General features: G+C 42.7%; 3 protein-coding genes across 8 annotated transcripts; 2 read left to right on the forward strand and 1 right to left on the reverse strand.

Moving 5' to 3' along the window:
- Positions 1-30,369: 30,369 nt before the first annotated feature.
- GNG2 (G protein subunit gamma 2) lies at positions 30,370-143,768 on the forward strand. 2 transcript variants are annotated; one of them, XM_026480393.4, is made up of 4 exons: positions 30,370-30,452; positions 46,760-46,801; positions 117,274-117,389; positions 140,617-143,768. In XM_026480393.4, exons 3-4 carry the CDS (start codon positions 117,303-117,305, stop codon positions 140,743-140,745), a joined length of 216 nt encoding a protein of 71 aa, XP_026336178.1. In that variant the 5' UTR covers positions 30,370-30,452; positions 46,760-46,801; positions 117,274-117,302; the 3' UTR covers positions 140,746-143,768. The 2 variants fall into 2 exon arrangements, with proteins under 2 accessions (XP_026336178.1, XP_057174534.1); XM_057318551.1 differs by lacking the exons at positions 30,370-30,452; positions 46,760-46,801 and adding an exon at positions 65,413-68,226.
- A 28,460-nt stretch (positions 143,769-172,228) lies between these two features.
- On the forward strand, positions 172,229-187,542 carry RTRAF (RNA transcription, translation and transport factor). 2 transcript variants are annotated; one of them, XM_026480392.4, is made up of 8 exons: positions 172,230-172,400; positions 173,917-174,041; positions 176,609-176,708; positions 181,574-181,660; positions 182,542-182,630; positions 184,794-184,862; positions 187,116-187,164; positions 187,278-187,542. In XM_026480392.4, exons 1-8 carry the CDS (start codon positions 172,340-172,342, stop codon positions 187,430-187,432), a joined length of 735 nt encoding a protein of 244 aa, XP_026336177.1. In that variant the 5' UTR covers positions 172,230-172,339; the 3' UTR covers positions 187,433-187,542. The 2 variants fall into 2 exon arrangements, with proteins under 2 accessions (XP_057174466.1, XP_026336177.1); XM_057318483.1 differs by lacking the exons at positions 187,116-187,164; positions 187,278-187,542 and adding an exon at positions 186,128-186,214 and having other exon boundaries at positions 172,229-172,400.
- On the reverse strand, positions 186,090-245,525 carry NID2 (nidogen 2). 4 transcript variants are annotated; one of them, XM_026480388.4, is made up of 21 exons: positions 245,055-245,525; positions 244,083-244,391; positions 235,035-235,267; positions 229,268-229,965; positions 221,427-221,576; positions 220,741-220,986; positions 219,398-219,598; positions 217,863-218,093; positions 209,027-209,170; positions 208,221-208,349; positions 207,227-207,370; positions 200,090-200,209; positions 199,082-199,315; positions 195,345-195,566; positions 194,571-194,740; positions 192,205-192,334; positions 191,604-191,775; positions 190,977-191,134; positions 189,628-189,751; positions 188,619-188,731; positions 186,090-188,351 (listed from the first exon to the last, which is right to left on the reverse strand). In XM_026480388.4, the coding sequence occupies exons 1-21, from the start codon at positions 245,508-245,510 to the stop codon at positions 188,341-188,343; spliced, it is 4,395 nt and encodes a 1,464-aa protein (XP_026336173.2). In that variant the 5' UTR covers positions 245,511-245,525; the 3' UTR covers positions 186,090-188,340. The 4 variants fall into 4 exon arrangements, with proteins under 4 accessions (XP_026336173.2, XP_026336175.2, XP_026336174.2 ...); XM_026480390.4 differs by lacking the exon at positions 199,082-199,315; XM_026480389.4 differs by lacking the exon at positions 186,090-188,351 and having other exon boundaries at positions 188,611-188,731.
- Between the last annotated feature and the right edge of the window lie 9,202 nt (positions 245,526-254,727).

The raw sequence follows: 254,727 nt of genomic DNA on the forward strand, positions 1-254,727 counted from the left end.
TTTCCAATTTTATATTTCTAGCAAAGTCCTCTCAACTAAACTCCACACTTACATGCCAACTGCCTATTGGACCTCTCCACTTGATAGATAACTGGCATCTCATGTTTGACAGGTTCCAAAGGGAACTCCTCCTTACCTTCAGATGGTTCCTCCTACAGTTCTTCCAGCTCAGTAAAGAGCAACTCTACCTACCCTTCCAATTACTCAGGCCAAAAATCATAAAGTCATCCATATATCTTCTTTTTACTCTCAGGGCCTATGTCTTATCCATCAGCAAACTTCAATATATATCCAGAAGCTAACCACTTCTCATCACTCCTGTTACTTCCACCATGGTCCACGCTGCCAATGCTTCTTACTTGAGTTATTGCACTAGCTTCTTTTTTTTTTTTTTTTTAAGATTTTTATTTATTTATTTGACAGAGAGCCAGAGAGAGAGGGAACACAAGCAGGGGGAGTGGGAGAGGAAGAAGCAGGCTCATAGCGGAGGAGCCTGATGTGGGGCTGGATCCCAGAACACTAGGATCACGCCCTGAGCCGAAGGCAGACACTTAACGGCTGCGCCACCCAGGCGCCCCATTGCACTAGCTTCTTAATTGGTCTCTTTGCTTTCATTATTGCTCCTCCTCCACTCAAGCTTCAGTACAGCGGCCAAAGTGGTTCTTTTCAAACATTAGATGGCAAAGCTCCTCCTCTAGAAACTTCCCCAAGGGACCCATATTACTGAAGGCAAGAGCTAAATCCTTAATATGGCTGACAAGGCCCTACCACATCATGTGCTTCTCTCTCCCTACGCTTCTCTGACCTGTGTGTCACTGCAGTGGCATCCTTGTGAGTCCTCAGATGTACCAAGCGTGTTCTGGCCTCAAGGCCTTTGTACTTGCTTTTCTTTCTGCCTGGAATGCTCATCCTCCAGATATCTGCTTTGCTAGTTCCCCAACTCTGAACATTGTTTAATGCCAACAACTTTATTGTCATATTTCCAGGAACCACTTTACTTAATATTTCAACTTTTCTCCTCATCCTTGGTTCTGGCACTTCTTATCCCTCTTTGTTTTTTAAAAGCTTCTCCCAACAGCTAACCACCATCCAATACGTGTGTTTATTCATTCGTTTATTGTATGTGTTCCTCAATAGAGTATAATCTCCACGGGGACAGGACAGGAATCATTACTTGTTTAGATCCCTGTGTTGTCCTCAGTACTTAGAACAGTATCTGACACATATTATGTGTCCAATAAATATTTTCTTAATGGATAAATACAGATGAAAAGAACAGTAAGGGGAGCCTTCATCCAGGAAACCTAGACCATCAATATCAGAAACCACAGTCCACAGGGAGAAGTATTCTGGTAAAATGGGTCACAAAAGAATACTATCTTGTACAAGCAACCAATCCTTTGAGCAGGAAGGAGAAACTAATTTCCTTTTAGCAATCAGATATTATCTGGTGCTGTTTCCTCCTCATTTCATGGCCAGTAGGGAGGTGGACCTCAAATATTAACCTAAACTCAGATTTAACATAAATCTGGAGAAGTCCTAATATAATTGAACTACCTCACGGCCAATGCCAACGTAGTGTTCTATTTGAAAGAAATCAGTCTAATATCTGAAAAGTAACTTCTACTTTTCTTCCAGTTTTATTGAGACATGAATGACACACAACACTGTATAAGCTTAAGAAGTGCAGCACCATGATTTGACGTGTGTATATATTGTGAACTGAATACCACGGGACGGTTTGCCAACATCCATCACTTCATGCAGTTACAAATTGTTCCTTGTGATGAGTGAGAACTTTTAGGATCTGCTCTCTTATCAACTCTCCAATATACCACACGACATTTTTAACTACATTCATCATGTTGTACGTTACATCTCCAGCACTTATTTATCTTATAACTGGAAGATTGTACCTTTCGACCACCTTTACCCAACTCCCCCATTCCTCAGCCCTCTGCTGCTGGTAACCACAAATCCGTTTTTTGTATCTATGAGTTCATTCGTTTGTTTTTTAATATTCCACATAGAAGTGAAATCATACTGTATTTGTCTCTGTCTGACTTATCTCACTTAGGGTAATGCCCTCAAGGTCCATTCATGTCACAAATGGCAGGATTTCTTTCTTTTTTTTTTGTAGCTGAATAATATTGCAGTGTGTGTGTGTGTGTGACAACTTATTTATCCACTCATCCATCAATGGACACTTAGGTTGTTTCCATGTCTTGGTTATTATAAGTAATGCTACTATGAACATGAGGATGAAGATATCTCTTTATGTTGTGATTTAATTTCCTTCTAATATATACCCAGGACTGGGTTTACTGAATCAAATGGTAGTTTTATTTATAATTTTTTGAGGAACTTCCATACTGTTTTCCACAGTAGCTGTACCAATTTACATTCCCACCAACAGTGCACAAGGGTTTCCTTTTCTCCACATCCTTGCCAACATTTTTTATCTCTTATCTTGTTGATGACAGCCATTCTAACCTGTGTAAGGTGATAGCTCATTGTGGTTTTGATTTGCATTCCCTTGATGACTAATGATCTTGAACATCTTTTCATGTACCCTTTGGCCATTTGAGTATCTTCCTTGGAAAAATCTATTCAGGTTACTTTGTCCATTTTTTAATTGGATTTATTTGTTTTGTTTTGCTATTGGGTTGTATGAGTTCATTATGTATCTTGGACATTAACCCCCTATCAGATATATGACTTGCAAATATTTTCTTTCTTTTTACAGATCGTCTTTTCGCTTTGTTGATGGTTTCTTTTGCTGTGCAGAAGCCTTTAGTTTGATGTAGTCCCAGTTGTTTATTTTTATTTTGTTGCTCATGCTTTAGGTCTCATACCAAAAAATCGTTAGCAAGATCAATTGTCAAGGAGCTTACCCCGTCTGTTTTCTTCTAGAATTTTTATAGTGTTAGGTCTTACATTTAAGTCTTCAATATATTTTGAATTAATTTTTGTAAGTGGTGTAAGCCAGGGGTCTAGTTTCATTCTTTTACATGTAAATATCTAATTTTCCCAGGACCATTTATTGAAGAGATGGTCTTTTCTCCATTGAGTATTCTTGGCTCCCTTATCAAATATTAGTTGACTATATAAGCATGGGTTTATTTCTGGGCTCTTGATTATGTTCCATTGGTCTATGTATCTTTTTTTATGCCAGTATCATACCGTTTTGATTACCATAGCTTTATAATATAGTTTAAAATCAGGAAATATGATGCCTCTAGCTTTGTTCTTCTTTCTCAAGAATGTATTGGCTATTGGAGGTCTTTTGTGATTCCATAAGAATTTAGGGTTGTTTTTCCAAAATGTTATTTAAATCTTTACTGAAGTCTCATGAAGAGATACCGAAATGAAATATACTACACCACAGGTGACCTAATTCCTAAAGAATTCTCTTCACTGTTGAAAACATTATTTTCAAAATTAAAAACACAATTATTATACAAGTACCTAGTGAGTGTATGTCAGAGTTTTAACTCATTAAAATAATGATGTAGCCAGTTCAAAGATGATAAGAGAATATAACGTATATGTAGTTAGAGAAAGCAAAAATGAATGAATGCAGGAAGAAGATTGCTAGATTCAAAACTAGTTTATTTTTTATGGGGCAATAAACCATTATCTTTGGAGTTCTCTTTTCTACTTTCAGAAATAATTTGTGTCCCTACGGGGCAAAAATTATTTTCTATAGGTGTCTTAGTCAACTCAGGCTGTCCTAATAAAACATCATAGACTGGGTGGCCTAAATAACAGAAATTTATTCTCTTACAGTCTAGAAGCTGGGAAGTCCAAGATCAGGGTGCCACCATGATCAGTTTCTGATGTGATCTCTCTTCCTGACTTGAGGAAGGCCACCTTCTCCTCCCTGTATCCTCAGGTTGCATAGAGAGAGAGAAGGCAAACTCTGCTGTCTTTTCTATTTGTTTGTTTTGTTTTGTTTTGTTTGGGTTTCTTTTTTTCCTGGTGTCTCTTCTTATAAGGCCACTAATCATATCATGAGGCACCCTCCACATGACCTTACCTAAATATAATAACGTTGTTTCATCTCCAAATCATTGGGGGTTAGGGATTTGACATACAAACTGAGAAAGTGCAGAGGGAGGCATAATTTAGTCCATAGCAATAGGCAAAAAACATTTGCATTAGCAGTTTTCTGCAAAGTTTAAAGGCTACCCTTACAGATTGTTAAATGGTCTAATAAATAATTGATAGTTAGTCAGACCATCTGAATTCAGATGACCGTTATGAAGGCCTATTAGACAGGGCCCAAAGTCATTTTGCCTTTCAGTGTTTGGAAAATTTTTCGTAACATCATTCATTTGCTTCTCTATAAACCCACTCATGATTCAGATTTCTGAGGTCTGAAGTTTGTACAGTTGGGGGAGGGGTGCCCCCATGAAGTAGAATATAACATGAGCATGCAAATACAGTCCTTGAGTCCCAGCAACTTAAAAAGAGTTCTGTGCTAGTGAGAACTTCATGGAAAATCCATCTCCAGCCCTTTTGTAACAATTTACACACCTCCCCCAAATCTTTCTTCTCTTCTAAACATTTCATAAAAATCTCCATCTTTCACTGATTCTCCTTTCCCCATTCAAAACTCGTGTGTGGGGGGGCACCTGGGTGGCACAGCGGTTAAGCGTCTGCCTTCGGCTCAGGGCGTGATCCCGGCGTTATGGGATCGAGCCCCACATCAGGCTCCTCAGCTATGAGCCTGCTTCTTCCTCTCCCACTCCCCCTGCTTGCGTTCCCTCTCTCGCTGGCTGTCTCTATCTCTGTCGAATAAATAAAATAAAATCTTTAAAAAAAAAAAATCGTGTGTGTGCGTGTACATGTGTATTTTTATTGTGGTCGATATATGTAACACAAAATCTACCATTTTGATCATGTTTAAGTATACAATTCTATGGCATTAAGTACATTCATAATGTCATGCAAGCATTACCACTATCCATTCCCAGAACTTTTCATCATCACAAACAGAAACTCTGCATCCATTATACAATAACTCCCACCTTCCTCTACCCTCGGTCCCTGAGAAATGCTTTTCTACTTTGTCTCCATGAATGTGCCTAGTCTAGATACCTCATGCGAGTAGAATCATGCAATATTTGTCCCTTGTGTCTGGCTTATTCTATTTAGCATAATGTTACCTTCCCATTCAAAACCCCTTTCCAGCTCTTCTTGGTCCACAAATTTCTTCTCATGTCTTTCTAAAATAAAGCATTGTAACATCTCCAAGCAACTTCTAGTTCTTGCTACCCATTGTCTCTATAGCAAGAGGTGAAAAGAACCCTTCTTAGAGTAGGATAGGAATTGAATAAGACTGTGAATATGAAGATAGTAATATGTGCCCCTTCAGCACTTACTCTTCGGGAAAAATTCAATACTTCTTTACACTAAGATGGGAATGAGTAGTAAAGCCTAATCTATACCTTTTTAAACAAGAATCAGGAAACCTTAAATCGAAGGAATGAAAACTACTCTTTGTGGAATTTCAGGTAGAGGGGATGAGGTGTGCGATATTTGAGGGCTATAAAGAATGGCAGTATTGATTTTTTTGAAAAGCCACCAGGAACACGCATTCCACAGAATATCACTCACCTGTCCCCATAGCGGTTCATCACAGCATCATTCCCGTGCGCCGTCTGCTGGGATGATGAATGAAATCACCATTCTATCAGAACTGCCACCACTTCTCCTTGCCACGTAGTCCCTCTTTTTACAATGATATTGGTGGCTGTCCTGGCTAGCATGAGATGCTCACTGTGTTTTCCTAGCTTATAGTAGCTGGCTGGAGACACACTCGACACGAGCGTCGCAAGGCCTGTTAGTCATCTTCATCGCGCAATACCAATTGAGTTAGAAACACGGTCTTACTCTCTGAACAATTACTGAAAGAGACAAAAAACATTGGCAAATAGATTTGCAAAATGTTAACTTCATTCAGAAAGTGCATTAAATAAATAATGCAGAGGGGCTTTTGGAGAAGGTAATGAGACGAATGCAAATGCCTATTTTTCTATACATATAAAAAAATCCTCCAAAGCATGGCTGGAGCTCAGCATGTGAAATTCGCACAGCAGTGTGGGAGTGGCAGCGCTGTGATGGTCTCCGTTCTGGGCTCACCTGGCTTCTGCCGGCCCCAGCTTCCCTGCTGAGGTTAAGAGCCACATGGAAGCTCGGCCTTCCCTGGGACTGAGAACAGAGCTTGTCATCCAGCTGGGAGACAAGAGTCAAGTGCTAGGGAAAGGTGGCAGATGAAAAGGCTGGCAAGGCACTAATGTTATTCCCTCCAGAGGGTAGCAAGCCAGAAGAAAGGCTTTCCTGCCTTGTGCAACAGGCTTTGTGCTCATGTGCCCTGTGGATGCCAGCGCCACTGGGTCGTGGGTAAGGAAAAACACACGCCACTCCATGCGGAGGTTGCTAAAGCCACTTTATTTTTCTAGGAGAATCCCTTTTATGGGGGAGAAGGAAAGCATCAGGGACATTGCTTAAGCAGATTCTGGGAAAACAACGAGGGCTGTAATGAATGCAAAGTTATTGGGTACATGGCCCGAAGAACTCATTAATAGAATGCAAATGTTCTGGAAATAGATTTTCTTTTCCATTCCCTTTAGGGCATTCCATGTATCTCTGCTATATCCAAAGAGACCCATTTTCCTTTATGCTCTGAGTTAGGACTTTTTATTATATGCCTGGTTTAAAGAAGCCCTAAATGCTCACCCACCTAATGTATAAATGGAGAAGGGCAAATTCTGTGCTGAAAAGAGCAGGGCACTCTGCTGGTCAGCAGGGTCTTCCCCAAAGTCGTGGAATGCAAATGAACAGAAGGTGGACTCTGTAGAATCAGGCTTTAGTGCCTGGAATTATTACCAAGACTCAGTTTTTTTTAATGCCCCCTGAGGCACAAGCAAAAGAGGAGACAAAAGAAAGCTTCCAGGCTAATCTGATGTTTATTAATGGCCTCAGGCTCCGTGGAAGAGAGTGGAGCTGAGATTCAGTAATTACCATGTGAAGCAGGAAGGAACACTGGGCTAATCATATCAGATAAGAGACATAAAGCCAGAAAATAGGAAGTGAAGAAAAAGACCACGCATCCAGGTTTCTTATTCTTTCAGCATCTAAACCTACCTTCTTACCCCAGGTCTTTTATCTTGAGAAGGAGAAAAATTACTTTCTATTCAGACCTCCAGATCTCCCAGCTCTCTTTACCAGTAATATTTCAGAGGTCCAAGGCTAGATAGGCAAGTAAGATAGGGGTTTTCAGAGTGCACTTTCTGGTTCCCTCGGCCCTCCCTGCAGCTCCAGAATATCACCCACTACTGGTTTGAGATAGGCTGCCCCGGGCATATCGACCTCGAACCCGCTCCTCCCCCTGTTCCAGGCTCCTTTACCAACACTTACACAGATGTACCTAAAGAAAGACATATGAAGGCAAACTTCCGGGGTCATTCACTCCTGTGGCTGAACTTACAACTTCCTTTAAGGAAAGATCCAAATTTGTGAGGCTCCCAAAGTCTCTTCCTTTCAGAATTGGGAATTAATCTTATCATTTAACAAAATGGAAAATCTTAGCTAAAATACTGTTTTTTTTCCATTTCCTACTATTTTGTAAATGTTAGTCTCGCTGCTAATTGTCAGATCTCTTGCTGACAGGTGATTAAAAGGAAGCTCTAATGTTCAAGCTTGAATATTGCAGGATGAGATGCAGCTGTGCAGGGAAGATTACGCTCTGAGAGGATTTGGTGGGTAAGTAGAGGCAGTGCGGTGTGACAGGGCAAGCACTGGACTCTCGGCTGGTCTCAGCACTGCCACTAATTCATTCACCAGGAGGGACCTTGAACCCTTCCTACCTCTGTTTTCTTTTATACAAGATGGAAAAATACATTTTATGGTGGTGTTCTGAGAGTCCAATGAGACCATGTGTATGAAAAGTTCTTAGAATTATAAAAAGTCATACAAATAAGTGTTTTTCTAGTTAACTCCATGTATCAGCTGCCTCACCGGTATTCCCTCCCTCCCCACAATCCTAGCAAGAACCCAATGGTCACCTATCGTTCACTTTTGGATAACCTGACCAAAATATATCATATCTAACCCACTTCTCCTTCTCATGGTCCATGTTCCTCTACACACTCTTCAACAGGTGCACCTAGGAAAAAAAAAAAAACCTTGTAAGGCACATTTATAGGATTATCCATTTTTGCCCCCCCTAAGCTCCAACTTCCCAACTAAAGAAAGGACTCAAAGCCAGCCTATAATAAAAAGCTTGTTTTTATAAATGCAGTAAAAGATTTTAGCATTATTTTTTAAAAATCTTAACATGGATGAGATAAAACATACATTAATTGTAAAACCTGTTATCGAAGAAATACCTCATCTTATATTGTTTTGCATGCCTAGACTTGGAAGAAAGGAAAAAAGCTGGATGAGAATAAGAGCTAAAATTTATTGAACGTCATTATGAGCAAAGCACTCTGCTAAGTATTGTCAGATCTAAAGTTAAAAACATGACTCCCTCAAATATAAAGGGAGCACATGTCAAAGATTTTTTAACTCATGAATGAGGGAACCGCGAGATGGTTCAAAAAGAATTAGAAAGATGGAAGTATTTACAGAGGCTAAGAAAGAAAGAGGAACACTTGAATAAAACTTGTGGTTTAGGTATAGGTCTGGTTCATGTCCTAAGTGGTGGTAACAGGATAATCTTGGGGTTATCTTTTCAATCTAGAAAACAGCTTTATCTCTTCTGAACAAAATTAATTTGCATTTCTCTTTGACAAGAATCATTTGCATTGCCAGCAATTTTCTATGAGTTAACTTTTACACTTACAGAGTTCCAAAATATCCTAATCAATAGTAAATAGCAACTCAAACAAAAGTACCCACCTAGAGAATCAGATAATCCACCCAACAGGTCCACGCACAACCCTTGCTCAACATGGAAGAGACTTACAGATTTCCAAATTTTGGATAACTGTTTTTAATAGTACTTTATGCATAGTGTATGGAAACATTTAATATTTATTATTCGTGTGATCTACACAATTCTGAAAAGTGGTCATTATTAATTCCATTTACACAGATGAGGAAACTAAAAATCAAGGAGACAAATCTGTCTAAATTCAATATAACAAAAGATTACCTAGATCTGTTAAATTATGAAATCCTTGCTTTTCTAGCTACAGTGCCTATATTGGCCAAAGAAAAATGTTTTAATTTTCTTTATTGAGATACGGCATACATATGGTAGAGTGAAGATATCTTAAGTATACAATTTAACGCTTTTTACATATAAGGATGTGTGTGTGTGTGTGTGTGTGTGTGTGTGTGTGTGTGTGTTTTGCCAAACACATATTACCATGACCCAGATCAAGATGTGGAACATTTCTAGTTCTCATGCCTCTTTCTACTCAACACCATCATGACTAACTCTAGGTAACCATTGTTTTGGACATCTCTTACCATAAATTAGTTTTGTCTGTTTTTCATAAGATGGGTCAGACAGTAGGTGCTCTCTTATGTCTGATATCTTTTGCTCATAATTATGTCTGTGACATACACCTATGTTGTTGCATGTGCTAGTATTCTTTTTTAAAAAACTATTTAGTATTCCATTGTATGAATCTACCCAAACTTATTTATCTGTTCTCTTACTAAAGGGCACTTGAGTTGTTTCCAACTGTTGGCTATAATTCATAAAGCCGTTAAGAGTATTTTTGTCTATCCTTTCTGTGAGCATGAGCATATATTTTTGTTGGCTGTACACTCAGGAGTGGAATTGTTGGGTTGTAGGTTATATGTATTTTTAGTTTTAGTAGGTACTGCCAAATATTTTTCCAAAGTGGTTGCACCAGCTTATATTCCCACCAGGAATGTATGACAATTCCCGTAAGTGGACGTCCTTAGCAACACTTGATATTGTCACTCTTTAATCTTAGCTATTTTGTGATATGAATAGGTATTTGCACTTAAGTTTGGTAACTTTCCTGTAATAAAAGAAAGGAAATAATATGATAGTTGTATAAAGCATTAGGTTTAAGAAAGTGAAGGCAAATGCTCTTCGCTCTATCTGGAGTGAGTGGATGGATCCCAGTGCTTCTAATTTGGGGGCTACTTTAATAGGTGAGTGTAACAGAATGAAACAAAATTATGCCTTTCTGATACATTCCCTTCCATTCATTTTGGCTACCATGATCTTGGTGGCGTTTACCAATCAAATCTATTTGATAAAAATATTTAGTCATATTAGAAAGTTTCTTTAAATTTAGCACTGTATGAAGACTGTTGGGAACCTAATTACAACTATGTAAAGAACTATGCACATTTAAATAAATCTAACCATAAATAGAAACAAACTTCCGTTAATACAGAGAGATCTAACTTCAGAGTGGGTCCCTATACTAAGAAGATAGTGGACACATGGTGCTCAGTACACATTTATGAATGATAGTGATTGCACACCTCTTATTATCTGTTCTGAGTGGAGCTTCGCCTTTTTTGTTGGTGTTCAGTGTCTTGTGCTGGTCTGTATTAGAACATTTACCCAAATCAAAGCAGACTCACAAATTCACAGAAAATTTACAGGTTCTTTTTTTTTTTTTTTTTAAGATTTTATTTATTTATTTGACAGAGATAGAGACAGCCAGCGAGAGAGGGAACACAGGCAGGGGGAGTGGGAGAGGAAGAAGCAGGCTCCCAGCAGAGGAGCCCGATGTGGGTCTCGATCCCAGAACGCTGGGATCACGCCCTGAGCCAAAGGCAGACGCTTAACGACTGAGCCACCCAGGCACCCCGAAAATTTACAGGTTCTGTACATATCCCGGATTTACATTTTAAACAATCTACAACTATATTTCTAAATATGTAGTTATTTTCATTCCTACTGAACAAATTAATATAATTGAGGACCCTAAGGAAGACTGCTTCCTTCAATGGCCAGACTTTGAATTTGTTGTCTCTTCTCTTTATTACCGTGGGTGAGTCTTTGATAGACAGCTATGATTTGGGGCAGGAAAAAAAAAAAATCAAGCTACCCGGCTTTAAATCCTATTTCCATTACTTACTATGTGACCTTTGGCAAGTAACTGAACTTCTGGGTACTTCAGTTCTTTCATCTGTAAAATAGGAGTAAGAATAACTCCAACCTAAGAGGATTGAGAATGAAAGGAGTTATTATTTATAAAGCATGTAGAACAACGTCAGACACACAGCAACAATCTACAGGTGTTTGTTAAGTAAAATAAATTAAAAATCTTACCTCAATCTCTCTTCACTCAATCACTCGAAAAATCTCTCTTTGGATTCATGTATGCCCTGTTCAAATGTCCCACCGTGGATCCATATTTCCTCTCACGCCAGCATATACACAACAGTCTTAACCTCAGAAGAGTAAGATGCTCATCAGTGAGTGACCCAAAAAACACAGGACAATATGCATGGATCACCAATGCATCAAGCCGAGTGAAAGAAGCCAGACACGAGAGGGTACATATTGTATGCTTCCATTTACTTGACATGCGGGAAAAGGCAAAACCAGTGGGATAAAAACAGATCAGTGGTTTCCAGGGACCAGAGGTCAGGAGAGGAGTTAACTGCAAAGGGGCATGAGGAAATTTGGGGGTGGGCAAGGAGATGCTACTGTTTTATATCTTGACTGTGCTGGTGGTTAAACAACTGTATGCTTTTGTTAAAAGTCACGGAACTATGCTTTCAAGGAGGTACATTTTGCTATATGCAAATTATACCTTAATTTTTTTAATGGAAAAAAGAACAAAATGTACCACAAGGCGTTTTACCAAAAAGTCATTCAATTACACATAGAGAGTCCTAGAATATGTGCAGAACCATGTCTGACTTCAAATGTGGCCAGTCACTGCAGTTCTAGGACTGGATCTCCAACAGTCCCGAAACGTTGGCCAGTGCAGGATGATATTAGAGAATTCATCTTTGCTTAACTATCTTGCAGGAGACATTTGATAAGTGCTATAGTTGTTTTGCATCAATCACTTACATCTGGCAACTAGGGGTCTGTTAAGGATTCAAGAAGATAGCTGTAAGAATGGGCAAGGTGAGTTTCTCATGTCTGGTGAAACTGTTACTCCACCTGGTTGACTTCATCAGTAGCTCTATGTCACTGTCAAACCCCGAGAACCTGAAGCCTGTACAGGGTCTGAGAGCGTGTCACCTGGTCTTCTGCTTTGCATGACACCAAAACTTCATCCTTTGTCATTTTAGCATTATGAAACTCCTTGTTCCTATACTGTGTCTGTCGGTGTCTTTCCATCGATCATGCCTGCTATGACACCCATTAAATGTCTCACACAAAAGCCACCTTCAACAGAAAATTGGAAGTAACTCCTTGAGCCTGTTGGGTTGTCCCTCCTTAGCGAGCAGAGTCTCAGATCTGTATTCCAGATGCAGGCCCAACAACTGCCCACTTCCCAGTCTCTTGAGAGAGTCCCTCCTTGGTCCTCCCCTTTCCATTTGTCTCCCAATCTCCTAAAACCCTCTACAGCTTTAATTTTGCTCTTCAACCTTATGCCTGGTTATCATTTATTCGATTGTTTCTGCATTTTTCCTGGAGAGAGCTGAGGAAGGCTTTGGATCCAGTGAAGAGATGATGAGAGAAGAAAGCTATGCTGCCCCTCGGTCTAGCAACCAGGAGAAGAGTCTGGCTTTTCACACCCCTCTAAGTGACTGCCTTTTGGCATGACTCCTATGCTTATAGCTAGGAGAGGGCCCTCCCTTCCTTCTACGTAAGTTACATTACATGAGCAAGTCCTTGAAGGCTCTCCTACTTTGCAGCATTCGGAGCCCTGAAACTAAGTTCAGTTACATGCATGTCTAATGCTAAAAGCCTATTATCTCCCACCATGGCAAACATAGATTAATTGGAGCCCTCATGTATCTATCTGATCACTTTTTCTAAAAGTCAAGGTCACAGACACTGAGAAGTGGCCAGAAATGTATAATATGACACCAGTTCAGTAAGAAGATGGGTAGTTCTCTAGAGGTCCACCGTTGGTAGGCAAATCCACCAAATGTTACAAAATCTGAGATTTGCCAATAGGGGACAATAGGACATGGTAGAAGCTCAAGAGAATAGGAGGGAAGAGCAAGGATTGCACCACAGGAGCCGGAATTTTAAGTTGTGGTTCTTAATGAGTCGGCTGCAACAAGCCCCCTCCCGATGGACTGAATCACAGTCTTTGACAGTGGACCCAGGAGTCTGTTTTTAAAATGTCTCCCCAGAGGATTCTGACATTTGCACAGGTCTGGGAACCCATGTGTAGAGGCTCCGCCAGGAGAAGAGCTCCTCGTGGTGCTATGTTGACCCATGTAATGCTCACAACAACTCTGGAAGGAAGGTGCCATGGTCCCCGTTTCACAGAGGAGAACACTGAAGCACAGGGGAGAGGTCACACAGCTAGTAGGTGGTGGAGCTTGGATTTGAACCCGGGTAGTCTGGCTTCAGACACCGTGATTATATTTCAACCAAATTATTAAGAGGAAATAAAACAAGCAAAATATGAAGCACGTACTAACGTATTTAAGAAAGACATTTAACATGAGTTGACGCTTCACACACTGTACCCAGAAAGTCCCATCAGGGGAAACATGCGAATCTCTGAGCGTTCTGCCTAAGGAGGTTTTTACTGCACTGTGTTTTATTTTCCCATTGTGTCGAAGGCCTCCTTTTTTGTCTAACCTAGATGGACACCATGATGTCATGCTTATTCGCCCTTTCCTGACCTAAACAGTAATGAAATTGAGGTCCTTGAAAAACTCTCTTATTCAGAGCCAGGACACTAAAAGCTCATTCAGATATGAGACAATTGTCCTGATATTATCTAGTCTAGACACAGGGACTTATGAAAGAAGGTACAATTAGAATCTTTTAGTCTGGAGTTGATGTCTTCAAATAAGTGTTCTAAATCTCTGATTTTAATATGCGTTACTTTTGTAAAGAAAGGGAGAGGGCAAACCTCTTTCTCAGGTCTTCACGAGAGCAGTTAATGGTGTTTCTCCTTTCTACATCCTCTAGAGCTGTTAGAGTCACTAACTGAACGTGTGATTGCAGGCAGAATTTCTTTACATCAGCCACAGGGCTCTGTACACCAAAACAAAATCGCTGAGAAGCTGGCCCTTACTGTCCCAGCGCAGGAGTGGCGTTTCCTGGGGTCCCTCCAGAATAGTGACGGACCTGTTCAGGGTTCAAAATTAATTTACTAAGTTTGGCCTATGTTGCCAGACAGATGGCCCCTGTGTGACCCTTTTTCACAGAGCACAGTTATTGCCAGAACTGAAGACAGACAGAAAAAAAAAAAATCCTTTTCCTCTGGAGAAATCTGCTATTAATCTTGGTGTCACTGAAGTAACAGACTGAGATGCTGTTGCAAGAAACCCACCCATGTTGTTAGCAAGCAGAAGAGACCAAGAACCCAATAAGTTATAAGTAGCTGAACTATTTCAGGTGCTTCTGATCACTATTCTTACTGTAAATCGCAGGAAGGTCTTCAGGACAAAGAGCGGGAAGAGATGTTGTTTTTATAGTATTGCGAATCAGTGGTTGTTGAACAGCTAGATGGAAGCACCACCACCCACTCTGGTTGTTCGCTCTTTAGAGTACTCCTCACCTCCTCTTTCTTGCTCTTCTCCGCCTGTCACCTCCTCCCAAGACATTCTCAGATGTTTCGTGCTATGGAAACCGCTCAAATAGTTTGTGTGTCTAGTCTGCACTCATCTTCCACCCTGCCCCCTTTCAAAGAAGCCTACCATTGTCATGGAATAGTTCTTCCAAAATGCAAATCTGGTTCATCGGTCCTCTAAAACCTTCTGTGGTTCTCATTTTCCCACATTGGTTGAAATGTCATAAAAGGTACTTCCCAAACTGATCCCAGCCCACCTCTACAATCCACAGAGTACCTCACCGACACAGCCTGGCCATTTGCTCCCGCTGTGCCAAACCACGGGGAAATTTCCAAGACCTGCAGTTTCTCCTCCCTGTCTCAGAAACCATTCGCGGTTCACAGAATAAGTCATGCTCTGTCCCACCCTCATTCTGAACAGACAGTTACCCCTTTTCTTTTATCGAGCCCTCAGCCGCCATCTCAATTGCTAACTTTGTTCTAAATGCTCTCCTGTAATCCAGGCAAAATAAATCTACCTTGTCTCTATGCTTCCTCTTCTCAGTTTCCCCCATCTGTGCTCCTACATGTTTACATGGCTGTCCCAGCTACTTAGCCAGTACAATTGAAGACACTCAACTTGTTGAGGTAAAAACATGCACTCGTTTTATCTTCCCCAAGGCCGCTAACCCACTTGTTCCAGTCGGCTCTCCTTTTCCTCTGGGTAGCAATAATAGTTCATTCTGTCCCAGAACTCTTCAGTCACTTCTGTTTGTTAAGACAATCCGGTCCTGTTAACTGTCTCATATTTGGCACAAACCCCTCTCCAGGGCAGACTGGAGAAGGCTGGTTTGGGGGTACATCAGCTTTCTGACATGGTCCCCTTCTTCTTCTTTTTCTTTTCTTTTCTTTTTTTTTTTTTAAGATTTATTTATTTGAGAGAGAGAGAGAGAGCACCCATGGGGGAGTGGGGTGGGCAGAGGGAGAGAGAATCTCAAGCAGGCTCCCCGCTTAGCGAGGAGCCAGAAGAAGGTCTCCATCTCACGACCCTGAGAGCATGACCTGGCTGAAATCAAGAGTCAAATGCCCAATTGACTGAGCCACCCAGGCACCCCTGACTAGGTCCCCTTCTTAAAGGATCAGAGTGAGGAAGAGGAGGAGCCGGAGAAAGTTCCCTTTGTCACTTTTCTCTTCATCTTCAGTGGTAATGAGGCCACTGGCAACACTGTTGTTTCTCACAGCTGATTGGTTGCAGGGGAGGGGGAAGAGTAGTCTTATAAAGAGTCAGTGTGGTCAGATGGAAGCCCCAAAATCTCCATAGAAGAGAACTCAGTCCCCAAAAGTCCCCTAAGCATTGGTGGTTCCTTCCCAAGAGAATCCACAGCAACTCCAGCTGACCTTCCCCTCTACCCCCAGTGGAGGCATCACTCACATCCCTCTTTGCTCCTTGCCAAAACTTTCACTGAAACAATCGAAAGGTCTTATGGGGCTTATTGTCAAGAGATTTTCACCTGTTATACCTATTGGAGCAACAATAACATCCTGACAAGAAAAAGATTTGCTCATATGCTCAGGTTCAAAATAAATATTCTAAAAGACACCTAATTTATTATGAATCTTTAAATTTTTTTTTTTTTTTTTTTTTTTTTTTTTTTTTACTTTCTCTTGGCTTTCTTAAGAATCTGTCTATGGGGGGCCCTGGGTGGCGCAGTCATTAAGCATCTGCCTTCGGCTCAGGGCGTGATCCTGGCGTTACGGGATCAAGCCCCACATCAGGCTCCTCTGCTGGGAGCCTGCTTCTTCCTCTCCCACTCCCCCTGCTTGTGTTCCCTCTCTCGCTGGCTCTCTCTCTCTCTGTCAAATAAATAAATAAAAATCTTAAAAAAAAAAAATCTGTCTATGGGCTAAATTAGGGTATCTAATGGAGCCAATTACTTTTTTAAGTTGTGTAATTTTAAATTATAAATAAACATTTATGTATCTTTAAGTTATAATTAGATTTTAAAGAAATCTGGCCCAGCATTTCTCAAAGTATGCTCTGAAGAACTAGAGATGTTCTGTGAAGACATCACTCTGTGGTCAGATTCATTTGGGAAACAGCATATTGTCTAGAGCCCCCTCCCAGAGAATCACCATAGATACTGGAATATCAAAATCACTGAGAAGTTGTACAGTAAATAAACCTGCTTAACATTCTTGGACCTAAGATTTTGCAAAATTATTTGAGCTCTGAATTTCCTGCCCCAACTTTTTACCTTGTGTGACACTTACTGACCCAGTTTGGAACATGCTGGCTTTTGCGACGATGCGGGGTTGAATGCCAGAAAGAATATTAAGAAGTGCAGTTTCAGGGCCTGGCTTTGTCTGCTTTGTGCCCTGGAGTACCCCAGGCACAGAAATTTACCTCCTGGTGTCACTTCTCTAGCATCTATAAAACATGGAAGGCTTTAGCTCATTGCAGCTCCAACCTTCCCCAAGACAGGCATTCAGAACAATTACCTTGTGATTCAACTGCCGAAAATTAATAGTAAAGCACCAATAGCTTTCCCTATATGTGTTTTTCAGCAAACCTATGGAAATTCTGCCTGATTAGGTTTTGAAAACCTTTATATGAAACATGAGTCAAAAGGAAGAAAGATTTTTCTGGAAAAGAAACAACAGATTAATTTTAAACCATTTGGTTCTAAGATATGATGAGAAGTTAAAGAGGTGAGTTATCCACAACTTTAGTTTTTGTATACATAGAGTAACACAAAATATATCATATTTATTTTCATACCAGTGCTTCTTATAGGTGTTACTAAACATAATTAACACCCAGACTATGAAAATCATAGAAATCTGAATTAATCAATATTTGGCATATGGTTTTATCAGGATGTTACAAATAATTTTTTTAAAAAATAGAAAAATAACTGCATTTTATTTCTCCTAAGTTATTGAATAGAAATAAAAAGTCATTGTCAAGCAAATATTAAATTGAAGCAATTGGAATCTTAATTCTAAAATTGTAAAAGTAATTGTAAAAAATGTCCACGACACTTGTTTCCTGTTTTATTTTGTTTTCAATTCAACTTGATTCTTCCCGTCCAGTTAAATATTTCAGATTTCCTCTCTGTGGGAGTCAGGCTGATTACTGAGGGGTTCCTGCCACCTGAGAATGGCGTCTGTCTTTCTGTCACCATGCCAACTCCACTACAAAGGAGGGATTTCCCCCTCTTTCTCAGTCTTCCCTCCAGCGAGGGAGAGACACACTCCTACCTCGGGAAGAGCACCGTTTCTAATTACAATTGGTTCCTTTCCTCTGCCTTTGTGTGAGAAAAAGGCCTGCGATGAAACTCTTTGTCTTTTTAAATATGATTTTTGTTTTCTCACTACTCTTACTGACGTCTTTGTGTGGTGCGGTGGCTGGGATCCCACTGCATTTACATGGCAACCAGGAAATCAGTCATTCAGAGTTGCCATAGTAACCAGAGGGGGGAAGGGAGAAGTCCATTTATCACAGTAGGCTGTGTCCCTTCCAGGAAGCCTACAGAATTTTTAGAAAGAGGTCATTCTGAGCACAACAACAACAACAACAAATGCCTGTTGGTGTCAGGACTGCCCTGCACTCGCATCACAAAGCTCTCTGTCGACGAGGGTGCAGTGAGCGAGTGGCAAACATCACAAGGAGATGGAGGGCGTTGCCTTCTCCCCTCAGAGCGCTGGGCGCTGACCTGGTCCCCTAGCAAGTCCGTACAGGGAAGTCCATCAGCACAAGCTCCACACCGAATCGCCCAGTCCTCTCTAACGTTTCAGGTCCGCAAAGGAAAGCCAGGTAACCGATGTTGTGTAAGCAGGGTGAGTGTCTTGTTTGGGTTTGGGGCAGACCTCTACTTTTATGGTAGAAGAACCCTGAGCTGCGGAAATGGGGCAAAGGGTGCTGTCCCAAGAAAAACGGAAGTGTCTGTTGAGTCTTGTTTCCTGCCCCATCTGCTTCTGGAGCTGATGGTAGTCATATTTCAATTTTTTAAAAAAGAAAGTCATGTGAGGCTAACCAGTGAGATTGTCTTTATGGGCTTGATCATTAGAATCCTCAACTGAGAGGCAGATAGTGTTTTATAACAGACAGCAGGCACTCTGGCCCCAGGGAGCAGGCCTGGCTCCTGGATTTAGTTAGTCCGACCTTTGGGGAGCCAGAACTGATCCACAGCTGATCACATTCATAACTAAACCTGAAGATGCACTACTTGATTTAAAACATTTTTCTAATGGCAATACCCTATTAGGCAGGGATTTAGGAAAGTTCCTCTGTAAAGGGAGATCCTCTGTTTTGTAAAGTGAGAAAAAAAAAACCTTTCATCTTCCTTTTAAACAGCAGAATGTTACGCTTTTCCTCTTTTGAAGATGAAATGAACCAGCTCTTGATTTCTGCCCCTCCTTCCTCCAAACTGCCTTCCTCTGCTCCCTGTTCGCATCTCAGTAAGTGGCTCCAGCATTCATCAGTCACTTTGGAGGCTTCCTTACCCTTACTTCTCTCGCATTCAACTTAGCAGCACATTTTTACAGGTCTGGCTTCAAAACACATCCTGAATTCAGTCTTTTCTCTGCACCTTTATTACTTATCATACCCGAGCTGGTCATCATCTTTCTGAGTTCTAAAGGAGCCCCCTGACTGGTCTTCCAGTTCCCAGCCTGGTCTCACAAAGCAAGGCAAGTTAGGTCATGTCATGCCCCCCATTGAGACCTCTCCCAACCCACCTCAGGGCTGTGCACAACACTCAGAATGCAACCATTGTCTTGATGTGTCCCCTGCCCACCCCTCCACCCTTATACCCTCACACTTTCCCATTTGTGCATTCTGACTCTCTTACGCTGACCTTGCTGTTCTTTGAACACATCAAGGATCCCCTCGTCTCAGAGTCTTTGCACCTGCTGGAATACTCTTCCCCACATGTTAGGAGGCCTCCTCCGCTCACTTCCTTCACATCTCTAAATGTCCTCTCTTACAGGAAGCCTTTTGTATCAGCCTGAGTCTTGGCTGGAAATGAAAGTCACACAAGTTTTAGGAGAATAAAAAGACTTGTTCACTGTGTGCAGGAGTAAGGAAGCCAAGAATGAGATCAGAGACCATAGGTAGTCTTGAGGGGCCAAAGGGAAGAAATAGTATTATAGGAGCCCAAGGAGAGCTGCATCCTGAAGCCGCATGGAGCCGCCCAGAACAGAGTGCTGAGGAATAGGCCGCCGGCCTTGCTGTCTGTGCGTTGGCCGAACACAGCTGGAAACCAGAGTCTAGGGGAGTCCGGGGGGTATAGTATTGGGTGCTGTAGGAGTTATCTGTGGTTGTACGGCCGACTGCCCCAAAATACTGTGGCTTGGAACAGTAAGCCCTCGGTATCTCCTTCTGTGGGTCGGGAATTTGGAAGCAGCTTGCCTTCCTGTGTCCAGCCCCAGGTCTCACATGAGACTGCAGCCAGGATGTTGGTTCCTTGAAGACCGTGCGGGATGAAGGATCCATTTCCAAGGTGGCTCACTTACATGGCTGATGTCATTGCTGGTGGTCAGCCAGAGACTGAGATCTCCGTCTATGGGCCTCTGCTCAGGGCTGCCTGAGTGCACTCACAGCCTGGTGCCCGGCTTCCCCCACGAGTGCTCCAGGGCGCCAAGGCGGCCGCTGCGATGCCCTTTCTGCCCTAGCTTGGACGTCACACCCGGTCTCTCCAGCCACATACTAGCAGCCCTGAGTCAATGCGAGAGGAGACTCCACAAGGGTGTCAACCAGGAGCTAGTAATAACTGGGGGACATCTAGGAGTTACCACAGCACAGAACACAGCAAAGAAGGATGGAGGATGAATCGAAAGGGGTGGGGAAAGGTAGAAATCAGGGAATAGTTAGCAACCTTCCTACGTAAAACATTGCATGCCGGGGCACGTGGGCGGCACAGTCAGTTAACCATCTGACTCTTGATTTCGGCTCAGGCCGTGATCTCAGGGTCCTGAGATGCAGCCCTGTGTTGGGTTCTACACTCCATGCAGAGTCCGCTTGGGACCCTCGCCCTCTCCCTCCCTCTCTGTCCCTCGCCTCGCTCGTGCTTGCTCTCTCTCTCTCTCTCTCTCTCTCAAATAAATAAAATCTTAAAAAATGTATGCAATCCTGCCACTCTGTTCCCCTTTACCCGGTTTTATTTTTCTTCACAGCACTTGATGCTGCCTGACATATATTTATGTGGTAACTACACTTTACCCTTGAACAACACAGGAGTTAGGGGCACCGACACCCCAAGCAATCAAAAATCCACACACAACTTTTGACTCCCCCAAAACTTTACTACTAGCCTACTATTGACTGGAAGACTTACCATAACATACATAGTTGATTAACACACATTTGTATGTTGTATGTATTATATACTGTATTCTTACAATAAAGCGAGCTAAAGAAAAATATGTTAGGAAAACTGTAAGGAAGAGGAAATATATTTGTAGTACCGTATGGAAAAAAAAATCTACGTGGAAGTGGACCCGTGCAGTTTAACCCATGTTGTTCAAGGGTCAGCTGTGTTTTATTTTTGATTCCCCCATTATCATATAAACCTCATGAGGTAAGAGACAGAGTCTATTTTCTTTCCTGCTGGCGCCTAGCGAGCTTCCGATACATACTTGTGTATCTGAATGTATACATTGTATCTAATTTTAAATAAAAGGTAAATGTTGTTAAATGACCGATTTCAGTAACATCCCCACCCTTTTTAAACTAAAACCTCATCCCCCCCCCAACCACCAAAGAGTAAAGCTACTCAGTGAGTTAGGGTTTCCCTCTGGCAGCTTTGCAAGCAACACAATTACCTCTTAGTCCTGTCTCCCTCTTCCGTTTGCTATTCCTTGCAGGTTGTTGTTAGTTCCCTTCATTTTAAAACCAAGTTTTCACATTGCTCCCTCTTAAAAGTAAGTTAAATTGTCTTCTGTTTATCTGGCTCTCAGTTGAGTTCTGTTTTCAGAGGTCTTGTTAAAAAAAATGGTTTTTGTGAGAAAAAGAAACACTTCCCTCCTAATCTTCCCCTTAATTTCCCCTCCTCTGTTTCTTCCTGAAATCTGCCAGGAACACCTGTGGAATTTCTTGTCCTCTGTGGCACTTCCGAGGCGAAAGATTGCTGACCTCTGGTTACGGACAGTCAGAAGAGAAGAGAGAGCAAGCAGAAAACATTTCTCCTGGGCCCCCAGGGCCACTGTGGAGCCCATGTCCATGCTGTTTTGTCACAACTGACTGATGGTAAGAAGAAGGCAGCCTCCAATCTAGGGTGGGTGAAAGGAGATTTCTTCTCCATCAGCCCTAGAGGGTGCATTATAAATGAACACCTTTCTAGACACGAATTGGGAGAAATGAACCTGTTAGCCATGCAGCAGTGACCCTTGGAGTGGAGGACACAGCTGGTTGTTAAGAGAACACGGTGAACAAACGTGACTCGGCAGCACGTGCGTACCCATGCACCACATGAAATCTACACAGAAGTCTTCGTGGTAATTCCTTTCGGTAATGAGGCGTACCTGTTCGGAACCCACACCAGAACCAACAGCTTGATCTCTTATTTATGCTAAACCTCATCATTTATATATAGTATGAATAGGAATAGTGAGTTTCGGTTATTCTTGTGTTCATTCACCTCACAAAGATTTAGAATTTACTGTGGACCAGGCACCATCAAGACGTGGGCTAATCAAGATAAGCACAGAGTTATCTTCCTAGAAATTTAGGGGTAGAAAGGTGTTTTGATTTTCCCATCGGATGATTGTCAGAAATGGTAGGTCTTTGAAGAATTTCTTTAGACTATTATTCCAGAATAAAATAGGAGTCTGTTTCACTAACAATTAAGCAAATCTATTCATTCTGAACACTTTCACTTCTTCCTTGAAATCTTATTTTTCTCTAGCGGTGTCCCCTCAGTTATGAGCATATACAACTTCTTATCCCTCTTGACTGTATTATTTGAAGTTGCTGCCCCTTTCTTCAGATGTAAACCCACTGATACATGTAAACCTTAGGTAAGGATACAGGTCATGTAGTTTTCTGCTCTTAAAGGTTAGAGTGCCAAGTGTGTTTAGTGGGTATTGGTGGGGTTTTCTTAGTCATAGTTATGCTATTACTTTTTAGTTCATATGAATCTACCTACTTTCTGGATGTAAAATTTGAGGTTGGGGAGTTAGGAGAAATGTACATAAATATTTTAGCAGCAAACAAATGACTTGGCTGTGGTCTGGGTGAATTCCAGTATTTTGAGCTGGGAAGGATGCAATGACAGTCACTGATCTTGAGCAAGTAACCCATTCTTTTCACTTGAAAACAAAGCCATAAAGGACAATGTACAAATAATGACAAACCTGCTTACCAACAAGATACTATAGGACTGTATTAATCTTTTTAAAATTATGAATAAACCCACAAATGTTTGGCTTATAATATCCCCCTAAAATTAATCTGTGTCCCTTACTTGGCACACTTTTGCCTTTATTCATACATGCAACAAATATTTATTGTATACCTACTATGCGCTGTGCACTAAGCATTGCAGAAGGTACTAGATATACCGCAGAGTAAGACATTACATGTGTATTCCAGAATTCCACATATGGTACACGAGAGAGAGAAAGAGAAACACACAATGACAATCAAGTTGTCAAGATGATAAGAACTAGAACCAGGAGAAGCAGGAGGTGATTTGAGGATGAGGGGGTGCTAAGCCTACCCCAGCCATTTCTTTTCTTCTTCTTCTTCTTTTTTTAAAAATTTATTTATTTATTATTTGAGAGAGGGAGAGAGTGACTGCTGCAGGGGTGTGGTGCAGGAGGGACAGAGTGGGAGGGAGAGAGAGGATCCCAAGCAGACTCCCCGCTGAGTGCAGAGCCCAAGGCAGGCTCAATCTCAGGACCCCGAGATCATGACCTGAGCCCAGATCAAGAGTGGGATGCTTAACTCATTGAATCACCCAGGTGCTGCTAGCCCAGCCATTTTCTTTGAGAAAACTGCACACATGAAAATAGTAATTTCCCGAGGAATCATATTATTTTTGTCAAGTCAATAATTTGAGATTTCTGCATTTACTATATACCACCCAATTCTTCTCTGTTGAAATTTCCTTACGAAATACTTTATGTGATGCTTAAAGAATTTGAATAATTTCTCACTAATGTAACTGACATCATTTTTGTAACATTTCACGGGAAGTTATAGCAAATGTTTTGCATTACTGAAGATGCACCTTCGAGTGTACAGATTTGCACGTAATCAGTTGATAACACTTTATAGGAACTGTCTTTGTATGGTGGGACTTCATTATCATCTGAGCAGATAACGGATTTTCATTCTAGTTTAATATTAGGTGGTAACGTCAGGCCCTGTCCCTTTTTGACATCAGTAGCACATTTTCCACCTTGCCGTGTCTTCTCATTTTCCAATTTCTGAGGACATTTTGGGTGATGTTGTAAGCTACCACGGTGATTTGTTTGCTCATTCTCTTAGAATTTTGTAAAATGTATGTTCTTGTGTTTTCACGGTGGTCAGTAGCACTCCTCACCATCTCCCACAGGGTTTAATTGTTTAGATTCGGTTAAAGTCAACAAACGTGTTCTGAGTGCACACGGCATGCCAAGTACTAGGCAAGGCGCTGGACACACAGAGAGGCCAGTCCTTGTCCTCAGGTTGCTTAGTAGACTAGAGTGGACTCTGTAGGAGAGACAGTCACCACCCAGCACCTCACACCACAGGGCCTTCCTCAATGCCTGTGCTTCTGTTTCTGAGATTTATCATAGGAAAATTCAAAGTGAGAACCCAGGAGAAAAACAGGCGGGGGGCGGGGGGACCAAGGTCAAGAGTTAACCTATGAATACTCTTTACAGGAGGAAAATCAACAAAGACATCAAGACCTTGAGGCCTGGGAATGTCTTCTTTTATTCTCCAGCCTTTTGTTAACTATTTACTATCGAAATAGATCACCCTCTCTGGTTGACATATTTGGCCCAGAAAAATCACATCTTGCCTTTCTGCCTTGCCCACAAATGGTTGGAGTTCTTACTGTATTCCCATTCTTTCAAGACACTTCAAAATGATTTATTTGTGTGATGTTAATCTCACCGATTCGTATCCTTTAATTCCGATATTCCTTCTAGTGGTTGTTTTTCCCAGGCTCTATCGTGCACCGTGCTCTCTAACCTCTGTCATACTTTGTTGCTGACTCCCTCCTCTTGATCCTGTTCCTTGCTTCCTGTTGTCCCTGATTTTCTGTGTGAATGTTCAGAGACTTTTTAGAGGGAACAAGTTGTATTTTGCAGAACTGCTGTTTCTGTTTTTACAGTAACAATGCATTTGGTTTAAACTCTTTCATCAACCCAGTCAATAGTCCAGCTCCCACTTCTGTCGCTGGAGGGTCTAGAACATTGCCTTCTTTTGGGAAGACCAGAACTGCAGACACATTGCAGGCAATGTCCACTTGGGGACTGTCTAGCCTTCTTCACCCTGGCCAGACTCCCCCTATTGGACTCCACATCCAGGCCTCCCTGACTTACTTCCAGCCCTGGCTCTGCCTCCCTCCCCCTCTCCAGCCTTCTTCCTTCCTGCTTCCCTCAATACTTAGAGTCTTCTCCAGCTTCATGGTTAGCCTTCCGGCTCCCAGCTTCCAGCAACCCTCAGCCTCCGAACCCACCCCCACCCTACCCATCAACACTTGGGTTTGTTTTCTCATGAGGTGTTAAGGAAAGCAAATTTCTAGAACTCATTCATCAGTGACAACCTCCCCAGGGCTTTATGCATGTAACACACACACACACACACACACACACACACACACACACTTGGGTTAATAACCCAAATTGGTTTAATTTTGGTGACATTTCAGGCAATATCAGAGAAGTATCTGGGGGGCTTCACACTATTCCACTTAATCCTCTCGATAGCCCTGCCCAAGCTAAAGGGAAAGCCAAACTCATGCTTTTAACATTTTGTCCTCTAGAGGAAGCCTTGGCCATTACTCTGTAGTCCCTTGTCCTACTAGCTTTTCTGCTGGACCATGAAACAGGGACTGCCATTTTTCATTAGTGAGGGGCAGCCACTGTGTCTCGAGAAAAAGCTATTCTCTCTGCCTCCCTCACCCCCTGACTCTCTTTAAACCAAACATGATTCAGTCTTCTTGACTCCTGACAGCTGGGGGTAGGCTCAGATGTCTGGGCAGAGGCAGTGACTCTGGGACACAAAGATCTGAGTGGGACAAGATTTATTAATATGTGAATTCACCTTCCTCCCATTTCACTCTCCTCTCTTCGTGACAGCCCACCCGTGCACTCCAGGAGTGGCTTTGCCGGTATGGTGCATGGCTCCTGTCTGGTACAACAGAACGAGAAAGGACAGACATCAAAACTGAACATGGACAGAAAAGGAGGGAGAAGCCAGAGAAGGCAAGTCAGTCAAAATAGTAAAGAACTAGTAGGCACGGTGAGGGCGGAGGAGAGAGAGGAACAATATTGTCAAGAGATTGGAGAAGAGTTTGGGGATCTGGCATACGAGAGCCTCTGGGACAGCTGCGAGGTGGCAAAGACTGGAGCGTGCGGGAGGGAATGTGAAAAGTGTTTCTGGCTTATAAATTAGTCTCTTTAAAGTTCATCCAGAAATGCAAGTAAAGAACAGCTTTCTTTCCTTTTTTTCGATTTCTTTTTAAAATCTATTTTTTAAAATTACTTTTTGTTGCCAGATTGGGCTTCTTTAAGCAGTTTTGTGCAGACGTAGAACCAAGATTCACCTATATAACAAAAATTCAGAAGTTGGCGCTCAGGTACAGGGCTTTCAGCAGCTTGCGAAGAAAATCGAGGCATTATTGTTTCTTATCCCATGGCCAACTTCTCTTCTCAGACCTTTCCCTTTTCTTCCCCTCCCCAGGCACCCACAGGAATACAAAGACGGGTTTGGAATTTCTGCCAACGATGCCTTTTTATCATACAAACATCTGTTCACGACCTGCTCTGTGACAAGCAAAGATGAATGGAACATGGCCCTAACTTTAAGGGGCTCAAATAGCCACAGGTGAGGTGGACACAGAACCACTCATTAAAGCCACGCGCAGTTCGTGCTGACGTGGAGGGAGAGGCGAGGCACTGCGCCTTCTCGGGGCGGGAAACGCCGGGCGCTGTGTGTGTGCTCAGAGTAGGCTTCTGAGTGGAGCTGAGTCTGAGGGGATGAGGACGGGTTGCCAGCCGACCAAATGCAGGAAGGGATGAGGGCATTTCTGGCAAAAGGAAGAGCATATGCCAAGATGCGCAGGAGAAAAGAAGCACGCCGCGGACGTGGGCTTGCTGCAGGTGGGGTAATAAGGTGAGCGTGTAGTTGTGTGACATTCTGCAAGGCCTTGTGTGCCAGGCGAAGGAGTGAAGACTTGTGTCCTGTAGGCCAGGGGGAGGGGCGATACTGACAAAGTACAGGAGGACAGTGACGGTATCCACTGCTCACGTTAGCAGCGTACTTCTAGTGGGCACAGCTTGGAGACTGGAGGTAGGAGGGCTAAGGAAGGAGTCTTGCAGTCACATAGGCGAAAGCGAAGCATTTATGTAATAAGGCCGTGGCAAGGAAATAGGGATTTGGTCAAAGGGATAGTTTGGTGGTGGGAGTGAAAGGGTGAGGACCTTTCAGTCGGACACCGGGTAAGAAAGACAAATAGTTTTGATAGTGTTCTTATATACTTTTCTTTTTAAGATTTTATTTATTTATTTTAGAGAGAGGCAGTGAGAGAGGGAACACAAGCAGGGGGAGTGGGAGAGAGAGAAGCAGGCTTCCCGCTGAGCAGGGAGCCCCATGCGGGGTTTGATCCCAGAAGCTGGGATCATGACCTGAGCCGAAGGCAGACGCTTTCACGCTTTCACGGCTGAGCCACCCAGGTGCCCCACCCCCATCTTCCTTCTGTGGGCAACTGGTTTGTTGCTCATTACATGATATGGAGAATATAGAAAGAGGGACACGATTTGGTTGAGGCAATATATAAAATTTGGGAAATGTTGACGGCAAGAGACATTCACCTAGAATGTGCAGTAATGCAGGAGAGCTATCGGGCCAAAACAATGGCCTCTTTCTGACCATCAACCTCTTCTACATGGTGGACGTAAGAAATACGAGGTACCGATGCCTACAAATAGGACCACTGATGAAAGGTGGAGTATTTTACAGGTTTTTGTGTTATGCGTTGATAAAACGCATTGAGGATAGGCTCATGTTTAGTTACTAATGGCATGTACTGTTCATGGTGAGATGTAATTATATCTCCTAAGAAATGAATGCTTTGTAGACTGTGTGTGTACTTACTATGCTTGTGTTAAGAGATCTGAACTGGATTAATCTTCTCTCTTGGCAAAACTATACCCCCATAGTTTTCTTCTCCAGAAAAAGAGGCTATTAGGACCAGTTGAAAGCAATGAGGTTAATGACAGAAAGATCTTAAAATCTTGTTTTCAGCTGTGAAGGGAGGTTGGTTGGGAGCCCACAGCAATGGCCAGGTGAACCTGCTAAGAGTTTTCTAAGGGCCAGAGGTAGAAGAGCTAATCAGAAGGCAACAGGCCAAATTCCTGCCAGATTTCATTCTCTGAAAGAGATTTTCCTGTGTAGATGTAAGAGTAAGTACCAGCCACTCTCTACTAGTTGAGAGAGTGTGTGAGAAGGACAGAGAGAGAACTGTCTGAATCCGGAGTTAACGCCGAAATCCCCTAGTCTAAAATTAACCAGAGATTTGTTTCCATAATCTTTCCAGTCATTAATAATTGTGCTTCTCATTTTTGTTAGGCCTTGTATCATATATACTGTATTTAAATTTTTATTTAAAAGCTCCTGGTAACCTTTGACATGAAGATTTGTGGTTTGGAGTTAATTCACGTCTGATTTTCATTGGGTTGCAGGACACAGTGGGAATCGATGTGCATTCTCTGCCCCTACTACATTTCTGTTTGCTGGTGGTTTAAAAGTAGTTCCTTTATTTTTAATCTTAAAACAATCCATTTTGTAATTTTCTGATGTTAGTGAATTAACATTAGCGTCCTTTTTGATCAAAGATTTCCAGAAAGAAAAGCAAACTCTGTTCATGGAACATTCAGTCAAAACACAGGGTATACTAGGATTCAGAACATTCCATAGAAATTAAATTCTGTACCTTCCAGGTTAATGTGCTGTGGTCTCAAGGTGGTTTAGGAAGATGTGCTGGAGGGTTCAGGCAAGACTGGATCAAAAAAGGTGGAGTTGTGCGATTAACTCCCCTTGGCTAGGGAGGATTAGCTTTCCAGGCAATGAAGCCTAGAGAGAGGTTTCTTAACAGCACTGCCTGGACACTGGAAGGATTTTCCCCCACCCCCAGACCATGTTTAATTGTAGCTTCCCCAAAGTACCTTGTATTAATATTGAGGGGAGAGTGACTCACAAGCTGAATAAATTGTCACCAAGAGCATGGGGGTTTAGTGGTGAATATACTAACTGCGGGGAATCCAGAAACAGGACAGGGCCTGGTGTGACTGCTGACTGTCAAAGTCCCTAGCCGTCTCTGAGCTTCCACATCCTCTAAGAATAATAGGGGCTAATATGTATTGAACATTTCCTAAGTCCCAGGAACTATTAGCATTTTGTGTACATCTCATTTAATCCTCACGTTCTGCTGTGGGATGGGACTATAATCCTCTCCATTTTGCAGATGAGGAAGTCCAGGACCACAGGAGTTAAGTAGTTTACTCAAGTTCATATGGTCAGTAATGATAGCTTGGATTCCAAGCCTGGTGGACAGACTCCCTTACCCATAACATTACACCACATCCTAAAGTGAGGGGAAAGGACTAGAGGACCATCATGAGGGTCCTTAGGGCCCTACCAGTGTGAGTGTGCCAGTGTGTGTGTGTGGGGGGGGCGGGGCAGAGATCTATTTCTAGGCTGGGAATTCACAGCGTTCAGCTCCACCCGTTGCTTCCCACCACCAGAGAATCTTTTGGGAATATGTCTTCACTGCTAGGCTACAGGTAGCAGTGCAGCACTTGGTTTGGCTCCTGTGCCCCACAAGGATCCTTAACCAGGGCCAATCCTTTCTGAGCACGTGGGTTAAGTCAGATCTCCGTGGTAGTGGGACCTTGGAAAAACCAAGCGGCAGCAGTGTTGGCCGCAGAGCAAGCTGCTGCAACAAGAAGCTGCAAGCGGCAGGCTCGCAGCGAGCTGCCGTGAAAGGGACCACAGTAAACCGGGGCAGCCATTGGGGCTGGGGCTGGGTTTCGGGGCCAGAACCTGGCCAGGGGCTGTGCCCCCCCAAAACCAACAGCAGCAGCACCCTCAACAACTGGCCGGCTCAGGCTAAGAAGCCGGCTGCGCTTGGGGAAGGGGGCCGGCCAGGCCGTCGCTGGAAGCTGTCGTGGAGGTGAGGGAAGGAAGGAACAGAGGAACCAGAGGGACTTGGAACCAAGGGGAGAGTGGCTCTGGTCACGCTAGTGCGAGCCGCGCAGCAGGAGGCGACAGCGCGAGCTTGAATGAGAGGGAGAGAAGCGGCTACGAGCTGCCGAGCAGAGGAGGAAGTGGGAGATGCGCCGCTTCCTGTAGAAGCACGCTGACTGGAGACAAAGCTGGGTGGGGACTAGTCCCGGGGCTGCAGGCGCCGCGGCCACACACGCGCAGCGCGCAGCGGCCGCTCCGTGGCAGCTCCTACTACCGCGGGGCTGGGCGGCGCGGGGCGGGCGGGGCGCGCGGGGCGGGGCGGGCTGCGCGGGGCTCGCCTGCACACTCCGGCTCGCACACGGGAGACCAGCCGCTCTCGACCGGCCGCGGGCGCCAAGGTAAAGGGGACGCCGTGGGCTCGCTCCTTTCTCAGCGAGAAAATGACCCCCGCCTGCGGTTTTCAGGGCGGATTGCTGAGGGAGGATAGGGACTGTGCTTCAGGATTGGGGGAAAGGGTTAGGATGGGTTCTTTGAGAAGGGCTTTTGAGAATGACCAAATCTGTGGCACATTTGCCTTAAAAAAAATCATCATTAGCGCCTAGCTTTGGTGATTTGTCAGGAAAGCACACTCCCTGCGAAGAGCCGTTTGCATAGTTCTCTCGGAAGAAAAGCAGGGATCGGTTGAAATCAATTGGGGCTCGGAAGCTGTGGGCTCATCATCTGAGCGTTGCAGTCCCCTCATTTTAAGGCTGTAAGTGGAGGAAGATGTTGGTTGTATTATCTTTCTTACATATTTCACTGAGGTGTCTTCTGTGTTGCAGTGTAATGACTGTGATTTAGCCTGTTTTCTTTTCTTTCTTTCTTCTTCTTCTTTTTTTTTTTTTTTTTGGTTATATCCTTTTGTACTCAGAATTTGCCAACAAAGACTGGAATTGCGTATGTGAGGGGCAGTATTTACCGTTTAAAAAACAGTGTCTTCCTCCGTCTGCTCTGTGCAGCTGCTTTTAGGATAGCCTCAGAAACAGCTACCATAGCCGATAGGTCTGCTCCTAAAGTTGCATCCTTTCTCAGAGGAGCGTGGCGGGTTTCACTTGTCCAGAATCAGACGTGTATGGGTTTGATGTCCATGTGGATTGTGTTCATCTGTGGGTCAAGATGCACGTTAACCTCAAAGGGGGACAAAATGTGAAAGTGGAGCTGGGTTATTTCCTGACCTGTATACCCCGTAAACAGAGCCAAATAGTAAAATCAGAACGCAATTTTTGTTCTTCGATCATCTTGAGCAATGGATCCTGTTAATGAGAGTCCGTGACCATGACTTGTTCAAATTTATGAATGATATGTAAAAGTCCAATAAATAGGTCTAGCAGAGTGAAAATGACATTGTGAGATTTCTTTGGCAGGGTATGTAGGAGAAAGAGTTTAAGACCCTGGTGAAGCATGATTTAAGAAATTAAGCTTTGTCTCCAATGGGAAGTGTGGGTGAGCAATAAATGGTCATTGATAAGAGGTTTTTTTCTTGAATTTTTAGAATGAAAGGAAAGACATTTTCAAAGGAAAGAAAGAATTGCATATAGTGGAGTAAAAAATAGTAAAAAGGTCATATTTAGATACTCACAAATTCTTAAAATACAGGTTTTTAAACACTCAATATGCCGTTGAGAGTGTGTATGCTTCCTCCTTTATCACTGTTCTCAGTTATGAAGAGCTGTAAGGTCTGTTTTTTTAATGCCATCTTTCTGAAATTGATTTGGCATCTCAAAATTTGTGGTGTAGCAGCTCATTTTCAGAGATAAGAATCTTTACGTACTAAAGAAAAAAATGTCTACTTTTCTGAGGTTACTTGTTAAACTTGTACTGTGTCTAAGGGGCAAAATATTGCTGGTTTTGAGTTTCCCTGTGGACTCATTGAATTTAATCAAACCTGTAGGCAAGATAAGTCATTCCATGTATTTCAGAGTTGCACTTTGCATTTCCCTCCTAAAGTATAAAATCTGTAAAGATAATCTTCCACAGAGGAGATGGAGGGTAGATCTTGGATCCAGAATGCCCCTAATCGGAGTTCCATGATCAAGCCACCTGTCATTAAATGAAGTAGAAAGTTGGGAATCTGAGCTCTATGAGAATGGGGCTCACCCCTTGGTACTTACTCATCTACAGGCTGTGTATTCACTGGATCGTGCCAACACCCTGCTTTGTTTGAGGATGTGTAGACAATCTGCGTTATTCTTCTCTGTGTGTTTCACAAAACTGAAACCTTGGCTCTTAGGCGCAGGAGAGTCAAGAGGGCCCCCTGTTCTCTTTCATAAAACAGCTGAGAGCTGCCTATTTTCTGCACCACACACAACATTTCCTTAATTGTTCAATTCCATCTTGAAGCACAACATTAGTGAGTAACAGCTGATCAGTAACTGTGATGGTAGAAGGTTTAGGAAAAAGATAAAAATGCCTCACTGCTATAAAATGAGGCTCTTTCCCCTTGTTCTGGCCGTATGGAATATTGAAAGACATAATGCTTTTGCCCAGAGTATTCAGGGGCTTTTGAGGGAGTTGCCCTCCAGTAAAATTTTAATCGTATTTTTTTTTTTTTCTGCCATATGGCCAATGGCTGAGTGGAAACATGACTCCATTATTTCATGGCCAGCCCTGGGCCTCATATGGTGGACACATAGTGAATGTATTTGGTGGACTGACATTTTTAGCCCACTTCAGAAGGCAGGTCTAACTTTTAAGTATAAAAGCTCTATCGTCAAAGCAGAAAGCCAGTTCAAAAAGACAACTGTGGGTAGAATAAAAGAACATTGTGGAGTGAAAAGAACATGGGCTTCGAGAGTCAGGCAGATCTGCCTTTGAATCCTACCACTGGTTCTTACTACCTGACCCGATACGTTAACGTATAAACCTTAGTTTCTTCCTTGTAAAGAGAAGTTAATAGTACATAATCAGGGCTTAATTTTTGTTTGTTTTGTGGTGTTTTGGTTTTGCTTTTGTGTGTGACTATGTGAGTACCTGGTACGTAGTAGGTACTCAGATGTCAGTTTTCCTTCCCTGGTGGCATAAGGAAAAGTTAGCATATCTTTCACCTTTTTTCTACCTCCAAGGTTCCAGGAGACACTTTTTTTTTTTAAATTGAAGTAAAATATGTATAACATAAAATTTCCCTTTTTAACTATTTTTAAATAAATCTGTGGCATGAAGTATATTGACGTTGTTGTATAACCATTACTACTTATTCATCTGCAGATCTTTTTCATTTTCTCAAACTGAAACTATTCCCACTAAACAATAACTCCCCATTTCCTCCTCCCCGCAACCCCTAGCAACCACCATTCTACTTTCCATCTCTGAATGTGACTACTCTAAGTACCTCACACACGTGGAATCCTACGGTATGTCTTTTTGGGACTGGCTTCGTTCACTTACCATATGTCTTCAGAGTTCATCCATGTTGTAGCAGGTGTCAGAATTTCCTTTTTTTAGGCTGGATAATATCCCATTGTGTGTATATACCGTGCGTTGTTTATTCATTCATCTGTTGGACACTGGGGTTGCTTGCACGTTTTAGCTATTATAAGTAATGCTGCTGTCAACATGCTTGCACAGTTATCTGTTTGAGTCCCTGCCTTCACTCTTTTTGGGTACCCAGAATTGAATTGCTGGATTAAATTGTAATTCTTTTTAATTTTTTGAAGAATGGCCATCATATTTTCCACAGTAGCTGTGCCATTTTACAATCCTATAGCAGTGTACTGGAGTTCCAGTTTCTCCTCATCACCAGCACTTGTTATTTCTTGGAGGGTTTTTGTCTTTGTTCTTGATAGTAGTATACTAATGGGTATGAATTAGTATTTCTTTGTATTTGCAATTTGCATTTCCCTAAAGATTAGTGATGTTGAACATCTTTTCATGGGCCTGTTGGCCATTTGTGTATCTTCTCTAGAGAAATGTTTACTCAAATCCTTTGCTCATTTTTTAATTGGATTGTTTTCAAGGAGATATTTTTAAATGGTGAGATCTCTTAACATAGTGTGTCCTAAAGATCCTGATTATAATATTTGTATTTAATCTCCTGCATATACCAGTATTATCCCTGCCCAAGTAAAATACTTCTCTCAGAAGTAACTTTTAAAATCAAAAAGAGAAAGTAAGAAAATCTGCATAGCTCCTGATAATTGGTGATATCAAGAACCCGATAGTGAAAATTAAACCCCTATTGTAGACAGTCACACTAGTGACCCTGCTGGTCACATGTGGATCAGGCTACTACAAAGAGGCACTGGGGGACTGTCATTCCCACGTCTTTCTAGTTTCCTCTCATTAGCTGGATGAGAAAGAATACCCCATAGTTGGCAGGGCCAGAAAAAGGGAAGAGCATCTAAAGTACTAAATTGTTTTCCAGCTCTTTATAATGGAGAGGATTAACCTATGGAGAATGGGCTATGGTAGTTAAAAAACAAGAGATTTCTGAGAGCGGTTTCTACTAACGAAATGTAATTCTAATCTGAATTTGACTTTTGAAATCACTTTTGAAAATAGAGAATCCTTCTGGGTCTCATTTCCCGCTACACATTTCACCCCTGATTCTGAAACTGGTGAGGCAGTGTGTGGACAGAGCTGAGGGGAGTTGGGCAGGAAGATGAAGTGGGACTCTGTTAAGAGCAACAATGTCTGAGATTTGTGGTGTGGGTATGGAGGTTGACCTTGAATGGTTTGAAGAGCTCCTGAATGATCATATGTGAAATTCTTTTTTTTTTTTTTTTTTTAAAGATTTTATTTATTCGACAGAGACAGAGACAGCCAGGGAGAGAGGGAACACAAGGAGGGGGAGTGGGAGAGGAAGAAGCAGGCTCATAGCGGAGGAGCCTGATGTGGGGCTCGATCCCATAACGCCGGGATCATGCCCTGAGCCGAAGGCAGACGCTTAACCGCTGTGCCACCCAGGCGCCCCCATATGTGAAATTCTTGTAATGCACTCTTTGTGTGTGTGGGTTGGTTGGTTGAATAATGAACCCCACTTTGTTTAATTTGCAAATCTATTTATTCTACAATTACTGGGAGGATCCATGACTGGCTTTACTAGATCCAGGTGGAGAAGGGAATTACAGAGCTGTGTTAAGATTTAGTCCCTGGCCTGTGACCTCATAGAATGGTACAACTGATAATGACCTGGGGATGAGCTTGACATTCATCAGACTCTCCATGATGGATAATAGAAGAGGCCCAGAATATAAGTTACCTTTCTAGACTTGCACAGATGATTAATACCTTACTGCCCAATACAATCTCCATTTCACCTCCCTCCATATTAGGGCAAATGGACAGAGAAAGTCTTTACACTTTGTCACTTTTAAAATTGTAAGACGAAATTATTTTCTTTAAAAAGAAGACCGTAATGTTTAAATTTAACATCCTATGTAAGTATGCAGTTTCTCTGTTCAAATTTGTTGAAATGTAAAGATGCCACAGTGGAATTTGAGATTCAGATTTTCAGGTAAGAGTATTAGAAATGTATATATATGTTCCCCCAAACCTTTATGTTAAAGAAAATAAGCTGTATTTAATGGGAGTCATTGTTCAGAAAATCTCTAGGGGACTTCACTAAACATTAAAGAGAGGGAGCTCAATCTTAAACTCTAGTGATAACATGTTTCTTAGAAATGGTACCACTGTATGCCAAGGCTTGAGATAAGACAGGATCAGCTCTTTTATCTCTTGGCAAATATATATAAACAGTCAAGCTCTTACTGGAGAGGCTTGGGAAAACCAGTCCCTTGACTCCTTCCTCCCTGTTCCTTTGGCCTTTCCTTGTCTCCCTGACAGCCTTGTTGTCAGGGTCAGACCTTCCCACAATCCTTTCCTCAGGCACCTAGTACTCAGAGCTAATAAAGAGGGTCTAAGTTGGGTTCTACTCCACATTCACTGGAACATCAGCAGGGCCATTGCTATTCTTTGAAAACCCTTTTCTTCTTTTTTTGCATGTCATATGTTACTATCCCCTATGCATTTTGAATAAATCCATTAAACCCAAGTCCTACCTTTATTTATTACAGGTGACCTTACTTCTGTTTATCTGAGAAGGCATATATTACAGGCTTCCTCAACCTCATTACTTACCACCTCAGAATTTCTCTGTGTCTCCATTCATTCTCTTCCCCTGTCTTCCTCGGTCAAATTAACATAGCCTTTTGCTGAAGCCAGGAGTTAAACTCTCTACTTGGACTCTCCATTCCATTTCCTTTTACTTTGTAGGGGACTATGTTCTGACAATAATTCTATCTCTTTCCTATGTATTTGGTTTCTTCTTTTTATTGGCCCTTTCCTCTTTGCCTGCAGATGTGTTCACACACATAAATTTAAAATTACACCTGCTGCCAACAAAGCTTCCCCTTGACTTTTATAACCTCTACTAAACTGTTCTTCTACCTGTAGAGGAAGAAAAATAGTTTTCCCACTACCCTTCTAAGTTCTCATTTGGGAACCCTGTAGGAAAAGGCAGATTAATAAGAGAAAAGCAAACAGGTTTATTAACATGTGTACCTCATGTATACATGGGACATACCCAGGGAAAAGTGAGTAACTCTCAGTGGTGGCTTAGAATTCAGGCTGAAATACCATCTTCAGCTCAAGACAGAGGAGGAGTAGAGGAGGCCAGTTATGGGAAGATGATCAGGAAAAGCATGGTAAATAAAAGTAAGATTTGTTATGCAGACTTAAGTTCATGCCTGTCTACTGACTAGAGTCTAGTGATTTAGTCGTCCTTCTCTTCAGGTAGGAGAGGGAGGCACCCTTATAAATGGAGATTTCCTTTATAAATGTAAATTTCCCTCACACAAACGGTAACTTCTAGTCTGTTTTCAGAATTTCTCCTGTGTCTGCTGTTTCCCAGAATAACCTGCTCAAAATAATCCTTATGTCAAGGAGGCATATTTTGGGGTGGCACATTCTGCCACCCTTCATAGTTCTCTGGAGGCTCCTAACTTCCCCACTAACTCCCAAGCTCTGCTCCCTAAATATGTTCTCAAGATTTTAATTTTCTGCCCCTTAATTTCTCCCTCTCCCTTTATCAGATCCTTTTCTATGATTTCAGTCATTGTCACTAAGCAGGTCAGTTGCAAATTTGGTCCTTCATCCTGATCACTCATCTGCTGTCTAAACTTGTACATCAAGCACCCTGCAAACATTCATCCCACTGAAAATGAAACTCACATGTCCAAATCAGTGCTACCATTACCTTTCCTCACTCAAAACCATCTCCTACCTGATTCCCTGACTATTAATGACACCCCATTCTCTCAGTCCCTCACTTATAAAAACTCAATTTCAGTTTTTCTCAACAACCATCAAGTTGTAGCCAATCCCATAGCTTTTTGCACTGTCATTAGGAACATATCTTGACACTATCTACTCTTTTCCATGTTGATAGCTGGTGTCTTAGTTCAGGCCCTCATAACCTCCAGCTGAGCTGGTTTGTTTGTGTTCTTGCCTCTCCCTAGAATAACTTTTCTACTTCCCCTTCCACACTTCACCCCATAGTCTTACTTCTATGAATAACCAAATTCCATCTGTTCTGTAAATTCTACCTCTTCCATGAAGCCTTCCTCGGTTTCTTTTCTGCCCTCCCCAGTAAGAAACAATCTTTACCTCCCCTGAAATCTTTTGTTCTTTCTTCACAGCAGTTAGTTAGCACATTTTAGTGTGTATAATGGCTATCTGCATTTTTTCCCCTTCGGCCAGCTCTTTGAGGACAGTGGCCACACCCATTTCCATCTTTGTCTTCCTTATAGCACACAAATACAGTTTTATGGGTTTTTTTTTTTTAGTATATATTTTTTTAATTTTTTTAATTTTTATTTTTTTAGTATATTTTTAGTTTCAGCTTTATTGTGGTATAATTGACAAATAAAATGGTAAGATATTTAAAATGTACAATGTGATGATTTGATACACAAATATATTGTGAAAGGATCCCCTCTATTGAGTTAATTAACATGTCCCTCACTTCACATATCTTTTATTTTGTGTGTGTGTAAACATTTAAGTTCACAAATGCAGTTTGTTTACAATTTTTTTTATTTAATGAACTTTCTTTCGTCACTTATTTTTTGGTGCAGACTAGGCTAGATACTGTCGGAGCTCTCTAGGAGCTCATGAACTACAGGGGAAACAGGCAAATGCTGACATAATTACAATCCAGTTGGTCAGCGTGTCCACAAGTCTTAACTGCATGTCTGCAATGTGCCACGTGTCCTTCAAGGGGCCAGAGAGACTTGGATGAACAAAACAGGCCAGTTCTTTGTTTTCTTGGAACTCACATTCTAGTGTTGGGAGAGATCCAGTAAACACATAAACAAATGGCTTTTAGATCTGGCTGCACATTCGATATCACTGAGGGGTACTTTGAAAAAAATACCCAGGTCCAAACCTCAGCCCAGGCTATTAGATCATGGCCAAGTTTGGACCCCATCACCAGAAATACAAGAAAATATCAGGTAGTGAGAAGTGCTGAGATGGATGAAAATAGAAACGGGTTGAATGATGGAGATTGTGCGTATGATGGTGATGGGAATGTGCAATCCCTGAAGACCTCTCTGAGGAAGTGACATTTGAGCTGAGACATGTGGTGAGGAGAACGCCATGTGAGGATCTAGGGAGAGAGGGCCCCCAAGCAGGTGTAGGTGCCTTCCTGATGTAAGGATGGGGTGAAGTTCCAGAGGAAATATGTCCCTTTCAGCTATGTGTATAATATTCTATGAAATAGGTCTTTCCAGAAAGCAGCTTTTCCATTAAACTAGGCAGACTCCAAATGCAGCACACTTGGCTGTTCTGTGGAGTACTTGGTCTGGGTTAAATTTTATTTAGATCAAATTGATTTATAGTCAGGAAGACTGCTCTGTTTAATTATATTTTTCTACACTACAATCAGCACTACAGGGCTTGTTGTCTGAATTAAATGCCAATGTTATTGTTTAAAATAACCTCAGGAATTTGATATTATCTCTTAGAGGAACAAAGTAGAGAAAGCAATGATTTCTGCCCTTAATTCTGTTTGGAGGAACCAAGGAAAACCTCACAGAGGAGTCATTCAAACCACACAGAGTCAAGCGCTAGCTTATGGTTGAATGAGCGAAGATCAACACCTTTCAGCAATCAAGCTGAGAACTAGCATTTGCCGGGCATGCTGTTTGTGCTGCTGTGTGCTGAATACTTTATATACATTACTGTTTGCCGTGAGTTTAAAAACCCTATGAGATGAGAAGAGTGTTTCTCTATCAGACACTTGTGGCTACTGGTAAAGGAACACCCTACTAAAATGGCTTAAACAACAGAATTTGCCGTAAGGCATTCCTGAAGGAATGGTAACTCCAGAGTTATCACAACTGGGCACTGTTCTAGGCAACCTGCATTCTTCTTTTCCACCTGTTCTGACGTCCTTAGCAGGTTGGCGTACTCTCTTAGGCTGGCCCCTTCCCGTGCTTAGATGGCTGCTTTCAGAGTAACAGCTGGATTTCAGTATCTAGAGGCAGAGTGAAGGGACTTGTTTCTTTTCACGTACCTCGTAGCAGTGTGACAGAAAAGCTGTCTCCAGCCGAATTTCCCCCACAGTTCACATGCCTTATCTGTAGAGACTAGCAGGTGGAACCGCTGTGATTGGCTTATGTGAGAGTTTCCTCCTGAGGCCATGGAGCAGCCCTGCCTCTCTGAAGAACCCCGTCACCAGATCCCAGAGACAAGGTCTGGTTTTGTTAGCAAAGATGAAGGAGTTAATGATTATCAGGTAGGCAGTCAATGGAGTCTGACACCATTATTATTCCCAGTTTGTAAGTGAAGATAGCAAGGCTCAAAAAGGCTAAATAATACACCAAGATCACACAACTTGGAGTTGAACAGTGTTTCCATGCGTTTCCCTTTGAAAAACACACACATACACAAACAAAGAGCTTGTTTTTGTTAATGGTAGTGGTCTAGCTAGATTGGAGAAAGAATCCTGAAAGAAAATACAAATGGCTAATGTGAGACTTAGTAAAGAATAACCTTCTAAACATATCATTCCAGAAGAAAATACATCAGCTCCTATAAAGCAATAAGAATATCATTTAATTTAGACAACATTTAATTTAGTCTTGTATTATCTCCATTGTAAACACACACACACACACACACACACACACACATACACATACATATAGACACACACACACACACACACACACACACACACACACCAATTGAGTTTTCCTGACTGGTCAGTTAAATCAATTTGATGTAAATAAAATCCGCTCTGGGCCAAGACAGGAGGTAGAGAGGCCAAAGGCTCTGTGTATGGCGCCTGTCGGACTTAAATGAAAGCCTTGTTTTCTCTAGAGAGGTATGTATTTTGTTGATTACAGCACCTGTAAGAGAAGAATGACTAATCTCTGGAATTCCTGATTATGAGTTATTTTGAAAATTGGTTTTCACTTTCCAACTCTGGGGGCAACATGCACTTCCATCACTGTTGCCTTGTCTTCATGGTTCCTAATTTCCACAGTGGTGGTCGTGTATTTGAGAGGCTCCATAGGTGAGGCAGCCGTAGTGGAAAGGGGAAATTTCGAAGTAGAATTGCTGACATTACAGTGTTTTGACTGCTTGTCTCGGTGTGTGCTTTCTTTGCGTCCTCATCAGAGCAGACTAACGGATTAATAGTAGGAGTACCTTTTCTATGATAAATGATGGAGTGCTTCCTACTCATATTTGCATTTTTAAACAGGAAAGTAAAGTAAATTTCTAGGCTTTGCCAACAGAGCTCTGTTTAAGAAGGGTATTTATCTGATCTGTACAGAAATGAGAAAAATGGTGAAAATTTTAACAGGAAAAAAATCTCATTTTAGAGTCTTTTTGGAGAACTGAGCTGATCCTTTGCCATTTTTTAAAAATCTCATAAATGATGGTGGTGTTTAGGGAATATTGCTGTGGATGGACATTAAAATAATTTCACTAAGATGGGGCGCCTGGGTGGCATAGCGGTTAAGCGTCTGCCTTCGGCTCAGGGGGTGATCCCGGCATTATGGGATCGAGCCCCACATCAGGCTCTTCCGCTATGAGCCTGCTTCTCCCTCTCCCACTCCCCCTGCTTGTGTTCCCTCTCGCGCTGGCTGTCTCTATCTCTGTTGAATAAATAAATAAAATCTTTAAAAAAAAAAAATTCACTAAGAAAAAAAAAACCTTGCTATTGAACAGACCCTAGATTTTCTTTTAATTAAAATAATACAAAAGTTAAGAATAGGTGAAAATTTCTAGGTAAAAAAAAAATTGTTTTTTACTATAAGTCTTAATCCTCAAATACGGTAGTGTATAAAATAATTTTCTAAGGCTTAATACATAGGCAAACATAGTAGTTAAAGAATACCAGTTTGGAATCAGAATCTGTCTTGAGCAAGTTACTTTCTATACCCCAGTTTCATCATCTATAAAATGGGAAATAATAATGACAATACCTAGCTCACAAAATTGTCAGGAGAAAATTATATAATATATTAAAATGTTTACATAGCAGAGCACGTGACCTATAGTAACTATTTAGAAGTATAGCTATTCAATTATTATTGTTACCACAAAGCTGGAGTAGAGTACCTTTTATTCTATCCATGGGATTCTTACCAAATTCTAGCAGAAGTGATTGTCATGGCCCAACATTAGTCACAGATACAAAGGACTTGGCGTGAGGAATCACCCGAGGAGGCCTATTTCTCTGGGGTAGCCAGATGTCGATGTTTTGACTTAAGAGTCCACTCAGCCTTGCACTATTTGTCCAGTAATTTATGCGCTCAGTCATAAATATTTCCAGTATTCCTTCCAAACTCATGATAGGCTTACTTTACACTTCTCTGTCCACTCCAGTTAAGTGTAGCCGCATCTCTTGTATTAGGCAGTGAAATGAGAGAAGTCCTCTTTACCCCTTCCGGGAAGAAGCTTCTAAGAACCAGGATGTGAGCGCAGTCCTTGGCAATGGGCAGAGGCAGAAGCAGAGAAATGGGGGCTGCACTCTTAAGCCTGGGTCTTGGAGTAAAGGCATCATAGGGATGGGTCTCTCCACTGACCGGCGATGGACATGTAGTGGGAGTGAGAAATAAGCTTTGCTGTCCTACACCAAGATTTTGGGGCTGTTCATTGCCACACAGTATAACCTAGCCTATCCTGACAGGTTCATTCTGGTTATCCCTTCAAACTCTAGAGGAAAAGTAGATTATTGGTAACAGTATGTAAAATATGTAGCTATTCGGAGGCAGTAATTTCTAATGACTATTGTGTATGTGTGTGTGTTATATGTTGTGTTATATGTAAGCGTCAGGAGATAGAATTTTAAGTTAAATAGATTTATAAGTTTCCATTTAAATTTCTTTCAAAGTAAGGTTTATTTCCAATTCATATGGAGGAAAACCGACATAACCAAAATTACCAGCCTATTTTTTTTTTTTTTTTTTTTAAGAGAGGGCCAACTATCATGCCAAAGTCAGGACTCAGAATTCTAGGCCTGATACTATCGTTGGAAAATGGTCCTCTCATTGAGAGCTTACCCGCAATGGTGCTTTGTGAAGCAAAGAATCTTTCTAAGATAAGATAACAGACTAAACCACACCCACGGCCTTTATCTCCAATAAGAAAATGGTCTTCCTTAAGCCCAATGGCACTGTTCCGGTTGCAGACAATGACACTACTACCTAGAGGGTCCTAAATAATATGTATTGAATGAAGGAATGAAAGCAGTCCACGGTTTTTCCAAATGTCTGGACTCTTTCATGTTTGCCTTTTAAGGATTTATTTATTTATTTATTTATTTGAGCGCACGCGTGCTGCCTATGGACATGCAGGGAGAAGGGGCAGAGGGAGAGAGAGGGAAAATCCCAAGCCAATTTAGCGCTGAGCAGGAGCACGACCTGTGGCTCCAAATCACCACCCATGAGGTCATGACCTGAGCCGAAAGGAAGAGGGGGACACTCAGCTGACTGCACCACCCAGGCACCTCCATGTTTGCATCTTAAAAATAAGTGTCTTTTATTTTGGACATTGGTTTAAAAACATCTTGGTACTAAAACTTAACATTTATTCTTTTGTAGCACTTTACATGTGACTGACCGTGTACCCACAGATTAGGCTATTTTATTTGATATTTTTTACTGCTGATTTTATTTCACTTGATTATTTCATTTGGGTCTCTAAAACTACATTATTAAATACCTTAATTATTAAAATTAGGGGCAGATTAATTATCTCCAGTGTACAAACTCAATTTCATTATTAACCCAAGTTTTAAATTGATTAATCTTGGAGCGGTTAAGGAACCAAGTGGGGTTTTTTGTCATCCTTAAGGAGAAGGGCATATTTGATTTGATGAATCTCTCTCCATCCCAGCGGTTATGCTAATAGGAGCAAGAAATTTGCAAGAAAACTTTGAATAGCTTTTATAAACCACCCAGAAACTGGTGTGTCTGGGGCTTCTGGGAGAACAATCTGTGAGTCATTTTAAAAAACAAACACACTCATAATCACAGTGCATGTTGTTACCATGGTAATTAGGCCTGTCGAGTTGGCTTGCTTATGTTCCTGTCAAGAGAAGAGGGGGAGAGAAACTGAGAATTCAGAGCTTGGCCTATCAGCTTCTATATGCCTATTGCAAGAGAGAGTTTAGGGGGTTCTTGAAAACGTACTGGCATAGTCATCCTAAGAGGGAAGTGAGGAAACTCTGGCATCCTGCCTTTGTTATTGAATATAAGTTAGCCATATTAGTGTCGGGTGTTGTGATTCACAGGAGAGAAAAGGACCATTTGGCATTCTCTTGGCAAAAAGGGAAAATAGATCCTTTATCTGTTGTATAATTACGTGGAAGTCTCTAAGGTCTACCTGGGGAAGTGTCTTCTGTGCAGGTGCACAGGGCTTTAATGATCTTCTAAAAGGCACCGGATACCACTGGCAAAATGTTGTTGCAGGTGAAAGGATCTGCGTTATAAAGTGCATTATTCTAATATGGGTAGAGACTGGTTTCAGTGAAGCCATTGTTTCAGAGCTGATCCCCAAGTAGACGAGGTATCTTTTCTCTGTTGCATGGGGTAGACATGACTCCTTTATCTTGGACAGTCATCTTATAATACAGGCCCATGGGTCACAGAGATGAGGGAGGTTATGTGAGCTCTGACAAATCTGTCGCCATTCCAGAGGAAAGTAAAATCAAAATATAACGTTTGTTTGATGGACAGTCAACAGTTATTGGGCCAGTGGACTTACAGTAGGGGTGAGTCATTATGATTCTATCTGAGGAACAAACAACACCCTTAAATTAAAGGTATGAGTTAGGACATATAAAGCTGTTTTTAAGAATGTTTCTAAGTTTACTTTAAGAGGTCTAGGTATTCTCTTAAATGAAGAAATATAATATGTTGACTAGAGCTTTATTTTTTTAGAGGATTCCTCAAGCAGATATTAAAGCAGATTGTATTTAAAGCTAAAGAACTTTTCTGTATTAAAACTATTTTTCAGATGGCTTGAAATAAAGTGCCATGAAGTGTGATGAAAAGGTCATACAAACTCAGGGAGCTGGTGTGTGATTTATGCCCTTGTGAGGATATAATAACTACTTCTTGAAACTGTAGATTTCTTTTTTCTCTCATATATGGACAGAAGGCTCATGTTGCTCGAACTCTCTTCTGTGCTATCTTAATTTTCTTAAAATTACTAAACCATGCTTAAATTTTTTTTCTGGTAAAGTAATTCATGGTGATTATTGAAAATTTGGAAAATACTTAAATTTTAAAGAAATGACCGCTTCTGTTAATTAGGTTGTTGGTTAAACTGCACGTAACAGAGGCTTGATTTCACAGTGGGGCGACAGAAGTTCTTTCTCTTTCAGATAATAACCCAGAGGTGGGTGGTCCAGGGCTGGAAAGCTAGCTCTGCTCCACAAGATCATCCCGGGACCTAGGCTTTTTCTATCTTGTTAGTCCATCACTCAAGCATGTTTCTCTTGCTTTTTGATCGAAAGCAGCTTGCCCTAAGGATCCCACTTAGGACCAGCAGGAAGGGAGAACGTTGGAAAGGAGAGGGCATGGCCCAGAAATTGCACAAATCATTTTTGCAGCCGTCCCGCTGAACTTTGTCTCATAGCCACACACCTTGCAGCAATGGAGGCTGGGAAAAGTAGTTATCCTTGACATGTAGGTTCCTAGCTTAAAAATCTATTATAAGCCTAGAAGAGCAGAGCAGATACTGGCTGTATCTAGCAATTCCTGCTACTTCCATTATCCTATGCTGTTCACATTTTGATGTATCTTCTTCCAATCATTTTCTAGAATAATCTATATCAGAAAGATTATATATAATATTTACTAGAAAATATTATTTGTGATATATTAGAAGAATATTACACTTGAAAAATATAAACTGTATTAGAAAAATATGTATTTGAAACATATTAGAAAATTAACTGAGGTCACACACTATATATATATATATATATATATATATATATGTATATAAAATTTTGTATTTTTTCACATTGCTTTATATCATGTGTATTTTTCCTCATCATTTAAGATTTTTGTATGTATTGTTTCAAAGTTGCATCATGCGGAGTTTTGGTTTACTTAATAAATTATGTTACTGATATTTAGGCTATTTCTGACACCTTGGTAATAATTCTTCGCTTACGTTTGGATTTTTTTGTTTATAAAGTCAAGGAGTGTTACCACAATGACAGTGACTGAGAACATATTTGAGGATCTTGATGAATAGTGCCAAACTATGTCCTCGAGAGGCTGCTAGCACCAGTAATGCGCGAGAGTGTTCGGCTCCGAGCAGCCTTGGTTGGACAGGTTCCTCCCACTAATCATTGTTATCCCTAGGGTTCATTCTCTGAAAATAGGTTGGTTTGGGCTTTTTTTTTTTTTTCTTTGCTGTCATTAATCATGAGATAATGCTTTCCTAATAACTTTGGCTCATTTTAAAACATACTATCCCTTCTGGTCATCTGGGAATATAATTGGTTGGGCTGAGACTGTAGCACACCTGCCAGTCTGGAAGCCGCGTGAGATCTTTATAGACACGATGTTCATTTGGTCCTAGGACCCAATGTGAACTTGCCTCGACATCCGCCGAAGTCACTGGGGCCAGGGGTGTCAGTGTCTCTACTGTTACGCAGCCTACAGAAACGTTAGATACTAAAAGATGCTTTTATAATTCCGAAATTGTCCAAATCTACCCTCTTACAGGCTAGATACACACAAGTGGAAATCCAGCCCTGTTCGTAACTCCTGGAGCAGGAATGTGGTCTGCCTCTGCCCCTTTGGTCCTGTCGGGAGCAAATCGGGTTAGGTCAGGGAGGAAAGTTTCTTCTTAGTCATCTCACTTAGTCATCTCTGTCACCAAGAACTCTGCTTCCCTTAGGTTCAGAAGCCGACTTTGTGTTTTCATGTTTTCCTGTAGGCCAAGGAAGTTCACAAAGAAAGAGACTCTTATTTCACATCTGTTTCTGAAAAGAAAAAGAGTTAACAGAGTGTTTGTTTCTTGGCTTGGAAATGTAAACCTGTGAGACCCTCTGCCCTTAGAGCTATTCAGCCGTTACCACCAAACCCTACTTACAGAAACACTCATTTGTTTATTCAACTCTTATGTGTCATGTTATTTTGTCCTGTTTATTAAAAAAAAACATTCGTTTTCCTCTCTGCTTTCTCAACAGCCCAGATCTGCCAGTGAGCCTCAGGCTTTGGGAACTGAAGAGGTAAGAATTAAAAACTATTTTCTCCGAGGAGCTTCTTGAGTCTAACCAGAACTTGAAGCAGAAAAGAGTATCTTAACTGATCCTGTAGATGAATGCATTTAACATGTGATGTTTATCAGTAAGAAATGTTCATTGAGGCTTTAGCAGGATTAACAGGACTCCAGGATTTAAGAAAAAAAGCAGTTATCCTTGATGATAGTTGAAGTCTGATTTCTCACCGCCAGATTTTCCCATTTTCTTCTAAAAATCTAAGTTGGAGAGCCTTGAGGTCACAGCCTGAAAATGTATTCCTATGGCACCATATCCAATTAATCGGTTGCAGCTATTAAAGACATACCTTGTGCAAGACAGACATCATAGTAGATTAGATCAGAGAAGAGTAAGCCCTGTTCTTAACAGATTGGTGTAGACATTGTAAGGGCTTTTCCAGCAGCAACATACAATAATAACCAAAGGTCAATCTAATGCTGTAGGGGTTTCTTCTTAAAGAAGCTAACTTGGCTTTTGAAAATAGCTAAAGCCATTTGAGTCTGGAGAGGTTGCCCCCCCCCCCCCCCGATCTAAGCAACGTGGATTTTTTCCCCTATTTTAAAATTTAACCTCATTAGGAAAAATTTCAAGCTGTTTTCAAAATAGAATAATATAATATAATATCACTCAATTTCCGCAACTATCAATTCATGGCCAATATTTTTCATTTATCCTACCACCTATTTCTCTTCTTTCCCCGTTGGATTATATGTCAATGGTTTGAATTTGGTTGTTGGATTTTTAATTGTTTGTTTACATAACTATTTAGTGGTTACAGAAAAGTGCTAATAAAAAATACTATCTACCTATAACCTGACTTAGTTTACTTAGTCTTTCACCCATGTATTTATTTAGCAAATATTTAGTATTTGCTGGTATTAGAAACTTAGAATCTCTTGTCTAGGGGGCGCCTGGGTGGCTCAGTTGGTTGAGCGTCCAGCTCTTGTTTTCTGCTCAGGTCATATCTCATGGGTTGTGAGATAGAGCCCTGCATCAGGCTCTGTGCTTAGAGGGGAGTCTGCTTGAAGATTCTCTCCCTTTGCCCTCTCCCTCTCTCTCTCTCAAGTAAATAAATAAATCTTAAAAAAAAAAAAAGAATCTCTGGTCTAGAGCTTATTAGAAGAAAGGCCTGTGTGAATGTGCTTTTAAGACCACGTATAGCTACCCCATATTGAAGTTCTTTTGGATTTAAGTACTTAGTATCTTACAAGTGAGTACAGAGCCATCCCTACATTCTACCAAATCCAGTAGTCCCCCCTTATTTGTGGGGGATACGTTCCAGGACGCCCCACTGGATGCCTGAAACTGCACTAGTACTGAACCGTACGTATACGGTGCTTTTTCATATATATGTATCTGTATATATATATATATGTATATACATACACACATATATATGATAAAGTTTAATTATAAATTAGGCACAGTAAGAGATTAACAATAATAATAAGATAGAACACTTATAACAATATACTGTAATAAAAGTTATGTGACTATGGTCTTTCTCTTAAAATATCTTATTGGACTGTACTCACCCTTCTTGTGATGGCACGTGATGATAAACTGCATGTGAGAGGAAATGAGGTGAATGACACAGGCATTGTGGGAAAGCATTAGGCAGAGGATCACCTGCTTCCTCGCAGTTGACCAAGGGCCACTGAAACTGCAGAAACAAAACCACGGATAAGTGGGGACTACTATATTGCTAATAATGAAGACTGTCTTATAAGTATTTGATGTTTTCTGTCTGATGTTTTTGTGTTGATTTCTTTCATGCTGATGAATGAACTTCAGTGTTTCAAATCAGTCCAGGCAGAGTTTCTCAATGGGACTTGCTGGCAAGTTGAGTAGGACAATTCTTCGTTGTACTCTTTGGTATTCCCGTTCTTGTCTCACAGAAGGCCAGTGGCATCTTCCAGTCATTGTGATATCCAGAGCACCCTAAGGAGACATTGAGAACTACTGTGTCTTTGCATACAACCTTAGAGAGGTTGCCATTTTCCATTCTCACAAGCATTTTTGCTTCATGCAAAATTACTGATTGCAGTTATGCTCAGTGGCTCCTTAGGTAAGTGGTCATGTGCTAACAAACTAAAGAAAGAAATGAAACGAAGTAGACATGTAAAGAAAAATGGTATTTTGCACTATTGGAGGAATTTTGAGCAAATTTGCTCTCGTACCAAATCTGTTTTTTTAAGTCTATATAAAGAAGCAAATTAAACACTGGGTAAGAAATGGTCAAATATTGGGGTTTAGAACAAAATACTGCTAAAGCATCACGCAAATTGAAAAGCAGCAGTGATGAAGGATATATTCCTTTCCTGTTTGCTGCCATAACAAATTATCACAAACTTAGTGGCTCAAAGCAATAAACATTACGGTTCTGCAGGTTTGGTTCTGTAGGGATCTCACTGGGCTAAAAGCAAAGCATCAATAGAGCTACCTTTCCCTCTGGAGGCTCTGGGGAGAATTCTAGAGTCTACCTTCCTCTATCTTCAAAGCCAACAGCATTGCATCTCTATGTCTTCTACTCTGTGTCTCTTAGCTCTGAACTCAGAAAGGCTTCTTTGATTTCAAGGCCCCATGTGATAAGATTTGGCCCACCTGAATAATCCAGGATACTCTCCCCATCTGAAAGTCCTTAATTCAAAGTCCCTTTTCCCTTGTAAAGGTTACACATTCACAGGTTCCAAAGATTAGGACATGGACTTATTTGGAGGCCATTATTCTGTTTGCTACAAAGTGAAAGAGATTAGTTATTCAGAAAAGCAGAAAGGCCTCAGGTAGCAGAGGTAGGAGTGTCTAACATTTCATTGTGTAGGGTTGAGCAGGGTTAAGGTTCCCAGGTTGTTGAAGTCTTGACTCTGCAAATCCTGTTTTGTAGATGGAGGCCCTGAAGCCTTTTGCTTTACTTGGAGTATTTGGCATTGGATCCAGTGGATAGGTTGAAGTCCCACAGCTCCTTTCTTGGCCAGACCTTTTGGTACTATGGGTGTGGCCTCGGGAGAGTGTGCTGCTTTTGGAGTTTCTCTAACTCTGGGGAGTTTGCCCACCATGTGCGGGTTCCAAGGTCTTTGAATAGTACCAAAGAAATGGGAGATTTTTATTTTATGCTGTTATGTCTGCCTGTCATATTATGCTCTATTTATTAAGTTCTAAAATGTGGAAATTGGAGGAAAAAATAACATAATATTTTAGAGCCTCACTGTAGTGGTATTTATTATAGCTAATTTCAAAGTATGGTTTAATTTCCATCATATATCGGGTAGGTTATCCCCACAAAGTAAGAAACCATTTCTTGCCTCTGAGTCAGATAGACCACTGGATTATTTTTTTGAAAATCATCTCTGGAGTAGAATGTAGTTGGAAATTTTTGTTGGAGATTTAAAAATTTTTCAGTTATTTTTGTAGCAAGTCCCCTCTCTGTCCACTTACAAACATTCCAACAATGCAGATCTGAAGACCAAACCTAGGGCTAGCAATAGGTAACAAACTATCCTGATTTTTCCAAGACTGGGGGTTTCCTGGGACACAGAACTTTTGGTGCTAAAACTGGGCCAGTACTGGGCAAATCAGGATGGTTGGTCACCCCACCAGATGTCTAACAAACGGCTCTAGTGGTAAGTAGCTGTCGTGTCCATGAATCGTTAAAATAGAAAAATTTTTTTAAAGGTTTTCTTTTTGGGGCACCTGACTGGCTCAGTCGGAAGAGCATGTGACTCTTGATCTCAGGGTTGTGAGTTTGAGCCCCACGTTAGGGGTAGAGATTACTTTTAAAAAATAAAATAAATAAGTAAATAAATATTTTATTTTAAAATAATCTCTACACGCATTGTGGGGCTCGAACTTACAACCCTGAGATCAAGAGTAACTCACTCCACTGACTGAGCCAGTCAGGTGCCCCAAAATAGAAATTTTGATTGAACTAGGTAATGACAACAAACAACCCCCCCCCCCCAGGGTTTGGGTTGAAGATAGGAGTGATTCCAGCTCTTGGAAAATCTGTATCCACATGTTTGCCCAAACCAACTTAAAAAAAGAAAAAAGCAAAAAACCCAAACCCTCAGATTCAGCACTAAGAAGAACTTGTGACATTTAGGAAGTGTTACATCTCATGCCCTACCCTTTCAGTTCTCCAGTGTTAACCAACACCCTCCTACAAGATGCCTTCCATGAGCACATCTTTAGTAACTTTGTCACTGAAGTGACCTCACTACATCTTTGTCAGCATGTCAGCACGTGTGGAAATGATAAAACCCAAGTTTGCCAAAGCAGCACAGGGCTCTCTTAGTCTGAATCCTGTCTTCTGTACGACAAGACTGAACTTTCCTGCCTAAGAGACAGCATAGACTGTCCAGAAGGAGATAAGTATTAGGAAGATGATCTTGAAAGCCTGAGGGGAAGGGATTGGAGTGGATCCTGGCTTGGCGTCTTACCCAGCTCAGGACCTTGGTGCTTCCTGACCCGCCCACTATAGAGAGTGGGCTACTTGCCCTGATCTGAGTAGCTGCATTCAGGTAAAGACTCTTGCTCAGTCCTTCCTGCTTCCATTGCACACCGCCCTGTGTTAGCCACTCCAAGCCAGACAGAGAAAACTGGAATATTGAAGATCCTAGGGTCTCATTTTTTACATTTCTGTGACCTTTATTGGGATATTTTTGTTCTTTAAGCCATTGGGATAAAGAAGACTGCAAGAACAATAAATTAGCTTCCCCAGAACAGACTTTGGACTTTCAGAAGCTGACACTTTTTTTCTTCTTTTTTAAAAAATGTATTTAATTCTTCCCCATCTTCCAAACTGCCCTAGTTGGTGGGTACAAGTAATTCTCCTTCAATAACCAGCCCGCCCCCTTTTGTTTTCCAAAATAAATTGAGTACTCTCAGTTGTGGAGGTAGGGTCTGGGTTTCTGACAAGGATAGGTCTTGGATAGAACTGTGAATTATTTTGATATCTTCCTCAACCCCTTTTTTGGGTTCCTTCCTTCCAGGACAACCAATCCTGATTTCATTTTGTTAGGACTAGTGTCATTTCAGCTTTAGACTCTGCTGTTTTTTTCTGAATCAAACAAGTTCCAGAAGAAATGAAAGCATACCAAATCATTATGCTGTCATTTAAACCCAGATTCTCTTATTCTTTGCCAGAGAGAAATTAGAGAGTGAATGTAAATAAATAAGAGGTCCAAATGACCACTCTGGGTGCAGTGTTCCTTTGGGGGTGATGGAAATGTCTTGGAACTAGAGAGAGGTGATGGCAGCACAGCACTGTAGATATACCAAGTGCTGTTGAATTGTACGCTGTAAATGGTTAATGGTTAATTTTCTGTTATGTGAATTTTACCTTAAAAAAAAATTGATTGGATTTCAAGTAGAAAAAGAAAAAAAAAAAGACTGCTTTTCCCTCTCTTTAAATTCTGCAAGAAGCCTTAGCCATTTTAATACATTCATGTTAAGTTTCTAGATCAAAATTGTTGTGCTATCCTGTGCCATTACTCAGAGAAGATACTTAGACCTAAAAGTGCCTGCAAGGTAGAACTGATGAGGAAACGCTGCAGGGGATAAGGGAGGGACATCTCTGATAGTTAAGACACCAGTTGTTTATTAAGATGTATAGTTTTTGTTACTAAATTATACACTGGCCTATAATTTTCAAAGCTGATCACAATAACAAATTGTTTTTTAAGTTGAACCATTTAAAACACTGGGCAGTCTTCTATCTTTCATGGGATAGACGCTGTGTCAACGAGGTTGGACAGTTTTTTAATATCCTGTAGTTGCAGACTGCAGTGGGATATGATAAAATAGAAAGAGTCCAGATGTGATAACTTTAATGAAATGTGAGCAAGGTAACAAATTTCAGATAGAGAAATGCCTTTTATTAAAACATCTCCTTGGACATCCCCGGGGGCTGTCATGTGATCAAAGTCTGATGGGGACTTGTTTTAAGGGATGCTTACATAAGGGCTCACACAATCCTTGGTTTAATTATGAAGCTTTAAGGTTTTTTAATTCCTTCTAGATTTAGAGGCAACCGTTTTGACCTTTCTACAGAGATGTAACTAGGCAACCAGTAACAGCACTTAGCCAGTGCACAGCATCCAAACTTCATAGCCAGCCATGGCATCATTTAAAAAGATACCATTTAAATCTGTCTTTTAGGTCTGGCATATGCTGTCATGTAACCTTTAATTTCTTAGAAAATATCATGCAAACCCCCAGCTGTAAAATAGAATGGTTCCTAGAAGCCCAGCATCCTCCGAAGTTAATAGGGAAGTATGCCTATGAGCGCAGCAGTGACAGAGTTGAGAGGTAGATGCATGCCCTGTGCTTTATAGTTGGGAATTAAGAAGGTAGCTTTCATGTTTGGTGTGTGACGGTGTAAGAGTTTAAAATCATATCCTCAGCAGGGGGGCAATGAACATTCCTCACGATATGATTAATGGAAAACATGTACAGTCACAGAGATGAAAGATGGCTTTTATTCTAGTGAAGTTGATTTTACTTTGCTGGAAGGTTGGTAACTAGAAATACCTAGTTTGATCGATCAACAAGAACTTACCGAAAGCTTTTTATGTGTCAGACACTCTACTAGGTATTATACTATATTTCTTTTCTGTGATAGCCATGCTTTTAATTAGTTTTTGTATTAGGAATAGATGTGTAAGATTTTTGAAATTCAAGCAGTCTTTGAGACAGGCATAAATGAAAAATAGAAGTTTCTTTCCAAACACCAATTTCTAGCCCCACTCCCTGGAGGTTACCACAGTTAATAGTTTCTAGTGCATCTTCCAGAAATGTTCATCTTTTGGTTAATCTGTATTGGAAAGGTGAGTGTGATAAGTGCCACTAAACCATCTGTTAGTAAGCTGCTCTTCTGGACTAAATCTTTTAATTTGGAGATGCTACTTGAACTTCTTTTTAAGCTGTGTCTTTTGAAAACTCAAAAAATGTCAGCACCAAAGTGATGCCAGTAGAGCATAGTGGGAGGGAGGACTACACTGAAGAATGTTACTGTGTAATTTTAGCGTCCCTCAAATTTACAACTTAAGTAATAAACCTTAAGGTAGTTCTGTATAATTTTCAAAGTCATCTGGAGTACATTATCTCCCTGGATCCTGTGGATGACCCTGTGACGCAGGGATTATTTATTTTACGAAGAGGGAGCTGTGGTTCTCAGAGGTTAAGTAAGTTGCCTGTGAGCATAGCTGACGAGGGATATGATCAAGACTTGACCCTGAGTCTATTCCAAGTTTTATTCTTGAGCCAGACTGCACTGGTAACTGTGAGGAACAAAGAGGCCCAGGACACCTTGGTGGCTCCTTCATGAGGGGCTGTGCTGTAAAGCAGATGGGCGCTGGGCTTGTGCTCGAAAGATCTGGTTATGGAGTCATTCTATTCTGCCCCAGGGCCATTTAATTAATACAGTACATACAAATTCGGATGGCTGACACTCTCCTCACAGTTTCCTCACTGGCTCTATTCCTGTTTGTTTGTTTGCGTAATACTGGCCACAAGGGTGGAGACTTGACCCAAGCAGGGGAAACCACAGTATTTCACCCCTAGACCACAGGAGTCGGTTCAAAGGGTGGACATGTGACCCAGCAGGGGCCAGTAGGTTCTTCCTCTGGAATATTCCAACCCAAGTTGAGGATGAGGTCCCATCCTTTCTCATCTCAAGGCAGTAAGAGTCACATAAGGCCATGTTTCAGTCTGCTGAGAAAATGAAGTCTGATGCACAGAAGGGCAGCAAACGAGAGACAGATAAAGGGAGAGAGCTCACTAGCCACTGGAGACCATGAATTCAGTTGATGTGAGTCAATACATTTCCATTTTCCATTTTTTACTTAAGCAAATTCAAATTGCTACAAAGAGTTCTGAATGATATCTCCAGGACTGTGTTCTCATCCATAAAATGGGGGTTATAATATTTGCCCTATGTCGGAACTGCTGTAAAAATTAGTTGAGATAATGACTCGGAAAACACTGTAAATTGTAAAATGCTGTACAAATGCAAAGCGTATTATTCATTGATACATTGCATTGACTTAGGAAAAATCAAAAGCATGAATTTACCACTCATTTGGAAAATAAGAGGTGAGAACTTTGTAAGAGCCATCTGGTGTTATGCAAAATTAAATGGAAGCTGCCAGAGTCCTCCAGATTTTTTTTTTTTTTTTAATCTTCTTTCAAATACTCCCTGAGTTCCTTTAGGCAGTCATAATGAATATAAGGCTAGAGCTTACCTTTCTGGCTCAAGTTAGTTCAATGAGTTTCTCTTTTTCATCTGTGGCTTGTAATCAGTGGGAAACACGCACACACCCACACATGCATGCACACACGCACTCAAACTAAAGTATCATATTAATATTTCAACATCTTAGCCTTTTTCCTTAAAAGCTTGGTGCTACGTGATATTTTGCCTTCATTAGAGAAAAATCATCAAAGAAAATCAGCCTTCAAGTAGTTATTCTAGTTATAGAATTTTCTTTATTTGGGAACACTATAGTTGGGTTAATTCTGGAGATGGGTCGTTAGTTGTTTTGTGCTTAGATGGGATCAGATCCGTCTTTTTCCTTAATGGACTTACATCCTTGATAGAAGCTCTCAGTAATCAAAATCTGGTTGAGATTATAATTTATGTCTGACACAGAAGCATCACTTTTATAGCATTTTTTATTATATATGATAATACCTCTCAATGAAGGAAAACAGATGGTACCTCTGAAATCTGCTCTCTTTCTTAGATTTGCCATTTAGGCAGTTTTTATTGTAGCAAACATCTCTTTCTTCCTATTGATCGTTAGACTCCCCCCAAAAGTGGCTTAAAGTCTCAATCTGAGTAATATATGCAGAAATGTGGAAGGCACCATGGAAATATGATTTGTAAGCATGAAGAAGATGATCTAGCAACCTGAAAATGTTTTACATCTCTCACATTTTAAAATCTGAGAAATGCATCTGCCAACCTTTGCCGTGCTCGTAAACCCGGTGAGTATGTCTTTGCGTTACATGACCGCCAGTGCAGTAAGTTTGAATCCGTGGCATTTGAGCTCTCCTTTCCACACCTCACCTAGCCATTGTTTATTTCTGCCTGGGCTTGATATCAACCTCACGAATGTCAATGTTTTCATATAAATCAAGGACTTGGAGTAAGTTCATTTTCTGAATAAGGCATATTCTTAGCCCTCAGAAAATGTCTGCTGTACTGGAAACAATCGGCATCCTCAAACTGGTTGATTTTAGGAGAGCTTAAGAAAGAGAATATTTATGAGGACGTGGGCAGAATATAAGGAAAGTGCACTTCTCTGGGGCTCCTTTACAGTCTATGGGACTGAAGGGATGAGGGCTGGGAGGAGAGGCCTCCTGAGAGAAGCTATAGCCTCCAGGAAAGGTGTGGAGCCAGATTATAATGATTCTGGGGGCAGGGATCCCGGGAAACCTATACACTGGACTCCCTCTGAACTGCTTGTGCTCCCTGTTGGCCAAACCCAACTGGAAGACAAAGAGCCAGGAAGTCTGCTGCTGAGTTCATACAGTTTAGTTTCCTAGGGCATAGAGCTTGGTGGGGTGGGATGGAGAATGGGTCTGAAGGGCAAATGGAAGATATCTAGCATAGTGAACCTTCATTATGAAAGTCTTGCATGAAAGAAATGGCATTCCTTCCTCCCCCAGATTTATTTATCTTACAAAAACAATTGTTTTTTTTTTTTTAAAGATTTTATTTATTTATTTGACAGAGATAGAGACAGCCAGCGAGAGAGGGAACACAAGCAGGGGGAGTGGGAGAGGAAGAAGCAGGCTCATAGCGGAGGAGCCTGATGTGGGGCTCGATCCCATAACGCCGGGATCACGCCCCGAGCCAAAGGCAGACGCTTTACCACTGCGCCACCCAGGCGCCCCACAAAAACAATTGTTTTAACCACCTTGCATTTTTTTTCAGTCTTTTTACTTAAACCAGGTTATAGCCCATGATCAAATGGGCCCAAGCACAATGGTAGCATTTGGACAAAGTTCAGCTGTGTATGTGCTAAGATGATCTGGAGGCTGTACAGAGGTGAGGGGGCCACTCTGGTGCTTGTCCCATACAGAGAGGGGACGGCAAACTCAACCTAGAGCTCAAGTTTAGTGCAAAAGTAGATAGACACCTCAGAGCAACTTTGAATAGTCCACATTCTTGGACCTCCCATATTCAAAAGAGGGACCTATTATCCCAGTGAAATGCAATGCTCAGCTAGTGAGTTCAATGGCCAGTTTTATTCAACTTGCTTTTAATCTCAGATGAATTATTTTCACTTCTTTGACCCAGGGACCAGGATTACTTGCCTTGATCTAATCCAGATTAACTACTCTCATCCACTGAAAATGAATAAATCAACTGACTCGGACAAATCCCCATAATTGGAGAGGTATTTGTGGCAGCATACCATGACAGGCAAAAGAAAACAAATTTGTAATACCACGGTAAAGCATGATCCTCTTCTGTGGGCCAGAGCATTCCAACTGGGGAAATGCTGGGACACAGGGATTCCAGAAAAAAGAGTTGGGTCTGTAATAGGAACAGTGAGTGGCAGTGTGGTATAGAGAAAAGAAGGTGGGTTTGGGGGTTAAGATTAAGGGGGGCGCCTGGGTGGCACAGCGGTTAAGCGTCTGCCTTCGGCTCAGGGCATGATCCCGGCGTTCCAGGATCGAGCCCCACATCAGGCTCCTCTGCTATGAGCCTGCTTCTTCCTCTCCCACTCCCCCTGCTTGTGTTCCCTCTCTCGCTGGCTGTCTCTGTCTCTGTCAAATAAATAAATAAAATCTTTAAAAAAAAAAAAAAAGATTAAGAGCTCTCCGTTTAATATCGACAGCAGCCACTTTGGCAGATTATTGAATTCTCTATCTCAAGTTTCTTTGTGTATAAAATGAGAATAATTTGACTTCTTACAAAGTTAAAAACCATATATGCAAAACAAAGGCAGTCTTTTTCACACAGTAGTCCTTTAAATACTTTTTTGGAGGGTATACTCACTTTTTAAAAAAGTTTCTTAACATTATCGAGGTATAATTGGCATACAGTAAATGATACATAATTAAAGTTGATGCGTTTTAACTGAACACACCCGGGAAACCCATCAGCACAGTCAACATAATGAACATTTCCATTCCGGAGTTCCCTCATACCCAGTAACCATCTTTCCCTCCCATCCCCATCTTCAGGCAGTCACTGATCTGCCTTCCGTCACTCTAGAAGAGTTTGCATTTTCTAGCATTTTACATAAATGCAATCATATTTGTTTTTTCTAGCTTTTTTTTTGCTCAGCATAATTGCAGGAGACACATCCGTGTTGTAAGGATCACTAGTTTTTTCTATTATTATGGCGTAGTATTCTGGTGGATTGGCGTGCCGCAGTTTGCTCACCCATTGGAGGATATTACGCATTACGTCTTGTTTCCTTTTCCCTTCTTCTTCCTTCACTAATAGCGTAAGAAAAAATTCTCAAATATTCCATGTTAGCATAGTTGATATTTCCATCGATACCCTCTGGGACTAGGGTGTCTTACAATAATTGGGTGTAAATTGCAGTTATAACAGTAATTGTGTTTATTAATCCCTGGCTTAGGTTGATTCTGAACTAAACCTCAGTTTCTTCTGCTTCCTCGGCTTTCTTTTGCTCTTCAACAGAAGTAAGCAACTTGGAGGATACAACCCAAATGTCCATCAATTGATCCCTGGATGAAATTGTGATATATCTATATGATGGAATATTATTTGCATAAAAAAGAATGAAATACAGATTCATGCTTACAATGTGGATAAACCTTGAAAACAGTATGCCAAGTAAAAGAAACCGGACACAACAGGCACATGTTATATGGTTCCATTTATTGAAAGGTCCGGAACAGTCAAATCCATAGAGACAGAAAGTAGATTAGTGGTTACAGGAGCTGGGGTGGCAGAGGGGGAAATGGGGTGAGTGCTAATGGGTATGGGTTTTTTTTGGGAGGTTGATAAAAATGTTCTGGAACAATAGTGATAGATGCATAACTGTGAATATTCTAGAAGTTACTGCACTGTATACTTTAAAAGAGTGAATTATATACGGTGTGTATATTATATTTCAATGAAGCTGATACTTTAAAAAGCAGTCGTAAAACTGGAGAAAAAATTCAACAGCAGCAGCAATTAATTTCCCTTTTTTTATTTGCTAACGGAAAACTTAAGGCTATTTTCCTTATGGATCATGCTGCACCTGCATTTCCAGATCCTGAGTACCACGTGGACCTTTCTAGCCCTAATGCTAGAAGTAAAAATGTCACACCTGTAAATAAGTCATATTTTGGAGGTGGCTCAGTATCATATTATTTTGGTTTACTTGAGATGATGAAGGGCCTATAGCTACCTTGACTTTTTTGTCTTTTCCTTTTAAAAATAACATGTATTCAGTTTGTCTAATCACCTTTTCCTCTGGCCTCAGTTAAACTAGATGCAGGATATCCTGTCGGTAAACCATCTTAGCTAAATCAGAGTATTTACCAAACTCCTAACAGCAGTAGACAGAATAGAGTGAGTAAAGTCAAAGTCCAAATATTCAAAATAATCCTTGGAAAGGAAAAGAAGCCAGTATCTCAGAGTTAGTAGTGATTCAGTCAGGGGTATAACTTTGATTTCAAGCAGCTGTAGAGGATGGGAATCAGGGCAGATTTCCTCCCTTTCTAATTGCTTCCTTTACCTGGTGAAACACCGCCTTATTTAGAATACCCTTAGCTGCCCCACTGCTGTGAATCAGGACCAACACCGTCATGTCTGGACATAGAGCTCCAGGCGGTCTACTCTCAATAAATCTGTGTTTCCTGGGTACTCACGGTTTGTAGTGAATAAAAGTCATTTCTTTCCTACTCTTAGCCATCTTAATAGCCATGGTTTGAGTTTTGGTGTCATTTAATAATAATGTGAGTGAAAGGTATGAACCCAGGGTGAAAGTAGAGCCTGTGGAACTCTACTCAGGAACGTTACCTTTGGTTTTTGCTGTAACTTAGCAAATGAAGTTTTCCCAAGGTGAGGTGGTGTTTATCTTGGATTTTCTGTGATATTCTGTCCCACTTCCGGTGCACTACAAAAAAATTGCGTGAGAGAAATTTCTGTTTTACCTTGACCCTGGAAGGAGATGGCTCCCAGGAGTGTCCATCCATTTATGTAGTCATATCCATCCATTCTAGAAATATATAGGGCTATATTATATCTATTCATTCTAGAAATATACTCATTAATCTATGTATTAAACATCTATAATGCAAAATATACTGGGAAGATGTTTAAGTGACTTCTTCAGTAGTAGAACAGGCTTTGTAGGCATAAGCAGACATTGACCTAGATTCTTTCTGTGTGTGTGTGCATGTGCACGTGTGTGCGAGTGAAACATACCATACATCAGAAGAATACATGCATGTACACACACATTAAAGACAACTAATAAAACAAGCACACATACAGTTCCCCATCTTTCCCCCTACTAGCTTTATTGATAAGTATCACTTTTAAAGATTCCTATTTTCTTATCATTGTTCCCTTCCTCCTTTCTCCCCGTTCCTAGAAAGCCGTAATCTGGACTTTTTGTCATTCCCCTGCTTTTTTTTTTTTTTTTTTTTTTTTTAGTGTTGCCTGTTTCTGAAATGGAATCATGCTTTTTCTCTCATTTGGAATTTATTTAACATTATGTTTTGAGATTCACACAGGTGGACATATGTAGTTATAGTTCACTTATTTTCACCACGATCAAAGAGTAATTAGTATATCAATATTGCTCCTCCACTGTATGACATATACCACACTTGATCCGTTCTACCCATTTTGGTGGCTTCAGGCTTCTTCCTCTCATGAAAATGCTGTTCTGTACCCTCTGTACAAGTGTCCTAGTCGTCATCCAGGAGTTTTCTAAGACATGGTGCTTTGGAGTTCAGTTGCTAGGTCATAGAATACGCAAGGTTTAACTTTATTAGGTAATGCCGTATTGTTTTAAAGTGGTTACACCAATTTATTCTTAATTAGTAGTGTAAAAGTGTTTTTGTTGCTGCCCTTGCCAATACTTAACGTTCTCCGAATTTTCGTTTTTATTAGTCTTGTTGCAGATGTATTCTGAAATTCTTTTTTTTAAATAACAAAGAATTGGTTCGGGTTTTCGCTTTGAACTATCTTGGTGAAAGAGACAGGGAAATAAATTGGTTTTTGTTTGCTACATTTGATAAAGTTAAACAGACCATTGCTATAGGGGCACCTGGGTGGCTCAGTTTGAGTGTCTGCCTTCAGCTCAGGTCATGATCCCAGAGTCCTGGGATTGAGCCCCACGTTTGGGATGCCCTGCTCAGTGGGGGAGTCTGCTTCTTCCTCTCCCTCTGCTCCTCCCCCCCCGCCCCCGACTCATGCTCTCTTGCTCTTTCTGTCTCTCTCAACTGAATAAATTTAAAAAAAAAAAAAGAAAATTAAAGACAATCGCTATGGATTTTGCCCCTAGATATAGGTGTTCAAGTAATATGCAGGTTGAGCTTCTTATTTCTTTGCTATTTTTCTTTAATTTTTTTCTTTATTAGATGTTTTTAATTTGCAAGTTTAACAGGTAAGGTGTGTGAAAAATTATTTACCCTTTCCTTCCTTATCTCCTCCCTTCTCCAGATAACCAGTGTCAGTGCCCTGGGCTGTATCATTTCACATTTTTTTTCATGCGCCTACATATGTAATAAACATATGTTAGGTTGTGACCTACTAAATTGACATATTATTAGATCAAAAGCAGTTGAATATCAGCAGTTTTGTATAGCTCCATCACACACACCTATCAGCAGTTTCCTACAGAAAAATAACACACACGTGCATACTGTGTTTTTGAAGATTTCTCCAATGTAATTATTACCATCAACTATGTTTTACATGACAAATGTCACAGACATTCACCCAGCTCATTGGTATGGATCTGACTCACTCATGTTAATGAGTGTGTAGTGTTCACTGCGCTGTCCCCCATGGAGAGCAATTAACAGTGTCTGCCTTGGTTGTGATTGTATTTCCCCTGATGAGTATGTCTTTATACTCTAGTGCTTCACTCTGGTTGATTGCCAGGGCGGACGTGGGGCATGGGGAGGGGTGTTGTCGAGTCAAAGGGCACAGAGATCTCAAACTTTAAAATACCTTACCTGATTTCTTTCCAAGAGTTACACCAGTTCAGGCTCCCACTAGTAAGTATGAAATTGCTCGTTTCCTATATTCCGGTGACCCCTGGGTATTACTATTCTAAAGGATGAAGAATGCTATTCTATTTTAATTGATATCTCTTGAATTTCGGTGAGGTTGAGCATATTTTCATATGCTTTTATTGCTCTTTTGCATTTCCTCTGCGAATTTTCATTTCTTATCTTTTGCCCATGTTTCTATAAAGTTATCTGACTCCCTCAGTTTGTAGGGGGCTTTTCGTTTATTAGTGATAATAAGACTTTGTGTGTTGTAGTTACTTATTTCCTGGTCTCTCGTTTGCCTTTGATTTTGTTTATAGTCTCTTTTGCCATACAAAAAATATTTTTTATATTTAGTCACGTATGTGTATCTTTTCCTTTATGGTTTTTTATCTTGCTTAGGGAGGTTTCCTTTATCTAAGGTAATATATATATTCTCCTAGCTCTTCTTCTAATACTTTAATTGATTTATTTTTATATGCATATATTAAATCCATCTGGAATATATTTTGTATATGGTGTCAGGTAGAAATATAACTTTATGTTCTTTCAAATGTGTATCCAGTCTAACGACACCATTTATTTTAAAAACCCTCTTTTCTGTACTGAATTGCAATGCCACCGTAGTCCTATATTTTTTACTTCTTTTAATTTCTGTACCTTGCATTATAGTTCCTGGGACGATCTTCTATTCCTGTGTCAATATGATACTATCTTGATTCCAGTAGTTTTGTTTTAGGTTGTAATATATAGGAAAGCAACCAAGTCCCATTTCACTCTTCTTTTTCAATATTTCTTGGTGTTATTTGGCTTTTTTTTTCATATAAACTTTAAGTTCATTTTGTTACAGTCTAAAAAGGAGGTAACAACCATTGGAGATTTTAATTAAAACTGCATTAATCGTATGTTATTTGGAAAGGATCAACTTTTTTTATATTCTTTATTTTCCCAGGTCTCTCTGTTACAAGTCTTGTTTTATATCTTTCAAAAATATTTTATAATGGTTTCCAAGTAGACACTGAACTTTAAAAAAAGAATGTGTTCCTCAGTGTATAAGAGTTTTTGTTTTTTCAAACTGAGGACCTCAGAGGGGAGGGTAGTAAGGAGGGCACGTATTGCATGGTGCACTGGGTGTTATACGCAACTAATGAATCATCGAGCCTTACATCGGAAACCGGGGATGTACTGTATGGTGACTAACATAATATAATAAAAAATCATTAAAAAAAAAAGAGTTTTTGTTTCTTTTAGAACTGGAAATTTGTTTAAAAGACTAGATGTAAGATAAATATAAAAATACATAGCTTTTCTTCTCTTAGTGCTAAAACTTGTTCTTAGAGTAGAATACAGAGGAGTTCCTTATTCCAGTCCCCAGGGATAGATGTGATAAGCTGACTTAAAGAATAGTAAAGAAGGGCTTTGTGCCACTTGCTCTCATTCCAACTTTGCTGCTATGGCGCCACATTATTGCAGGTGAAGGCGGCGCTCTGAGCTTTGTGTGGTAAGCGCGTTGTTTCTTCATTTGGTTCTGGATTAGCCAAGACTTTCTTAAAAGTAGGATCTTAACAGAGGAAACTAATCATTTACATTTTAATTTTCTTTGAAACATAACTTTATCTGTTGAACAGAGGCTCAGAAAGAAAAAAACCTTAAGTTATAAGGTGGGTGAGGAATATTACTTATTGTAAGAATTTTATCATCAGTTTAAAAAAATACCTGCAGTACTCCTGTATTTACTTTTAAAGAGTGGAATTTACAAGTAGGAATTTCTTACCTCTTAGAAACCAATGGCTTAAGTAGCAGTATGGACAGTCTTCTTCATAGTAAATTTGTTAAAATACCGATGAAAATGTCTCAGAAATCTTCAATAAAATAACCTTAGTATCCAAAAATTAAAAAAAAAAAATGAAAAAGAATTTTCAAAATAGCCAACTAATTTTTTAATGTTGGAACTCCAAAGAACAAAATTACAAAAGAGGAGGAAAAAAATAAATTTTAAAATTGTCTGATACAGAACAACCAAAAGAGTCTGTTTCAATAAATGACTTAAATATACTCTACATGATAATAAAGAAAATGGAAAGCCATGAAACAAAGGCCATGTAGTAAAAATTGCAGTACAATTAAGGACATTTCTAGAAGTAGTAAAGAGTTTACATAGAGAACTTCCAAATAGTTAATTAGGGAAGTATGCTTATTAACTATAGATTCAAATCCAACATTAGATGGCTTAAGTAAATATGTATAAATAATGGCAGACCACAATGATTCATTTCTAGGATTGAGCACAGTGTTTTAACTTAAAAATAATAGAGTAAGTACTTAAGCTGATTGAAGAAATACATTTTAAAGAATCAACAATCGAGGGTAAGAAGTGTTTCCAGAATTGATCAAAGGCTTAGCCTGTACATGGATGTTAACATCTAGAGAAAAATATCAAGACATTACTTATAACATTTTCAAACTTCAGTGAGGAAGAAATCTTATAACATCTGGAAGAAAGGCCAGATAATATTCAAAATACTGATTTCAGATGCAGCTGCATGGAGACCATAAACTCCCCAGGGAAATGAAACATCTGCAGTTCCCTTTATAGAAAAAATTATCCAGGCAAGATGTCATTCATTTGGGAGAGCTAAAGAAAGATTTTCACATATCCCACCAACCCTAAATAGTCAATGACCTTACGCTTTGGTTCCCAAATAGGAATTTCTTCATATTGTGGCTGCCTTATCAACTCTTGCTATGAGAGACTAGAAACCCTAAGTAGGAAGGATCAATGCTTCTGACCACAGGCCCATTGCAGAATAAGACTGTGATTGGAAACTTGAAGGGAACTACTATTTACAGAGTACTGCGTATCAGGTTCTTTACGGTACATCATTTCGTTTAATCTTGGCACCTCTGGTGGGATAATCCCCTTGTTCCAGATGAGAGAACAGCCTCGGATTAAATAACTTGCTTTGTTAAGTAATAGTCAGAATTTGAATACATGTCTTTCTGACCTGCAAGAAAAGTAGAAGTTTCAGAATAACAGTCCGAACACAGAATGAAATAAGATGGAGAAGGGCTGCAGCCTCATAGCTCAAATGTTCTTTTTTACTCATAAAAAGAAGCTTAAGAATTTTGGGGTTTTATCATGGATATAACTAGAAATCAACCGAAAAATGAATTTGATGATTGTCATGATCATATGCATGTGTGTGTGTTGATGTACAGATCTGGTTTAAGTAGAAATAGTTTTATTCAAATGCTTTCTTCCCAACATATTTCAAAAGAGATGAGAGTATATATACAGTGTTTAGTTAATACCAGAGGCATGTATTAAGCAAAAATAAGAAATAACAAAAATAAGAGGAAATAATGTTAAATGATGGTCCAAATATAACAATCATAACAGATATAACATCCCATGTGAAAAAGATGCACTTAAAAGGTCATATATTAAAATATAAGGTAGGACTATGATGCATTAATTAAATAATAAGGAAACTGAGAATAGTGATATCTGAGAACTAATATCACAACAAAATGGCTAAAGGGGAAAGTGTTAGAAACAAAAGGAACAAGCAAATAACATTGACATGCACAAGTGGTGGTATTATGTTGGGTTCTGCTTTGGGTGGCATCGTTCCCAGAGTGAAGGTTGACTTATTTTGGGGCATATTCCAAGAGCCCTGAGAGCCAGGGAAGAGCTTTGGCCTCTTGAAATTTAGGAATAAATGTTGTATACCTCCTGGTTTACTAACACAGAGTAGAGTTAGACAGGCCTTACCTGGACTATGACATAGTGGAGTCAGACCATTCATTCACGTACCTCTAGGAAATCTGTGCATTCCCGCGGGGTGATCATCTTGGAGACAAAGACACTTCTTAAGGGCAGCCAGCTGTAAAAGAGATTGTTCCAAAGCTAATAGGAATGGAACTGGATTTGGAGGCAGGGTTGCTGCATCGCACAACTCTGGGGAGAGTAAGTCTGTGATGTGGAAGGGGTGATGTTAGAATTAAGAGCTGTCAGATGAGCAGGTTATATGGTTGGAACCAAGTCTCCAGTTGAATCCACACTCTAATGGTAACTTCAAGGAGAGATGGATTGAAAAGGTTGATGACAGAGTTCTTAGGTGGAGGAATTAGTGATCAATTTTGCTTTCTAAGGACAAAAGCCTGTCTGTAACGTTGCCTGTCTTTCCCTGAGTAGATTCCCAAATAGTTTGGGGTCCCTTCTCACCTGGTTCTGAGATGACGGGGAGCTCTTTTGGTGAAAAGCTAGTTGGAAGTGAACTTGGCCACATAGAGCGTGTGATTGGCCTCACTGTGTTTGAGGCCAGAGTCCCATAAGGTTATAACAGCTGCATGTCCCACAATGTGCTAAAGGAATAGTGTTTTAAAGGAAGGTCATGGGAAATATCTGCATAATAGCAACGTTCTTTTCAAGTTCCACTTTGAAATGAAGCTGTTGGGAGACAGGCCAATATGAAAGGGGCTCTATCAGCAAAGAGACCCCCTGACTGTGGCTTTAATGCTCTTCGGCTCTTCTCAACAAGGTTCTTGCTCTCTGGGTATTGTTTTTCATTTATCCTATTTTCCATTTTTGGCTTGGACTTCTCAAGCAAATTGTCTCTGTCCTGTGGTTACATATGTTAGAGACCACAGATTCTAGTTTGCAGATCTCATATTCTGAAAATTTTGGAATGGTATTCTTCCAACCATTTCCCCCAAGCTGCCTTTGAAGCTAATATTATTGCTTACAAATGATGGCGAAATATTTAAATTATACAGGAAAGAACAGAGAATTTATTTATTTTTCTTAGTGGTTCTTTTGAATGACTTGCGTAGCGAATTTTAAGAGGAGGAAATAGCTCCTGCATTTAGGTTTTGCTGGGTCTCCCATAGATGTGCATCGGGGTAGATATATAAAAATGAACACCACAGACTTGGCCAGGAGAAAAGATTGCCCTCATAGTTCTTTCCTTGCTCCCTTATCCCCACTTAATAAAAGTGAAAAAATGCAATAAAATAACATGAAACAAAGCTAAAAAGATCACTCATTAAAACAAGAAAGAGAAAATTGTCAAAATAATAGTGCCAGTGAAAGCCCCATGGAACAAACAAAATAGCCACAGAGGACAAAGGAAAGTTCTTTGTCTGAATTAAAAATAACTACAAATGGTAGGATATGCATTGAATACAAATGTGAGTTTCACTGCAGAGCCCGCCAGCTCTGTAACTGCGCAGCCCCTGAGATGGGGTGCCTTTGCCACCTTAGGGAACAGCTTCCCAGACAAGTGCTACCAAGTCACTGTCCCCTGCTAAGTACTAGAGTACCTGGACATTGTCAACACTGCCTTCAAGTTTCCTGCCCCTGAACCATGAAGGTTTGGTGGAAATAATATAGGTAGGGTGGTTCAGACCAGTATTTAATAAAGACCTAAGGTTCTGATCTATTTCTCCTTCAGTAGCAGTGAGAGATGGGAAAGAAATGGGAGGAAAGCTATTTGTGATAAAATCTCCATCTCTGAGAGTGCTGCCTTAGCTTTCTGGAAGCCCATCTCTACTGTGGAATTGACCTTCAGGGATTTGTGTCCCAGCTTGTTAAAGACTCTTCCCCGGTCTCTAAAGCACACTCCTGCTTCTGACACCTTGCTGGCAAATAAGAGTTTGCTTCTGGGCTCTCTGGGGGAACTCAGTGTCTTTCCCGGTCCGAGCCCATTGCTGCCCATCTGCTCTTGTGCGGCCTTGCTTCTGATCCAACCATTCTTGGGTGGAGCCCACAGACTCTGAATGAGCCCCTTCCCTGGGGCTCAGGCCGTCCCCAAACCAGATCTTAGCTGGAACTGAAGCAGGAATGGTACCAACAATAAGGCAGAATTGTGATTTACATCAAAATTATGGGTAGAAAAAGGAAAATAAACATCTTGGGTTTTTTTGAGGTTTCGTTTTTTGAAATCGTGGTAAAATACACATAACATAAAATTGACCATCTTAACCATTTGCAAGTGTACCGTTCAGTATTATTAAGCACATTCTCCTTGTGCTACCGTCACCACTAACCATCTCCAAAACTCTTTTCATCTTATAAAACGGAAACTCTGTGCCTATGAAACAATAATGCCCCATTCCTCCTTCTCCCCAGCCGTTGGCAACCACCCTTCTCCTTTCTGTCTTTATGAATTTGACTACTCCAGATACCTCGTGTAAGTATTTATATACAGTATTTGTCTTTTTGCGACTGGCTTATTTCACTTAGCTGAATGTCTTCAGGTTTCATTCATGTGTTAGAATTTCCTTTCTTTTGAAGGCTGAATAATCATATTCCACGTTTTATTTATCCGTTCATCTACGGATGGACGCTTGGTTTGCTTCCACCTCTTGGCTATTGGGAATAATGCTGCTATGAACATGGATGTACAAATACCTCTTCAAGACCCTGCTTTCGATTCCTTTGTGTATATACCCAGAAATGGAATTGCTGGATCATGCGGTAGTTCCATTTTTTGCTAGTGAAGAACCACCATACTGTTTTCCACAGCAGCGGAACCATTTTATAGTCCCAGCAACAGTGCAGGAGGGTTCCCTTTTCCCCACATCCTCACCAACACTTGTTATCTCTTGTCTTTTTCGTCTTGGCCATTCTAACAGATGTGAGGTGATGTCTCCTGGTTTTGATTTGCATTTTTCTGATTATTGAGCATTGTACAGTATGCTTATTGATGATTTCTCTTTTTTGGAGAAAAGTCTGTTCAAGTCCTTTACCTATTTTTTAATCAGCTTTTTTTTTTTTAATAATTAAGCTGGAGGAGTGTTTTTTTTTTTAATGTATTCTGGATATTTAACCATTATATGATTTGCAGATATTTTCTCCCATTCTGTGGGTTGCCTTTTCATTCTGTTGATTGTGTTCTTGTTTGCACATTTTTATTTTTGATGTAGTCTAATTTATCTATTTTTTTCCTCCTGTTATACACATAGGAAGTTATAAAAATCTATTCTCTACTTGAATACATGGAAAGTTTCAGTAAGAATGAGGAAATCAAAAATCCCATCAGATGTCACATTTTATGACCATAGTACACCTCACCCCAAAACAGTTATAAGGAAAGTACTATATATAAAATAATTAAGTCATAGATGAGCAGTACCAAGGAAGAAATTATCACTTTCAGGATTGTTTTATTCTTCATTTATTTTGTTCCTCGAATAAAGAAAACTGCTAACTGGAGAGAGAAGAGAAGGGGTCTACAGTGTTTTAGGATAGGAAGAAGCAAAAAGGCAGTGATGTTTTGGAAAAACTGTGAATAGCAGATGATTTGCATATGCTGTTTTATTCATTTCTTACAGCAGGGCTGAGAGAGGTGTTGGCATTACCAGTTGACGGGATAAGGCCCCAAGCCACAGTTACTGAGCAGCAGAGCTGGGATGGGAACCAGAAGGCTGTTTTTTCCTAACCTATCACCAGTGAACTAATTGTTAACTAATTATTAACTAATAGTTAACAATTTCCTCTGAAATGTTAACAGGACACTTGAGTATAACAAAATTATTCCAAAACTAATTGGTAAAAATGAACTTTCAAACCATTAAAGAAAAAGAAATAAGGATGATTCCGTATGTATTATAATGTCCTATAATTCAAAATAGTGTGATGTAGAATTAGAAATGGAAATAGATTATTGTGACAGAATAGAGACCTCAAGAATAAGCTTTCATACACTCAGGATTTAATATATAATACGCTGAACTTAAACAGTTGTCAGGAAAAAGCAAATCATCATTTCATTAAAGCTGAGATTACTATAAATACATGTTTAGAAAAAGTAATAGGGGGCACCTGGGTGGCACAGCTGTTGAGCGTCTGCCTTCGGCTCAGGGCGTGATCCCGGCGTTATGGGATCGAGCCCCACATCGGGCTCCTCCGCCATGAGCCTGCTTCTTCCTCTCCCACTCCCCCTGCTTGTGTTCCCATTCTCGCTGGCTGTCTCTATCTCTGTCGAATAAATAAATAAAATCTTTAAAAAAAAAAATAATAGACCAGGGGTCCCACACTAGCTAGTAGGAGTTTTGTTTGTCCTGAGGTGTGTACTTGAGCGTGTGTGTGTGTGTTTGTGTCTGGATTTGAATGCTCCCATGTTGGACATCTAGGCTGCAGTTTGCCAAGGAATCTACCATTCCTTACAATTCTCATCTTGTCACAGTTACATGTCTGTGCCTACCTGGCCCATCTGCCATTTAAGCTTATGACTTCTGATGTGTACTCATTCTAGGTGAGCGTTTCTCACCTAGGATTGTAAAATATATCAAGCATCAGAATCACATGGAGGTCTTGTTAAAACACAGATTGCTGGGCCACAGCCCCCAGAGTTTCTGATTCAGGAGACCTGGGATAAGGCCCAAGAATTTCCATTTCTAACAAGTCCCCACATACAGTGTAGTCCCTGGACTTGAGATAAGTGCATAAATTGGAAATAAGCATTTAGAGACTTTTATACTTTTAAAAGGAACTTCTATATAACAGAGTAACTTGGATTCTATTGAATCTAGTAATAAAATATGGGCCTATATTTTCTATGACTTTTTAAAATTTCACTTCTGTGAAAATATATTTTTACTGAATTTTATAAAAGCACTGGTCCACAGGGATTGGAAATTTAAAAACCAACAAAGGAACAAACAACATGTCCACAGCCACAGATTGTCTGAGAAGCACTGTCACCAGAGTTCTGCCCAGCTGGCATTTCCCTTGGTGCAGTCACATGATCTGGGGTAGGCCGCAGCCTGGAGGCCAGAAACTTGATCTAGTAGAGGGACCAGAGTTGACTTAAGTCACAACACAGACACACGCTGTCAGTTCCACAAAGAACTGGAATGTAAAACCACATGCCAATGGCAGTTTATTAATCCAGAGAAACTGCCAACTCGATGGGTTACTCATATTGGCCTGACCAGTGAATCATTTCCCTGCCCGCGAAACCAACTTGTAATCCAGAGGTTACTCAGTGAGCATGAACATGGCAGGAAAAAAGGGCTAGGTAAATGGTTTGTGTGTTAGTGACATCAGGCTGGTTGCCTGCTGAAGACGTGGGGGTACACCTGCTGAGTGCACCCCGCTTCCCCCCGGTCAGTGCTTTGGTAGATGGACGGTTACTTATGAAGCTTCCATTGCTGACCCACCAACTTCCCCGTCCTAACTGACAGGTGATGAAAGTAATTCAGTCAAGTTACTGTCGTCAACCTAGCCAGCTGTGTCTGGAAGTAATTTTGTCTCTTTGATGATGCCTTTGCACATCTTCACCACAACCCATTAGGTTATGAGTGTCAGAGTCAATTTTGAAAAAGTTGAGAACATGAATCTCATACACATACATAGGGAGTACATGCCAAGGATTTAATTAACTTGTGAAAGGAAACAACAAATGAAAAACCTGATTTGAAGAATACAAGAAGTGTATATGGTCAACGGAAGAAGGAATGCTGAATATCACCAAGTTCCATACCAAACTGGCTAATATTCTATTGAGTAATTAAGGCATAAGTCTGGGGGTTAGTTTTCCAATTAATTAATTTGCATTTCTACCAGAAAAAAAAAAATCATCTGTAATTTGCCAGTGTCCTATCAGTGAATATCTAGCTTCATAGAGTCTGGGCCCTAATCAGCAGTAAATCAAAAAACCATTCTTCTCCGCAGGGTCAGATGAAGCCAGGGGAGCTCGTTAGACCACGCTCTTATATCACATTGAAAGGGCACATGAATCTTTCTGCCTTATTTGAGTTTTGGAAAAAGTTTTGTAGCGGATTTAATAGCTTTACTCTCAGAGAACAGTCTGTTTCCTTTTTCCCAAGTCCTGTGGAAGAGGATAAGCTGGTCTGAGGGCAGAGCAGAGGGAAGCTTTTCAGTTACTTAATTGTCACCTTTCTGAGCTCCTCCCAGCCAGAGTGACTTGGCCTTAAAGGAATTTGGATCTACTGGTTGTCTAATTGCCAGAAAGAGTAGCTCAGTATTCATAATTGGATAGAAGTGATGGCGTAAATTTACCCAGAGGCATTTAAATGCTCTCGTCAGCTTGACTGTGGGTTTTGCTTATTTAGGTTAGATATTCAGCCAGTGCATGCAAATTTCAAATGTGGAGCATTGAAGGATGATTCCAGTGTGTTCCCATGTGCCTGGCAGGTTGGCCACCTAAGGTGTTTAGGAATGCTTAGGATCTGTTATCTAAGCAGATGTCAAATCTGTAGGAATTACATTTCTGAATAATCATTTCACATAAAACACTGATTTGGGGCTGGCTAGGCCTAATAATCAGCCAGTACATAGCAGTAGAGCTGCATCGGGTGTTAAAGTCCTGAAATGTTTTCATATTGGTTGATGAAGAGAAATGATCTCTCCGTTGAGATTAAGAAGTATCTAATGATGTCTCCCATCAGTGGCTGTGGAGGTGGTAATGGACCTGGGAGGAGCACTGCACAGGTACTCACAGCCCCAACAGCCACTGAGTGGCTTGGAAGGCAAAAGTTGAGGGGTGTGCAGTGCCCTGCCTCTGGCCTGTGGCTCCCCAGAATTGGTAGGGGTGGCAAAGTGGTCACAGGCCCCTTGGGGGTCACTAGCATCCAGGTATATACCAGTTGTGAAGAGCCTTAAGCATGTCCAGGAGAACAAAGATACTGGAGATGTAATGACTGTTAATACAATGGTGAAGTCATTGATATGGTTCTGATGTGGTTTGAACACAGGCATCGCTTAGCTAGGTGACAACTACGTTAAGATTGCAACAGCTTGTAAAAATCAAGTGATTTGGAAATTTCTAGAATGTTTTGGTGAATTATTTTCTGCGTAATATATTATTTATGGATATATAAGGATATAGTTAATTTAGCAAAAAAAGGAATGTTAAATATATTTTATAATAATGTAATAAATAATTATTACATATTAATATTTTATCTGCAGTTAAATATTTTGAATATGACTTTTATTTCTGGTGATATAGAACTTAAAGTTATTCAGTCAAACCATCAAAACTAAGGAAAAAATGAAATAAGATTTTGATAATAGGTAAAGATTTATTGTCTAAATTTGAATAAAGTGCTTATTTAAAGCTAAAATGATGACACAAGCCTCCAATAGGCAGACAGTTGAATGTTAGCAGGCAGTTTGTATACAAGTAAAAACAGGGCAAAGGGAAGTTCCCTAAGTGTAGGGACAGTGTCCGACACAGGCCTGGTCTCCCGGTGGGGACTTGATAAATGTTAATTGATTAAGTGAATGACTGAATCAATATATGAAAAAGCTTTTCATCCTCACCAGTAATTAAGTAAGTGCAACTAAAACATTCACGAGATATAATTTCACACCTATTAATTTAGCAAATTAAAGAAATAAAACCAATGGCAGAGAACTACTGGGGAAACAAGAAAAACTTGTCACCACTTTCTGAAAAGACCTAATTAATATATTACTAGCAAGCAGGGCTGCTTACTTTCTTCACCCATTTTGGGGATTTATCCTTAGGAAACAACGTTAAAGGAAATGAAAACTGTCTTTAAAAACATTTATAGTAAAGCTGTTTATGATAAAAATTGGAACCAATCAAAATATCCGACAGGTCGGTGAAATAGTATGCACTCATTTGAAATGATACATGTGAGCGTTACGTAGAGAAGTTTAGAAAAAATGTTAACTAATATGCACAGTCTGTGTGCAGCCATGTTTGGAAACCACACAGCATCTGTCTGTGGAATGACAGTCTAAGGGGCAATGGGGAGTATCTAGATGAAAAGCTGTCAGGATGTAATTTTTATTAAGCTGCTTTTGCTTATGAATGAACAAGAAATCTTAAAAAATTACCTCCCTTACAGATTGTCAATATAGGATGTCACTAAAGATCATCGTTAGCGCATTAATATTTAAGCCCAAATGTATTTTCTGAAGGTTATTTTCTCCCTGCAATTTACATTGCTCCTCAAAGATTTATGATACCTAAATTCAAAGTGAGGATGTGTAATAACAGTGTTCAAAAGCAGTTCATGGTCTCCAGAAAGATTTTTGTGAACAAAGTACAGTCAGTCCTCCTTATTCGCGGATTCCACGTTTGTGAATTTGCCTACTCACTAAAATTTATCTGTAACCCCCAAGTCAGTCCTCATGACTCTTCTGTGATAATTTGCAGGCAAAAACAGAATGAAAATACTGAGTTGCTCAACACACCATACACCCAGCTGAAGTCAAACCAAAGCAACATTCTGTCTTTTTGTTTTAGCTGTCATACTGGAAATAAGTGTTCTTTCCATGGTCTACTTAGTGCCATGTTTTTCATATTATTTTGCCTTTTTTTGTTGTTGATGGTAATTTTACCATGTAAAATAGCCCCCAAAGCATAGTGTTAAAGTGCTGTCATTCCCAAGTGCAGAAAGGCTGTTGTGAAGTGCCTTTTGGAGAAAATACATGTGCTAGATAAGCCTTGTTTAGGTATGAGATATAGTGCTGTTGGCCCAGTGTTCACTGTTAATGAATCAATAATAAAGTGTCTGTTTTTTTTTTTAACTAGGCTCCATGTCCAGCATGGAGCCTAACACGGGACTTGAACTCATGACCCTGAGATCAAGACCTGAACTGAGATCAAGAGGTGGAGGCTTAACCAACAGAGCCACCCAGGCACCCCTAAAGTGTCTTAAAAAATAATAATAAAGTGTCTTAAATAAGGTGTCTTTAAACAGAAATACACATTAAATAAAATTATATATTGATCAGTTGACCAAATAGTGTGACCAGAGGCTCCCAGGAACCTAGCCCTGCATTTCCCTTAGATGCAGTGCTAATTAACATTTGCTAATTCAGTGTTCGTGGTAACTTTATAGAACATAACTACCATGAATAATGAGAATTGACTGTGGTTTTAGTGGAAGCCTAAACTTACGTGTTCACATCTGGTCCAATATCATCAAACAAAAGCTTAGGCAAGGCAGAAAAAGACATCTGTTTTTAGGTTATGGTAAATTGTTTTACTCTGGTAGTGAACAAACATAGTTCTAGACCTTGATGACTTTCAATCCCTTTTTTCCTCCAAGATCAACAAGAATATTGTTATTTGAGTAGTGTAGACCTGTGTAATAAATCCTAAGAAGATGGCAGGAACCTTAGGAGATGTATCCGGTAGATTTTTCCTTATGCTTCCATAAGATCAGAAGGTGACTACTACCAATTCTGTGGTTTGGGAAGAACTCAGATAGTGCCAGGGTGCCTGTGACCTAAATCTTAACCAGACAGCCCATGTTGGATATCAAAAGGCTCAAGCCTCAGAGAGCTCTGCTCTGTTCCCCAGTTCTATCCACTGTGGGTGTTCTTTTTTTTTTTTTTAATTAAAAGATTTTATTTATTTACGTGACAGAGAGACAGCCAGCGAGAGAGGGAACACAGCAGGGGGAGTGGGAGAGGAAGAAGCAGGCTCCCAGCGGAGGAGCCCGATGTGGGACTCGATCCCAGAACGCCGGGATCACGCCCTGAGCCGAAGGCAGACGCTTAACGACTGCACTACCCAGGCGCCCCACTGTGGGTGTTCTTAATTACAAGCAGTAGTAACTATCTCGGGTGAATTTTACCATCGAAGGAATTTATCAGCAGGATACGCAGTGCTCGTTGAATCTCTGGGAGAGATGGAGGGTCTTTAGATGGAGAGGATGGAGAGTCAGAAATAACACCCAAATCACACCACAGAGCTGGTCCAGAGAAGATGTCACTGTTGCCTTTACTGGGAGCAAACGCTGTAGCTCACGGCAGCTGCCACCACGCCCACATCCACCATCCCCAGTTCTCCATGTTTCAAGCTTCCATTTTGGAGTCCGGGCAGCAAGTGGGGTGATGTACCTATACTTTTGCTGCAAGAAAGCCAGGGAAGTGAATTTTAGCCTCTGCCTCAAAGTGTAGGAAGAAAGGCAGAAAAAGAAGGGAAAAAGGATGATGAGAGTACCTTACCATCCTGCACAGCCTATGTGAGGGGAGTTCACTCTGTTGCTTCTTTCCTCCTCCATAGTTCATTATTTCATATTAAAGGTTTTGGCCTGGGAATTATGATATAGTATATTTTATATGCCATACTTACTGTATAAGGAGACTGCTTTTCTTTTTGTTTAAAAAGTATATTCTGAAAATGTAAATCTATCCATAAAGCATGATTTGTTTTAATCAGTGAATGGAATCTGCACATTCAGGGAGTGGGTGAAACAAAATTAGAATGCAGTTACATCTCAGTGGAGACCGAGAAATTTTTTATCTCCCTGATCTCCCTATAGCATTTCTAGAACAATGATTCTCAACATATCAATTGGAAAAGTCTGTTTTTTTTGAAGTAAAATTTTACAAATCTCAGTATATAAGTTGTACTTTTAATATCCATTGGTTAAGAATGGTATTAATTGAAGAGTGCTTTTAAATGAGTTCCATTTGATGGATCACACCGGCATCTACTTATATTTGTGAGAAGAGAAGAACATATACGTGTAGACTATATTTGCATGTATGCTGTTTGAGAACTCCTTGTCCAGACTCCATGACTCTATTACCAAGCCACACTGAGGCACAGAGACACCAGCTCCAGATCTGACTCAGGTTGGCGGCCACTGCCAAGTCTCCTTGGACCAAGCTGGCAGTGACTCAGTGGTGCCTTGGGAGATTGGTTCTCCTTGGACATGCTGGCTATGCTTCCCTGACCCCTCATTGACTTTTGAGGTGGTGGTTCAGACACACATTTTTTTCAGTTATACTAAAGTGTGCAATACATGTGTAAGCCATTTTCAAGCAGAAGATAAAAGCCATTCCTAGAATTATTTGAACAGATGCCTGTGGCTAGTTAAAACCCAAGGGTCTTGAGTGGAAAATCACCAGCAGTAGAGCAAAAAAAGTCTTCTACGACAATGAAAGCTTATTTCCTTCTCTACACTTGGCATGAAGCAGAATTAAACCTACAGGTGAAAGGAGTCCATTTCTTCTTTTATCAGAGACCCCACTTAGCAAGGAAATAGTGGGCAGCTTTTTCAGCTGTTCTGTCCTTTTCTCTTAAGTATGGGTATGTTCTTGTGACATTTAATGTGAACCATTGCCTAAATCAATAACGTGATGGTTTGATTGGATCCGATTTAAAAAAAACCCAAAGAGGCAGAAGTAAAAGCACGGGATTTTAATTTGAAGGTTTGAGACCAATATCATTTCCAGGCTCCTGTGTCTCTGGTGACCTCCCTTGGATTCATCATCAGTGGTACCCTCCTGAGGACAGGACAAAATGCCCTCTACTAACTTTGGTTGCTGGTCTTTACCAGTTTGAGGTTGGTGCAAAGCAGGAGCCAATGTGAAACTAAGTTTAGAGCACAGAGATGGCAACTTTAAAAAGGCAGTTTGTATAGATTAGGGAACCGCCACTAGAAATTACGTAGCTGATCAGGTCCTGCATTAGTGATCTATGGCTACATAACAAAGTAATCCAAACAGGCGTCTTCAAATGACAAACACGTATTAGCTAATGGTTTTGGGGGGTCGGGAACCCTGCACTGGCTTAGCTGGGGAGTCTGGCTCAGGTGCTCTCGTGAGGCTGCCACTAAGGTGTCAGCCAGGGCTGCAGTTATCTGCGACTTGACTAGGTCTGGAGGACTGGTTCCAAGCTCATTCATATGGCTGTTGGCGGCAAGCCTCACCTCATCACCACAGGGGCCTCTCCGTGCAGCTGCTCATGACACGGCTTCCCCCAGAGTGAGTGATCCAGGAGACAGGAGCTCAAGACCAAAGCCACAGTCTTCTACAGCCTAATTTTAGAAGTAACATACCATCCATCCTGCCACATTCTACTGATCGCACAGGATGTGAGTACCAGGGAGCAGGAATTATCGCGGGTCATCCCAGAGGCTGCCTACCACCGGTTCAAAAGACTAGCTTTTCTAGAAATCATGCATCGGATAGTTGCCTTTTTCGTAAGTCTAAGGACGGCCTCTTGATCAAGTTAATAATGGCCTATCATACTTTGAAAATCATGTTTATATCTTTGTTTAAAAGCATCAACATTATGATTTTTAAGTAAAATGCAGTTATAAAGACTATAAATAATAGTCACCAGTGTACAATATAGAAACTCAAAGTTTTACATGAACTCCTTATAACCACAATTTACAGTATGCGTTTATATATCACTGTAAGTGTATTTATTTTTAAAAATTCTGAATCTTAACAGGATATTGCTTAAATCTTTCAAAGTCAGAGTATACATTCATTTTGCATAAGCTGCATAGTATTCTATTAAATGACTGTAGCAAATAGGATAACTGTACCAGAATTATCTAACCAGTCCCTACTGTCGGACAGTTGAGTTTTTCCCCCATTTTTTGACACAATAAGAATCACCTTTGCACATATATCTTTGCATGCTGTACGAGAATCCTTCAGAGCAAATTTTCAAAGTATATTCTTGAGTGAAAAAAGGATGTGCATTAAAAATTTACTAGATATTGTTGAATGGTCTGCTAAAAATATTGTGTTTACAATTTTTTGTGACAAAAGTGCCCCAAACCCCTGCCTCCTAATGTTAGCATTACTTTACTTTGATACTCCTTGCTGTGATTTTGAAGGAGACAGTGGTGGTGTGCTTGGCAGAGAAACCTCAGAGAGAAAGAAGGGTGGCGGGGGAGGCCTGCGGTGAGATCAGAGAGTGGCAGCCGCCCTTCCAGAGCTCACACAGCGGTAGAGCCCCAGTGTGGCTTCTCTACCTTGGGTATGAACTCTCGGGATCTTTGCCCTGCTTGTCTCTTAATGAGATGACTCTGATGTCTTCAGGTGTCTGTCTGTGCCTCAGTGAAGGAAGTGATAGAACAGACCAGAAGAGAGGTGGATCAGAAAAATCCAGCTTCCCCAGTTCTTCCCAACAGCCTCCCACCATTCCTTTCTGAAAATCTCACCATTGCTTTGCCTGACATCTTGGACTCAAGATCCTTTAAATAGCACACAGATTGTCTGAGAAAAGTAATGTTAATATCAGCCACTAATAGGCAAGCAAAGTTAATATTTCACCTTAGTTGAAGAGACTAAGACTCTGAAAGAATGGAATTCATTCATTCATGAGTTCATTCAACAGATAATAACTGTTGAGTACCCACTGTAGGCCAGAAGCTATCATAGGCCCTGGATATATAATCATAAGCCAAAACAAGTACCAACATGGAGCTGCCAGTTAGTGGAGAAGGTGGACAATATTCAGATAATCTTGTGATTATATATATAATCATATTTACATGTAAATCGTATTTACAAACTGTAATTATATCTAGGAATGAGCAGTATTTTGGAGAGCCAGGAAAGTGGCTATCTAAAGGATGAATTTGAGGGTTGCTGTAGGGGACGGGGGTGGGGGGCTGGGATAACTGGGTGATGGGCATTAAGGAGGGCATGTGATGTAATGGGCACTGGGTGTTATATACAACTGATGAATCACTGAACTCTACTTCTGAAATGAATAATACACTATGTGTTAATTAATTGAATTTAAATATAAATGAATAAATAAGGAAGGGTGGATGGATGCATGGATGCTTGGATGGATGGATGGGTTTGAGGTCAGTAGGAGAGACCCTGGGAGAATCACACGGGGCAGAACACTAAGGAACACTATGCTTGAAAAGGCCTTGAGGTGGGAAGGAGCTGAGCTGTTTGAGAAACTGAAAAAGGTCCTTGTGGCCAGAGGGAGTCATAGCAAGAGATGAGGCTGGAGAAGGGGCCCAGAACCAGATCATGCAGGTCCTACACACTTTGTTAGAAGAAGCAGTTTGAAAAAAGGAATTCAGGATATGGACATGTTCATCAGGGCAGATATGGAGGAGAAGGGGAAAGTGATGGACATGGGGCTGGAGGGGAGACGGGTAGCTGGATAAGAGGCTCATCTGCTCCATGAGCCATGTGCCTCCTGCGCCTCAGCGTCCACGTGGTCCTCACCAGCGCAGTGCTGTTGGGCTGGGACCCGTCATGACACATGGCACGTACTCAGGGGCTGAGCAGCCTCTCCAGGACCTACCATTCTCCCCTCATAGACTTAGAAGTCTGTGCCCCACTTTGCCTTTCAGCTGCCTGGGAGGATTCCAGCAAAAGTCCATGCCTGATTCTATTAATTGAATTACAGAGGGAAGGCCCTAGTGCATTCATCAAACCTTAATCCATCTCCACATCACCTTACAATGTTCAGTGTTTTAAAAAGCCCACTGCAGCATGCCTCTAAGCGGCTTAATTGACATAATATGGGTCACCTGTCTACATGGAATTCTCTGGCGGAGCTTCCAGAACAACCTACTTTTCCTCCCTTTTGCCTTTAGTTTTTGAACTTCTGAAATGCGTCACTGCTGCTCAAGTCAGTTTCGAGCCATTATTTAATCAAGAGGCGTGGAGTGGAGAGCTGTGCCTCTAACGCCAGCATTTGTCCCGCGGTGCGGTTGGGGGTAAGAAGGGAATGTGGGCAGGGCCTCAGGAACTGGGCCAGGGACCATCGGTGCTGCTCACCAAGCTGGTCAGCTTCAGCTTTGGCAGTCGTGTAAAATGAAAAGTATAACATGGCTTGAAGTCATGCTTTTAATGTCAAAAGCTTCATAAAAACTGTGCATGTGTGTGTTTGGGGTGAGGAAAATGAATGAGTTCAGCTTGGTGTTCCTGTGTCCTGATCGGGGGAGCCACAGAGCCAAGCATGTGGCCTTGGAGATGTACCATCTGAACTCAAATCCTGGCACCCTCCCCCCTCCACTAGCTATCTGGGAAACCTTGTAGATTTAATGAACTTAACTGAGTCTCATTTTCTTCATCTGTAAAATGAGAATAATGGTAGCCTCCTCTTACGGGGGTTTTGAGAGGATTCAAGAGTTGAGGCATGAAAAGGCCTCTGTGTAACATGATTATTTAGTAAATTTAAAATACAGCTTACAGTGCCAGGCACTGTTCTAAGTGCCTTGAATATATTAACATATTTAATCTTCCAAGATCCCAGGAGGTATTCGTGATTATTCTCATCATCCCCACTTTCCAGATGCCCAAGATCGCCTGGCTAGGAGATGGCAGAACTGAGACCCAAATTTGGACAGTTGGGCTCCGAGTCCAAGCTCTTAAGTGTGTTGCCACACTGCCTCTCAGCCATATACAATGTCAGCTGTCGTTATGCTTGGGAAGGGAAGAAAGAATGGGAGAAATACAGCAGAAGATGGCCAGAAAAGGGGAATGAGGGCACTAAGATTCCTTTGGCCCTTGGACTGTGAGCCTCTCTGACCTCTACCCACCACCCCTACTCCTTCGCCCCCCACTCCCACATCCCTTAATTCCAGTGTCTCAGACTAAATACCAAGTATGGCCTGAGTGTTCAACACCCATACTGAAACCTCTTGATCCCACTTAGATGAGAGAGAGAGACGGTCACTTTCTGCTGTTGCAACAGCTGCCCTGGTTAGTGAAGGCTGGCCACGGGTCTGTCCAGGGGTACCTGCCACCATGGCCAGGGCAGATCCCCTCTTGTGGGCTGAGTCTTATCCCTGGCTTCTTCAGACAAACCAGAAGTCCCCGGGTGAAATTCTCAAAACAGAATGGCATGGTTGATCAGATCTGACATTCTAGAGGAGACTTATTCCCTGCAGGGTTACCAGCCTAGATTCTTTCTTCTAATATGTCAGTGATGCTAATATGAGGCCAAAGTCCCCACACTGGGGAACAACGTCGTGTGGGCAGTCCTTTACCAAAACCTTACACCAGACAAGTTGTAATCCATATTTCAAATACTGCAATCCACGTTTCAGTTTCCTGGCTTGGTTTTGTTTTGTTTCCTTGAGGTGGGAGATGGCCTAGGAAAAGCTAAAATAAGTATTTAGGTAAAACCGCTGAAGTTCACTAACTTCTGCTGGGAGTTATCTTAACCTGTAATCTTACGGTTCTGCTTTCAGAGGGATGGAGTCTAATCACATCTGCTACCTTGTTTCAAATGGTGGGTGGGGAGACAGAAGTCAGAAGTGATGATGTCATATCGAGGTCGATGGTATATGGGTGGTCATTGTTTTATTTTAACTTTTCTGTGCCTTTGCAATTTAAAAAAATAAATTGGGGAAAAATAAAAGCATTAAAAAATAAGGTTTATGGGAAGAAGTAAAAAAAAAAAAATACAATTGCTACTGATGGGATCTCTGTACTATGGGAGGGCATTACGGAATTAGTGGTGTTTTCCTTCAGGTCATCATCCATAGCGCCAGCAGGAGCAGCAGAAACATGGAGAGGTTGTAGGGAGGGGCAACAAATGGAAAAGGCATGCTCCAGATAAAGAAATAAATGTCCTGGCTGTTCATACTGTCACAGAACTCAAAGTTACTGTGGGAGTGAAGGTTTCAACCTTCATATTGCATTCATAAGTCCAATATTAGGATCAGGGTACTCCATATATTTCCTTGAAACTGATCCAACAATAACAGAAATGTTGCACATGTATCTGGAAAATTTTTTCATATATGTGTTTCATTCTGTGTATATATTAAAGATAATGGAATATCACTAAAAATTAATCTTTAGATGGTAGGATTACGAGTGATTTTTATATTTTCTGTATTACCTCTCTGGATTTTATAGACTTTTTTCAAGTGACAGATTATTTTATAATCAGGAAAAAGTCATTATTATATGAAAAATAAATGTTATATATGTAGTATCTCTAAATAACTTATTTTCTATATTTACCACTATTAACCACGGCATCAAATGGAAATATACTCCTTTAATCTAGAAATTAAAATTAGAAATTTTGAGAGAGTATGTCCTGTATCTTAAAAGGAGATAATGAAAAAACCTTTGATAGCTTTATTCATACTTCTGATTTTATGATTGTGACCACCTTAATAATTTGCCAAATTTTGAGGAGTTTAGCACATTTACTGATTTTTAACAGTGCTTGGGGCATTACTTCCACAATTTCACCTTTACTTTTTTTTTTTTAAACTCTTCAGTACCATCCTGGTCTGGCAATTTATCTAGATGCACTTAGTCAAGACAGTTGTGCGCGTTTACCACTGTTCAATTTAATTGTTCAGACATTTCTCTTTCACAAGATTATTTCCAATGGATGGGAATTTTCCCAGTGGCTTCCTCAGGAAAGATCAATGCCAATAATTCACTTAGTTTCTTGACAAACATATTTTCATCCCCAGGCCCATATTATGTCCACAAATAACCAAATGATCTTTTTTTTTTAATTTGCATGAATGAGTTTTATAAAAGATATACAAAGTTCTTTCTGGCCTAATTTAAAATTTTTACCCAATTTGCCGTATTTAGTAGGCCTATTTGAGCTGGGTTTAGGTAGCAATTTCCACTGGTGTGCTTAATACTGGGAGTCGTTGTATAAAGTTCAAGCGTCTTTGCTTGCTTTTTTATTTACTTTTGCAGGAGATCCTTAAGCACTTTGTAGTCCTTTTCTTGGCTCTTGTGTAGGTCTGTCACCACATTTATTCCAGCGACAGGCTGCCGTACATGGCAGTGCCATTGCACAGGGTTCATTAGGCAATAGGAAATGGACATCAAGGCCAAGGTAAACAGAAGAAGACCACCATCTTGGGCAGCTTCATTAAGTCCACAGAATTTCTGGCGAAGTAGAGCTGACCACAATAACTATAGCTCCTGCTTTAATCCTTTCTGCCTGAATCTTTCTGAAGAATTCTCCCTGCTCAGGGTGCCCAGGGTCGGGGAGGGGTTAGAATAAATGCTAACGGTTTTGGGAAAAGGTTTGGTAAATCATCTTGTATGCTAAGCCCCTGTGTAACATTATCCAATAGTAAGGAGATGTCAGCAATCTTTAGCTATTTAAAGCTTTAAATAGACCACATGAGTAATGGGCTCCAGGTGCTTATCACTAATTAATTAATTCATTTGTAAGTGAAATACCTAATTAAGGCAGTCTAAGGGAGCTCCTGCGCAGCCCTGATGTGGTGGGTCCAGTAACAGAGATTTTAGTTGGCGAAACTTGTTGGACAGTTTCCCATGGGCCGCTTAGCTTGATCAGATTTTATTTGGAGTGTTTTTGTGTGCGTGTATATGTTTTAAGTGTAGTGTGTGTTTGAACCGGTATTTAATATTGGCCAGAGTCACTCACAAATTCTTAGCTTTGGAAGAAACCTGAAGATAACGTGGTTGGGATCTCATGATAAAACAAGGGAAATGAACAGAAGATATGCATGACCTGGTGTGATGCCTATTGCCTTGTGCGCGGCCGTCAGGAAGGGCCAAAGAGCCTGTCGCTTCATGACTTCTTCCTTGGCTTTGATTTCAGGGGCATTTCTTTCTACTTTCTACAAAAGTTTGCTTTGCCTTTACCCTGCCAGAAAACTACGTAACCCAAAGTGTTCACCATTTTGCCTCAGCTAGTAAGAAACTTTAGCCATGTTTAGAGCTCAAGTATATTAATCCGTTTAATTATCTGTTCCCTATGCTCCCTTTCATCTTCTTTGTTCTTTTCTTAGAATAAGGACATTGTCCTTAAAGGAAAAGAGCCTTGTAAAGGCAGTTAACTAGCTCATGGATAAGAATGCGATTTGGGGTTGAAAAATTTGTATTTAATCGTATTGTGCTCTGCTATAAGGGAAAAGGACACATTTGAGTGTAATAATTATGACTGACTTATAATGTGTTTTGTTCCTTATAAACTGTTATTGCCTCAAGTAAAATGAGTAGAATAAAGAGCATGAACGAATGCACCAAAGATACCTACGCTGCTTTCAGGATATAGGACAGATTTAGAGAGGCAGCAAGAAAACAGATTGAACTTGGATAAGTGGAAAATGAGAAGGAAAATGGATATAAATATAAGCTATTAGAAGCTACCAGTTCTCTTCTGCAGTAGACTTATTAGTATGGAGTCTGGCTCACACTACCTTTCAAGCAAACCCCAGTGCTCACTGATGCCTTCCCCTCTAATCAGAGCTCACATGACTTCTCGTGAAAAACAAAACAAAGCAAACAAACAAAAACCCTTCCTCTATGAATTTAGGTCCTTAAAAAATTGTCTCTGCAACAGAAAATGGATATTTTTTCTAAAATGTTTTGTAACAAAATGCTGTTTGGAAAAAAAAAGTGGCAGTGCCTTAAATTAGTTCTCTGAAAAAAAGCACGTACTATGAAATAATCCTTTTTGCCTACCCACGTGAAGTAAGGGTATGTGCTGAGAACTTTGAAAATAGTTGCTGTAGTCTTTTCTCAGGCAGAAACCCACCAAAGACACTACATCCAGGCTACATCTGAGAGTCTGGCTACATCCAGGCTACATCTGAGAGTCTGGCGGGGGTAAAAGGTGCAACAATATTTGTTGTAAGGGAAACTTGTAATTACTGTCATTTTTAGAGAGGGAGGCATTAGAAATACAAAGGATACTCTGAAAGAATATAAAAGTTGACCTCAAAGATAAATTCCTTAAGAATAGGAATGTCTTTCTGATTATTTCTTTATCCCCTATTGTACAACATCCTACATAGAAGAGGCATCAAATGCATAAAGAATGATTGACTTACAGGTTGAAATTAGGCATCATTCTATCTACATAATCATTTTATTTCTGTAGGAAATTTCCTTGTGTTGATGGTAGCCGATAGTGTCTAACCAAGGGCTCATTTTAGATGGAAAGTCATATTTTAGATCTATTATTTTAGCCAGAAGAAAACACAGAAATTGAGTGGGTGCTGGAACATATCCATTATTTGCCCCCTGGAGATAAATGGAGTAGTTGAGAATAGTGTACCATTGGCAGAACATGGTGGGAAAATTTGCACATTGGCTTCCCACAAGGACCTGTTCTGTGCTGTTATTTCATATTTCAGTCACTGGGATGCCTATGTTATAACATCTTAAAGTGTTACCATTTCACCACCAAAATAATTCTGAAAAAAAGAAACGGAAATTAATCAAATTAAACACACTCTCCTGGGAGAACTGGATTTGTAGCTCGTGCATCTTCATCAGTGGCCAATGAGAAGGGAGGAAGCCAGGAGCGGAAGGCTGGGGCCCTGGGGAGACCTAGCTGCATGCCATGTGGTGAGGGCAGTACGGGGCCACCTTGGACCACACCCAGGTTGGTGTAGCTATCCCAGGTGTGCAGTGTGCTGGGCAGGGGATGTCAGGTAGAGAATAGTGTCAGGTTCCAGGGTCACCTTCCATCTGCAAAGCTGCCTCCCATTTAATAGTGCTTATAAAGATTCAAGGAGGAAATTCTGGCCATTGGAAGTTGAGGCCTGGCCGAAGGCCCAGCCAAATGGGCACAATGTAGGAAGCATTACCTGGGTGCCTAAGTGTTCTTCAGTTCTCTGGCTATAAGTCTGTAGGGCTCAAACCTCACCCATTGCTGGAGATCTGATTTTATATATAATGCCAGGCTTGTTCAGGGCTGGCTTGGGTACCAGCTGAGCAGAGCCTGCTGAAAATACAGTTGTTGCTAGAAAGGAGAGGAGTTGGTGGCTAGGAAAGACCTGCCTAATGGACTTGACCTAAACCTTTGGTAGCTCTTTGGCATGGAACACATCTCATCTCCTCCCCCCATCCCTTCAGAATGATATCTCCATTCTGAAATTTCTTGCATCAAAGTAGAAGCAGTCCCCAAATGCTCTGGAGTCAAAAATACTCAGTCACCACACTTCCCAGTGAAACCCAGCCGCTGCTGGCAAGAGGGATGGAGAAGGAGCAGTTTTTCCATAGATGCTCTTGCGCAGCCCCAGGGGGAAAGCACAGGACAATCACATCCCATTTGTCAGCCAGCAGTGACATGACTGGTTTCGTTCATACTGCCGGCTCCTCTGGAATCTTCCTGTAAGATGCAACATCCTCTAGGGGATTAGAGCCAGAACCTTAGCCCAGGACCGAGTTGATTAGAACCATGTCTTTTTTATTGCTTCACATCCAGAAAATGGTATAATCCTGCACGTGCCGAATTTCCTCTGATTAAAGGTATTTAGGATTAATCAAGGGAGCTTTTTGTTCCTTGAAAGTAAAAATCGGGCTTTTTTTTTTTTTTTAACTATACCATTGACCTATTTTACCATGGTTACTTCAATCATAAAAACAAATCTGAATTTTTTTTTTTTACCATTTTCTTATCAATCATCAGAAATACTGTATTATGTTTAAAACTAACCAACAAGCCCCACCTCCCTCTCCAAAAAAGGGAAAGAGTCCAGAGCTACAGGACAAAGAGCTAGAGTGACAGGGACAAAGCAGTGGGATTCAGGGGCGTAGAAGTGATCCCTAAAGCATTCTTATTTAACAGTGTCAGACACCTGCCGAGGTTGTGCCCCAATAAGATTTGGCCACGTCCCCAAGGTGGAATCCTGTATGTTGCTGAGGAGCTGTGTGGTCTCCGCCCCACGCAGAGCAGCTTTCTACTCGCTCTGCTCCTTAGTTCTTCTGTAGATTTAAGTCCCAGTGGAGAGCGCTTAAAAATATGAAGTTGGGGCGCCTGGGTGGCACAGCGGTTAAGCGTCTGCCTTCGGCTCAGGGCGTCATCCCAGCGTTATGGGATCGAGCCCCACATCAGGCTCCTCCGCTGGGAGCCTGCTTCTTCCTCTCCCACTCCCCCTGCTTGTGTTCCCTCTCTCGCTGGCTGTCTCTATCTCTGTCAAATAAATAAATAAAATCTTTAAAAAAAAATATGAAGTTGGCTTTTATCTCCTTCATTTCAAGAAGAGAGCAGATTTTGTAGTTTCGTCTTGATAAGACGAGGCTAAGGTTGAACTCAAATTTAAAAACTCTCTCTCCATCCCAGCTTACACAAAAGTCTTTTCTTAAAAATGAAAGAGCAGTTATTCCTCTCTGGCGTGGTCCCCAGGAGAGTGCTTTTATTTACCTTGTGTTTTTACAGACTCTTCTCAAAATCGGTAAGTAAATAAATAAATACACTAATGTATATAGCACAAAAAGAAGACAGCTTTTACTTGGAGCTGGCTGTGGAATAGAAACTAAAGCGTTTTGGCTACTTAACACAAAATTAACACTGCTGACCGGAATCTGTTTTCCTGTGGAAGAGTTAAAGACTAGTGTCATGGTTTTTTGGAAATATTCTTACACATTATCATCAAGGAAATAGAATTTAGAAAATTTTATAATTCAGCTAGAGTAAAAGCTTTGTTAATTTACATTCTATTAATTCACAGTTGGTTTTGTTTCTGATAGTATCTGGATTGACATTTAATTTTACTCAACAAAACTTTGTGGATAAGAAGGCAAGTGATTGAAATGCAGTGATTGACAAACAAGATTGTAACTGTGATGTTGAAAATGTTAAAACACAATGTGGTTTTGGACATCTTTGATGTCTTTAGAAATAGTTCTTTACATATAAATAGTATGTTTACTATTATAGTGAACTGTACTATATGTGTACTATACATATAAATAAATATGTATGTTTACATACATATAAACATGCCCAACACAGATTGTTTTCGAGTCTTTCCAGCAGGTCGCTATGGAGTATCCTGTAGTACGTCCGATCACATACTCTGGTCACCTCAGAAGTTGAAAGTAATACGTTTGCCCTGATATGTTCCGTTATTTAGGATGTTTAGATTGGTCTTCCCTTCTACTTAGTTTGATGACTGAGGTTTAACAGTATAGCCAGCCCCACCAAGGGGGTTCCTGGGCCCTGAATAAAAGGTAGATTCCTGAGCCAGCTAGGCTGCTGCCGACTGTGACTTTGCCTGTTTGAGCATGTTCTGCCCTCGGCACGGATGTAGTCAGGTGATGGGGGAGAGGTAACGAGCACTGAAGAATAGACATTTTATCAGGCAAAATGTGACCCAGACTAAAATCACCTTTTATCATTGTTTTACTGAGTCTTCGGGGTAAGATCATTGAACACATATTAATTGAGTACCTACTGTATACCAGGTTCTGAGTATTTATAGGCAAATAAAACAGATATGGCCCCTGTCCTCATGGAGCTTATAATCTATCTGGGGAGCCCAGAAGTAAACATACCCACAACTATATATACATACACACATACACACACACATACACGCACACTCCAGGAGTACTCTGAAGGATGGGAACGAAGGGCCATGGGATACAGTAGGGAAGACTTAGTTTGGATACAGCTTATAAATGGAAAGGTCCAGGTGAGCATCAGAGAGTTGAGCTCTTAGAATAATATCCTTTGAATGGTTCTTAGTTCCTCCTTCCCATTCCTCCTTTGTAAGCAATGGAAGATGACAGGAATGCCCCAACCATGAGTTTTAACTATGTTACTACCAATATTGACCTTTCTGTGCCAAGCATCGTGAATTTATATAGACCTAACAATTGCAATTGTTGGGGCCATGGAAACATGGGAGGCAATGTAGAATAGTAAAAAGGGTCCTGGGCTCCTTAAGAAGACCTGAATTCTTCTGGGGATGGAGAGGAGAGAAGAGAAGAGGACAGAGGTTCTTAACCTCTCTGTGCATCCATTTCCAAAAATGTAAGATGGGGGAGAATTTTAGTACCCACTGTATAATGTGAGAATTCAGTGAATCAATTTAAAGTAAAATACTTACAACATGCCTGCCTCTGGCAAGTTCTTAAGGAGTGTTGCTATTATTACTAATGTTGCTGTTGTTACTAGCGTAATGGTGTTACTACTATTACTGAAAGGAGGTCACCTCCTTGAAGGATAGGACTCCAACAGAGGCAGACTGTTTAGGACACTGGAGCGAACATATAAACGGAATAGTGTGTGGAAACCAAGACTTATATTTCTACAATTCCTACCACACCTCCCTTTGTTTCAGGCATGTTTTAAAGGGGCAACCTTTTAATGCTGGAAGAGGGGCCATAAACCAGGAATGCTTTGATACCCACAGGCACTCTCTTCTTCCTTAGGACACAGGCAGGTAATTACACCTCTGGGTATGAGGTGTGTATAGGATATTAAACTAGTGCTAATTTCATAATGCGTCACACCTGTGGCTGGGAGAGACCACAGAGATAACTGCCGTTTCCCACAGGTGCTTAGACGCGGATTCTCTTAAGGCAATGAGTTGTTCTTTTTAAGCAACATAATGAGACCTTGTAAATTAAACCTGGGAAGGATTTTTCAAATCATGAAAAAATGTATTAGAAAAATATAAGTATTGGGGCGCCTGGGTGGCACAGCGGTTGAGCGTCTGCCTTCGGCTCAGGGCGTGATCCCGGCGTTATGGGATCGAGCCCCACATCAGGCTCCTCTGCTGTGAGCCTGCTTCTTCCTCTCCCACTCCCCCTGCTTGTGTTCCCTCTCTCGCTGGCTATCTCTATCTCTGTCGAATAAATAAATAAAATCTTTAAAAAAAAAAAAAAAGAAAAGAAAAATATAAGTATTAACAGTAGCTGACTTCTATGTAGATATTCTGTTTTAACAAAGCTAATACAGAATTGCAATAAACAGCATCATTTTCTTTTCACTTAATGCATACAGATCTCTGAAATCCTGTCATTGATTTTCTTTGTACTGTTTTCCTTAGCATTTCCTGTAGAGGTGCCGCCTGGATTCAGTTACATTATTATAAATTCTTATTAAATGTTTAATTAACAAATAATAAATTAAGGAGACTTTACTGTATATCCCCTTTCTTCTGTGTATGTGTGTGTGTATGTATGATCATGTGACAAACACGTCAAATTGTAAAACTCAATTCTTTTCCTACATACTCCTCAGATTTGGGGATGTCTGAAATAGTTTAGGAGATTATGCTTCTTTAGCAGAAGAGAGAGAAACCAGGATGGTATGATGGGAAGGAAATTGCCTGTGAACTCGTGAAATATAAAATGTAGCTCTTCAGATAAAAAGAAAAGGAGAAGAAAAAGACAAGAAATGGAGTCTACTCAGAAAAAAAAACCTCATTCCCTAGCATTTGTCTGGAGGCCAGTGTTCTAGGAGCTCTCCTAAACGTTCCTTGTGTGGGTAGATCCCTTTCTGGGGGAGAAGACCCCAAGAGGTCGTGACCCGCCAGTGCCCCTTAGCCCTGACCCCACTCCCTGTCAGCCAGAGACATTGGAGGTTTTACCTCGGAAGCCTGACACTTGGCCCTGCCCCTCCTTTGTCTCTGGCCGAGTAATATCCCCGCATTGAGCCTCCTCCCCATCTTCAGTTTCTCCTCCCTCTCCAAAGACCGCTCAGAAGGAGCTCAGTTTTTCCTAAAGAGTAAGAAACAAAAAAGTCTTTATGTGGGAGTCCGTTTAAGAAATAACCGACTACTGTTTATAAAGGCCCCTTTCATTCTGTTTGCTGGTATGCACTTCCTGAGCAGCCGCGGGCGGGACTGCTCAATGGAGTCCAGTCAGAGATTGCCATGGCTAATTTCCAGGGCCGCGATGGGGGTGGAGGAGAAGGGGAAGTGCTGTGCATGTGGCCATGTAGGTACTACCCACAAGAGTTACTCAGAGGGACCCCAGGAGCTCAGCCTTAAACTGGCCGACGTACGTCTTGGTAGCAGGGCAGTTTCTTCTGCCAAGTAACTTTCTTTATGTGTTCCCATGTACGGGGTGGTTTTCTTTTTCACAAAATACCCTTATTTTAAAAAAAAACTTAGCAGAGAAAATAACAGGCATTAGGTAGGAAACAGTTGGAACCCAAGGTTTCTTTCTGCTACAGGCCAGCAGAGTGCTGCCATGGAAAACCAGTGCGTCGCATTTCCTGTGGAAGCCGTCAAGATGGCGCCCAGAGCAGGGCAGAGCTGTCAGGCAACAGTTCCCTGTTGGTCTTGGGTCTTAGTTAGAATTACATAGAGGTCATCAAGCCTGGAGAAAATCTGAACCGCAGAAGTAAAGAGGGGGTTGGTTTAGTGATTCACAACATTTTTGAAGCTGTGAAATCAAATGGTTACTTTGGGTTTTCCCCCTCCATACACAAAAATGTATGTAAACACATTTACATTTTTCCATTCTGCGCTAGTAAATGTCTGTGTGTGTGTGTGTGTGTGTGTGTGTGTGTGTGTGTGTGTGATTTAAGTAAAAAGACATTTGTTTGTGGGACTGTAAATGGATTTCATAGTGCCTTTTTAAGCTGGGAGAATGCAACCGCATAGCAGGATTAATATGGTAAAAGTTTCACTTTATTTTATTTAAAAATTATTTTACAGTAAAGCAAACATGGAATAGAATGAAAAATGGATATGAATTTAAGATAAAAATGGAATGTAGCCCTTGCTTGGGACTGGAAAGGCCCACAGATTCCTGAGGGGCATAGGTTTACTCTCTTCTCTCAACTTTAGTAAATACTCTGAGATACCTCAGCTAACAGATGGCCATACAGGTCAGCAAGAATGGGCAGCAAAAATAAAAAATTATTCTCTGCCCAAAGATACTTAAATTCCCTACTCCTACTTTTATTCTATAATTATTAATTTATTAGCCTTTCAGGTTTCTCTTTTTGAAAGCATGTCTTGACAGGTTTAAGCTGTTAGTCATTCACATCTTAGTATGAATTACCTTATTAGCTTTATCTAATTAATTACCGAACTAGCTTTCTGGTTTGACTAGCTTTCTGTTTCTGCTTCGCAGATCAAATAAAAAACTGTGAGTTCCTAATGTAGGGTCACTTCACTGTTTTGTGGACTAGAGCAAGCCAGTTCATTCATTTGAGTGCCAGTTTCCTAATCTGAAAATAGGAATGCTAGCATCTGCTTTTCCATCACAGAACAGCTATGAAGTCAAAACGACATAATTCACATGGATGACCTTTATTAAGTTATAAAGAACTATTTAGATATCAGTCACCACTCAATACTTTTAGTTGAGATTAGTGGTTTACCCTCATGGTTATTAATATATTTTAGTTGAAATTAGTGAACAGATGAAGAAGAATGGCTCAGGGAGAGGTAATTTTGAGATAGAAGACATTTGGGAAGATCAGGGTCACAGCATTTACCTCAGCAAGGGACTTCGGTATTTGAAAGTATTACAGATCAGAGGAGAGAAGGGAGAGAGGAAGGAGACGAGACAAGCTGGAACAGAGTTCTGCTCTGCAGTGCCGTGCAAGAGCCTTGAGGTAGCAACACCCAAGGGCCCCAGCTGCTGTCCTGGAAAAATTCGATAGAACTGTGGAGTTCTGAGTATCATTCTCAAAACAAGGATCCGCCAAAAGTATACATAATTTAAGGTAAACACTGGTTCTGCTTAGCTCTCAAAATCTGTAATGCTCTTATCTACTTCTGGTAATCCTGCCCATTGTCTCTTCTTGGGTGTGCATCTCCAGTAACATCAGCAACCAGGGACTCCGTCCTGTGTATGTACTGTGTGCCGCAGAAGCATGTGCTACGAATGGGCACTATCCTAGCCCTAAGAACTAGGTACTGTAATACTTCCACTTTACAGTTGACAAAACCGAGTATTTCAGTAATGTGACCAGGTAGTGTATGGCAGAAGATCCCACTGAAACCAGGTAGTGTGACTACAGAACGGGACGGATTCTGTGTCTCCTTCCTCCCAACCAGTGGCAGAACCATTGTAAGGAAGAGTAATTAAAATGTACAGAAGACAGGAAGTGCTCAGACTCTGCTTCTGTGAAAACCAGAGGGCACACTCTTCTTTGGGACCTAGTGCTCCAATTCTCTTCCACAGGATTTGACTTTGAAGCCTTAGATATACTTGGAGAGGCGAGGATGGAGTAGGGCCAAAAAGGAAAAGGCTCCGAGAAAGCAGTCAGTTGTCTTTTTGTTTTGTTTTTTAAGCTAAATAAGAGTTTGAGACGAACAGAGGTCTAGGGACATTGAGCATGTAAAGTGTCCATTTTTTAAAGAAGTGCCCCCACCCTTTTTAAGAAGTGAGCTTTCAGATCTGCTGTTAGCCATCATAAGTTACACTGAGTTGCTTTGCTGTCTTACAAATCTTCTGAAATCATCAGTTTGACATTATGTTTGCTTCTACCTCCAGGCTTCACCAAGGCACATCTAAATTTATTTAGAGAAAAATCGTGAAGAGCAAGACAAAATAGCGGACTTACGGCCTTTTAAAAATATGCTGTCTTCCCTTCTAAACAAGTCATAGAAATTCAAGGCAAAAGTAGATTCATATGTAAGGGGAAAGGCAGAGGTTTTACATCTGACTCAAGAATGGGCTCTGGACTAATTTTTTCGGACACGGAGGGGTACGGCGGGCAGAAATGTAGGGTGAAGTTTGATGTTTCAGCACCCCACGACAGACCCCAAAATCACCACTGACACAGAATGGTGTTTCCATCACTGTCTGCTGTCACAGATTTCTATTTTTTCTTAATTGGGTTATAGTTGACACGGTGTCCCATTAGTTTTCAGGTGTACAACGTCGTGATTGAACAAGTCTGTGTATTCTGTGCTACACCGCAAGCAGAGCTCCCGTCTGTCACCACACAATGCTGTTACAATATCATTGACTATATTCCCTATGCTGGACTCTATTATTTTGTGATCCCTGACCAACTTTTTTTAAGTCAATAAAAAATAGACTAACATTTATAGTCCAGATATTAAAGTCCCCAAAAGATAATCATCTTTTTGAGAAAATACTTGGATATAGGTAGATACTTGTATTTCTCTATTTTCAGACTCATTCATGTTAAACAACTTTTTACTTATGGCCTGATCAATAGTAACTGGAGTGTGTAGAGACTTTTCCTAAGCTCTTCATCCATCAGAAAGAGGCCGTTCTTGGAGGCAGATGGGACTGTCTAAATTAAGGCAAGTTGCCAAACACTTCAACTGGTTCCTTTCCTTGGGCTATTAATTAGAAAAGTCTTTCCTCACTCCTGGGCTGTGCTGGCCTTCTCATTTTTTTGTCTCCCCTGACCATTAGCCCTTCCGTTTGGTCAGATAATTCCATTTGAGTGCATCGGCAGTCCGGCAACACGGTAAATAATTTTGTCTGGAATCAAATGTCTCCTGTTTATCTGCACCTGTTGTCATTTTGAATTACAGTCACTACACTTCTTTTCTCTGTTCCCCTTTCCCAGTTTAATAGCATTAAAATTCTCCAAACTCGGATTTTCTTGTAGTATTCAGTGTCTCCAGTTGGACTAAGATCCAGCTGCCATTAGATGAATAACAGTAAATATCAGACCTGCGAATTCGGTCAGGTCTGATTCCTTATGTCATTGGCTCAGGTTGTGATTCCACAGTGACCCTTACACAGGAATTGCAAAGCAAGTTCATAGCAGTCTTATTTTGTTTTCTAGGAGGACTCTATGCACCAGATTCTTCTTTTTTTCCCTCCAGCTTTATCGAGATATAATCAGCATACGACATTGTATAAGTGTAAGGGGTGCAATATGATGATTTGATTCATGTATATAGTGCAAAATAATACCACAGTAAGGCTAGTTAACATGTCCATCACCTTTCCTAATTACCAGTGTGTGTGTATGTGTGTGTGTGTGTGTGAGAGAGAGAGAGAGAGAGAGAGGGAGAGGGTTTAAGATCTCTCCCAGCAACTTTTAAGTACATAGTACAGTATTGTTAGCAATAGTTACCATGCTTATCCCCAGAACTTATTTATCTTATAACTGAATGTTGTACCCTTTGACCAACATCTCCCCACTTCCCTTACCCCTAACCCCTGGCCACCACCGTTCTACTTACAGAGAAATTCTTATTTAACCTAACTGATCACTATATTTCACATTGGTGCTATCAACTATTTTTTTCTTTCTTTTTCTGGAAAAAAAATTGGTTTCAGATGCCCCTCCTAGGTGCTTTCATCATACCCTGGCCTTTCTCCAATCTTTGCCCATAAGACACCATGTTGCAATTGCCCACTTATGGGTCTGCCTTTACCTTTGGAGTATAAGTTTCTTGAACACTAAACTTGTGTCTGCTTTCCTGGCTCCCAGCACTGCCTGGCACGTAAGTCTCTAGATTGCACTGATATTTGATAGAAAAGTAGTGCCACAGGGCTGGCAAGAGTTCTGTTTAATTGCCCAGTTAGATTCAATAAGGCCACCCAGATGTTAAGGGACAATGATCTGTTATGTAAAGGAAAACTGAAAGTTTTTGAAACCACGTATTGCAAGTGTTCTTTGCAAATGATGGTAAAAAAGATGAACTGATCCCCTTGTGTCATTAGCATCCTAACGGTTTTTCATGACACCAAAATACTTCATGGAAACCAAGTCTTCTCTCAAGTTCCTGTTGGGTGTTTGCCTTTTTTTCAGACTTTGTACAATCACAGTATCTGGTGTGAACTGAACCATGTCTCATATAAATCATGTATTCTTTGTTCTCATCAAACCATGTCTTTAGTAATTTTAAAAGACTTCTGTTAAAGATTCTGTTCTGTCATGTGGATATGTGGAGCTCTTAGGAATAGAAGCATCTCACAAGCAAGTGGGATTACTGACATTAGGGTTTTTAGGACCAAATCCTAGGAATTTCAAATGACTCAGTAAGGTCAGAGTATTAATTAGATCTCTGTAAAATGAATTGGGCTCATTTGCTTAATCAGGAGTCACCTGAATGACAGACCCAGCAAGTAAGCTGGCTTAGATACAGGGTTGTGCGTTGTTTCTTTTCCAGCTATTTTAAATAGCTGCTGTAATGGGACCACTGACTGTTTCCGTTCATCCCATTCCTATCTACCCCCAGTGGTGGATGCAGTGCCTATCTGCATGACCCATCTAACATTTGCTGAAGAAGGGAAAAGCTGGGAGGGTGCTGGGAATCCAGTCACTCATAAAGCAGCCTTTCAAGACACACAGTGTTTCTGAAAATGAGTATCTATAAACCACAGAGTTTTCTAGCAGCTCCATCCAGCAGAATTTGCTTCTCCAAGAGAGGCAAAACATAACGAAAGAATATGAGGCATTAGTCATGAATATAAGCTTTATCTGCCTAGAGCCAAAAGTAATTGGGTATGGGTGAGGTTAATGAATATCCAAGTGTTGAAACGAAAATTCTGTCCACCTCTCTTTCCTACTCATCATTGATTTGATTTTCATAGAAATATTCTTTAGGATGAAAGAAGACAGACTCCACTGGCCACAGGGACTCCCCTGATCCTTCTGTGCTTGGTAGAGCAGGAAACATAAGGAGGATGGGGAGCTGGCAGTGAGAGAAGAGGCTGGCAAGAGTAATTGACGGAGGTTGCTCTGATGCCAGCTTGGCAGGTAAACGAACATTTTTATAGGCAATTTAGTGCCTCTGGAAAACTATTTGCTAGGGCGATATTATCTGTTCTCATCAGCCAGAAGAAAACGTATCATCCTACTTGTAAACTCACCAGTAATGAAAGCATCTATCTCTGGAAATTCCAGAATGTGTTTCTATATACAGATGACTAATCACCCCCTCCCCGTCTGTGAAGTGTCCCATTCATCCTAGCCTCAACATGTAGACTCCTCAGCCCAGCGAATAATGACCCAACCAGGCACGAGTGGCTCTGTCCTTCCTTTGGCATATTTCGTTAGCATGCTGTATAAGTATGCTTGGAACACTCTCATTCCTCTAAAGCAGGGTCAACTTTGTTTTGTTGCAGGACCACAGAAGTGCTCGGTAAATCCCACCCTGCCAGGTCCCTTGGTGATAGGGCGCATAGGAGTCGTGAGCCTGACACATCCATCACTACCATAAGCAAAGTGATTCTGGATGTCAGCTCTGTCCTTAACCCTACTTTGTGGAGGAGACTAGTCATTTTCACAGGAAAGACCTAGTAAGAAATGGAATTCAATTTTCCAGGGTAAGCGAAAGTATTAGTTGTCAGAGACCTAAGAATTGGCTTATAGTCACCATCTGTGACCTTGGTCAGGTCACCTGATCTTGCTATTGTTTCTTCATCTGCAAGTCTGTTTCTGGTTTGTCTCAGAGGTGTTTCCCCAAAACAGTGGAAAATACAATAGGAGTTCTTGAAGGTAACCTTCAACTATTATACTTATCATTCTATATTGATGACCTAAAATTAAATAGAACAAATAAGCCTCAGGAGTATCTCTGACAAGTTAGCATCACATCCCCTACAGGTTATAAAGGCAATGTTTAGAGGTTCCAACAGGAAACCTGTTTTAAAGCTAACTTCCTGTAAGGCCTTTTTAAAAGTTCCAAAGTGCCCAAGCTCTCAGAGCCCATCTACAAACAATCAATAGAAGCAAATCTCCTTCTGGGAAATGATTTCTTTGACAAAGGCGTTATAGGTGCCTCATTCACTCTGTAAATAGTTACTGAGAGCCTGCTGTGAACCAGACACTGTTCTAGGCCCTAGTGATTCAGAGTGATCAAAACAGACTAATTTTCTGTGCTTATGGAACTTACATTTTAGTAGGCTATACTAATAAATGCAGACAACACAGGCAACAGCAACAAAAAAATAAAGATAAAATATGTCAGGTGGTTCCAAGTACCAACAAAGAACATAAAGCCGTGTTGGGAGCATGAGCAGTTTAAGAAGGGGAGGTACTTTAGTAAACAGGGGAGAGAGACCAGGGAAGGTCTCTGATAAGTTGATGTTCGAACAGACACCTGAATAAAGTTGGGGGTGAGATATAAAAAGAACAGTCCAAACAGAGGTATCAGGAGGTGCAAAGGCTCTGGGACAGGAACGCCTGCCACGTTCAAACAGCAGCAGCGAGACACTATTGCTATATTCGAGTGAATAAGAAGAGACTGGTGGAAGGTGAAATTAGAGAGCTACGCATGGACTTTATCATTCAGCTCGTGTAGACCACAGGAAAGCCTGAGCTTTTACTCTGAGTGAGGTTGGAGAGTCATAAGCAGAGGGCTGACATCATTCTGACATACATTTTATTAACTGACACTCTAGTCGCTATATAAAGAACACACTGAAATGGGCAAGGGCAGAATCAGGGAAGACAGGCTGATATTGAAATGTTTAAGCAGGAAATAAAGGTGGCGAAGGCAGACTGGTAGCAGTGGGAGAAGGAGCAGGATTCTGGATACATTTTGAAGGAAGTGTTCAGGGGTTTGCTGGGAGATGGGAAGTGAGCTATGAGACAAAGAAGCAAGAATGTCAGAGTTTTTAATCTGAGCACTCAGAATGGAGTTGCCACTGACTGCTATGAGGAAAACTGTAGGACGAGCAGGTTTGGGGGAGAAAACTAAAATTTTGTTTTAGGACATATCAAGTCTGAGATGCCCATTTCTGTGGAGAGGTTGAGTAGGGAGTTGGCTCTAGAGTTCAAAAGCAAGGCTGGTAGTGGAGATAGAAACTTGAGAGATGGAAGCCAAGGGCTGGTGATTCAGCCTTGGGTCTGAATGAGATCACCTGGTTTGAGTGTAAACATAGAAAAGAACACACTGACACCTGGGGATCAAGGAGATGAAGAAAACCAAGAAGGGAGACTGAGAAGGAACTTACAGGAAAGTAAGACAAGAATCAAGAAAATAACAAGTGTTGCAAGGAGGTGGAGAAATTGAAACCCTTGCCCACTTGACTGTTGGTAGGAATGTAAAATGATGGAAGTATTATGAAAAACAGTATGGGGTTTCCTCAAAAAATTAAAAGTAGAACTACCCCAGGTCTAGCGATCCCACTTCTGGGTGTAAGTCCTGCAGAATTGAAAGTAGGATCTTGTACATCCATGTTCATAGCGTCATTCTTCCCAATAGCTGAGACGTAGAAACAACTCAAGTGTTCTTCAGGGGGTGAAGGGATAAACAAAATGTTGTATGTATATTACATGGGGGGTATGTGATTGATTGGTTGATTGATTGAAGAAATACTAGCCTTCAAAAAAGAAGGAAATCCTGTCACATGTTACAGTGTGGATAAAATACGCCAGTTGCAAAAAGACAAATACTGTGTGATTTCACTTATATGAAGTGTCTGAAGTACTCAAACTCAGAAACAGAAAGTAGAATTGTGGTTGCCAAGGGCTGGGGGGGCAGGGAAATGAGTTGTTCAACAGGCATAGAATTTCAATTTTGCAAGATGAAAAAGTTCTAGAGTTCTGTACAATGTGAATGTAGTTAACAGTACTGTACACTTAAAAGATGGTTAAGATGGTAAATTTTATGTCTTTTACCACAATTATGAATGAATGAATAAATGAATGAATGAATGAATCAATCAATCAATGAGTCAATGAGTCAAGAAAAAGCAGCATCCCTGGAGTCAGGTGAAGAAGGTATGTTAGGAGAAGGAAGCAATGCACTGTGTTAAATGCTGCCAGAAGGTGGTAGTAGCTGAATAATGGCCACCAAAGCTATCAGGTCCTAATCCCTGGAATCTGTAAATGTGACCTTATGTGGGTAAAGAGTCTTTGCAGGTGTGATTAAGTTCTTGATATGGAATCATTATCCTGGATTATCTTGGTGAGCTCCAAATCCAATGACAAGTATCCTTACAAGGGAGAGGCAGAAGGAGATGACACACAGAAGAGAAAAAGGCAATGTGACCACAGAGGCTCGAGCCTGGTGTGATGGGACCACAAGTCAGGGATCTCCAGCAGCCACCAGAAGCTAGAATAGGCTAGAGATGGATTCTTCCCTTGAGAGTCCAGGAGAGATCATGGCCCTGCCAGCACCTTGATCTCCCTTCAGTGGAACTGATTTTGAATTGCTGTCTTCCAGAACTGTGAAAGAAAAAATTTCTGTTGTTTTAAGCCATCAAGTTTGTGTTCGTTGGTTCCAGCAGCCACAGCAGACTGAAACAGAGGTCAAGTAAGGCGGGGACTGAGAAGTGATCATTGGATTTGGAAAACTGGAAGTTGGACCTGCTGCTGACCTAGACTAATGTAGTTTCTGTAAAGAGGAGCCATTTGGAGGGGCTGTAGGAAAATAATGGACGAAGGGAAGTGGATACAGCGAAGCTAGACAAGTCTTCCAAGGCATCTGTAAGGGAAAACAGAAAAATGGGGTTCTTGCTGGGAGGGAATGCAAGGTCAAGGGACAGGTTTTGTTGTTTTTCTGAAGATAGGAGGTGTTTTGGCATGTTTATATGCTGATGGGGTTGCTCCAGTAATAGGGAGGAAAATGGATGATGCAGGAGAAAATGAAAGAAAGAGGACAAGGCTCAAGTCCTTTAGTAGGTAAGATGGGAGCCAGTGTTGAAGTGAAGGGGCTCCTCACCAAGATATTTTAAAAAAAAAGAAAAAGAAACCAACAACAGCAAAAATTAGGACACGAGCAGTTCATCATCACAAGAGAAGCGAAGGCAGTATTTATGAGTGTAGACATGCATGTGCCTGTGAGTGGGTGGCGTTGGTCATGGGCATGCTCTTCTGGGTGCTGCTGGGTGCTGATTTTCAGTGAAATCAGAAGCAAAGTCATCAGCTGAGGATGAGGCTGGGAACTGAGGAGGTATTAGAGGCTTGAGGAGAGAGGAAAAGGTGTGGAAAGCATTATTGGAAGTTGACTAAGGAAATGTGGAAGAGAAACTGGACAGCATTAAGGACCTACTTGAAGTTGCTGTCTGTGGATCTATGGTTGTGTTTTACTCCGCGCTCTTAAACTGCTCAAGGGTAGATTGAGAGTTGGATTCAATCAGGGTTGGGGATTTTTATCAGCTGGTGTGATTGAGGGAGAAAGAGGCAGTGTTGCCGGGAGTTTGAAGGGAGTGGACCACACAATAGACTATGGAATCTAAGCCTGGTAAGGTGGCACATGAGGACACAAAGGTTTTGAGGGACAGTGAAAAGGGGGCACGCTCAACAGGTGGGTGTCCTGAATTTTTATAATCAGGGTCCAGCGGGAGTGATCTGGAAAGACAGAAAATAGAAAGCTTGAAATTTTCCTTTCAACCAACTGGGGTCCTCTTGGTCTTAGGGCTTTTCTGCATATTTGTTCACTCTCCTTGGACATTTAATTTTGGAATTTGGGCTGACATTTAACTATGCTGAGAAAGTCCTAGAGCTGTGGGATTCAATGATACACTGATGGGAATGAAACCATATTAATATCTCTAAAACAACTAACAAGAAGCAGTCATTCATCTCAACACTCTCATTTTACAGAAGGGGAAACCAAGGCCCGGAGGGGTTGGAATGACTCATCTGTGATCACTTGACAAAGTTGATACTCAAATCCAGACGTGCAGCCTGGGAAGTCAGCACTCTGTATTACCCCATGCTGATTCCCACATTTTCTTTGTGAACACCGGGTTAGTACCTTGGGGTGTGCCATGGATGTCAGCTCAGAAAGCATCCTCATAGCTCTCCTGCTTCCATACCCCTCTGTCTTCCCTTCACGTTTCCATCCAAAGACATGACACATGTTCCAAAGAGATGGCCTCCAGAAAATTCCTTGGAGAGCTACACAAGTTTCTTCTTCCACACAACATTACACTTATTTTATTAAAGTATAGAGATTGGCTTAGCAAATACTATTCACTCACTAATCAGGGCACCTGGTAGTCAAATTTTCTGGGTATTTACTTTCTTTACAAAAATAGTACCAAAAAAAATAATAACTAAGGTAAGAAAATTAAGCCCAGTGCCTGTAGCCTTCAGAGATGGACAGGCTCACTATTGGGTGGTGACCATCATGGCATGGTGAGGGATCGGCAGAGAGAGTAGGGTTGTATTTTTTATTTCACCAACTCCCTGCCTCCCATCGCATCCTCCTGATAGGGTTTCTCCAGGGGTGACTGCACGTTTGGGGGGGTTGGAACTTAGAAATCTAAGGAAATTTGAACCCTAATAATTCTTCTGATATTAAGCATCCTCAGGAAACAGGTTTAAATGCTTGGTTCTGACACTAGGTTATAGCTATGTTTTGAAGGTAATTCATTTCATTGCTCTGGCCCTTAATTTTGTTGTTGTTGTTGTTGTTTATCTGTGAAGTAAGGTCTTGGTTCAGTGAGTTTCCAATGCCTCGTATTTAGCCTCTCTTTAAGGGTTAGTGGCATACATTTGCAGAGGAGCTATTTTGGAGCCATTATTTTCACTTGCTCATTCCTAGAAAAATCCTCACCCTTCACCCTGGAGAGGCCTTCCTGCCATGAACCCCCAGGGGCTGCCAAAACAGAACTAAACTTGTTAAATAAAACACAGTGCCAGCCACACGTCCGGACATTCAGAGGTATTTTCGAGACCTGTGTCACAAGTGATTAAAGTATATTAAATCAGTGATTGTAAAAAGGATTTGTTTTGAATAGATGGTCCTGCAAGATAACTTCTGGCTCCTGCCAAGCTCTGAGATTTCACACCTCTGTACGATCCATGTTAAGGAAGGTCAGTCAAGTTCACACACTTTGCTTTCTTGGAACTGCTCTTGGTACCTGGGGACTGATCTCAAAGGTATGCATTCTGTGAGGCCAGGCTAGGAAAGGAGGAAAGTGAGCAAAGTAGCCAAGTAGCTCCTGAAAATAGTGTGTGCAGTTTTGAGGTGGTTTCAGGCTTTCACGCACACATTTGTCAAACCCTTTCATCGGCATGCTGAAAATGGTTGAATTTTAATGTATATGAATTATATCCTGATAAACCTGACTTTAAAAAAAACTGTCTGTAAGATGGTCTCCTGGTCCCCAGGTCAGCATTTCAGACAAATCCCTTTACCTTCCAGAAATGGCAAGTAAACAGCTGTGCTGTGGAGAAGGGTCCCCTTCTTGAGTCTCTTCCCCTCCAGTCCAGGGGACTTGCAGGGTAATCAGTGTGGGCAAGAGTTGTCTGTGTCCTTACTTAGTGATAAAGTAAAAGAACGGGTTACCTGTGCCTTCACCTTTAATTTCTTACGTTTGTCCTCTACTCAGTCCCTATAATCAAAGAGATATCGGAAGGGCAATTTATTTTATGCCCTTAGAGCAGTAGTTGTAAAAACAGTATTGTTTAGAAGAATAAAAAAGGGCTCTGCACTACATGTCAGAGATGTATAATAGCCTTAAAAGAGGGTATCAACTGTGACAGTTGAGTAATGGGGAAACATTAAAATCACTTCATTCTCTTATGGATATGGGGGGAATGGATAAAACTTACAGTATGCATAATGGGAAAACGTCTCAGAAAGTCAGCATGGATGCAGGGCCCAGAAAATAATTACGTATATTAGTTAATATTATCTTCCCAGCATGATACTACACACCCAAAAAGTAAGCATTCCAAGTTGGGGAAAGGCACTTGAAAAATGACTGGCAAAGTTCATTTGGTTGTCGCTTGATGGTAGATTATAGGGGAGTATTGTTTTCTGAATCTGTGTTTTTCAGTTTTCCAATAATGGCTGTGTATTTCTTTTACATATTGAAATACTTTTAAGGTTACAAATTTTTTAATACTTATTTTTTAATACTTAAAAATATTTTAAAAAGTCAGCTCGAGACCAGCGTGCTCCTTGCTGTCCCTGACACTGAGCTAAGAAAAGGGAGCCAGGGCTGTGGCCTCACGCTGGGTTTCTGCCTGAGGCCCTGAGGCCGTGGTCACCGCTTGGTGGAGGTGAGGGGGGAAGGTGAGGCCAAGGCGACAAAGGAGCTTTCAGCATTCAGACTGATGTTTACACTTTCACAGTGTGCTTGTGTAACTCTGGGACTGGGAAAAGTTACTGATGATTTACATGTTGCCAAAAACAACCCGCATCAAATGCGGTTACCTGAGCTTCTGTCCCTTTCTTGGCAGTAGCCAGGAAATGAAGAGAGGGAAGAAAGTACAAGCCACAAGCTTATCTTTTGCCCCAATTATATGGGGATACTTGAAGATCAGATGAGATCAAGAGCCTGGGAGGTGCCCTTTTAAGGAAATGCTCCATAAGCCCATTTGCTACAGAACAAAAGCCACAGTTAGCAGCCTGTATCGAGGAGCCATGTTTGGCGGCCCTGCGTGGGGGGCATGGATGATTCCCTGCTCCAGGTGCTCACCCTCTGGAGTAGCAGACTACTGAAGCATCTGATTACTCATAAGACTGGGTGCTGAGGGTGCTCTATGGAGGACTACCATTCATTTAATACGTATTTATCGAGCACCTACTGTGAACACAACAAGCTATTTGCTCTTATGATATAAAAATTCAGGAACTTCGGATGATTATAATGCACTGAAAACAAACAGGGTGCTGTGCTAGAAGGACGGGCTAGACGGGCACTTCATTAGAGAGCGTAATCAGGAGACCTGGCGTTTGAACTGGGGGCTCAGAGGAAGACGCGGCAGCCGCGGGCACTAGTGGCCAGGGCAGTGCAGCTTGGCAGGCAGGGGAAACAGCAAGTGCGAAGAGCCTGGGGTGAAGCCTGGCTTGGCCTGTTCAACCGGTGAAGACAGACAAACAGGGCAACTTTGGAGACAGAAGGAGAGGTGTAATAAATATTTATGGGAGGAAGCCCGGACAAAATACTAATGATTAATAATAGCTGTCAGTGTGCAGGATTTTTTAAAAGGCCAGAGAAATGGCTTGGTTTCTACTAGCACAGTCTCCTGGGTTGGTATGAATTTGAGGGACCGGGGAGGTCACTGGGGTAGGTAGTTGCTGAGGAAGGGTTCTCAGAGGAAGAGAGGCTAGGGCCTGGCTGCAAGATATAGGTGCGCGTGAGGGAATGAGTGGTACACTGAAATCGTGGCTGCCTCGAGCACGGGCTGTGTTGGGAGAACAGAGAACAGGCTTTTTTGGCTGAATGTTAGGGCTGGTGATGTGGGGTGGCAGCAGGCCCTGTAGATTTTGGTGGAAAAGCTGCTGTGTGTGCACAAATGCTCTGCCGGCCTTGACACACAGGAAATAGACCCGAGGAGGAAGCAGAAGACAATTAGCCTCAGGTGCTTGGCTTGCAAGTTTATTCTGTACCCACAGGAAACCCTTACAAATGCTGTAGGTGGACGTGAGCCTTTCACTCCAGAAGATACCAGTGAAAGATAGCAGGGCCTTCTTAGAATTATTGAGGGAGCCCACAGGGTTCTCACATCCACTTCATAGATGGTTTCCGTAGAAACTTACTATGTTTAACACGTGCACATGCTTCTGAGTCACACACAGTAAGCACTTAATAAATCCTTGTTTACTAATTTTAAATCACAATGGATTTTCGAATAATCACCATCTCTTCAAGAAGTCATCAATGCAAATTAGAAATTTCAAAATTGGATGTAAAGATTTACCCACCTTCCCGGGGCACCTGGGTAGTGCAGTCGTTAAGCGTCTGCCTTCGGCTCAGGGCGTGATCCCGGTGTTCCGGGATCGAGTCCCACATCGGGCTCCTCCGCTGGGAGCCTGTTTCTTCCTCTCCCTTTCCCCTGCTGTGTTCCCTCTCTCGCTGGCTGTCTCTCTGTCACATAAATAAATAAAATCTTAAAAAAAAAAAAAAAAAAAAAAAGATTTACCCACCTTCCCACCTAAAAGGCCCCAGTTAATAGAGGCACAGTTGGTCGTAATCCTAGGTTTTTCCCTTTGCCTTTCTTAGTCCCTGATTCCTTTTCCATGTTCCTTTTTGTGAAGATTGGAGATTATGTATGTAATGTTTCTAGGTTACAGTGCTTAGTAGTTGCTCAATAAATGGTGGTGGTCATTTCCTGTTCGTGCCTGTTCCTTCCATAGCACTCCGTACTTTATAACATGTTGTCACAACATTAGGCGCACTGATGCAGTCCTGCAATCCAGCTGAGCTCCTGAGGCCCAGAAAGATTAAGTGATTTTCCCACTAAAAAAAAAGAAAAACAGCTAGGAATGTCAGAATGGGCCAGAATTCAGGTCTGTTGTCTCCTAGTACCTGTTTTTCTACTCGTGTACCACCTGTCAATCACATCACAGGAAATATCCCCAGACAACACGGTGTTAACAAACTTCAATGGAGGGGGACCTGTTCTTACTGGGGAGCTGCATGGAGGAGCTCAGCCAAAGGATTTCAGGCGTTATCATTTTGTGAGCCTAAGGGTCCATTTGAGCAAAGGCAAGGAAGCTCAGGCAGGCTAGTCTCCCTGAACTCCAGGGTTTGCCTAAGGCTTGAGATCCACTGAGGATTTAGAATTGAAGCAGTGTTTTTTTTAGAGAAATTAATTAACCAATAAATAATTTCCTACAAGGAGGCAGAAGGCCTCTGCCTATCAGGCCCCCCTTGCCTGCTGTTGTGGAACATTAGACATCAGTAGGTTAACAGAGCCATTTCTATGGAAACAAGCTCGTTATTTCTCTTTTGTTGGAACCCTACTGGTTCATGGTTGAGGCTTCCATTTTTTTTTTAAAGAAAATCCAATATATACCATACAAAATACGAGTCTCTCTGCCTTTGATCGAACAAAGCCCATCTAACATTTAAGAATGCCAGCTCCCGTTTGTAGATACAGCCATTTGCATTATCCAAGGCTCAGATAAAAACTAAAGCTCACGTGTCATTTGTAAGTCACAGCATGGTCTGTTCGTTCCTGCTTCATTTTACAAAATCTGTGAAACCCATGACCAGCATTTTTCAAGGGCTATGTTTTTGTCAAGGTGGTTAAAGCAGCTAGCCAGTGATGCTCTTTCCAAGCAGAAGGCTGCATCTCACAGAGATGTTGTTTCAATAACAGCAGTTCACTGGAAAGCAGAGAGCTGTCATTTCAAATAATGGTTTCTGGCACCCAAGAAAGTCAGGGAAGCTGTGTTGTGTCTTACTCTCCACCTACACAGCATAGACGGCTCCCATGCTGATTTGAGGGAAATCAGACACAATCGTGTCTTTCTCCCATTTGGTAAGTGGCAATGTTCCAGCAAAACCACATGGAAATCATCCAGAGTAGAGTTTAAGTTGATATGTTGTTCCCTTGCTTCATGTTCTTCCCCATTGGCCCCATAGCATTTTTGTTTGGTACAACTTCTGCACCAGATCTCATTCCCATTAGCTCTCTCTGTAGCTACAAAGACTATAAAAATTGCTCTTATGTTTGTGAAACAGCCAAACATACACCACAGTCCCCAGATTAGGATCAGTCTGCTGCATCTAAAAATGTGAATTGAGAAGGGTTGGAAGAACATCTTTCCCTGGTGGGGCTTGCTTTAGAAACACCCATCTCTCTAATATTCTGACTTAATCCAAACCTTGGCTTCCTCTAGCTAGGGATGCGGTGCTTATGTCCCCGGGGTTGTGAGGATTAAACAGGAACTTGGCCCAGGGCCTGGCACATGGCAAGCCCTTGGTTTATAAGCTCATATTCATTTTTAGTACAAGTTCCTGGTCCTCTGGTAAAAGAACAGAGCTTTTGGCCTGTAAAATCAAATTCCCAGAAATGAGAAGCACTGAAAGATGGGGAGGGGAGAGAGAAGGAGGGGGAAGGTGCTGGGAAGACTCCTGTTTTATCTTGTTTACAAATCCATCCTTAGCCAGCATTGTGCGGTCTAGCTCTCTGCATTCGGGATGCTCACGAACTCCCTGCATCTCCACAGGGGAGGTTAGGTTATCTTCCTGTGCCTCCTCTCCCTTCCCCTCGCTCCCCTCCCCTCTCTGACTCTCCTCCCCATCCCCTCCCCTAGTCAAATACTAACCAGCGCCCTCTGGAGTCCAATATCGTTTTTCGTACCTTCTATCCCCAAGTGCTTCCATGCCAAAGTCTGCGTGGACATCGTTACCCTACCCCTTCCCTGACAACCTCCTCCCCATTTTCATCTCCTTTTTATTTGCCACCTGCAGCCTCCACAGGGCTGCTCAAAAATGAGCCAAGGCAAGTGAGGAAACCAGGACATTGTGACACCCAAAAGATATCTTTGTGACAGCTCCAATTGTTGAAACACAGGATTGGGAAAGAGTGAGCATGTGAAGTGGATTCCAGCCCTGACACTCTGGGGCTTTGAAAGTGTTGAGGGAGAAGCAACAAGCTTCACAAATAAATCCTCTATTGATTTAAAATATCCCCAGTGGTGGGAGAACCAAAAAGAAATTAGTGTTTGCTGATTAGTAGAGATGGAAATGTGCTATTTTGGTATTTTCAGGTCAAAGTGGCCAACTGGTAATAGGCAGAGATATCTCACAAAAAAGTACCCTGAAAGCAGGCAGGCTGTTTTTACAATTATTATTCGATTCACATTGCAGCCACAACTCAGAAATTCACTTGTGTTCTGACTGTGAAAGCCCTTCCCTGGACTCTGTCTATATACTCTCATCGATTCGATGATGGTGTTCTTACTTGCTACAGAATAAATTAGCGTAGGGATCCAAAAAACAAAAACAACAAGAAAAAATGAGTGGGCCAAAATGACCAAGCTAAACTTGTGTTGACGTCTGAACAGTGAACAAAGACATTTACCCAGGTGACTAATTGGAGAGGCTCTGAAGAGTTGTAAATTGAAATTGTTAGAAATTGGTCCTCTAATTCAAAAGTAGCTAGTAACTGCTCACCAACGATGTGGCTCACTGATGAATGAGACTAATAAAGATATCATCAAGTGCTTGAGAGACTGTAAACCTCTGATTTGTTTTCTAGACCAGGAATTGTTTGTTTTATTGCCAGTGTCACCCTAACCTGTAAATATATAAAACAAGTAAATCAAGCCCCCTTAGCACCAACTGTAAATATCAAAACACAGTCCTGAGAAACACACAGTTGTAATTAAAATGAAAAAGGCCATAACGAAGACTGGATGCTGTGCTTAAAAAACACTGTTAGAACCGGAAAAGAATGGCATCCTCCACAATTAACCTATACTCTCTGAGGCAAAGGTCTCATTATCAAAACATGTATTTATCTTTGTGCCACAGGATAAGGAGTTGTATGTTTACTCCCAAGCCTAAATGACAAGAAAATGTATGGTTTCTTAACAGAAGAGTTCCTCCTGAAAGAAATGAAAATGCTGGATGTATTTTTAGAAAAAGAAAACTCATCTAATGGTTATTATTCTATAACAAGCCTATCTCTCATGTTTGGGGTGTTTGGGGCTCCTCTCATCAGTGAAAAGAATAAAATGCCTTCTGTATTATTTTCGGGCTTGGAATTCAGGTGGGATAATTAGGACATTCTCCCAGAGTCCTACCCATCTCTCTCACACAAGCTCTATAATTGTTCTAGGAGCTTGGTTGTTTGTATTCTTTTTGCTCACTGGCAGATATGACCCAGCATAATCTCATTCCACCAGCACATTGCAAGAGATGGTGCTCTCTTTTAAATAGGAAGGGACTAAATATCCATAAAGCATAATAATGCTAATGAGAATTATGGGCACTTAACACTTATTCATCCCTGGGAAGGTAATAGGGATCCTAAGACATAATATAAAAGCCAATTTACTTGAACCTTTCCTTGTGGAGTACTTTCTTTGAGCAGATTTTTCATGCATGGATCTGTGGCTATTTTTTTCAGCGTCCTTTGTCATTGAGGGGCTGAGAGCAGTATAATTCACTGTTGCTGGCACTCCACAGGGCATTAGAGTTTCTGCCTCCACTCTCTAAATGCCATTAGCACCCCTAATTATTGTTATAACCCAGGCCACCCACGCACATTTCCAAATGCTTCCTAAGGGGTGGCACTTCCCCTGGTTGAGAACCACAACCCGTGGGTCTAGTGTGGGGCTTGGAGAATAGATTGAATCCCATTTGGAATTTCCAGAGGGTAGATTGTTAGAATTTTGAAAAGAGATCTTGGCTATGGAATTCTGAAAGAATTAATCTGCAGCAGTATAGTTCTCTGATTCACATTCGGAGATGTGTAACCACCCGTTTCAGTACTTGAGAGGGGCTACCAGTTGCTGGGCTGAAGACGGCTTGCTGGACTGAACAGTGTCACCCCAGCTGATTCCCAGAGATGTTTTGAGGTTCCAGAAGTGAGCTCAGGAATCCAGAGTCTCCCCAGGAGAACCAGACTCTGGCTCTGTTTCCCTCTGCCCCCCTGAATTCTATAGAGTCCACAGCTGGGTGCATCTCTGAGGTGAGCCTCTGATGGTTCCGGGGCCAGGCTGGGCCCCTGCAGAGGTAAACTATGGTGTATCGCAAGGCATTCCAAAGACTAGCTGATGGGGTGAGTGGGGAGTGGTGTATAGAAGTTAACCACCCTCTCTTTTTGACTAAAAGGTTTTGTTGTTTGTTTTTTAAAAGGTGTGTGTGTGTGTGTGTGTGTGTGTGTGTGTGTGTGTGTGTGTGTGTTTAAAGCTTTGTCTACGTGATCTTTTCAGGAGAATTTTACTTTTTCTTTTAGCTATTTCAGTGGTTGGTATATTCAAACCATTTCCTTCCCTCTTAAAATAATGTCTGCCCAGTTTCTGTCAGATGTAAAATGAAACAGGAACATCAGCAAAGGATATCTGATATGCATCTGTGCTTCTGCCTAAACACCTAACAGGACTCTGTCAACACCTTCTCTTGGCCCCATATGCTCACAAGGCGCAACGCCCTTTTCTCAACAGTACTTCTCATTGGGTGCGATCGCTCTCGGCTCAGGTAGGGACAAAAGACAAAAGTTTTGTCTCCCCCATTAGGAATCTGTGATGTAGCACTTATATCCACTAACAATGAACAATCTGGAAAGGATATTAAGGAAACAATTCCATTTGACAATTGTGTCAAAAATAATAAAATATTTAGGAACTTAGAATAGAATTAACTTAGGACTAGAGAGCCCAGAAATAAACCCTCACATAAACAGTTAAATGATTTTCAACAAGAGTGACAAGACCATTCAACTTGGGAAAGACAATCTTTCCGACAAATGGTGCTGGGAAAACTAGATATCCACACGCAGAAGAATCGAACACCTTATCGAACACCATATACAAAAATTAACTCAAAGTGCATCAAAGACCTAAACGTAAGAGCTAAAACTATAAAACTCTCAGAAGGAAACATAGGGCAGAAATTTCACAACATTGGATTTGGCAATGATTTCTTGGTTATGACACCAGAGGCACAGGCAACAAAAGAAAATTGGACTTCATGCAAATTAAAAACTCTTGTGCATCAAAGCACACTATTAACAGAGTGAAAGGCAATCTATGGAAGTGAGAAAATGTTTCCAAACCCCATATATCTGAGAAGAGATTAATATCCAGAGTATAGAGAAAGCTAAAACTCAACAACAAAAAACATGATTCAAAAAAAATAGGCAAAGGTGGGGGGCGCCTGGCTGGCCCAGTTGGTGGAGCGTGCTACTCTTGATCTCAGGGTTGTGGGTTTGAGCCCCACATTGGGTGTGGAGATGACTTAATAATAATAAAATATTTTTTTAAATGGGCAAAGGACCTGAATAGGTATTTCTCCAAAGGAGATATACAAATGGTCGATAAATACATGAAAAGGTGCTCAACATCACTAATCATTAGGGAACGCAAATCAAAACCACAATGAGATACCACCTCACACCCATTAAGATGACTGCTACCAAACAAAACAAAACAAAACAAAACAAAAATGGAAAATAGTGTCGGGAAGATGAGAAATTAGATCCCTTGTGCACTTTGGTGGGAATGTAAAACGGCATAGCTGCTACTAAGGATGGCTGTTCCTCAGAAAGTTAAAAATAGGTTTACCATATGAGCCAGCAATTCCACTTCTAGGTGTACACCCAAAAGAATTGAAAGTAGGGTCTTGAAGAGATATTTGTACACCCATGTTCCTAGGAGTATTATTCACAGTAGCTAAAACATGGAAGCAATGGAAGTGTCTCTCAACAGATGAATGGATAAGCAATACATGGAGTGGAATATTATTCAGCCTTAAAAAGGAAGGAGATTCTAACACACGCTACAGCATAGACGAACCTTGAGGACATTACACTCAGTAAAATAAGCCAATCATAAAAAGAGAAATACTGTATGATTCCACTTCTACGAGATGCCTAGAGTAGCCAAAATCATAGAAAGTAGAAGGTGGTTTCTAGGGCTGAGACGAGGAAAGAGTGGGACTTACATTTATTAGATACAGAGTTTCAGTTTTATAAGATGAAAAGCGTTCTGAGTATGTGCACGTGGGTGTGCATGTATGTGATGCATTGTCCAAATACCTCAAGCTTAAAAGACAGGCTAACTTTTCTTATTTACCATAGCCACTTTTTAGGAAAACACATATCTCTTTGGAACACTGGTCTAGGAATCTATAGCACTTTCAGTCTTCCAGAGGAGGATTTTACAGGAAAGCAGCTGCATGTGAAGAAGAAGAAGATCCACAAAGTGATTCTGAAAGTTTGGGTAGCACAGTCGGTTAGGTGTCCTGCTCTTGGTTTTGGCTCAGGTCATGATCTCAGGTCCTGGGATTGAGCCCCGAGTCGGGCTCTGTGCTCAGCATGGAGTCTGAGATTCTCTTTTCTTCTCCCTCTGCCCCTCCTGCTCATGCTTGTGCACTCACTCTCTCTCTTGCCCTCTCTCTTTCTCAAATAAAGAAATAAATCTTTTAAAAAATAAATAAATAAATAAATAAGACACTAGATTTTTTAAAATTTAAATTCAATTAATTAACATAAAGTGTATTATTAGTTTCAGAGGCAGAGTTCAGTGATTCATCACTTATATAACACCCAGTGCTCATTACATCACATGCCCTCCTTAATGTCCATCACCCAGTTACCCCATCCCCCCACCCTCTCCCTTCCAGCAACCCCCAGTTTGTTTCCTATGATTAGGAGTTTCTTATTATGGTTTGTCTCCCTCTCTGGTTTCATCTTGTTTAATTTTTTCCTGTCTTCCCCTATGATCCTCTGTTTTGTTCCTTAAATTCCACATATCAGTGACATCATATGATAATTGTCTTTCTCTGATCGACTTATTTCGCTTAGCATAATACCCTCTAGTTCCATCCACGCATTGCAAATGGCAAGATTTCATTTTTCTTTTTTGATGGCTGAGTAGTCTTCCATGGTACATATATACCACATCTTCATCCATTCATCTGTCAATGGACGTCTAGGCTCTTTCCATCGTGTGGCTACTGTGGACATTGCTGCTATAAACATCAGGGTGCAGGTGCCCCTTCAGCTCACCACATTTGTGGCTTTGGGGTAAATCCCTAGTAGGTGACACCAGATTCTTTTGAGCCATATAGTAAAACTAGAACATTGAGGATGTAGCTTCCTAAAACTAAAACCAAAGACTGTGTTTACTTTTTCTGCTCAGTCCATTTCAGTTTCAAATGTTTTCTCTCCCCAGCATTTCTAGACTTACATCCTGCCCCTCTCCTCTTCTTTTTCCATCTCAGCCCCCATCTCCCCACTTCTCTTTTCTGCCTGTGCAGAGGTCTTCCATGGTAGGTAGAATGAAGTCCCCCAAAGATCTCCATGTCTCTCTTCCTGGAACATGTGTCTCTGTTATGTTACATGGCAAAGGGCAATTAAGGTTACAGATGGAATTAAGGTTGCTAGTCAGCTGACCTACAGATGAGATTGTCCTGGGTTATGGGGGGGGGGGGGAGTAGAGTTGCAAGGTTCTTAAAAGGGGAAAAAAGGGAGCAGAGTCAGAGGGGGTATGACAACAGAAGACGTCAGAGTGATGTGATGTAAGAATAACTCAGCTCACCTTTGCTGGCTTTGAAAATGAGGAATAGGGCCAAGATCCAAGGAATGCCAGTAGCCCCCAGAAGCTAGGGAGAGGCAAGGAAACAGATTTTCCCTTACAGACCCCAGAAGGAATACAGCCCTGCTGGCACCTTCATTTTAGCCCAGTGAGACCTATTTCAGACTTCTGACCTCCAGAACTGTAAGATAATAAATTTCTATTGTTTACGCTCCTGCATTTGTAGTAATATGATATGGTAGCAATAGAAAACTCATACACTTTCTATCTTAGTCTCCTTGGGGCAGCCATACCTTTCCCGGGAACATGAACAGACATTAGAACATAGATTTTCCTAGATACTCAAATGAAAATAATGGGTCAGTTACTCAGTTTATGGCAGATCTGGTGTCCGGTGGCAGAAATACTCTGACTCATGGTGGTGTAAACAAAGTAGGTACTTATTTCTCCTCACAGAGCTGATAGCCAGTTCACAGCTGCCAGGGGGCTCTACAGTGTCAGAACACACCTGCATCCTTCCTGCTCACCCTGGAGTATAAACCTAAAGGTTCCAGGTGGAGCATTGTGGTCAACAAGACTATCTTCCAGGCCAGTATCAGGAGGAAGGGGAGGCAAAGAGCACACCCCCCTCCTTTCAAGGGCACTTCTGCTTATACCTCATTGGTCAAAACTTGGTCATATAACTGTACCGACCTGCAAGGGAGGCTAAAGAATGTGTATTTCAGTAAAGTATGCCCAGCTAAAATTCAGAGTTCTTGTGGTCTCTGTTAAAAAGAAAAAAAAAAAACCATTGTTATTACTAATGAAGAAGAGGAGAAGTGGTATTTGGAGGCAAGCTATGGTTTCTGACATAGGTGTGATCTGGTTTAGATTCAAGGGCAGATGAATAGCTGGGCAGACGCCCAGAGCTCCCTCAGGCCCAATGAGGATTCGGTAATTCTGTGATAATCTGTATTCTAGTGCGATAAATTCTAGTTTGGAAGAAATGTGACGTTCACAGAACAGTGTCCAGGGTCTTGTAGATCATGACTACTTCCAACTCTGGATGAATGAAAGCGTTAGGCTACCCTTCTGGGTAAGTCAAGATTCCATCTTGGTCCTGTGACGTTTTGCAAGGGGGTTAGAGTTTTGTTCAATTTGGGGACATATAATTTCCCTGTGGGGCTGAGATGATTGGGTCCCTAATTATGCTGATGAAGTCATAGTTGTTAAAGCCTCTTCTTATTTTTTTGTTTTTACATAAAGATCCCTCCACTGATCTTCAAGCATATGAAAGTAGAGCTCAGAGATCTTTGTGGCTTCAAAATCCCTTCAGCCTTCCTTTCCATTTTATTGTCTCTGATGCCTTTGAAAATAAGTTGAGGGAACAGTTAATTATCTTCCAATTATACTGTAAATGCTGTTGGGGTGGCTGATTTTGCAGTATTTGTTATAAAATAACACTCACTGTGAAGGGACCTCTTTGTTTACAGAGAGTTACACATAATTTCTTCTTTTGTCTTGAAGAACAAGATATAAGAACCAAAGAAGATAACTTACATATTTATGCTTTTTTGGTAATTAAAAATTGTTTTTTGATTTTACTGAATAAGTAACAGTCTTGTGTTGAACTTACTATGGGTTATATTTCCTTCCCCAGGTTTTCTTTGTGTCTTCTTTCCTTTTTGACATGGTAGCCTGGTTTTACTTTATCCCTGGATAAAAATATTCCCCAAAGCTAGCAGAAGTCACGGTTTTTAATATGTCTTCAGAACAAGATTCAACTGTTGACTAAAGCAAGGCTTTAATGCCTCTCATTTCTTGGGTCATGCACTCCAGCTAAATTGCTGCTCTCAGACATTGCTTCACTGTTGGGTGTCAGTGACCTCAAAGGGCGCATTTACACAGACAGTCCTGAAATAGCATATGGCACCTTGACATGGAGCGAGACCTGATCAGAATGTGAAGGAAATGGGCACCAAAAATAAAATTGGGTATTTCCGAGATGAACAACAAAAATAAATTGAGATGGTGGGTCAAGAAAGAATTAGAAGAGAAATGAAATTGGTATTGGATTTGAAGGGGGTAGGGGAAAGGATGGGGAGGAGATCTGGCAAAGCCAGAAGCAAAGAAACCACCTCATAATTTACGTAAGTACAGAATTCCACTCTCTAAACATTTGTGTTCCATTTCCGGATTTATAAAAGTAATAAGTCCGTTAGACTAAATACAGAATTCCGCTGGTGAACTCACTGATGTCATTAACAATTTAGACATGGCAGTCCTTCCCCCTTGACATTACAGGTGAAGAATTGTGAGTTAAGTAAATAGTTCTGTCTAGCCATGTTTCAAATAGAATAGAGAGAAACGGCTATTTTTTTAAAATGCTGGATAAACAACACTGAAAAGCCACACATCCTAGGCAGTGTCTCGGCAGTATGATAGACTGAGGTGGTTACAGTTAACTAGAAGGTTGGTGTTGGAGCCCATCAGGAGAACCTTGTAAACTTGGTGTCTGTAGTCCTAAAGGATTATTTAATTTCCATTCCTCTCTGCTTGCCTTTCATTCTTCATCCTCTGAGGGCACTGAAACAGTGTATCTGACAATAGTAGTACCTGAAAAATAACGACAGTTATAATGCATACTGTCACCCTTACCATTTTGAGCTCATTTCATACATTAAGATAAATTTAATGACTTACTTTCTTAATTCAGCGGCACATCTTAGTCTAACTGATTTGGTAAACATTCTTCATTGTTTTTCCCTGAAGAAGGGATGGAAGTACAGAGAGGTGTGGGGGTGGGGGTGGGGGTGGGGGGATGTTTGGTAAAGCACACCTCATCTCTTGATCTGCCTGCAGTCAGACTCAGTGCTGGATTGGGGATGTAGAGGGCTGGGAGAAGCAGGCCAGACCGCAGCCACTCTTTCGAAGTTCCCCCATGATGATGAGCCTGCACGTTTGGCAGCTCCTGAATTCCCTGATGCATTCTTTCTTCCTGTGTTCTTTCCTAGTGTATCTGAAAAACCCACCCAGCATTCCAATGGCCAGCAACAACACCGCCAGCATAGCACAAGCCAGGAAGCTGGTAGAGCAGCTGAAGATGGAAGCCAACATCGATAGGATAAAGGTGAGGACCACATAACCCACACAGACCCTCCAGCCTTGATTATAAGGAGCGTGATTTGCAGCGATCTGTCACTTGACTCCCCTTCTCTAGAGAGTAATGAAAGCAGCAAGGGCAGGAGAGACGCTTAATAATTGGGCAAAAAGTTCATTTTTCTAATGTATCTTTGCCTTCTCCAGATTTCTGCAGAATAGAATGACAGCATAAATTAAAACTGGTTTTCCACGTAGAATTCAAAACAAAACAATAACAGCAAAACAGACAAATGAAAAACAAGCTCATGGTTGAATTCTAGCCAAGGAAATTGGAGAACACACAAAACTTACCAGGTCACCAGCTGACCTCCCTGACTCTGTAGAGACTGTCTTTTCATTTGGGTTTTAGTTTTTCTGTCTTGGTTTAGGTTCTAAGTTTAAGTGTCTATCCATCATGATTAATCTTTCTCTTCACCACTGCAGGTTGTAATTATCTTTTTAATAATTTATTGGATTTTTTTTCCTTCAAAACACAAAAATCACACATGGTCTCCCTAAGAAGTCAAACAGCATAGTGGGTTAATGAAAGTATTTTATCAAATGGAACTCAGAAACATATCTCATTTTATTAAAATAAAGCTAGAACATTCATCCAAATGCCAAATTCTTTTTAAAACTAGAATATTTTTCCTGTTTTCTCCATACCAGAGTTAGCAACCTGAACAACCCACCCAAGCTTTGGAGTATCTTCTAGAGCAAAGGTCAATAAATTAAGGCTCATGAGCCAGATCAAGGTTTTATTAGAACATAGCCATTCATGTGCATATGGTCTATGGCTACTTTCTCACTACAGCAGCAGAGCAGAGTCCTTGCAAGAGAGACCATGTGGCCTACAAAACATAAAATATTTACTCTCTGGCCTTTTACAGAAAACTTTGCTCACCCCCAGTCTAGAACAGTGGTTCTCTGCCCACCTGTACATTCAGATTACCCAGGGAACTCTGGAAAGATCAATTCCAAAACCACACTCTAGGCCAATTAAATTAGAGTCTCTTGGGGTATGATTCAGGCATCAGGTTTGGTTTATTGCGTTTTGTTTTTCATTATCAGTTAGTTTCAATGTATAGCCAAGGTAAGGAACCTAGGGGAGGGGCACCTGGGTGGCTCAGTGGGTTAACTGTCTGCCTTTGGCTCAGGTCATGATCCCAGCACCCTGGAATCAAGTCTTGAGTCAGGCTCCCTGCTCATCAGTTAGTCTGCTTCTCCCTCTCTCTCTCTCCCTCTGCTCCTCCCACCTGTTCATGCTCGCTCGGTCTCTCTCTCAAATAAATAAATAAAATCGTAAAAAAAAAAAAAAAGAAAGAACCTAGGGGAAAAGATTTGCTCCTCCTCCTCCTTCTTTTTCTTTTTTAATTTAAGTAGGCTCTACATCTGATGTGGGGCTTGAACTCATGACCCTGAGGTCAAGAGTCATGTGCTCTACTGAGCCAGCCAGGCACCTGGGGTTTGCTCCTTCTAACTCCCATCAGATATGGGCTAGAGAGTGAAGGGAAAGATGATCTTCCTTCATAAATAAGCTGTGCAAATATCCGTGGGCATCTATCTGTCCTCATCTTTTTTGGGTTCTGATAGTGGGGCCGTGTAAACAGCTTCTCTTCTTTCAACAGCTTTAACTCTTCTTATTCATGAATGAGATAAATACAGGGTCCTCACCATCTGCCTTGCTCCTTTGCAGCACCTTCCTCTTCTCCTCTTTGCCTCTTCTTTTTCACTCCCTTGCTGAAAAAGTACAGTGCAGAAGGTGGGCACAGAACGTGCTGCAAGAAGTGAGGTGGCTCAAGGACCGTGGCATCAAAAAGTGTCATTTAGTGCTTCTTTGGGAGAGGTGGGGAGAGAGGAAGCTTCTGCCCATGGACCTTCTGGAAAATGTCACTTTGCCTTTCAGGGTGGCTCAACTAAGATGAAAGTATTTGTGAAGCACTGTTGTGGTTGGCATTTTCTGTTACTCCTCAGCATCCTCAGATCTGGCTCCTGAAGGAGGATGTGATGGTGTTGGAGGTGATGAAAAGCTGGCAGTGGGAGGAAGAGGACAGAAATAGGCCTTTTCAGCCATAAGTCAGACCTCCATCCTGCCTCACCTGAATTACTGACTGTAGGGGGCTCCTAGTTGATCCCTGAAATCCATCTCAACCCTTCTCCATCCCTGCCATCAATTACCCTCCACAGTGCTACCAAAGAAAATCTTCTCTAAGAAAATCTCATTATGTTCCTCTCCCACAGAAAATCTTTTCATGCTTCCCATCACCTGTAAAATAAAATTCAAACTCTTTAGCAGAGTATGCAAGGTCCTTCTGGCCTCTGCCCCTCTTCTTAGCTTTGTCCCCTTCTTTTTGCCCACCTGCCATACTGAGCCACTTCTGATGCCCTTGATGAAAATTTCAAATGCCTGGAACATACGCCTCCTCTCCATCCTGCTTTAAACTCTGGCGACTCTGTGAAGACTCAGATCAATCATTACATCCTTTGAGAAGCTTTCCCAGACCCTCATCATTAGGTTGGATTTTTACCAATTTTCAGTTGTTCATTTAGTCTTTTATCCAATACATATTTTATTGACAACTTTTTAAATGGCGAGACCTCGTTAGGTCCTAGAGGTACGGAGATGGAGAAAGATGAAGACATGGCTCTTGCCCTCAAGGATCTCCTAGTCTAGGAGGGGGTTACAAAAAATATGAGCAAGACCTATCACTGACATAAATAAGATATCCAAGAAGCATAATCACCAGATATCACCAGAAGAAGGCAGCACCACACCCTGAGTCCCGTCGTATACTACTTCTGAAAACACCAAAGGCATCACCACTGTAAGAGAGAAGGCGTTCATTGAACAAACAGCGCTAGGTGGTGATCTTCCTAGGCGATCTTCACATCCAAGTCTCTGGACCCTTGCTATGTCGTGAGACCTCATGTTGTTGGCAATACCGCAGCAGCGTGTCATTCAGCATTTGTCCTGCACATCGGAGACAGGCAGGCATGCTGTGGCGAAGTGGCAGATTATTTTTAGTTCAAGCTGTTGGCTAAACTGCAACAGTGTTGACAGAGTTTTGAGCTAGCTGGTGTAGGGCTTGGTTATTTGCCTTTAGGAGTCCTTTCAAAGGCTTTTGAGCACTTAGTCTTCTCCACCTACTTTCCCTGCATGATCCTGTCAGCAAGAAAGGGCTTCTCTCTGAAGATCCCATGTGTGTGATTCTGCAGTCAGAGTAGTGACCTCTTCAAGCTCTGTAGGGCGGCCGTGGTGTTATATACGTCTGGCAGAGCCCACTGTAACTGAGGCCATGAGAAGCGGGGGGCAGGGCAGGGCAGGGCTGGCACTGGAGCTTTGAGAGTCCCATCAGCAGGGGTGGCTATATGCCCCCTGTGCCCCCCAGAATAACTCGGGCTGCAGAGAGAAGCTGTACTGTGAGAGGATCTGAGTAGCGTATTCATTTTTAAACCTTCTTGTGTCCTATCCCTCTGCATCACAGATCCCAGGAGAATTGAGCTAATGAACCCATTATCTGTTCATAAGCCTCAGGCATATATAAATTATACTTCCAGCCTTTCTGTGTTTCTTTGTTAGCATTTCATTCAAGGACGGAAAGTAAAGAGAATTCAAAGGAAGCTGGGAAGGGATCTAGGGACAGGGACAGAGAGGGGCATAGAGACTGTGACACTCAGATGTATGAGACCGCAATATAGTCACACTGATGTCGAGCAAAGACAGATGAAAGGAAGCTTGTCCTTAGAGCACAAGTTGAGAAACCATATCCAAAAGCAAAGGACAGCAGGGTTCAGTAAATCTATTTATTCACCACTCTATTAGGGCTCATTGGGTTTCTAATAATAGAAGCCTAGCCCAAGTTCACTTAAGCAGGAAGAGGGGATTGATTATAAAAGATACAGTGTGTCTCAGATTCCAAGAGCAGAAATGTAGCTGGGTAAGCAGTAGAAATAAGAGCTGGAAGACCATCAGAAACCAGGAGAGCTCTGTTACGTGCCCCTGCCTCGCTCTGTGCGTCTGCCTCTCTCTTTTCCCAGGAAGAATAGATTTCTCAGCTGCCTGTTCCATGTGGAGACATGATGACTGCCCACAGCTCCCAGGATCTCATGTCACTTCCAGCTCCATGAAGAAAGAGATAGATTGATTCAGTTCCTTTTAGTCTCAAGTGTATATTGCTAGAATGGCATCTCTGTTCTAGTAAGAGTGAAGCATCTGCAGTTCAATCAACAGACATTAGAATCAAACCACATTGCACAAACATTGCTCCTAGGAATTTACCCACCCCTATGAATGGGAAAGGGTTGGATAGTTAAGGAGGAGTGAGAATCGTTGTAAGCTGGAAAGATGCTTTTTGACAGAGGACTTCGTTAGCATCATGAAGAGTAATGTAGATGTAAGAACAAAAGAAAGCCAAGGCCAGAAGCATGGGTGAAATAATTGGTGAAATAATCGTTAGCATCATGAAGAGTAATGTAGAAGAACAAAAGAAAGCCAAGGCCAGAAGCATGGGTGAATAATCTTAACTAATTGGATGCTCCATAAACTGACCCCACATAAAAATGTCAAATTTATTTCTCATTGCTCCCAAATATTCCTAATAAACCTTTCCAACTTGCTCCCTTTATTATCCCAAGAATATGCTATGTAAATTCCCACCTCTCTGGTTACTCTGGGTCCCTCAGTGAGAATGCCCTTCCCCTCATTCTTTTCCTGTCTACTACAGACTTAATAATGGTTGTCTCCCCCCATCCCCCCAAAAAATTCATTTGTTGAAATCCTAACCCCCAATATAATGGTATTTGGAGGTGGGGCCTTTGGAAGATGATTTGTTCAGGAGGGTGAGCTCTCATGAATAGGATTAGTACCCCTATAAGAGAGACCTCAGGGAGATCCCTCATCCCTGCCACCACGCGAGGTAATAGTGAGAAGACATCTGTGCACCAGGAAGTGACCCCCACCAGACACTGACTCTGCCAACACCTGAATCTTAGACTTTCCAGTCTCCAGAACTGTGAGAAATAAATGTCTGTTGTTTCTAATGCACCCAGTCTGCAGTATTTTGTTACAGAAGCCTGAACCAACTAAGATCCTATCCAAATCTTACTCCACCATTAGGGGTCAGCTCCAGTCCCCACTTGTCCATGAATCTCTTGCCGTTCTGACCATATTTACTAATTGGTTTCATTTTCATCAAGTACATTTTTCCAGTTAGAATACACAGTCCTCAGAGTCAAAGACCATGTCATTTACTTCTCTGTATCCTTCAGGGTGCTGGGGTACAGGCATTCAAGAAACTTTTTTTAGTGGAGAGCTTGAAGTTCATGTACTTAGAGTGTCATGTTACAGGACATCAGGAGCTATGTTTCACATGACATTTCCAATGACATTTATGGTTTGGGAAATTGCAAGCATGAATATAATTGGCCAAATAAAACTATGGTCATAGGGGCGCCTGGGTGGCTCAGTCGTTTAAGTGTCCAGCTCTTGACTTCGGCTTAGGTCATGATCTCAGGGTCCTTGGACCAAGCCCTGCATTGGGCTCTGCATTCAGTGGGGAGTCTGCTTGAGGATTCTCTCTCCCTTTCTCTCTGCCCCTCTCCTCTTCCCCTGGAAAAATAAATAAATCTTTTAAAAAAACTGTGGTCATAGGAGAAAATTCATTGAAATACAAAAATGAAGAGAAGACAGATAAATAGTTTCATGATTTGTGTTTGATTATAAATAGCCAGCGTTTATTGTATACTTTCTTTTTAAAACAGTTCAACATAAAAACAAACTGATTTTCATAACTGACAACTATGTATAAATTATTAAATAAACACAAATGTTTCTAATGATTGAATCATCTTTTTGATGATTGACTCATAAAAGATTGGAATTGAACTTCACAGAAAATGGTAGTGAGAAATGGACCAGTTAGACATCATCTTTGGTAGTAGAGAGGGGACTTATATCCTGGGTTTGGGACTTTTGAAGTATTTTTCCAGAATTTGAAATGAAAGTTTTAACATCTCTTCCTGAAAATGCTTGCATTTGCAGGGTACCTGGGGGGTCAGTCGGCTGAGTGTCTGACTCTTGGTTTCAGTTCAGGTCATGATCTCATGGGTGGTGAGATTGAGTCCTGCACCCAGCTTCATGCTCAGTGGGGCATCTGCTTGAAGATTCTCTCCCTCTGCTCCTCCTGCCACTCACTCTCTCTCTCTCTCTCTCAAATAAATATATAAATCTTTTTATTTTTTTTTAAAGATTTTATTTTATTTATTTATTCGACAGAGACAGCCAGCGAGAGAGGAAACACAAGCAGGGGGAGTGGGAGAGGAAGAAGCAGGCTCATAGCAGAAGAGCCTGATGTGGGGCTCGATCCCATAACGCCGGGATCACTCCCTGAGCCGAAGGCAGACGCTTAACCGCTGTGCCACCCAGGCGCCCCTATAAATCTTTTTTTAAAAAAATTCTTGCATTTGGTTTATTAGGAAGAATGAGATACTATCCTCCTCATAGGCCAGTTGAGAGTATTTTTAGGGATAATAAAATCAGTATAGTATGTCAAAGGACGTAAAGAGGAAAGGGTTGTATTCACAGTTGGCCAGTCCTAATTCATTCAATTTGCTGAAAATGAAACAAAAAATTTACAGTTGAATTCACACATACATTAGTAACTGAGCTTGACACTTCATTTTTATGAGAGTTGATATAACTTTTAAAAATTCAGTCGACATTTATTAAGCACCATGAATACACTTAGCTTTATGCATTGTGTCTAGGAGCTATGGTAGTAGTTCAACCTTGATAATTTGAAATCCCTAGGAAATGAATTTTTCTGAATAGCCCAGTTTTCAGGGCAGATGAAGTCTCCCTTCTTAAAAATATAACTATTTTGGATGACACTTTGAACGTCTTTCTTTTTTTATTAAATAGAGTAAATTAAATGATTCTTTTGAAGTTATTAATTTCAAAAATTTTATCCTATTTCCTTTTTTAGAAAAATCCTATTGATATACCATTAGTTTAATACCACCTTGGAGGAGAGGGGAGGGGAAGACTACTTAGAAGATTCACTCATTATTGTATAAATAAAAAATAGTCAGTATCTATTCATACAATTTTACTTCCTCTAGTATCACCAGTTTGATCCTGGCTGCTCTTGACACCCAGGAAAGATCCTTTAGACTCAATTTTGGCCATCAGCAGTGATGCAGGCACCATGATGATATGAGACATCACGGCAACTCGCTGCCCTTCCTTCCCAACATTAGTAATCTTGCTGTCCATAGCACCTCTCATATTTTCAGTCTGGCTCCAAGGCATGTCAAAGAATCCTAAGGTTTCTTGTGCACTCACTAGTGTTTAAGCTGGATGTTTTCATTTTTTCTTACTTGAATTACATATTAACAATTCAAAGAAAAATGAAGACTTTAAAATAGCCAGTTGCTTCTGACCTGAGCAAAAGACCTTTCTAGACAAATGTCAGACCAGTCTCCTAGTCTGGAAATTCTGTCTCTTCCCAGAGGTTTGGCAGTTTCTTTTGCCTTCAGCTGCATCACCAGGCCCATGACAGACGGTGAACTTCCCATTTCAAGCCTCCATCCCAGCACAGATTTTGAGGTCCTTTTAAGCAACAAATTAAATTAAAGTCAACCCTGGTGGTGCCTTTAATGTAGGCAACTCAGCTGAAGGACTTAACCGATTCCCTTAACACACATGTGACTTCCCACACATATAGGCAGTGACCACCTGTCAGTGCTTATTTCTTTGCCTGATGGCTTGCAAGCATTTTGCAACATCAATTTTAAAATGTGTCTTCATTTCAGAATGTAATGAAGGCAGAACTATATCCTAACATACTGTTTAAATTCTGAGGTCTGATTTTTATCCTGACAACTGCTTCTCAGAGCTGTCAGGATGTCTGCCTAGAGTCGGTTCTTATTTTTTCAGAGCCTAAAATCATAGTTTGGTGGCCTTTATTGGGACGCTCCATTCACCGTTTCTTTACTTCCAGGTTCTCAGGCCCAGTCTAGTTTGGAGAGGTTGCTGGATAGTTGGGCTTCAGCAATGGTCAATCTGAGGAGATCCACTCTCTTATCAAATATAATTCCTTCACATGTGCGTCAGATCTCATCTCCATAAATCCAAAGTCACACTCCACCACCTGTCCATCCTGAATCATCAGTTTTGGTTCTCTATGTCATCGTTTCCATCAGTGTACAAACATAGTGTTATTTCTGCATCTTAAATAAAATTTTATTTTTTTCTCTGAATCGCCCACTTCCTCTTCCAGCAACTGCCTCATTTGTTTGCTCTGCTTTGTAGAACTTCTTGAAAAAGTTGTCTATAGTCACTGTCTGTAATGGCTTTTTTCCCTTTCTTTTGAAAAATTATTTTTACTCTGGAAATAATCTCAAAGGTACAATAGGGTTGCAAATGCAGTACAAAGAATTTTGTTTTCCCCTGAACCATTTGAAAATAAGTTTTCAACAGTTGCCCCATCACTCCACCAAATACTTTAGCGTGCGTTTCCTGTAAGTAAAAACATTCTTCTACATAATGATAATGCAGTCATCAGAATTAGGAAGTTAACACTGATATGTTACTACTTTTTAATCCCCAGACCCCATTTAAGTATTGCAAATACCCTAGCAATATCCTTTTGGTTTTTTTGTTTTGTTTTTTTTTTAAGATTTTATTTATTTATTTGACAGAGAGAGAGACAGCCAGCAAGAGAGGGAACACAAGCAGGGGGAGTGGGAGAGGAAGAAGCAGGCTCCCAGCGGAGGAGCCTGATGTGGGGCTCGATCCCAGAACGCCGGGATCACGCCCTGAGCCGAAGGCAGATGCTTAACGACTGCGCTACCCAGCCGCCCCTAATACTATCCCTTTGAGTAAAAGAACCCAGTTCAGAATCATGTGTTGCATTTAGTTGTCCTGTCCATAGAATTCCTTGACACTTTTGAAGGTTACGGGCCATTCATTTTGTAGAATACCGCTCAAGTTGGGTTTGTCAGATAACTCCTTATGATTAAATTCAAGTAACAAGATGGGAACATTAATATAGAATTGATGGAGATATTTGCCTCATTATATTTTATCAGTGGCATATGATTTCAAACTGTCACTTACTGGTGATGTTAACTTCAATTACTTAATTAAGGTGTTATCTTCCAGTTTTTTCATGTAAAGTTCTTCTTTTGTCTTTTGTAGTTAATAAATATTTGGATCTTGGGAGAAGGACCTTGAGACTATATTCACTATCCCCACTCCTCATCAAACGTTCTGTTTTTAAAAACTTATTTAATTATATTGATATAGACTCATGGCTTCCTCTTTCATTTGGTGGTTTATAATCTGCTACTATCATCCTTTATTTTGATGTTTTAATTGGCACAGACTAAAAAGGTAGCTACTATGTCCTTTTTTTTTTACTATTTTTTTAATTTTTTTATTATGTTATGTTAGTCGCCATACAGTACATCCTTAGTTTTTGATGTAATGTTCCATGATTCATTGTTTGCGTATAACACCCAGTGCTCCATGCGATATGTGCCCTCCTTAATACCCATCACCGGCCTATCCCAATCCCCCACCCCCCTCCCCTCTGAAGCCCTCAGTTTGTTTCCCAGAGTCCATAGTCTCTCATGGTTCATTCCCCCTTCTGTTTACCCCCCCTTCATTCTTCCCTTCCTTCTCCTACTGATCTCCCTGCTATTTCTTATGTTCCATAAATGAGTGAGACCATATGATAATTGTCTTTCTCTGCTTGACTTATTTCACTTAGCAAATCTCCTCCAGTCCCGCCCATGTTACTGCAAATGTTGGGTAATCGTTCTTTCTGATGGCTGAGTAATGTTCCACTGTATATATGGACCACATTGTACTATGTCCTTCTGACATGACTCTGTCTTTCCTTGAGTGCTTCCTTAGTGCTTGGCACCAAAAGATGGTGTAGGGTCCTCTTATTATTTCCCTGCCCCAACCACCCTTTTCTTTAAGAGCAATAGTTCCTTTGAGGACAGTATTTAGAAGTGAAAATATTCACTCCTAAATTAGTGTTTTAGTTGTTCTCACTGCTGAAGTGTTTGAAGTGTTGCTGCTCCAGGTTCCTTTCAGTGGACAGAGTTTGAGAATAGCATACATGTCTATTTATTTCTTTATCTTTGTATCTGTATATATGTAACCATGAGTTCACACCAACACCACCAGGTCCTGTCCTACACCACAGAGTATATTCCGGCTTTCTGCTTCTCATATTTGTAACTCCCTTCATTGACAATGAGGATCCTAGCTCCCCTGGTCCTTATTTGGCCAACTCTCCTGTAGGGAACCAACGTCCCATTCCACGACCTCTCCTCCTGACATGGATGCACTCGCATCCCACTCAGGCCCCTACACTCCTCACCAGGCTATCCTCCGTAGAGATGCTGTGCTTGCCCGGCTCAAGCTCTGACCTCCCACCATGGGCCCCTGACCTAGTGTGGAGCCCACTTTGCTTAGTCTCACCCAATCCCTTTAAGACTGAATTGTTCATGAAGAAGAAGGAGGAGGCCCCATTTGCTCGTAAACCCATTCTATTGAGGCTTTCACTCTCACCATTCTCTTGAACCTTCTCTCACCAAGGCTGCTGATGACTGCAGATAGCTAAAACTAATAGTTCTCCATTTCATCGTACTTGACCTACTGGCAGCATTTGTCATGGTTGATGACTCCTTATGCCTTGAAGCATTTTCTTCAGCATTTGGCTCTCAACAGTCCCTACTCTCACAGGTACCTATATCTAAATTTCCTTTTCTGGCTCCTCTTAGGGTCCCCAGCTTCTTACATTGAAGCGTTCCAGGGTTCAGTACTTCTCCCTCTCTTTTCTATCTAAATATACTCTCTTGATGATCTTGTTCATTCCCAAGGCTTTACGTACCTTCTATATGGCCTTGATTCCCAAATTTATAGCTCTAGTCTACACCTCTCTCAAACTCCAGCATTGTATATCTCACTAACAGACATTTTAATTCCAAACTTAAACTGTATTCCTGATATCACCCCCAAAACTTCCCCTGCAGCTTTCACCAGCTGAAATGAGAACAGCTTTGTCTATTTGTTCAGTCCAAAAACTTTAAGAGTTAGCCTTTAGAGTTCTTTTGTATTCATACCCTTTCTCCAGTCCATCATAAATTCCTGGTGATTCTACATTCAAATACTGTTTATCCAGAATTATACCACCTTACACCACCTCTGAACCACTGCCATCTCTCTCTTGGATTATGGCAGTAGTCTCCAGGGCAGTCTCTACTTCGACCCGTGACTCCCACAAAGTACTTGCTGCTTTCCACAGAGCATTCAGAGTACTCCTTTACAATGCAGATCAGTGCCTCCCCTTCATTCTGTGAGTTTTCACCCAAAGATTAATTACCTTCTCATTTAAGCCTAACTATTGCGATCTGTTCCCCACCGCCCTACACACACACACATTCTTAATCCCTTTTACCCTGTTCTACTTTTCATTTCCTTATAAAACTTACTACCCTCTGGGGCACGTGGGTGGTTGATTTTGGCTCAGGTCATGATCTCAGGGTTGTGAGATTGAGCCCTATGTTGGGCTCTGCACTGGGTGTGGAGCCTGCTTGAGATTCTTTCCCTCTCCCTCTGCCCCTCCTGCCTGCTCTCTCCCTCTCTAAATCAATCGATCAATCAATCAATTAATCTTACTACCTTCTAACATTCTCTATAACTACTATGCTTTCTTTTCTGTTCTCTTTACATTTTCCCATTCAAATACTGTATAGGCAATTGGATTATGCTGTACATCAGTGTATTTTGATTCTTGTTTCTTCATCTGGGGTTTGTTGAGTTGCTTGAACCTGTGGGTTTGTTGTTTTCATCAACCATTAAGTCTTTTCAGCTACTATGTCTTCAGATATTGTTTTTTCTTTCTTCTGTACCCACAACCTTTCTCCTGTCCTTCAGAGACCCCAATTCTATGTGTTTTCAGGTCCTTAAGTTATCTTCTAGCTTAGGTGCTCTGTTCATATTTTTTCAGTCTATTTTCTCTCTGTACTTCATTTTGGAGAGTTCCTATTATTGTCTTCAAGTTCACTCATCTCTTCTTCTTCAGTGTCTAAATCTGCTGCTAATTCCATCCAATGTATTATTTATCTCCAGAGATTTGATTTGCTCTTTAAATATTTTCCATGTCTCTTTTTATCTTCCTCTACCTTCTTGATTTTATGGACAGTATTTACAATAGCTATCTTAACAACATCCTTATCTATTAGTTTTATCATCTGTGCCAATTCTGGGTCTTCTTCTTTGTATTAATTTTTCTCCTTATATCGAAGAGATTTTTTTTCCCACTTAATGATGTGCTTGAATTTTTTTATTGGATTCTAGATATTGTGGCATACTGGAATTTTTTGTATTCTTTTTAATATTTGGGGGTTTTGTTCTATGGTGCAATTCAGTTACTTGGAAACATTTTGATCTATTTCAGACTTACTACTGAACCTTGACAGGTGCACCCATAGCAGCCTTTAACCTAGGCCAATTTGGCACCACTCCTGAAGCAATACCCTTTATAGAGCTCTACTCAACCCCCCCATATAGGGCTCTACTCTGCCAATGGAGGCACAAACTACTCCAGCCCTGTGTGATCACCAGGGATGTTCCACTTGATCCTTTCTGAATATTTTTGCACAGCCTCAAGCAGTTTTCTCCCACATATGTGCTGATCTGTATTCAGCTAAAGACTCAAAAGGAATCCTCTGGAGGCCTCCAGAGCTCATACTTTCTCTCACCTTCTTTCTATGTCTATGTAGCCCTTTCTTCTCTGTTACTCTTTCCTCAACTCAAGGAGATTCCTTAACTCTGTTGTGGTGGCCTTTCCCTGTGCCATGGCCTAAAAACCCTTATTGCAGAATCAGCTGGGACAATCATGGGGCTTATGTTATCTCCCTTCTCTCACTGATCACTGTCCTGTGCTGCCTGTTGCCAAACATTTATAAACTACTTGTTCCTATATTTTTTCCAGTTTAATTAGTGTGTGTTTTTTTCATCATAGTCTGAATTAGAAGTCTAGAAAATTATGTAAGTTCAGCAAGGACAGAAGTCTTTGGTATTTTGTTCCTTTATTATTCCAAGAATGCAGACCTAAGCCTGGCTTAAGGTATTCAGTAAATATTAGTTGAATAGAATATTAATTGAATAAGATTATGTTTGAGAACTCCTTCAGCAATTATCTGAGTGTCTGCCATGTGTCTGGCACTGGTGATACAGTGGTAGATAAAGCAGATATGGTTTTTGCCTTCCTAGGGTATAGTGCCTAAAGGGAAAGACAAATATCAAACAGCAAATAAACAATGGTTGTCATTATAAATTGTGAGAAGTGTTTCTCTATAAAGGAAAAGAATGAGAAGAAAGAACATAATGAGGAAAGTCATTATTGGATGAAGTGGTCATTAAAGACATAGAGAGGCAATATTTCAGCTGACTCCTAAAGGAAGAGAAGGAGCCAGGCTATTGATAAAATGGGGAAGAGAATGTTCCAGGGAATTGTATATGTGAAGCTCTGAGGCAGAAAAGAACTTGGAGCTTCCATGACATTAGCAGAGACGTGTGGGGAGGGAAGAATGCCACACATGAAATTGGAAAGATGGGCAGGCCCAAAGCATACGGGACCCACGGGCTGTTTTTGTTTGTTTTTTTTAAGATTTTATTTATTTATTTGACAGAGAGAGAGAGACAGCCAGTGAGAGAGCGAACACAAGCAGGGGGAGTGGGAGAGGAAGAAGCAGGCTCCCAACGGAGGAGCCTGATGTGGGGCTCGATCCCAGAATGCTGGGATCACGCCCTGAGCCGAAGGCAGACGCTTAACAACTGAGCCACACAGGCGCCCCCCCACAGGCTGTTTTAAGATGTTTTGGTTCTCTACAAGGTACAATGGGAAGCTATTAGAGGTTTGAGTAAGACAGTGCTATGAGCCAATTTATATTTTTAAATTAACTTTCTAGCTGCAGTATGGAAAATACTACTCTTGGCACAGTAGCGAAAGCTGGGAATTCATTTACAACTGAGATTCTTAAACTTCTTTCTGCCCTAGACCTGTTTGGCAGCCTACTGAAGCATATGGTCTCCTTCCCAGAGTAATGTTTTCAAATTACAAAGGGAACTAATCATATTGAAATACAGTTTATCAGAATAGTTTTTAGCAGAACATTTGTGATAGAGTTATATATGTTTTCCTTTATTAACTGATTATATAAGATCTAATAGTGGTGGATGAACATTAATGAAATGTTGAAATGTTTGGAATAACTTGTAATGTGATGGGAAATATCTGATTTCTATGGCTAACCAAGTCAGAGGGACTGCTAATGCTACTGTTCTGTGATGTCTACATCTGGGAATGTAATGGACAGAAATGCTAATAAATCTCCATTTGAGGTTAGTGAAGATAAAGATGTAATTTTGATCATTGATATTCACAGACCACCCCCTGAATTCTATCCATTGACCCTGTGTCAGTCCATTTGAGCTCCTATCATGGAATACCATGCTGGGTGGCTTATAAACAACAGACATTTTTTTCTCACAGTTTTGGAGACTGGGAAGTGCAGCATCAAGGCACTGGCAGATTCCATGTGCAGTGAGAGCCTGCTTCCTGGCTAATGGAAGGCCGACCTCACACTATGCTCCCACATGGCAGAAGGGGCGAGGGAGCTCTGGGGTCTCTCTTATACTCTCTCTTATAGCGTTAATCCCATTCATGAGAACTCCAGATTCCATCACACTGGGAAGTAAGTTTCAACATATAAATTTGGGAGGGCGTGAACGTTCAGTTTATAGCAGACCCCTTGGAAAAGCCAATAAATCATTTTTATTTAAGAGGTTATTTCCATAAGCATGGAGAAAGAAAATGGGGGCTTAAACTTGGGTAGTCAATGACAATGACAATAAGGAGATAAATTTGGAATATTTTTGGAGGAATAATCAACAGGACAAAAAAGAGAGAGATTGCCCAGGGTTATTGGGGAAATCTTAATGGAAGCAGGCCTAGGAATATATAATGTAAGGGACGCTGTGTGCAGAACGTTAGCAGGGGTAGTCGGAAAGACTTGCCAGGCCGACTATTGCTGTGACTCATTTAAGGTAGGGGACAAGGATGAGGCTATGGGTTAGAAAGGAAGAGTATTCATAGGTTTAAGTCAGGAACACTGACCTCTACTCAGCCACTCATGAGCTGTGAGACCTACATACAGCAAACATCTTCCTAATGAAGCCTCAAATTCACATATTTAAGATGAGGACAATAATAGCTTGTGACCCATAATATTGTTGTAAGGATTAAATAAGATACTGTATGTAAAGTGGCTAGCACAGTTCTGACATATAGCAAGGGCAGATAAATATTAGTAATTATTCTTTCTACTGCTAAGATTCTGACAGTGTGTTGGACTGTCACCCACAGGGAGCTGCAGTCTAGTTAAGGAAACAAGATAAAACTCAGAAAATACTTTGAGAAAGAAACCATTCAGAATGAAGTGTTCAAATATGAGATATAAGCAACTCTTAAGCTATTCATTTTGCCCAGTGTAGCACTTTATGTATTATAAAAAGATTTTGAAAGTTGCTGCAACACACAGGCCTACCTTGTTCTGTTGTGCTTTGCTTTAGTGCGTTTCTCAGGTACCGCAGTTTCTACACATTGAAGGGTTTTTGGCAACCCTGCATTGAGCAAGTCTATTTGTGAAATTTTTCCAATAGCATTTGCTCCCTTCATGTCTCTGTGTCACATTTTGGTAATCCTACCAATATTTTAAACTTTTTCATGATTTGTTTTGGTGATCTGTGACTAGTGATTGTGACTTGCTGAAAACTCAGATGATGGTTAGCAATTTTTAACAATGAAGTATTTTTGAATTAAGGTGTATACATTGTTTTCTTAGGCATAACGCTATTGCTCAGTTAATAGACCACAGTATAGTGTAAACATAACTTTTATATGCCCTGGGGAACAAAAATTTCACTTGACTCATTGTATTGTGGTATTCCCCTTATGGCAGTGGTCTGGAACTGAACCTGCAATATTTCTAAGGTACGCCCGTGTTTGTGTGTGAACATTACAGATGAGTAGGGGTGGAGCTGGATCTCTTCTTAGCAAGTGAGTTTTAGATATTGTTGCCTAGTCTTTGCTGCTTACAGCTGAGCTCCTGTTTGGGGTAATAATGACTATGGCTCGACAAGTAAAAGGCACACACACAAAAAAAGTAATTGAGATTCAGTCTGAAAGTCTGTCCTTTGCTTTCACTTAGAGGAGCTAAGACAAGAACAGGCTGCTTCCTTTCATTCCATCATAGTAGCATTTCATAAAGATGCACAAAGAATTTCAATTTCCCCCTTTGGAACCAGCCCTGCCTTTGAGTAGCTCGTATGTAGATAGCTGTGGCTTAATGGCAAAGCATCAAGGGTTCAGTTCTTTTTCTGCCAAGTGCTTTGCTATGTGACATTGAACAACTCAAACCATCTGCTGAGGCTTAATTTTTCACCTGTGAAAGGAATTTAATGCTTCTTACCTCAGGATTATTGTGTAGAGCAAAAGAGAAAACCCAATGTCTGAAATAATAGGAGCATAATAAAAATATTTTTATAAGCAGTGTAATGTCAATTAAAGAGCAATGCTTTAAGCCAAAAACTGTAACAAGAGACAAAGGTCCTTATATTAATGATAAAGGGGTCAATTCATCAAGAGGATATAACCATCATAAATATATATATACCCAATACAAGAACACCTAAATATATTAAGCAAATATTACCAGACCTGGGACACCTGGGTGGCTCAGTCGGTTAAGCATCTGCCTTCGGCTCAGGTCATGATTCCAGGGTCCTGGGATCAAGTCCCACATTGGGCTCCTTGTTCAGTGGGAAGCCTGCTTTTCCCTCTGCCTGCCACTCCTCCTGCTTATGCTCTCGCTCTCTCTTTGACAAATAAATAAAATATTTTTTTTAAAAAAGCAAATATTACCAAACCTGATAAGAGAAATAAACAACAATAAAATAATAGTAGGAAATTTAATAGCCCACTTGAAGAATGGATAGATCACCCAGACAGAAAGTTCATAAGGAAACGCTGGACTTGAACTATACTTTAGACCAAATGGATCTAAAAGACATATACAGAACATTCTCTCCAACAGCAGCAGCATACATGTTCTTCTCAAGTGTACATTTTATGTTCTTCAGGATAGGACAAATAATAGGCCACAAAGTAAGTCTTAGCTAATTTAAGAAGACTAAAATTGTACCAAGAATCTTTTCCAACCACAGTGGTATGAAACTACAAATCAATAACAGGAGGAAAACTGGACAATTCACACATATGTGGAAATTAACACACTCCTGAACAGCACACCAATGGACCAAAGCAGAAATTAGAAAATAAAAAAATATCTGAAAACAAAAAAGTGGAAACACAACATCCCTAAACTTAGGAGACGCAGCAAAAGCAGCTCCAAGAGGGAAGTTTCCTTTTACCTACATTAAAAAAAAAAAAAAAAAGAAAGAAAAGAAAAGAAAAAAGAAAGGTCCTAAAAAACCTAACTTTAAACCTCAGGAACTAAAAAACAACAAATTAAGCCTGAAGTTAGCAGAAGTAAGGAAATAAAGATGAAAGCAGAAATAAATGAAATCGTAACAAAGATAAGAGCAGAAATAAATGAAATAGAGACCAGAAAAATAAAAGATCAATGAAACCTAGAGCTGGTTTTTGAAAAGATGAACAAAACTGACAAATCCTTAACTAGGCTAAGAAGAAAAAGAGGGAAGACTCAAATAAAACCAGAAATGAAAGAAGACATTGCTGTTGATACCACAGAAACACAAAGGGTCATAAGAAACTACTATGAAAAAATTATGTGCCAATAAATTGGATAACCTAGAAGAAATGGATAAATTCCTAGAAGCATATCACCTTCCAAGACTAAATCATGAAGAAATAGAAAATCTGAACAGACCAAGAAAGAGTAAAGAGATTGAATCAGTAATCAAAAAGCTCCCAACAAGGAAAAGCCCAAGTCCAGATGGTTTCCCTGGTGAATTCTACCAGACATTTAAAAAAGAATTTATGCTAATCCTTCTCAAAGTCTTCCAAAATCAAAGAGAAGGGAATACTCCCAAACTCATTATAAAAAGGCAGAATTACCCTGTTACTAAAGCCAGATAAGGATACTACAAGTTAAGAAAACTACAGACCAATATCCCTGGTGAAAAGATGCAAAAATTCTTTATAAAATATTAGCAAACCAAATTCAAGAGCACAACGAAAGGGCCATACACCACAGTTAAGTGGAATTTATCCCTGAGATGCAAAGATGGGACAACAGATCAATAAATGTGACACATCACATTAATAGAATGAAAGGTAAAAATCATATAATCATCTCAATAGAGGCAGAAAAAGCATTTAACAAAATACAACATTGTTTTGTAATAAAAACTCAATAAATTGGGCATAGGAGCCTCAACATGGGCAGTTGGGCATTGGGCCTCAATAGGATAAAGTCCATATATGACAAGCTCACAGCTAGCATCATCCTCAATGATGAAAGATTGAAAGCTTTTCTTCTAAGATCAGGAATAAGACAAGGGTTCCCGCTTTCACCACTCCTATTGAACATAGTACTGGAAGTCCTAGCCAGAGCAGTCAGGCAAGAAATAGGAATAAAAGGCATCCAAGTCAGAAAGGAAGAAGTGAAACTGTCTCTGTCGGAAGATGATATGATCTTATATATAGAAAATTCTAAAGATCTCACACAAAAAAACTTAGAAACTAAGCAGTTAAGTAGCAGGATACAAAATCAGCATCAGACATCTATTGTGTTTTTATACAAAAAAATGAAATAGAAAAAGAAAATGTCATTCATAATAGCATCAAAAACAATAAAATACTTAGAAATAAATTTACCCAAGAACGTGAAAGGGTTGTACCCTGAAAACTAGGACTTGGATGAAAGAGATTGAAGACACAAATAAATGGAAAGTTAGTCTGTGTTCATAGATCAGAAGAATTAATATTGTTAAAATGTCCATACTACCCAAAACCATCTATAGATTCACTGCAATCCATATCAAAATTCCAATGGCATTTTTCACAGAAATAGAAAAAAAAATCACAAAATTCGCATGGAACCACAAAAGAACCTGAATAACCAAAGCAATCCTGAGAAGCACAAACCTGGAGGCATCACACTTCCTGATTTCAAACTCAGTTACAAAGCTATAGTAATCAGAACAGTATGGCATAAAAAGTAGACACACAGGCCAATGGAACCAAATAAAGAGCCAAGAAATAAACCCTAATATATACCATCAACTAATATTTGACAAAGGAGCCAAGAATACTTAATAGGGAAGAGCTCATCTCTTCAATAAATGATGTTGGGAAAATTGGATAATCACATGCAAAAGAATGAAACTTGATCCACATCTTACACCACCCACAAAAATTAACTCAAAATGGATCAAAGGCTTAAATGTAAGACCTGAAGCTGTAAAACTCCTAGAAGACATAGGGAGTGAGCTCCTTGACATTGGTCTTGACAGTGATTTCTTGAATATGACAGCAAACATACCTGCAACAAAAGCAAAAATGAATAAGGGCTCTACATGAAACTAAAAGGTTCTGCACAGCAAAAGACACAATCAACAAAATGAGAAGGCAGCTTATGGAAAAGGAGAAAATATTTGCAAGCCATATATATGGTAAGGGGTTAACATCCAAAATATATAAAGAACTCATGCAAGGAAAAAAGTCTGATTAAAAAATGGGCTGAGTAACTGAGCCAACATTTTTCCAAAGAAGACATATAAATGGCCAACAGGTATGTGAAAAGATGTTCAACAACACTAATTACAGGAATGCAAATCAAAAGCACAATGAGCTATCTTCTCATACCTGTTAGAATGGCTGTTATCAAAAAACAAGTGACAACAAGTGTTGGTAAAGATGTGGAGAAAAGGGAACCCTATGTTCTCTTGGTGGGAAAGTATGATGGTGCAGCCAGCATGGAAAACACTATGGACGGTCCTCAAAAAGTTAAAAGTAGAACTACCATCTGATCCAGCCATCCCGGTTCTGGATATATAGCCAAGGGATATAAAATCAGAATATCAAAGAGTTATCTGCACCCCCATATTCATTGCAGCATTATTCACAATAGTCAAGATATGGAAACAACATAATTGTTCATCTGTGGATGAATAAAGAAGATGTTTTATGTACATACAATGGAATATTATTCAGCCATGAAAAACGGAAATCTGGCCATTTGTGATACTATGATGGGCCTTGAGAGCGCTACGCTAAGTGAGATAAGGCAGACAGAGAAAGACAAATACTGTATGATATCACTCACTTATGGAATCTAAAAAGTCTGACTCACAGAAACAGTAGAATGGTGGTTGCCAGGGGCTAGATGGTGAGGGAAGAGGTTAGTCAAAGGTTATAAACTTCCAGTTATAAGATGAATTAATTCTGGGGATTGAATGTACAGCATGATGACTATAGTTAACAATACTGTATTATATACTTGCAAGTTGCTAAAAGAGTAGATCTTAAATGTTCTCACCACACACATACAGAAAAAGCTAATTATGTGAGGTATTAATTAACCTACTACAGTTATCATTTCACGATATAGTAGTGTATCAAATCATTGCAATATACACCTTAAAGTCACACACCATCGTATATCAATTATATCTCAATAAAGCTGGAAAAAAGGTTAGTAAAAGATCTTAAATGCAAAAAAAAAAAAAAGTTGAGACTGACTTTTACACGACTCTACTGTACTGCATTGAACAGTGTCCCCTAAACCTACCTGGAACCTTAAAATGTGATCTTATTTGGAAGCAGGATATTTGTAGATGTAATCAAGTTGAGATGAGGTCATACTGGATTAGGGTAGGCCCTAATCCAGTGATTGGTAGGTAGGAAATTTGGGCATAGACAAGAGAATGTCATGTGAGGACAGAGACACACAGGACAGAAGGCCATGTGAAGATATGGGCAGAGATTGGAGTGATGCATTTATAAGCCAAGGGACACCAGGGATTGCTGGAAATGACCAGGCGCTGGCTAAGAAGCATGGAACAGATTCTCCTTGGGCCTCCAGTGGGAACCAGCCCTGCTGATAGCATGATTTTGAACTTCCAGTCTCTAGCACCAACTGTCAGAGAATAAATTTCTGTTGTTTTAAGTCACCCAGTTTGTGGCAGTTAAGGCAGACCGAAGAAACACACACATACTAATACCTATACCTCTTTATATCAGTCAGGGTAGACTAGGTTTTGTTGCAGTAACAAAAGGTCCTCTCCTCCCATTCTTAGGGGCTTACAACAACAAAGATAGACTTCTTATTCCCACCACATGTCCTTTACAGATCAGCTGCCCCTCGACACCATATCACTTTGGGCAGGGACCCTGGCAGGTGCAGCAGCCTCTATCCAGAATATTGCCTCTGGCCTGTGATGAAAGGAACATAGAGTCCGAAAATTCAAAGACTTATGGGGTTAGAAGATGAAAGCAGTAAACCATAAAATTGAAAGGGCTTTAAGGGACAAAGCTCTAATCAACTCGCTGTTAGGCAAGGACCAAATCAAGGGTGTGGCCCCTGTGCCTTTTGTTAAAACCTCTGAATCAATTAAGAGGTTCTCAGTAAATTATTTCAGTCGGACAAATTGGCAGAGCAAGAGCATGGCAAACTGCATCGGTTCTTGATGCTTCTGCCACAAAGTGACCCAGATCACTTCTCTCACATCTCATTGGCAGAGCAAGTCTGATGTCATCGTGTGGGTATGTGTAATCCACCTGTGGGGGGGAGGGGGCAGGCAGTGAATATTTTTAACAATGATATCATCCGTCCTACTCTTAGAGGATTGTCCTTTCAGTAGTCACTTTGAAAGACTATCATAGTAGTACAGTGATGTTAAAAGCTCTTCTGGAGTGATCTCCAGAGCAAATCTATTATGTCATGTAAGGAAGTGACTCTAACTTTATGGTTTTTGAGCCCAAATTGACATTCTTCAGGTGGATCGTCCACCTAGCCCCCAGATGTGGTTATAACTGACCTTTAGTTTATTCTCCCAAATGAAGTCCACCCTCAAGTAGTGAAAATTTGCCATTCTGAAGGCTGGTTGTAGGAAGGTATTCCAGACCATTCCCAAGAAGAAGCTACAGAAATGTGAGAAATAACTGCACCCCTGACATCACTGACCAGCCTCGCAGTGGGACTCCTTAAAAGAGACAGTGCCAGACTGAAGCAATATGTATTTCAGATGCATAATAAATTATAATGATATGTAATATATAAACATATAAAAATAGTACGGAAGTTACATATTTTATATATGTGCATTTTTTGTTTTATATAAAACACACACATGTATGTGTGTATATATATATATATATATATCCTGATGTGTTTGTTTAAAAAGGAAATGGGGGCACCTGAGTGGCTCAGTGAAGCCTCTGCCTTAGGCTCAGGTCATGATCTCAGGGTCCTGGGATTGAGCCCCACATTGGGCTCCCTGCTCGGTGGGGAGTCTGCTTCTCCTTCTCCGTCTGCCCTTGCCCTCCCTGCCGCGCACCCTGCTCCTGCGCGCTCACTCTCTCAAATAAATAAATACAATTTTTAAATATATATATACATACATAAAAATAAAAAGGAAATCAACATGGCTTCACCCATCCTGTGTGGAAAGCCTACTGTGTGCCAGGCACTAAGCGATTTGCGGGGATTATCTCGTTTAACCCTTGCAGCCAGGGCTGGGACTAGGGTGAGGTAAGGGGCACAAAATTGAGGGAGAACCCCCATTGTCAGGGCTGTACGAATGCAGGGTTGAGCCTCACGTGACCCTAACAGTGAGCACCCCAGTCCGTGTGCGCTGAGAGCCTCGCTCCCCTCGCCCTAGTCCGGACCTGCTGCAGACAGCCCCGTGAGATCGAGCTCCCCAACCCCCTTCCTTCCCACGAAGGAAACGGAGGTCCTCGGGAGGTTGGGCGCCCCACCTCCCTTTCCGGCGAGCTAGTGACCCGTGCAGCGCTCGGAGCTGAGCCCAAGTCCCCGGTGGGGGGGGAGGGGGGGCAGCTGGACCCGAAGTCCGCGCTGGCTGCCTGCGCATGCGTCAATGCTTCCGCAAGTGCTTCCTCTTAAGGTCCGGTTGTTTTTGTCCTCAGGTATCCAAGGCGGCCGCAGACTTGATGGCCTACTGCGAGGCGCATGCCAAGGAAGACCCCCTGCTGACCCCCGTCCCGGCTTCAGAAAACCCATTTAGGGAGAAGAAGTTTTTCTGCGCCATCCTTTAAGTCTTCACGAGGAGCCTGAAGAGCCTCAGGGCTCCTGGGACACTGATGTCGAGGTTTAAGCGAAGTGGGCGCCTTTCTAGTCCACAGCATTTAAAGAGAGGGAGGAGAACCATCCTGGAAACTTCAGGCCATGCATGTTTAAAGAACCGGTCCCCTTGATGAGAATGAAAGCCAAACCACATCCGAGTTAAGAGATCTGATATCTGCAGAACTGCCTGGAGCAAGGGAATATGTAAAGATAAAATCCGCCTGATTTCTTTTCTGCTATCCCTCCCCAAACCTTATGTTTCTGCTTCATATTTAAAAAAAAATAATAAAAAAATAAAAACAGACAGCTGTACTGAGCTAAGATATGTATGACCTTCTTGGAATGACTATTGCCTTTAGAATACCCTTCGATAAGCTGAATTGTCCAGTGTAGCTGCGGTTTGGTTTAATGGCATTGATGTTTAGTCTTTGTGCCTTTTTTTTCCTTCTCCCCTGCCTCTCCTTCCACCCCTTCCCATTAGAGTAGTACAGAGAGAAGACTGAACTCCAAGGATGAGCACCCAAATGTTTAGGGAGCTGTTCCCCGTGGTTTGTCCTCATGGTAATAACAACAAAAAATGCCGGTTGTCTGTGTTCTCTTATCACAATCCCTAACATTTGTACATGATAGCTTTGATTCTGCAAGTAAAAGTAAATCATGTGTTGTGACTGGTGCTTTCATATATTTGTGACAATTTTTGAGTAATACTGCATGAAAATGTCCCTATGTTACATCCATTCAGAAGGTTTGTTGTTTTACTAAAGTTTGGAACAGGAATGAGAGAAAAGAAGCTAGAGAAGAAAAAACTCAGTGTCTTGAAAACTGAGATTACTTCAGAGCCGTAGCCATGCCTAAAATACCTCTGAGTTCACAGCGGCGTAAACGCCTCTTCAACGTATTTTCCAGAATCCAAAGCATTTTGGCTGTATCCAGGATCCAGGGCAGCACAGGAACCACCAAGCAGGAGAGGGAAGGAGGGATTCACCATCAATGGGGAGGCATTTCTGTCATAGAGTAAGAGCCAATTTCATCTTTCCCTGCATCGTGGAAATTCTAGATTGAAAGAACACTTTCTGTTTGTTCAAGAATCAAGAGAAATAAACCAATGGCTCCAGAGAAGACCTATTTGCAGAATCCTGGCTGTTCACCTGCCACAGAGAAGAGGTCAGGTGTGCCCCTACCCCCAGCCAGCAACACCAGAAAGCGTTCTGGCTCTCTTTTGCCACTGGGATGGTCTTTGCTTTTCACTCACCAGATTTTTCAGTAGAACCTTTTCTGTTGTTCTCCATCTTGAGTCTCTCAGTCCTTATTTACAACTTCCTTGCAGCTAGAGCTCTCTCTTCCTGAGAGATGATAGTGAAAGTGATTTTTCATTACAGCTCTAGCCTTCATCAGTAATGGAAGGTCCTGGTAACCTGCATCAATTTTTTTCTGTGTCATTCCCAGGCAAAAGAGGACCAGTCTTAGAGCTTGCTGTGTACTTTGAAATTGCAAAAGACTATTTCCAAATTAATTCTATTCTCTTTCTGTTCTCTTCCTTCTGTTTAAAAAAAAAATGAAGAAGGAAAAGAAGATGTAAAAGCTTCGTATGCCAAGGACAGATTTTGAAAGAGTTAGTAAATACTTTCCCTAGCGCCTTTTATGGGCATGATGGTAAAAGAAAGCTCACACCTGGGGTGGGGGCAAGGGAATCCTGAGATATTTGCAAAATGTGTGAATCTAGTTCTATAACCAGATACTTCTGTTCAAACCTTGGGATGTTATTACAATCAGCGAAACGCTAATGAAGATTTAGTAGGAAGACCCTGGCAGAGTATTTATTAAACTAATATGGTATTGTACCATTAGCTTAGTAATACTGTGGAATCAGCTAAAACCATATCACATTTTTAAAATTAAGCCAAAACATGAATTGAATATGTGGTCACATAAAAACAACTCTGAATAAAGCACCTTTTGATGGTGATTAAGGCATCATTGTAAGACCCCAAGGATTTTCATAATCCACACCATTTATTTTTCTTAGAGGGATGCTTTATATTTTTATGTAAATCTAGATCTTTGGAGCAATTAAAATGGAATTAAAACTTGAAGGAAGCACTGTATTACGGCTCTGATAATTAAAAGTTAAGGAAGTTCCAAACTTGTGACCTTGTTTACAAAAGAGAAAAAGCAGAAAATACACAATCAATCTGAAATTAAGGAAAATGTTTGGGCTTTTTCATTACTTCATGTCCTGTAGTATGGTATATAATACCAGAGTCTTTATATGAGTTTTTGCTTATCGGTATTTTTACTTGTTAAGGGGGAAAGAAATCTTTTGATGACTTATACCTCTAAAGAGCTTTAATTCTGTTAGAAATTCAACAATCATTTCCACCAGCATAACTTTATCTTAAGGAATAACTAATAGGAAAATTTAACTTAATTATGCAAGGCCCTAATTTCTGTATATAATGTATTGGATAGTAATGAAAATCTGTCATGCAGTTAAACTGTAACAGTAACCTTCATATTAAGAAAAAAAATTGTATCGTCCTTAATATTAACTCTGGTTTCTTTTTTTCTTTCTTTTCCAATTTTAAACCAAGTACTATTTAATTTAAATTAGAGATTGCAAAACAGTGCTTTGATCTGAGGTTAATTTCAATAATAATATTTGAAAGAGATTGCTTACCAAGGAAAAATTAAAAACCATTTCTCCACGTACTCCTATTCACAAATGGGATTTGGGGAAATTAGACAGCATGCTAAGATTTTTGTAGTTGGTTTTTTTTTTTTAATATTTGCTTCAAGCTGGCAATGGTGAATTGTTACGTATCAATGTTTTCCCAACCCAAGGATTGTTCACATTTTTCCTATATAAGATCTATGGAGTGTGTCTTTCAGAGAGGAAACACAGGAATGTTAGAGCAGGGAAACCTGAATGTGATGTGCACATTTTCATCCCACACGGACAATGTATTTGTTTTAATAAATGGAATTTTCAAATTCATTTCATATGCAGTCAATTTCATGGCGAGGGCCTGGGGGCCAGCTCACCCATCGATTTCATGGTTAATTTGAGAAAGATGATGACACATAACAGGATGGGTGGGGAAATAGGAATCCATTGATTTTCTTTAGGACTTTGTTAACAGAGGTCCTCTAAGGAAGGACTCGTGAGACTCTTTAAAAGCCGTTCTCCCTGGGTCCCTACATCTTAGAGGCCCATGCGTGGGGACAGACAAAGGTGATGGGGAAGAGCGCAGGGCTCTGGCAGCCTGGACCGTGCGGACACGTGAGCTGCGGTTACACTCTAATGTGCTGTGAGTGTGCCGCACTGGGATTTGTCCCTCACCAAAAAAAAAAAAAAAAGGACACAGAGAATGCTGTTCTCCATAAGTTGTTCACGATTTAAAAGGAGTACTGGAGAAGGCAAAATGCTTAGCATTCTAGATTCAGCAGCTCCTCAGAGACAGTCAACAAAACCTTCCGTAGGTCCCTCGAATGATGCCAGGGAGTGATAGACCCTGGTCATAAGGAAGTGCTGCCTCTCCCAGGACTCGTGTCAGGGACAGCAGCGCCTCTCAAACTGATAGGGGCCGCTGGGAGTTAGTGCACTCGTCCACTTACATCCCTGCTTCGCAGACAATGGTCCCTGGACCACCTGCATCAGAATCCCAATTAAAAAGGCAGATGATGGGCCCCAACTAACTCAGAATTTCTGGCGGTGGCACTTAAATGCACGCACTCCACTGAGTGCTGGAGCCTGAGGACCACGTACTCACCACAGGTAGCTTTTCACGATGCCTAAGGAATGGCACAAACCAATCATGCATGCTCTCTCTTATTCCCACAGCCGCGGGAAGTGCCTGGCTGGGAGTAGACCTAGAACCCGTGGGTGAAAATGTAGACAGATTCTGGACATGAGATGCTGTGAGGAGGCAGCTGGTGAGTTTTAACTCTGCTCCTGCTTTGTTGAGCCCATGTGAAAGGACTGCCTCCAGCCCTGGTTCTTTAATAAAGCTGGTCACATTTTAGCATTCACAATGACGTGGGAATTGGAGCTGGGTCAGCTCCAATCCACAAATTGCAAATAATTTGCCAAGGGAAATCCCTTTCCCTTCGGTTCTGCCCCAAATCTACATTTTCTTCTATTTAGAACCAGGAGACTCAGGCAGAATTTATTTTTAATGAAAAGGGTCATGGGCTCCCGGGCCTTTCCTCTGTAAGAACTCCTACTGTTTCTCCATGTCCTGGGGGTGGGGAAGCACCTCCATCCTAAAGTGACAGAAAGACAGTACCTGGTGACTTCATACCGTACCCACGCAAGGGCCCATTTAGCATGAGCTAGAGAATCCAAAGTAGGCCCCAGGGTTCCCCTATGACCTTGGGCAAGTCCTTTAACTTCTCCACACTATAAAATGGGGACAAGAATACCTGCTTCATTTGCTTCACCAAGTTGGCAAAACCAAACGAAAGAGAGAAGGTACGGAGGCATCACGAAGGAAGAGGTGACAAAGAAGCATTAGACACTGCTTGTACAACTTTGGAAGAGAGGAAAATTCTCAGTAGTTCCTTCCCACCGCTTCACTCACCTCCTTTCCTCTCAACCTCCATATCCCTCTGGTTTGGACCTTCGGTACCTCACATCTGAATTCCTGCCACATCTGCTGGTGTGGCCACTCTGACTCATCTCCTCCCACTCGGAGCATCCCACTTACCCCAGGTATTCATTAATCAGGACTCCTTTGGTTGCAAGTGAAACTGGCTAATAACTGATGAGCTCAGAAATAGGGCCCACTTCAGGCTCAGCGGGATCCAGGTGCTGAGATGATGTCATCAGATGTCTTGCATTGTCCTTTCGGTCCTTCTTGCCCCGGCACTGGTTTAAGTCTCAGACAGACTCTCCCCTGCAGCATCAGTATAGTGTCAGCAGTTCCAGGCTTGCTTTCACCAGTTTAGCAATCACAGAAGAAAGGTAATAACAGCTCCAGCACAAGTCCTGACCGTATCCCTGCAACACTTCCTAAGACTCTCATTGGCTGGATCTGGTTTGAGATCTCACCCACCCCTGAACCCGGGGTGGAGGTGGGGTCGCTGTACCATAGGGGGAGAACAGTGAGTCTAGGGAGATTGAAGCGCTAGGGCTAGAGGAAGAGAGAAGGAAGGTTAAAAGCAAAAACAACTGAAGCCAACCCCCCATCTTGTCAGATTCCTGGAGGGCACCCTCCAGTTCCAGAACGCTCAAGACACCCAGGGTGCACGGCGTCGCGGTGCTCTTACCAACCCAGGAGATCCACACTCGGGCCGGGGTGGCAAGCTCCAACCTACTACTTCCACCTTGTTTTCTAAACTTTCTTGTAGTTCATCCTGTCTCCCATAAATATAATATTTTCAATCCTACCTTCATGTCTTGGTTTATGACGTTACTCCCCTGGAATGCCATTACTCAATTCCTTGAGTAAATACATCTTGCTCATTTTTCAAACCTCATCTGAACTCCATATTGTCAGTGAATGACTTAAGGAAATACTTGTCTCTTTCCTCTCAACTCCTATTGCCCTTGTCATCAGCCTCAAATAATTGAGTATTTGACTGTGTCTGTGGCCTGTGCTGGGTAGACACTGCATCCCTGCCTTCACGGACTTGGCAGCTTAGTGGAGGAAGGAGACCAGGAAATAGTCAATTACCCATCGGAATGAACAGTGGTAGAACACAGGAAGCTGGGGGGAGGAGGGCAGAGGAGGTGATGCTGGAATCTGTGGTTTATTCCATGAAAATCTTGGCTTTCTGGGTAAACCCTAATTTCCTTGGGAGTAGAAAACAGCAGTACCGCCCTTGGGAACGTTAATGATCATTGCCGAGTCCTGTGGGTTCCGCACGGCGCACGTGCGTGCACAGAGAAATGGGACAAGGCAGAGGCACAACTTGCAAATGCTCGTCTTGCGAACTTGCCAAAGGCAGCTCCGAAGACGGCTCCCTGCCTGCTGCACGACGGTCAGCAGTTGGCTCTGCGCACAGAACAACGATCTAAACTGCACTGCGCTTGTGGCCTCTCTTCCCCCAACCGGTGCCAGCTCGCGTTGCCGGGACTTCACTCCCTTCAGTCCCCAGCTCCTCGGCCCCAGTGACACCACCACCCTCCAAACCAGAAGCGAGATCCAGTGGGCACCTGCGTGCCTGGGGGCCAGAATAATTACACCGCTGGGCACATTGCCTTCATTTTAGCCCCAGGGGCAGGGTCTTTTCCACGATGCACTGGGAGCACGATCCTTAAGTGCCCTCGACTGTGTCTACATGTGGCTATTTAAACTGAGACCGAAATTAACGAGAATGGAATAAAAGTAAAAATTCAGTGCCTCGGCCACACTAGCCTAGCCATATTTCAATCATCCAAGACCCACAAGCAGCTAGTGGAATAGCAGAGGTCTAGAACATTTCCATCGTTGCAGGAAGTCCTATGAGACAGCGCTGCTCCAAAGCAATGGTTAGCAGCCCTTTTTCCACCCCATCCAACTGACAGGATGTGCCCTATCTTCGAGCCCGAATTTTGGCAAAACACATACACAAAAAAGGAGAAAATAAGAGTACTGTGATAATCACAACAATGGGCCATAGGTCATGGCAAATCATACAGGCTGTGGTATGGAGGAGGTAAGCTGTGGATTATGTATCGTTCCTGGAGTCCCCTAAGCCATCAAATTACCCCCGCGTCTCTCATTCAAGAGTGCAATGATCGCGGTCATGATGATGACCGCCATAGTAGCGGCGGTAACGATCAAACGAACACTTACTAGCCACTTAACCGTGTGCCAGGCACAATGCTCAACATTTTAAGACACCGTTGCATTTCATGCTCACAGTGACTCTATGACACGGATGTCATCTATCTCCGGTAGCAGATCTCTTATGTGCCTCGCGTCACATCTGGTGATCCACTTTGATTTCAGCCATAGTTGTGGTGGAGATTCATTCTTCCCCAGAGAAATTCATTTCCCCCAGGGGCAATCCTCAAACAATGAGGGATGAAATTAATGTCTCAGGCACCCACCCTTCAGAGGATAATTCTGGGGTACATTTCATATGGTTTCTCAGAGGGTCTCTGACAGGATTGAGCCTTAATTGTCCAGAATAGTAACCAGCCCAGGAACACACCCTATTGATTTTTTTCCTTCTAATCTGTCTCATTTATTTTCTTCCTACGTTTCTGCTTTCTGAGGTCACCCTCACCATCATTAAACTATGTTCACCCAAGGTCTAGATCCAGGCTCTGCTTCAGGGGATACTCGAACTCATTCCCCTCCATTTTACAGCTGAGAAATTTGAGATCTGGAAAGGTTGGCATTTCCGCCAAGTTCCCATTGCTGTGAAGTGGAGATCAAGGATAAGAACCTAGCATGAGAGACTATGGACTCTGAGAAACAAACTGAGGGCTTCAGAGGGGAGGGGGTGGGGGAATGGGATAGGCCGGTGATGGGTAGTAAGGAGGGCACGTATTGCGTGGAGCACTGGGTGTTATACACAACTAATGAATCATCGAGCCTTACATCGGAAACCGGGGATGTACTGTATGGTGACTAACATAATAAAAAAACATTAAAAAAAAAAACCTATATCTGTCTCGATTCCAAAAATTTAACCCTTAATTACTATCCTGTCATGGAAATTGGAATGCAAGTACTTGAGAAGTAGGCTATTAGAAAGTTCTGGATCTGTTCTCATTTGTAGAACAAGTAGATTGTAGACCAAACGTCTGGATCGCTTTTCTGAAAGGAAGAAATCAGGGAACTCTTTCTTGTCGATATTTAACCTTTTCTTCACTGTGATCACTTGGTGCCTAGAAAGTGGTCACTTGCACAAGAAATCTTTCCTGGTATCGAGGAGCCAGTGCAGGGGAAAAAACCACAAAGGAGGAGTCTGACAGGGAAGGTCCAAAGTGTTTTGTTTTTCTTTTTCAGGACTTTCAGGAGGGGAAAATCCCTTCCCTTTCCAACTGCTCTTCTGACAACTGCTTCCCTGTAATCTCAGAGCCCAGTGAACCCTCCAGGCATCAGAAGCAGGGTCTGGGTGGCAGTGGGGGCTTCCAGGGCTTCCAGAAGCCCTGATTTGAGAAGGGATCGGGAAGAATCTCAGAACAGAGACCGTTGCAAATGCAGTTTCTAGAATTCACCCAGAGCTTCTTGGGAAGAGATAAGAATGGTGAGCTTCTTGGAAAGAGGTAAGAATGGTGCGCATTCCCTCTCCCCTCCACTCCCCTCCCCACCGCCACCCCATTTCCTGTCCCTACTCCAGGAATATGCACTATCCCACCAGAGCTGGTCACACAGGATCCCAGCACAGAGCAACAGATGCTCCTGCATTTGCAGAAGTACGCACAGGAGAAAAATCTTACCGTTCCAGACTGCTTGCAAAAGCAAACTGTCACTTTAAGAAAGGGGTTGGCGTGATGCACTGGGACATCCATCCCTTCATCAAAAAAATCACTACTTCCACCTGTGGGACATCTTAGTTTACAACAGCAGGTCTCAAAGAATATTCCAGAACTCCTGAGGATCCTGAGATCCTTTCTGAGAGTCTGATAGCTCAAAATTATAATGCTATGATATTATTTGACTTTTCTATTCTCATTCTCTCATAAGTGTACAATGGAGCTTCTAGAGCCTACGTAATCTTGACATCACAGCCGACTGAATGCAAATACACAGATGAGAATCCAGCACTTGTGTTAAGCCAAGCAATAAAAGGATTTGCAAAAATGTAAAACAATGCCATTTGTCTCACTGTATTTTTTGTTTTAGAACAGTTATATTTCATAAAAATGTTATTTATGTTAACATGCAATGTGTTTGCTACTTCAATGAATTAGTAAGTGCATATTTTTAAAGAATTTCTGTTTTAATTTCCAATGTGATAAATGGCAATAGATATAACCCGCATAAGACAAAGCCTTGATAATTTAAGGGTATTCTTAGAAATTTTAAAAGTGGAAAGGGGTCCTTCGACCATAAAGTTTGAAAACTGCCATTTTATGAACGGTTTTCTCCTCCAACTCCTTATTTTGCAGATGAGGAAATGTGTCCTTCAGTGTTACAGCTATTTAGTGTCCTAGTCCTGACTAGAACATAAAAGCAGATGACCCACAAGGGCTAGACAGAAATGTGAGGTTGTCCCCTAGGATGCTGTTCAAATGTTTTCTAAGAAGACATTCCTGAATTCAGTTTCACAATTCAATGGTGTGTTAGGAGACAAGTTTCCACAAAATAGTTGAAAACCATGACTGTCCCAGAGATGTAAAATAAACACACGTCGAAGGTTTTATTTAAATCATTATTGATAAAGAAATCAGGTTGATGTTACAACTGGTTCAAGGCAGAAGTCAAAAAGCAGAGACGCTTGCAGATCAGAAATACTGAAACGAATTTGCAAATGATACACAAAGGGAGAGAGAAGTCAGTTGAACCTCCCCAAGACAGAATTTAGTTGCATATCTCAAGGAAGAAGCATTTCACATGGCTATCAGTTATCCGTAACTCACGGAGCTATAAAACAGCTCAAAGGTAAGAAAAAGAGCAGAGCCCGCATGGGAGGAGAACCAGATAACCGGGAAGTGTGTGCTCAGGGCGGTGCGTGGCTCTCCATCAGGCACAGGTGTTCCCCAACAACAGAGGCCCTCATTAGGAGCCAGGCACTAAGTGAGTCAGAAAAAGAGGAATTTTGTGTGTCCCCTGCTCTCAAGGATCTTACCATCCATTCGTATTACCATATTCTGTACATGGAATGTCTGTGTTCCCCAAAATGCATCTGTTGACATCTTAACCCCCAATGTGATGGTATTTGGAGGTGGGGCCTTTAAAAGGTGATTAGGTCATGAGGGTGACTCCTCCTCGTGAATGGGATTAGGGCCCTCCCTTAGAAAAGAGACTCCAGAGCAATCCCTCACTCCTTCCACAGAGGACACACAGAAAAGACAGCTGCCCGTGAACCAGGAAGCGGGTCCTCACCCGATACGGAATCTCCCAGCACCTCGATCTTGGACTTCCCAGCCTGCAGAACTGTGAGCAATACATTTCTGCTGTTTATAATCTACCCAGTCTCTGGTTTCCAGCCCACATGGATACTATATTCTGTGATAATAGCAGCCCAGATGGACTAAGACACTATCTAACCCATTACTAATGTTGGCGCATATGCTGGTTCTCACACACGGATGAAGTATTTCTGAGGGTTCATTTCTGTCTTCTCGGTAATAAAAGCTACTGTCCGTTTAGCGCCCACTATGTTTCGGGTTCTTGGCATCCTCCTTAAAGGCCCTTCGGATAGAGAAGATTATCCCGTCATTTTACAGAGAAGGAAAGAGCAACTAAAGAAGTTCCGTCACATCCATGTCCAAGACCTCCTTCTGGGGTCAGCCCTGGCTTACCTGGCTTCCGCTGCACTCTCTCTGCCAGCTCAGTGCCCATCCAGCACGGCCTCCCTGGCAAAACATGCATTTTGCAGTAAATGGTCACACCAGAAAAAGCATTAGTGGTGTGGACCCTTGAAAATCGTGTTTTTATGAACCCCTGAACCCAGTGCAGAATTTTCAACAACTCTCTGCTCTGTAATAAGGAGTAACTCTCCTTCTAGTAGGAGGACCTCAAAAAGCTGTTTCCTTCATTGTTTTTGGAGGACATTTCTAGATGGTCTCGGGGAGAAAAATTTATAAAGATAATCTCTCAGGTGCAGCAGTTACAGATGGAGTTACAAGTTTGGGCTGATGGAGGGCTTAGAGCAGGAGTTTGGCAAACCACAGGTTATGGGCCAAATTTGGCCTTTGTAACAGCCTACAAATTAACAATGGTTTTTACATTTTTAAATGGCTGGGGGGAAAAAATCAAACGAAGAATGACCTTTGTGACCTGTGAAAATTAGACAAAATTTAAAATTTCAAGGTCCATAAATTAAGTTTCGTTAGAAAACAGCCACACCCACTCATTGTGTCATTTTTGTGCCCGCTTTTGAGCTACAACCCAGATTTGGGAAACTGTGACAAACTGCATGGCCTGTGAAAGTGAAAATACCTATTATTACCAAAAGAAGTTTGCCAGTTCCTGGCTTAGGGGGACTTTCTGCGTGAATGTAGAAAGTAATTTCTCAGGAACCCCAAGTAAGTAGTTCTGACTTCGACGCGGCGTGAGCTAAATGCGGCAGGTGTCAGAATTACTTGGGGGAAAATTCTCTTATTGCAGGAGGCAACCCCCACTAGAGGCTTTCAATCTCACCTGAGCGCGACTTTGGGAAGGTTCTCCGCTGGGTTTCCCGCCGTTGGCACCTCTCTCACTCTGTGCCTGTTCTGCTTTATGTCCTGTGGAAGCTGCGCTGGCTTTTACCATTAATTACAATAATTAAAATTAAGCGGTGCCTCCTGTGGGGGAATTTTCCAGTCCCTGAAAAGCAGCTTCCAAATAATTCTTTTTTCAAGAGCGCCCTCTGCTGGTAAATTCTCAGAAGGCACCACATCATGGCGTTTCCATCTGCAGGTGGGTTTTGCCGCCAGGAAGACGCCAAAGGGCGATTTTGATCTAGAGAGAGGAAGCACCGTCTCAGTGCCAAGGTCAGGTTTTTCGCAGCACAAGAGCATTACAGCGAAAGAGAATTTCACTGTCGAACATTTTGAGAGAACGAAGCTCCCTTTGAACGCAAACTAACAATCTCCTCGTTAGGTAGGAGAAGCCTGGAGAAGACAACGCCTTTGCTGCTGGCTTCCCAAACAACCTGTTAATAAGGTGAAGCTGGGTTTCTTGCTAACCACCATACGGAGGTCTGATAGTGTCTCGTTAGGGAAAGGGGAAGGTCTGATTGACTTCGAGGTCTGGTTTAAGGTAAGTTTTGGGGTTTTTTTTTTTAAAGATTTTTTTTATGTTTAAGTAATCTGTACACCCAACATGGATCTTGAACTTACAACCCCCAAGATCAAGAGATGCATTCTCTACTGACTGAGCCAGCCACGTGTGCCTAAGGTAGATCTTTGGGGAGAAGGAGGTTTGGTAAGGATTGGGCAAGGATTGAAAAAGGATTATAATAGCCTACGACTGGGGGACGCAACAAGGTAAGGCAAATCCAGGATGTAAACTATCTGCTGATGATTTGACAAGACTTTCCAGAACTTCTAGAACGAAACAAAGTTTTGCAACTTTGCTCTTCCAAGGTAAGAGTCTCTGGACTAGTGAAGTAACGCTAAGGAAGGTGACAGAATAGTGAGGTCGAATTACTGTAGCCAGTAAGCTGTGGGGTTTGGGGATAGAGGGTTTGGGTTCTCAGCTTCTTAAGAGGGTGAATATTGTCTAAGAAGCCCAGTGTGGATGGGATGGCAGCACAGCCAGTGCCCTGGTGACTCGAGGCAAAACGTTCGGCCTGCTCTGGGCTTCCAGATTTGATAGGAGTTGGGACTGTGTTTACAGCTCTTTTGTTGACCTCCAAAGGCTGCCGCAGTACTGGTTAGTCCTAAGTGTCTGCATTGGGCCCCAGGGGGGGCAAGGCAAATGAGAGACCACCATATCCGCTTCTAGTAGGGAGGAGCTCTGCAGGGGCCCTCACTTAAGAGCTGTCGAAGGTGCACAGGGGACAGGGACCAGGCTTGGCTGGATGTGGGGAGAAGTCAGGGAAATTGTTAAAGAGTTGACCCTTGAGCTGGGATTCATGGGCTGGTGGGAAATCACCAAACTGGGAAAGGAGGGCCCACAGGGAGGCCTCCCAGGCCCAGAGGCAGGAAGGCTCCTGTGTTCTGGGAATGGCAAATGGTTCTGTGCGGTTGGACTCCAGCATGCTTTGGGAACAATGCAGGAAAGAAGTTTGGGATCAGGTGCTCAAGGGCCTGCTTGGCGAAAGGATTGAATTTTATCCAGGAGGTGGCAGCAGAAAAAGTTTTCACAGGAAAGTGACATGACTTGATTTGTTATTTAAAACCTACTTCAGCTGCTGACTGGTGAGCAGGTGCAGAAAGGACTGACCAGCCTGGAAGTTGTTGTCTCAATGGACTGAGGACCTTCACTAATGTGGCTTCCAGGATACAAGGAGGAAAGTTTGAGGATGAAGGGGTAATTCCCATGCCTTGCTGACCCACTGAATGTGTCTGAGGAAAAGGCAAGGTTTCCTGGCTTGGACGATGCAGCAGCCTTTGGCTCAATTAACTGAGATGGGAAAGGCAAGAAAACAGGGGGTTATTGGGGAAGGTGAAGGGTGAGAATTTGCCGTCCCCAAAAGGGCCCCATTGGCATATAGACTATTTTGAGTTGATTATTTTAAGAAACAACAGACCGAGGAGAAGCTCTGAAAACAGAAGTTACCCTTTTGTAAGGGAAAGTTACATTTATAAAGGAAATCTGCATTTGTGAGGGTTTCTCCCTTCTGTACCTGGAAGGAGAGGGATGAGTGAATCTTAAGAAACTCTTATCAGTGGGGAAGCCATGACTTAAATCTGCATAATAAAACTCTGATTGACCAAACTTTCCCTGGTCGTCCTGTACACTGGCCTTCCCCATACCCTTTCTTGTTTCTAGCTGAAGATGATAGTTCAGCCTGAATTCTAAGCCCTGTCTTGGAGAGTTTCTCATTTCTCCCCCTGGGTGTGTCCCATGTATACATGAGATATACATGCTCATAAACTTGTTTTTCTTTTGTTAATCTGTCTTTTGCAACAGGGGCCCCAGCCAAGAATTTAGAAAGGTAGAGGGAAAAATTTTTTCCCCTCCCCTTGAAGGTGGTACATTCAGCTTTGGACCTGTTGGCCGAGAGTTTCAGAGGAGGGGGCTAGCCCAGGAAATGCCACAGGAGAGCTTCTCTGAGAGGTGAGGGTGGAACTGAGAGGGTTAGGCTTCCCTGGCAGGTGGGAAGCTGAAGCACGTGCTAGCTGTAATCAGCATAGTTGACAGTGTAGGTGGAGAAGAGATGAAGAAGCCCCCTGCAGGAAACAGTGGCACTGAGACAGAGAAACTGAAGGGACCCCAGGAGGGGAAAAGTTGTTTTTTCTCCTTTTGCTTCTTTTCTGACTTCTGTTCTTGCCAGGACCTGCACCCCCATCCCACTCTACACATGCCTTGTAATGCAAATAGTATTTGTCCTCCTTGTAAGGGACAGGGCTTAATGATTTCTCTAGAATAGATAACGTCTAAGGAAGGCTCAGCTGAGAAAGACCAGAGGAAGGAAGTTATCCTGCATATTCCAGACCACTGGTGCTAGACCTTTCCATGCCAAGACGCCTGGCTTTAGGGAATAAGGGACTTGGACCTTGTCCTCATTCTGACAGGTTTCTGGATGCCTGAGAGGACAAGTGCACCAGACAATCATCAATAACCACTCCAGAGCTCAAGCGATGATGAGACTCCCTCTTTTCCTTTCTGAGCGTCCCAGATGCTCTGTGTGTATCTCTCACTGTATATATCTTCAGTATACTCTGCTTTCACCTCCTGCTGGCTCACATTTGGTTTCCATCCTGCACGAAGCCAAGGACCCTCTTGGCTGGTTCTTTGGGTCCCCACTCTGGGTGCTTGGACTTGTTCTGCCGGCATCGATATTCATGCTGCAGTATCAATGGCCAAGCAAAGCAAGATGGCGTACCAGCTCCTATGCTTCTCCCTTCAGGGATAGTGGTTCCTCTCAGAGGACCAGAGACTCCTCTTAGGGCACCTACACACCTCTGAGGGCCTCATGCCACCCTGCCCCATGGAGAGCACCTTGACAATGTAGAAGATCATGCTGAGAAAAAGGAAAAAGACTACCCCACCTCACAGGACACAATGAGGAGGACAGAGAAGGTAATTAGTTTTTATGGAAGAGGATTTGACCCATTTCTTCCTCTGAATTTAATCAACTCAATGCCTGAAAGATTGGGAAACTATAATAAAGTGGGAAGGAAATTGTCCCGATGAAGGCTATGCCAGCTGCAGGAAAAACCGGTGGGTCTGCACTGTTGCGCATGTCTCAGTGGCTGAACGGGAACGATGAGTGGTCCTGCAGGGAGGCAGGGCTGAGCCAAAGCTGGGGAGAGGGTCTGAGTCCGAGACTCCTGGGTAGAGGAGGTGAGCTCTCAGGAGTGCACCAAATTCTCTGACAGCCGTTCTCAATCTTGAGCACATCACCTGGGGGGGGGGTGCTCGTTAAAACACAGATTGCTGGCCCCACCCTCAGTCTCAGAGTCAATAGCTCTGGATGGGGCTGGAGAATAGCATTCTTAAGTTCCCAGGTGGTGCTAATGTTGTTGATCCAGGAATCCCCCTTTGAGAACCACCGATGTCTGAGATTCCCTAAAGGGTAATGGGCATGCCATCTAAAGGGTAGAAAGCACATAAAGGAATATTATACATTGTAACAGTTATATTTTATTTTTACATGCATTCAAAAGAGCCACTTGCATATCAAATTCATGAATTTAAGAATATTTTTGCTTAGAAAAAGGCTAAAGTGGGCATAAATAAAAAGTGATGAATTTAAATAAAAATGTTAAGTAAAAGAGTGTAGGTAAAAATGTGAATATAGGAAAAATCAGAAAGTGGTATTCAAATGACTAATATTTCAAAATATGAGATGAAAAGGAAAGCAACTTTACATTTATATCTAGCATGTAGGTAGGGACTATGGTGGCTGTTTGAAGTTACCAACCAGAAAGGCATGGACACTGCCCAGTCAGAACAGACGCAGCCCAAAGTAGTCTGTTCTGCCGCAGAGGTCAGTCCAGCTCAGTGTCATCCCAGGTAGAGCAGTTAATTGGGGATGAGGAAGTTGGAGTTAAGAGAAGTCGTTTTCCAAGATCACAGTCAAGTTAGGGGCAAAGCTATGGCTGGAACCTCCAGCACTACAGAGATAAGAACAGCAAAATGTACCAGGGCACCCACCTGCAAAGCTGGCCATACTCCTGCTAACCCTGCCCCCTTCCTCCACCCCCCAGGGAAATAGAGGGACTTCTCCCATCCTACCTACGCTGCGCCCCCTTCCTCTCCTGTAGATGGCCCAGGCTCTCCACAGGGGTCACTGGCCCACACCTACATACGTATATATGAGCCCTGCCTGTAGATTTTTTAGATTGCACCTGTTCAACAGGTATCTTGTGAGCCCTGCTCTGTGCCGAGACACTGTGCGAGACGATGAGGATACAAAAGCAGTAAGACACGAACGCTACCGTCAGGGAGCTCACGGTCTCGGGATGGGGACAGATGAGAAATAACTACGTGGAGTGGCGATACGCTGAGGGGAGTTGCACACGTGGAAAGGACACCTGACTGGAGAGAAGGTGATCTAAAGGTGGTGACCTGATCTGAGTCAGGAAGACCGCCAAACGCAAGGACGATAAGAGGCTATTCTAGGCTGAGAGGAGAGCAAGAGCACAGGAGCAGAGCGGAGAGGAACCCACGGTTGATTCAGTGTGGTTCAAGCCCCGAACGTGAGAAGAAAATACTGTGTACTGTGTTGCAAGCACTTTACATACACAGAAACACACGTTCCGTGTATATTCATGTATACACATGTACATATGAATTAACATACAAACCTACACACATACATAAAAATTCATACGGTATGTATGTCACTGCATGCAGATTTGTACTGCGTATACATATATGTACATGTATTCACGTATAATATACATTAGTGCATGTATTAATGAAATGTTAAACTTCACGAGCCTACCAGGTACGTGCCATTGTTATTCCCATTTAACAAATCCAGGAACTGAGGCATAGAAAATTTAATAATTTCCCCAGACCTGAGGGTATATGTTTGAGAATAAGCAAACATATGGCAATTAAAACCGTAGAAATGAATAAGAATGTTGGGGGATGTTTGACTATACAGGGGGAAATGGCTGCAGATGGTTCCCAAGACAGACGAAGAGGCAAATATTCAAAATTTGTGGGGCAGAAAGAAGGGAATATCAGCCACAAAGAACCTGAACCCCCCATATCTTGGCTGAATCCCAAACAGCCTCACATACAGACTTTTAATTTCTACGTCAGGCTACATATGCTGTGTGTGTGTGTGTGAGAGAGAGAGAGAGAGAGAAAAGTATTAATTCGGTATATATTAAACATTTAATATATACCACAATTTTTATAAGACTTTGAGTTCCTTAATTTTCAAAATCAACCTAAAACCTCAAAAACTGGAAATGGTCTGACCTCCCTCAACTTCAGGGAGGCCCTGAAAGGGAAGTCAGGATTTAAATGTGTCCTCAATATCCCTCCTGAGCTGGCTGGTTCCTTCCTTGTTCTTTTCCAAGAACACTCTCCTTGAAGCTGGGTGATCTCCCTCTGGCACCCCCCTGAGTAACACCCCTTTTGGATCTCTTGATTCTCTTGATTTCCTCTCCCCACCCCCTTTTTTTTTAATGATTTTCTATTATATTATGTTAGTCACCATATAGTACATCCCCGGTTTTCGATGATTCATTAGTTGCGTCCCCACCCCCTTTTTTAAGCCAGAGAAAGAATCAGGAATTCGCATTCTAGGGTGAATATGTACCAAGGTCAAAGAACATGCGAATTCTAATTCTGAGGCTTTTACATGTACTTCTTCAAGATATCTGAGCATTCATTATAATTCAGGTAAGATACTCAGACTGCCAAATTTCGCTCGGCAACAATAAATAGAGCTGTGGTTTTCTTTGGTTCATCAGACTTTTCTGTGCTTCTCTCTCATAGAGAGCTCAAGTTTTTTTTGTTTTTATTTTTGCTTCTCAAATCGAGAGCTACCATAAAACACTGTGTAAGTTTAAGGTGTGTAACTAAACCGAATGAGAGTTTGTCTCCTCGTTGTGATACTGAGCTTCCGCGGAGAAGAAAGAGAGCCTGTTTATTGGTGTGACATCACCCAGGAGAGCAAGCAGCTAGTGCTCCGGAGTCCTGAACTCCCTGATGGTTTGCAGATGGAGGGGTTTTAAGGGCAAAATTTGGGCAGGGGTCTTTTGGGAAGGTGCACATTGAGAAGATGCTGTTGGTTGGATGCCCATGATATCATGCTGGCAGGTTCTCTGGTGCTGCTTTGTCTGGCCCTTCGAGGTCTTTTCCATCTCCAGAGACTTGGAATCTGAAAAGACTTCTTTATTCTTTATGTTAGAGAATTCCTTAGGTACACTTGGTGATTATATCTCTGAGGTCATGCTGGTTACCTACTCGTAAGCTGGTGGGGTTGCAATTCCTACAGGTGGTCGGTTGGACTGAGCCTGTGGGTCATAGGACATCGAGCGTTAATGCTTCCATCTGAAGGGACAAGATGGCCGCTGGCTTCCGGTGTGCGGGACATGCTGGTTTGGTGCACTTATTGTATGCAATGGGATTAGCTCTATCACCTCTGTCACGTCACGTAATTATCACTTCTTTTTTGTGGTGAGAACAATTAAGATCTAGTCTCTTAGCAGCTGTGAAGTTTATGATACAGTATTACTGACTCTATTCACTGTTCTGTGCATTAGATCTCCGGAACTAATTTATCTGCTGGCTGCAAGTTTGTACCCGTCGACAACATCTCCCCGGTTTCCCCACCCCAAGCCCCTGGTAACCAGCACTCTAATTTCCATATGTATGAGGTTTCCCCACCCCCAGCCCCTGGTAACCACCACTCTAATTTCCATATGTATGAGTTTGGCTTTTTGTAGATTCCACGTGTAAGTAATGTCATACAGTATTTGTTTTTCTCTGTCTGGGTTACCTCACTTTTAGGGCTAAATTTGTGAGAATTCATGGTAATTAAGAGCCCAAAGCACTGAGTTTTGTTTCTACTTTGCCAGGAACACTCTGTGACCAATCCAATGGCATCCTGGCCTTTTTTTTTTTTTTTAATTGAAGTACTTCAGCCCAGCAGCCATGTGTTGAAAGGCTCCTGTATATATACAAGGCTCTGGGTTAGCAGCGTGGGAAAGTGCTTGAGCCGAGGGAGTTTAACATCAGGCAGGGGTGTGAGCACACAGTGCACAAGGATCGCTGTACGATGCCAAGGGGATGACGGTCAGTCTGTGCCTGATGGGGGCTCCCGGAGCAGGTAAGATGCCTCCTACCAGGCGCTGCCCTTGGAAGGGCCGTGAAGGATCAGAAGGTCAGAAGGTGAGCATGATGGGGGGAGGGAGGAAGGAAGGGAAGGTGGACAGCAAGCACAGCATCCTGGTAGAGGGAACAGCATAAGCGAAGCCAGGAAAGCAGAGAAGTTTAGGAATTGTTTAGGGTCATGCTTACAATTGTTATTGATCGACAGTGAGGGAAGTACAGAAACTCAGAGTAAGCATTTAAAAAGCGTATATAACAATTTTATAGAGTAATTTTATTTCTGTTCAAACTAAGAATAATAAATTGAGCTTGTATTTGCATGTACTTTTTAATTTCATTTTTTTGGTATTACATTTTTATTTACTTTTTTTTTTTTTTACAAAAGTATTGGTCTATGATAGATTGGAAATTTAAAAATCGGTCCTTCACCACAAAGAGTTTGAGAAACACAGGGTTTAGGGAGTGTCGAGTCCTTAGTGCCATACAGTGTCCCTGTGACGCAGACCTGGAAAAGAAAGCTTGAAGTGATTGAGGCATGTTGTGGACGATGATTTTTTCTAAGGTGATATAAGCCTCTCTGTGGGCTCAGAGAACGCCAAGAGACAGAAAAGAATGGGAGAAAGACCTGAAATATGTGAAATCTTCTGCTTTATGTGATGGCTGTAATTTTTTATTTTTTTCATCAATCAGGACATATCAAACAAAACACATGTGAGGGCCACATGTGGGCCACCAGGTGCAATCTTCAACGGAAGCAGGTCGGGCTGAGTTACTCTGTTTCATAGGCTGTGGCAGAGGATCAATGCTAGGTCCCAGGAGTCCCAGTGGCCATGGAAATGGAGTTCCTGTCACTTAGATGGGGCGGGAGCCCTGAGATGTTCCCCAACAGCACAGGGCGGCACGACACAGAGAAGCCGGAGACCCAGTAGTGGGCATAAGGCAGACGCAGCAGTGACTCGGGCACCAACAAAGACTGGCCAGAAAGAAGAACATCCCAGGAGGTCGGTGAGGACACTGAACCCATCTGCCACCTGCCCCTCGCTCCTTGGCATTAGCAAAGTTCCCCCAGATTTAGGTGCAAACCGTAGGAAAGAGATCCTACGTCTGACTTAGCTTCTACCTTGTGTAGAAAGGGGGTTCAAAGCAGAAAACAGGTTCACATTCGTGGACTGCTTTTAGTTCCCTTTCTTCAGCGATGCTTGGAGTGGACTGGCTGGACCTACTTTATTCCCCAGGGGCACTATCAAAGAGACCCACATAAAAAAAAAAAAATAACAAAACCAAAAAACCCAAATTCCAAATATTTCCTGACTCTGAGGCAAGGGTGTGAAAATGACAGCAGCTGCCAGAAAGTTGGACTCATTGGGAAAATAACTCAAACCCTCATTAACAATCTCAATTATTTATTCCTATGCAGTCATTAGCGAGACCCAGGCGGTCAGGCCTCAGGATGTAGCACTGCTTCCAGGAGCCGGCTCGATTTCAGCTGGAGAGGACAGGATGGGAGAGACGGCCTGTGCCCTGCACTTGCCCAGCATGGAATATTAGGTACTGAACGCTAACTTCCCAGGAGGCTGCTTGCTGTTCTCATTTGCCAAAACTAAAAGCAGGAATGACCCAGCAAACATGAAAAATAGAGACCATATTCAAGTGGTAGAGGAAAAAATTTGCTCTTAGCGCATTGGCAATCTTTTCCAGGGGCTTTGTGAAAGAAAAAGCATATATAGGGAAATTACGGTGCTTTCCCTGAGCCTAGGAGAGGAATGGGAACCAGCATCTCAATGGAAAATAGGAAAATCTGTTTGAATTAAGAGGCACAGTGGGAGAGCTGGGAAATGTGTGTCCTGACTGATCACAGCTGTATTTCTCCCTTTCTTTCTAATGTTCTCTTTCTCTCGGCCTTAGAATTTATTTTTCTACGTTTGAAAAATTACCCAAACGGCGATGCAACTCTTCCAGCAATGCTGAGTAATAAATGGGAGGTATGGCGGCAAATAGATCATGGGAATGACTCTCACTCACCCCAGTGATGGCAGAAAGAGAGTAAAGGGTAATTAGCAGCAGCTAACCCCCTCTTGATAGATGCTGATACACGAGACACTGTGCATGGCTTGGGTGTTCACCCACCCACTGCAGTGGCCTAACTGGCTTCTGACTCTCATTCTTTCCCAGCTACATTCTATTCTGCATGCAGTAGCCAGAGGGATCTTAAAACCCAAGCCACAGCTTGTCACCCCTGTTTAAACTCTTCACTGACTTTGTTACACTTAGAATAAAACCCAGACTTCTCGCCGTGGTGGCCTCCGAGGTCCTGCTGGCCTGAGTCAAAGATAACTAAAGCTAGACACTGATGAAAGTGGTAAGGACAGATTTTAATCAGAAATAACTACTGCAGGAGGAAAAACGAGTCCACCCTGAACGGAACTCAACCTGGATTTGTAGAGGTGAATGGACCAATGAGGGAGTAGGGAGAGGGGGGCAAGTGGGGCCTTAGTATAGTCGGGAAAGTGACAAATTGCAAAGGGATAGTATAAACGTGATCAGGCCAGCTATGTAGGCTGGCTGGCAACTATCCAAGTTTGGATTGTGTCCTCCCGTGGAACTGAGAGGCAGAGGCCCTATCCTCAGGTGATGGCTCAGGAACAAACAGTGAAGTTTTTTGACAGCCTTGAGTTTTCTCAGGCAGGTACTTTAAGGTGGGGGCAGGGGGCTGTCATCCAGGGATGTGCCTGTCAGCTGTTAGAAGCTGGTCTTTATACACCAAGGTTGAGGGCTAGTCGAGAAGAGGGCTCAGAGGACCCTGGCTAGAGTTGGGCTGCAGAGAGGGACTTTGTCACTTGCCCTTCCCCTGTCCTCACTCCCCCCTCCCAGAACACCTCCCCCTACCTTTGCTCTTGCTCACTGCCTTCCTACCACGCTGGGTGCCTACAGTTCCACAGTATCACACCCTTCCTACCAAACGGCCTTTGTGCTCACGCTGGTTTGCGTTTTTTCCCCTTATTTTTACACCTAATAACAGCTCATATCTATGACTTTGCCTAAATGACACCTCCTCCAAGAGGCCCCCTCTGACCACCCTAGCTAAAGTAGTCCCATTGTGTTCATCTCCATCTCCTCTGCCCGTTGCTGTTGTTTCCAGTCTCCCTGTTGGGCTGTAAACACCATGAAAGTGAGGACCAGGTCCGTCTTCATCATTATAATCTCAAGTGACTAGCATGGTACATAACAGATGTTCAGTAAATATCTGCTGAAAGAATGAATGAATGTTCTTGACCCTCATCCAGGTCTGCCTTCTTCCTAAACTGCCCTAAGCTGACAAAATCCAGCCCAACCAGGCCCAGGCACCAAAAGGCATTCATTGGCTTACGTATCTGAATGTCATCTGAGAACAGAATAATTCTGTGACGCTTTGAAGCAAAAGGGAGAGAATCTTGTATTCCTGCATCCAAATAGAATTTTCCCTAAAATGTCCTCCTATCTGAGAGCCAGTGTGAGATCCGGGCAGATCTGGAAGTGTTCACCCTCCCCTGCCTTCTTTACAGGCTGAGCTCCAGTGCTGTGGTTTGCAGGGAGCTGCCTGGGAAGTCTGGTCTCAAAGGGAAACCTGAATTTGGAGCCTACCCAATAGGACAGTGCCTTTTACAAGATGATCATGGTCCTTCAAGAAACCTGACTTTCCAGCACCACCAGGATCCCTGCAGTAGTAGCCTGGGGCCAACTCCCAGCATCCGGGAGAAAGACCAGTTCTCAGAAATCTGAAACAAGGGAAGTGGCCAAGCCTTTGTGGCTGCCTCAGAGAGTTAGCCCATCTGTCTGAGGGCTCACTGGGGTGTGTGGGGGGGTATCAACGGGAGTCTGCAAAGCAGATTATCGAAATTTGACTGTATGTTAGTTACAATATGAGACCATAATCTCTCCCTTATTACCTACTTTCAGGCCCTCAAAGGTGGCTTTTAAATAAGGAGAAGCTTCCAAAAAATTCTGTCCCCCAAATGTTGATCTCCATTGCCCTGCCTCTCCAAAACCTCCCCTCTCTGCCTTTTGGGACATGATATATTCCTTGTACCATTTATCCTTCCAACCACTTTCTCATGACAACTTTTCCATGACTCTTCTCCTACCCACTCGAGTGGGAATACTGGGTTTTCCTGAGATGCAGCCATCATCACCCCTCTTCTCTTCCCATGGCTTCTCAGGAAGCTCATCCTAGTGGTTTCCGCTACAGCTTGACATGGATGCCTCCCCCGCTGACATCTCTAGTCTGGACGATTCACTCAGGCTCGGTCCTGAGCCTCAGAAGTGTGTATGGGTGTACGAGAGAAGACGTAGTTCTCCCTCTACCCTCCGAGTTCTTGGCTGAGACCCTGGTAACAAAAAGATTAACAGAAAAACAGCTCACGGGAATACCTTGTTTGATTGTGCTCCACTTAACTGCGCTTCACAGATGCTGTGTTTATTACACATCCAAGGTGTGGGGCAGCCCCGCATCGAGCCCGTCTGTCAGCACCACTTTTCCAACTGCATTTGCTCCCGTCACGTCTCTGTGTCACAGTTTGGCAACTCTCACAATATTTCCAACTTTAGTGTATTTGTTATGGTGATCTGTGTTAGTGATCATCAGTGTTGCTAAGTGTTTCGGGGCACCTCAAATCGTGCCCACAGAAGATGGCAAACCTTTTTTTTTTTTTCCAGATATCTATCTTTATTTTATTTTTTTTTAATGATTTTTTATTATGTTAGTCACCATACAGTACACCCCCGGTTTCCGATGTAAAGCTCGATGATTCATTAGCTGCGTATAACACCCAGTGCACCATGCAATACGTGCCCTCCTTACTATCCATCACCGGTCTATCCCATTCCCCCACCCCCCTCCCCTCTGAGGCCCTCAGTTTGTTTCTCATAGTCCATAGTCTCTCATGGTTCATTCCCCCTTCTGATTACCCCCCCTTTCTTTATCCCTTTCTTCCCCTACCGATCATCCTATTTCTTATGTTCCATAGATGAGAGAAATCATATGATAGTTGTCTTTCTCTGCTTGACTTATTTCACTTAGCATTATCTCCTCCAGTGCCGTCCATGTTGCAGCAAATGTTGAGAATTCGTTCTTTCTGATAGCTGAGTAATATTCCATTGTATATATGGACCACAACTTCTTAATCCAGTCATCTGTTGAAGGGCATCTCGGCTCTTTCCACGATTTAGCTATTGTGGACAATGCTGCTATGAACATTGGGGTGCATATGGCCCTTCTCTTCACTACGTCTGTATCTTTGGGGTAAACACCCAGTAGTGCAATGGCTGGGTCATAGGGTAGCTCAATTTTTAACTTTTTAAGGGACCTCCACACTGTTTTCCAGAGTGGCTGTACCAACTTGCATTCCCACCAACAATGTAGGAGGGATCCCCTTTCTCCACATCCTCTCCAACAATTGTTGTTTCTTGCCTTGTCTATTTTTGCCATTCTAACTGGCGTAAGGTGGTATCTCAGTGTGTTTTGATTTGAATTTCCCTGATGGCTAATGATTTTGAACATTTTTTTCATGTGTCTGTTAGCCATTTGCATGTCTTCATTGGAAAAGTGTCTGTTCATATCTTTTGCCCATTTTTTGATTTGTTTATTTGTTTCTCGTGTATTGAGTTCGAGAAGTTCTTTATAGATCTTGGATACCAGTCCTTTATCTGTAGTGTCATTTGCAAATATATTCTCCCATTCCGTGGGCTGCCTCTTAGTTTTTTTGACTGTTTCCTCGGCTGTGCAGAAGCTTTTTATCTTGATGAAGTCCCATAAGTTCATTTTATCTTTTGTTTCTCTTGCCTTTGGAGATGTGTCATGAAAAAGGTTGCTTTGGCCAATGTCGTAGAGGTTGCTGCCTATGTTCTCCTCTAGAATTTTGATGGATTCCTGTCTCACATCGAGGTCTTTCATCCATTTGGAGTTTATTTTTGTGTATGGTGTGAGAGATTGGTCAAGTTTCATTCTTTTGCATGTAGCTGTCCGATTTTCCCAGCACCATTTATTGAAGAGACTGAGAAGACGGCAAACTTAATCGATAATGTTGCTTGAGTTCTGACTGCTACGCCGACCTTCTGTGTTCCTGTCTCTCTCCCCCTCCTCAGGCCTCCCTATTCCCTGAGAAACAGCAATAGTGAAATTCGGCCAATAATCACCCCACGATGGCCTCTAAGCGTTCAGGTGAAAGGAAGAGTTGCATGTCTCTCTCTTTAAATCAGAAGCTAGAACAGTTCATCTTCATGAGGAAGGCACGTTGAAAGCAGAGATGGGCTGAAAGCTAGGCCTCTTGCACCAGCTAGCTGAGTTGCAAATGCAAAGGTCTTGAAGGAAATTGAGTGCTTCTCCAGTGAACACATGAATGGTAAGAAAACAAAACAGCTTTGCTGCTACACGGAGAAACTTTCAGTGGTCTGGATGGAAGATCAAACCAGCCACAACATTTCCCTAAGCCAAAGCCCAATCCAGAGCCAGGCCCTCTCTCTCTTCAGTTCTGGGGAGGCTGAGAGAGGTGAGGAAGCTGCGGAAGAAATGTCTGAAGCCAGCAGAGGGTGGCTGTACTCCACTCCTGGTAAGAAGTTGTGAAGAAGTGGACGTGATAACACAGGACGTAGACTACGACGTGGGCCTAGTTGACAAAGCAGCAGCAGGGTTTGAGACGACGGACTCCGATTCTGAAAGAAGTTCTAATGTGGATAAAATGCTACCAAACAGCAAGCATGCTACAGAGAAATCATTTGTGAAAGAGGAATCGGTCAGTGCGACAAACTTCATCGCTGATTTATTTTAAGAAGTGGCCACAGCCCCCCACCCTTCAGCAGCTGCCTGATCGGTCAGCAGCCATCAAAGCCGAGGCAGGACCCTCCACCAGCAAAAAAAAGTAACCTGATGGTCACATTCAGTTGCTGGTTAGTATTTTTTAGCAATAAAGTATTTTTTAATTAAGATTGTACATTTCTAGAGGCGCCTGGGTGGCTCAGTCAGCTAAGCGTCTGCCTTCCGCTCAGGTCGTGATCCCGGGGTCCTGGGATAGAGCCCCGCATCAGACTTCCTGCTCATCGGGGAGTCTGCTTCTCCCTCTCCGTCTCCCCCCTGCTCATGGTACTCTCTCTCTTGTTCTCTCTCAAATAAAATCTTTGAAAAAAAGATTATACATTTTTTAGACATAATGCCATAGCATATTCAATAGACTACAGTATAAACATAACTTTTACATGCACTAGGAAATGAAAACATTCATTTGCCTCGCCTTGTGATATTTGCTTTATTGCAGTGGTCTGGAGTCAAACCTGCGATATCTTCGAGGTATGCCTGTATTCATGCATGCCGCGCACATCACGCAGCAGAAACCTAAACCAGAAGTAACTCAGAATGGAGGCTTAGAATTCCAGCTCATGTAGCGTCTTCCACGAGGAACAATACGTTTGTAAAGAAATGGCAGGACAAGGCAGTTTTACTCTCCAAGCGCAGCAAACCGTGGGGAGGTAAATATATGAGCGGAAACAAATGGAGTGAGGTTTGTTTGCAGATTCCTCTGTTGCGTCTCTAGGCTGGTAAGAGTCTGTCTCTAGTAAAAGGAGAATGTATGCCCTGTCTTTAGGCACAAAAGGGGGAGATTTTGTTAGGTTTGCTACTTCTAATTGCTTTCAGCTCAAAATAATTTTTATGTTATAACAGCATATGTAGAGGTTTCCTACATAGGCTACACCTACCATCACCCCAAATTCAACTTGAACTTGATTCCTGAGCCTCCCCAGCTGGTTCACTTCTACCAGTGTCCCTGTTTCTATGCCTGCACCCGCTGTTCTTCAAACCTCTGATGTGTGACACTTCCAAGGTCACATTTAAGTCCTCTATCTCCTTCTCATCCCTCATGAGTCCCACCAACTCTGTGGATCATCTCTTTTAACTCTTCCTGGAATCCGTCCTCATGTTAGGACTACTTTTGTTTTGTTTTAAGATTTTATTATGAAGTAATCTCTATACCCAACACGGGGCTTGAACTCACAACCCTAAGGTCAAGAGTCGCATGTTCTACCAACTGCACCAGTCAGGTGCCCCGGGACTATTTCAGTTGTAAGTGACAAAACCCAACCCAAACTGGCTCAAGCACCAAAAGGACTTTATTGGCTCACATATCTGAAAAGTTGGGTCTAGGCCCTCATAAGACATTTTCAGAAATTGCCTTTCTCCACCTCTTGGGTCGGTTTCTCTTTGTTGTGTTCATTATCAGGCAAGCTCTTCCCCTGCTGTATCAAATATGACAGGTGAATGCTTCATGATCCTCGTATGACTGAGGAAATTCCTATTCATTCCTATTCTGTTTCTACTATTCAAATTAAGCTGTATTGGCTTGCTTTTTGCCTTTCATGCTTAAATCATGAAATTCCAGTGCCTGACCTAAATTAAAAAGAAAAGGAAAAAGCAAGTCTTCATAATTAACAAAAAAAGTCTCAGAAAGAGATGGAGATGTTTGCTCTTCGGTAAGCTCTGAGGAAGAAAGACCTTTTTAAATTTACAACTTGTTAGGAAAGATCTGACTTAATGGGGCGTTAAACTGATAGCATTCATTAGAACATCAAACTTGTTTTTCTGTGCAATATAAAGACGTCTGTGGATATTCCTAAGTGTTACCAACTTGTTCTGTTCACTGTCTTTGGAAGAATAACTCGAACAAAGGGGTCTAGTAAAACAGCTAAGACTTTAAGAAATGTTGCGAAAATAACCTTCAAAGAACAACCTGTATCTCTGATTTGTTATCTTACTTGATAATGTTTTGGCCTGGTGATAATGGTGAAATCGCCACCACTGCATTTATGAAACTACATAAACTCTTGCAAATATTGTAGCGTTTGTGCGCTATGCAGTTTCTGTTACAACTACACCACTCAGCCCTTGTAGCACCAAAGCAGCCAATAAGCAAATGGGTGTGGCTGTGGTCCATTACCACTTTATTTAAGGACATTGAAGTTTGAGTTTCATACAACTCCCCTGGGTCACGAACTACTATTCTTTTGATGTTTCAACTATTTAAAAATCTATATACCCTTCTTATGTCTCATTTGCACCAAGTGCTTGATCTCCAACCGTCTTCCTCCATTCATGTAGCTAACTCCCTTATCTTCTTCAAGCCTCTGCATTTCCCTTTCTCAATGAAGCCTAACCTGACCATCCTGTTTAAAACTGCAACCTGCCTCATTTCCCGCTGCCTCCCACCGTCCCCACCTCTACCCCACACTCCTCTTATTTCATTATGATTTTCCCATAGGACTTATACATTCTAAAATACTAAATAATGTACTTATTTATAATAATATTGTCTTCCCTTGCCAGATGGCAAGCTGTCTGGGGGCAAGGTTTTCCATGTATAGGTTCACAGGTGCGTCCAAAGTGCCTGGAAGACTGCCCGGCACACAGATGACACTTAACAGCTTTGCTGGATAATTAAGCAGATGGATTCATGACCCATGAAACCCTAGATCAACCACTAGGTTGGAGTTCAGGTTATTTGATGGTAAAAGTTGGTTTCTCCTTCTTGAAGCATAGAGGGCTTAGTCTTCAGAGATGAAATTGTCTACGATTCATTTCCTGTTGGACACTTCATTCAAGATAGGCCAAAGGGATCCTTCCAATGCAAGAAAAAAAAGGCAAAAGATTTTTTTGTAAAAAAGAGATTGAATGCTTACAACCTATTATACTTCTCTTCCAAAATTAGCTTTATCCCTTACTCAAGTCTGGTGGGTCCCTTCAGCCTTCTGTCTGAATCTTCTTCCAACTGCCCCACACCTGGAGGTGGCTGGGGCTGATGACCAGAGACAGTTCCAAATGGCTGGATACTTAGGGCCTTGACATAGACAAAGTCAGGTGCAAACAACTTAGCTTTTGTTGTTGTTATTGTTGTTTTGCATTAAAGGGTCAATTCCAGAAAATAAATATTAACAGCTGCTTTTCCCCACTTGTTAAAGAAATGCATTATCCGCAACTGCATGTAAATATTTATTATTTTCCCTGTCTTGTCTGGTTCATTTTTTCTATATTTTTTCCACTAGTATTTCATTAATTATACAACTAGTGAGCAGCACAGTATATGCCTATGGCTGCAGCTTTGATCAAATTTCAGTCAAGGCAAGACATTCTTTTTTTTTTTTTTTTTTAAGATTTTATTTATTTATTTGACAGAGACAGCCAGCGAGAGAGGGAACACAAGCAGGGGGAGTGGGAGAGGGAGAAGCAGGCTCCCAGTGGAGGAGCCTGACATGGGGCTCGATCCCATCACGCTGGGATCACGCCCTGAGCGGAAGGCAGACGCCTAACCGCTGTGCCACCCAGGCGCCCCAAGGCGAGACGTTCTTGAAACTGGTTTTCTCGATTCCGTCTTTGAGCAGCTGAGTTGGAAAGTACAGACTGTCCCACAGGGCCCCCTTAAAGCTGTACAGGTACCCCCTGATTTGCAGAAGTTTGCATTACACTACTTCACTTTTACAAAAGGCCTCTCTCTGCCCCTCTTTCTGTTAACTGAATGAAATCTGAAGGGGATTTTTGCTTTTACAATAAAAGGCAAAAAGCAAAAATAGTTTGCTACATTTGTTTTGCAGGGAGCCATCCTAGAGACAGCAGCACCCGCAGCAGCAGCAGGGCCACAGCCGAGCCCCCATCCGCAGAAACTACACTCAGCATCTCTGCATCAAGCCTCAGAGCTTTGAACTCTGTGAGCATCTGTGCTTTATGGTGGTTTATTTTGTGCATTCATTAGCGAGATGTGTTTTAAAGTATCAGGAAAGCCTAAGAGAGGTCATTTTTGAGGTCTGGGAAGACTTAAAATTTTTTTCCATATAAATTCATGGTAATTGCTTCTTCACTTACACCATTTATAGCTTATGAGAGTTTTCATAGGGACGCTCTACTTTTGGATAGCGGGGGAAACCTGTATTTTGATCTGATGGCATATTTTGTATTTCCCATAAATTATTACTTTCTAACTCTAGATTACTATCTTTGCTATTAAACTTCCTCAAAATATCTTCTTTGTATGCCCCCCCAAGTGCTAATACATTCTTTAATAATAATCTGGTGAAATGAAATGAAACCTATAGAGTTGGCTTACCCCCAAGAACTTCAGTAGCTCCTCTTTGCATGGCATGAAAGGCCTTTCTTGATCAGGCCCCTGCCTCTGTCCACTGTCACACCAGCTGTCGTTCTCTCCTACCTCCCAGACCCCATTAGCTCTAGGCCCTCTGGATCAGGGCCCTGCGCACTGCTTGCCTCTGTACATTTGCCTCCCTCAAAACACATTACCCTTTGACTGCCTGGTGAACTCCTTGCCATCTTCAAGCTGTAGTTCATACTTGTTTGTGTATTGTTTGTCTTCCTTCATTGGCCTTTTAAACTTTATGAAAGTGGAGGCCTGTCTTGCTCACTGCTGTCTCACCAATGTCTGAAAACAGATAGGGACTTGATCAGTCTTAAATAGAGTAAGTTTTGACTATTTCCAAAAGGCAACAGGGAATCACCCAAAGATATTAATCATTAAAAAATTATAAACAGGTTTTTGTTTTAGAAAGGCACTATGGTTGCTTTAGGGGGTGGGAGGGAATGGAGAAAGCAAGACTGACCCTAAGAAATCTGATCATTGGAGTAAGCAAAAATGATGAAGGCCTGATTTGAGGTAGCATCAGTGGGGTTGGGAGGAGGTGAGGGATGTGAGACATGAGAGAACAGCAGGAATGGATAATCTACAGGATGCTATGACTGGGGGTGAGAGGTAGTGAAGGATGCCTCCCAGTTTCCCGCGTCAGAGATTCCACAGCTGGTGGTAATGTCTGGAACAATCACACAGTGTTACAGTTGTATGTTTACTTGTGGGTCTCTCCCCACTAGTCTGAAAGGGACCTTGCTAAAAGTCTTTGAATTAGCAGTGTAAGAAGAGCACCTATTGGGCACCCGGGTGGCTCAGTCGGTTAAGCAGCTGCCTTCAGCTCAGGTCACGATCCCAGGGTCCTGGGATCCAGTGGGCAGTTTGCTTCTCCCTCTCTCCCTGGCCCCCCTTATGCTCGCGTGCGCTCTCTCTCAAATAAATCTTTTTTAAAAAGAGCACCTATTATATGGGAGGCATATAATGAATGAACAAACACATGGAAAATACTAAACAGTACTTCTATGGCCCAATGAGAGGAATGCTTAATAGAAAGTCTACCTTTACTATTTTCTGCCTGCTCTTTCAAGAAGGCAAGGAAACAAGAGGAAACTGGCTTGGAAAACGAGATCACTGGCTTCTCAGCCGCTTTCTGCATATTGTACAACCAGGAAGCTGACAATAAAGTTTATTTGAGCGTCGACGTGCCCCGACGTGGCCCCGCCTCCCCCAGCCGGAGCCGCGATTGGTGGGCATTGGCCGGCTCCGCCGTTCCTAAGCCCCGATTGGCGAGGGCCGCCGTCATTTCGGAGCGTCCCGGCGCCTGCCCGCCCTTTCGCCGCGTCGCCGGTGCCTGCGCCGCCCGCTCCTCCTCGCCTGTCCTCTCCCGGCCGAAGCCCGGGAGACCAGAGCGAGACGCGGGGACCATGTTCCGACGCAAGCTGACGGCCCTCGACTACCACAACCCGGCTGGCTTCAACTGCAAAGGTGAGGCGGCGGCCCGTGGCCGGCCGCGCGTCGTGACCCCGCCGGCGGCCCCTTCCTCAGCGCCCCCACCCGGGCTCCCCACCCGGACCCTCCGCGGCCTTGTTTCCCTCGGGGGCTCCCCTGGCCCCTCTCTTCCCGGCCACCAAGCACGTGCTTTCCGCCCCCCGTGCTTGGCTTCGGAGCCCCCTCACCCACTTCTGCCTGGGCATTGCCACTGTGTGCACTTGCTAAACTCCAACCCCCCAGCCCACCCCCTCAGCACACGAGTATTCACTTTCTCACTTAGCTCTTCAACTCCATGGCTCCCCGGGTAATTGGGCGATACTTTAAGCACATGGCTGAAATCTGAGGAAGGTGCCGAGTAACTTGAAGACTAGTTCACTGTCCGCCAGGAACTAAGGGGTGACGGGGCGGGGGGCGTGCAGTCGGAGCCCACCCAGCAGTTTGAGATCAAGAGAGTGCACAGTCCAGTTCAGGACCAGCAGTGTTGGGATAAGCACACACAGTAACAGGCTTGTGGAGTCGTGCAAAAAAGTTAATGGCAGGTGATCAGGGCGGTTGAATTGTAAATGAAAAGGTATTGGGGATTTCCCAGCATTAAAATTTCAAAATGCGTTAATATTGCTACCCATGTTATTCAACTACCACTCACCACTACTCATGTCTTCCAGAGTTTCTGGCCTGTGGTAGACTAATAAGTGTGAAAGTGATCCCCTACAACGCAGGGTACTAAGACCATTGTATAGTTCTCAAGACTTCCTAATGGAAGCCTGAATTTGACATTGGAAATAATTTCTGAGCAGTATAAGGGTGTTTTGTTGATAGAAGCATATCAATGTATAGAACCTTGTTTTTCTCCTTTGCCTTTATTTAATAAAAAAGGGTCAGTGACAACAGAGCTTCGATATAGATTTGAATCTTTGGACTTCAGTTTTCTCATGTGTAAATTGGGGATATTACCTTCCTCAGGTGTGGGAGGATTAAATGAAATGAATGAGCTTTTCTGGTGTATGCCCTTATGACGGTAAATGACAGTGATATCTTCTATTCTTCTGTGTTGTCATTTAGTTTCTTGTATTTCACTATTACTTTGCTATAAGTTTAACTTTGCCCAGCCCTCCCTCATTCTCCCCCTCAAAGGAACTGGAATAATAACCAACACTTAAATAGCAAAACTATGTGCCAGACGCTGTTTTTATCTTTATTTTATCCTCATAACAACCCCAAGAGGTAGCTCCTATTATTCTCATTTCGTAACTCAAACTGAGGCACAAAAGTTTAAGGTGATTAGCTCAAGTTCGCACAACCACTGAGTGTAGCTAGAATATGAGCGCAGGCCAGAATTTGAACAGAACACTTGTTAATCTGTTCATCCAAAACCTGCACTTCAACTCCTGCTTCAAGCAGCTCAGTTAATTTACTATTTTTAAAAAAAAATCCACGAGACCATTTGTTTGTAAGAAGGAAGTGTTTTTATCTAGTGCTTCTAGAGATTTATGAGATATTTTTGTTGCAGATGAAACAGAATTTAGAAACTTTATTGTTTGGCTTGAAGACCAGAAAATCAGACACTACAAGATTGAAGACAGAGGTAATTTAAGAAACATCCACAGCAGTGACTGGCCCAAGTTCTTTGAAAAGGTAATGAAATAGGAAGTTAAATAATAGTAGTACAGAGAGCTTTTCTAAAAATTATATGATGACGGTTAAGCTTAAAATTAATTTGTTCTTTTAAAATAAGTAAAAATAGTAATGATCAGTGTTAGAAAAGCTGGATTTCAGGGATTTAACTTTTTAAATTATATTTGTATTTATTTATTTATTTATTTATTTATTTATTTTTAAAGATTTTATTTATTTATTTGACAGAGATAAGAGACAGCCAGTGAGAGAGGGAACACAAGCAGGGGGAATGGGAGAGGAAGAAGCAGGCTCATAGCGGAGGAGCCTGATGTGGGGCTCGATCCCATAACGCCGGGATCACGCCCTGAGCCGAAGGCAGACGCTTAACCGCTGTGCCACCCAGGCGCCCCTATATTTGTTTTTAAAGTAAATCATATCTTTTACAAGCTTTCAGTGTTAGAAAGTTTTGTCTGGAAACACTGTGAGGTTTCTTAAATAAATGGTGACTTGTATTCTGTAAATGGTACAGGTGGCCAAAATCAGACTTTTCCTTAAACCAAAAGGTAGCAATAACATACTTACTTTGTTAATAAGACACTGATGTGCTTAAAAACTAAGATTATTTCTCGTTTGTGGTTCTGTTAAACATACATAGATGTCCATTGTTGTGTACAATATAAATAATCCTGAAAAGGTCTGTATATGTATCTTATTTTTGTGGCTAGAATAATTTTCCCTTTGATTTAGTTTAATTGTAGTAACATTTTTGCAGAAAAGGCAAGTGTTTTCAAATTAGAATAAAAATCACATTTTCCAGTATCATTAATTACATTAAACATTTTAATCAGCTATATTACTTTGAAGAGTAAGATATTTTCCTTTAAAAATACAAGAAGTAACTGAATTTTTTATTTGCTATAGCAAAGTGATCAGGAACTTTCTCTTTAGAATCAGAGAGTTTATGAATTATGGAATTGTGTAAGTTACACACTAGCTCTATGACCACAGGCAAATTGTATTAAGCTTTCTGTCTCAGTGTTTTCATCAATAAATGGGATAACAGTGGTTCCTATGTCAGAGCAGTGGTATTGTTAATAAGTGATATATAGTTATGCCTGGCCCATAGCAAGTGCTATATGCTTCATTACTTCCCCTGCATATACTACCATTATTGCTACTACTGGATTATTTTCTTTTGCTCTTAAAAGGGTTTTTTGTGGGGTTTTTTGGTTTTGTTTTTGAAATTTTGGTATGTTTAGACTTATAAATATGTTGTTAGGATTTTATATTTGCTTATATCACATCTCATGACCCATTCATGTGTGCAAGACAGCACATAGTTTCACAGAAGGGTATTTGAAGAATATAAAAAAATTCTCTAATGAAAAACACCTAGAAGTGACAGTAAAGTAGGATAACTTAAATATATTGGACTTACAATCCAAATGGACATTATCTTTCAAGTTGGTCTCTTTGGAATGATGATGTCATTGTTTAAAGCATATTCATAACTTTTGGAATTACTTTTAGATCATGAGACATATTTTGAATATCTTTAATATTGGTAATTTTTTATAATTTGAAGGTGGATTTGTTTTTTGCACCATTACCAAATCTTGTGAATGAGGTGTTTTCTTTAAAGCAGCGGTATAAAATTTGGGGTTAGAAAATGAGTTATAGCTAGGGGCACCTGGGTGGCTCAGTCGTTAAGCGTCTGCCTTTGGCTCAGGGTGTGATCCCAGGGTTCTGGGATCGAGCCCCGCATCAGGCTCCCTGCTCTGCTGGGAGCCTGCTTCTTCCTCTCCCAGTCCCCCTGCTTGTGTTCCCTCTCTTCTCTGGCTGTCTCTCTCTCTGTCAAATAAATAAATAAAATCTTAAAAAAAGAAAGAAAAGAAAAAGAAAAACGAGTTACAGCTAAAAAGTACTGATTTATTAATTAGGCCCAAAGGGATTTCCAAAGGGGAGTTGCAGAAGTTTTGACTAATAGCATTATTCCTGGAATGAGATTTTAAGCTCCTAAAAGACCCATTTGAAGGACAGTGGTCACTTGGACATACAGCTTCTGGCAATCATCTAAAACACTTGGTTACATTCACCTGACTTACTCTATTCAGTGGCATTTCCATAATATGAAAGCTAAGGTTTAGATGATAATTGGTTTATTTGTATATTCTTCTTTTTAAAGTTTTGCTTGTTTTTTTTTTAACTGTTCCATGTGTTTTCAGACCTAGAATCAGAACATTTAGGTTCAAGTCCCAGATCTAAGTTGTGTAACTGTTTGCAAGTGTTAATATCTAGGCCTTTTTTCCTCATCTGTAAATTAAGGAAGTTGTTTTAGATCAGTGGCACCCTACCTGGAATCTGCAAAAGTAATTTCAAAAAGCATGATGGAAATACTTTTTTTCTTTAAGTGGTACACTTCAATGTTTCCTTCCTTTGGATTATATAATTGCATCAATAGTTTAGTAGTGTAAGTGTTGTTTATATTCTTTGAGATCCAAACCAAGATCTGTTTCAGCCCTACCATTTTTTTCGTTCTATAACATTATAGTAATAATGAAACTAGATATTTTTTTTCTTCACAGTATCTCAAAGATGTTAACTGTCCTTTCAAGATTCAAGATCGACAAGAAGCAATTGACTGGCTTCTTGGTTTAGCTGTTAGACTTGAATATGGAGATAATGGTATGTTTTGTGGGAAATGCGTGTTTTAAAGAGAGGAAGAGGAAAGGTGGGCAAAAGGAGTGTTAAAATGTAGGGAACTTAACAGTTTGAGTTTCTTTGTCTTACATTGTTTTACCTTTGGTTCATTATAAGTTTTATACATCCTCATTTCCCTTTTTAGCATCTATTGAAAAGCTTACTTTTGTAACAAGCCTCCCCCCCCCACCCCGTAACTCCCAAATTGTCTAGGAAAGAATTTTCTTTTCAAAAGTTATGGTCTTTTATCATAAAACATTAAAAGCAACTGTCTTTCGTTGGTATTTAGATTTTTCTTTTAGTATTTGGGAATGGTGTCTCCTGGTAGTTGTCTTCTCACAAAGTAACATTACATTGGTAGATTTGCTGTCTTTCACGGTTTGCACCTTAGCCTTCTGAGTTAAATTGTTAGAGTCCTACAATTGATAGGATTTCAGAGTGTTGGTTGCAGCAGGTAATTTCACAAGAGACTGAAATATACATCTAATTCCAATAGGTACTATAGGCCAAAATATGTTTATTATTTGTTTCATGTTTTATTATAGATACTTACATTATTGGACACTTTTGCATATTAGTACCTGTAGTAAAAAAAAAAAAAAAATTTCCAGTAAACTTGTGTTTCCTCTCATTAGACCATTTCATTTGGAAAGGCCTGCCAATGTCTAAATGCAAGATCCAATTATCTTACCTACATCCTCTGAGTTTTATTTTGTTCTCTTTTATGGGGCAGTCATGTCCTTTTCGTCTTCTGCTTTTGAAGCCTTTTTTTGTTGTTATTAAGGTTTATTTATTTTAGAGAGAGCATGCATGTGTGCATGTAAAGTTGGGGTGGAGAAAGAGACAGAAGGAAAGAACCTCAGGCCAACTCCCTGCTGAGTGTGGAGCCTGAGGTGGGGCCAGATCTCAGGACCCATGAGATCATGACCTGAGCTGAAACCCAAGAGTCAGATGCTTAACCAACTGAACCACCCAAGTGCCCCTTTTGAAGTCTTTTTGATCTTTGTCTTCTTTTTCCTCCCATTCCATCACCATCCATCTTTTCCAATATCTTTTCATCTTCATTCCCACAGCTGTTACCCTGGTTCAGGCTCTTGTCATTTTCTGCTAAGATTATTGTAGTATCTTTCAAACTCATCTCCTATTAGCATCATCTTCTCTTTTCATCCTCATGGCCCACCAGGCTTACTTTTGGAAACATAAATGTTTTAGAATGCTACACTTTGCTTTCAAAGAAAAGCTCCTATTACATACTCGGAAACACCATTGCTTTCCCTTTTTCTGCAAAAGGAGCTGCAGGTCCTTTGGCCTGGTATTCAAGGCCTTTGATAACTAGTGTCTAACCAGTATTCACATACTTGACATCCCAGCCAGACTATAAGAGTGCTGTTTCCTGTTTATGTCTTTTTTTCTCCCCTAGATTTCTTTGCTTACACTTTTCCTTGGCCATTATGCCATGTAAGTCTGTCTCTACACATCTAAATCCTGTGCATCCTTGTAAGATCCAGCTTAAATGCCACCTAGCAACAATAATATTTTTTCTCGATTTTCATAGCTTTTCACTCTATGCCATGTATACTTTTTATGTCATTTGTCACTTTCCATTTTACTTCTGTGTCTTATTTGCCTCATTAAGTTGTAAACTGACCCTCAGCTTTGTTTCCTGTGTAGTACCTCTGTTAGTTTCTTACTGATGCTGTAACAAATTACCACGAATTCAGTGACTTAAGACACGATTTGTTATCTTACAGTTTTGGAGGTCGGAAGTCTGACATCTGTCCTGCTGGACTAAAGTCATTTTGTCCACAGGGCTGGTCCCTTTTGGAGGCTTTATGGGAAGATCCATTTCTTTGTCTTTTTCGCCGCCTTGAGGCTGCTTGCATTCCTTGACTCTGGCTCGTTTATCTTCAGATTTACAGCATAGCATCTTCAAATCTTTCTTGTGACTCTGCTTCCATTGTCACATCTTCTCTGACTCTGTTCTTCATGCCTCCCTCTTATAAGGATGCTATGATTATTTTGAGCCCACCTGGATAATCCAGTATAATCCCCCATTTCAAGGTCCTTAATTTAATCACATCTGCAGAGTCCCTTTTGCCATGTAATGTAACATAATCATAGGTTCCAGGAATTGGGATAATGGACATCTTGGGGCTGGGAGGTGGGGAGGCAGGGGACCAGTCATGATTTTACTGCCACGGTGTCTGACATAGTTCTCAGATACAATAGATGTGTTTATGAGCTTTAATAAATGTTTGATGAATATAGTGTATGAATGTTTACGTCTCCTGATATGGAGCATCAACCGGCTGTTTTTTTGCTGGTTCCTCAGACTTAAATTTCAGAAGCCTTATGGCAGAAATCTTAAGGAAAGCTCTAAGACTTTCTTTACTTTCAATTTTAGTTTAGAAAGAAAATACTTGTGATTCTCCTCCTTTAATAAATGTAATTGTAAGCCTTGGTAGCATTAGTTGATTTTTAGGGTCTTTATTAGAATCTTTATCTGTTGTGGTCTGAGTCGGCAGAAACTCTGTGAGTTGGTTTGCAACAAAAATTTCTCCAGCTTTTCCAAAGTGTTTTTCAGTTATTCCCAAATAAAATTGTTTTCACATCTCAGTTTATTTCTGTTTTACCCTTTTTTTCGTTTTACTTGTCCTGTTTTTATGATGCTGCAATTTAGGTTACCTAGCTACCAAGAACAGTAGATACTGTATGATTGTGTGTCCCTACAGTTTACTGTAGCTCTTAAGTACATTTACCTATCAGTAATGGCATGGTCTTTTTTAGTAGAAAAACAAAACAAAACACAAATGAGTTTGTTTCTGAAATACGGTAAATTTTTTGATATTGAAAAATTGTAGTTGAATTTTATTTGAAACCTTAGTTGAATTATAGTTGAGAAGTAAGTAGTATTAAAAGTCTAAACAAGAAAACAAGTTTTTGTGTAATTTTTTGGAAAAGGTTTAAAGTAGTAATACTGTCCCTTATCAGTAGGAGGTGCTGTTGTTCTTTTGTTTTACCTTAATACGTTGCATTCTTGACCTTTAAGGTATTTAAATTTTTTATTATTTGATGAAACCGTTGTGGATTTTTATTTGTGCCTTAACATTTTTTATTTAAATCCTTTTATTAGCTTCTCAGTTAAGGTGATTAAAATCTGACTTAAATGTTTCTCTTTTAACTTCTTTGACAATTTCAGATTTACAAAAGTTGCAGAATAGTACAAAGAATTTTCACATTTCCATATTTTGCAATTATTAACGTTTTAGTTCACTTGCCTTATTGTCCGTGTACACATATACACTAATGTAATTTTTCTCAACCGTTTGATAATAAGTTGTAAATGATTCTTTTCTCCTTACATACTTTAATGCACATTTCAAAAAAAAAAACACTGTCTTACATAATTACAGTATAGTACTGATTCAGTACTGTTATGTATAGCTATCATTCACATTTCACAAGTTGTCTCAGTAATGTTCTTTAGAAAAACAAAAAACAAAAGCAATCCTGGACCATGGGTTGCATTCAGTTATTTTATCTCTTTAGCCTCCTATCATCTGGAACATTTACTCAATCATATTTTGTCATTATTTGTGTTTCCTGATGCTGACATTTATTTTGTAGAATGTCTCTTGGTTTAGGTTTATTTGATGTTTCTTCATAAATAGATTCAAAGTTTGTACTTTTGTTAAGAATAACATAGAAGTAATGTGTTCTTTTAAGTTAGTGATATGCTGTGTTACTGGTCATGTTGTTCTGATCACTTCAATAAGGTTTCTCCACTGTAAAGTTAATATTTTCCCCTCTGTAATAAATACGTATCTTGTGGGGAGATACTTTGAGATGATGTCAGTATGCTTTTGCTCCTCAAACTTTACCTCTGCCTTTAGCTTCGGCTTGATTCTTCTTGCCTGAGTCAATTATTATGCTGATGATGATTGCTAGAGGTTTTTCTAATTTCATCATTAGTTATACATTTATTTGTTGGCTTTTTACTGTAAAGAGGAGCTTTCCCCTCTCTCCAGTATCTCTCCAATTTATGTTTGTTTATTTAAATTAGTGTAGATATGTGGATTCTTATTTTACTCAGCATAATGTTTTTTGTTGTATATTTTGATGTTTACGCTGTTCCAGTTTTGGCCAGTGGGAATTCCTTCCAGCTAACCCCTGTCTGACTTAAAGTTTAATGCTTTTAGTTTCCCTCTTGTTTCATTTATAAATCACAGAAGCACTATAACCAGAGGTGGCATTTTGGGCATTAAGTTTAGTGAATTATTATTAAATACTTGTAAAGTCTTTTAAGTATTGTTAAGTATTTCTCAAGTAAAAGTAATAAAACCGGCCTTTGGAATTCTGAGTTTCAGGTCTCCATAGAATTAGTTTAGGTTTGTATATGATGGTGTGTTTGAAGTGCTGATTTTTTTGGAAGGTAAGGTTTTTGGATTCCGTATTTGGCGTTCAAAAGATTTGGAAAGAAACTTTTTAGTGAGTTTGTGTTTAGTCTCATGTAACCTATACTTACCTTCCTCCCATTCTTCTACCCCTGCTAAGTTTCTGAGCAAGCTGTAAATGCACACCCTCTCTCCTCAAACTTAGATGGTGTTTGAAATGTCTTCCTTTTAGCAATGTTAAGAGAGATTTGTATAGATATTTCAGTAATCATTTTAGCTTAATCGGAAAGCTACAGTCGTATTGTCTTCTGATGGATTTTTTATAGCATAAAACAACTTTGGATGAGTTATCGTAAGCTTATAATCAGTTTGGCTCAGTTAAATTCAGTAAATAAGCAATGTTTATTTTACCTTAAGGTACAGTTCTACAAATTATATTTTTGTCTGCGTTTACAGCTGAAAAATACAAGGACTTGGTACCTGATAATACAAAAAATGCTGACAATGCAGCTAAAAATGCAGAGCCATTGATCAATTTGGATGGTAAGTATTTAAGTGCATAAAAATGATCAGCATTTCTGGTCCCTTCAATGTTTTTTATTTCCTAGAATGAGGAAGCCTGGGTTTACTTGGTTGTAGTAAATTAAGAATGCTTTATGTCGGTGTTTAATTCTGTGGTGTTTTTTATTATCATTTACAATATGTTTTCTCCCAGCTCTTATACCTGAATGCTGTTATTTGATCTCTTCATACTAATTTGGGGTTTTGATTTGTATTTAATCATGGTGGTGATTGTTTGCCTTCCTGGATGCATAAAATATTTTTTCTACTCTAATGACATGAGACAAATGGTAAAAATTTTTCATTATTTTCACTTCCAGATGCCTTTAAGTCTCTTTTTAAGTATAAAGATTCTAATTCTATTATAATAATTATTCATTCATGACAGATTCATTGTGACCTATAATTTACAAGTTACTTGTAGGAATTAATAAACTGCTTACCCTTACAGGTTAATACGCTGCTTGGACAGACTGCTGCTGCTTAGAGAACAGGTTTTGGGAAAATTGTCCATTGAAGCGGTCTAGTTTAAAATTAATAGCTTTGGGCAGAAATATGATTTAAAAGTGCTACATAAATGTACCTTGCAGGAAAAGTTACAGCACAGTCCTAACGTGAGTTAACTGAGTCACTCATTGGTTTGTTCAGTGTGGCTGATCTAATAGGGAACCGGTTGATCTCATCAGTTTACCTAATCGTCAGTGTCCCTACTAGACTGCTCTTAGCAGCAGCAGTTTTAAAAACGAAGAGATATTTTTGTTATTGGAAAATTAAAAATGTTTTTTGTAACTTTATATGCTTACATATATGTCTGTAATTATATGCTTGCAGAGCTATAAGTTTCCACTTTTAATCTTTTATAGTAAATAATCCTGATTTTAAGGCTGGTGTAATGGCTTTGGCTAACCTTCTTCAGATTCAGCGTCATGATGATTACCTGGTAATGCTTAAGGTTAGTTTCATGTTCTTGATTCTTGACAAATTTTGTATGTAGAAGAAAAACCTCATTTTCTAAAAATTACCTATGTTTGATATGTAGATACATGGCTAAATGACTGAAATGTGGAGGGATGGGGGACTTAAAGCAGATTTCATGATTTCATCTGTTTTAGATTATCTCATAACAATTCATGTCCAAGCGTGTTTACTTTGTGCCTGCTTCTGTGCGCAGTCTTTGGGAAAGATGATTTCATTCAGTCCTCCCCCGAATCCTGGAGGTAGTGGAGGTAGATGCTGATATCCTTTCATTTTAGTATGAAGAAATTGAGACCTAAAGAGAATAGATAATGTCCAAGATGACACAGAAAATGGGAGAGCCAGGATTTTAATCTAGGCATTCTGACCACGTGGTCCATTCTTTTTCCTGTATCTCCATACTTCTATTTAATCGGTCCTTTTAAAGATTTGTGATCTGTATTCACTAAGATAATAGAAAATGCCAAATGAGTCATGGTGGATTTGGTCAAAAATGTATGCCTCCAAATTTCTTTGAGGACTGAATGTTTTTGTTTTCCTAGTGCTCCATCCTACATAGGCCACTCAATTCATACCTGCACTTCAGGGGACCCAGTGATCTGAAAGAGGTCTCTTATTTCTAAGAGGAAAAATACACTCTTACTTCAGAAAATTATGTCACGTAATTGTGATAGTACAATGGGCTGGGATATGGGGAAGGGAGTAGTATTTAAAATACTTAAGATTCCAGACTTAGATATTATTATAGAAATTATTACTGATTTTATGAGAAATTGAGCATTTGACTATACCTTATACGTGTAAATCACCTTAATCTGCTTTGCAGTAGATATAATAAATTCCATTCTGACTACGAGAGATTAGCCATAACTTACTCTACTTTTTAGAATTGTATGTACTAAATGATAGTAAAAGAGAAAAACTAGATTATTATAATTCTCTATACTGAATCTGCATGTTAACTCAGATTTTCTCAACTCAGATTGGATGCCAAGAGACAAAAAGTTGGGTCACGTGGCTGGCTTAGTCAGTAGAGCACATGACTCTTGATCTCAGGGTCATGTGTTTGAGCCCCACTTTGGGTGTAGATATTACTTAAATGAATAAATAAATTAGAACTTCTTAAAAAGAGACAAAAAGTTGTTTTTATTGAAATTTAGCTCTTTCAAAGGCTTGTTCCTTACTCAGTTATGTAAATTGCTTTGGCACTGAGAAGACAAATAGACTAGCATATTTGGGATGCTTTTGTTAGTCTTTAAAAACCCAAAGGGAAAAGTATAAATCAGCAATAATCAAAAGCTTTATAAAATTGTAAGTTGCATGTTTGGAGTTATTTTAAGAACCAAACAATCCATGACAACGTGGAAAACATCTTGATAGGTTTGCCACGTGTGAGAATTGATATATTGACTATTTGGCAACAGGACTGATTAATAAATTTGTGACTCCTATTAAAGACTGGTTTAATGGTTCCTTTTAAATGTAGCATTCGGCTTGTTATATTAATTTTTTAAGTTTTTGCATTTGAGTTACTGTTGTTATTCACTAAAATTCCTTTTAAAAAAATCTTATTTTTTGAGCGTGTGTTGGTGCGTGAATGCACTTGTATCTGCCATAATAAAATGCATTGGTGATGAAGAAAAACTGTGTTGTATGAGAGATCTGAAAACATTTTACTATAATTAAGTGAAAAAAATCAAGGACACTGTGTATGATATGCTACCCTTTGTGTCAAGAGTTTGCGTGTGTGTGCGCGTTTATGCTTGAGCTTGCTTGTAATAGAATCCTTGTAGGGATTCACAGTAATCTGGTTCCAGTGACTGGAGGGATGGTTGAGGCAGGGGTAGGAAGGAGACCTTTTTTTTTTTTCTTTAACCACGTATCCTTTGTTTAAAATTTTTTTTCATGCATATAAATTACCTGTTCCAAAAAATGCTTTTAATTGTGAGCATCTTTCCACATTATAAAGTATTAAAATGACAACTTTAATTCTTTCAGCAGTTTTGTTTTTAATTTATTGGCGAATTTTGTTAATGAACTAGGTAAATCTAACTTTATCAAATTGGGTATCCTTATTCTCTAGACTCAGACCAGAAAAGATGAACAGCCAATTAAAAAAAACTGTTTTTGTGTTTCTCAGGCAATTCGCATTTTGGTCCAGGAGCGCCTGACACAGGATGCAGTTGCTAAAGCAAATCAAACGAAAGAGGTATGCGCTATTCTGTAAATAAATTTCCGATTAATAATGAAAGTTTCTTCTGGTATCGTCATGAGTTCAAGTTTGGTATGTATCTGCTTAAGATAACCGTTCTTTGTCAGAACTGCCCAGAGAAAGGGTAGCTTATTTCAGTGGGATTGAATTTGATTCATAAGCAAGTTACAGCCATTTTTGAGTGAAAAATAAACTTATCTCACTTCATACCTTAAAGCAGCTATCAATAGCACGCCCACAGTCTACCAGCACAAACCACTGCACGTGCCCAGTTTAAGAGAATTTACCTTGTAAAATTTATTGGGTTATTTTGACGAATTGCTAGAAAGTAGAACACGCATTGTTTTTCTTACCGATTTCCTTCTTTTGACTTAAATCCTGTGCCTTCTCTTTTGTTTCTTCAGAGAAATCTGTTCTCATTCTATTCACATTTCCTAGCATCACTTATGAGAAAGTAACTTACTTAAGGCCACCGAGTTGGTAAGTGGTTGAGCTCAGGCAGTCTGACTGGAGAGCCAGTGCTCTTACAGTAGTTGGGGACAACGGTCTGTATGTGAAGGCCTACATGAGCTAGTTGGCCAGCCCAGGTGAAGGGGTAGGGGCATAGAGGCTATATTAGACTATAAGTTTCTGGGTACAGGTGACTGCATCTGTCATCTTTCAGTCCTGCTTTGTAGGCTGAGGAAACTATACACCATAACTATTTTTCCCTGAATTCTGCGATATTTTAGATGAAGTGCACTAGAAATCCAAATGCCCCCTAAAGTCTCACTGACTGTGGACAGTGCAGAGAATGTCCTCAGGGGTGAGCAGCAGTAGCTGCAGGTGTCTGATAATGCTTCTTGTTGTGCATAGATACTGCAATGAATGTCTTGGGCACAAGGGACATTCTAGATTCTGGTCCTTTTTTTGTCTCCCCTAATTCCCCAGTGTCTTTCGTCTTCTGATCCCATCTTTAGCAAGGCCCAGCAGTGTGAAATGGTTATTAATGCCAGGGCAATGTAGTCCACCGTGAAAGACACTGTTTGTTTTAAATGCTCTTCTTATTGCTTATTAATTATGTATGAATCAGGCCACTGGAAATTGGATTAAAGATCGGTTTCTTTCACCCACACTGTAGAACAGACAGTAAATTGTTCTGGCATAATAAAATCATTCATTCATTCATTCAGGAAAACTATGCCTTCGGTTTGAAGGCAGTGCAAATAAGGGCATAGCCAGATCTTTTTGCTCTTGTTTACAAAGTAAAATTTTATTTTCAGTGCTCCAAGTCTTTAGTGTCACCTCAAAGTATCATGCTATATAGTAATACAGAGGAGAAGTTCTTACAGTAAGTGTTCTTGTTTATAATCATAACTAGCATTTGGGGCATTTGGTCAAGGTCTTTGGGTTAGTTGTTCCTTGGTGGTCTGTTGGCAAGTAAAATGAAAACAAGACTGACATAGAAAGCCACTCAGTGCAATTCTGCTTGTTAGTTTTGCTTGCTGAATTTACATACCTGTATATTTTTTCATTTATTTAATGTAGTATTATTTTAAAGCAGTTGGAGCCTCAGTAGATTTGCATTATTAGGCAAGAATTGAGTAGTAACAGCTTAGCATTTTGTAACATTGAAAGTAGAGATTTTATATAGTATGATCAGCAGAGTTTAGACTGCCTGTTCTTGTCACTGTGAACTCCATAGAGTTTGGCATCATGGTCGCCATCTTTGGCATACCTCTGTTAGAGGTACTGACAGGGTTAACTAAATGGTTTAGAGTCTGTTCATTTTCCTAGATTTCGGAGTAACTTCCAAATGAACTGTTATTGAAAGTTAAATTATATATAGGTAATCTGGTAATCATGCTAACTGAAAAAAATAATATAAATTTTAGATTTTATATAAAGACAAATTAATGTGCTCAGAAATACTGAAAGTAATCCTATTCCATTTGCCCTGTACTCTGCTGCTTACTGTAGGTAGAATAGGATAGCAGCAGCCCTGCTCGGCTGCAGTGACGGCATAGCCGTAAAAGGAGCTACTGAATTATATGCCTAGTCTTAGAGCGAATGGGTGATGGAACTAGCTTCCCACTCCATGCAGAGGCCATTCTTTCACGTATCAAAAGGCAAATCTAGAGAAAATTCCCCGACACCCCCCCCCTTGCCACTGCAGCTAAAAGGGTCAACGGAATAGCTAGCTGATTTTCAGTTACAGATGAGAAAAGAACATGATTCTTAACTATAAAGTTTTGTCTTTTTTTTTTAAAGGGCTTGCCTGTTGCTTTAGACAAACATATTCTTGGTTTTGACACAGGAGGTGAGTGATTTTGTTTGAATTCAAACTTTTTAGAGACTAGGTGAATATTTGGGGGAGAAATGGGCAAGTAAATGGTCTTGAATACTGATTAATGCAGTTTTCTTATAAAATAGATGCAGTTCTTAATGAAGCTGCTCAAATTCTGCGATTGCTGCATATAGAAGAGCTCAGAGAGCTACAGACAAAAATTAATGAAGCCATAGTAGCTGTTCAGGCAATTATTGCTGATCCAAAGACAGACCACAGACTGGGCAAGGTTGGAAGATGAACGTTTTAGGATTTCAGCTTCTCACCTACTTAGTACCATGGTAACCATGTACCCTGCGGCATGTGTTTTACCATCATTGCTTTTTCTTTAATAAAGTTGAGAAGAGTGGATTTTTTTTTTTGACTGTTATGTTTGTGTATCTATATAATTAATCATCCTCTTTCGTGGTTGAGGTACATGCCAACCCCCAGCTTTGTTATATAGACAGTACAGATCCTCAGATCATAGGAAAACTTAAAATATTTTATTGGAGTAATCTAGAAAATTTGAGAATTGTTACATCTTTGGTATTTATAAATGTAGTAACTTCTGTGGGTAACTATAGAGAGACTTAACAGGATCAGAAGATACAAATCGAAACATTCTAGCACCTTTTAATATAAATAGAAATGCAGTGATGCAGAGGTAAAAACAAAAACACACACAAAAAACTTAGAACTTTTGCTGGGAAACTATAAATAAGTTGGTTTTTCCCCCGCTAGTTCTGCATAGCCTTCTCTAGGTCAAGGCTTATGATCTTCGGGATTGTGTCTTTATACTGATAACCTTGCTTTAATTTCTTGGCCAGAAAGAATCCTTAGCAAAAATTTAGATTTAGGGTCTTAACATACTCTAATTGGTTCTTAGTTGAATGATTTGACCTTTTAAATGATAGAAATGTTTATAAAAATTGCTTTAATAAGCAATAATTAAAATTGTTACTTTTTTAAACTTGTAGTAACTTTTGTTTTTCAAAATACAGTAGTAAAGATTGAGGTATAAACTTTTCACAAGATACATCGTCTTTTTGTTCTGAAAGTGTTCATCTTGTAAGACCAATTCCTTTTTCACTTTCTTCACCTTTGCAGTAAATGTTCTTTAGGGTCCAGATTCTGATTGTAAACTCCAAGTCCTTTATGATGCCATGTTTACTTTCTTCCTGTGAGGGGAGGTAGAAGGAACACTAGGTAAATATTTTATAACCCAGTTGCAACAGCAAGTATTTTAAAGGGGAAATATCCTAATAGGCTGACCTTTTTTGTGTAGACATAGGGGTTAATAGTCTTTACTACCCTGTGTATTGACCATTAACTTTTCCACTCGAAGTGGCTGTCACTGGTGGCAATGTCTGTGGTAGCAGCCGTATTTGGGCCAAGGGTAATCCTTCCCTGCTGGTCCAAAGGAGTAGCCTGAGCATTTTATTTACCTGTTGGGCAGTAGGGGTAGACTGCAGTTATCCCATAGAGATGAGATCGTTGCTCTGGGAGATACTCATCAGTAAACTGGCCGCTGTCTCTATTTACTGATATAACACCATCCCTGGTAACAGAAAGGAAGAGTAAATTCGTGGGATTTAAGTTGGGATAGAAAAAAAAGTCACTTTCAAGAGAATTTCTGCTAGCTAGCCTTCTAGAATGACTTTTTTAAATTTAACCAAATGTGTTTTGACTCATTTAGATTTGAAGATTTTCTGTATCCGTGGCTGTCAAAGTGGTCCCCAGACCAGCATCACTGGGAACTTGCTAGAAGTGTAAATTCTTGGACCTCAATTCAGACCTACTGAATCAGGAATTATGGGATGGGACCCAGCGATATGTTTTAACAGTCCTTTGGAATGATTCTGATGCCATCCTAAAATTTTGAGAACCACTGGTAAAATCAGTGCTTCCCAACCCTTGCTGAACAAATTACTTGAGGATCTGTTAAAATACTGATGCCTGGGCCTCCTGCCAGACCAATTAAATCAACACTGCAAGGGATGGGGTAGAGGGGCTTAGACATCTAGATACGTTTTTAATGTTTCTCCTTGGAGAACTAGTCTAAATTACAGTACTTCTCCTTCTCCCAGGTGGACAACGAAAATGTCCATGATGTCATTTTTTTTTAAAAACCAATTTAAATCATACAGCTAATATAGCTCATGGTACCACTTAAGTGTAGTCTTTTATTCTCTGAAGATCAAATTTAGATTAATGCACTTCCTTTTTTGGATAGTTTAGTATCAGCTCTTCCACTTCTAAGCAACACCATTAAGTAGGATTTTTAAAAGCAATGACACTTGAACAATGTTATCTACTAATTAAGAGATAATGAAAACTTCAGTGAAGAGCTTAATTACTAAAGTCATCAGTGCCATTAGGTAAAATGTCACTAAGGGTGGTATGTCTCCAGACTAGTTTGCCTTTTCAGGCTTGGCCAGTGTGTGTCAGGCTCACCTCCTCCAGTCTGTGTGGTAGAAGTGATCTGCATAGCTAACAATACTGAAGGGGTAGTTGAGGTGGTTCTGAATGACGCGCCGTCCAGTCCCATCAGGTAGTGTACACTCCAGTTTTTTGGTTCCTTTTAAAACATCAGAAAGGGAAAATGAGATCCTTTCATACCATGAGAAAAGAAAACAACTTTGCCAAAAATAATTGTGGCAGGTAGAGGCCTTCTGAAAGGAAGCAAAGAATAGGAAATAAGACATTTTATTCCCAATGCAGTGATACAAATTAGAAACTATAATAGCATTCTAGTTTTTAGAATTTAGACCCTTGATCCTTTCTTGGAAGAAAGGATTGCATTTCTTCTCCCGAAGTAGGACATTAGAGATAAACTTTTCTAATTAATTTCAAGTGTCACCTCATAAATTGTTGTAAACATAACATCTAGATAAATACTGGCCCTTCATAAGCAATGTATAATGCCTTTTAACTAAAATCCTTAAATATTTTTTAAAGACCTGTTATTTCCTAGATAGGAATTAAAAGTAATTAAAATGGTAACATGGCTTATATTTTTCAGTGTAAAAGAAGCAGTCTTCAACATTTTGCAATACCTAAACAAGTTTCTTACGGAACCTGGCTTTAAATTTCAAATAGTTTTTTAAAATGTAACTTTAAAAAAAAAGTAACTGTTGTTTTAGACCACCCGGGTTAAATACTGACTCATTTGCATTATAGTCCTTTTCATTAGATTATAAAATCTTCAAGAATGGACCTTTTCGTATTCTTTAGTATGGAAATAGACATAGAGCCTCTTTTCTAATTATTCTAATAAAAAGAAATCACACTACAGAAAGAGAGAACTTGGGTATTAGCAACCCTAACTGCCACATCACTTTCCAAAGAATGTCCTAATAGCCTACTGACTGGTAAAGCAACAGATTTTTAAAAATCTTCTAATAAATACTGGCAAAAACAAAAAAACAAACACCTCTTGTTCACTGATCTAAGTTTGTCAGTTTCAACAGTGGGTTTATTTCTTTTTACTTTAAAAAGTATACCAAGTGCTTGTGTGGGGGAAGGGCAAGCATTACAAAAATGAGTTGGACATAAGACTAGCCCTCAAATTATCACCTGATTCACAGACCCCTCCGCCCCCAAAACCCCAGGAAGGATTATAAGTATCAATACAAAGTGTTAACAGTTTATACACCAACTAAAGGAGTAGGTTTTGTGCTGTACTGTTAAAAATTTAAGCCAAAAGCTCTACATGATGAGATCTGGTTTTGTTGTAAAATCCGTGGTAGAGTGCGGGCCCTCATGGTAACGAAGCGTGGCGTGTTCGCTGCCCTCAGTAATACCTGCGTCTGCCCAGCAGAGCAGTTTGGAGAAGGGGTCAAAGGTTAAACCATTAGGTAGTCCAATATCTTTATTCACCAGAATTCTTCTATTTTCTCCTTCTAAAGAAGACGTTTCGATTTTAGGAGCTTCTCGATTCCAGTCCGTCCAGTACAAGTTGCTGTGGGATAAATTAAATATAGTGAAAATGCAGTCCAAGAAATGTGTTTCTGAGTTTTGGTTACTTTCACCATTTAATGAAGATAAACCTAGGATTTCAACGCTAGGATTTTCTAATGCATTGCTGAAGGAGACCGGCCTCATTCCAGGTTAAGTGTTAGGCAGCCTGGTCTGATTATCTGATCCGCATCACCCCCAGTCCCTCTCACATAGTCTCTGAGGTCTGTGTAGTGTACCACAGTCTTAATAATTAGTTTACCGTCTTCCTCCTAGCATGTGAGCTCCATGAAGGGATAGACCTTGTCTGCCTAGCACAGTGTCTACACCTAGTAGGTCCTATACAAATACTGTCAAATTCATGTGTTGGAGCTTTTACACTCTTGTTCTGACCCTCCCCACCCGGCATTTGAAATCCAAGGGCTTCAAATTAGGATCGACAGGTAACAGGAGAATCGGGAAGCCCAGCTGACCCTCGGATTGGATCCACAGCAATGGCTCGAGGATTCACCAGGTCCGTGTGGAAGAGGGCTTTGCGCTCAGAGCCGTCCAGCCTGGCCCTCTCTATCTTGTCCAGGCCACTGTCCGTCCAGTACATTGTTCTACGGAAGTGGTCGATGGCAAGTCCTTCGGGGCTTATCAGACCTGGAAATAGAACAACGGCAGGACTGGAGCATTTGCAGGTATGAAAACCTGAAGCAGAGAGATCTACTAGGTTTGAAAAGTTTAAAAAACAAAGTCCTGAGAGGCTCTCAGTTGCAAGAACCCGTTTAACAGAGGAACTTGTTCTGCCACCTCTAGTTCTCTAACACACCCTCCGGCCTGATGGCACCAGGCATGTGCACGGTGCGGGGGCCGGGCAGTGGCCGCGGTGGCCGCGCCCTGTGGGGAGCCCTGTTCCTCAGGAGGCTCACCGCAGGAATCACCTTCTCGTTTCTTACATTTGAATGTGTGTGTACAGAGAGGCCGGCACAGCACCACTCAGTGAAGTGACCTGTGTGGCACTGAACCTCCCCTTTTGCACTTAGTAGAGTCAAGCGAACTACCAAGTGTCTTCTGGATGAAGTCGCTGACCTGAGTTGACGATTGTCTCAGGCTCTGCTCCTGGTTCCAGACTGGCACGGCTGATTGTCCGTCCAGCTACGTCTGTCCAGTACACCATCCTCTCGCGGCAGTCATAGTCAATTCCCACAACTATGGAGCCCTTTGTGGACCAAAACATGAAATTGGAAGAATTAGGACTCCTTGCATTTCCCTGGAGCTCGCGCTCAGCTGCCTCACGCACGGCTGTAGTGAACAGCCCGTAATGTAGTCTTGCAGGCAACCAAGCAGCATGGTTACACAAGTGGGCTGGGAGGCTGACTTCTGGGGTCCCAGTCAGGCTTGGCCACCGACTAGCTGTGCCACTTAACCTCTCTATGCCTGGGTTTGTGAAGATAACAGTACCTACTTTATAGTGCTGCTCTAAAAATTAACACCATAAATTCTCGTACAGCGTCCCAGTCATGAGTCTGCAGCAAGGGCTTAATAAGAGCTATTGCTGCCGGCAGTAATAAAATGAGCTCATGAAAAAAATCAGCCCCTTTAGGGATTAAAGGACAAACGTCAGTCTCAGCAAAGTAAGTTCTTAATATTTTACTGGGCAAAAAAAATCTGTTACTGCTTCCAAATGGTATCAGCACCTTTGAAACAGCCTTTCTAAAAGTCACCAACATATAATAACAAAATCTACTCCCCCATTTCCCTGTGACTATAATCTTTCCCGAGGTGTTACCCCTATTTCTCCTCCTCACTACGAAGCAAACTTTTTGGTTGTACGTTTATGTAAAAGAAAGACTCCAGTTGGATGGGTAAAGGAACTGGAGACTGATGGTCACCAAACCTCTGGCTCAGGAGGTCTTCCGTTCTTCATTGCTAAGTAAATAAGTTGGGTTTTTTTGTTTTTTAAATGCTGAGCCTGTGATACTTCTTTGCAAAACTCCACACAGTACTTGCTTCATTCAATTTCCAACTCTGACTCCTGGTCTGAGAAACTGAACAGATGTGCAAAGCCAACATCTAAGGGCCATCTGGCTGTCCCTGAGGTCACACCAGTTCCTGGCTTGCCTAATAACAAAGCCTCCTGGGGCTGCCTTGACATGCCTCTGGGAGAGGAGTCAATATAAAAAACACTAAACAAAGCAGGATTTGGCTCCTCTGAAAAAGTGGTCAGTATATATGGAAGGATCTGAAGGTCAAGTGTAGTTTCACTTCAAAAGTGAAAGTCCTCTGTCTCAGGCAGGAGGGCATGTCCATGTGGGTTTCCATTGGCCTAGAAAATCATGGGAGCTATCATGTATTGACTTCAAATCTCTTCGAAGAATAAATCATTGTAAGTAAATTTCCCCAAGATGTGCTTACAGCCCATGTTCCATTCTGTTTCTGTCCCACTTGCCCCCCCCCCCCCCCCCCCGCCCTAGGAGAGGCAAGTTCAGACACGCAGCAGAGCCTACAGACTTGGCTGGATAGTTAGATTGAGGTGTTGACAATTTCTTAGTTTCTGCATCTTTTTAGAGAACCTTACACAACAGCATGCAAGTGTTTGCCAACACAACTGCAAAACCTAAAACCTAAAAAGAAAAAACACCTCTTCCTCCGAACACTGGCTGCTTCTCCACTTCTGGAATCTGGTAAGGAGTTGGTTTGTTAACAGAAGTAAAGGCAAACATGGACATTATACTGTTCCTTGTCCTAGCTGAGCAAGTACGTGCTGCCTGAGGTTTAGAAATGGGACCAGATGGCTTTCCTTTATAAGTGGCAGTGCCTTGCTGGTGAACTCCCTTCCCTTTTCTCCATTTTAGAGAAGAAATCCCTCCTCCAAAATGGAACGCCTTGACCGTGGGGACACTGCTGGCGCAGGACCAGCAGGGATCTAGGGAAAGCTTGTCCGCTCCTTTCCCAGCACCCCTCCACCCAGATCCTCTGTGAAGGAGTTAGAGAAGAGCCTGGTCCTCAGAACCAGAACAGGGACGGCCGGGGGCTGCAACAACGAGGCAGTCATTCATTCATTTCCACTTGGGGTTCTCAACTAACCACAGAAACCACACCCTTTCGCTGGTCCTCCCGGGGCCTCTGGACAGGTCTGGCACGGAGAGGACCCTGGGGTCTTGGGTTAAGGTTCTGTCCATTTTGCCGTGGATCCCATACTGCCTCAACATCCTCACAAAGCTGAAACTCCCTTTCCACGTATCTGAAACCCCATGAAGCACTGGAGAAAGCCTGGGTCAGTCAGACGTGACTCCGGGCAACAGTGCCCCCACTTCCTGCGAGAGCAGCGTCGTCTGACTCCTGCCGTCAGACTACAGCCCAGACACCCTCCAGGACGTCCCTCTGCCTCCCGCCCTTGCCCAGATCCGAAAGCCCTGTGCAGTCCCCCCCCCCGCAGGAGAAGTCCACTTTACATGTAGTGACAGCAGGGTCTTGGCCATGTCCTTCTGAAGCCTGGTACCGTTGAGAGGCAAGTGGCCGATCTGCTGGCCCTGGGCATAGAGCAGGAAGGTGCCCACAGATGGAGGGGTCACGTCAGGCCGGGGCACGGGCCGGACTGTGGGCGGAGCAACTGTGGGGATACCTGCCGTGGGAAAGAGCGGGAGGGGATGAAGGACAGAGAGGAAGGGAAACGAGGGTAGGTGGAGAGAGGGGAAGAAGTTACTTTCCACATAGCTGAACCTCCAAAAACATCAAAAGGTTTTTAGCCTAGACAGATGTGTTCCAGATGTTCCTTAAAAGAAATTCTAATTTCTAGGGGTTTTTTTTCCCCCAAGGATTATGTAAAACACTGCCAATTACTAGGGAGGAAGAAAACAAAACATTTCCCTCAGAACAAAGCAAAGGTTTTTTTCTTTTTACGGGAAAGAAACTAGCCAGTATCGTGTCCGCTTTTCTTTGGGCCCCCAGGGCGACACGTGTCTCCTTTCACCCTGGGCTGGGGAGGAGGGGTAACTGCATGTTGAATGGAGTTCCAGATGTTCTAATTACAGAAACTGCTAATGACAAAACCAAACATGAAATCCAAATTGGGATCTCGGGTAGACCAGAGTATAAACCAACATGGTGTATTAGTGACCACTTTCACCGGACCTGGTGACCCCCATTTCCCCACCTTCACCCACAGCTGGTAGTTGGCCTCCAGCAAGCCCTCTGAGCAGCTGAGGTGATGGTCCCTGGGTGCTTACATGCAGGGGTGGTGCCTGGCTGCGAGCGGGTGCCCTGCACTTCTCTGCCGTCTTTGTCCACGCACCAGCAGAAGTCACTCTTCCCGTGGCACTGCAGGGGGATGAAGTGGCCCAGGTCATCACACTGGGGCACGTACTGGTCGTCCCTGGGCGTGCCACCGTAGTGCTCCAGCAGGTTTTCCCTCCAGCGCTCACAGACAGTCCGGGGCCTCTGGGTGGGCTCTGAGCAGATGGGGACAAAAAAGCCTTTGATGGTGAGCCAAGGACAGAATACAGCATGTAGCTGAAGATCCCCACACCTGGCCTCCCTCCTAGTGTCCACCAGCAGGGCCCCGGCCAAGCCCCTGGACACCGGACCGCAGCGGTCAGGCGCTCTAAGAAGCTCTCCACAGGGATCCGGAGGGGCCAAGAGGATTTGTCATCAAGGTCCAGCCACTTGAGTAGAGAGCAAGAGGAGGTAAAATCAGGGGTGCAGGGCACTCTGAGGCCGGGAGAGGCCCACGGGGACCACTCTGCCTGGGTCCAGGGCCTCTGCTAACAGAATGCCTGGTGGGGACCCTCCTCAGGGACTCAGTGACCTACATGATATTTAAAGGTATCATTTATTCATTCCCACTTGGTTCGGGCTCCAGAACCTACAGCGGAGTGGGCAATCGTGAGACTGGCCATGTATCTTAGAAACTGTCCCTGCGTGCTCTACCTATGTGGCCCTCGTGTCTGCTCACTGGAAAACTATGGAGTAAGACTTGCGGTCATTAGTATGTGCGAGCACAGCAGGCGTGGTGGCCAACAACTCCGTACTGTTAGACACTCCAGTTCCTGGAAGCCCCTTGGCTCAGAGCTGAACCTTTTTCCCGGGTCTGCTCCGGCTTCCCGCCATGTAGCTCTGCCCCCTCCCATCTCCAGCATCCTGCCCTCCCTGCTCCCCCTCCCAGCTCGCCACCACCGGGCTTAGCCACCTGTGAGCTCCTGCAGACCAGTTTCTCTAGCTCTTTCGTCCCAGCCTTGCTCCCACAGGGCTGTCACTCTGTCACAAACATGGCGGTTCTCCGTCTGCAGGGATTCGGCTGTAGGGTGTTTAAATAACTCAGCCACCCAGCTAGCATAGGCTTATCTAAAGGAACTCAAATAGAAGGTGTTTTTTTTTTTTAAAGATTTCATTTATTTATGTGACAGAGAGACAGCCAGCGAGAGAGGGAACACAGCAGGGGGAGTGGGAGAGGGAGAAGCAGGCTCATAGCGGAGGAGCCTGATGTGGGGCTCGATCCCGGAACGCCAGGATCACGCCCTGAGCTGAAGGCAGATGCTTAACGACTGCGCCACCCAGGCGCACCTGAAGGTGCTTTTTTTTAATTTGTGCAACTGAAAGCCTGGGGTCTGTAGAACCATACAGCCAAGTACCTTCTCGATACCCCCAACTGGATGTATAACATCCGTCTCAGAACAAAATGGGGCCCTTGCTTTCTACCGTCAAAGCTGCTCTCCCCTAGACTTTCCCTATCAGTAAACAGCACCTCCACTTTCCATTGTTCAAGCCCGATCGACTCGACTCCTTTCTCTCTCTCGCTCTCCATATCCGACAGGTCATAAGATGTCAGCTGTCCCTTCAAAATACATTCAGAAAATCCTCACTTATCACCACATCCACCCCTATCACCCTGGTCCAAGCCCCATGGTCTCCTGCTAGGATTATTACCAAAGCTTTCTTACTCATTCGTGGCTTCCCCCCTCCTTCCTGCCCCCCAGTGTAAACTACCAGCAGCCAGGAAGGGAGTCCCTTTAAAACACAGTCATTTCATGGCACTCCTTTGGTCAAACTTCCAATGGCTTCAAAGAACAAAGTTGGAAACATTACACTTTGGTCGCACGTCTAGGAAAGCGGGAGGGTGGTAAATAAAATCCTTAGAACTCCGACCCAACTAGCTCAACACAAGACTCACCAGGTTTGGGGGAAGTGGACACTCTTCAGGTCCTCTCTATAGCTTATGACCCTTGGGAAGCCACGCCCTCTTTAAGACCTCATGGAGAAGGAGGGTCTCTGACTTCCTCCCCCAGATGTGTCTCAGAGACCCAAGATGGGGAAATGTCACTTCCTCAAACACTAGCCATCCATCTCAGGGTGGGATTCCCTGCAGAAGTTTCCAACACTGCCCCAGGCCCACACTGCAAACTCAGAGGGTACGTTCTTGGTTCGGGGACCACCCAACAAGGCAAAGTTCTTTGTCTGGAATGCGGACACACAGCACAGCCAGCTTCTGGGAAATGGGCACCTCACATCACTGATACGTGTGCCTCCCTCTCGTTCCTTACTATTTGAAGCTCCTGCTTAATTCAACCACAGATTTCTTTCTTTTCTGTTTTTGGTTGGCAGGGCTTTAAATATTTTGAAATCTTGGACGCAGTGTTTTCCTTCCCTTCAAGCCAACCCCATTAATGCAGAGGAGCCTAGTCAGAAGTGGCAGCCGAGGCCAAACCCAGCACCAGGAGAGAAGTCTGGGCCATGCAGAAAGAGTGCCTGAGAGAACGTGTCCCTCCTCTAGTCGTTAACTTCTCACTCTCTTGGCTCCCTTCTGAATCACTGTCCTTAACACAGGCTTGTCTTAGTAAGTGTAACAGAACTCTGAACCGTTCCCTAAGGCGTGTCCCAACCATCTGATTTCTTTAAATCCCAGATGGAGTTAGAACCGAGACTTTTTAAAGAGTAGGCAGGAGTGAAACAGGATTTTTCTGGGTGGTTGTGTTTTTTTTGGACCTGCAACATCTTTTCCTAAAAATAGGGACAGAGAGGAACTAGGAGTGTCACTGTGGAAACAAGGTCATACATCAGAATCAAGCATTACCGATTTTTATCTATACGAATCTTAGAAGCACCGATGTGCTGGCCGTAACGATATTATTGAAAGGATCAAAGCCAGTGGTAATTCTCCGGCTCTTCTTACTCTTACACGTGAAAAACTGAAATTAGTATTTATCTTTTTCAGTAGTAAAAATGGACCTCTGAATAGCAAGCTCTTGGCTATAGGAATTATTTTGGCTAAAATGGTAGATCAGTCCCATGTTCTTCATAATACAGTTCTTCCCATTCTGAACAATGCAGCAAGGAACCCAAGTCTGCCCCGAACACCTGCACTTGGCGTGAAACGAGCGCACTTGACCCCAGGCCCCGCCCGGACGCGAGGCGCGGGCACCCGCACGGCCGAGTTCACCAGCAGCATCTCCCGCCGCACCGGCTCATGACGGTTCCCGCCCCTCTTCTGAGTGGCCGGGTGGCGGGGGCGTAGAGGGCCCCCATCAACGTGCCAGGCCTGGCGGCAGACTGCCGGGTGACTAGCGGACAGCAACTCGCCGGACCCACCCACGTGTCCCCCGGGCCTTCCTGCCGGGCGGTTCAGAAGGCAGAGGGAAGGGAGGGAGGAATATGGGAAGGCAGTCTTCCTTTTGGAAAAAAGGCCGGTCTGGCAAGATCCTCTCGCTCGAAGATCGCCCGACGCGGCCGAGACGGACGCAGGGCAGTGGCCTCGGCCTGACCCACACACTCCAGGCTTGTCCCGGAGCAGCGTGAGGCCGCAGGCCAACGCGCAGCAGGGATCCCACATGTCTGTCGTCCGTCCCCGCCGCACGAATGTGCCCACAGGTGCACAGACCCTCCAGCCCCCTGGCCCCGCCCCGGTCAGCTCCGCTCGGCTCCCCGAGCCCCAGGCCGAGGCTGGCGCGGCTCCCGTCCCTGCCCGGCTCACCTGGCAGCCCGCAGCGCGGCGGCGCGGAGCCGGGGGGCGCGCGCGTGCCGGGGACTTCGCGGCCGTCGGGGTCCACGCACCAGCAGAAGCCGGGGCTGCCGTGACACTGCAGGGGCAGGAAGCCGCCGCGCTCATCGCACTGGGGGACGTGCGGCCGGCTGCCGGGGGAGGCGGCGTGCTGGGCCTGGGCCTGGCGCTGCCGCTCCTCACAGGGGGTCAGCCCTGACGAGGGGTCTTCCGAGGCCGGGGCGAAGGGGGTGCACAAAGGAGCAGTAAGACGCTGCAACCCATCCACTCTTACCGGCTAACTTCAAAAGTCTCCTGTCTGAGGGGTTGTTTTTCCCTCCGTATACTTGGAAGCCAGCATCCCATGGGAAAAAGAGCAAGGCACTGAGATTTTGAACTCCTGGATTCTTTTAGTTCTGCCACTATCTCCCTAATTTCTCCCTACATCTCACAGTTCACCCTGTCCTGAGCTGACCGTCCTGTAAAATGGCCCCTCCCTCAGCCCGTAGGGTCCCCGCTGCCGTCTGGCTAAAATGAAGAACAGCCCGTGGCTTCTGTCCAAACATCCCTAGAGGCTCCGGAGAAAAGAAGTAAAACTTTGTTTAGCCACCAAAGTCCAGAATTTAAGTCTGAGAAGCCCCGGGTCAATGGCAATCACTAGATTGCACCGCGCTGGCCAAGGCCTCCTAGAATAGTCCTGGGGGCTTCCGCCGGCTCAGCAGTGCGCACGGCTCCTGTCCGGGAAGCTGGGTCTCCTTACTTCATATGCATGACACTTAGATCACGAAGGGAGCTGACCACAACCGGTGGGACACTAGGTAGGACAACGGACAGGACATTCCCCCGGCCTCCCAGAATGCTAATAAGCAGTGAGCTCTCAGTAAACGAGGCAGCTAGAGGGAACCAGCCTTGGTCTCCAGTAAGGGTGGACTGAAGGCTGTAGAAAACTCGCATTGAAGGAGCCAGGGTTTTCTGTGCCTCGTCTGGCTCTCCAAACCTTACCAGGTGTGCACTGAAATCCATCGCCACGATAGCCAGGGTGGCACTGGCAGGAGAAGGAGCCGGGGGTATTGTAGCAGGTAGCCGAAGGGTGACATCTGTTTTCCGAGCATTCATCAACATCTGTGGAGGCAGGAACAGGGATGAGGGGGTGGGGAGGGAGGAAGGAACAGCATGACTTCACTGCACACAACCGGGGCTACTGTATACAAGGCCTTAGGACGCGTGAGTCAATGACAAAGGCTCAAGCAACCTTAGAAGACCTTGGGGCATGAGCAGGACTATAATGACAGCTAGAGGCAAGCTTCACATACAAAGTCGAGGGACATGGGTGTTAAGAAAGTACAATGTAGAAATCGAACGTGTGGTCACTTCTAGAAAAAAACATCCTGCAGTGTATTTCTAGAGCATCTTGCACCCACAGTGAATTCCAGGAAGTTCTCACCTTTGAACTGCCTTCGACTGTAAATCATTCGCTTCCTCTCAAATACGTGTAACAGTGGCTTTGCTCTTGCATTGCTGGTGCCCTGGCCCTACAGCATCTGGGTGCAGAGCGCACAGCCCAGCGGCCGGCCCCCGACGGCCTTTCAGCTAAGGCACAAGCACCCTCGGCGTCACGCAATCACAGGCCTCCTACCTACCATGCCCAACTAATCAAAATGTTCTCTACTTCCTACCTTTAGAAGGGATAGAAAAGTATAAGAAAAATTGTGTCACAGAAAAAAGAAAATCTCAATTTGTCAGGCTTATCAGCATCAACAATTCAGCCGCCCCCCTCCACACGATACCAGATTTTCCTATTTCTCAAAACCGCAACATCCCAGAACTTCAAACAAATGCCAGCTTATAGTCCTTTTATTTACTGCAATCAGCATGTGCGGACAGTAGCAAGGCACTCCGCCTTGCCCTCCAGAAACCTCTGAGAGTCCAACTGTTAAAACCAACCGCCGGGGTGCCTGGTGGAGCGTGCGACTCTTGATCTTGGAGCTGTGAGTTCAAGCCCCACATTGGGTGTAGACATTACTTAAAAATAAAAAAGGGGGGCACCTGGGTGGCTCAGTTGGTTACGCGTCTGCCTTTGGCTCAGGTCATGATCCTGGGCTCCCCGCTCAGCAGGGAGTCTGCTTCTCCCTTTACCCTTCACCTCTCTCGTGCACGCTCTCTCTGTGTCTCTCTCTCTCAAACGAGAAATAAAATTTTTTTTTAAATTTAAAAAATTAAAAAATTAAAAAAAAAATACGTAACATAAAACCAGTGACTGAGATAAGCTATCTGCAAAGACAGGAAGTCTTCCAGAGTAAAAGGAGGATAAAGGGTGTAGGTCTGATCAAGGCTCAACTGAAAAGAAAGCAAGCCACTTCCCCAAAGACACCCAAAAAATGATTTAAAAATGTGGGTTGGGGTGATCAGTGTGAAGCCTAGAAGAATGTGAGTCCCAGAAGTGAACTGCACCAATTCGCTACAGCCTGCGACAGAGACACATAGAACCCAGGACGCCGGAGAGTGACAGCCTGGATGTGCCGTGAATCAGCTTGGGGACAGAGGTGGCTCCTCGCCCTGCCTCCCAGGCACCAGATGAAACCCGCTCTAGGGCTCTTGGTACCAGCCGGCTATGACCACACCCTCCCTGAGGCCCCTTCCCATGGCTAAGTGCCTTTAACAGGTACCCGTGAGCTGACGGACATGCTGGACGTGAAACCCAGACGTTCTATTCACAGGAGAGGAATCTCTTACACTGTGATTAAATTAGCAAATTCACACTCTATGTGTCCTCAGTGTTGCAGACGTTTGGTCAGAATAAATGAGCCCCCTTAAGTCCCAAATAATCCTGAATGCTTGACACAACCAAGTTTCATGCCACCCAGACAGGCTCAGATGAGCAGCTGGCCTCGCCGGTGACCTTCCCGTCCACCTACAAAGGCGGGAAAGTACTTATACATTCATCTGTAAAGTCAGAAACAAGCCAGGTTTTCTGGTTAGCTCCTCAGTTAACTGAAAAGAAACCAAACAAAACCAATCACAGCAAAAACCCTACCTCTAATCTAATCGATACGGGTTCTGTGCTGTCCTATTTAATTATCCCCGAGTTTGGCTGTCTCTTCAAAAGGACAACCCCAACACCTAGGTGGGTGAAGCCGGTGGCCACGCAGTCCCCTGGGCCTGCCAAACCAAAGCTGTAAGAATGAACACCCAGCAGGAAAGTCAATGCAGGAAGTTAAAGCTATTCATCATACACATGCTAAAAGCACTTCTCTGCTAACAGGAACCCCAGGCAATAGCAGGAAGCAGGAATTCCTGAGACACAGGGCCTATTTCTAGAACCCAGGGATCAGTTTCTTGAGATTATTTTTTGAACTAAGAGAGAGGGGACGCCCCAGGGCTACCAAGTTAACTCATGTTCTTAAAGCCTATGGCCTAGGACTTCCGATCAGAGTGAAAGAGCAGTCATCCTCTCCACAGATATGAGAGTCGTGGGGGACAGTAATGGTTATAAATGACCAAAAGGGAGAAAGCCCTTGAGGGGTGGAAAGCATCACAAGTGAGGAGCCTAAAGGCTGGAGAGGGTTAAGGCTCCCCGAAGCACAGTCCTCGATGCCTCCTTGGAAGACCTTCCACCATGACAGGAAATAGTCCAGTCAGCCACTCCAGGGCCTGAGCTCAGAGCAGGCTATGGCTCCTCCTCAGAGGGCTAACGCTGAGGACGGCTGGAGGGAACCAGAGCTTTTGAGAAAGGAAGAGGAGCTCTTTCCTATGTCACAGGATGTCAAGTGTCAGGACAGAACGCATGGAAAGACTTTCAGCCCCTTGGCAAGGGAGAAACTCCTTGTTGTACCACTGGGGGAGGGGGCTGCCATTTATGCTTAACAATCAATGTCAAGGGTCTTTAGGGGCTGTTAGGACACTGAGGTCCAGGCACAGTAGAGCTCCTTTGCTGTTCAGATAATGAAACGTGGCTCAATCCCCGTATCGTTCTCCATTCTATTACCTGTCAAGCTAGTCAAGAAACCTATACGGAAAATTTGTTAAAATCCTCCATTTTGAATTCAGACGTCAGTGTTTCAACACTCTTCTCACTGCCCTCATTCTGCCTACACCCAAAACCAGGTGAAGTCCCTTTGAAACAAAACCAATCTATTGTATGGTGACTAACATAATATAATAAAAAAATATTAAAAAAAAAAAACAAACAAACCCAATCACTGGATTACCAGATTCTAGCTCCCCGCTAACCCATCCCACCCCACCTCACCCCCTTTGCTTCCACACCACCCAGTGAAATTTCCAGACCCCAGTAAAGGCTTCGGCCCACAAGTTCTCACTCCCCACCTAGTCAATCAAGCACCCTGCTAGTTGTTCCCCCATGTGGAATGTGGCAACCCTCTCTTTGGGACCCATGAGTGTAAGAAACTCCTTCCTTTCAAGCCTTGCCCTCTTCTCCTCCTGTGAATGCACCGTTACCATACCTCACCTAACCTCTCCATTCGTAGAACAGGAGACCTGAGAGAAATACTCCACGTACCTCTTCTCGTGCCCCTCCCGAGCAGTAAGGGCTGAGTGACATCCCACCTGTTCAACTCACACTTGCTCCTCCCTGGAAAGATCCGGACTCGAGACAATCTGCTTTTGCACCTAGCAAAGTCACCAAGATCGAGCAGGACAAACAGGCCTGAGACACATCAGCTCACACCAACACAAGGTTGAAAAAAACCCTGAAACCGTTGAAATCGGGGTTGATTGAGGGAAGCTGGAAAAGATTTAATTCTACTTGGATAAAAGTAATTCCTGCTAGTGACTCAGACTAGACTGAGAGCCCAAAGCCAAGTCCAGCCTCTCCAGGGAACTCAGTTTTTGACAAACTGGCTAGAGAAAAAACCCACACACCCTTTTACTGCTACTTTAATGGAGTAAAGAAACGTGTGCTTCAAAAAGGCACACTTTCTACAAAATAGAGCCTTTATCTCCAGTTTTCTCTATTTTGCTGTTTTCTCTCTGTGGTCACAGAGACACATGCACACCGTGGCATGTCTTTAAATATGTGCATGCATGCGTGTGCGCGCGCGCGCACACACACACACACACACACACACACACTTCGTGATCAGCCCAGATCGATTTGGGCATGGCGTAGGTCTTTAGGAAAATGTTCATTGTCCACCAGTCCAGTCTGAAAAGCTTGAACTGATTCTGGGAGGCAGCCTCTAGGGAACCCCAAGGTCCCTACCTTCTAGCATTTGCAATCCTGTGCAATCTCCTTCCCTTGAGGAACTTGCATCTAACCAATACACCAAAGCAACATTGAGGGGATGTCACTTTTGTGATTATAAGTTCCATTTTGCTAGCAGACTTTCTGCCACTGGCCTGGAGGAAGTAAGCTACCTTGTTCCAGGTCTATGTGTCAAGAAGCTAGCTGAAGGTTATCTCCAGGCAACAGCTAGCAAGGACCTGAGGCTCTCTGTCCTCAAGGAACTGAATCCTGCCAGTAACCACGCGAGGATCTTTCCCCAGTTAGGCCTTTAGATGAGACCCCAAGCCCACCACACCCCTTGTTGCCGCTTTGTAGGCCCTTTCAGGCAGAGGACCAAGCTAAGCCATTCCCAGGCCCGTGACCTGTAGATGATAAGCGTGTACTGTTTTAAGCTGCTCTATTTGGGGGTAATGTGTTAGCAGCAATAGACAATGACTACACTAGGGAAGCAACGGATGGGTTTGGCAGGTTTTTAAAAGTTTGTGGGTTCCAGAGAAAAAGTAGAGAAGCAGAGATTGAATAGGGACAATTAAAAATGGCAAAAGTCAGCAAGAGGGCAGTAATAACAATGAATGGCATTATTCGAAAGTTCTCAACATGGAAAAGTGGCCAATTTCAACGTCCTAATATAGCCCCAAAGGTCATCAAAGTCTTACAGGACATGTAGAAGTTAAAAGAAAGAAAAGAGAATGATTCTAGAAGGGATTAAGGCAAGAAGCGACTAACTCAATTAACTTTCTGATTATTAACACTCATCACATCTAGGCTCCAATTAATTTCAACTTGTTAGCTTTAAACCACAGACCTAAGGAGTTGAATACCTTAAAAGTACCATCTCTGCTGTCCTAAGCAGCCAGATGTCTAAGTACGAAATTCTGACAAGATTTTGATTCTCCGTGCAGTCTCATGTCTTAGAGCCAGCAGTGTGTTAAATGAAACTGAACGACAGGGGCGCCTGGGTGGCTTAGTCGGTTAAGCACCTGCCTTTCACTCAGGTCATGATCCCAGGGTCCTGGGATTGAGCCCCGTGTCAGGCTCCCTGCTCAGCGGAGAGCCTGCTTTTCCCTCTCCCTCTGCCCCTCCGCCTCCCCCCACTCGTGTTCTCTCTATATATATCTCAAATAAATAAAATCTTTAAAAAAAGAAAGAAAGAAAGAAAGAAAGAAAGAAAGAAAGAAAGAAAGAGGGAGGGAGGGAGGGAGGGAGGGAGGGAGGGAGGGAGGGAGGAAGGAAGGAAGGAAGGAAGGAAGAAAGAAGGAAACTGAATGGCAAGGTTCCACGAGAATGGAAAAAATATCATTCCCGCCGTGAGAAATAACAGAACAATGAGGAGTTAGTGCCCCTCACACCCTGACCCGCACACCTGTGGAGGCGACCCTCTGTCTGTAGAGTCCTGTGACAGATGGAGCTCTTGGGCTGGTCAAGTCAGAGAAGCATCTGGAATTCCAAATCTACCTCAGTCTAACTGGAGAAACACTCGAGCTCTAAAGCAGGGGGTGTTTTTAGGAGGAAAAAAAGCAAAACAAAACAAAACAGGGCTGAACTGAGCCACAGCCTTGGGTCATTCAGTATAAACCATGTTTTTAAGAAAACCCTACAGCCGAGCTTCTGTACAACAGAAGTGGAAACATTAAAGAGCCAGTTCAGACAATACCAAGGGGCCCGTCACATCTGGGAAGGACAGGACGGCTGTGCTGCCCTGACACATTTGTTGTCCGTAACACATGGCTTCTGTCTGCTGGTTCAGGCAGCCTCTCCACCGAGACCGAAGGGAAGAGGGATGGGAGGAGGATGAGAAACAAACATTTGGTGGGGGGGTGGGGGGGTCATGCTATTTAAGCTGCTGTAAAGCTCCCAGGAGTTACACAGCTGTTCTAGCAAACCAGCTCAGGGTGCCCAGGTGTACAGAGGCCTGGCCAATGCAGGCAGCGGTTTGGAGAGGGGGGAGAGCCTGTGCTTCAGGTTCATAATCCCCAAACAGACGCTCCCCCACCATTCTCTCATTCCTAGGGTCTCATTTTACCATAATTTGTGGGTATTACCAACAGCATGAAATTGAGTTTCAATTCCATCACGTCATGTATATTTTGAAAATCTTTAGTGGATTATGTAGATTTGCTAAATAATCTCTGTATTAAAGTACTACTGATCCCGGTTTCACGAACATTTATATCCAGAGAATTATACCGTTTAGTAACAACCTCACGCATCACTGTTATTATTTAACCACGTTAAATTTTAAGTTAGTCCTGCATTTCAGTTTAGTGATTTTATAAAAGACCGTTCAAGCCTTCACCATCTTAAACATCTTTGGATCTTTGGGAGAAAAGTTTTGAGCACTTAGGTATGCGTTACTATTCTCTTACGAAGGTAGAGTTCTTTCTCTCTCTCCCCCTCTCTTCAGGGAGAGAGGAGGGAGGGAAAAACTTAGAGAGAAAGCACTGCATGCATGTTTAGAGATTGCTTAAAATACCACTTCAACCAGTGGGGTAGCAACCAAAAGGCAGGCAGGACTGCAAGTGCTAGAGTGAGCCGTTACCCAGAGAGACTGAAGACCTGAGACTTCCCAACAGGTCAGTGGGTTCTCCCAAAGTTCCTCCAGCTACACCAGCTCCCAGGAACAGGAGTTACAAGCCGGCACTGGCTGCCCAGTGCTCCAGGAACGTCTCCACCAAGGACAACCGTATATGCGCCACAATCTAGTCCCAGGGGAATCACCCTTGGCTCTGCTTTTTGACTCAAAGGACAGCTTTCCTCTTGCTCTTTAGACCATTCCCAGGCTGCGTGAGTCAAGAAAGGGAGAGGTCCTCTTGAGAAAGCTCTGGCTACGTGGGGATGCGGCATCCAAGGCGACTTTCCAGGGTCACTGGGGCTGACGTCCCACAGGTACTCACCGGCACACTGGTGCCCGGTGCCCGTGTAACCAGGCAGGCAGGCGCAGCTGAATGTGCTGCCTCCGTGGTGAATGCACCGGGCCTGGCCGGCAGGAGCGCAGGAGTGGCTGCCGTCCTCACAGGGGTTGGGAGGTGGGGTGATCGCTGAAAAGAGAAGAACGTAAGCACGTCCCAGAGTTCAGGCCTGCGAGTGGGGGAGACTTGATCTTCACAGTGTGATCCACACACCAGTCGCATCAGGACCTCTGAGGGCTCACAAGGCCCTATCCCAGAGCCAGGAAATCAGAATCTGACTTTGAACAAGACGGCTTGCATGCGTGTTCAAGTTTGAGAAGTGCTGCTCTGGGTAGATATGAAGACCAGTCATTAAAACAGTCCTTGATTCAAGTCCCAGAACTACACACACACACACACACACACACACACACACACACAGTCTCTATGCTCGTGGCTACTTTTTCATCCCACTGGATTAAAAGGTGTATTTTCTCTATTATCATCTGGCTCTACCAATGGGATGAATCTGGAATCCTAGTTCTTTTGGGTCTGCTTTTAGGTCCAAAGATTTCTTTTCCTTTCTCTTTACCCTAGAAAGGGTAGATTTATTACAGAGGGAGTGCTATAGCTGGGCACGTGGAAAAAGCATCTTTGAATTATAATCCATTTCATTTAAATTTGAGAAATATTTTACTTCTATCTAGAACTGGTGGCATTAGAGGTTCATGGTCTTGTTACATGATTGGGCCAAATACCAAGACATACGGGAAACCCAATTCGGTGAACACCTTTCAATAACTCAACACCAAAAGTATCTGTTTGGAGGAAAACAACAACACAGGGCTGAACCGATCCACAGCCTTGGGTTATTTCAATGTTAAACTGTTTTCTAAAACCACATGGCAGAACTTCTGTAGGTCGGAGTGGAAACATTAAGGAATCAAAGAGCAAGGGTCAGCGCCATTTTGGCCAAAGAGAGAAACGCCTTAGCACTCACCGACGCAAGTGTGCCGGTCATCTGCAAACTCGTAACCACTCCGGCACTCACACCTGTAGCTTCCAAGCAAGTTGATACACACGGAGTTGGGGCCGCAGCGATGGGAGCCAGCTGCACACTCATTGACATCTAAGAAGAAACAAGGACAGAAAAGCACTGCTTAAATCAAGGGTTCCCCGAGTGGCAGGTCTGAAAACCCAGTATTTTCTCACTGCCATGAAGCTCCAACAGAACAATTAAATTAGTTGGGGGCGTGGGGGGGGGGTCAAAATATAGTATTTCTAAGGATCAGACGTGAATGCATGTTGCAGGATAACCTTCAGATAATCTTTATCTGAAGTCATTCAAGTATAAGCCACAGGGAAAATATTTGAATATTCTGAGAATTCTTTAAACGGTAAAAAATAAAACCCACTCAACATTTACCAGAAAAACACACTAACAATTTTTCTTTTAGAAATGTAAAGCAATTTCTGTGGCTTGTGGGGATGTCACGGGTGAAAGGAACACAAGGTCTGAAACCTAAAGATAACCAGAAAACATGTTTTAGTAAATATAAGGAATACTTAATACAAGGTTAAAATGACCAAACTTGAGAACTCAAAATATATAGGAATTGCCATACATGTCTTCTTTTCTCAGTCCCAGCCCCAAACACCCACCTCCAAACTACCCTCTCAACTCTAACCAGAATGTGCTTTCGTGTAGAAATAAGAGCACTTCGGTTAACAGCTGCTGAACGTGTCTCGTGCATCTGTTAACAAGAGTGGAGGACCCCGTGGATGAACGGAGCGTGTACAACTTACCCACACAACCGCGTCCGTCTCCCTGGTACCCAGAGGCACACTCGCAGGTGTAGTCTACCCCTGCCCCTGGATGGCACTGAGCCCTCATGTCACATGTGTGGCTCCCGTCGTAGCAAGGATTCACGCCGATGGGGTCTGAATCCCCTGCATGAGTCAAGAGGAAATAAAGCACACAATCCCAGTCTGGTTGTTAGGAAGAGAACGGCATGGACTGGAGATCAAGGACTCCTCGGAACGGACCGCGTACTCAGCTGTTTGGGGGGCCCACCTGGCCACCTGGCCTAGACTATCTAACTTGCAGTTTTAAATTCCAGAATGACTTCCTCTTGCCTACCCCACAGACAACTAACCTTTTCTCGCTTACAGTAGGCTTGTGTCCAGGGAATACAAACATCCCAATATATGGCATAATTTTATTTTCAAGTGCTCTCACTCGATCCCCTTGTGTGATTTTCAGGATGACTCTGTGAGGTGGGCTGTCATCCCCATGACTGGTCATTTTCGCAGATAAGTGAGAGACACTGGAAGACTTGCCCCAGCTCACAAAGCCAGGAAACGGTACAGCAAGAACTCACACCCCAAATTTCTGCCAATAACCTGGGCAGTCTCTCACTGAAGTTCACTATTTCCTAAGTCAAAATTTAATTACTGGGAAAACCTTGCTTTTTTAAGATTTGGAAGACTAAAGAGGAATGATTTTTGCAGAATTTACTTTTTCGGATTAACCTTGCCACCGACCCACCCAACCACTAGGCAGTGATAACTCTTAACATCTGAAATCTTTCCTAAAGGGTTTTGTTTCTAGATAGAGCACAGTAGTAATCCTCATTGCAAACTTATTTGCCAGGCACTGTTCTAAAACCTTTACACATACCATCCCTTTAAATCTTCACGACTGCACTGTGAGGAGGGTACTAATATCTTCATTTTTACGACAGCACAGAGAGGCCAAGTAACCTGGCAAAGGTCACACAGTCAGAAGTGGCTGGAGCAGGAACAAAAAGCCAGGCAGTCGGCGCTTTCCACCACTTTGCTACAGCCACCACCAAAGGAACTTCCTAAAGTTACCCAAGCCAAGGGCGCTGCGATGATGTGGGAAAGGGCCCCAGACACAATGAATCCATTCAGTCCGGGCACTTCCATCCACTCCTCTGACTCCTCAGGTGTAAAACAGCAATAAAGATAATACTTATCCGCTAAAACCGAAGAAGATAAAGAAACCCTGACATAATATATGTGAAAGGCAATTCCCCCCGTGGACAGGCCTCCCCAGTCCCAAGGGACTACGCTCCCTCTTCCTCCTCAGTGGGACCACTGCTCACCCTCACTTGGTTTCAGCTTTGTCTCAGTCCCTAGAATTGATTCTGATCTTACAGCTAAAAGATTTCAGGAGCTTCACCCAAACCTCCCTGGCTTCATGTCAATCCATCCCAGCTACCAATGAGGTTTCATCTAAGTCATAACTTGAGCTTCTGCCTTGATTTCTGCCTGTGCCCGAGTGCCTGGCTTGCCGGCCAGCTCAGCACACCCCAAGTCCTGCATCGCTCTCAACGGCTCTCAGGGCTCCAAGTACCAGCATCTTGGCATCAGTAGACATGGGGGCATTACCACCTCCTTTAACTTCCTAGAACCACTTCCTCCTGGATTCCCTCTCACTTCTCTCTAGCTCATCCACATCTCCTCACCCCCCTTCCCTCAGGCGGGTGGGCCTTGTTCAAGTAACTCCAAGTCCAGACCCACGTGCTTGCTGCTGTCACCTGCCTCAGACTGGACTCCCACCCCCATCCTTCAGGATGTCCAGCCACCTCCCCATAGCTTGCCCCTCTGCCCACGTGGACCCTTCCAGAATTGTGCGTTAGTCTGCTGTGAACTGGGATGCCTTGGCCAAGTCTCCGAAGGGACCCCCGTGGGTTTTGGTAAATTCCTCCCATTACCTTAGAAAAAAACCCACCGTGTGTTCTTACATATTACAGCCTAAAAAGGAAAGCAGGAGGGCCACGGGTTTATCCTTGAACTGCCTCAATGATTCTGGCTGGAGTATGCTACAGAATCTCTGCCAGGAAAACAGGACCAACAAATGTGTCTGGCACTTTCTAAACTTGATGAACGAGTCTGCCGACGTGAACCTAGCTCAGCAGAGCAAGCGGACTCCCCGGACTCCCCCGCGCGTCCCTAGTTCTTCCCTCCTCATCTCCTGCTGGAAAGGACAGAAGCACCATGCTGGGGTTACGGGCTAGTACGGACCAAGCTCCTGAGGCAGTCCCCTGCGTGGGTATAGTTAAGAACAACAGGGTCGTGTCCTCACAGAAGGCCCGACGCAAGACAATTCTTATTTCTCCATTTTAGGAGAAGATTCTGTATTAAATGCCTGGCCTACCCAGCCGAAGGGAGAAGTGAGCTCTGAAATGTTTTAATGTGTAAATACTAATGCTTAACCTTCTTGCTCAGTACTTTCCAGCGTCCAGTTTGCACTGCGGCACATTCTGGCAACGATTAGCAAGTATGCAGAGATGTAAGCACTTAGCACCCTGCTAGGCATGCAAAAAATGCAGTGCAAAAGCTGACCTGGAAACCTGATACCCCGGCCCACCTGAAACTGAGGGGAAAACGTCCCTGATTACAGCACACAGACTGCAAATATCCTTCACTGACAGGACGGGCCACGTAACGCACAGAGCCCAGCGCAAGATGAAAACGTGGACCCCTTGCTCAAAAACGAAAGTCTCAAGAGAACAGCAGCAGAGCATTAAACCAAGTGTAGAGCCCTTCCGAGCACAGGCCCTGTTCAGGGAATTTGGTTTCCAAAAACAGTTTTAAAAATACATTCCTAAAACCACGTGGCTATGCATTCTCTATGGGGTGTTCGCTTTCTCCTGTTACAGCAAGACCGGCGTCCTCCTCAGGACGAGCCCTAGTTCGCCCTCGCCCTCTCCAACAGCCTGACTCTGACCGGAGATCTGGAACCAATTTACTCATTTAATCAAGAGGAGAAGAGCGGTTTTCCTTCAAGGAACAGTCCGTTCCGCTTCCCTGCGTGGCCCTCTGCCCAGTCTCCTCAACTTGCTGGAAGGAGCTCTGAAGTGGGTGCAAGGGGGTCCCGTTCCAGGAACCCAGGAGAGACCACCGACCCCCACCTGAAGCGCAAACACTTGGGGAGGGGCAGGGGCTGTGGCTGGGGGGCGGGGGGGCCCAGGCTCTGCTGGCTCCCTGGGCAGACGCAGACCAGACAGCACGGTCTCCCAGGTCCTGGGAAGCCACGAGCGCCCACATCAGCTGGGATGCCCCTGCTGCGTCCCAGCCATTCCAGCGGGACCGTCATTCCCTCTGGAGGGAGGGAAACACTCAAGATGACAGCGCTCTTGCGGGGGGGGGGGGGGTGCAGGGGGGCGGGGGAAGGATTTGTCATTTGTTTCCTTTCCCCCCGTTTTTCTCCTATTCAGGGAGCATAAGCCATATAGCAGTTTTCTCAGTTTTCTAGAAGGGTGGATGCGACAGAGTGCAGACAAACACACATTCCCTCTTGAAATTCAGCCCAAAGTTTGAGGCCGTCCTGGAGCCAGTGGAGTCCATGTGGGAAAGCAGTGCCGGGCGAGCTGACAGGGCAGGCCCTGGAGCTGGTGCCCGGGATTGGGTCCCAGCTGGCCACTCTGTAGCTGTGACTGGGCAAGTTACTTCCTGTCTATACCACCATCTCTGCAAAATGGGGGTTGATCCCCCTACTGGGCGGGGGCTGTGTGGGACTAAAGGAGTGAGCTCATGAAAGTACTCAGAACAGGGCTAGGCACCAAGTAAACCAGCCTTTGCTACTGTTATGACTGGACTTGCATGGAAGGGAAAGTCACATCAAGTTCTAAAGACAGATCAGCAGCTCGGTACCTGCCAGTTTGCGGGCATTCTTTTTGTTACTCCCATCTGGTTGGTCTCCAGGAAAAACACACCCAGAGACTTAATCTTTTCCCTACATAACGCTAGAATCGGAGCGGGATTCCTTGGCCTGGGAGGCTCCTCCGCTAATCACTGTTTTTATACATCAGACCCCGAACACTCAGCAAAGGGCAGAAGGTGGATTTCTTCCGTTGTTTTTGTTCAAATCTTTTCTTGAGAAATAGGCAACAATTTTTTGCCTTCCTCCAATGTATGTTTCTCTAAAATCAACTGACATTTTCATGCTATTAATTCAACACCTTATAATTCTTGGGCTCCCCATGTCTGCATCCCCAAGCAAGTTTCCTAAAACCAAACCGCCCACCCACCCCGCACCAGCACACTCAGGATTCTCATTTCAAGTCATCTCCGTACCCTTAAAGAGTCCAGCCCTCTGGCCTTAATCTCGGTATCATGTTGCTGCAGTGACCGCTGCCCCTTGAGTGGGAGGTGGTTTCTGGAGCCCTCCTCTCCAAAGTCGAGTCCTAGAATCACCTCTCGGAGGCACCGATTCCGGCCTCAGCAGTATCAATGTGGAGCCACATGTGGCAGACCCTCTCTTTTCTCCTCCTATGCCCCATGCATTCTCGGGGGAAAGCACCAGCTACTGGCTTTCAGAATTAAAACATCCCTTTTGGGCGCCTGGATGGCTCAGTTGGTTAAGTGTCTGCCTTCAGCTCAGGTCATGATCTCAGGGTCCTGGGATCGAGCCCCACGTCGGGCTCCCTGCTCGGCTGGGAGTCTGCTTCTCCCTCTCACTCTCCCTCTATTTTTGCTCTCAGATTAAATAAACAAATAAATAAATGTCCCTTTCATCTGACTATTTCCTCCTGCTAGGGTTCCCGGACTTTGCAGGCTTATCTTCTAACTCACCTAAACATTATCTTTTTAATCAAGATTCTTAAAGACAGTTTTAGGTTTACAGAAAAACTGAGCAGAAAGTAAAGGTTCCACACCCTCCCCTTCCTCCAATTTGTAGTTCACTAGCTTCTTGTGTTAGTGTGGTACGTTTATAACTGATAAACCCACAGGATATATTATTACCTAAAATTTAGGTAATTAGGGCTCACTCTTTGTGTTACAGGGTATAGTGTTATAGTGTGTTATAGGCTTAGTTATTGGTTTTGGTCTATAGGTTTGGGTAAATGTATCATGACATGTATCCCCCATTACAGGAGCATACAGAACAGCTTCACTGCCCTAAAAATCCCGTGCTCTCCCCATTCACCCCACCTCCCTCCCCCTGAACTCCTGGCAACCACGGCTCTTTTTATTCTCTGTAGTTTCACGTTTCCTAGAAAGTTAACCCTTGAACAACGTGCGGGTTAGGGATGCTGACCCCCTACACAGTTGAAAGTCTGCAAAACTTTGACTCCCCAAAAATAGCCTACCGTTGACCAAAAGCATTACCAATAATACATATTTTTTATATTATAGAATGTATTCTTATGATAAAGTAAGCTAAAGAAAATGTTAAGAAAATCATAATACGGGGCGCCTGGGTGGCACAGCGGTTAAGCGTCTGCCTTCGGCTCAGGGTGTGATCCTGGCATTATGGGATCGAGCCCCACATCAGGCTCCTCTGTTATGAGCCTGCTTCTTCCTCTCCCACTCCCCCTGCTTGTGTTCCTTCTCTCGCTGGCTGTCTCTATCTCTGTCGAATAAATAAATAAAATCTTTAAAAAAAAAAAAAAAAAAGAAAATCATAATACATTTTCAGAACCGTACTGAAGAAAACCCACATACAAGTAAACCTGCTCAGTTCAAACCCATGTTGTTCGAGGGTCAGCTGTAGTGGAATCACACGGAGGGAGCTTTTCCAGACCGCCGTCTTGTACGTAGCAATACTATCTCGGGCGCCTCATGTCCGTAAGTCCTTCATAAGCGTAGAACATTTTTATCATGTTTATCAAGCTTCGCAGGTATGGTTAATTCTAACTGAAGTTTGAGAAACACTGCTTTAGGTTTTTTTTTTTCTCCCTATAGCTATTTTTTTCCAGTTAAGACAGAACTCACATACCATATAATTTGTGCATCTAAAGTACACAACTCCATGTGTTTTAGTATAGTTACAGTTACGCGACCATCAGCACAATGACTTTTAGTCCCCCCACAAAAGAAACGTGAACGCTTTGGCTATCCACTCCCTATGCTCCTATTACACCCCAGCCTGAGGCAACCACTAATCTGTCTTCGTGGACTTGCCTCTTCTGGAGATTTCATGGAACAGAATCAAGCAATATGCTGTCCTTTGTGACTAGTTACCGTCACTTAGCACACTCTCAAAATTCATTCTTATCAGTATTTCATTCCTTTTTATGTGTTGATAATATTCTGCTGTATGGATATAGGCCATTCTAAAATTCCATTCATCCACTGATGGACATTTGGGTTGTTTCCACCTTTTGGCTATTTTGAATAATGCTGGCTACGAACATTCATGTACAAATTTTTGTGAGGACATAAACTTTCATTTCTCTCGGTTATACAGCTAGGAGTAGAATTGCTCAAGTGGCACTTTGTGTTTAACTTTCAGAAACTGCTCGGCTGTTTTCCACAGTAGGGTTACCATCTTACACTCCCACCAGCAGTGTATGAGGGTTTCAATTTCTCCACATCTTCACCAGTCCTTGTTGTTTTCTGTTTTTTATTACAGCTGTCCCCATGCATGTAAAGCAGCATTATTATGGCTTTGATTGTGTTTGCAATTTGCTGATGACTAATGATATTGGGCATCTTCTCATGTGCGTGGGGTTCGTGTATCTTCTGACAAATGTTCTATCCAGATTTCTTTTTATTGTGTTGTAAGAGTTCTTCATATATTCTAGATACAAGTCTCTTATTAAATAAAGGGTTTTCAGGGGCTCCTGGGTGGCTCAGTAGGTTAAGCATCTGCCTTCAGCTCAGGTCATGATCTCAGGGGCCTGGGATCAAGCCCCCACCTCAGGCTCCCTGCTCAAGGGGCAGCCTGCTTCTCCCTTGCCCTCTGCAGCTCCCCCTGCTTGTGTTTTCTCTCTCAAATAAAATCTTTAACAAATATATAGGATTTTCAAATATTTTATCCTATTCTGTGGGTTGTATGTTCACTTTGTTGATAATGTCCTCCAAAGCACAAGTTTTTAATTTTGATGACACCCTATTTTTTCCTTTGTTGTTTATGCTTTTAGTATCCTCTCTAAAGAAGTCAGTGCCAAATTCAGAGTCACAAAAATTCACTCCTCTTTTTCTAAAATTTTAACTAAATTACATTAACATCCTTGACCCATTTTTGGTTAATTTTTGTAGATGGTATGAGATAGGGGTCCATCATCATTCTTTAGAATGTGGATATCCAGCTGTTCCAGAAGCATTTGTTAAAAACTTACTCTCTCCCCTCCCAGAGTTGTTTTGGCAACCTTGTCAAAAACCAACAGACTGTAAATGAGTTTATTTCTGGATTCTCGCTTCTATCCCATTGATCTATATATCCATTCTGATGCTAGGACTACATGGTCTTCATTACTCTAAGTTTTCAAATCAGGAAGTGGAATTCCTCCAACTTTGTTCTTTTTCAGTATTGTTTTGGCTATTCTGGGTTCCTTAAATTTCCATGAATTTTAGGATCAATTTCTCAGTTTTTGCAAAAAAAGCCAGGTAATAGGATTGTGTTGAATCTATAGGTCAATTTAGGAAGCATTGCCATGTTAACCCTAAGTCTTCTGAGTCATAAACATGGAATTCAGTCTCCCAATTTTCTATTTAGGTCTTAATATTTTCTTTCAAAAATGCTTTATAGGTTTTAATGTAAAGGTATTACACTGAAAATTATCATTCCTAAACATTTTTGGAACAGAATTGTTTAAAATTTCCTTTTCAGTTTGCTCATCGTTACTATATAGAAATACAGGTCAATATACAAAAATTATATCCTGCAACCTCGCTGAACTTATTAGTTTTGGTACTTTAATGAATTAGATTTTCTACATATAAGATTACACCCTAGGAGAACAGAGGTCATTTTACTTCTTCCTTTCCAGTCTGGATGCTTTTCATTGTCTTACCTAATTGTCCAGGCTAAAGCTTCCAATCCAGGGCTGGATAGAAGCAGCAAGAACACACACCCTTGTCTTATTCCTGATCTTAGAGTGAAAGCATTCAGTCTCTCCTCACTGAGTATGATGTTAACTTAGGTTTCTTTTCTTTTTAAAAAAAGAAAAAAAGAAAAAGAAAAAAAAGATTTTATTTATTTGACAGAGAAAGAGACAGCCAGCAAGAGAGGGAACACAAGCAGGGTGAGTGGGAGGAAGAAGCAGACTCCCAGTGGAGCAGGGAGCCCGATGCGGGGCTCGATCCCAGGACCCTGGGATCATGACCCGAGCCGAAGACAGACGCTAACGACTGAGTCACCCAGGCGCCCCTAACTTGGGTTTTTCTTACACGCAGCTCTTTTTGTTTTTTCCAGGCACCAGCTCTTTGTCTTACCTTGACTTGGTGAAATCCTTCTCATCCTTCAAGTTCTAGCTAAAATGTCACTTTCCAGGGACCTCTTCCCTGAACCTCCACACTAGGCTCATAGCACCTGTTCTCATCACAATTGTAATACTTGTATCATTTTCCCTCCTGACTTGGCCTCACCTTGTTCACAGGTGTCTCCCCAACACAGACTGGCACACACACCGGGTGTAGCTACAGACCAGCTTCGCATATTGTACACTATTCCTTCGTCCAGCAGGGACACTGTTCTAAAAGTTCCGCTTCTACCAGTCTCCACCTCCAGGACAAGACCCTGCTTTATTCACCCTTACCCTCAGCACCTAACACTGAGCCTGGCACTCAGTAACCATCAGTAACCTCTGTGAGTCACGCTGAGGCAACTCAAAAAGGAAGAAATGTGAGCTTCGATTTTTGCTCAAAACAACAGAAAGAAACGTACCTTCAACTGGGCCAACCTGATTGGTCACAGCAAATCTAAGCAACCTTTCTTCATCCGTGTACAAGGCAAAGACCCAATCCACATTCAGCTGCTGGGTGGTGGGGACGGCCGGGTGTCTGGGGGAGTGCCTGCAGGCCTCGTAAGTGATGTTCTGGTAGACGCGGTAGGACCGTGTTTGGTTGATGGTACCCAAGGTGAGCGAATAGTCTCTGGAACTTGTGGAGGTCACCGCTGCAAAAGACAGGATTCAGCCCAACTGGTAAATTTTTAAAATATTAGAGTTTCATGTGGGGTCGATTTTTTTCTGTCTGGTTTTTCATCTAATGCCTGGAGCATGTTTCCTTGGGAAATTCCTGAGTTTATTTGGAAACCTGCAAGGCAATTCCGGGGATGCGAGTTGGATGCAAAGCCCAAGACCAGGAGGTACAATCACTGCCGTCATTATTAGCAAAGAACAGACTCTGCGACGACACGCCAGCCACCCGAGCACTCTATAAGCTCGGCCGTCTTTATGACTCCTACCAGCAAGGTGGGCCCTGCAATCACCTGCAGGGAGGCTTACAGAGGTCAAGAAGTAGCCTGAGACACGAGGCGAGCGTGTGGTAGGGCTGGAACTGGAACACAAGTCAGCCTGACTCTATACCCCAAGTTTTCAACCAGTCCACGCTCTAGCTGACACAGACATGACCGCTCCCAACAGCCTGCGCTTAAGTCTGAAGGGTTCTGGGCAAAGGGAGGAGTCATTTCTCTCAGTCTGAGCATAGAGTCGGAAGCCCGGGCCAGGGTTCTGGCCATCAGCTGTTCTATTCGCTGTCTGGGTCTCCACTACCCATTCTCCCTTCGTCTCTTGCTTGGCTTCCAACTCTCACATCACAGAAAGCACAGCTCAAAGCAGACTGCTCAGCACAGGGCAGAACTGTGACTAAGCCAGCATCTTGCATTCGGGTGGTTTTCCAGAACTGATGTGGTTTTCAGGATCGACGCACATCAACCATGGAAAGCAAGGAGAAAAAGTGTTCTTATGCTCATTCTGAAGAGGAGAAAATAGGCTCTCAGATGGTAAGTGACCTTATCTGCATATATTTTCAACTACAAATCCATGATGTGAATTCCGATCTTCTAACTCCAAACTGAGCCTTCGCTTTACAACACTGTGCAGCATCTCATCTTAAGACAGGCTGAAACAAGGGTATAGGACAAGCAAAAATTCCAATAATCCGTATTTTCCTGTGGCCCAGATGGTTAAAAACTGTATGTAATTATATAACCCCACCCACCCCCAGAGACAAGGCTGCTGTCGCTTACGTTAGGTTACACTGTATTGGGATGGGGACATGACAGTCATTTGTGAAGCAGCCAACACTTCTCTCACTTATGCTATATATTTGATAAAAGTAATAAAAAGGACATTAGGCTCCTTTTATGTATCACACACTGTTCTAAGGACATTCCATGTAATAACTCATCATCCTCAAGATCTCTCTTAAGACATGTACTATCCCCATGTTACAGATGTCAAAACTGGTTCTACATACCTGAGTCTGAGTAGTGGTAAATCTCCTTGTAGGGAGCTACGTGGACTGTGAAATTGGCTGGAATGTAAGGCACCTGGCCTTGAATGTTGGTCTTAATGCTCAGATAGTTCTCTGGGTCAAGTCCCTCCGCAGTTTGAGTGATTCGAACCCTCTCTTCTCCTGGGTAGAAAGTAACTTCCATTTCATGGGTAAAGGTAGCCCCTGGAGAGGAAGAAAGAATTCAGCATAGAGCTAAGGTAGGTAGCACCTTCCAGTAATAATTACCAGTGCGTACTTAATCTCTACTGCTGCTGCAGATGGTGTCTAAGAGGACCATCTGCTATCCAGGACTAAATACTATCAGCTGCTGATTTCATCAGTTCCTCCAATTTTCTATTTAACGTTGTGGTTTCATCCTGCCTCATTTCACACTGCTTCTCTTTCTAACAGCTTGTTTTCTGTGAGAAGCTACTAGGAACATCTTGACCTTTCTCTTTTTCAGGTTGCCAGACTTCAAAAACAAGTGAAAAACTTAGGATACCCAGTTAAATTTGAATTTCAGATAAATAATATATTTTAGTATAACACGTCTCATACAATATTTGGCACATAACGATGATTGTTTTATTCAAAATTTGATGAAAAACAAGACCCTCCAAGTAGCTCTTGAGTCTATAGCTGGAGGTGGGGGAAGAACTTTTCTCTCAGGACGTTATCTGTGATAAAGATAAATCCAGTAGGAAACAAGCCTTTTCAGGTAGGGAGGAAAGAGCCCCCAAGTATCCTCTACACCCTTGCTATCAACCGTGGTCCTTAGACCAGCATTAGCATCTCCTGGGGGCTTGGTAGGAAAACAGAATCACAGACCCCACCCCGGGCCCCCAGGGCCAGAATCTGCCTTTTCCCCGAGGTTTGCAGGTGATCTGGGCGCAGGTGAGTCTGAGAAGCATTGGCCTGTACCGTTACCGTCAGAGCTGTGCGAGGAGGAAGGAAGTTTACTCATGAAGTAAACTCCTCTCCAGAGACCGTGCAAGCACCATGTGTGCCTCCCTACTTGACAGATCTGTGCGTAACAACTCAAGTAAACACAGCCTGACAAACAAGCTTCACCCAGCTCGGGTGAGAGGACCTACATGTTCCAAATGGAATCATCCTATTTCTCAGGACAACCTGGAGAACATGTAGAAGAAATCAGTCTTTCAAGAATGGTCCTGGGAGACCAAGCCATTCCCAGCTACCTCCACACAAAATACAGCACACCTGTGGCTCCAGAACACGGAACAAAGCAATCCTCGCTCCCGGAACAAAAACCAAAGCGTGATGGCTGTTGACCAGCGGCCCCTTCAAAGGCCCCTCTGACTCACCTGTGAAGCTGAAGCCATTCTCCCAGCCTGGTTTTTGCAAAGCAAAGAGCCAGCCAAAGAGGCCTCCAATGGGTGTGAGCGGGAGAAGGGCCTGGGCTGCGGGCTGAGGGATGTGGCTGATGGCCGTGTAGGCTCTGCCGTCGTTGCCCACAATGTAAGCGTGCAGGTCCACGTTCGTGAAGTGCACAGGCGTGTGGCCCACACGGAGGTGGCCACTCACTTTCCCATTGACTCGATGAGGTGCCCCTGAAAGACAACAAATCCAGTCAGCTTGGATCATGGTCCAGGTCGGCGACGGGTGTACAGAAAATCATCCCACTCACAACTTCCAAAAGTCAGTCTTTGGCCATTCTCATGATCCCGAAACCAACCAATGAACCGCCGGAAGTACAAAACAGACCTGTCTCCGATTTCTTTTCTCCCATCCTCCCACTCTCCCGTCCGTTTTGACTCTAATGAGCTGGCAAAAAGGAGAAAAGATTTCTGGCTAATCCTGGAACTGGGAAATCAGCCCAGATATGTTCATTTCTCAAGCATTTATCCAGCACCTGCCAGTCGCCAGTGCTTTGGTCCACGCAGTGGAGATATGAGGTCCATGGCGCAGAGCTCACGGCGGCAGTCGCAAACAAGCAAGCAGCAAAAATACACACAGCGCAGCCCCAGCCGGTCACGCGCGCAGCCCTTACCTTCTGGCAGACAGTGCTTCCCGTTTCCGTAAAACCTGGACTGGCAGTGGCAGCAGAAGCCGGTGGCATAGTCGGTGCAGAAGGCGTGCTGGGAGCACTGTCCATGGTGGTGTTCGCAGGTTTCCTTGTTGGCAGCATTATACGTGAAGACTGGAAAGCAGAAACCAGCTTGCATTAAGAGGCCTGATTGCAGCATTGCTACTGTCAAGCTTCATTATGGACGCCACATCTCCGTAAAACCAGCTTAGATGGTACCAAACAAATGGGTTTTTGATGTTTAAGAGACAGGAACAACATTCAACCCAGGGGAATTCACTTACTTGGTCTTCTGGCGAGGAGCACTGCCGACGGCTCCCATCTGGTCTCGGGGCAGGGCTGGGGGAGGCCAAGGAGGCCGCACACTCTGGTGTGAGCGCGGGCACAGAAAAGCCACCCAGGAAGCACACGTTAGACCGGACTGCACAAAACTGGCATTCCGTGGGTCTACAATTGTCAAATAGCAGCAATTTAATGGGGGCTCAACCTGAGAGTAATGACCCCGAGAGGAAGACCGAAGAGAGAAAGAATGAATGCGGTCTCAGGTGCAAACATTCTTTTCTTCCAGGGGCACCCTGAACCGAGAGAGAATAGCTTGTAGCTTGTCTCACTGCCTAGCTAAGCAGGTTTGCTTGTGAGAAGAGCCTTCAAGAGCACACACACCCCCCCCCCAAGGAAAGTCTATGGAGAGAGAGGGAGGGGGAAGAGGGAATGAAGCTGTTAAATGCCCTACGCCTTTGCAGGGTTTCTGGTGGCAGGTATGGCACACGCAGATTGCCGCACCGTACGAGAGGGGGGGCCACAATCAGCTCTTTTGAGAGACCAGAGTGGACCAGGAGTGGTTCCTTCCATCTACTTATTATGCCCATTAAAAAAAAAAAAAAAAGGGGCCATACTAAGAAACAAAGGAACTGGAGCAGATGCCATTGTCCGTAAAGGAAATGGCCAAGGGAGTGGGGCATGGCTGGGGGGCGCTAATGGAGAAGAGAGCTTTCTCCAGACACCAGGGAAGATGCTGATCCTGAGAGTGGCCACCAGGAGGCAAAGTGGCTTGCACACCTGGCCTCCACCTCCCCGGAGCAGGAGCTGGGGGGAGACGCCGGGAGCACAGGGGCAAGCAGGGACAGCACAGAAGCCTAGTGCTGGCCCCTGCTGCTGCGGTGAGGGGCCAGCTCCCGAAGAAGGTAGATCCCCTCCTCCTGGGCAAACCCAGCTGGCGGCCGTGCTCCAGATCTAGGTGTGCGGAGGAGGAAACCGGAGGATAAGGAAGAAATGGAAAGATCAACAGGTAGGGACACAGGATTCCAGGCAAGAACAGAAAACAAACCCAGGGAGGGAAGATGTAGCACCATGTCAGTAACACCACAGCCAGAGACTTACCGACAAGTGAAAACAGAACAAAGTTACCGTTTAAGTAGTGCTTCCTCTAAGCCAGATACTACTCTATGAAACTTATTCACGCTTTCAATTTGCACACGAGCAGGGGCCGTTTTCCTTCCCGTCGTGCACAGCTGAGGCACAGATTAAAGGGACTTTCCTGAAGTCACCCAGGCAGTAGGTAGCGAAGTTGGAACTTGAACCCAGGAGGTCTGGCTCCAGATTCCTGACAGTCATGCTCCGGGGGAACCCAAGAATCAGATGGTGAGAGCTCGGGCTTCAGCAAGCGGATTTGAGGCACACTTGATAACTCAAGCCTAATGGCAGGAGAGCAGAGATGACCCAGATACGGATTACAGCACGTGGGGGGGCGGGGAGGGACACAGGAGGAGCATTAACTTTTGGACAGTACTTGACTGCTGCTTACAGATTCTTGAGAAAGCTGCAGGCCGAGGGGGTGGCAGGACAGGTAATACAGTTTCAAGTGGAACATCTAGGAGCAGCAGGAGAATGAAGCCAGTGACTCAAGACTTGGTATAGTGCCTTGATGACACAGCTGAAAATTTCCAGTTGGATATAAATAGAAATTTAGGCATAACCCTGAACATTTTTTTTTAAATAGGAACATTGACATAGAATTCACATCCCCCTCCCACCCAAAAAAACCCAGAATGGATATTATAGATTCTGTTGGGAAGAAAGTTATGTATCACTGTCTACCATTGGTTAAAGAAGTCCAGGGGGACCCAGTTCGAGTAAGAAGAAACCAATGTAAAAAAAAGAAAGAAAAGAAAAAAGAAACCAGTATAACTTGTCAGTCTTGTGTTTCTTGAGCCCTGAAGTTAACGGCTAAGTGTGAAGCAGCAGCACCTGGAGGAGCTCACACAGGGACGAGTGCTGAGGACTCGCCTCTATAGCAAGGTGGGGGAGGACAGCAGGGGGCCTCCAGCCTCTAGAACTCAACCTTGGCCATGGCTCAGGTGGCTCTGCAAACCGCAGAAGGACACGGTCTCTCCGTTCCCTCCTCTTTAAAATCAGGGTGACTCCCCTTCACACCTCCATTGCCAGAAATCACACTTTTCTGAACGTACATCTGAGTAGCAAGGTAAAGAAGCAATCTGATACAGATCTAAAGGGTAGTCATTTTCAGGTTAAGTCGAGTAAAAATAAAACCAAATTCTAAACACTGTTCTCTGGAGTTAAAGAAATGGGGGGGTTGTGTTATATTCCCTCTATCTGTTATTTGGTGAAGACTTGTCCTTGCACTCAGTCCCCCTTGCAAGAGTGCGGCATCAAACAGGGAGAGATGGGATGCAGGACGACTACAGATTGGGAGAGTTAGGTTAATTTAACCAAAAGACGCAGGGATGGCTTTCCTATGGGCAAAAGGAGAAGAGCTCGGCGATGCAGCCAGCAACTTACAAAGGCAACTGAGCAAAAGTTTGAGCTGCCATACGGACTGCATTTTTCTCACAACAAAAAATGGTTAGGCTCCCTTGAAAGGCCATCAGGAAACAAACTACAATTACGACGGGTTATTGGGAAGCTGGCTCAGGGATATTCATAAGCAGTGCTGTGGGATACTGCATTCTCAGGACGGAGCTTACTGAGCCACAGAAGCTCAACCTTCCAGCCCCAGGACAGCTACACAGGGAAAGAAGGTGGGTTCGCTCCTAACAAGGGGAGCACAGCCTTCCCCGTAGGATCCGTTCTCCGCGCCTGCCTTCATACAGGTGTGCACACAGACACACACACTTAACACTTACAACATCAGCTTGTCAGGGGAAAGGTAAAGGCCTGTTGCACTTTTCCTTCGTTTATTAATTCAACAAACAATGGGAGCACTTGCTCTGGGCCTGGCTCTGATTTAGGAATTAGGGATAGAGCAGACAAACATTCTGTCCGGAAGCTTACATTCTCTTAGACAGCAGTGAACAAACAGGTAAATTATTTAGTACAGAGGTTTGTTAAGAGCTGTGCAGAATCTTAAATCAGGGAAGGTCAAGAGGGCTGACGCGGAGGGGACTTCACTCTCTTAAACAGTGGGATCAGGAAAGACCTTGGGAGAAGGTGACCTCTGGGCAGAGGCCTGGAGGCAGGGACAAGCAGGACACAAGGGACGGGGGAGAGGGGCAGGGGCAGGAGAGAAGGCTTCTCAGGGCACAGCAGGAGGGCAGGGGCCGGCCAGGTCTGAAGCACTCAGTTTGCAAAGGCTTTGTGAACTGTGGTTAGATAGATAGTAAGTAAAGCAATCTTCACATGTGGACTTTGAAATCTCATTTCTTTTTCCCACTTGATGCTTTTTTACTCTTCTCATATCCTTAATAGAAAGAAAAATGGAGTGGGGATACATAAGAGAAAAGAAGCAGAGTCATGGCCAAAGTACTTGAGATTTGTCCTAATTGAGAGTTACTTATGAAAATGGGAAACTCTGCACTAGATTTGATCTGTCCTTCAGTCTTCATTTTGCCAGCAACATTTAAGCACCAGTCTTCACCCTTGGGCCTGCCCTCCTTCGCTAAGGGCTCTGGCCCAGCCACGTGGAAGACGGACGGCAGGCAGGCTCCAGGCACAGCGTGGGAGCACAGAGGGGATGGAGGGCGTCCAGCCTGGGGCTGCCCCTGGCAGCTGCAGTGACTTTTACTTTTAACAGCTTTTACTGCTCAAGAAAAGGCCTCACATTTTCACTGCAGGAAAGATGTTCCTAAGTTTCCCTGCCTTGAAGAATGATTGATTAGTAAGAAAAACCACATCCAACATTGTAATGAAAAACAGTGGTATGCTTTTTCCTCCAGTTTTCATGTTTAATCCTGGCATGTGTGTGTGTGTGTGTGTGTGTGTGCAGCATATAGCAAGCTAGCTGGACCATGACCTCAGCAGGCTCTCCTGTGCAGGTGTCTTCAAGGGTATGGGAGGCCCTGGTGTTCACAGACCCTAGCAACCTGGAGGTGGACCCGGGAGAGGCGCTTTCTCGTCTGGGAGGCTGGATGGGGAGACAGAGCGCGCTCTAATTCATCCTGGGGTGAAAGCCGCATGAGTAACACAGTCCTGCAGCCTTTCCCAAAGCCAAAAGTAGGGCTGGACTAGAAGCCACAGGGAGATCCCTGTGACACCCTGGGCTCTCCCGGCTCGACTGCCATTGAGGTGGAGCACGAGGATCCCACAACAGAGCATGAAGGGGTTCCGAAAGCCTGGTCCCCTCCCCCTTTCTAATTCACCACGCAGACGCAGACGGAGGCTAGATGCCGCTCCGCACAGCACCACCTCGCAGGTGCAAGGGCTTCTAAGAGCTCTGTCAGCCATCATCCCTGCCCCACCACACGGCCAGTCCTGCTCAGCTGTCGTCCTCACCCCTCTCACCCGCCCCCTTGACTCTCCCCCTCTCTCCATGTCCACACGTGTCAGCCCTCTGTGTGGAGCGTTTCCCCAGTTTCCTTCTCTATACTCAGACTCTGACCCCACTGGGTGACTCAAGGCCCTCCTCTTTCACAAAGACTTCACAGTTTGGGCCAATCCTTCCATGGCTTCCTTGCCTCTTACTCAGACAAGTCGCTCAGTATTTCCAGGCTTCAGGGTCTTCCTCTGCAGCATGGGAAGAATAACAGCATCTCCCTCACAGGGCAGTCCAGATGAGTGATCGTGGCAGCACAAACTAAAGCAAGTTTCCACTCTGTGTCCCAGGGGGAGTGCAGGGAAGGCCACCCAAACGTCTAGCGCCTCAGCCAGAGAAGGGCATGTGGCAGGTGTGCAGGTAACTTTCCGGGTTGCCAGCAAGCTACCGGAGCTCCCTGGAGAAACAAGGCACCTCAGACAGAGGATGCTCGCATTTCCATTGTATTGCTGGTTCTGTGCTCGATGAAAACAGAACAAAGCCAATGATACACTTGAAGCCAGAACTAGAGTGTGGTTGGGACATCCCTGCGTGGTGTACGCATGTTCTGAAAAGAATCTAGATTTCTCAACAAGAAGAAATGTCTATAAAAAGAGTCCCTAAGGGGGGAAAAATTTTTGAAAAGAAAGGGAGAGATATGTGAGGGTTCTTTAACTAAATCTTAATATCTTTGTTTGGCAAGATGACTTCTGAGTTTAAAGGGGAAATTAAAGTGTATTGGGCTTGGAGCTTCCCATATTCAATCTCAATTCTCACAGCTACCTCACAAGGTCTACGTTTCCTCCGTGTTATAGCTGAGGAAAATGGCTCCAAACCACACAGCGGGGCTGGGAATCAAGCTCAAGTCCACCTAACACCAAAATCCATGCTTCTCCCCGCCATCAGTAGAAACAGCCAGGCAGTACGGCTCACGGCTGGGCACTTGTAGGCAATGTTCTGTGTCTCTGCCACCCCCACCCACCCGCTGTCCCAGAGGAAGTCCACTTTTGCTTAATGACCTCTGGGGTGCCACTGTTTTGTCTGGAAAAAAAAAAGTATCTACCCACTGTAGGGTTCCATAATCCACGCAGTCTTCCTAAAGTCTGAGGTGAAAACAGAAGCTCATGCATTTTCCCTCTCTGCTTTCAAGTTTTCAAGTCTTCCCTCTGTGCTTTCTAACATGCAGTTGCTGATTTTTTTTTTTTTTTGTCCTTCAAGGTTCAAAAATGTTTAGTTATATTTTTTCTAAATGTCTTAGTGTGTTAGCCAGCTTTTGCATATGCATTCTGCCATTTCTAAGACGTCAGGAGGAGACGCCCTCCAGCAGCTGCTAAATACCAGAGTTCATGCCCCAGAAGGGTGATGGCTGCTGCCTCTGTTCTCAGTGTTCCTTAAGGCTCCTCCCCTGTCACTCCAGTGAGCTCAGCCTCTCACAGCTCAAAGCAAGCAGTGCAGCCCCTTCTTCTGAACTCTTTGAATCACTCCACAGATCTGCTTCTTAATATTCCAACCTCTTCCCAGGGCAGGAAGTCACAAGTGAAAAGACCATTTTAGGATTCCATCTTTACCCCAAAATCCCTTTACTAAAAATCTTTGATACTTGACTTTACATTTTCTTTAGATATACAGAATTTTCGCTGAAAAATCAGGAGCTTGTCAGAAGGGTGTGGAGGTTCTGAAGCCTTCCAATCACATTCACATCTTGGATTTGACAGAAAGGTGGCCCTTTGGCACAAATTAAGGCCCGCTGATTCAACAAGCCTATTGGCTAGTCTCTAGCCATCCCCCAACCCCGTTCCTACTGCTTTAAATCTCCTATAAGTAGTAACAGCAGCACCGACTGGTGCAGACACTGAGCACTTTGTTATCTCATTTAGTGCCCTCAGCAAATTTAGGAGAAATCCAAGAGGCTTGGGGGTTCCATGAGTTGCCCCAGGTCACCCAGCAAGCGGGTGCGCAAGTAAATGAGGCAGCAGGATTCAAACCTAACTCACCAGTTAACTCACCAGAACGCACCAGGACTCTCCGTCTAATCATGACATAATGCCACTTTCATCACAAAATAGTTTCTTTCCTCCTAAAACAGGCACTTCTTCAAGCATATTCTTGCAGATCACTACCACAGCAGAAGAACCCAGAAGGTCCTCTTTGCTGGGTCAATTACGAAAGAATGGGAAACAGAAAAGGTGGGGGGTGCAGGGGGAGAGAGGTCCTGAAGAGTGCTTTCACCTCTGGCCCCTTTCCTCCTATTAGAGGTCAGACAAGCAGCCCCTGGAACAAACGGAATGAATCCGTGCTCAGTTTCCCACTCACGTGTTTACACCCCTGACTGGGAAGAAAGACCTGATGTGACACGTCTCAACTAGGAAGAGAAGGCGAAATGCCTCCATGTCTGTATTAATTAACCACTGCCTCCTCTCGGCATTTCTTTCCTGGCCCCTCACTCTGGTCAGTGAGTCATGAAATGAGGACAGGACTCCAGGGAGGTGAATACCACAGCTGCACAGCCATGAACCAGAAATGACAAGACACAGGTGGTTAGCAACTTTCCTTCCCCGTGGGTCTCAGCTCCCACACACCACCGATGCATCTCTAACCCAGGGGAGCACAAGTGTTGTCCCACAACAGAGTATGAATCTAGAAAGTTCATCTGAGCCAGCACAACCAGCCACTTAAAACTATAGCCTTAACCCGTCCAGCCCGGTAATGTATATGAAACCCTGGAACGTTTCACCTTTGCTGAACTTTCAAGCCGAAATACTTCATTACACTTGAGAGCGTAGCTGGCACGAGCAGCCTAGTTCTTCCCCACTTGCTTCATGAGGCCCATTTGTAAAAAACATTATTAATGGTCAAGAGATTCCAATAGAATTTGCCTGCCAAGATTTATTTGGCAAAGGAAAGATACTCCATCTCCTGAAACATAGGTTTAAAAAGTCCGTTCCAATCTTCCTTTTGCTAAACGTTACACCAACTCGCTTAAGAGAAAAACTGCAACTCTGTGCAAACCAGCATTTTAAAAATGAAATCCCAGCACCCAGGCTTCTCCGGCACTTACCCTCAGTGCTGGAACTGATGACGTCTTCCACGCCCAGCACTTGCCTCCCCCGACCCAGCGGTGGGGTGTGAGCGGGCACGGGGTAATTTAGAAGAACCGCCTTTCCTTCGGGGTGGGCTGAAGGAGCACCCTCTTCTGAAGGCGGGGCCCCTCCATCTGCGTAGGGAGGTGGGGCTCCCCGGGTAGGATCCAGTGAATCTCCTTCTATCTCTGATGGAGCCGGGTCTCTGGTCCCTTGCTGTCTGGAAGCCTTGACTCGGCCATTTAGACCTGGGGTATCTACCCCACCCAGAGCTCTCCCCTCTTTGGTTTGAGGGTCCAAGGTGGCAGATTCTGCTTCAGGGTAGAGAGGTCGATCACTAGCTGTCAGCTGTGGCAAAGGGGAGGCCGGACCTCCTAAAGGTCTTGGCTCAGCTTTCGACTGGAAGGAAACGTCAATACTGCTGTGGCCATTCCATGCATCCTCTGGCTCACCTGGGGGGTATTCCACTTCTCCTTCATTCTCATCATAATAATCCAGATTGTCCTCAGTGTAGTCTCTTTCCGCGGCTGCAGTAGGGCCGAAGGACTGCTCCAGGGGAGGTGAAGGGTGGGCTTTGGTAAGGTCTCCTCCAACAGTGGCTGGCCTGATATTGTCCAGTGGGGAAGTGCTGCCGATATGAAAAGCCCACACTCCAGGAACCCCCAGGTTGCTCTGTCTAAATAAAAAGAAAACAGTGCATGACAAAAGTGTCCATTTACCCACCATCCTACAACAGTGAGCAATTTATTTTAAAACTGAAAGACTATTCAGATCAGATTCAGAGTTTTCACTAGTATAAAACCAAATAAAACCAGGCCTACATGCTGACTAAAAGGATTATACTGGAATTTTGACATAAACTACCTCTTATTTAACATTAGGTTTCAGAATGCTAGACCATCAACTTAGAAATCTGCTCTAAAATTCACATGTTTTGTCTAAAATCTGGCTATTTGAAAACAAAAAGGGAATGTAGGAATATTTTATACTTTCTCTACTTTTAACACACTCAGGAAAATGTATGCTTAAAAATCTTTGCCAAACACTTAAACAATAATGACTAGTACATACTTTGAAACTTAATCATGTACCCAGTGCGTAATGTTCAATACAATCCGCAAGGTAGGGGCAGTGATCATGCCCAATATTACAGAGGAGAAAACAGGTTTAGAGAGGCTAGCTAAACTTCTTAAGGTCATACAACGAATAATTGGCAGAGCTTGGACTTGAATTCAGCACTAACACCAAAGCCCATGCTCTAAACAACTACATTATGTCAGAAAACCAATATACTACAGTCAATCAGCATCTGAATTATCACTGGTCTATAGAATGTTACAGACATTTCCCTGTTTAATCACATGGATTAACCAATTAACTAATTGACATGGAACAATGAGTCAATGTAAAAAAACTGAAAGAGAAATAAATGCCCACATCTAAAAAATGTTGAGCAAATGCAGAACAAAGTTAAGGGGAATATAAGAAAGTAGTTTAGTCAAAATGCCACGGGTTATAGGTGAGACGTGGATCTGGAACCAGAGAGCTCACGTGTTTTCTTTACTAGAAAAGAACATGGACTCCATTCAGTCTTTCAAATGTTTCAGTGATGTATTATTTAATCAATGATACATTCTAAAGAGAACAACTACCTATAAGATTTCTAAAAATTAAAGAAAACAAACAAACTTTGAACAAACAATAGTCTGGATAGCTTGAAAGCACCAGTTTCTACACTTCTTTGGTGTATGTGCAAAATTCCAGGCTCAAAGTCCCCCATGCTATGGGATTTCCTCAAAAGTCAGTCAGTGGGGTTTAAGAGTTAATGACTAATAAGATAATACAAAATGTATCAAATCCTTATAAGAATAAGAGACTTTTGCTGATTTGGGTAGGTATTGAACGCATTCACATGGGTCCCTATAGCAGTAATATATTTTTTAAAAAGATTTTATTTATTTATTTGACAGAGAGAGACAGCCAGCGAGAGAGGGAACACAAGCAGGGGGAGTGGGAGAGGGAGAAGCAGGCTCCCAGCGGAGGAGCCTGATGTGGGGCTCGATCCCATAATGCCGGGATCACGCCCTGAGTCGAAGGCAGACGCTTAACTACTGAGCTACCCAGGTGCCCCAGCAGTAATATTTTTCAATACAATTCTGAGAATGTCTCTTTACTTCCTCTCTCCCTCTCCGCTGCTCCCTCTCCCTCTTCTGTGTGTGTGTGTGTGTGTGTGTGTGTGTGTGCACGCACACGCATATAGTTGTTTCTACTGCTATTATAGTTACTTTGGGGAAAGAGGAGCAGAGAAAGCAAAACCATGATCCTCTGTGCAACATGCTACGTATACCTGGCATGTTCTAAGATTTAATGTTGGTGTTTTTGGCAAGCAAATAAGGAACACTTTAGTAAGAAAATAAGAGAGAACCCTGAAGATCTGAGGGTACTGCCTTTATTATCACATCAGACGTGTTGCAGCGGCGAAATTTCTTCTTAAAGTTAGAGAAAACTATAAAAGCTTCAAAGAGTAGGAAAATAAAAGTTATGGCAGAAAGAAACTAAGTAAAATAACCTTCTAATGAAATATAAATCACTACCTTGGCTTTTGTCATTGTGCGTTATGGAAAAGTAACCAACTGGAGTGTATCCTGAAATACAAAGTCATCTGGAAAGCTTAGTGATTGAATTTAATTTATTTTCTAGAAAGGAAAACAAGGCTACAAAATGGGATGACAGCGCCTTCCTCCCTGGGTCATTAGGAGTAAGTAAGAAAACCACATAAAATGCCTAGCATGAGGCTCCGCACATAATTAGTACTTAGTAATTACAATTTGTCTTCGAGGAGGTAGAAAAGTATAATCTCAAAAAATACAAATGGGTGGATTCATATTTAAATTTCCAGAAGAGGAGTTATGCCAAATCCGCTATGAATTACATAATTTATTACCTTTAAGCTTCTAATTATGAGACAAATTTGAGGAAGACAAAGATTCTATTGACTAGGAAAATAACTTTATTCTTTAGAGATACATACTGAATTATCTAGTATTTAGTATGAGGATGATGTTGGCAATTTACTTAAAAATTCTTAAGCAAAAAAAAAAAATGATGAATATTGGCAAAGTGTCAACAACTTCTAAATCTAAGTGATGAGATTTTGGGCGTTCATTAAGCTATTCCCTCCACCCTTCTGTGTATTTTTGAAAATTTAAATAATGAAAAGTAAAATAGAAGATTAAATGGAGGAACATTTCTACAATTTAGAGGTAGAGAAGGCCTTTCCAAGAATAACAAAGATCTGAAATCATAAAAGAGCAATAACTTAGCCAACCCTAAACTTACAGCTTCTAGATGGTAAGTAACTTTAAAGATGAACAACTGGACAAAAATATCTATACCGTATGAGAGGATTAATTTCCTCACTATATTTTTTATTTGTAAGAGCTCTTTGGACATACCCCAACGGAAAACAGCAAAAGACAGGGGCAGAGAAGTCACAAAGACAGATAATGGCTATTACACATACGAAAATGTGTTTGGTTTCACTAGAAATCAAATAAATTAGAGGTGAGAGTATGAACATTTGACACCGACCAGATTCACAAATATTGAAAAGAAAGAAGCTGCCAATCACAGCTCCATCTTATTGGTGAGGACATAAACCAGACATTTCTGAAGGGCAGTGTGTTCGTGTCCATCAAAATGTTCGATTGCGTATATAGCTTTTCTCAGCAATTCTCTCAAGAAGTTATCTTTCGTGGAAATGAGATTCTTGAGCAATGTGTGTTATGCTGTTTACCGCAATGATATTTATAAAAAGAAAAATTTAAAAAACATGTTAAATGTTCATCAATAACTTAATAGTGTAATATAAATACGACACGATGTTTTATAGGCTTAAAATGATAAAACGAACATCTTCCTGAAAGATACCTATAAGACAGTGATCAATAGGAAAATGCCGCATGTATAGCAAAAGAACCATGTTGGTTTTAAAAAGTTTTTGCATATTGCTTAAGTCTGAGAATGACTGCCAACACTGGCTATCACTTGGAGTACTGATAGTGGGTAATATGTGCTTTGATTTCATATTATGCTGTCTTGTTTGTGCTCTTTCTTAAGTTAAGCATGGCTTGTACTAAGGAAAAATCCCTGTGTCAGTCCCACGTCTTCTGACCTCATCAAGCAACTCCGAGGTTTCTAGGAAGCATCAAGGATACAAACGACGGCGGGCATGGAAGGAGGTAAACGGGAGCCCTGTGTGGGTGCGCGCGCACGCGTGTGTGCGTTTGTTCCGTGGGGTCTCTATCACCGTGGTGGGGGAGCGCAACTGCTTTTTCCTACAGGCTCTTTGGCCCCCACTGCCTCCTGTACCCTGAGTACAGTTGGCGCTCCTTCCAGTGCTCCGGAGCCGTTGATCCTCTCATCTGCTGACCCTACCAGAGCGCAGGCTGCTAGTGTGCGGAGCCGGGGCCTCACACATCTTTGTATTTCAAGAGCTCGGCCCATTGTGATCTCTCAGTAATGTCTGGGGAGTAGAGAATCCGGCGGCTCCAGAGGGGAAGAGGAAGGTGGAACCAGAGAAGGGAAAGCAAAGGGCTAAGTTTTCTCACGTCTGGACCAAAGGGCAGCCTCGGTGGAGACCTAAAGATGCCCATGGTGGGTCGTAAGACTGGGAAAAGAGACCAGGCTTCGGCACAAAAGAAGTCGCTTGGGACTCCAGGCTCGTGTTCGAATTTTTGCCACCGAGTAGCTTCGAGGTCACAGGCAACTTAACTTCCCTAAGCTCATTTGTCAAATTGAGAAAATAGTAGAACTTACCTCCTAGGATTCTTGTGAGTTTTAATTAACTTCTGGAAAGTGTTTTACACAGTGTTTGGCAAGTAAGAAGCTCTCAGTAAACGTCAGCTCTAGGTAACCATATTTGGTGGTAGGGCTGCTCCCTGGCCGCTGAGCAAAACAGATGGCATGCAGAAGTGTAAGGTGCTCCAGTGCCCAGGAATAATGTCGTGGAAGGGAGAAGCAGTTAAGCAAGGCTAAGGAACCAATGTATTCTGCCTGGCTTCTAGACCAGGACTTGGGAAAGGAATAAAAGCAAAGATATTTTTTCACAAGCCCTGAAATTAATAAATATCAACTGGTGCAAACCCGGATATGGTGATATGTAGACTGACAAACAGCAAAAGGGGCTTATTCTTACCCTAGCAGGGTAAGCGTCTGATGGGCCTCAGGAATGCGCTGGCTACCTCATGGAAAACCAACGGTTTCAGATAATGAAGCCACACGGAAACCCTGAGACCTCTAAATGCTACCCATGTGTCTGGTTTTCCCTTTTCCCCAAATAACACTATTCTCGATTTAACTTTTAACATGTATCTGTCTAAAAGACTAAATCACAACATCTCCTCCTTGTGAAATGATTAACCTGGAAAAATCTCACTCTGGGCAATTACATTACTGGATAATTTTTATGTGGCTCCAAGAGCAATGTTTTTCATAGCAAGCCTCAGTGGCTGTGCAAACACATACACACTGTTCTGTTTCCGGTATCTATACCCAATAGGGCAGGAAGAAAAAGGGTCTTTTATATTTTGGCGAATTTGCTCCTCCCAGGGTCTAATCTAGTGTCTGGTTTTGACCTGACACCTCCCTTAGAAGCCACCAAGATATTACTTAATGGTCTTAGAGGCACTCGAGTTTGGGTAGCTCCATCGGGTCCTAACATCAGACAGGGAAGGGTTTACTTACTGGTAGAGATTTTTCACAGACTGTTCAGTGCTAGTCAAGCTGAAATAGGGTCCTTCTCTCTTCGAGTCATCGACCTCCCCTCGGCAGAAGCCCACCCGGGCGGGAAGCTCGAGCTGGACGTTATAAGACTCTTTGGGGCGGGTTCCAAAGAACTGAAGGCCATTGGCAGGGTACAGAAGGAGGGCGTAGGTATCAGACTCATCAGACGCCAAAACTGCCTGGAAAGTGTTCAGCTATGAAAAACAAAAAATAGGAAATATTCTTAATAAAACAAACAAGAAATGAAAAACAAAACAGAATGCAAGCAACGCATCATAAAGTACAAGGGTCTTCCCCCTTCTCAGGATTCCTCCAAATTGCTTTTTTACATTATATTCTTTTCAGTTTCCTCTACAAGTTGTAATTGTGTAAGCTATATTATTATCATAATTCTCTTTTATCATTTACGTTAATACTTGAAATATGTATAGGTAAGAACCACGGGTTCCAAAAATAATGTTTTTAAGGTTTCAAACTTCTCTCATCCAAACCTCTTTAAGAACTAAGAGCAAGTACCAAAATTAGCCAGTATATTCCTACAGCTGCTGCCCTAGTTTACTGCCTTGGGCACTCAGGTGGATCACTCATTCATTCATTCATTCACCTGTTTACTGAATGCCTATGATGGGCAGGCACGGTGTTAGCCATTGGCTGATCAAAACGCCTCCTTACTGTTCTCACAGCCTCCTCTCTTTTTTTCTTTCATCCGCCTTTCATGCCAGCACCTGAGCTATCCGACCCTCCTTTCACAGACCAGGAAACAAGACAAGGGGGCTAACAGATCTGCCTAAGGTCAGGCAGCTAGTACTCGGTGGCAGGCCAGCCAGCTCCAGAGTCCGTGCCCTGCACCACTAGGCCACCCCAACTACTCCGTAGCATCCCATTCAAGGTGGTTTATAACTGCCCCAAGCTTTTTCCCAGGTTTAGATCCACTGCATCTTCATTAGACTATGTCATAGCACCCCCCCACCCCAGCCCTGCCCCTTCCTTTCTGCCATGTACTTTATCGCTTCTGTATTTTTGTTCATGTTTCCCTGTGCTGGGAAACCCTCCTAATCTTCTAATGCCGCCCTTCTGAGATTTTCTGTGATTCCCTGTAGATTTATTTCTGTTCTCTGACCATAACACCTGGTGTTTCTGGTTACCATTCTGGTTACCATCCACCTCATTTTGCCTGGTTAGCTGTTTGTTTGTAAACTCCACTTATTAATAATTCACTTGCACCTTAATTCAGCCCAGTGCCTACGAAGCTACACATTATGCTTGGTGCTGAAGGAATAGGGAGCAAAGGAAGGGAGACTCTGCCTGGGACAGTCTGACACTTAGAACGGCCATGGCTGGAATTCAGGAGAGTTACTGGAGAAGATAGTAGAGGCCAGAGGAGGGTGTGTGAACGTCAGGCTTAGGCTGGGGAGGCGTCACAGAGGTGGCCTGTGAACATTCATAAACACAGGAGGAGCCAAAGCAGACCAGAGTGAGACACCAGGAGTCTGAGTTAGCCGCAAACTCTGCGCCCAGGCCCTCATAAAATCACTCCTTAAGTTCAATTTACTCTTGTATTTTCAGCCAGACACTTTTTGCCTTTACCTATGTAACGCTCTCTCCACCCACACCCCCACATGATCGGTTAGGAGTACTCCTTATTTTATTTTAAAAAGGTATTATATTTAGGACTCTGAGAACTCTTCTCTCACTAGTCCCCCTCTTTTTACAATTTGGTAGGGACCTGGGAGCTATTTATAAATACCACTACTTCCCAATATGTGACTCTTAGAAATCTTATTTACTGGTAAGGGGTATTATCTCTCCATTTCGCTAGACAGACAAAAGTAGGCACAGAGAAGAACATCACATCTTACTAAATAAAACAGCAAACAACAGGAAAGTGTCCTGCATTTTGTTCTGTCCTGGACCCTTCCCCATATGGTGCTCAGACTCTTCCAATGTTTATGCTTCCTTTCAATACTTAATTAAAAAGTATAATTTTGACACTTTGCTGACAGGACACCTCAATTCAGGTGTTAAGTGTTTGTCAAGAAGAAAAGCAGCACACAATTTTCTTTTTGTTCTCTAACATAGAAACACTTACCTTATTTCGCTTTCTTTTTTTCCTTTTTTAAAGATTTATTTTTAAGTAATCTCTACACCCAATATGGGACTCGAACTTACAACCCCAAGATCAAGAGTCACATGGTCTACTGACTGAGCCAGCCAGGCGCCCCTGCTTTCTTTGTTTAAGCTCACACACTTAAAGACGGCAGAGGTGGGGGGCTCATGTATTTGTTATTTTTGCAGTTGTTGACTGTTCATCAGCAAAACTTGACTGTTGCACAAACAAGAGGCAAAGGATGCTTTCTAGAGTTTCTCAAAGCTAGGAAACCATAACTTCTGCCGAGTGTAAGCAAAGCCTGTTCTGCATCATGTCCATACATAATATATATTACATCGTCGATGAACAGTGATTCCATAACATCAGAGTACTCCTTGGTCAGAATCAACAAAGTTTGGCTAGGGAAAGAAAAGTACTTGAGGAAGAGAAAGGACCTGTTGTAACAAGCCAAGCTTTCGAAGCTCCTGGCATTGATTACTTACAACAAATGTAAGATAGGAAGAATCCTGATTCTAAGTTTAGAGAAATTCTGTGAAGATAAGGAGGAGGGGGTACCACAGATTGTGAGGGAACTGAAGGAGATGGGGGAGGAGGGGAGGGAGGGAATAAACAGAGCTGTGAAGGGGAGCGTCTGGCTTCTACTGTGGAGTCTGGGAACTTAGCACTTTATTTTATTCATTCTGTCAGTCAAATTCATTTCGATGAAAATTTATTCGGTGCCTTTTATACGCCATCCCTGAGCCAAGCACTTATTATACAGGTGGCAAGCCTTTATTTAATTTACTTGTCTCTGCTGAAAGAGGCAAAAAGGAGGAGTTTAGATAGAATTTATGATCCCAAAGTACAGGCCAAAAGAGTTTGTTTAAAAACCACCCACACACCAAATGATCATTTTTAAAGTTCTCTCTCTTGGCTCTACAAAATTCTACATCTAACTGTTAAAGAGCACACTTCATGAAGTCCTGAAGGACTCAGCCTCCCAAAGCACTCCTCGACTAGCTTCCAGACCGGAAAGGTCTCCACATTCCCGGAGACGAGCGCCTTTGCAAGAACCGCACGTGCTCTGTCTCTGAAGATAAACCCTCAGATGGGCTGCCAAACCCCACAAAAGGGTCACCGGTTCCCAACTTCCTCAGGATCCCAGGGAGGACAGAGGGGGCCTCCGCGGGAAGAGGAGCAGCACAGAGAGGATCCGGGCCAGCGGTTGCCTTGCTTCAAGGTTTCTGCCATCCTGTTATCCGAAAGAGAGAAAAGCCAGAGTTGTCAGCAGAAACCAGGGTCTGACCCTCTCTTTCAGGTATGGGACATCACCGAGCAATGCTGACTTGACACTCAGCAGACCCAGCCTGATGAATTTCATGCCCCTCCACAAGCTTCTAAATTTGCAATTCATTTAATTAATTTCAGCCATCTGGCCAAGAAACAGAACAGTGCCAGCCTTGTCCCAAACAGGTTTGCCTATAGTGGCTTACAAAAATTACAGTGAAAATGAAGAAGTAGGGTAACTCCTACAGGGGTCACAAAGTTCTCCTTCCCGTCTGCCTTGGGGTCACATGCTCTCCACAGTGGTGGCATCACTGACTTCCAGCCTCCAGGGTTTGGAGTCTGCACTAACCTCCACTCCTTGATATACTGCTCCATCCCCCAGCATCTGCAGCTCACTGTCAAAGGCACGATCTCCTCTCATTCATTTGTATGCCCTAAATCATACAGATCCTGCCCAAAACTCAAACATCTGTGCTCTAGTCTCAATGTGACATCCTTCCTGACACTTAGTCTTTAGCATTTCATTAGCAAACTTAAGCATTTCATTAACCAATTTCCATATATGTCTCTATTCAGTACATCTTCATAGCTATATTTTAGCCCTCAGGTTAAACGTTTTCGGAGAGACCCCAGACCTCCCCTCTTCTGGACTTGAGCTCCAGAAGTCAAAAAGCTACAACAAAGTCGTTCTTTTACCTCTCATTCTCTCTGCGGATTCACCCCCCTCCATCAACAACAATCATCCTTTGAAACAAGTCAACACGGTTTAGGCCTCCGAGGGGCAACCTTCCGCTCGTGTTGTGTGACTGGCTCCACGACTCCCCTCATCCATGTCTCCCGCCTCAGCTCTTTCAGTCTGCTCCCAGGACAAGGCCTTACTCAGAACAATTTCTCCTTCCGCCTCATTCTCAAGATCCATGCTTTCCATCCTTTTGGCTCAACTTAAATTCCAGGTCAACAAAACATCCCCCATATCACACAGATTTGTGTGGCCCAGTTCTCCATAACTCCCATTTCTCAAACAACAAAACAATTCTCCCCCGCCCCCAAAAACCAAAGCTGAAGTAAACACGAGTCCTCTTTATGTCTCCGTCAAGTTCTCTGAAGGTCAATACCATGACTTCTTTGCCCCATAAGGTACCTATGACAGATGAGGAGTCTCAGATTAATTGAACTGATAAACACTATTTGTTTTTTTTTTTTAAGAGAGCCAGCGTAACGCACACCCCCCCACCCCCCACCCCGCCGCACCCCGGCAAGCCAGGGGGAGGGAGAGAATCTTAAGCAGGCTCCACGTCCAAGGCTCCCAACACGGCAGATCTCAACGACTTTGAGACCAGGACCTGAGCCAAAATCAAGAGTCGGACACTTAACAAACTGAGCCTCCGAGGCAACCCCTATTTCTTCACTTCTTTTAATTTGCAGTTACAATTTGCCATTCCTGCCACATCAGATACAACATCCTGTCATACCCACCATGAATATCCATGGAGAGAAAGGGCAGCAACTGAAACAGTTTCAAATGGTGAAGATGCCATTCTTCTGATATCTTCAAGTTTCCAGTAACTTTGCAACATAGGGTTAGTGTGTCAAGGTTTAAGAAAGCCACGTAGAACTCACACAGCCCTTCAGGCAAGGCAGATCACTGTTTGCCAGAATCTATCTCCAAAGAACTATTAAAATAAAAACTCAAATCACAGGGCTCTTTAAAGTATGCAGAAGAACCTTCAATGTGGGTAATTGAAAAAACATCCTCTCTCCAAACAGAACCCTTATCTCCTTTCAAAAGGAAACAAATTCTGAAGCCAACTCAGCATATGGCAATGTCTGAAGAATGATTTTAACTAGAAAAGTAAGAGTGATGGAATCTACAAATCTTCCTATACTTCTCACCCAAAAGAAACTAGACAGAAGTTGTAGTTCAGAAAACCTAGTATTTAAAGACTTCTTAGGCAAAGGCCTTACATCCCAGTGTCTTTACAAAATAGAGAAATTTAAAAACCAGAATCTGTTCCTATCAAGCCAACACAGAGGAACACAGATTGACTGAGCATTCACACCCACTAGGTCTAAAAGAATACAATGACTACTTAAAAATGTCACCCTACTTAAAAGTGCCACCTTAGTTAATTCTGACAACAATCCTGTAAGGTAGGCATTGCTCCCCCATTTTACAGGTTAGGAAATAAGAATGGGGCTGAGTCATTGCTTCCAAAGTCACTGAATAACCTTCTGTAATGCACGTCTTCATTCAAAATCTTTTTATATCGTCATGGTCTTCACAACCACCCTGAAAGTTGCGTGAAAGGGTGGTATTTCCATGCTACAGATGAAATTGAAACAATAATTAACAAAGTCACCTTGTCTGTATTGTAATTTTTGGTTTCAAATAAGCTGTAAAAAATGGAATCTTAAAGCTCTAGTGTAATTTCGCCATCCCAGCACTTCTGTGCAACTGTTCATCTCCAATTCATCCCACTCAACTCAGCTTCATCCTTGTTCTGTTGAAAAAGTAAAACAGATGCAGCTGAATTCTCTTCAGAGCATCAGAATACTAATTTGGAAGTAATAAGGTATCAACAGCATCCTTGGCAGCCAATTTCATTGCAAGTTCATTCTTCCTTTGAATGAAATATGATTCCAAATACTCTTCTGATACTAAGAGCACATCAAGCTTTATTGGAAGCCTTTAGAAAAAGCACAATTATTATGTCCACCTACATCACTTGAGCCAAGAAAATGGGTCTTGCATGAAAAATGTGGGTTAAAAGCAATAAAAAAACCCAGGGCGCCTGGTTGGCTCAGTTGGTACAGCATGCGACTCCTGATCTTGGGCTTGTGAGTTCAAGCCCCATGTTGGGTGTAAAGATTACTTAAAAATAAAGGCAAAAAAAAAAACTAAGAATCAAGAAATGTATACTCTAAACCTGCCTTTGCCTCACTAAGAGCACAATTCACAACAATTGCATTATCTTCTATTTGCCATTATCTGTGAAATGCAAACAATAATTCTTGTTGTACTTATCTCATAGGATTGCTGTAGAAAGACAGTATGATAAAATAATTGTTTTAAGAATTAACTAGATGGCTTGAGTAAACAACATATATAATGATTGTTTTAGTAGTCTTTCCTTTGAGTCGTTACCTTCTCAATACAGACAAAAAGAACTCTGGGGGGAGAGGGGGTAGAAATCCAATCCCTTGCTTAAAATCCTTCAAAACCTACCCACTGCCAAAGAAACAAATCCAAACTCCCACAGAGCATGATCTGTCCCCACCCCATGGCTTTTTCATCCTCATGCCCAACCACCCTTCCTATTCAGTAATGCACCACACGGAAGGTGCAAAACACAGTACACTTTACAGCACGCGGGTGTACATCACATGCTATTTCTTCTGAGACTGTTCCACTGTGCTCAACTCAGATTCAAAGCTACTTCCTCATTATAACCTTCCCAGATTGAGTCTCCTAACCAGGAAGGTGCCGAGTTAGTCTTCTTAAGTGAAGATGCTATTACATTTATCATATTGAACATAATCAAAGTCCCCACTAAACTATGAGGTCCTTACGAGCAAAGAGTATTTCCTTTCACTGTGTCTATACCAGTTCTGAACCATAGTAAGTGTGCAAAACCAGTTTGCTGGATAAATAAATCTTAACTACATTTACATATAAATTGCTTATACACACACTTATATGCATATGCCACATATAAGATACATGTTTACAAAAAAAGACTGGCAGAAAACACAATAATGTATTAGCAGTGGTCACCTCTGGTTGGTGGAATTATAAATAATGTTTATATTCTTATTTTCTAATTTTCTAAGTTTTCTATGATAGGTATGTTATATTTAATTTTATTTTACTTTTTAAGATTTATTTACTTATTTTAGAGAGCGCACAAGTTGGGGGAGGGGCGGAGGGAAAGAGAGGGGAAGCAGACTCCCTGCTGAGTGGGGAGCTGCTGCCAGGCTTAATCTCAGGACTCTGAGATCACAACCTGAGCGGAAATCAAGAGTCCATTGCTCAACCAACTGAGCCACCAAGCCTCTAATTTTAAATAAGTTCTTAAAACTTGTATACAAAAATGAATGAATGAGTGAATGAATTAATTCAACATGATGAGGAGCCTTATCTTATTCATCTTTCTCCAACCCTCCACCTAGCCCAATGCCCTGCACAAAGGAAATACCCAATATATTTGTTTGAATTGAATGTATTCTGTTGAATTGAATAACTGAAATGTCAAACCACATCTGTAAAACAAAGTTAATAAACAAAACTAAATGCTGCCTGACAAAAAATGAATGTCAAAAAAAATCACAATTCAAATATCTTTTATTTCTAGATCTTCTTAGAATAGCTTTTTGGGAATATTTCTCTTACAGAATACAAAACAAAATGGCCACCATCTTGAACTACTTAGTGAGAGCAGGCAGGCTGCTTAATCTTTCAGGGAGGGTATGTGCCATCTTTCTATAGCTAAGAAACAACTATGATGAGTCAAATAAAGATAAATTCTAGGAGTTTCGGCCCCTTGAGAATGAAATTTTAGATTCAGGTCTTATTTCACAGGAGGAAGCCCTTACCTATTCCAGGATTGAGGCAGGTCCCCATTTGCCAAGCCACCCTGGTCCCAACTGATGTCCATTAGGAGTACTTTAAATGTTGCTGCCAAGCCTTAAGACTGGGAGCTCAGATTGTTTACCTTCTCAGGTAGACACTTTAAAACAAATAGAGGACAGTCTCCTGTAAACCACGGAGCATGTAAACTGATGTCTGCAGAGTAACTTGGCAAAAGCTATCAAGAACCTCATAAAAAGTGGATCCTCTCTGACCCACCAGTTCCACTTCCCGGAATATCAAGTAAGGACATGTGGAAAGACTTAGCTAAAAAAAAAAAAAAAGAAAAAAAAAAAAGTGCTTCACAAAATTATTTATAACGATGAAAAATTGGAAATAACCTTAATGACCACTGGACACAGTGGTAAATTCACTGGGTAGAATATTATGCAGATATTATAAATGATGTTGTAGAAACATATTTAGTGACACTGAAACATATTTACAATACACTACCGAGTGAAAAAAATAGTTTACAAAACAGTATGTGCAGTGCCAACCCATTAGTGTTAATGGACAGTGACGGATAAATAGATAGTAATAGGAAAAAAAACCTCTGGAAGATACAAATGAAAATGTTTAACAGTGATTATCTTTGAGTGGTAGGAAAATGAGTGGTTGTTCTTTTTTAAATTGCCTGTATTTGCTGATGTTTTCCTTCGATGAACATATAATTAGAAATAATTCTTGTATACTTAGAGGGGATTCCAAAAATCAACAACCAGACAGTGAACTGCCTTGTGTTCTGAGGGCCTTCCGCATCTGCACTGGGGCCCTCACACCCGACCCTTGCTAGAAGTAGCCGCTCTCAGACCCTTAGAGGACGCCTGGAGAAAACAGCCTTCTTCACCTCCAAGCCACGTCAGCCCTGGTGCCTCCAAACGGCACAGCAGGTTCAGCACGAGAGCGGACTCCGAAGAAACTCCAAGCCACGCCCTGGGTTCCAGCCCAGAATTCAAACCCATCCCTCCATTGGCTCGGCGGCCAAGCACCCCCGGTCGGTTACCTCTTCTGAGGGCGGCACGCGGCTGCTGGCCTCCTCGTAGGCGCCCACCTGCTCCCAGGTGGCCAGGAAGGCGTGGGTGGGGGTGAAGCGCGCCGCGGTGCGCGGGAAGCCGGCGCGCACGTAGCGGGCGGCCAGGCCCAGCACCGCCAGGGACGTGTCTTCACGGTACAGGACCTGGCCCCTGCCCCGGCTCGTGTCGATGTCCGCCAGGAAGGGAGCGATGGCCGGAAAGTCTGTGGGGAAATCATCGTCCACGTACTGGGTCTCCCTAGGGAAGTCCTGAGTGGAGATGATACCGTTGGTGCCCACCTGTGGAACAGAGGGACAAAAGGTGACGGTCGTGTACGAGGCAGGAGGCCCTCGGGCGGCCACCACAGGTCCAAATGTGCGCGCCCACCCTGCTACGCACGGAGGGAAGGGAACCGCCTGGGGCTTGAAGCTGCCCCTTCCCTACCCACGGGGAACCGGACTCCTTCAGGACGACCAGCGCAACTTCAGCCGGCGCCCCGCCCGCCCTCCCTACCCCACAGCGCGGTGCGATAAGTCCAGGAGCCCTAAAACTCCCGGCTCACGTATCTTCTCACTCCCGGCATAACGCTGGAGAAAACCTCCGGGTCCGAGGAGGGAACACACTAGCTCTGCAGACGTGCATAGCCTTCTCGGGGTCCTTACTGGAAACCCTACTGGCCGCCCCAGCATCCCCAACTCCTTTTCTGCCTGGGACGCTTATGTAGCTACGAATTTGTGGGTCTGAATTCTTGCTCTTCCTCTCGAGGTAAAGAAAAGCAAGCCAGACAGCAGCACCGCTGCAGAGCCAGGTCCCACCCCAGGGGCACTCGGGGACAGCCCGGCGTGCGGACTATTTCCTCCGCTTGGAAGGCAGGGGTTCGGTGAGATCCACACTACATTGACCGGTGGAAAGAAGCTGCGAGAAAGCTGCCGGTTCCCACACCAAGCGGGGGCTGAACTTACGTAGAGGTAGCTGAACTGGGCTTCGTAGAAGCGCAGGGGACTCGCCAGCTTCACCGGGGCTGAGCTTTCATCGTCGCCTTCCTGCAGGAGCTGGTCCCCCCGCGACTGCCCGTAAGGGAAGAGCTCGTCTGGGTGCAGCGCCCCGGCCCGGGACAGCAGGAACAGCAGCAGCAGCAGTGGCGGCGGCGGCAGCGGCAGCGGCAGCTGTTGCAGCGCCAGTCGCCGGGCTGCGTGGTCCCCCCGCATGCTCGCTCGGCTCCTGGGCTGCCCGGCGGCAGAGCGCGTCCCGGCCCGGCCCGCCTGCCCACTAGCTGCGCCGCGCCAGCCTCCAACCTGGATCCCCGCGGGCGCCCGGGCGGGCTGGGACTGCGGGCCCTCCCAGCGCGCTGACTGGCTGCCGCCCTCGGCCGGGGACCAATCACAGGCTCGGGGAAAGTTCGACAGCGGCTGCCACATCTGGTTCTTGTTAAAAGTTTTCTAAGGCAGCGGTCGCGGGAGCGGCGGGGCTGGCGAGGTAGAAGCCTCGGGCCGGGGCTGCCCGGAGTGCTGCTCCGCCTCCGCAATCCGAGAGCTGCAGGGCTCGCTCCCGCCCTCCTGCGGGGACTGCTCGGCGGGGTCCGCGAGCCCCTCCCCCGACACCAAATGGCTCGCGAAGTCCGAGGGCAGCGGCGCTGCAGGAGAGGACCTCAGCGCCAAGGGGGTACCCCGCAGCGGCGTGTGCAGCTGCTGGCTGGCGCGACGCCCCCCGCCAGGCTGGCAGGGCGAGGGTGTGGCGGGGGGGGGGGTCCCGGGCGCCCCTCGCTCTCGAGGCGTCGCTGCCACAGCTCCCTTGCTCCACCCAGAGACGCCCTGCCGAGATGCGCGCTTTGTATGAAGCCGGAATGATTGGGCGGGGTTGGGGGGGCGCTAATTCCTAAATTCCGGCCCCCATCCAAAGGCTACCCGCCGAAATGCCCACCGGTCTGGTTCTGGGTCAAGAGAGCTCTGTGTACCTTTCCCAGGGAAAACGGGACCTGGAAAGACCATGAAACACTACCGTGTGTGATCGGCTCCATGTGGGGCATGGAATGAAGCATCCCATTTGGGCACCAAGCGGAAATGGGTGAGGCGCCAGGGTAGGGGTACTTTGGGTCTCTCACCCGCTGCCTTGCAGGCATCGAGGCTGCCCTTGCGTTGGGCAAGGGGGTGGTAACCTGAGCCGCTCCCTGGGACTGGAAACCAGCTGCTAGATGTGGGGGAACCCCATCCACCACAAACAACCCCTCTGTGAAGCATCAGGAACCAGACGAGATTTTATTACCACTTTTATTATCAAGAGCTTGAAATTTCCCAGATAGTCTGTTTTCTCTCTCTAGCCCCCATGGGGTCCTTGGAAGCAAAGGTATTTAAAAAGAAGGAAAAAAGCAAACCCTTGGAAATGGCTTGAGGGATGTGCAAAAGACAAATTTCTTTTTGTGGGTGTTTATTCCAGTTATACAAATCCTTCTGGGCCCACAGGGCCAAGCCCTGAAAACTCTGAAGATACCAGACTGTGAGATTCACAGTATCAGCACAAAATGGAAAACCAGCCCAACGCAGTTTGCTTCCTCCGACTGCAAAGAGTTGTATGCTTGTTGTTACAAAAATGTATTTGTGCTTGCACATATATGTTCCCATTTCTATGGGAGATAGATATTTTCACTGAACTGAGGAGGAAATAAGGCTCAAAGACATGATGTGATTTGACCTAGCCAGGGTCACCTAAAGTTACTCTTGATATAAAATCCTTCACCAGCTCTCTCTAGGTTTTCCAAATCTCTCAATTGAGCATAATAAAGAAAAGCTAATATTTATTTGGTGGTAATATAAGCTATCAGCTACTACTATAAGCTACCAGCTATAGGCTAGTGGCTTAAAATGACTCCCAAGATCCCCATTTTATGCTGTTCATTCCCTTGTATAATCCCCTCCCCTGGAGTGTGGGCTGGCTTAGTGACTTTTAACCTAGAATGTGGCAATAGTGACAAGAAGTCACTTCAGTGATTAGGCCACATATGTCTTGGTCGCAGACCCTCTGTCACTGACTGATGACGCAAGCTGTTATGTTGGGGAGGCCCACATGGCAAGGAACTGAGGGCAGCCTCTGGCCAACGGCCAGCCAGGCACTGAATTCTGCCAACAACCATGTAAATGAGCTTGGAAATGGATCCTTCTCATCACATCTTGAAACAATACCTCATCTCTGGCTGACACATTGATTGCAGCCTTGTGGGAGACCCTGAAGCAGAAAACCAGATTCTGGACCCAGAGGAATCATAAGAACTTAATAAATGTGTGTTGTTTTAAGCTGTTATGGTTTGGGATAATTTCTTATGCAGCAATAGATAAATGATACAGCTAGACACAGTGCTGAGGAATTTTTTTTAAAAAAAATCAGTTAGTTATGTGCCTTGCAAGTACCAGAGCTGGGATTTGAACTCAGTTCTGTCTGATTTCTAAACCTCTGCTCTTTAGCACTAAATCATATTGCCACAAGGTCCTTTGCAAGGCAGTTCTAGCCTACCTCTCTAACTTCAGCTCTGGCCACAGCTACCATTTTAGCTCAGACTTTAGTTCTCAAATGCGACCTTCTATTTTATGGTGTGGAATACCTTCACATGCTAGTGCCTCTACCTGTAATGCTTTTCCCAATCAGTGTCCTCTAGCCAACACTCATTCATCCTTCATTCTCTTTCCAGAAGTTTCCTGGAAACCACAGTCTGATTTAGAATCTCCGTGTGCTCCGTGCATGCCATTATCATATTGCCAATCCCACCGTATCTCCTGTAATCCCTGACTGCCACATGTCTCTCTCACTCTTAGCACCACACCTCGAGCACAGGGCCTCTGTCTTATTCGGGGCCTGGGGCAATGCTTGCCTGGCTCATCTAGAGAAATTTAGAGAAATGTTTGTTGAATGAGTGAAGCAAGCCAGCCAGCCTGGGGCTAAGATCCATGTCTGCTGACACAAATGAAGCATTCTTTCCCCTACAGCACCTTTCCTGCTAATCTGACCTGCGTTTCCTAATCCTCTTTACCAGGCTGCAGCCACCTTCCACTGTTTCCCAGCTTTTATCATTCTTCCATCCATCCATCCAACAACTATTTCCTGCCAGTTTACCATGACAAACACAACTCTCGGCAAGACACAATGGAGTATGACGTGTGACCCCTGACCTCAAGAAACTCTTGCTCTGGGGCGCCTGGGTAGTGCAGTCGTTAAAGCGTCTGCCTTCTGCTCAGGGCGTGATCCTGGCGTTCCGGGATCGAGTCCCACATCGGGCTCCTCTGCTGGGAGCCTGCTTCTTCCTCTCTCACTCGCCTGCTGTGTTCCCTCTCTCGCTGGCTGTCTCTCTGTCACATAAATAAATAAAATCTTAAAAAAAAAAAAAAAAGAAAGAAACTCTTGCTCTGGGGTCAGGGAAAATGAGTATAAATATGAAAAAGCAGCAACACCACAACATAGCACAGACTTAGCAACAAAACAGGCAAAAAGAGCGGTCGCACCGAGAGGATGTCACTAGTTTCAAATCTGAATCTGATGCTGAGTACAAGGAAGTACAGCCAATAGGGCAGGGGCTGAAAAGAGCAGTGCTGGCTCCCTGGCTGCTTCGAGTGGCCGAATTCTGCTTGAAATACGAGGCTATAGACGGTTGTGCTTGAGCAGACATTCCTTTGAGCTCTTATTCTAATATTATTTTTAAAACACTGTGGAACCCCGTGGTTTCTCTTTTAAAATGTCACTCTGTGTCTTCAGGAAAAGAAAAAACCTGTCATAGTAATTCACTGGTCAAAGCAAATACTGAAGAAAATACTACTCTTGTAGCCAGTCCCAGAGTAGAATTTCCATGCCTTGCCAGACTGGCCGAAGAGGCAGAGGCTCCTTTTGGGTTGGCAGTTATAGAGGACCTCTAGAGACGTCTAAGTCCTCTTGGATCGCATCTGCGCGGTAGCTCCGAGCATGACTTGAGAGGTAAGAGGATTTAGGTACAGAACTTTTTATCCCAAGCCAGGAATGGTACCAGACGCCTTGCCGATAGACCTTGTCAAGAGTCTCCACGATTATATTTGTGTGTGTGTGGTTCTATGCCTGTTAGAAATACCAAGACTTGAAGAATGATGATACTTCCTGTTATTTTAATCAAGAGAATGAAAACACATTTGCTCCACAGTGTGGCAAATAGATGTGGGGATTCAAGAGCAAGTTCTATGTATAGCCCTGACTGGTATGTGTGTGTGTGTGTTTGTACTGGAGGTGGGCTTGGCAGAAAATGTTCTGGTTCTTGTTGTGCACAGTGATTCTTTGCATAACTTTACTATCCATTAAATTCCAGGGTGGGTATATTAGCATGTAGAAAAAAAGCCAGGGCTGTGCAAATTAGCACATCTCTGCAGATTTAGGCTTAATCGAAATTGTTAGGCCTAAAAAAAAAACTATTCACGGCTCAGAAATTCTGAGTAGTGCTTGGGATAGATTATTTGAGATCCCTACATTCTAACGACCTCCAAATATATCCCAAGCCCTAAGCTTTCACTTGAGTTTTTCATCTATATCCCTCCGCAGGTGGGATGACACATCAAACCTACTTCTAGAATTAGATCCACGACTCAGAAGTTCTGAGTTTTTAGTTTTCGTTAGTGGCAGCAATAGCCACTCCTTCTTGATTACCATTGCCCTGTCTCCCGTCCTTCTCAGCTCTCACCAGCTAGCTTTCGTGGCAGAAACGACAGGTTAGCTACCCAATTCCGTATTCCCAATCTCCTCCCTTGCGTGAACCCACCACAGACGGAAGGAGATAAGTGCTCTCTTGGCTTCTCTTGCAGCTGGAGTCACCGTCTAGTGGAGTCCGGGCGAAACCCCTAGCAGTTTGCTGAAAGGCTGGTGATTTCCGGGAGGGCTCTTAACTTGGGGATTTCTGGGGATAGTTGCCTCTTTCCCCGTTCTTGCTGCCTTACATGTGGATGTGTTGGTTTGAGTTTGGACAACCCTCTTCTGACCATGAAGTGACAACCATGAGGACGAAAGCATGGCAAAGCCAAGAGACAGATAGGAGATGAGCGTCTTAGTTGGTGAGTAACTGCCTACCTCCAGACTATTTGCTACGTGGGCAAACACACCCGCGCTGGTGTGAGCCGCTGTTACGTGCAGCACTACCTAATCCTGATGCTTGGCTAACTCCTTTCTCTACATCTTTCTAACACACAAATCTGACCACCACATGTTCCTGTCTAGGACCGTTGGGTGGATCCTCCCTCACCTGCAGGCTGAACCGTAAGCTGGAAAGGCCCTGACGCCTGGCCTCTGTCTGTCATCTCCTGCCTTTTCCTACCTGGACCTTTAGCAATAACTGAACTACGGGTAGTTCCCCATCCACACAGGTAGCTTGACTCCAGGGTGCCCCTGTTTATGCTGTTCCTTGCCTGGAACAGCTTCTTACCTCCTGATGACCCCTCATTGCCTCCAGGACTCAATTCAGACATCACTTCACATCAGCGGCCTCCCAGAGTTCTGGCAGCCTCTGAGGGGCTGAAACACCTGGCACACTCCCATCTCAGGTCCTCACCAAAAATACTGAAGTGGTCTATTTATATCTGTCCCTTCAACTGCTTAAAAGGGCTTCAGGGGTAGTTTCCATATAATGGCACACTTTAGTCTTCTTTTCTTCTTAAGCACTCTTCTGGACTCGGTACATCTATTTCAGATCACTTTTACCACAAGCCTGAGCACAGAGAAAGAGACAGGCCTTGATAGGCCACTCGAATGCAAACCAACCCTGGAGGCAGGACTGTATCTTCCTCATCCTAAACGTCACAGGTCTAGCAGAGTACCTGATACAACCTTCTGGGCTGTTCAGTAAACCACTGCTGATTTGAATTGGGGAAAAGTGTTGTAAAGAAATCTTCCCCCAAAATAAATAAATAAATAAAAAGAAATCTTCCATAACTCCCACACTTTTTTCCTGAATAATCTACTCCCCAATTCTTCACATATTAGTTATATTCTGGATTGTTGTGGGATAAAAGGAATTAGAAGGTGTGGCTTTTACGTTGGTAGCCAGGATACCTTCACTACTAATTATACTTGAAGCTATTATGGCTAACGGCATTATTTTCCTCTAGAAAGAATGGTGCAGAAAAGCCAAAATTGTTCTCTCTTCTTGTAACTCCACTGCGAGCACAGGCGGAATCTCATAAGTTAGCGCTTAACGTCAGCATCCATCTTCTTCACAAAGACTTCTCTCTTCACCCAGACTGTAAGTTCCTCAAAAGATCTACTTTTCACTTCCTTTAAATACTCCCACCGCTATCTAACACAATGTTGAATAAATAGGGCTGGTCAACTTCTAGTGAGTTGAGTGACTGCCCAAAGGTGACCTCAGTGTGTGCTGTCTCCGTTGGGTAGTGGCTGTGGTTGTGTTTCTAAAGGCTGTTGTCCTTGGCTTCATCTGTGCTTCTTTCCTAGACATCCTGTGCTTCTTACCAAATTGAGTCACCTCGTTTCTATTGCATGTGACCTGCTGGCCACTGTCCCTTCCTCTAGAAGTCAGAGCATGAGTCAGAACAATGCTAATGAAACCAAAGATAATAATAGCGAGCCTAACTGAACCTTTATATTGTACCAGGTTCTAGTTCAGGACTGTATATACATTATTTCATTAATCTATTCAACATATCCAGTCCACAGGTGAAGAAAGAGCTGAGAGGGATTAAGCAACTTGATAAAAAACTCAGCAAAAATTGAAACCAGAATTCAAACTCTGGTGGTCTGACTCCAGGACCCAAGCTTTTAACCTCCAAAGACTGTGTATCTGATTCTCTGGTAGACCAGTTACTTTGCTCAGTAACGTGTTCATAGACAGTACCTTCAATTCTGTAAGCCTGAAAAAGGTAATTCGTTCTAATATTCCCTACCATTTATAAAGTTGGAATTGTGTTATCTTTATTGAAAACCATCTCGTGCATGTTTAGGGAATTACAAATACCTAAACTTTGTTGAGAAAATATGACCCAATACCCTTAAGGAGTCTGCAATCTAGATTTGGAGATAATAATAGCTATACTTGATGGAGCATTTATTATATAACAGACACTATATTATTTGCAATCCTTACAACAACCCTACAAGATAAGGAAAATGAGATTCTGAGAATTTGACTTGCTCAGGCTCTAACAACTCGCAGTAGCTGGGCTAGGATCTCATGGCCCCAGCAGTGACATCAAATGTAAATATGGTTGTGTTTCATGCAGTGAGAGGAACCTGGTACATAAGTCATCCAGAATAACCATGAGCAAAAAAATGAGCCAGCAATCTTCCAAGCATAAGCATTAGAAATAACAAAAACAACAAGTAAATGAAGAAAAAACAAAAATGTGAAGGCTACAAAATCTTCTTAGTGCTTGATTCTATTAATATGTGGATAGATTCCCCGAGCAGTAGCATGCCCGTATAAGACACTATTCATGTGTCTTTATAACGTAACACTACTACCAAGGTTAGCATGAGTAAGAACACACTCTCAGGTTCTAAATGACGTACAGCAGGCTATTCTCCATGGCTGCCCTCTTTTGTTGTTGTTTTGTTTCTACCGTAGACATGTAGCCTGATAAAGATACTCCATGAATTGGCTAGGGTGCGTTTCCACTGCCACAGTAAAGCGCATCCAAGAGAAAAGCACTATTTTAGCGTACAGTCGTAGTAAGTAAGTGTCTCTTTTTGGACCTATTTGTCAGCCAGCTTATGTTGGCAAGGCCCTCTGCGATATGGTTTTACTCCCAAATCCAATGTTTTACAGCTATAGTTCTCAACAATAGCTGCACATGAGAATTACCTGGGAAATTTTTTCTCTCTCAAAGACCAATTAAAACAGAACCCCTAGGGTCAGACTTGGGTATCAATATGTTTTAATGTCCTCAAGGTGATTCAAAATATAGTCAAGTTTGAAAACCACTGTTCTATACACACCTTATAAATCACTTGCTGGCCGCTTTGACCTAATGAAAACCTATTTGTAAGTCACTGGTTTTTTGACCCTACTCTTAATATTTTTTCAAGATAAAATGGTCTCTTCTAGAACTATGGTACAAAGCAGTAAGGTTTAAATAAATCATTTAGAAGTATGAGCAGACTCACTATACTTTTTTTTGGAGGAAACTATGATTTTACCATCTCTGTGGCCCACCTCTGTGAGGAAGTAGAATGATCTCTGGCCTGGGAGAGAATAAAAAAGTAAGACTTTTAAATTTTCCCAGCAGCATGTCAACTCTGTTAGTATACATCTGTGGCCTACAGACCTTTCTTTGATGAGCCACACGGAATATTGCTGTATTAGGGAGCAGGCAGAGAGTGTGGCCAGAGATTAACCAAAATCCAGTCCTTGGCAACAGTTTCCTCGATACATCTGATATTTGAAACACAGGCTACAAGACATAGTCTCTATATTCCATCCCTATATTAACTTATATCATAAGAAATGTATGTATTTTGTCTTACTGTCTCCAAAAAGTACCTTAATTGGGTTAAGACTTACTTTTATGGGGGTGCCTGGGTGGCAGAGCGGTTGAGCGTCTGCCTTCAGCTCAGGGCGTGATCCTGGCGTTCTGGGATCGAGCCCCACATCAGGCTCCTCCGCTATGAGCCTGCTTCTTCCTCTCCCACTCCCCCTGCTTATGTTCCCTCTCTCGCTGGCTCTCTCTCTCTCTGTCGAATAAATAAATAAATAAATCTTTAAAAAAAACAAAAAGATTTACTTTTATGCCTTTCAGCTTGTATAGAAGGTCTTTATGGGAAAAGTCAACTTGACATATATTTTAGTATCTTTTTATAAAGCTATACTTACAGATATTGTCTATGTTACTGAATTTTCTCATATTAGGTTTACAAAAAAATGTCTCCTAAAATTTGGGACCAGGAATGAGTGTGTCTAGTCCAATCTGGATGTCTCTTTGATCAGACACTGAGAAACTGTACCACTCCACAGATATCACCTGGTGCCAGTCACACAACCCAAGAATTGAAGTCAGAGCTCATTTCATTTTAGGAAAGCATTTTAATTAGGTATCAATTCTTCAAGTTCATTGTGCTGAGCACTGAATGTGTCACCTTCCACACTGACCCAGTCCTCCTCTTGCCTTCCATTGCTGTCGTTTACACTAGCATTTCCCCAGATACGCAAGCTGGAAACCTCAGTCCCCTCTGTTGGATTTCCCGTTCCCTTCTCGCTGACCTCCAGTTACTTGACAAATGGAATGGACCATAATTTCACAGAGATCAGGATTCTGCCTATTTTATTCACTGATGTATTCCCTGGCACAAACCCTGACACAGGGTTAATGTTCAATAAATATTTATTGAATGAATAACGTTCCATAGACTTACCGGCTTGCCTCCTATTCTCTTTAGTCTTTACCTCCTCCTGCTCCTGCCTGCCATCATTCAAGTACAGGCTCTTCCCACCTTTCCTTGTCAGTAAATAACACGACTCCGTTCTGACCCCAGTCCCCATCTCCCAGTCTGTCATATCAACTGTGGCTAGGTAAACTTTCTAAAAGGCCTGAATATGCCTCCTCCTTACTCAAGGCTCCCCTTGACCTAGCATTCAAGATGAATGTTTGATATGATTCTTACATCTGCTTCCAATAATAACTATGTGGAATG

The sequence above is a fragment of the Ursus arctos genome, unplaced genomic scaffold (assembly GCF_023065955.2).
Source record: "Ursus arctos isolate Adak ecotype North America unplaced genomic scaffold, UrsArc2.0 scaffold_25, whole genome shotgun sequence".
In the NCBI taxonomy this organism is placed as follows: domain Eukaryota; kingdom Metazoa; phylum Chordata; class Mammalia; order Carnivora; family Ursidae; genus Ursus; species Ursus arctos.

Excerpts from the sequence above, each read along its gene's own strand:
- NID2 (XM_026480388.4), bottom strand. The coding sequence starts at position 245,510 with ATGTGGCAGCCGCTGTCGAACTTTCCCCGAGCCTGTGATTGGTCCCCG. Across the intron at positions 195,567-199,081 it reads GCCGCGCTGCGGGCTGCCAG|AGCCCACCCAGAGGCCCCGG; the intron begins GTGAGCCGGGCA and ends CCATCTGCTCAG. Across the intron at positions 192,335-194,570 it reads AGACCCTGCTGTCACTACAT|GGCTCCATAGTTGTGGGAAT; the intron begins GTAAAGTGGACT and ends TGGTCCACAAAG.
- GNG2 (XM_057318551.1), top strand. The coding sequence starts at position 68,199 with ATGAATTTGACTACTCCAGATACCTCGT. Across the intron at positions 68,227-117,273 it reads GACTACTCCAGATACCTCGT|TGTATCTGAAAAACCCACCC; the intron begins GTAAGTATTTAT and ends GTTCTTTCCTAG. Across the intron at positions 117,390-140,616 it reads CCAACATCGATAGGATAAAG|GTATCCAAGGCGGCCGCAGA; the intron begins GTGAGGACCACA and ends TTTTGTCCTCAG.
- RTRAF (XM_026480392.4), top strand. The coding sequence starts at position 172,340 with ATGTTCCGACGCAAGCTGACGGCCCTCGACTACCACAACCCGGCTGGC. Across the intron at positions 182,631-184,793 it reads ATTACCTGGTAATGCTTAAG|GCAATTCGCATTTTGGTCCA; the intron begins GTTAGTTTCATG and ends TGTGTTTCTCAG. Across the intron at positions 184,863-187,115 it reads AAGCAAATCAAACGAAAGAG|GGCTTGCCTGTTGCTTTAGA; the intron begins GTATGCGCTATT and ends TTTTTTTTAAAG.